We start from the raw sequence: 264,471 nt of genomic DNA, 5'->3' as shown, positions 1-264,471 counted from the left end.
AAAAAAGAGAACGGCGATTTGGATTCAAACCAATTAAACTAACCTTACGTACATCTAGTTTTTATCGATTTTTTATTAACTTTAGTCCGTTTTGGTTGTTTATAAGTCAACCCATTATGACAAAAACGTGTGAAATCGAACCCACCTGACCCGTGAACAACCTTAAAAACAGTTATGGCAAAATAATGTTACACACTGTATGCCTTCCACTCCGATTGAAGTATTGTACATGATTTATTATAAATAAAGAAACATTCATTTTATGTGTCATTTAAGTTGTTCTGCTAAATTACCCTTACTTCATATTAGTATTATGTATAAGATCATATAATTAATTTAATATGGACTTAAATCTTTACAACTAACAGATACATTTGGAAAAGTCTATCTATCCTAACAAGGTTGTCACTCTCATATTGCTCAAGTTTGTAGAGTAGTGGGTCTTAACTGCTTGGGTTGTGACATAAGGTGTGAGGGTGAATATTTACAATAAACATTGAATTGGGCCGAACCCAGCATGTTCTTGGATTTTATGATAGGTTGAACAACTAGGTATTGTTCTTAATCTCTATATTTGGTATTGATATCAAATTAAGTATTAGACTTGTCTATCTTTGATATACCAATCAGTGAGATCCTTCTGGGGTCAAATATTTGCGTATGTTGGGACATTCAAGGATGGTATATTGAATGGTGATCAATGTGATAGGATCTACTACTATGTTAGGACATATAGAATACTTTGTATAAATTCGTTGTAATAGGATTATCTAAATCCTCAATGAAAGATATAGGTGGTGTTGGGAGTTGGACACCATTTCACAATGACAAAAAGGGAAAAAGTCCTTCCCTTATGTGGTGTTAACTATTTTTAGCAAATAGATTAATTTTAAGTGATTAACTAGATTGCGCTGACTTAATTATCACATAATGGGTTGAACAAATGAACTTAGGATTTTAGGATGGTAAGGTCTCAAATAGTTTTTTTTTTATGCCTTAAGACAATTCATTAAGATAAAATTGTTGAAGAAGTATTTCAATGAAAAGCCAAAATAAATGATATGAAATTAGGTTGTGAATACCATGTATGAGGTCTTGAGAAAGAAAGAGAGTGACGAGCTAACTTGTGAGCAACCATGTTTCCATTTCTTCTAGCATGAGTAACTGAGCAACAGAAGGTAGAATTTGAAAGCTCTCTACAATCGGCAAGAATGTTAGTAATTCACCAAAGATGAGAAGTATCCTCCCTTAACGAACTTGCGACACATCTCCCTCAATGACAATACAACTCGGATTTAGACCTACAGCAAGCTTGAGGGCCTCTAATAATGCCTTAGCGTCACACTCCACTAAAGAACACAATTGTTGCTGCCAAGGATGGGGTTGAGGGAAACAAGGTAAATTCACTTACTTGGTCATGGCTGATGTGTCCAACCTGAGAATAAGACATCAAATCAGAGGCCTTGGGTGTTCTCCCATGGCAGAGACTCTGACGGTCAAGTTAGTCAAGTGTATGAGAGGGGTAGGATGAGGCCTCAGACGAGGTCACTTGAGAGCTAATGAGCAGAAGAGCAAAAGTGAGCAAGATAGCTTTACCTGGAGAGGGGCGCCCCTATTTATACTTGACCTTGCCTTGGGAGTAGTTGGAGGTGGTTAGCAGTGGACAACCAGGATTGCATCTAGTCAATTCCATGTGGCACAATCCTGGGCCCTGCCACATGTGCCTACATCATTTCCCCCACTCTCGAGGCCATAAAGGGCGAGGTCCGACGACGGGCTAAGTGGAAACCTCATCTTCGACTGAAGAAAGTGTCACTTGAAGCCGTTGGATGGCACGTTAGGCGAAGGCCTTGACTTGGTTGAAGAGAGTGTTGTTCAGAAGTGTGGGATGTCGACCTTGGTTGCTGAGAGCTCCACTAGGTCGTTATGTGACAACTGTTCCATTGCTGACTCTGCCTGTTAGGAGAATCACGGAGGGCTGAGGGCATGGAGTCGTGTCTTGTATGGGAATGAGGCATCCGTGTTCGTCAGTCGTGTTCCTCACCGGTGTCATCATGGATTTGTATGTGGGACGGGCGTTGCTATTGACTGGTCGCGACTGTACACGAGATGGGCAATGGGTCCCCGGGTTGGGCCGCTTTTGACTTGAGGTCAACAAGCGAACTAGCTGACTCACTCGACATTGTTTTGCATTCTCGAAGTCGATACAACATGGCACGTGTCAGTTTGGGTCATCAAGTTGGCTGCTCTGTGATCGTTGGATCAAAGTGATTTGAGTTGTTAATTCTTCTTTAAATAGGGTCGTTGGTTGAGGCAACCGCTACCATTTGTCTGCTTTTGCTTGAGTTTTTAGAGACCTCGATCACATTCTAGCAGAACTTTTATTCCTCTTCTTCGACTCAACCCATCTTTGACTCAACTACTAGGTAAAGGACTTCTCTCGTAACCATGTCGTATTCTGACTCCGGTCTTGAGTGCTATGATCTTCCTGACCTCTCAAACACTAGCACCTCATTTTCCACCTCGACCAATAGTAAGAGTCCTAGTAGTGGGTCTAAGGGTTCTCCTTGAAGGCCTGAGGCCTAGGTACTGAGGGAGAGAATTGCTCCGGGAGGCACCGAGTGCGACTGGTAGGGTGGTGAGTCTCCCGATGAAGGTACTAGTTCTACTCGGCCAACGGGTGATGCCGCTAGGAATGCCTTGACGAAACCTGAAGTGGTGGAGTCTAAGGAAGCCGAGGACCCGAGACCTGAAGGCATAGCTGAGGCCGAAGGCTGAGGCATTGTATTGATGTGTTATTCGCTCTCTGACATGGATAGTGAACTCAGCAAGGAGCAAGTGAGGTCCCTTGTTGAGATATACCATATCCTCGGGAATTATAGGCTTAGAGTCCCCAACATCGGTGATAAGTTGTGGCAGCCGCCCGAGGGGGAGGTATGAGTGCATGAGCACTACCTGCACATTGGCCTCCAATTCCCCATTCTTCCTCTCATCTTCGATCTCTTGAACTGTTATAATGTTTCCCTCAATTAGCTTGCCCCCAATGCTGTTAGGACCATCATAGTCATGCTGGTGATGACCCGCCTCTGAGGTGTATATGTGACCGTGAATATCTTTCGATGCATGTTCATCCTGAGGAAGCACCATGTTGGGGAAGGTTTTTTTTACTTTTAGGGCTGATGGGGTAGAGTAGTGGACAACCAGTCATCCGTTCACAATTGGAAGAGGAAGTACTTCTTTGTGTCCTATCTGGAGGGTTGGCCTTTTGGAACTGACTGGGGGCAGCTGGATCTAGTTGCCAAGAGGATACAACCTTATTATAAAGATGATGAGGCTAGCGTGATGACCTGGATTCAGGTGTTAGGGATGATTCTCGCTAAGCCCTTGGTGGTTGTGGAAGCCTTGGTGTGGGCTGGTCTCTGCCCTGCCCATCTCGGTAGGAAAACTCCTATTGTTAGTTGTACACACCATCTTCACTTCTTCTTTTGCATTGCGCACTAACACATCTCGCGGTGTTTTGTAAAGATGTAGGGCAGCATTAAGGACAAAATAATGCAGATGGAGAGGTCTAACAAGAGGACTTCGAGTAGAGGGTGACTAAGGAAGCGAACACCAAGGGAAGCTGCTATTGTGAGGGAACCACCTTGGCCGAAGGCTCCCGTCGAGGCCAAGGAGAGGAAAGATCCCGCCGAGGCTGAGAGGGGGAAGGAGCCCGTCGAGGCTGAGAGGAGGAAGGAGCCTACCGCGAAGAGACCCGTCGAGCCCCTCTAGACTCCGAGGGGGAAAAAGGCTGGCGGTGAAAGAGCGTCCAGCCGAGGGCGCTGTTGGGAGCTCTCGCCAGTCAGGGCCTCATTCTTCAAATCATCACAATGACATGCCGTTGGTGACGCGATGTATCTTCTGCCCTCACGAGAACGTTCGAGAGGGTGATACTTTTAGCACCCTGGGGGTCGGCCGAGCCCTGTTGATTGGGATGCTCCTGGTTAGGGGACATAAAGTTTTGGACCTAGGTGAGCATCCAGGGTGTACGAGACACCCTTCTGGATCGATTGGCTGAGGTGAGTTTCCTCTCCTCAAGCACTTTGTCAATTTTTTTTTCTTTTTCTTACTTTTCATTAGATGTCAATCGTTTGTTCATTGCAAGCGTCTTCCACTATCGTCGACCTTTACAATAAGGTCAAGGTCCTCTTACAACAATTGAGGATCTCGCAGGAGGAGAAAGAGAGGTTGAAGCCTCAACTAGCCAAGACTGAGAAGGGCTGGGAGGCGACAACCAATGTAGTGCGTGAGGAGCATGCCCGCTGGAAGGATGTGGAGGCTGAGGTCATGGTCGAGAGGGAGTAGCTACAAGCTCCCTGGACCTCCCTGAGCGAGGTGGAGGAAAAACAAAAAGAGGCTAAGCAAAAGCTACAAGAGACCGATGAGAGACTCGAGGCGGTCGAAAAGAGAGCCAATAAGGCTTTTGGCCTAGGCCATGGAAGAATAGAAGACCATCAAGGCCTATCTGACTGAGATGGCCAACTTTGGTGTCACCTCTTACTTGGAGAGCATTGAAGATACAAAGGCCCAAGTGCTGGCCCTGTTGCTTGACTTTGACATTAGTCAACTAGGAGTTCAACTCGATCTGGTGGATGAAGGGTCGATGCCTGCTGATGCAGTGCAGCCCTCCGAGGGTTGGGTTAGAAACGAGTAGCCTACAAAAATCGAACGGTCGAGGAGAACGTGGAAGTAGAAGCTTGAAGAGCTGTGAAGTCTTCTTTTGTCTATCCTTTATTGCCTCTTTTTGTTTACTTGTTTTTTGTAAGGGGCTTGGCCTTCCCCATCCGAGGCTCATTTTTGTAAAGCTCAAAATGATACATCAGTGGATAATGAATAGAATTTTTGCTCGACTTGTGTCCATTTTTTTGTGATTTCCTTTTGTTGTGCTAGGGCTGATGCACCCCTCCAAGGGGTCGTAAGTAGCAAAAATCTAGTGTTCCTTACTTAGCCATTCACTTAGGAATTCAAGTTTAGGGAGTTAGTTCGAGGCCGAGCTTCACCACTGAGGGCTCGTGGCCCCTTCCTTAGCAAGAGGGAAAGGAAGGTGAATGCCTTAGCCTGCTTGGCTTAACTCTCCTTAGGGACTTAGTATGTGGATTCGCGTGCACGCAAGGCTCTACAAATGGTGCCTGATCGGGGTTGTAGGGTGATTCTTGCCTAAGCGAAGTAGCTTGCCCGTTTTAGTGTGTTTGTTCATTAGATAGTAGGTCGATGTCACAGGTCAGTACCGTGGAGAAGGTCCCCAAGGTTCTTTGCATTAGTGAAAAGGCGATTGGGCATATGACTCTCCGAGAGTCGCATGCCCTGGCTGTCATCCAGTCCGAGCATATAACCTTGGTGAAGGTTGTGTGCTACGACTATTCGTGCAGCCAAGGGGTCCTGGTAGTTGGGTGGGGAGCAACGCTTACACTAAAATTTGAGCCAAGGTGGGAGAAACTTCACACTTTTCATTGATAAGCTTCTTGTACAAGAGGTTACATTGTCACTGATAGTACATTAATAGGTTCTTGGAGTTCCAAGTATGAGGAATTGGTCTTCCATCCAAGTACTCTAGCTGAAAAGTGTCGAGGCCGACCACCTGCCTGATTCTGTCGGGGTCGAGCTTTCTAATGCTGGGCCTGGGCACCATGACCTTTCAGAGGACAAAGTCACCTTCTAGGAAGCGGCGCTCCTTCACTTGAGAGTTGTAGTATCGGGCTACCCTCTACTAATAAATCACAACCCTAAGTTGAGCCTGCTCTTGGATGCCTTCCAAAAGATCTAGATTGTTTCTTAGTTCTTCATCTTTGTTGACCTCATTGTACACCTCAGTCCAAAGCATCAGCTGGTCGATCTCTTCTGGGATGATGACCTCGGTCCCATAGGTCAAGTTGAATGGGGTCTCACCTGTGGCTGCCCGAGGTGTCGTTCAGTTGGCCCATAGGATGTTGTATAGTTCATTGGCCCAAAGGCCTTTGTCTCTATCCAATCTTGTTTTCAGTCCTTCTAGGATAGTTTTATTGGTGACATTGGCTAGGCCGTTAGTTGGGGGGTAGCCTATCGAGGTGTACTATTGCTTAATGCTTAGCCTCACACACCAATCTCTGAACCTGTCGTTGTTGAATTGCTTGTCGTAGTTAGTGACGAGCATGTGGGGGATGTCGAAGTAGCAAATGACATGTTTCTAGAAGAAGTTTTGGATTACCTTGGTTGTGATGGTTGCCAAGGGCTCGACTTCTTCCCACTTGGTGAAGTAGTCTATTGCGACAATGAAATAATTCATGTTCTTGGTGGCTTAAGAGAAGGGTCTGATGAGATCCATTTCCCACTTGGCAAAGGGCCATGGACTACTGAGAGCCGACAGGGTTGTGGCTAGCAAATGGGAGATGTTGGAGTGTCTTTGGCATTAGTCGCATTTCTGCACCAGCTTAGTTGCATCCTTCTGTATGGTTGGCCAAAAAGATCTTTGCCTTAGTGCTTTTTGTGCCAAGACTCTACCTTTAAGGTGGTTGCCACAGATGCCTTAGAGCAAGGTGAAAGACCTTTTGTAAAGCTTTCCTTAGAGCACAACATAGTAGGTTGTCTGCCGTTGAACTCTCCTTGCCTCATTCTTGTCCAAGGGGAGTTGCTCTTGTTGCAGATAGCTGAGGATGGGGTCCACCCAATAGGACTCGGCTTGTACTAGAAACACCTTTATCTCTTCAATGTGCACAGCGTTGAGAAACTATGCTCTAAAGATTTCGTTCGAGCACATCATAGTGGGTTGCTTGCCGTTGGACTCTCTTCGCTTCATTCTTGTCTGAGGGGAGTTGCTTGTACTGCAAATAGTTGAGGATGGGGTCCATCCAATAGGACTCAACTTATATTGGAAGCACCTTTATCTCTTTGATGTTGGGTCGTGCTAGTTTCTCAATGCGCATAGTGTGGCTGAGGGATGGATGAAAGGTACTTGCCAACTTAGATAGGGCATCGGCTCTCATGTTCTCGACCTGTGGGACCTGCTGTAGGGCAAAGTGTTGAAAGCGGTGGGCTAGCTCTTGTACTTTGGCCAAGTACTTAGCTATGTTTGGTTCTCTAAATTTGTACCCTCCATTCAATTGGTTCACCGACAACTGAGAGTCACTAAAGGATTCAATGTGCTTAGCTCTGAGGTCTTTGGCAAGTTGTACTCTAGTGAGCAGGGCCTCGTACCCGGCTTTATTGTTGGAGGCTAGGAAGCAAAATCTCACTATATATTCTACCTTATTGTTGATTAGGGTGAGCAGTACGAGGCCTTCTTTGCTTCCTTTAGCATTAAAGGACTCATCCACAAATAGTTTCTAGGTTGTCCGAGGTCCTTCATTGGCCATAGGAGCTTGGCCGAGGTTTTTGCTGAAGGTGCACTCTACCAAGAAATCCACTAAGGTTTGTGCTTTGATGACATGTCTCGGCTGGTAATGTAGGTCAAATTCTGACAACTCAATGGCCCACTTGGTCAGCCAACCCGAGGTCTTGGGCTTGGAGAGTACAGACTTGAGGGGTTGCTTGGTCAGCATCGTGATGCTGTGAGCTTGGAAGTAAGGTCTGAGTTCCTTAGCCAAGACCACTGATACAAAGGCTAGCTTCTCCACCTCGGGGTATTTAGTCTCGGATTCGTAGAGGACTTAGCTGATGTAATAGATCGACTGCTACACGCCTTCATCCTCTCGCACCAGAACAGAACTGATGGCCTCATCCCTGGCCAAGAAGTATAGGGACAATGTTTCTCTTGGAAGGGGCCATGTGAGAAGAGGGGGAGAGTGAGGTAGGACTTCAGCTCATCAAAGGCTTTCTGGCATTCTTTGGTCCACTAGAAGTACTTCAGCTTCTTGATGACTCAAAAGTAGGGTATGCAACAGTCGACCAACTTTGACACAAATCGGATGAGAACAGCCACTCGGCCAGTGAGCCTTTGTGTTTCTCTGATGGATCAAGGTGGCTCCATGTCAAGGATGACACTTCTCTGTGTTGGCCTTTATACCTCGTCCTTGCCCAAGGTGATGCCGAAAGGCACACTTGCTTGGGTTTAGCTTCATGTTGTATTTCCTCAACACCACAAAGGTTTGCCGAGGTCCGAGGTGTGTTGGTCGATTTTCAGTCTCTTCACCACCATGTCATCGACGTAGGCCTTAATGTTTCTTCCCATATGGTCTTTGAACAGTTTGTTCATCAACCGTTGATAGGTCGCTTCAGCATTCTTCAGGCCGAAGGCCATGACTTTGTAGTAGTAGGTGTTATGCTAAGTGATGAACGAGGTTTTCTCCTCATCCTCAGTTAGCATCTTGATCTGATTATATCCAGAGAGGGTGTCCATGAAGCTTAGTAGCTCGTACGCTGTGGTGGCGTCGATGAGGTGGTTGATCATTGGCAAAGGAAAGTTGTCTTTGAAACAAGCTTGGTTAAGGTCTATGAAGTCAATACAGATCCACCATTTCTTATTAGCCTTCTTAACCATAACCACATTGGACAACCAGTTAGGGTAGTGTACCTCTCAGATGAAGTCGATATAGAGTAGCTTATCTACCTCCTCTTTGATGGCTTTCCAATGCTCCGGTGCAAAGTTCATCTTTTCCTGCCAAACCGGCCTATAACTCGGGTCCATGCTTAGCCTATGAGTAATGACCGAGGGGTCAATTCCAGGCATGTTAGCGGTTGACCAAGCAAAGACGTTGGCATTAGATTTGAGGAGGATTACCGGCTCGGAAAGGGTGTCTGTAGAAAGGCTAGACCCGACCCGCACTGTCTTCTCGGGCTTGGCCATATCTAGGGAAACCGAGATGAGGTCCTCGGTTGGCTAGCTTTAGCTCGCTGGTTCATCCTTGAGATCAATCCCAATGGCAAAGCTTCTTTATTCTTGCCTTTTAGTGCCGCCACATAGCACTGTCTAGCTGTCTATTGGTTCCCTCGGATGACTTTGACGCCGAACTCGATGGGGAACTTCATAGCGAGTTGATAGGAAGAGATGGTTGCGTTGAGTGCATGAAGGGTCATTCTCCTGATGATGGCGCTATATAGGGAGCCTATCTTCATGACTAAGAGCTTGATCATCCTATCACCTACCGAGGCTTTGTCTTTATGGTGACTAGTAAGGTTATTCTTCTTTTTGGCTTGATACAACTCCAATGAAGCCGACCAGTGGCACGTCGGTCGGATACAGCCGATCTGGTGTTAGCTTCATATTCTCAAAGGTATCATAGAAGAGAATGTCCACTAAAGATTTTCTATCCACAAGTATCCTCTTCACCATTTTATTGGTGATGGTCATCAACACCACCAATGCATCATCATGGGGTACCGAGACCCCCTTCAAGTCATCGTCTAGAAAGGAGATGATGTCATTCATCTTCGACTTCTTGGGGGCCAGGCCTTGGATGTTGAGTTGCTTGGCGTAGGCCATTCGGGCCGAGGATGTGGCTCCACCCAAGGTCGTGTCCCCAGCGATGATGTCGATGACCCAGGCTAGGGTGTGATGTTGTTGTTGCTGCTATTGCTGCAAGGACAAGGTGTCGACGTCACCCACCACATACTCCTTCAAGTAACCACGACGGATGAGGGACTCGATCTCATTTTTGAGCTCGTAGTAGTCCTTGGTGTCTTGGTCGGTGCCACGGTGGTACTTGCAGTATTTCTTCGGGTTACCCCTCTTGGGGTTCCTCTTCATCTTGGTCAGCCACTTCATGTATTCCTCTTTCCCTATTTGCATGAGGATATGCGTTCGGGTGGAGTTGAGTGGCGTGTACTTGCTGAAGGATGAGCCCGACGATTTCTTGTCAGCGTATTTGTTGTTGTTGTTGTTGTGGTGGTGGTGGTCATGGCTGTGACCGTCTCTATCCTTTCTCTTCTTCTCCGAGGCCCCTCAGCTAAGGTTGGCCTTATGCTCTTGAAGGCATTCGCCGGCCGAGGCCTCCTCGGCGGCGATGTACTTTTGCGCTTTCTTCAAGAATTCCGCCTTATTCTTGGAGGTATCTTGGAGATGGACCACTTTAGAGGTTCCGATTGGAGGCCGCTGATGGTACCGTGCATGGAGACCAAGGAGTCGAGGTCTTGGACCTCGAGTTCTTCATTCTTAAAGTAGTCAATGCAGGACTGGAGTCTCACTTTGCACTTCTGTCTGATTAACATGAGGGAGGCGACAATCTTCTGGCACCGTCGGTTGCTAATGAAGTGGGAGAGGAAGAGGTTGGAAAACTGCTCCCACGAGCTGATGGACCGAGGAGGGAGTGTGGAAAACCATTTGCTTGGAAATCTCGGCACGTTAGGGCATCGGAGTACCCATAGAGAAGCATGAGTGCTCGAAAGCTCTCCAGGTGGTTGTCCAGGTTGGTTGTTCCATCATATGTCTCTAGTGTGGAAAACTTAAAGTGAGGTGATGGAGTCAGTGAAGGCGTCCATCCTGGTGGATGAAGGGTTCTGATTGGTGGAGGCATCACCTTGGCCCTCCTTAACCTATCACAACTTGTCTTGCATGGCGCTGATTTGCACCTGTAGATCGCCAATTCATCAGTCGATGGGAGCCGGGGGCTTCGTCTTGGTCTTCTCTAATGTGGGATAGGTTGGCCCGATTTCCTGAGTTTTTAGACGCTGGTGTATCCTAGTTCCTTCAGGCTCAATGATCATTGAGGAGATCACAGGGGCTCGATATTGGCGAGGGAGAGGGGTGGGGTTGGCCTCCAACCCTCAGAGGAGGATTGTAGTGACTAGAGCGTTTGCGTTTGTGTTCGTCCCTATGGCTCTTCGCACAGGGGTAGCGTTCATGGTCCTTGCGGTTGTCACGAGATCCAACTGGATCATCTCCTTGTCAGCTGGGGAGGCAAGAGGTCTTTGATGGCTTGCTTGCACATTGGCTACTGTTGTTGGATGTTGAGGGGTCGGCTTTGCGGGGGCCAAGGGGATGCTGGACTAGTGGAGCATGAGTAGAGCGCTCACTGTACTGCCCCTAGTTCCCAACGGGGCCGCTACATTGTGGGCGGCCTCTTATCGGGCGCCCCACCTCATCTAGTCTCTGGGTTATATTGTCCAATCTATCAAGGACTATTTTGAATTGGTCCATGGTGACTAGGTTCTAAGCGTTTGAATTATTGTCTTGTTTATCAACCATTGTGAGAAGCTTAGTTGTTTTGAGTTAAGTGTTCACTTAGGGAAAATCTTAGCAACGTTTCCCACAGACGGCGCCAAATGTTGTTGCCAAGGATGGGGCTGAGGGCAACAAGGTAAATTTGCTTCCTGTGGTTGAGGTCGATGTGTCCAACCTAAGAATAAAATAGCAAGTCAGAGGCCCCAGGTGTTATCCCAGGGGCGGAGACTTCGACAGTCAATGAAAGGGGTCAAACGAGGCTTGAGAAGAGGGCTTAGATAAAGTCACTCGAGAGCTAATAAGCAGATGAGCAAGTGTGAGCAAGATAGTTTTATCTAGAGAGGAACACCCCTATTTATACTTAACCTTGCCTTGGGAGTAGTTGGAGGTGATTAAGAGTGGACCGGCCAGGATTGCATCCGGCCGATGCCACGTTGTGCCATCATGGGCCCTTCCACATAAGCCTACATCAACAATAGTAGGGGTTGCTACCACCACATATCTAGAATGATGTCTAATAACGATACCGGCACCGACTTTCGTAGTAGAGATAATCCCATCAGTTCGCTTTCAACCAATCGGTAGGAGACCTTGACCATGGAACATCATGATGGGGAGAGAATGGCCAAACCTGATTTGCATGAGAATGCAAAATTGTACCTTGTAAGTCGAAAAAAAAGTTGGGCTCAATTATTTTCAAATCATATAAAAAAACTTTTTTGCATACATTGACATTTGCCCAAAACAAAAGAGGTTTTACTAATTTCAGCACTCCCCATATTTTCAATAATCGGGTCAAGTAGAATCTATAACATGTATGTTTGCACATATACAATATATGTGGACATCAAGTTAACCATGTGAATATTGTAAATAGACTATCTATATATAGTGTGTTTATGTATTTGATGTATATACAGATAGATATATTGTATATATAAAGGTTAGTGAAGATTAAGCCATTCAAGGCCTCAATCCAATCCTAATCTAACCCAAGTTTTGATAGAATATGAGCCTTTAGGGCTTAACCTTTCTTTATGATCACATACACACACATGAAAGAGGGTGTAGAATTTTTGTTCACTAAAATATCTCTATTTTTTGAATTCAGTTCTAGGATAGAAAGTGTAATTTAAATTGCTATTTTTTACCTTATTTATTTTTTTCTATTAAGTCCTATATTTAAGGTATTAGTTAATCATTCTCTCATTAATTCGTATATTTAACATATATTTTTTTTCACCAATAAATTCTGTTAATTAAAAGTATATCCAATTCTTTTAACACTATAAAATCCATGTTTTCTTATAACTAAGCAAAAAAAAAACAAAATTATTTTATTCAAATGACAAATAAATAATTCAACCATGTAAATCATATGGGTCTTATATAATAATATTCATATATATTTTTATACATATAAGTTTCATTTTATTAAATCTGATATTTGATATAATAATCGGATGGGATGTAAATGCCAGTTGAATTCGATCATTTTAAACCCTACATGAACATAGCTGATATGGTCTGTCATGATTGCCCCAATATCAAAGTTTGAAACTTTTAACGGTTTAGAAGTGAGAACCATGTGAGAAATTGCGTTTGACCAAAATAAATGTAAGGGACTAAGGCCACGTTTGATAACGCTTTTAAGAGATCTGAAGTTTGAAAGTATTACTTTTCGTACTTCAAAAGCATTTGGATATGCATCTTAAAATTGATCTGAAATTGAATTTCAGATCTAAAATGTTAGATAATGGGCCATCTGCGTTTCAGATGTGTTTGAAAGTCTTAAATGCCCCTCATAATATTGAAATGGACATCTCTTTTTAAACCTAATTTTTTTCATTCGACTCCTAATCATCAGTGACGCAGGGACAAGGCTCGAAGAGAGACGGCGACGGAGAACTTGAAGAAACACAATATTCGTCGTCCGCCACCGCCGTTGTTCTTAGTCGGTCGGTGGCGGTCTTGTTTGATTTCTCAGCATTGGCATTCTCAATCAGCGGTTCTGTTCGATTTCCCTCTCCCTCCCTCCCTCTTTCTCGCGTTCTCTCTCCCCTGTCTTCCCGCCGACCGCCACGTTCGATTTCCCCTGTCTCTGTTCTCAGTTGGCTGGTGGCGTTCTCAGTTGACGTTCATGTTCGATTTCCCTCTCCCTCCCTCCTCTCTCTCTCTCTCTCATGTCTTCCTATCGGCCGCCACTATCGTTGTTTTAAGTCGGTCGGCGGTAGTGTTGTTCGAGGTAGGCAGTAATGAAGATCTGAAACCCTCGATCTAGGATAAATCCGTCGACAATGTCTGTTTGAAGGAAATCCTCGATGTAAGCAGTAATGAAGATTTGAAACCCAGCTCCAACAACGACAACTCCTATGCTCTTTTTTGGTGGGGAGTTGACGGAGATTTGAACGGCTCGGGTTTTGACTCTAGCTCGATGGTTGTCTGAGGAGTTCATGAGAGGGAGAAGGAAGCGGTAGGGAAGGTTTCGAGAGTGGTAGAGAGAAGCTGAATTATAACTTATAAATTTATTTATAATAATTATTAAATTATAAATTTATTTATAATTTATAAATTTATTAAATGTTAATGTTTTTATTTTTTATAATTTTTTATTGTATTAATTATTAATTCTTCTAATTCTTTTATAAAATTTTAAATATTTTAATAGTTTTAACTTAATAATTTGATAATTATTAAATTATTTTATTGTTTCATGGACTTTATTACTATTTTCATTATTATTTTAACTCTTAATAATTTGTTTTTAATATAAAATTATATGTATTTTTCAATTTTATTTGTATTTTAATAAATTATTTTTTATTTTTTATAATTTACTCATATTCTTAATATTATTTTGAATTTAATAAATTATTTATATGAAATAATGAAAATTGATCCAACACAAACAACTTTATCTATCTAGATTTCAGACACTTATAATATCTTTTTTAACTTTTTAGACTTCGGATTTATCTAACGCCACCTAAAAGAGTACTGAATATTCTTTTGACAGCCAAAACTGATGCATGCCTATAGTAAAATTTAATGGAGATGCAGGATATCAATCCTCATACCTTTTGCATGCTAAGCAAGCACTCTACCATTTGAGCTACATCTTCCTAATCCTACTCAATTATATTTTGACCGCCAAAACTAGAGCATGCCTATTAAAAACCAAATGGAAATGCAAGGTATCGATTCTCGTACCTTTCACATGCTAATCAAGCGTTCTACAGCTATATCCCCTCTTATTATATTATTACCGCCAAAACTGATGCATGCCTAGATTAAAAACTATGGAGATGTGGGGTATCAATCTCCATACCTCTCACATGCTAAGCAAGCGCTCTACCATCTAAGCTATATCCCCTTAGATTAAACTAATATTTGTTAATCCTACTCATTATATTTTGACCGCCAAAACTGATACATACCTAAATTAAAAATTCAATAGAGATGTAGGATATCAATTCCCGTACCTCTCGCATGCTAAGCGAGCACTCTCCTATTTGAGCTACATCCCTTGGTGTTATATAAATGCCTTGCTAATCATATAAAACTAAGAATACAAATATTATCATGTATATACTACAAGAGTGAGATATAAATTGTTATGGAATTGCAAATCCAGTTTCACTCAAAATCCCGACGAATAACTTGTGGAATAGTGGGCCTATGCCTAGTAATCCATGGTTTGATTCGTCAAGTTGGGCCAACTATAAGTTTTGGAGACAACAACATTGTCAGCTTTAGTGGCAGTTATTTACTTGGAGAGTATGAACCGATTATCATGGAACAAACGCCAACGGGCAAAAGAACTGTTAGTTCAGCTTAGTTGTGGAGGTGGAACACCATTTCTTAAAGTTTGCACAATCCAACCAAATCCCAAGAGTTGTAAATGGGTCGGTTCTATTAGACCAATTAAATTAACACCGGTTAAAATATATGGGACGAGAAGTTGAATAATTGTGGATCCTATATATTTTATAACTGGTGTGGAACACTATTATTGGTTTTAAGGCTTATTGAACAACTTAAAGTGTTCAACTAATTCTATTTTTCTAGGATGGAGAGAGTTACTTGATTAAGGGGTCATTTGGATAGTATTTTTTTGAAAGATCTCTTGTAAGTTTGATAGTCAAAAGACGATGTGAGCTTTTGCATCAAGATCTTAAGAGTTTGAAGACCATTGGTTAAGGCATGTCTGTCCATGCATCTTTCCTCACGAAGATGAGTTGAAAAAAGGTAAAAAACTCCATTTGGAGTTTCTTGAAAATAGTTTGAAATGGGTTTTCCGCATCTTTTTGGGGCTGCGGCTAGATCTTTTCCCCAACCAAGTGGGAAAAGACCAAAATGTAGATTGCTGGAATTCTGAAAAGCCGACAGCCTATGTGAAAAGATTCACCAAACGGGGCCTTAAGTCAAGACTCTTTATCTCCAAAACAATTTGTAATGTGTAAGAATGTTTGGTTGGGAAAAAAGCTTATTAAAAATATAGAAAGTGGTTGATAAGAATTTATTTGGTATTATTTGGCATTTAGGCTATGTTTGGTTGCAGTGCAATTTTATTTGTACTAGTACAAATGCATGGGAGTGCAAATGTAAAAAATGCAAATTCTTGTTTAATTTTGCTTTGGATTTTACTTTATTCTACTTCATGTTTTAATTTACTTCATTTGTAATGCAATCAAACAAAATAAGCTAAAATTTAAAACAAAAATAGGTCAGAATTTACATTCAAATCATTTGCACTGCCATGGTTTTGTACCAATGCAAATTTATTTGCATTGCAATCAAACACAACCTAGGCATCATTAGGCACCATATAATCTCAATAGTAATTAAAAGAGTGAGTGTTGGGGGAAACAATAAAAAAAATGGTGTTTTCCCCAACAATTGGCTCTCACACAAACCAAGAAAACGTTTATTTAGTAGGTATTTGGCATCGGCGTTGGGAACATCGCACCGATTTCTGAGAAAAATGGTGCTGGGCATGTGGAGTTTTAAGAAAACGGTGCTTATTTTTATTTGGAACTGGTGCAACCACATAGGTTGTTTTCTGAGAAAACAACACTGATTTTGTTTGGTACTAATGGAGGAAGATTTGGCCCGACCTCTTGGCCACCCAACACGTGGAAGCAACCGAGGGTAATCTGGCAGGAGCAACAGCTCGGCACGGCAGTGCATTCAAGGCACGAGCTCCGAGAAGAGGAACCCGCGGTCCGAGCTCCCCAAAAGGAGCCCAAACTCTCCCTTTGACCCCGAGCCTTACGAGGAGCGCAAAGGGCAACAACCCGAACTGACCCACCCCAGGGCAGTTCGGGCCACACTTCTATCCAAACTCAAGACTTCACCTCGCACACCACTCCGGGACTTCGTCTCTAGGCCACCGAACTGAACAACCGTATCTGACACCGAAGGAGTCCGTATCCTGAGGCGGCGCACCTGACTGACTTAGGATCTGACGCTTGACAGTTGTACTTCAACAGCCACCTGCCACCGCCACCTCCAGTTACAGAGACGGCTCCGACAAAGAGAGCAGTGGCGGTTGTCTGCCCCAGTAGAGGTGATGACACCCGAACTAGCAGAAGTGCAGAGGTAATGATACCCGACCTGACAGGAGCTTGGGAGTGAGTGCGCGAAGTGGTTATAAAAGGCCCTCTTCCCCCAAGAATGGAGGTACGTGATAACTTTGCGCCATCTGGTTTTTTTATCTTGCCTTTGAGAAAATACTAACTTGAGCTTCGAAGCACTCTCACCGGGTTCCTCCCCGGAGACTACTCGCTTTCTTCCCCGTTTTAGGCACCTTTTGCTCCAGTCAAAGGCAAGATCGTTGACAGCTAGGACCGACCGGATTGCGCTCCATCAATTGGCGTTGTCTGTGGGAAACGCTTCTAAAAGCCTCCCTCTAAAACTTTCATAACACCTTTTTTCCAAGAAACCCCAACACCCATGACTGTTGGAACCACCTTTGCTGAATCAACCATTGTTCCCCCGGCAACTAGCCAGAACCAGCTCGATGACCTGGTGCATGGCATGCGGGCCATCCAAGCCCAAATGCAGCAGCTTCAACAACATCAAATCTACCAGCAGCAGATGCTGCACCATGTATCCCAATACCACTACTAGCAGTAGTTCCCTCAACTGCCTCAAAGCCAGCTCCCACCTCGGCACCCCGCCGTTAGGCGAGCCAAGCCCTCCCCTCATGGCGGGCGCCCCCACCAGGAGGCTTCCCAAGCTCGGGCCTCCCAGGCTCGGAGCCCCTCTAGAAGTCAGACTTCATTCCTCGGTAGGAGAGAGAGAGCGGCTGCCCCCGCCTCGCCACGCGCCGGCGGACCAGAAGCCCGATCCATCAAGTCAGCATCACCCCGACGCTCTCAAGACGGGCCCCTGCACACCGAAAACTGGTTCAACGCCTTAGCCGCGGACAACCTCCAGTAGTCCAGGCCCATCGAGCTCGGGAACACCGAGGCAAGCAGTGCCAACACCGGGCCTTCCAAGCAGCAGAGGCCCTGCCAGCGAAGCCGCCGAACTGCAACCCGCGTCTTGCATGAGCTCCAAGGTGAAGAAGCGAGCTCGGACGAGGTAAAGGCTACCCCTATCCTCTCAGTCCCTTCCCCCCTGTCATCAGAACTCTTTGCAGTTCCTATGCCCAGAGACTTCAAACTCCCCCCACTCGACAAGTATGATGGGTCCTTTGACTCCAACGACCATGTCAATGCCTTCTAGTCCCAGATGCATTTGGTTAGGGCCAGCGAGTCTTGTATGTGCGTAGCCTTCACTACCACCTTCAGAGGAGTGGCTCGCACCTGGTACAGGAACCTGGCCCCCGGGTAAGGAGTTGGGCCCAGTTCGTGCAGGTCTTCACGGCACACTTCGTCACCAGCAAGCGGTACCCCCGAACCGAGGGGAGCCTCCTCGGCATGGTCCAGAAGGAAGGGGAGCCCATCCGCAGCTACATCAAGCGGTTTAACAACGCATGCCTACAGATCCCACGCCTGGACCCCGCAGTTCAGCTCGCGGCGGCCAAGATGGGGGTGACACACAAGGAGTTCAAGTGGCACATAGTGGCCAAACAGCCCGCGACCATTGCTGAGTTACTTAAGCTCGCGGACAAGTTCATGCGAACGGAGGAGGAGATCAACCAAAGGACTGGGGGCGGGTTTGAAAAAAGGAAGAGAGAAGAACTCCCCAATCAAGGAGACAGCCGGAAGGATCCAGCTCGGGCGTCGAAACCAAGCCAGTCGTTCCGAGCTCCCATGGCAGGTCGGACAGACTACACGCCCTTGAACACAAAGCGGGTTGAGATCTTGATGACGATCAAAGATGCCCCGTACGTAAAGTGGCCACCTCGCCTAAATGGGAACCCAAACGAGAGGAACAAGAACTTGTACTGCAGTTTCCATAGAGACCACGGTCATTGTACCAAACATTGTAATAATCTCCGTGACGAGATAGAGGGACTCATCCGTCGCGGGTACTTAAGAAATTTTGTACAGCATAATAATAATAATAATAAGACAGGTCGGCAAGGGGAGCACGATAAGGATGCTCTCGAGTCCAGCAGCAGACCGGCCGAACAATCGCAAAGACAGCCTCCGGAAGAGAGGCCAGTTCGGGAACCATCCACATGATACTGGGAGGTTCGGTAGTAGCGAGTTGTACTTCGGCAGCGGCCCGAGCGTCAGTTCGCGAAGCTGCCCAAGAAAAGCAGAACCCTCTGAAGAGGCCGAAGACGGAGGAACCGATTTTCTTCACGGAATACGATGCGCGAGGGGTCCACTACCCCCACGATGATGCGCTTGTCATAAAACTGAGGATCAACGACTTCGAAGTCAGGCGCGTGCATGTTGATTCAGGCAGCTCGGCGGACATTCTCTTCAAGTCGGTGTTTGACCAGCTTCAGCTGCGGAGAAGCGAGTTAAAGCCCGCAAACACTCCTCTGGTGGGCTTCAGCGGATTGGAAGTCAGGCCCCTCGGGAAAGTGACAGTACCTGTGGAAGTCGGCACATGGCCTTGTGCGGTCAGACTCAACCACGATTTCCGGGTGGTCGCGACCCCCTCCCCATACAATGTCATAATAGGGCGGCCAATCACTCATGTCCTACGGGCAGTGGTCTCCGCCTACTACTTGGCAATGAAGTTTTCTACAGACTTCGGTGTGGGAGTAGCGCGCGGCGACCAGCTCGAGTCCCGCAAGTGCTATGTTGCCGCCCTGAAGGGAAAAACCAAGGTAGCCGACGACCTCGAACTAGAGCGGCCTACGGAGCAAGGCGAAGAATGAGCTGCGACCACAGAAGAAACAGTCGCGATCCCAACTTCAGTTGCGGACCCAGCTCGGACGCTACAGATCGGTGCTTCCGTCTAGGAACCTCTACGATTCGAACTGGTAAGTTTCTTAGTTCAAAATTTAGATATTTTTGCATGGTCCGCGGAGGACGGTCGATGAGGAGGTCGAGAAGCTCCTCGCAGCAGACTTCATAAGGGAAGTTCATTACCCGAGCTAGGTAGCCAACCCAGTTCTGGTAAAAAAGGCAAACGACAAGTGGCGCATGTGCGTCGACTACACCGACCTGAACCGAGCTTGCCCGAAAGATTGCCTCCCCCTCCCCAGAATTGACCGCCTAGTGGATGCGACCTCGAGACAAGAGTTGCTAAGCTTCTTGGATGCCTACTCGGGCTACAACCAAATCAGGATGGACCAGTCCGACGAGGAAAAGACCACCTTCATAACCGAGTTCGGCCTGTACTGCTACAAGGTCATGCCCTTCGGACTGAAAAATGCTGGGGCGACCTTCCATAGACTCGTGAATAAGCTATTTCAGCCCTTAATTGGCACGAAGATAGAATGTTATGTAGACGACATGGTCGTCAAGACACAGTTTTTGCATGAATTAATACAAGACTTGCACTCTGTCTTCCAAATTCTGCGTCAATTTAGCATGAAACTAAACCCAAACAAGTGTGTCTTCGGTGTCACCTCGGGTAAGTTCATAGGGTACATCATCAACCGGCACGGTATTGAGGCCAACCCGAACAAAATAAAGGCCCTCCTAGACATGAGACCACCTCGAAAAGTAAAAGAGGTTCAGAGGCTAAATGGTCGCATAGCCTCCTTGGGCCGCTTTATGTCCAAGTTGGCAGACCGCTGCCTGCCTTTCTTCAAGGAAATTAAAGGCAAAGGGTTCGAATGGACCCCAGACTACAAGCTCGCGTTCGGTGAGCTCAAGAAATACCTTGCCAGTGTGCCGGTCTTAACCAGGCCCGATGAGGGTGATGTCAGAACTGTACCTTTCGGCAAGCGACGAGGTGGTCAGTTCGGTACTAATAAAAAAAGTAGATCGGATCCAACGACCCATCTATTATGTTAGTAAGATTTTGCAGGGAGAAGAGACGAGATACCCGCCAATAGAAAAGTTGGCATATGCACTGATAATTGCAGCTCGGAAACTCCGCCCATATTTCCAGGCTCACACTGTCGTCGTCTTGACTAACAAACCTCCGAGGCAAGTCTTACTCAAGCCCGAGGTTTCCGGTCGGCTGACGAAGTGGGCCATCGAGCTCAGCGAGTACGACCTCTAGTATAAGCCATGAACTGCTATTAAGGCCCAAGCCTTGGCAGATTTCATCGCCGAGTGCACGTTCAGCTTCGAAGTCCCCAGGCCGGTTGAGCCCGAGATCCCCAGTTCGGGTGAACCCGGAGCTCCCAGGCCAATAGAGTCCGAACCCCGTGAGGTAGAAGCCAGGGTGGCATCTCTCCTTGTTAGGTCAAACACGAACTGGGATGAGGAGCCCCGGATCCTTTACGAAGATGGCTCCTCGAATCAGCAGGGCAGCGGAGCCGGTGTAGTTCTTCGCGGCCCGAGTGGCATAAAATTGGAGTACGCACTACGCTTTGAGTTTGCGGCATCCAACAATGAGGCGGAATACGAAGCACCGATAGCCGGGCTAGCCCTAGCGCAAGAAGTAAGAGCGAAGCACATAGTCTTCTGCAACGATTCCCAGCTCGTTGACAACCAGGTCACCAGCGAGTATGAAGCTCGCGAGCCAACCATGATCGCCTACTCAGCAAAGGTAAATGAGGTTCTGCTCAACTTCCAGTCACACTTCATCAGGCAGATCCCGAGGTCAGAGAACACTGAGGCCGATGCCCTGTCCCGGCTAGCCAGCACCAGTGACAACACCATGAGAACCGTGTATATAGAGGACTTACCTCGGCCTAGTATTCTCAAGGGGGCAGAGGAGGTCGCTCTCGTCCTTGGAGCAGAACCGAGCTGGGTTGACCCACTCGTGAGCTTCTTGCTACACGAAACCCTCCTTGCAGATCGCAACCCAGCCAAAAGGGTGCAGCGCCAGGCAGCCAAGTATGTCATAATAGATGGACGGTTGTACCGACGATCCTACACGCTCCCCTATCTGCGTTGCTTGCGACCTACCGAGGCCGAGCTCGTACTATGCGACACCCATGAGGGTCTGTGCGGTGGACACTTGGGGGGCAGGGCTCTCGCCCAGAAGGCACTTCGACAAGGGTATTACTGGCCAATGATGAAGGCAGAGGCCATCGAGCTCGTTAAAAAATGCGACAAGTGCCAGAGGCACGCCAATATCCACCATCAGCTTGCCACCGACCTCAAGTACCTCACTAGTCCGTGGCCCTTTGTACAATGGGGCATCGATCTACTAGGACCATTCCCGCCAGCAACAGGTGGGAGGAAGTTCCTAGTAGTGGCGGTGGATTACTTCACAAAGTGGGTAGAAGCCGAACCTCCCGCAACAATCACAGCTCGAAACGTCCAGAACTTCTTTTGGAAGAACATAGTATACCGCTTCGGGTTACCTCGGGTACTGATCTCCGATAATGGCAAGCAGTTTGAGGACATCAAATTTCAGGAATGGTGCCAAGATATGGGGATTCGGCAGAACTTCACATCGGTCGCGCACCCGTAGGCAAACGGTCAAGCAAAAGTTATGAACAGAGCTATCATCCGCGGGCTGAAAGCGCGACTAGATGAAGCTAAAGGGTTATGGGCGGACAAGCTACCAAGTGTTCTATGGGTTCACCGAACTACGGAAAAAACCGCCACGGGAGAGACCCCCTTTAACCTCACCTACGGCACTGAAGCAGTAATCCCGACGGAGATCAAAGTACCTACACTGCGACTAGAAGCATACGACGATCAGGCAAACGGAGACGAGCTACGCACCAACCTCGATCTACTCGACAAGGTAAGAGACCTCGCGTACATCCGGACTGCAGCCTACCAACAAAGAGTAGCTTGATAGTACAATGCCAGAGTAAAAAAGCGGAACTTCCGCGTCGACGACCTGGTTCTCCGTAAGATCATGGCACCCGAGCCCAGCATGGGCAAACTTGGACCTAATGGGGAAGGACCCTACCGAGTAAAGAGAACACTCAGGGGAGCATACGAGCTCGAAACCCTAGAGGGCAAACAAGTACCCCGAGCGTGGAACGTCGTTAACTTGAGATGATACTACCTATAAATCACCGAACGAGGTGGACTAACTCGCTACCAAGGACCTCGGCGTGGGCAAGCAAAGGCAAAATGCTAGCACCAAGCTGACGAGACAAAATGCTAGCACCAAGCTGACGAGGCAAAACGCTAAACAGCGAGCTGATAAGGACCTCGGTATTTCATCATCGGGGGCCAAGTGTTGATGCCGAAAGCGGCCGTACGAGTGGTTCTCGACAGAACAATATAATCAGTTCGACAAAGAAGGAGAACACGAAAACACTTAACCAAAAGAACATTTCATTACAAAATACTATGTTTACATTCCAAAAAAAAAAAAAATTCCAGCAGTCCGACAATCTCAGTCCTCACCCTCGGAAGGCACTTCAACGATACCCGAGGGTCTTGCCTCGTCCTCAAAATCTGGTTCACCGTCAGCCGTGTTGGTAATCTCCCGAGTGATGCGCAAAGTGGTTATGGCGCTGATGTCGAGCTCGGGGTACGTGTTCCTGATCATCCACCGGCTCAGTTTAAAACCCCTTCTGTACGAGCCCACCATTAGGTTGTCAAAGCGCGGCGAGGCGATATAGTCATCGACGGCCTTCTTCGTGACATCCTTGATGCCCTAAGAAAAGATCTCAGTCCTCTCCCTAATATCCTCCTGAAGGTATTCGACCTGATGTTGCAAGTCCAGCCTCAGGTCCGCCATGTGCTTCACCACCACTCCCAGGGCCTCGGTGTCTCTCTCAGACCTCGCCAGCCTGGCCTGTGCAGCGCGAGAAGCCGCTTCGGCGCGGGAAGCCTCTTCTGTAGCTCGTGCCCGCCTTGAGCTCCTTTTTGCTTGGGCCGCTAAAGCATGGATGGAGGAGTTCACCTGCCAAAAAGAAAAACAACGACAATGTTAAAAGAGTAATAGCGAGAAAGGTAATGACAAGGAGCCCAACAAGAAGTCGCTAACTTACCACCATCGCATAAGAGGCAGCACGCCCGACTACGTGGTTCAAAGGAAGCTCGGCCCATGCCGCGACCTCCTCAGGGTAGCCTCCTTACTTTTTCGGAGAGCGTGGTTCGGCGACAGCACGCTCCTGAACTCGCCTTGGCCTCCCGAGCCTGAAGGCCCAGCCCGCGTATAAGCAGCCACAGCGTAAGGAGCCCCCGTATAAGCAGCCTCGGCGTAAGGGGCCCCTGCCGCTTCTTGTACTGGAGGGGCCATCTCGGGCTCCCGGGGCGGATCCATTGGCGGATAGCTCGATACCTCGGGCTCCGCATCTCGGGGCAGTTCGGCACGAGTCCGCTTGGCAACTCGCTTCCTCCTCTTCATGGCATGAAACAGGGTCCCACCTCGAGTCTTTTCTGCGTCCATCACACCTGCAAAAAGAGCTCGGCATTAGGAAAACGAAAGAATGAAAAGCAAAACAAAGGCAAGCCTTTGAGCAAGGAACCTACCCGAACTCAGGCCGACCTGGATGAGCTTGGCCTCCGTCAGATAATGGTGGCATTTTAGCCCGAGCCGGCCCAGTCCCGGAGGCCCTTCGCCGTCTCCCTATCTAGCGTAACACCGGGGTCAGGGGCAGCCAACCCCCACCCGGTTTGGAACGGCCACCCCGTTGCACTTCGTACCCCGAAGTAGTCCCGTTTCCACGGCGGGACCTTGTTGGGAAGATCGTGTAAAAGCTTGAACCCCAGGCGAGGAGACAGGTAGTACGCCCGCCTACGCCCGGGAAGGGGACCGACTTGCTTCTTAAGCATGAGAATAGAAGAGAAGATGTCAAGGTCCAAAGGCAGAATGTGTTCACAAAAAAGGGAGATAGTCCCAACCAAATTGCGGATAGAATTTGGGTGGAGCTGACCGACGGTGACGCCGAAGTGGTTCATAACCTAGACGATAAGAGGGTGGAAAGGTAGGCGCAGCCCGGCGACGAGTTGCTCCCAGAATATCACGATCTCGTCAGGACCGTGTTCCCAAGGGAAGTCGCCCGAGGGTATAAAGTAAGTATACTCCCCGGGCAGGTTGAACTGGGTGATGAGGGAGTAAAGCCCCTCAGGCGTCATGGTTGAGGACCCAAACTTGTCTAACGTCCAACCTCGACGGGAGGAGGACGCAAACTATCCGAGGCGACTCGGCCTACGGGTTCGAACTCTTCCTCGAGCTCTACCTCGGGCTCACTAAGGCTGTCGGAGGATGCAGCTCGGTTCGTGGAACCTGCATTTGACCCCCTCAAGAAGCTATGTAAGCTGTTTGAGCTAGACATCGGGAGGAAAGAAAAACTAGGAAGAAAGTACTGACTCACCCGAAAATAGCTAATTGACTATGGAAGGTTGACGCGAGCTAAAAGTTGGACGTGAGCTCAAGAAGCAAACGTAGGAGAATGGCGATGGAAAGCGACTGGGGGTCCCCCCACTATTTATACCCACAGTGACCTAAAACCGACGGTTATGATCGAAGCAAATCCAATGGCTCACGGTCAAGTTGATCGCACGCCTCCTAAGACCGAGACGTGATTAGCCGCACGTCTTTGGAAACTGAAGCGGCGCCGGCGCACGTCTCCCAGCATTGAAGGCAGCAGTGGCGCGTTTTTTGAATTTGAAATAACGCCCGTCGTTTTTTGAATTTGAAATAACGCCCCCCCGTCACGTCTCCCCGCATTTAAAGACGAATTGGCGCACTTTCTGGCTTTTTGGCGCTCGAGGAATCCGGAAATCTCCTGACGTACGCACACTTCACGCCATCAGTCAACCGGTTTGAAGTACGGGTCAAATCCGCCCGTCACCTCGCGAACTCCCCGCGCTAGGGCAAGACCCATAGCGTGAGGAGTGGGGGGCAATTGATAGAGGAAGATTTGGCTCGACCTCTTGGCGACCCAACACGTGGAAGCAACCGAGGGTGACCCAGCAGGAGCAACAGCTCGGCACGGCAGTGCGTTCAAGGCTCAAGCTCCAAGAAGAGGAACCCGCGGTCCGAGCTCCCCAAAAGGAGCCCAAACTCTCCCTTTGACCCCAAGCCTTACGAGGAGCGCAAAGGGCAACAACCCGAACTGGCCCACCCCAGGGCAGTTTGGGCCACACTTCTATCCGAACTCAAGACTTCACCTCGCACTCCACTCTGGCACTTTGTCTCCAGGCCACTGAATTGAACAACCGTACCTGACACCGAAGGAGTCCGTATCCTGAGGCGGCGCACTTGACTGACTTAGGATCTGACGCTTGACAGCCGCACTTCAACGGCCACCTGCCACCGCCACCTCCAGTTATAGAGACGGCTTCAACAAAGAGAGCAGTGGTGGTTGTCTGCCCCAGTAGAGGTGATGACACCCGAACTGGCAGAAGTGCAGAGGTGATGACACCCGAACTGGCAGAAGTGCAGATGTGATGACACCCGAACTGGCAGAAGTGCAGAGGTAATGATACCCGACTTGACAAGAGCTTGTGAGTGAGTGCGCAAAGTGGTTATAAAAGGCCCTCTTCCCCCAAGAATGGAGGTACGTGATAACTTTGCGCCATCTGATTTTTTTATCTTGCCTTTGAAAAAATACTAACTTGAGCTTCTGAGCACTCTCACCGGGTTCCACCCCGGAGACTACTCGCTTTTTTCCCCGTTTCAGGCACCTTTTGCACCAGTCAGAGGCAAGATCGTTGATAGCTAGGACCGACCGGATTGCGCTCCATCAGGTACCATTGCTGGCAACAACATTTTCAACATGATCTATATTATCCAACGTCCAAGATGATGTTACATCGTTGTACAATTAATAGCAACGTTTCTTAAAAAACATTGAATTTGGCATTACTCCAAACCACACTTTCCCAAATTTCAAGGCATGGTCTAGAGCAATATATATATATATATATTCTGAAAAAAAAAAAAAACTGTACTAAAGAAGAGGATGTTATTTTAAGCACCGCTTTCTCTAATGTGATTCCATTTTCTCAAAAAACAACATCGATGCCAAACACCCACTTAATAAGTCTTACCAAATAACATTTTGGGATAGATGTCTACATGGCAATGAAATATCTCCCATTGTCATGGAAACGTGTTTTTCCAAATGCATGGTTGGATATGCATGTGGGGTGTGCTCGGTGGGTTGCTATTGCCGATTATTACTGAGATGATGGCCATGCACCGAAAATTATGATGGATATTTTTTAGTCTAAATCAGCCCCCACAACGTCCCACAGCACAGATGTTCCCAATACACGGCGGGGATGTGCTGTGGAATGTTGTGGGGGCTGATTTGGTCTCATATTTTTATATATCCATGACATTTATCTTCCATTCCACCCCTTATTGATCTACCATTCAAACATTAAGATTGTGTGTTGGTTTGAAAGTTACTCAGTAGCATTCCTAGATTGAGATTAGATTGGCAGCTGTAAAACATCTAAAATCATTAATGAAAGTAGTCAAAGTGTCTCACTTGGGATTCAATAAAAAAAAAAAAAGGCATTGCTTTATATCAAAAAAATTCAGGAATTTTCAATAAACAAATTACAAACGAAACGAATAGCTAACCACGAATTAACCCTGAGCGAATTTGATACAAATATGATGAACACCAGAACATGTATTTACATAACCATCAAATAAAATTATAAAACTGTATGATCCAACTTCGAAAGAACTAAAGAATAACCCTTCAAGGATTTAAACATATGCAATACAATCAATCACCTTTCTTATAAGTTCCAAATTCAGAAAAAGGAAAAAAAATCAATCAATCAAAATCCCAAGTATGGTTTAGTTATCATCAGGTGCAGAGTTCTCTTGGGTTTTCTGAAACGACAGTGAAGCCTTTAATCCCCGAGAAGGTGATTCGGAACCAGCTGGTAAGTCGGAGAGAGCGGCCAGAAATCGGCGTATGCTGGCGGAGCGAGCAGTTCTGAAACTGACAGACCTGGAGACGTTCTTGGAGAAGATGTTGGATGACTTGGAGAGGATGAGGTAGACCAGAGCCTGCACAAGCAGGAACATGCCCACCTTCAGCAACATATCCTCCAGGCTACCGTCGAACACCATTTTGAACGAGAATTCGGTATATGATGGCCGGCCGGAAAAGTTAAGATCTCAAGGAGAGGGATGACCGGATGATGATGAGTTAAGTTGTGCTGTGCGGAGGAGATGTGGAGACGTGAACGGGATGGAATTGAATGGACGTAAGAGCAAAGCCAAATCGACCAGTTGTTTATATAGAGAGTGGGGAATTGAGAACGACTCTTGTCATGAAGAAGAAGAAGAAGATTGAAGGGGCCGCCTCTTTGACTTGTGCCATAAGCCAGTCAGATGCGTAGAAGCAGAAGCTTTTTTCTATGACGTCGGCGTTGGCGAAGTTTGTTAGAAAGAGCCTTAAGTTTTGGGTGTCCTTCACATGGAGTGTCAGCTTTAGCTCAATTGGATAATAATACAAGAAATTGGGGATTGAGATTTGTTTGGTGTATGTAGTAGATCATTAAGAAACGATTTCTTTTGTTTTGGGTTTTCTCCAAACATGATGTATGGTTGTGGGTTTGTCTATGTGATATGATGAAATGCTTTGACCGTTCCGTTCCAAGTCCACACGTAACGTAACACGTTGTGCACATTCTAATGACTGCGTCGGCCGGCGGTGCAATCTAGATGAGCACAACAAGAGTGAAGGGAGAAGAGAGAAAAGAAAGAGGAACATCTCATCATCTCATCTCAATTCTCAACTCACCCCGCCTGCGAAACCGGATCCGCGCCTCACTCGCACATCGTACTATACATTAGGAATATCTCTTCTATTTATAAGTTATTATTCACGCGAAATATTCCCCATGCAAGGTGAATATACATCCTATGTGAGGAGCAGATCCGTTCCTCCGCTACGGGCTGCGGCATCAAGATTCAAGAGGACGAATGCCACGTTAGGCTGAGTTGTCGAACTCCCAATGGATAACTTACAAGGATAACTTAGAAAATTATGTTTGGTTAAAAAACCAAGAAGGCCAGTACGTTATAATTCAGTTATAAAATCGACTTTTCAAGTTTCATGAAACTAAAGCTTCATTTAAAAACTCGGTGAGCATAACAGCGCCCCACACCACATCCCAATTATATATTGTAACATCTCCCCGGATGAGAAGGGCATTTTTAAGTAAAAAAAAAGATAAGTCTTTAGGAATGCCAAATGCAGTCAATTTATTCGTTTGGAAGGGCTTTCGGGATGATATGCGGATTTAAACTGACCCCACATGCAAATGATAAGCCCAATGTTTGGGTCATTGTTTTGGGCCTCATTCTTCTAATTCTTGTCCATTCTAGATAAGAATGGACAAGAATGAATAACATTTGAGTGTTTGATAACAAAATTCTTGCCAAGAGCCTTATTCTTTTCAGAATGAAAAATCAATACATAGCATAAAAATGAGATAGCCTGCAACATAAAAAATAATCATACCCCATTTTGCTCATTTTTATTCTCAAAAGAAACTCTATGCCAACAATGGTTAGGTCTGCAAAACTGTTGCCACAAATGTTTATTGGCAAATTATTGTGGAAACTTATATCGACGGACATTGACTACCGCCATCCACTGGTAAAATATCTATGCTAATAATTTCGAGGAATTAAACTAACAATTTATACCTGTGGACAGTTTTTTGAAGAATGAAAATGAGCAACATAAGACCATGGTTTTCAAAACCAAACTAGTTTGGACGGTCAGACCAAAAAAAACAGGAATCGGTCAGGTGACCAATTCCATTTTCTCCAAAAATCGGATTTCCCCCTAAAACCATTGATTTTGATTAACGAACCGCTGAACCGGGCGGTTAACCGTTCGAACGATTTTGACCATTTTTATTTTTTTGTCAAAACGGGCAGAGCATTCAATTCAAATGGTCAGACTGTTCGACCCGGTAACCGGACCCCTGACTAGTTCGATCACCAATTCAGTTTTAAAAACCATGCATAAGACACTTGCCAGTCTGAAAAGAATTCATTTTTTAGGAAAAAACATTTGATTCATAACAATATTTCCACATTCTATCCATTTATACCTAGACAAGAATAAGAAAAAATGAAAGTTGAACCAAACATGGCCTAAAAATCTGAAAATTCAATATAGGCTTTCCTTACTCTAATTAACTTTCCTGGAACAAAGCCCTCGAAAGTGGCTCAAAGGGATTCTGAATTTGTTGAGGGTTAAAATCCCGCATTTACAGCTCAGAAGTCACCAGCTCCAGGTCAATAGGCATCTGTTATCGTCTCTTTGGAATCGCTACTGAATCTCAATCCGTAAACGAACTCTATTTCTTTTTTTTTTTACAATAGTATAATAGCATAATCACTCTCCCTCTCTCGTCTGTTTATTAACAAAATAATCACTCTACACCAAAAGAAAGAACCCATCCCCTATCTTCTGTTGGTGAATGATTCAGGACTACAGGCTACGGCTGTCATGACTCATGAGATTTTCAACTTCTGGGGATCAAATCTCTGGGGCCTTGTAATGTAAACTGGAGTTGGATTGATTGATCACAATTGACAAATCAGACCAGATGAAAATGTTGTCTATGGTGAGATGACTAGCATTAACAGTTTAACACAGCATAACTCATTGAGCTCAATATAGATAGGGCTAGTGACACAGGTACCCTGTCCTTTTAATTGCAACAATTGAGTATCTTGAACTCTCAAAAATACACATTTAGATCCATACATTAGCATTCCATCAGTTAAACATTACGCTGACCAAATATATGACATTCTCGCATGAACAGAAAATAACATATTCAAATTTTCTGATGATGACATGAGAAAGGTATTTTTGACATTACCTAAAAAAGAGACTGTTTTTGAAAGTTTAGAATAACAAGTGTTGCACTTGAAAGTTCAGGGCACCTATATGTCACTACCCCCAAAGTACAGGGTACCTATCTGTAATTTACCTCTTCTAACCACCACACTCTACAGTGCACATAAGCCAAGAGCAAGAAGAATGACCAAACCAATCTAGCCCAATTCATCTGGATATACTTGGACCAAGGTTCAAAGTATCAACACGTATCAATCCATATAAACCACTATGTATCATTCTGGAACCCCTCTAATATGCCCCTACAAGGCTACAATAAATGTATCGGGGTCTGACTGGTTCAGGGGGTGGAGAAGACCTGAACCAACCCCTGAACTGGTTGCAAAAAAATAAAAAAATATATAAAAATGCGGTATCGATTCGACCGATACGCCACTGTATCGATATTTTTGAACCTTGACTTCGGACAATGAGGTGATTGGCTGAGACCATAAGACTTGATAACCCCCAGGGCCTGCAAGTGCAGCATTTATTTATGTCGTCAATGAAAGAGAAGTGGCTTCATTTTCTATTTCATTTTTTCAAAAATACTAACAAAAATTGTACAACTGACAGCATCAGATCGCAGATAATGAATTGTATATTTGTATCTGCCCAAAATAACGGGGAGGGAAAAAAAGAAAAGCCAAGAAAATAGAAAAATGCAGGCAAGTAGCACAAATATACACCATTAGAGCTAAGGTCCCCCAATGAAGATTTTTGCATTTCATTTAAACAGATCCTAACAAGGCCTCTTAATCATCTCCTTTCGTTCCATCTACTGTACACGAACTGCAAGAAGCATACCAAAGTTAAAGAAAGAGAAATAGCAACTTGATTCAGTAAACTGGAACATGATAGGATTAACTAACAGGTCATGCTTGTGGACCGCCCATTAAATGCACTCTCCACATGTCAAAAGGTTACGTGCGTGTAAGATTTACTACTAAATCATAGCTCAACTTCCATAGTTTCTGGTGTTAATGTTTTTATTACTGTACAATAATTTACAGGTAACCATCACATAGCTCCACAACAGTTGATAAATTTCATGAAGATTGCTTACTAAAGATCCAAAATAGTGGAAAACTAATCTTACACGCACGTAGCTTTACAACGCCCCAAAACTAATGCATTCCATTTAATGAACTACAGGATTTGAATTATCATACCCCTGAAAGATAAGGCAAAACAAATAGAAAGAAGAATCTGAAAGCACATTGCTGCCAATTTTAGATGACCTATTTTACATCCAACAAAGCATGACTGACTAGCTTTTAATTATATCATGCAAGCAGTCAAAAAGGCCATTTAAAAAAAAAATAATGAAAGTAGGCAATTTCAATCTTCTGCATTGCAGTTCAGCTCAAGTCGCATGTCACATAAACCGCTATGTATCGGAGTGCTTGAAAAAAGACACTGCAATTTAACTTATTTTACTATATTCATGATAACTATTGACTTGGAAATGATGCCATGGATCATCCTGGGCAATTGGAATTAATAAGCTAAACACCATGCTTTTAGTCATCTATACATGAAAAGTAACACAGACAAAAGACACAGAAGTATAAAACAGAAACGCCAAAGAAACAATGAATCACATTCAAGTTGTGATGTATATACCAGTATAAACAATTTACATCACAAATTATCCATTAATGATCATGGCAATCTGCTCATGTGATATCTTAATCATATAAAGGAGAATAATAGATACAAAATCTTTCTAAAAGATGAACCTACTGAATTTTTATTATGTAATTTAGGTTATATGCAGAGAATATAATAATGACATCCAATGATACAAATATGTAACTTTAGTAAGAGAAACAAGCACAAGAAATGGCCCAAGTATGACAAATAGTACAAAAGATCACAGTTTAAGCAAAGATTTGGGCATTGAGAAATGGCAAGACATTAGGGTGAAAACATTGTCCAGCCTAAACATTTGTCCGTTTTTCATTCCCCACTCCTAAAAAATTAAAAGAACAAAAACACAAAAACCAGTTGACTCACTAAAAACATAAAAGCATCCAGTGATCCAGGATGGAAACGTTCCTCATGTTTTGTACAAGAACTTTGAGGTGGCTTAAGGCCACTTGTAAACCCTAATCAAAATCTTACAGAAATTGCATTCTCTATTTTTTATCTTGTTTTCTGAATTATAAATATTTGTTCTCCTCCACATAAGTTAAACCAACTTCTATAAGTTGCTATCTTGTTCAAATCACTCAAAGTGACACAGAAGCAGCGCCCCAAGATCATATCTGCTGAAACTTGTAACAGACTCTCTTCCTGTACTCACTATTTGAAGAAGCTAGGTTAACTGCCTAACCTGTAGAGTAACTCAGATTTCACTGGTTCACCCTCTTCAAAGGCCTCTATTACATGTGGTACTTGGATTTTAACCAAGTTCATAGCTCTTTGATCAAAACATTCCAAACTCTCTTCTCCTATCAATCAATTTATGGATATTATATTTGAATTTGATCCAAGGTGATGTTGTAATAGCCATGTATAGCAAACCTAGGTTTTGGGGGCATGGTGGCATCAATAAGGGCAGTGCTACCTCTATGTGATAGGGCATTTTTCTGCATGTAGCAAGACCACATTTCAGATGTGATTGCCCCAAGCTATTAGCGGGTGAGGGAAGGTTTGTCCATGAAGTCAATAAGCTGGAATGCAAGAGGTTTGGGGAGTTCAAAGAAAAGGCAAGTGATCAAAGACTTCTTGAGAAGAGAAAAGCCAGATGTGGTCTTAATACAAGAATCAAAATTGTCTGAGGTGGACAAGAAATGGATGAGGAGCATTTGGTCAACAAGAAATTTGAGTTGGGCCTTTGCACAATCGTGGGGAACTTCAGGGGGAATTATTACTTTATGGAGAAACGAAAACTGGGAGTGTGAAGAAGAATTAATTGGGAACTTCTCAGTGTCAATAAAATTGAAGAGAAAGGAAGATGGGTGGGTTTGGGTGCTAACTAATGTCTATGGTCCCACCTCTTACAGGGAAAGGGAAGAACTAGCAGCTGTTAAGGGTTTGTGGGATGGCCCTTGGTGTTTGGGTGGGGATTTCAATGTAATAAGATTCTTAAACGAGTCCAATAACCCCAGTCGTAGGATTACATCTAGCATGAGGCCTCTCTATGGAGAATTTTGCATTGCGGGACCTCCCTCTTCAGCAAGCAAATTTTACCTGGTCAAACTTCCAAGAAAACCCTACCTGAATGGGGGATTTTAGGTGTTACAGCATTGCCGAGACCTATTTCAGATCATTGCCCAATCAGGTTGTCTCAAGAAAGACTAGATGGAGACCCGTGCCCTTTTAGGTTTGAAAACATGTGGTTACTTCATCCAGAGTTTCTAGCTAAGGTAAAAGAATGGTGGGAAGTGGACCAAGTAGAATTCCGGATGAAAGGGGTATAGGTTTTATAAGAAACTACAACTCTTGAAAGCTAGACTCAAGATTTGGAATAAAGAGGTTTTTGGTAGACTAGAGCAAAGGAAAGTGGAAATCAGTCAGAGAGTGCAGGAGCTAGATGGACTAGAAGCTGAAAGAAGGCTGGGGGGAGAGGGTAGGGTGGAAAGATGGAATTTGAAACAGGAACTAGATCTTCTTAGGAAGGAAGAGATAAGTTGGAGGCAAAAATCCAGGTGCAAATGGCTAAAGGAAGGGGACATCAATACAAGGTTTTTTCATTCGTTGGCAAATGGAAGGAGAAGGAAGAATTCCGTTCCGTTTCAAAATTGGAGTGGGATGGGCAATTGCTAACAAGGGAAGATGATACAATTCAAGCTTTGGTTAATCACTTCAAATTAGTGTATGACAACCCAGGGAGACCTAGTGAGAGATTAGAGGACTTGGAGTGGAGGGTGGAAGATAGTGTCTTATTGGAATCTTCGGAAAGAAGATTTGAAGCCCAAGAAGTGAGAAATGCAATCTTCTCCATGGGTCGAGCTAAAGCTCCTGGGCCTGATGGTTTTTCGATGGCCTTTTATCAAGATTGTTGAGAGATAATTAGAGAGAATTTGTTGGAGATTTTTGAAGAGTTCTATGAGAAAGGAAAATTTAACTCGGGAGCAAATGCAACTTTTATTGCCTTGGTTCCTAAGAAGAAGGACGCTCTCCAACCAAAGGATTTCAGACCTATAAGCCTGGTGGGAAGCATGTATAAGATCATCTCTAAGGTCTTAGCGCTAAGACTAAAAAAGATCCTCCCGTCTCTAATCTCACCGTATCAAGGGGCCTTTGTAGAAGGAAGACAAATTGTAGATCAAATACTTATTGCCAATGAATGTGTTGAGGTGAAGAGGAGGAGAAAGGAAAACGGGTTGGTTTGCAAATTGGATCTTGAAAAGGCATATGACATGGTGGACTGGGATTTTTTACTAGAGGTTCTCAAGCGGAGAGGGTTTGGGGAGAGATGGTGCAGTTGGGTAAAGGGATGCATTTCTTCATGTCATTTCTCAATATTGGTGAATGGTGTAGCTAGGGGTTTCTTTCCTGCAAAGAGGGGTACTAGGCAAGGAGATCTATTGTCCCCATTCCTCTTTACCCTAGTAGCTGATGTGTTGAGTGCCATGATTTCAAGGGCCGATGCTAACAATTTGATAAGAGGTTGGAGGATTGGTAGGGAGGAGGTGGTGGTCATACACTTACAATTTGCAGATGACATCATCTTGTTTTGTGACGAGAAGGGGAATTACGGAACTTAATGAGTCTAGTGCTTCAATTTGAAAGGAAGTCCAATCTTAAAGTGAACTGGGGAAAAAGTTGTGTGGCAGGGCTCAATCTAGGGGGAGAGGAGGTGGATTCCCTAGCTAGGATTTTGGGATGTGAAGTGGGGGGCTAGCCTTTACAATATTTGGGGCTAACACTGGGAGGGAACCCAATGGTTGAGAGTTTTAGGTACCGTGTAATTGAAAGATTCTCCAAGAGCTTAGCAAATTGGAAGAGGAATTACATCTCTTTAGGGGGTAGGATAACCTTAATCAAGTCAACCTTAGCCAACCTGCCAGTTTATTTCCTGTCTACCTTTAGAGTACCAATGAAAGTAGCTAGCCAATTAGAGAAGATAATGAGGGATTTCTTGTGGGAACCAGAGGATACTAAGAAGGATCACTTAGTGAAGTGGGAGGTGGTTCCTAGGAGTAGGGATGATGGATTTGGAGACTACTGATGGAAATATAAGATTAAGAAACATGGCTTTGCTGGGGAAATGGATTTGGAGACTACTGATGGAACAGGACAGACTTTGGTCTATAGTGATTGTTAGTATTCATGGATTGGCAGATAACGGCTGGGATGTAGGACTCAACCCTGGGGCTTCTCAGTGTTCTCCTTGGAAAGTTATTCAAGGTATTTTGCCTCTTATGCTTCCTTATTTCAAATATGATGTCTGCGCTAGAAATAAAGGCTTGTTTTGGGAAGATGTTTGGGTTGGTGAAAACTCCCTTAGAGATAGATTTCCTTCTATTTACTCCTTGTCTGAAAACAAAAGAAAAGTGATATCTTCAGTGTTTGTTGATAACTCCTAGGATTTGGGCTCGAGGAGAGGTCTAAGGGATTATGAAATGGGGATGGTTGATGATTTGATCACTCAGTTAGGGGAAGTCTTTCTTGATCAGTCCTGTAGAGATAGCAGAATTTGGAAACCTTCCCCTTTTGGTTTTTTCAATTGCTCTTCTTTCTATAACATTTTGCTTCAGACCTCTAACCTTGTAGGGAACTTTCCTTCAAAGGAGGTGTGGGGTAGCCCTGTACCCCCTAAAATTCAGGCCTTTTGTTGGGAAGTGGTACTCCAAAAAATCAACACCTTGGATTTATTGCAGAAAAAGAGGCCAAATATGTGCCTCTCCCCCCATGTTTGTTGCCTCTGTTTGGGTCCTGGTGAGACAATTTCACATTTACTAGTCTCATGTCCCTCTGTGTTCTTTATTTGGTCTTGGTTCTCTTCTCTCTTTGGCTGCAGGTGGACTCCCTCCTCAAGCGTGGTGAACCTCTTTGATCCAACTTTTTACAGGCAACCAACGGTTCGTGAAAGGATTATGTGGAGAGCCACTAGAGTTGTGGTATTGTGGTCAGTGTGGGAGGAAAGAAACAATAGGATCTTTAAAGGCAGATGTAGATCCAATGAAGAGGTTGTGGAAGGAATAACTACTAAGGTTATCCATTGGTTGAAATCCTATGATCTTTTTAAGGATTTCTCGGTTGAAGACATTTATAGAAGTTGGGGTATTGTGGCATCTACTACTACTTCCAAAGCTATGATACAGGAAGTTTGGTCCCCACCGGCACAACAAAGGGTGAAACTGAACTTTGATGGAAGCTCTATAGGTAATCCAGGCCCATCTGGTATAGGAAGTGTTTTCAGAGATGTAGATCCAATGAAGAGGTTGTGGAAGGAATAATTACTAAGGTTATCCATTGGTTGAAATCCTATGATCTTTTTAAGGATTTCTCGGTTGAAGACATTTATAGAAGTTGGGGTATTGTGGCATCTACTACTACTTCCAAAGCTATGATACAGGAAGTTTGGTCCCCACCGGCACAACAAAGGGTGAAACTGAACTTTGATGGAAGCTCTATAGGTAATCCAGGCCCATCTGGTATAGGAAGTGTTTTCAGAGATAATGAAGGCAAGATAATGGCTTTGTTTTCAGGTCCAATAGGAGTTGGAGATTCCTTAAGAGCGGAAATCTTGGCACTACATCAAGGTGTAAAACTGGCCAAACAGTTGAGGCTACAGCAGATTGAGATAGAGGGAGACTCCAATATAGACAACTGATAAGGGAAATTCTTAGCATAACAAGGGAGGTGGGTGTTTGGTTCAACTGGGTAAGGAGATCAGCAAATGGTTTTGCTGACGCCCTAGCAAAACAAGGGACTGTAAGGGAGAGTCTTTTTTGGGCAGTACTGTAATGTTTGATGTTTATTGGATCAACCTTTGCTAATAAGGGTTGAATTCTGTATTTCAGGTTACTTTATCTCTAATGAAAGTTACCGTTTCTGATCAAAAAAAATAATAATAATAACACAGCTAATTTAGCAGCTCTTTCAGGAACTTTCTAATGTGTGCAGCAGGTCCACACAGGACTGCTGACATGCAGTATTTGCTCCTGTAGCAAAAACCTTTTGGTTAGGAAACCAACAAACCTCACCAAGTAGAAAATTAAAAGATGAGGACCTTTTTTCCCATTATATGATTCATCTGTTACAGTTACAAACTTAAATCCCCTGGATGTACACTAATTATAAGGATTGGAAATGACAACCATCCTTTATTGGATATATTCCATGTGGAAGGATACTAGAGCAGCACTACTTTGGACTGTTTGGGAGGAAAGAAATGCAAGAATTTTCAAAGGAAAAGAAAAAAAGTAAGGAAGCCTTGGTCGAAACAATAATGTTGAGGGTGGCACACTGGGCAAAAAGCTTGAAGATGTTTTCATATTTTAAGGTTGAAGACTTTTTTAGGGTTTGGGGTGTTATTGCAGCCTCTTGATCTACAAGAGATAAAATTGTTGAGGCATGGTCTCCCCCAAAAGATTGCTGGAAGAAGCTGAACTTTGATGGGAGTTGTGTGGATAATCCGGGCCCCTCAGGCATTGGGGGGGGGGGATTAGAAATGAAGATGGAAATATCATTGCTCTGTACTCCGGTCCTGTGGAGCAGGTTGATGTGGCAAGATCAGAGTTTCTAGCTGCAGCATATGGGGTTGAGAAGGCTAAAGAGTAGGGTATTAATAGACTGATCATTGAGGGAGACTCAAAAACTGTGATAAAGTGGTTACAGAAGGGGGAAGGGGTGACATAGCAGTTTGAGGAATGAATTCAGGAGATTTAAATAGCTGTCAAGGGACATGTCAATCCATGGGAGATGGGTGAGGAGATCTGCCAACAGTTTGGGCTCATTTGTAATTCTGGTTTGGGTCAGCTTACTAAAGCTGGTCTCTTTCACAACTTCTTGTTGTATCCATAATTTTTCTATTTAATGAAATCATTTCAGAGTTGCTGATCATAAAAAAAAAAAAAGATGTAACAGATCCTCCCTATTCACTAGCATATGGAAGTGGAACACCCAAATTGTGACAATGTAAACCCCATGCGCACAAACTATTCTATCTTATTCTACAACTAAAAAAAATTATTTTACTATTATTACTGTTATTATTTTCTGATAATCATATAAGCAAATAAGATTCGGTCCATTATGTTAATTTCAAACTCCTAATTTACAGTTGCATATTTTTTCAATTGTTCCACCCACTAAACACTCATTCCACATTTTCCCCTGATCTGGAAAAAAACATTATGCTGCTTAACCATGAAGACCTGAAAAGACTCCAAAGAAGGAAGCGAAGTTATTGTCACAACTTCTCTAGTACTTGGTCAATTCAAGCTGGCATTCATCAAGTTGCTAGAGCAGAATTACTAAACCAATCAAGAGTAGGCAGAACCATACGGAACTAGTTCATCTAAGGCTTTTAACTGAATTTGATATGGACAACAGGAAAACCCAAAACAATAGATATGAAAGTCGCCATAATGCTTTATCAATTTCCACCCCCGAACATGGCCATCATTTTACCATCTATGTTAATTTAATTCTAAATGGTATTCATTCAAGACACCCTATGTATAGTTGTATATCAGTTCTAAAATCCGGAAACATCTCTTCAAAGGTCTAAGTCAAGAACATCCAGAAAAGAAAAGGAAATATATAACCCACATAGCGAGAGTAACCAATATCAGGGCTTACCTGAGGTTTGGAAAAAGAGAATCCGAACAACCACCTCTACCTAATCGAACAAGAATTCCCTAACTTCAGACATTACAGTATCACCATCCTCATCTACTCTGGAACTTCCACCAACACCCACACGACTCCCTCCCTCAACTGGTCGGCTAGACACAGTCTCCCCACTGTTGGCAGGCCCTGCCGAGCTTGTCTCAACTTGTGCCATCTGAGTAGAATCCACCGCCGTTGACCTCGCAGGGAACACAAGCCTGTGCCTCCTAGCAATATGCCTCAAAGTATTCCCTATTCCAAAAAAATCATCGTCATCGATCAAATTTCCGAACCTCACCGCAACCCTTGTTCTTCGACAGGGTCTCCGGTCGGCTTCGTCGGTCGGCAGACAAAACCGACAAACGGGGCATGAATTGTGCTGTGACAGCCAAGGCAAAATACAATCGGAATGGTAGATGTGCTTGCAAGGCAACTGCTTGGCCTCACCGTCGATCTCGAACTCATCCTTGCAGATGGCGCATAGAATTGTGTCAGAGGCCAAGAAGTTGCCGCTGATCTTGATGGTGGGGATGGACTCGACGGAGGCCTTGGAAGCGGGAGTGGAGCCGGGGGGAAGGAGCGTGTCGGGATCGTCGTCGGGATCGGCGAGATGCTGGATCAAGCGATCGAAATAGGGACTGTCAAGTAGATAGCCGGAGGAGGAGGTTGCGAGGCGGACAGCAGCGGGGATGTCGAGAGACTCATCGTCGGCGTCGAGATCGTCGTCGGTAGTGGGTGTAAGGATATGAGAAGGGGAAAGGATGGAGAAAGGGTCGAGGGGAGGAGGGAAATGAGGGTGGGTGGAGAGGTCGTTATCAAGGTTAAGGTTAGGGTTAGGGTTAGAAGGGAAGGAGGAGAAGGGGAAGAGAGGGGACTCCATTTCTTCGAGGAAGTCTCCTTGACAGAATGGGCAATGGAGCGAGGGAGAGTTGGGCGAGAGAGAGACGCTCATATCGCATTCGTGACACCAATACGCCTGTTGCCGGTTACTGCTCGTGGTGGTTGCACCGGCGCCGGTTGCCGTGACGGTAGCGGTAGTTGCGTTAGCCGAAGACATACTCTCTCTCTCTCTCGTCACACCCCTCCACGGTTCCACCGGAAGTTTGTCTGTCTAGCGCGGCAGTGCACTTGATCTTTTTTACTGGATTGCTTTTCTTCGGAGAAACACAGTCGAGCTATCGCTTTCCTCATTCACGTGAGGTACAGCTCTTTTTGTCGTTGGATTGGAATCTAAGTGACCAAATAAAAATGATTAATAGGTCGTCTGCATGAAGCCGTCGCTTTGGCCGAGTGGTTAAGGCGTGTGCCTGCTAAGTACATGGGGTTTCCCCGCGAGAGTTCGAATCTCTCAGGCGACGAGTGTTTTTACTTATTAGGGTAAATTACAAACACCCAAAGACCCCTGTGATAATGAGACAAAACCCCATTTTTCTATGAAATTCGCCGTTGCAATATTTTTTAATCTCCCTACTTTCTTCTAATAATTATTCCGTACTATTTATCTTCCGAATCTTTCTTCTTTCCCTTTCCCTTTCTCTTCTCACCTTTCTTCTTCCCAAAAAAAACATAGCAGATATTGAGCACGAAATTCGGTCCCAACACCAGCGTAGCTGATCCAGTGATTGCCGCCGACGATGCTATGGATGTCATAATAACGAAATAAAAAAGGCGACTTCTTTCTATACCACTAGCAACCAACCTTCTCCTTAAATTCATTTGTTGGTCAATCATCTCTGATGCCCATTTGCCATTTGCTCCTTCTCCCCTCTTTCCTCTCTCTTTCCCTTTCCCTCTCTCTATCTCTTTCTTTTCCTATTTCTTATAAAAACTCCGAAATTCAACTTCTCAATTGAGCGAGCCATAAGGACAGAATTCCAGACTCGATAATGGAGGTGGTGATACCGGCACCACCCAGCGGCATGGATTTTAACTTTGACAGCGCCTGCTCTTCCCCCTACATCAGCGCTCCTTCCAACCCCAAACGCTTTGGTGAGTTCTTTAGCGCTCCCACTAGTCCTACTAGGGCTGCTACAATCTACCGTGGCTTCAGACTTCTCCATCACCAGTGGCATCGGCGGCAGGGGTGGCTCTTCTTTGGTCATCCCATTTGACTGGGAACAGAAGCCTGGAAAGTCGAAATCAAGTGACACCCAGAACAACAATGACGACTTCGCCTTTGATTTCAGTGGTCGGTTTGAGACAGCTTTGCTCACCGCCAATAAATTCTTCGACGAAGGTGTCATTAAACCTTTAAAACTTCCTCCTTGGTTACAATAGGTTCCTAGCGGATTTGACGAGTTTGCTACTCAGAAGAGCGTTGTTTCGTCGCCTAGGTCCCCAAGATCACCAATCTTGAAGGGGAAAAGTACAATCCGTGAAGCGTTGTCCCCGCGACACAAGAAAGACTTCGACTCATTCGCAGTTGCAATAGAGCAAGCGCGTAAAGGATCAAAACGAGATCGAGGGAGAGAAAGGTTCTCTGGTTTGAATTCCGGCCATAGGGGTACCCGATCGCTGTTGCCATTAGAATTTCTGCATTCGCATGGGAAGAAAAAGAGCAACAGCAAAGCACCAAACCCGCTTTGTCAAATTCAAAATCCTCTTCTACATCGTTGTCGTCTTTGAAGGGGAGCAAGAAATGGAGGCTGAAAGATTTTCTGTTGCTCCGAAGCGCTTCAGAAGGTCTAGCGACGAAATCATATATAGATTATTTTTAATTTTTTTCTAATTTCTGCTATTTTATTTCTTCTTTAAATTTTTTTTCTGATTTCTTTTATCCAGAAATTTGTTATCTATGGATGGTCAGCTGTCATCACTGATCGGCTTCTTCAACTCCACAAATTTCGTCAATCAATCTCAACCCCAATATATCTCTCCCTGTAGCCAATATCTCTTGAGATTTTATTCATCTCCATTATTTTTCCTGCAAAATATTTTAGTTATTTACTTCATTTTTTCTAATTTCTTAGTTCACGTGGCCAGATTTGCTCCTGCTCCGACTCCGGCAACAGACTGTGGCGGTAATGATATGTGGTGGAAGAATGGTTCGGAGCCGAAGAAGAAAAGGTTAAAAGAATAGGATTTCTTGGAGAACAACTCCCAGATATCTTCGGTGGATTTCTTGCAAACACGGTCGGTTTCCACAGGTTTGGGGTTGTCCCTAGATAATAGGTGTATGGCTTCTTTAAGTGATTCACCTCTTTTCTCGCTCCTCGATGACGATATCGATGGGGAATTGCAGAGGCAAGAGGCGGAGATGGATCGATTCGTCAAAGTTTAGGTCTGCCTTTGTTTCGATTTTTTCCCAATTCTCGAGCTTCCGATCAATCGACAGCTCCGGTTCGAGGAGAAGAGGGCCAGTTTCAGCTCACGAGTTGCATTACATGGTGAATCGAGTGATATCTGAGTTGAAGAAGAAGACCTTCTTGCTGTACAAACAGGGTCTTTTGGAGAGAGAAAGGAGAAAGGAAAGAAGAGAGATCTGGGGAGAGAGAAAGGGGAAAGGAAGAGACATCTGGGGAGAGGGAGGACTTCGGAAATCCGCTGCCGCTACAACAGCTACCCCGCTGTTGTTCGTGTCATGAGGTTAGGGAAGATGAACAGTATTTTTCTTCGAATAGTTATTAAAAAGGTAATATGAGAATTAAAAAATATTACAACGACACATTTCAACGAAAGGGGGCCTTTGTCTCACGGTCATAGTACAGGCGTCTTTGTCACCCCCATAGTACGGGGTCTTTATAATTTACCCTATTTATAACCCACTCTTGACATACGTTTACCTGTTGACCATTTCGAAGATGGGGTGCGTTGTATGCAGCTTCTCTTACGCCATGTGGCGCATAGTACATTAAGAGCGCAATTATTGCGCCATTTCGTGGTGAATAACGATCTGACGTGGCAAAAGATAACTGTTGTGTTTTTATTAGCTGGTGAACGGGTGAATAACGATTTGACGTGGCAAAAAATAAATGTTGTTTTATATTCGCTGGTGAATAATGACCTGACGTGGCAGAAAATAATTGTGTTATTATTTAGGGAAAGATTAACTTATCTAAATCAATTTGTTTTGATAGAAACCGAAAGGGGCTAGACAAGACGGGGGGGGGTAGAATGTCCCCACAAATCAGACACAAATAACGGCGTTCGATAAATCTGAAATTTCAGATTTGAAAAGTAATTAATAATTACTATTTAATAAATGAAATGATTAAAATAAAAAAAAAATAATTAATGACTATAAAAATATTAAAATAATTTTAAAAAATTAATGAAATAATTAAAAATTACTTGTTTATATAAATAATTAATAATTAGTAATGTTTAATAATAAATAATTAATATTTAATAAAAATATTATTATTACTACTCACTGAACCGTCATTGCAAGTTGTAGTGGTGGTGGCAAAAAGATAGGAGGGAGAGAGAGAGAGAGAGTGAGAGCGAGAGCGAGAGAGAGAGAAGGAACCGCCGTCGTTGCAACGTGCAGCGACGGTGGTAGGAAGACATGGAAGGGAGAGAGAAAGAGAGAGAGAGAGAGAGAGAGAGAGAGAGAGAGAGAGAGAGTGAGAGAGTGAGAGATAGAAAGTTGCAGCGGTAGTGATGGGAAGACAAGGGGGGAGAGAGAGAGAGAACCACCACCACTGCAACTTGCAGCAGTAGTGATGGGAAGGCAAGGGGGAGAGAGAGATAGAAGGAACTACCGTTGCAAGTGACGGCGACGAGAAGACAAGGGGAGAGAAAGAGAGAGAACAAGAGAGAGAGAGAGAGAGAAGGAACCGTCGCCGCTGCAACTTGCAGTGGTGGTGATGGGAAGACAAGAGAGAGAGAAAGAGAGAGAGAGAGAGAGAGAGAGAAGGAATCGCCGCCGCTAAAGGCGGGAATACAGGAGAGAGATAGTGTGGCAGGGAGAGTGCAACGACGGTGGTGGCGATGGAGCTTCGTTAGGTCGCAGTGAGGGTTCAATTCAAGTTACATGAAGGACAAAAACATGTAATGTTAAAATTTCTTTCAGGGAATTTATGTCTTTTATGCACCTCTCAATTACGTCTGAGTGCATTAAGTGCCAGGCTACGAACTTAAAATTTCAGATATGAAAACAGATTTCAAATTGATTTTCAGACACAACACCAAATGAGTATGGTGTCTGAAAAGCAAGTTTTTTCAGACACCAGACCTCTGAGAAATGTTATCAAACAAAGCCTAAATTCCATGGAAGATCGCTGAGATTGAGACTTACTATACCCTGTTTGGAAGAAAATGCTTAATTGGCGAGCCAGTCTACTGCTTGATTAGTTTCCCAATACATGTGATTGTAGACCAAATCTTCATTTGCTCGATTCTTCAAATCCATACACTCCTCAGTAGACCTGTTCATGGACCAAGTAGCCTGATGGCCCGGCCCAACCCTCGGACAGGCTTGAGCATGAGTTTTAGCCTGCAAGCTTGACCTCAGGCCTAAAAGCCTGACTCAATTTTTTTTCAAGCCGGGCTTGGGATTTCTCAAAAAAGCCCAGCCTGACTTTTATATAGTTTAAACTTTAAACCCTAAGTTCCTTCTATCTTCTCACTTATCTTATCATTCTCAGTTTCTCACTCTCAGACTCTCAGAATCAGCGAACCCAGGCGCACCATTTTCACTCTACGAACTCAGGCATTGGCGGTCGGCGCCACCAGAACTAGGTCATCTTTCTCTTTGGCGGTGATCTCTCTCTCTCTCTCTGGCCGGCACCATTTTCATCTTCTATCTTCTCACTTTCTCAGTTTTCATTCTCACTCTCAAACTCCCAAGAATCGGCGAACTCAAGCACCGACATTTAGACTCCTAAGTCAGGCTTTGGGCTCGGGCTCAGGCTCAAGCTTCAGGCTTTATATGAAGGTCGGGCTTGGGCCCAAGTTGTAGGCTTGTTGGTCAGGTCGGGTCGGACTTGGGCCTGAAAAAATTTATGTTAATGAAGAGCAAAAGACCGGACCGAGCCCAACCCATGAACAGGTCTACTCCTCAATGATGTTTTGTAGATTCTAGGGGGTCGATGAGCCGTTTCTAACAAGAAATCACGACCAAAGCCTTCAATGGTGATGGAATGAATGGTTTGGGAAATTCATTGCTAGGTTGTAGGCCTCCCAAGCAGCCCAAGCTTCTGCCATGTTGATGATCGAAGAACCATAGTGGTAAGTCTTGTAATCTACCACCTCAATCATGAAATTCCTAGCTATGGATGCAACTAAGCACATCCCATTGTTTAGCTAGGACACGCTAAAGTTTATTTTGATAGTACCAATTTTTGGAGGTTGCCACACAACATACTTCCACAACTTATGGGAACCAACTCCATTAGGCTTCATATTGGTTTCATAATATTCCATAAAGGACGATAAAGCTCTATCAATCACCACTTGAATAGGGGTTGACACATTATTAAAAGATTTTTGGTTTCTATTTTTCTAGATATACCATAATAAGAATTAAGAATGCACACTTTTCTCTTCCATTGTTTCCTCCATTTGAATTTTTCTTACCAATTTTTAGCCACCAATCCTCTAAGGAAGAGTTAATGCCAGTAAGACCCTCCAAATGGGATTGATTGCATCCCATATTTGATTAGCAACTATACAATTCTTAAAAATATGATCCACATCCTTCTATCTCCACAAAAATTACATTTTCCATCCATACTTAAACCTCTATTTTGCATGAGAATTTTTTTTGGGAGTCTTTTATTTAAAAGGAGATAGAGAAAAGTTTTCAATTTGGGGGGACAATTTACCTTCCAAACAATCGAGTTCCACTTTGAGTTCAAATCTTCATGAAGAGACAAGCTACATTTTAATTTATATGCAGACTTAATTAAGAATTTCCCAATACAGTTAAGTCTCCAAACTAATTTATCTTCTTTTGGGTTTGAGGAGATGAAGATTGATTTTATTTCCCCCCGAGTATTCAAAGGAACCAAACTACAAATTCTATTTTATATCCACACACCCCTATTCTGATCAATAACCTTACTAACAAAGAGATTATCATTTTTAATCCTATAAGGTGGAATAATTTGGTCCAATGAGGCATGGCCTACCCATATATCTTTCCAAAATTTAATAGATTTGTCATTGTTTATTTCCCAACCTAACCCTTTTTTAAGGAGATCTCTCCCCTTAAGGATACCTCTCCAAGTCCATGATATACCTTTCTTTTCCTTAACATTCCAAAAGTCTTCTAGAGATACTTTGCTTTAATTAACCAAAAGGTTATCACTCTTTACTAATATTTTCCAACCCAACTTTGCTAAGTTAGCTTCATTAACCCATTGAAGGTTTTTTAGCCCCAAACCACCCCAACATTTTGGGGTACACACTTTGTTCCAACTAATCAAATGAACCGATTTTTTTTCACTAGAATTTGTCCATAAGAAGTTCCTTTGGATTTTATCAATTTCATCTATGATATTTTGAGGAAGCTTGAAAGAACTCATGAGGAATTGCGAAATCATATTTGTTGTAGCATTTAGAAGGGTCATTCTACCTGCCAAGGATAAAGTGTTTTTTTTTTCCAACTTGCAAGTTTATTATTTACCCTTTCCTTGAGATTCAAGAGTGTGTTCTTTGAAACCCTACCATTTATTGTGGGGGCTCCCAAATAAATATTAGACTTTGCTTGGATTGGGATCCTCAAAATTTTTGCTAAGATTTTTTGGAATCTAATTGGTGTATTTTTCAAAAATTGGAGCATAGATTTTGAAAAGTTTGGGCATTGGCCAGAAGACACAGCAAATTTAGTGAGAATGTCTTTTATTTTCAAACATCCTGTAATTGAGGTCTTAGTGAATATCAAGCAGTCATCTACAAACTATAAAATTGGTATTTTTGGACTTTGGCAACCTTACAACCAATTTGGTTTTTCTCACCTAGAGATTTTTTTTTTCAAGCTTCTTTGCTAACGCTTCAACACAAAGAACAAAAATATAGGGAGATAGAGGATCTCCCTGTCTGATCCCTCCATGGAGGGATACTTAAGCCTAAACTATTCTACCCAAAAAGAATAAAACTCTTCCACCAACAGGCAAAAGGAGCCCCAGAATCTCAAGGACCAGACCGCTCAACCCAGGAACTGGTCCCAAAATGGTTCCATGTTCGATCCGGTTTTAAAAACTATGGAGATAACTTTTACGATTCATAACTCTAGCACTAGGGTAAGTCCCAAAAATCAAAATTACAAGTTCAAGTGTTCAATAACAGATTTTGTTCTCTTCCCAATCTCCAGTTAGATCTTAATCGAACAGTCTTCACAAGAAGTTTAGAACACTAGTGCTCTCTAAAGACAATTCTCCTTTGTGCAGTAGAGTTGTATAGTATTCAAGATGCGAAGAGCTTCTTATGCCAAGCACATTGGTGTGAAATCATGGTACATAAAGCCAGATTTTCAACTTGACACATGCTTCTGGATAGTGAAAGTAAGATGAAACTCTTCTTTTGCTTAAACCTAGTTTAGGAAGATTTTGAACAAGCAGAGCTTTTTTAATAGTATACAAGTAGAGCTTTGTAATTGAAATGAAAAGTATTAAGTATCTATATGGCATAATGTAATGCCAAGCATTCTTCAAAACACATGCAGAAGGCAATCCAAGACTCAAACCGATTGTATAATTAATAATATATAAAAATCTCCAATTTTTTATAGTCTTTATTATATTTTATGTGTAAAAAGGTAAATTTCATAAAGAATATATAAAACAACCATGATTAAAAGTACATTTTATCAATAATTTAGCATTTTACTTTCAATTTTATTAAGGTTATATTATGAGAATGAGGTTATAAGTAGTTATTATATTGATAATTATAAATGACAAGTATAATCAATTAGACCCAATTGTCCCAATAAATAATTGGTTCAATTTTGGGTATCATATTTTGTACCAATTGCTAATTGGAATGGGACTAATACACCCCATCCCAGACCAAATCTTACCCATTAACAGCCTTACATACAAGCACATGCACACTTAATATTAACCCTTCTCCTTTTTATTATGTCTACTAATTTCATGTTAATATTCCTACATTCTAAGTGGTGAAACGAAGTTGTATTTTTTGGATTATTTATTTATTTACTTTTTATCTGGCCCCATCTAGAAGGATGCGGGAACCCTTGATTATCTAACACCACAATCGGGTGGCATTGCCATGGCAGGTCACTTACGGGGACCATCCTGGCAAATCCTTGCCCACTTAACACTACACTTTGGATGCAATCTTGGGATTGGCAGTATAAGACAAACTCACATTGGTGAATTATTTCAGTCCTAAATCATTATGAGTTAAAATTCTAAAAGGGAATTAATGTTTGTATATAATTGAATCATCAACATGACTCATATTTGAATTTGGTCAAATTAATAAAAATATCGCACTTTAATTTCATGTCCATTTAACCCAAGTATAAGTAAAACATATATCAAAATCCAACACTAATGAATCAATTTTGAAATCTAATGAGGCTAAATTCAATCCATTTGCAGCACTGGATTATTTAATACCAGTATCCAGGTTGTTTTAACCCCTACACTTTGATTTATACATTGAAACAAAATGAAATTTAAATTGCTTGTCTATATAGTAGGGGTGGTCATTTTCAGCTTGGTCAGCCATGGTATGGAAATTATGGGCTTAGGCTTATGCTTTGTGTTCAGACCCAATTTGGGCCCCAGCTAGCAAATTTCAAGGATGGGCCTAGGCCCAATACCTTAGACCTAGCAAATAAATTAGGGAAAATTTTGGATCAGTACCCTGAACTTTAGGGGTTGTCTCTAGTCAGTCTCCGAGCTTCAAAACGTGTCCATACAGTACCCCGAACTTTCAGAATGTGTCTAATAAGTCCCTTGCGTTAATAGCCTGTCAATTCATTTTGGAAATGTTAAAAATACCCATAAGGTGTCATCTAAAAACCCCTAGTATCTCAACTAGAAAGTCTCAGTTTAGGTCTCACCATACTATTCTCCCAAAAAAGCACCATTTTTTTCTTAAAAACGGAATTGATTTTATCCAGATTCTCATCCACGTATCAAGCATAAAACAACAAGCCGAAAACTCGAAAAAAGCAGGAAACTTCTGCTTTCCACCTCAATGGGAGATAAAGATCCAGATCAAGGATGTTGTTGTCGATTTCAACGGGATTAAACAGATTTAGGAGGTCATCTATGAATAATTTAATAATCAAATTAAATATCTAAGGTTTTCAACACTGAGTCCACATATCGAAGCTTCTACCATGGCCAGGCACTGTTGTGTATCAACATGTCCTCCGTCAGCAGTATCTCGAAAAATGTAACAAATAGAGAGAGAGAGGAAGTTTTTCGAGAGTGCTTGAAAGTTGAGACCATTGATCGTTGCTCTCGTTTAATTTCAATGAAGAAGACAATAAATAGTGTTTTCTTTAAAAGATATAAGATAATGAACAATATCTTTTTTTAAGGATAGTTTTGTCATTTTTAAAATTATAAGTGGTGCATGTCATTACATGATACAGGTAACTGACGAACGTATTAGACACATTCTGAAAGTTTGGGATACTACATAGGCATGTTTTGAAGTTTGGAGACTGATTAGAGACAACCGTTAAAGTTGAGGGTACTAGGTCAGGAATTTTCCCAATAAATTGCTTGTGTTCAGCCTAGAGGGGGGAAGGGCAATTGGATCAGATGTGGTCCAATCCGATCTGAACCAATATGAGTCCTTTACAAATGAACCAGGTCTAATCCAATCCGATGAACAGCTTGGACTATTTTGGATCAGTCTGCTCAACGTCTAGACTACCCAAAATGCTCAAATTGGTTTTAATTTAGATTTGTTCCAGCCTAAACCTGGTCCATTGACACCTATATTTTGAAAACAAATATTAGATTTGTTCAAATTGGTTCTAATTGATCCGGATAGTGTTTAAAGTTTTACTTTATTAGCTATTAAACAAATAATCAAATCTCCTTGAACTTTGAAAACAATCATATATCATCTGCATTTTCTCATTTAAATAACTTGATTAGAAAAGAGTTCTCCCTTAGACAAATAGCATCTTATTTTTTCTCAAGAAAGAGCATCTCAAAAGACTGGTTATTCCTACTCTCAAGAAAAAAGCCCATTATTGAAAAAAATTGAGTTAAAATATGTGGCATCCTATACTCCAAGCCTTCAAACCCACGTTATTTCAAACTAGCGGAGGGGCCCTGCTTCATAGGGGCTGGAATGGAACCGTCGACCTGTTGATCCATTGACCTGGTCTTTGGTAAAAAATCATTGAATCAGTTAATGACCCATTGATCTAAGCAATCGAATTATTGACCCGTTGACCTATTCAATGGTTTTGGCTGCTTTTTATTTTTTTAATCTGCCATTTAGGCAACTGGTTCCGTTTTATCCTAATCTCGGTCCGTAGCAAAAAATCGTTGAATTGATCAATGACCCATTGACTTGGGCAGTTGAACCATTGACTCGTTCAATGGTTTTTGGTCCTTTTTTTATTTTTTTAATTTTTAGTATCAGAACGGGCCATCTGTTTGAACTGAACAGTCGAATCGTTAACCCAAAAACTGGTGACCAGAATGGTTCCGTTTTCAGGTTGTATAAGTCACACGCTCGAAGGACATAACACGCATGGTAATGCTTAATGAACCTCACACACTCAATTTTTTGCATGTAATTTTTGTTGTCAGAATGGGTCATCTGTTTTTTTTTTAATTGGAAACTGTCTAGGCAACCAGTTCCGTTTTACCCCAATCTTGGTCCCTGGACAAAAACCACTGAATCGGTCAACGACCCATTGACCAGAGTGATCGAACCGTCAACCCATTGACCCGTTCTATGGTTTTTGGCTGTTTCTTTTTTATTTTTTAACTTTTGTTGTCAGAACGGGTCGTCCATTCGAACAGGATGGCTGAATCATCGACCCGAAAACCGGTGGCCAGAATGGTTCCATTTTTGGGTTGTATGAGTCACATGCTCGAATGACATAACATGTATGATACTACTCAATGGACCTTACACACTCAATTTTTTGCCTCTTAACTAATTTACTTAATTATCTTAATTCAAATAGCTTAATTAAATTAATTAATTCATTTACATAATTAATAAATTGGTAAGACAAAAAATTCAATTATTAATAAAAATGATTAAATAATTGAAAACATTATTAAATAATTAATAAATTGAGAAAAGCACTACAATATGGTTACACAATTAAAATTGATTATTCACTAAAGAATGGATAATTAAATAATAAAACTATTAAGTAATTACTAATTAAAAATCAATTAACAAGAAAAATATTGAATAATTAAATTAAATTTTGATTAAGTAATTAAAAATGACCAATTCAAAAGAAAATGATTGAACAATCAAACAAATGTTTAAAAACTAAGAAACTGATAAAAGGAAAATTGGTTAAAGGATTAAAAAATATTAATTAAAAAAATGAATCAATAGTTGTTAAAATGGTTAAATAATAAAAGACAATTAATTAAATAATAAATAAATGAATAAAATATAAAAACATTGATAAAAGAAAAAATATTAAACAATTAATAAGGATAGATTTTCCCATACTTAATACGAGGTCATTTACTAGTGTAAATACCGAAAAAAAAGCCTCATATTAACATACAAGGCAACCGAGGCTAGGCATTTTGGCTCTAGACCATTTAATAATCAAGTCTTAGAACCCTTACTTGATAATCAAGTCCTAATAAAATTTGAAATTAGCTAAGAACTTTCCTTCATATTTATGTTTCTCTTTTATTTTCTATCAAACTTAACACAACATTAAGAAAGCCAATTTCTTAAGTTCATCATCGTCATCCGCATTATTATTATTATCTTAGGTGTTCATTTGGATTTGTGTTCGACTATGATATTGAAAAGATATGATATTGGAAGAACGTCTGACCAATCAATTGGAATCATAAATAAGGTGTTATTTATTAAAATTTATGAGTGGATTTTGATTCATCAAAACTCTTTCCATTTCATATATTTCCTGCATCATAGATTTTCCCTTTGGATTTCACAATTCAGAATTATGATTTATGAAGTCCTTTTATTAGATCAAATAACTTATACAGAATTGTCTTGAAAAATATACAGAATTATAAACGAGAATTCTTAGTTTTCCCTGATGACCCAAGTGTATATATTAAATAATAAATATGCCACAAACGCCATCACTACCACAGCAACAGCCACTGAGCTCATAATCAATTTTCTGGGTTTATCCTGTCCAATAGCTTGGCTACCATCCCCAGCTGCAGCAGTTTCACTTGACCCATCCATAGCTCTCGCTTCACCATTAATGGCTGCTCCTGCTTTTTCTTCATTCTTCCCTTTGTCTCCAGAAACCTTCTCACCATCAACAAACCCACCACCCTGTCCCTTCTTCTCTGAAGTCTTCTCTGCTACATTCTTAGCATCATCACTTGGCCTTCCATTCTCCTTCTTTCCTTCATCATCAGCTATGCTGGGTTTCGCCTCCACTGCTGATTTCTGACTCGGTGTTTCCGGGCGCTTTTCGGGGCTCTCGGGTTTTTGGGTCACTGCTTCTTCCGGACTCTTTTTGGGTGCAGGGGGGCTTCCGGCTTCGGGTTTATGACCTGTGGGATGCAGCAATTGTGGCTGGGCTGGAGCAACTGCCTTTGGCATTACAATGGTAAGTACTTCAGCAACGAATTGTGCTCGAATGTCTTTGGTCTCACAATTTTGAGGAAGTTTGAACTCCTTCTGGAAACGGCTCCATCTGTTGTTGTTGATCGGGCGCTCTCCGGAGATCTTCAGGGCTCCGGATGCAAGTTGGACCCTCAGTTGTTCCTTTTTAAAGCCTGCAAGAGGTCAAGAGATGAATCCATTTTTTCGATCTGTGAGGCATGATATAGAGCTCAGATCTCCTACTCTATTCAGGACAAGAGATGTACCCAATACACGGCGGTAGTGTCCTGTGGTAAGAGATCCATGGTGAAACTACATTATTGTATCATGAGTTTGGGTTGGCTATATAGCTTGACACGGTTCAGAATGTCCATGGTAAAACTACAATCACTTAAACTAAATTAAGGCATTGTTAGGATAAATTTTTGCTTTTGTGAAAAATAAAAATGGGCCAAAAAAAATGTTGTTTGGGACTTGGGAGTGCTTAGTGACAAAGTACTTTATTTCAAATGTGGGTAGATGTGATATACCAAAACAGATCAGAAATACAATATCAAAAAGCACTTAAAAAACCAAAAGGTCGAGTTTATTCAAAACAAGTTTATTTCCCTGAAAAAGCACTTATTCAACTAATTTGCCAAATATATATAAGCACTTGTTGATCTAGCCTCAAATAAAGCCCCTTTTCCCAACAAGTGCTTAAAAATAAGCACTCCGAAAAATGGATTAAGCTTTCAAAAACATAAAAAGGTGAACCCAAATAATAAAATCAGGGTTTTGTGCTTTAAAAGCATCAAGTCTGAAACTTATCCAAACATAATTTCAATTGATGGCAGGGAAATGGAAAAACAGACAAACCAGGTAGACGGACGACGGCAACTTCAGATCCAGCTTCTTTCTTCCAATCCAAGGAGGGTTGGAAATCTTCATACATACGGGTCCCTGTTCTATCCATGGGAAAGGTTTTGTTTTCTGTTATTGTGCTCTTGTTCTCAATCTGGCGAGTAACAATGGTCAATGAAATACTTGAACGAGAATGGTGGCTCCCAAAGGGTTTTATAGATTGGAAAATTCCTTGGTGGGTATTGTTTGAAGCAAAAGCATTCCTTTTTTTGTGCCTTGGGGTTTGTGATTTAATGGGTTATTGTCACTTTTGAGATTGTGCTTGTTGCACCAGCAAGTCAAAAATGTTCTTTGTCTTTCTTCCACTCTACTAATAAGTGTTGCAAGCGGTGCAAACGGGCTCCAATGTGAGACATCCATCCTTGATCCTTATCATTCAATTGGTTATCAATCAACTAATGATATGAATCACTTTAAAATTAAAATTCATCTGGGTTTGTGATTGGTCAAAGTTTTTTGAGTGAGTCCGGGCCTATTAAAGGCAAAAAATATACAAACACTTTGAGAGAATGACATCCAGCCATGAGTTCACATCTGTGCCCCACAACGTGAGATCGTATCTCTGCCCCACAAGGAACCGCCCCACAACACATCCCCGTCGTGTATTGGGAACATCTCCCGATGATAGTACCAGTCCCGGTGATATCATCATCGGAAGATGTTCCCAATACATGACAGGGATGTGCTGTGCGGCATTGTGGGGTGGAGATGTGAACTCCCACGACGTCCCACATTACATCCCCGTCGTGTATTGAGAACACCTCTCGATGGTAGTACCAGAACCGATGATGTCATCATCGGGAGATGTTCCCAATACCCGGTGGGAATGTGCTGTGGGATGTTGTGGGGTGCCCCCTTGTGGGGCACAGATGTGAACTCTCCAGCCATACATGAGGAGCATCTTCCCATAAACATACAAATATAGGAGATGTTCTAGATATGTGGCCGGATGCCATGTTCTTAGTGCCTTTGCATGCCTTTTGATTTCAATAAATTCCTTCTTCATACCAATTGCCTTAAAATCATTTAGAATTCAACTAGGGTGCATATGGCTAGGGAGGAAATGGATTCCAAGCATAGTTGAACGAAAGAGAACTTTTTGAAAATCAGGTTTTCTGGTATCTACGTTTTTTGTTAACTCAAGGTATATCTTCTTGAACATCTCTTCTCCTATTTTGGATAACTGGTTGTTAGGTTTTATTTATGGACCATCGATTAAAGCACATAGAAATAAATTATGGTCCCATCTTAATCAATTATAACCTTTCTTACTCATAGGTGATTTTAATGAAGTCGACTTTGTCTTGCCTCCTGACCCTACAACATCAACTCATACCTCTAGATTCACGTTTAGCCAATACCGTAATATGGTTCTAAACAACAATCTTATTGAGATTAGCATTCAAGGAGGAAAACTCAGTTGGTCCAATAAAAGATATTTTGGATTTATTTCTCCAACCCTAGGTAGAGCTCTAGCTACTCTAGACTGGATCATGCAACTCTTAATTTATTTGCTAAATGGGGTTTTGATCATCATCCATTAATCCTGAACACTATCCCCCTAAAAACCAATTTCCAAAACCCTTTAGATTTTATGAGATGTGGTTGCCTGATGATTCCTGTAGTGAAGTTATTCAATATGGTTGGGAGATACAAATAAATGGATATGTTACTTATTGCTTGTCTCAGAAAATGAATCAAATTAAATTTGACCTTATTCATTGGAGAAAATTTAAATTCATAGATTCCCAAAATAAGTTAAGTGATTTGGAATAACAGATTATCCATGTTGAATAATTAACTCCTTGGAATCAATCACAACTCTCATCTCTATATAAACTGTATGATGATATTCAATCACAAGTAGAGAGTTTTTGGAAACAAAGATCCAGACAACTTTGGCTCTCGTTGGGTGACAATAACACAAATTTTTTTCATAAAAATACTTTATGCCGACAGAGAAAAAATGAATTCCAATGAGTAAAAGATAATCATAATTCTTGGGTGACAGATCATAAAGATATCTTAGATGTATTTATCTCTTATTTTTCGAAGTTATTTATTCATCAACCCCAATCTGATTTGTACTTTGTGACAAAACTTTTTACTCCTACCATTTTTGTGGAAGAAAATAATTTTTTAACTGCCATCCCTTATAAAGTTAGAACAACTTTATTCAGTATTGGCAGTCTCAAATCTCCTTGGCCAGATGGAATGCCAACCTTAGTCTATAAACAATATTGGGAGTTAATGTGCTCCGAAATTGTAGCTTTTATGCAATAATTTTTCCATAACAAAAAGTTACTTAAATGCTTAAATCATACTTTTCTTTGTCTTGTTCCAAAAAAGATTAATTGCACTAAGGACCAAGATTATCACCCCATCGGTTTATGTAATGTTCTTTATAAAATCATCTCCAAAATCTTAGCTACTAGACTTCGTACTGTGTTGGATAAGTGTATTTCCCTGAATCAATCTGCTTTTATCCCATGCCGTCAGATGATGGACAACACCATTATTGCACAAGAAATGTTCCATTTCTTAAAATAGCACAAACGAGGTACAGGCTATGTGGCTATCAAGTTAGATATGGCAAAAGCCTATGATAGACTAGAATGGTTTTTTCTTCTTTTAGCATTAAAAGCTTTTGGCTTCTCTGGAGACTTCTGTCACATCATTCTCGAGTGCATCTCCACTGTCTCCTATTCCATTCTAATCAATGGTACTTTTGAAGGAAAAAATCTGTCCACTAGAGGACTAAGACAGGGTGATCCTTTATCCCCAAATTTGTTTATTATAGCCATGGAATGTCTCACTCAAATGATTATGAAAGCTGAACATGATCATCATCTACAAGGCATCCAAATATTTGCTAGAGCTCTCTCAATTTCCCATTTATTCTTTGCAATTGACATCCTTTTATTTCTTCGTGGACATCGAGATGAATTAGACAACCTTAAAAATATCCTCCAACAATTCTAGGATTCCTTGGGATAACTGATTAATTTAGACAAATCCAGAATTTATTTTAGAAAAAACATCCATCCTAGACACCAAAGAATGATTTGCCGACAACTCCATATACAAATTCTTCCTGTGAATTCTAAATATCTTGGCCTACCTCTAATTTGGGTTCGAAATAAACACTCCCAATTGTCCTACATTTTGGATAATCTTAAAGCCAAATTTAATAATTGGAAAGTTGTTGTCAATAGTCAAGCTGATAAAAGAGTTCTCATTCAATCTGTTCTTCAAGCTATTCCAACTCATACCATGATTGTTGTACAACTACCCCAAAAAACTCTGACCTCTATTGAACAAATTATTAAAGACTTTTGGTGGGCCAGATCTAAATCCAACCCCCATCCTTTTTGTTGTTGTTCTTGGAATTCTTTAGCCATTCCTAAAAATCTTCAAGAGGACTAGGTTTTAGACATATCAAGTTGAACAATCTAGTGTTACTCAAAAAATTGGCCTGGAGATACCTTAATGAGCAACATAAATTGTGGGCCCAACTCTGGAAATCAAAATACCTCCCCATTCATTCTCTCTTTCCTTATACTATCCAACCAAATAGCTCTGTTTCTGGAAATCGATAGCCCCTAAATTTTAGAATCTACTCTAGGAAATAGGATTCTTAGTTCGGACATTCTCCTCATAACATATTGCTCATCTACCCTGGATCCAAACATCTGAGAAGTTTCAAATGATTACTCACCCTATCTCTTTTCCTATATCTCAGCTTACTTTCAATGATATTATCATCCATGATAATTGGAATATCCCCCTTCTACATGAATATTTTAATACGAAACAAGTTGAGATTATTCTACAAACACCAATCTTTCCATTCAACACCTCTATTTCTTGGGTTTGGACTAAACATTCTTTGGGTAAATTTTCTTCTACTACTGTCTATAGTGACCTAATACAGGATTATCTTCCCTGCCCGCCCCATTATCAGTTATTTATTTGGAGAGTTGTCCAAAATTTTATTCCTGTTAAAGTACAATTTTTTTTTATCTCATCAAGACCATAGTTGTGTTTTTTGTCAGAATCATCTAGAAACTTTGGGCCACCTTTTTCTTGATTGTTCTTTCACTCAATCCATTCTTTTTGCTTCACCCTGGAATATTAAGTTTACTACTACTCATTGCACCAACTGGATTAATTGTATTATTCATCTTCATACTATTTTTTTTCTGAAAAAGATGCTTTCCTAAAAACTATTAGTTGGTATGCGATTGCCTTATATTATATCTGATTTGTGCATAATGAAAAATCATCTAAAGATATTACTATTTCCAATCACTGGATTTTAAACAAAATTAATATTGTGCTTAATAGCATTCCATTTTCACCCAATCTTCAAGGATCCTTGCTGGATTTATCTCTCACCTTAACTCTCTCTATGCAATCACATATAAATGGAATCCTTTTTACAGATGCAGGGAAGATCTCTTCTACTGAATTTTGCTTTGGTATTATCCTCCTTAATCGTCATCTGGACTGTATTCAAATCTCAGGAGGTCGAAAATCTTTGATTCAGTTGAAGCAGTGGAACTTTTTGCTATATATCAAGGCATCATCCAAGCTCGGCGGCTCAGTAAATGGAACATTTTGGTCTGCTTAGATTCTCATATAGCTATTCAAGCATTATAAGGAAAGACCTCTCTTCATTGGTCCCTATTGCATCTTCTTCACCGAACTCTCAGCTTACTTCAAGCATTTCAAGCATTAAAACTACCATACAGGAGCATTTTTTGCTAGATACTTATCCTCCTGATGTATCTGATATTTTGAAATATGTATCTTGTTCCTTTTATTAATATATTAGCTTTTACCTTTAAAAAAAAAGCAAAATTAGCTACAATTTTGTCCATGTGATCCCTCGAGTCATCAAACCCAAGCTACTAAGGGTAATAGCTACTTATTTGAGCAGTGGTCAAGATGGTGTCCAATGTCTAGTGGACACTAGATAGTAAGGCCAACCCCTTTGTCTGAGCGCAATGCACGGGTTGTTACAAACATCGTTATATACGTAGTTGGAAAGCATTTAAACGTCTATGTGACATTAAATCAAAGTTAAATTACAAAGACCTCCTGTACTATAGGGTCAGTGACAAAATACACCCTTTAACTTTTATGTTGAGATAAATATCCCCTTGGCCATTAAGTCATTTGAAAATAGGCGTTAAATTACTAAAATTTGACTTTCTTTGGTGAGAAGTCTCAATTAGTGAGAAATTTGACTTTCTCGCCAGTGATCCTTGCCAGAAAGGGAAAAAAAATTCTTCAACTTCATTGGTAACATCCTCTCTCTCTCTCTCTCTCCTCTCCTCTCCCCTTCTTTTCTCTTCTCTTCTCTCCTTCCCTCTCTTAGCCATCCTCCCTCTCTCAATGTTCTCATTCTCTCCATTTTCTCATTACCACCACTACAACTCCTAGCAATAGGGGTGATTTCATTTTCGAGCCATATCTATCTTCCTTCTTCTCCTTCATTTTATTTAGGGAAAGTTCTAGATTAATACATTGTATTTTGGGCCTAGTGTCACTTTGGTCCCCAAACTTTAAAACGTGCTAATCCAATATCTAATTTTCCAAAAAATGCCAATTTAGTACCTACCGTTAGTTATGTGTATCGCATGACATCATGTGTGACTTTAGACTTTGGAAAATGTTAAAATTACTCTTGAAAATAAAACACTATTCATCATCTTGTTCCTCAAGAAGATGAAACAAAGGTAAGTTTTGGGCATCTGCAACATTCAAATGAAAAAGCAGAGAAGAAAAAAAAAGGTGTAGATTCCAAACAAATGTCCAAACTTGGTGTAGATTTCTACTCCCTCCCTCATGAAATCAAGGTGGATTCCTGGAGCAACTCTTAATTTAAGTTCTGGAAAACTATTGGATACTCCACTTGATCTCTCCATATAAACCCTAGCAGCAGCAATGCACTTGTTCTCTCCATATAAACCCTCATGAGGAGAACAAAGCACTGATAAACAGGAAAAAGGGAAGAACCCTAGTGTGTGCTAAAATTCTCTCCACTTAATGTTAACCTTGTTTCTTTCTTTGGACATTTTATAATCATCGATGGCTTCAAAACAAACTCAAAAGGGGCTAAAGGATCTGCAAAAAGATCCTCCCACTTCTTGTAGTGCTGGTCCTGTGGCAGAAGACATGTTCCACCAGCAAGCAACAATCATCGGACAAGCCTTTTGCTGGTGGTGTGTTTCTAGTAACAATTCATTTTCCACTAGATTACCCATTCATGCCGCCAAAGGTTTCTTTCCACACCAAAGTTTTCCATCCCAACACCAACAACAATGAGAGTATCTGTATTGACATTCTGAAAGAGAAATGGAGTCTTTCCCTTAAAATATCTAAGGTGTTGCTGTCAATTTGCTCTCGCCTCTCTGCTAGTTGATCCAAACCTAGACAATCCCTTGGTTCCTGATATTGCCCACATGTACAAGATTGACAGAGCAAAGTATGAAGCGCAACTGCCCGTTCCTAGACACAAATATGCCATGGGATAGGAGCTTCGTATTTTGCATATGTGAATAAGTAAACGAGACCTAGAGTCTATAAAGGTTAGAGCATATGTGAATCAACTTGTATTCTTGGAATCTAGTAATCATTATATGTTGCTGGATAAAAAAAAATCCGTTTGTTGGCATACCAAGAAGGGATTGATGATTGTCCAAAGAAATCAGTGGATGAAGACCAAAGGTGAAGAAACTGCTGAGAGGAGATGCAGAAACTGACTGCGAAGACGAGGATTTGATTTTAGAGGGAAAAATTAAAAGAGATAAAAAATTGACAGTTGGTTCTGATTTGGATGGTTGATAAAGAAAATTAGATGACACTCAAAGGGTATTTGTGTCATTTTACATACCACTTTGGAAGTTTAGGTCTGGATTGGCATGTTTTAAAGTTTGAGACCAAAGTGACACTAAACCCAAAGTATATGATACTAATATGGAATTTTCCATTTTATTTATTTATTTATGTTCTTTTATTGTTTTCCCTATTCTCCATCGATGTAACAGACCTTCTCTATCACCAATATCCATCACTTATAGGAATCAATCTTCTCTCTCGCCTGTTCTCTTTCTAGAATGGAAAAGAAACAATAGCAACAGAGGGAACCAAAGGAGTCCAACAGTCGCTTGTTCTCTCTCTCTTTCTATCTCCCGTTTTTGGATTGACCAAAGTCGTCGCTGCCACTACAACTTCCAGCAGTGGTGATGATCTTCTTCTTCCTGACCCCCTTTTCTATCTATTTTTCACTCGACAAAATCGCCACCACCGCTGCCTCCACCCTCTTCTCCTCTCCTCAGTCTATTTCTCGATCGACGCCGTTGTTGCAACTTCCGGTAGTGGCGATGATCTTCTTCTTCATCTGCCCCCTTCCCCTCTTCGTTCTATAATATAGAGAGAAGAAAAATGTGTTGGAGGATAAGTTCCTTACCATGGACCCTACCCCGTTTCTGGGTTTTTCTGGATGGTAGGTTCTGTTAATCTAGTGGTGGTGGATTTAATCTCAACAAAAATGGGATCGATGCATAGTGCTGGAGGTGGTGGTGGTGTGGATGGCAGTTTAGGCAGCATTAGCAGTAACAACCACGGAGGGGGTGTTGAAAGCAAACATGGGGTGGAGTTTGAGTGGCTAGACCTGGGATGTGGGTTTCACCTTGCTGATGCATCTGGACCTTGATGAGGTCAAGTGGGTGGGTGGAACAACCGACAACAATCAAGGCGATGCCTCTTTCAATGAAACCTTTAAGACCCATCTCGATCCCTGATTCACAATCATCGGTGGGAAAGGAAGATGCTATAGGATGCAGAGACAAGTTGTGTGTTTTGCCGCCGGAATTGTTTGGAGACGAGCTTCACTACTCCATCTTTGCATTTTTAGCTTTTTAATTAAATATCTTGCTTTGAAAACCGCTTCTGGGTTCGTTTGGTTAGTAACCAAAGATTTTTGTATATATGAAAGGTGGTGGATTCAAATTATCATATCTATATTGTTGGAATTGTTGTAGATGGGTAGCAAGATTGTTCCTTTTTTTTGTTTTATTTTGAAAATTTGAAGAAAAATAAAGGATAAAATAATCTTTTTTGTCTTTTTATTAACGGACACTAATGGTAAGAAGTATTAATCAATTTTAAGAAATAGTGAGGATAGCATTAATCAATTTTCATATAGTCAGTTAAATTATAGTGGTCTTTGTGACCCCGTACGAGAGGGGGTCTTTGTAATTTATTCTAAATAAAAAATGAAGGAGACAAGAATGGGACGATTCAGCTCTCAAAGTTCATTATTTTATGAGCCGTATGGTTTAATTGTTCAAACGCACCATCGAAGGCTGCGATCAGCCCAAGGCTAAAACCATGTCGTAGCGAAAGTGGTTCGATTAATGTTTCTTCAGAAAAGGAGACGGATCGATAGCTCTGATGCGATTCCCGCCAAATTCTGCACAGGCGCAAAGTCTAACAGCCACCAATGTCCCTTCCTCCGGCTCTTCTCCCCCAACTGCGAAATCTTGTTGCGAAGTTGAAATGAAGAGAACTCAACTGTTCAAACGCACCATCCGGGCGAAGAAGACGACTCGATCGAAGGAGAGCGAAGACGATGCACCGAAGCTTACGCGTTCAAAAATCACCACGGCGATCAGAGCCCAACCCCTACCCAAAAATCTTCATTTCCCAGTTGCAAACTCACATCTCACCTTCCGCAGCTCCTCTATCCTGAGTCCTGATTTCTTCCAAATCGACGCCCTAGACCTCGCGCCCCGTCTCCTCGGAAAGTTCCTCCGGCGAGATGACGTCGTTCTTCAGATTACGGAGGTAAAAGAAATAATATATATTTTTTTATTTCCAGGTACTAGCAAAATCGAGAAACCCTAGTTAGAATTGATTGCAGGGATGAAAAATTGAATGATCATAGATCTTGAAGACCGAATGACTGTTGACAGGTGGAGGCTTATAGACCAAATGACACGGCTTGTCACGGCCGATTCGGTATTACAGCAAGAACAGCTCCAGTTGTAAGCTAACTTCCTCCTTTTTGTTTCTGGTTTCCTTCTCTATTAAGTGTTGCATTCTAATTTTCTGCAACGATGTAGTGCTGCTTTTTAATGGCTAATTTCATTAATTTGATTATAGCTACACATACATGAAGCTTTGGTTATATCTTAGTCGTCTGGGTTTAGTTTGGACCAGGAGGGCATGCCTATGTTTATCTTTGCTATGGTCTCCATACAATGCTTAATGTTGTAGCAGACAAGGAAGGAGTAGGCGCTGCGGTGTTAATACGATCTTGCGCTCCTGTAAGCGGTAATATCTCATCCTCTCATCGTTTCTTTGCCTTATTGTAAGAAAAAAGAGGACCCCTTTTAACAACAAAATAAGTTTATTGTTTGCAACTTAGCCATGCACTTGGGATATCATCCATGGTAATCACTACCATAGCTTGATATTCTAACAACTCCATACAGTCTCTGACAGAAAAATTCTTAGGGGATATCTTCTATTGCATATGGACTATGGAGAACAATAATGCATTCTTCCTTTTTTTATTCATAATTGCAGCCTACAGCCATTAAGTTATGGTTTTAGCTAATATCTGCTAATTTAAAGATTCTAGGATCTTGTCTGATGAGCCCTTTTATAAACAACTGTTTGTTAAACTCCACATGCAAGGCACATGGTGGGTATTTTAATCTTTTGTAATTTTTTTTTTGAAAACTTATAAACCAAACATGGTTAGTGTATTCTTTTGGTTCTTTCTCCCCTCTGGTGACTGAGATTTATAAACAACTATTTGTTGCTGGTTTCCATCAAAGCATTACAACTCTATTTTTTGTCCTTTTTTGCGCTCTGGAGGATGACTGAGATTATGTTTAACCCTTATGAATTCAGTGAACATTCTCTGAGCATGCTCTATGGTATGTGCATTTTAGTACGATCTTCTGGAAGTTTATATTATTTCTATTTTTTTCCACATAGCTCACAGGAGAACCTGCTTTTTCCTTGGTTTTCATTGTTAGTTAATTGGGGTTTCCACTCTGTTGGGGCCTGGCAGTTGGTTAATAGTTTAGGTTAGATGCTAGCCTTTTATGTGAAATGTGTCTTTTCTGATCTCTTTATGCATAACAACAGGGTTAGATACGATTCAGCAGAGACGAGGACAGAAGACTGATAAACCTGTTCTTCTCACTGGGCCAGGGAAGGTCAGTTTTGATATCTGACCCATTATTTCTTGTTCTATTTAAGTGCTGAATTTAGAAAGTTTGCTGCAAGAGTTAACGGATGAAGTTCTGATCTGTGCCATTTCTCTGAAGAGATTAATCTTCATTCTAGGGAAAGGGGAGATATCCAAATAGTACAATGTGAAATCTGAAGCTACAGAATTGACTGAAACAAATTCCTTTAGATTATGGAATTGACTCTTACAATGTAGGACTATACTAGTCATCTGAATCGACAGTCTTGATACAACTATATAGAGTTGGTTACACTTATCCTGTTTGTCATTCCACCCCATCAAAGAGACAAAAACCATTTCCATCATTAAACTGCAAGTCTTCAACTATTCCTGACTACTTTAATCCAGTTTCATGGTGTTCCCTCATACAGCTCTTTCTAGATCTTCTCAGCCAACGTTCAAAGTATCGGAAACACCAAGTATATCGGAAAGACAATTTTAAGATACATATCGGGATACACATGCGTATTGGAGAAAAACTAAGATACGCATAGATACGCTTGGAAACACTATAAATACTTTAATAAATCATAAAAATACATCAACAACACTAAATATAAGACCTCAATGAGGTGTATATACATTAAATTAATATATTTTATGGTTTTATGAAGAAATATATTATAGCTAATTATAATTTCATTAAAAATCTTATGCTTAACTATAATTTATAAATTATAATTCTTAAGTTTTAATGTTTTATGGATGAGAAAAACCAAACTCTCCTATCCAACCATAAAACATGCATCGGCACAACTTCTATGTGAAAATATAATTAATAATTATTTATTGTTTAAACAATTATTATTTATTATTTATTTCCAAAAATTATAAGAAATAAATAAACATTATATAATATATTCAAAAAATAGTTATTAAAGAAGAAATTTCAATTGTGGATATGATAGATCATCCATAGAATTATAATATATTCAATCATTGTGATCAAATGATAAAATATAATTAATTAATTATTATTTTTTAATTCTAAAAAAATAAAAAAATAATTATTAAAGAAGAAATTTCAATTGGTCTATGGATATGATAGATCATTTTCAATTGTTATGATCAAATGATAAAATATAATTAATTATTATTTGTTTTTTTAATTCTAAAAATACAAAAAATAAAAAAAAAGAATGTTAAAGAAGAAATTTCAATTGCTCTATGGATATGATAGATAAACCCATAGATCTAAAACATATTCAGTCTTTATAGGCAGAGAAAAAACTTACATTTTCAAATTTTTTGTTAATTTATATTTTCCCCAAATATTTTCATGAAATTTTCATAAATCTATTGATGGCACAAAAAATCGTGATTTTGAATGTAAGAAATGTAGATCAACATAAATTTAAACATTCAAGAAAAAAAAGAAATCACAAGATATTATAAAAGATTGAAAAAATTTACCTATTTTGTCGTATTTTTTCAAAATTTGAAAAATCTTTAAAAAAAATTAACTATTCACACTTGTTTCTTGCAAAATTTTGCAAATCTAGCACTCTAGGAATGAAGTTTGGAGTTTTAGAATCATTTGGGGGTGAAAGAAGGCTTATTTCAGGGAAAAGATGCTTGCTTTCCCCCTGTAATTTTTTTTAGTTTTTGGCCGTATCTTTTTCGTCATGCGCTACCAATATGCCCTGATACACCTCCGATACGCCCCCGATACACCCCCAATATGCCCTCGATACGGTCCGATACGCATGAAAAAAGACGAAACGTCCGATTTCCATGCATATTCTGTATCGGTTTTTAAAAGATACGATACGATACGCCCTGTATCGGGCATATCGTATCAAAATTTTAAACCTTGTTCTCAGCCTGGTGTAACCACAATAATAAATGCCATACCTGTACGTTATGTTAATTAGTATTGCTAAACTCCTTGTTGTAAACAACTAAGAATAAACTCCTAAAATGCAGTGATACCCTTAATCAACTTTAGTTCTTTAAATCTTTGAGAGAAGCTTCAATGAAGGACATGCCAACAGCTACATATAAAAAATAAAAAAAAAATGCATTTGCAAAATATTGCTGAAACTTTCTACGGGTAATTTATTTAGCATGGCTAGGATAGAATTCCACTTATGTGGTTTGACTTTGAGAGGAGTTGGTTTTGGAAGCTAATCGTTTTATTCCTTGCCACATTGGCCTCTGATATAATATTTCCTTTTCAAAGAAGAATATGCAGACTTTTTTAGGATTTCTTTTATGTGGTTCTGAGTGGATTTGGTTACCAAAGCTTGTCATTCTCCTCATAACATATGGAATCTGCTTATTCACTTTTGCAGTCTCTAATTTGTAGAAAGATATGCATCCTTTTTTCGCCTTTCTGCTTTTTTCAAAATAGTGAAGGCATTTCCCTGCATGTTGTTTGCTCAATATTACCAACACTGCTTATAGGTTTAAAATTGCTAGTTACAGATTTTGTGCCTACAACTACCTCTCTATACTATTTGTCGAAGAAAAAAAGAATTACCTCTCTATACTTCAAAAAGAAAATATTTTAGTTTTGGTACAAGCAAAAGGGTCACTTGTAATGGCCTGGCTGCTTTGTATAAGTGCATTGTGAATTTAATTGCTTTCTCTGAGTTGGCAGTCTAGAACTGAGCATATGATGCAACAGTCGCAATTAGAAGCGCCAACCAATTGAGGTTATTAGTTCCTCCCAGATAAATAGCAGCCCAATTCATGGGCTTAGATTGCAAAACAGTGGTTCATATCTTTTGTTGCTTCAACCTCCTTTATATGATTTCCCCCCTGTTTCACGCCATCATAATGGTCTATTTACACACTGTACCTTGATTGCATGGGTTTTCTAATATTTTCCTTGGAATGAAGGTCCACATAACCTTGGTCATTCTCTCTAGAGGCGCAAGAATTTTTACCATCTGATATGTACCTTTCAGTTCCTTGTGTTAAGGCAATAAACCTAACTTGCTTATGACCTCAACTCCATTTCTAGGTTGGTCAAGCATTGGGAATTTCAACAGAATGGTCAAGTCATCCCTTGTACACTCCAGGTAATATTCCCATGCTTTTTTTGTCTGCTACTTTGGACAGGATTAAAAGTTTCTGACAACTATGCTTGGCCAGGCGGTTTAGAAGTTTTAGATGGACCCGAACCAGAGAACATACTGATTGGTCCTCGTGTTGGTATTGAATATGCTGCACCTGAGCATGTTAGTGCATTGTGGAGGTTTGCCATTGCTGGTAGTCCCTGGATAAGTGCCCCTAAGAGCACTCTCAGACCACCCTGATCTGACATTTAGGCACTGAGGGACTTCCTGAGATGGAGGAACAGGAAAAGGAAAACAAGGAGAAGATAAAAATGGTTACAGATATGAAGGCAAAAGGAAAATATTGCAGCCTCTACATAAGTCCACTGTTTTAGAAATATAACATGTATATTCTACAGGTTAATTTCCAGTCTAAATAGAATAGAGAATGGAATATGGAGTTTTCATCAAGGATGAAATCTTAAGGATGGCATTCTCAAGTTTTTTGTACAAAAGCAACTTCATATTGTCAATGTGATCTAATAGCCAATGGCTTGGATATGTCAGTCAACCATGCTTTTGTGGTTTTACCCTTGACTTCAATATGCCCATATATTTCTGCCATTGAAATTCACCTGTCCAATGAATTTGAATATTTGATTATCTCCCAAGTAAAGGATTGCAAGGCTGCGATGGCCGCTGTCTAAGGGCAAACTTGATTATCAGGGAGCTTGAATCCACAGTTAAATATGCTTTGCTCTTCTTCACCAATGGTGGGTCATGGCCAATTCAGTGTGCCGCTGTGTGCCTCCCGCAAATGCAAATTTCAAGTCCAGGAAGTGCACTCCAATGGGCAAACTTGATCAGTAAGGGAGAGGTCTACATATGGCAGTATAGCACGTTGTTTATGATCAATTGGGATTTAATATTTAAGATGATGATGATAGGTATCAGGTGTACACATTGGCTAAAGTTCATTCAATCATGTATCAGAATGGTAACTTGATTCTATTTCTTTAGATTAAAAGGATATAGAGGGCAACAAATCTTTGTACTTCTAAGGGCACAACTAGATGTTTTATTGAACATACAATGTGCTGCGAGCAAGGGAATAGACTGCATATGATGTGAAGCTTGACTTTCTAATCTGCTTTCTCCCATGAGCTAACATGATCATAATCATAGATGCATAATATCTTCCTCTGCGTTGAACATGGCTTAAAGAAAAGATGATGATGTTCATACTCACAGAGATGGGGAAAAGACAAACTTATACTCTTTATGGTACACCACAATATATTAGCATGTATTGTTTAGATGGTAATGGAGCTCAGCCAGGAAGTTGAGGCCCAGGGTTACATTGCAAATTTACTTGGAAATCTGCACATCTTGGCAAGCAAACTAATTGTCCAATGGAAAAAAAAAAATCATGGGTAAATCTCCAAAACTGAATTCAATTTATTTTTACAGAAGGAGCATGTGTTATAACCAGCATGTGATATAAACCAGCTCTTTATAGAGTAGTTAACACCTTAGGATGAAATCATATGAAACAAGCTAAGTCAAGTTGGCTAAGGGGCTGTTTGATAACACCTAAGTTGTTGAATTGAACAACTTATTGCTTTGTATTTTAGTGGATAAAATAATTAAATAATAAAATATTAAAGGATATAGTAATCTACCCAATTTCAGCTTCGGTCATCAGAAAAGATTTTTCACTAAATGACAAAGTAATAAACTTTTCAGTTCAGCCATTTCAGCAATTGTCAAACGGCCCCTAAGTCACTTCCATTAACCAGCTAAAATTACTTAAAACTTTTTAAACTTTCGATTGTTTACACGGTAGGTGGCGAGGTTCCATTACTTTGATTGAAACAAATTCACAAGGGTTTTCAGTGTTCTGATTGGTCAAAGTTCTTCCCGTATCATTCCTTCCCAGCATCATAGATATCGCCTATATACTTATCTGAACGTCTTAACTCTGATTTAAAAATACTTTGCGAATTGCATATTTAAATTTTGTCTAGATAAAATTGTAAAGGAAAAAGCCATTTTCTATGAAGAAAAGATTGATTTTTAGAGATTTGATCTTATTTATGCATAAATAGATGCCAAAATTAGATGTTCAAATCCTATATATGATAATTGGTGATATCTATTATACAAAAGTATTTTTGAAACGTAAATAGAATAAAAGAATATTTTGCAATTTAGGGGGAGTTGTTTGTATTTCAACGGGGACAACTAGGGGTGAGCAAAAAAATCGAAAAACCAAACCGATCAAAATCGAACTGAAAAATTGGTTAACCAAACTAGTCAGTTTGGTGTTTTTAAAAAACCGAAGGTACCGGTTGGATTTCGGTTAACCAATATAGAAAACCAGCGGTTAACCGAACCGATCAGTATACATATAATTCTATATATTTTATATATTTATGTATATTATATTTTTTATATATTATAAATTAATAAATATGCATTATATATAAATATATATTTATAATATATGATATGCTATTTATTATTTAAAATATAATGCTTTATATATATTTTTATAATATATATTGTAAAAATTAAAAAACTGAAAAACCGATGGTTAACCGAATCGGTCAACCGGTTAACCGACTAGCTTCGGTTCAGCTTTTATTACCAGTTTTCCAAAAACCGGTAGTACCGATTTGGTTCCAAAAAATGCCCCACGGTTTATTCCTCTTTGTACACCTTAAAGTTTGGTTTTTTTGCGATGCAAATTTATTTGCTTTGGTACAAAAGTATGAGAGTGTATGGCTTCGTTTGGTAAAAGTGCAAATGCAGAATCGAAATGAAAATGAAAACAAAACAAAAATATTTGGTAAGAATGCATTTTGTACTGAAAATGAAAATAAAATTGTTTTTCACCCTTCTAGCATTTGAAATGAGAGAAAAGTTTGCTTTTAGAAGTGAAAAACAAACTTTGCACCAGAAGTTGGTAAAAGTTTGGGTAAATTGCAAATAGATACCCTATACTTTTGGGGTAGTCTCACTAGAGCCTAAACTTTCAAGTCTGCCACTTTAATACCTAAACTTTCAAGTCTGCCATTTTAATACTTAAACTTCCAAAAATATACATTTAAGTTATACTTTGGTTTGGTTTTGCATGTATTTGGTTAGAATGCATTTTGTGTTGAAAATGAAAATAAAATTGTTTTTCACCCTTCTTGCATTTGAAATGAGAGCAAATTTGGCTTCCATAAGTGAAAAACAAACTTTGCACCAAAGTTGGTAAAAGTTTGGGTAAATTGCAAATAGGTACCCTATATTTTTGGGGTAGTCTCACTAGATCCTAAACTTTCAAGTGTGCCACTTCAATACTTAAACTTCCATAAATATACATTTAGGCTGCATTTGGAATCAGTGTAAAATGTGCACTGGACCGTAGAAGTGACCATTGCTTTTTGAAAAATGCGATGGGTGAATAGTGTAAAGTTTTACATCGATAAAATCGATGTGATATTTAGATCGATAATTAATGTAAAACTTTACGTTTGATAGGTTTTACATCGATTATCGACATATAACTCCACTCCATTCAAATGTATGCAAAATTGAACCAAAGTGGAGTTTTATGTCAATCATGATTACACTCTTCTTCCAAACATAGACAAAATCGAAATGGTGTAAAGTTTTACACCCTTCTTGATTACACCGATTCCAAGCACAGCCTTAAGTCCAACTACGTGAATGGTGAAACTAATGATATGATAAGGGGTAAAATTACAAAAATGCCTATGTTTTGATTCTATTTTTTTTACATCTGCAGCAGCAAAGTAACCTCATCCGGTCATCCCAGACTTCCCAGTGTATTCATTAGGAGGTATTCTCGCTTTTGGATTCTTACTTTGCAGCCGCTGATTTGTTTCTGAAGTCCAAAGGTAGAAGAAAGGTGAACAGTGTAAAATGTAGAGAGAGAACGTGGGATTTTCATAATTTCACCTCTCACAAGACAAATTTAATAGTGCAAAACTGCTCTCTTATTTATTTTGTACTATAAACAAACACAGCCCAACCTTTTTTTAGTGCAAAATATGATTTATTTTTGTTTCAACATTTTCCTTATTTTATTAGTAGATAAAACAAAATAAAGGGTAAAAGGCTTAAATATACTTTGAATTTTCATTAATTGACTTAAATATATCCTGAATTTTTCAAGAGATCTTAGACATTCCTTCCAACTCTTTTGCCCTTCATTTCCTTTCTTGATTTCAAAAGAAACCAAACAAAAGACAATATTATGTGTTCACTATTTTATTTTGCTTGCTAAACCAAAAGAGTAAAAACTAGTGATTCATCCCAAAAGACCGAATCTAACAAAGGATATTTAAACATGACAATATAGGGTTCTGTCAAAATACAACTGCTAGTTGGCAAATCAAAGTAAAATAGCAGTAGCTTCTCCTTGGTTATGTAAGAATTTCTTTCGTCTACCTAAGATCCAAGCTTCCCATCCCAAAGCAATTGAACATAAGGCTCGGTTTGGAAGGAATACAAATGCAAATATGTACATACAAAATAAAAGATTTTGCACTCTGCATATTTGCATTTGTACTCCTTCCAAACTGAGCCTAAGGCTACGTTTGGAAATGATGTAAATGGAGTGTAAATCCCGGTTCAGGGTAAATTTGCATTCTGGTTCACTTTTACCCATGTTTGACAACATTATAATTTTGCATTGACAAATGACCGACCATTGCATATTTACATTGATAATAAGATGTAAAAGTACATCAATAACAAAGAAGTAAATTTGCATTCAAGTGGGCTTTTGATAAAAAACATATGTTTTATTGGAATTCGTGTTTGCATCTATTACAGCTAAAAGTTTACTTAGTAAGAAGGTAAATTTGTCAATGTAAAAAACTAACATAACTTTGCAATTTATATGAACCGTTTTACACTCTACATATTTGCATCTTTTCCAAATGCAGCCTAAATGTTGAACCAAAATGCATTGCCTTTGAAACTGTATTAATTAATTTCGTGCACCATAAACCGAAGAAAATTGGGTGCATGAGACATGTGAAACAACAATTAGCAACTAGAAGAAATAATATTAACTCTAACTCAAACACCTCTTTCTTCTGACAATCCAAATATAAAAAATTAGAAGAAAAAAATTTGGTGAACAAATCTAAGTTCGAACCAAAACACAACAAGAAGAAAAAAGATCTAGTGAACAAATCTAAGTTCGGACCAAAATGCACCATGTGACTTCTGTCTTGCCACAAAGTGATGCAAATTGTGGAAATTCTGTTTTGTACTAAGATGCTTCTTCAATGGCCTCATTTTGCATGGATAACGAACTAACAAAGTTATATGGGCTCTCGTCAGGTGTGCTGAAGAAAAACTCATCACCATTACCTTTACCTTGCTTTTTGGAATTGCTTTGCCTTGCATTTTGTTCCTTTGGCCGGGGACTACTCTTGACAACTCTGAGTTGCCTGAGCTGAATGCGAGTCCGGATGACCTGTTCACGTCTACCTACATAATATCACAGCCACACATAGAGAACATCTCATCCTCTTACATGGTATTATGCAGGAGGAGATGTTCCAAATTCATAGGGGTAGTGTATTGTGAGTAGACGTGGACAGAGTTCTTATGGGCAGGTGATCCAGAGTCACTGAAAGCGTGAAATAGGATTATACAATTTTTTATGAGTGCACATGTGACTTTTTATTGATGGAGGGTATGTTTAAGTTGTGGGTTCAGTTTACAAGGTATATTTAAGTCTATTTTAAAACATTATAGTATGTTTAAGTTAATAAATTGAAGGTATGTTTAAGACTTTTACCCTAAAATAAAATCTAAAGCAAAAGTCAAGTGAAACCCGTGACAAGAATGGACCAAAATTTGCATTCTTTTCATTTGCACTCTCATGCACTTGTATTCTACACTAGGAAGGGTCATTGCTTGGTGCAGTGACAAAATATCTGACTGACAAGTGTAACGTGAAGTCGAACACAGGTTCCAAGTTTAAATAGCCACTTTATATAGGAAAATATCCTAAGGGTAGGTCCCTTTCTAATCAAACTTATAGGCTGCAAATAGATCGGATCAAGTTCAGATTCGGATATAATATCAGATTTGATTCAATAAGAAATCAGATGGATCTTTCAAATGTAGATTTGAATTCAATCTATTGACTTTGTCATTTATTTTATTAGAATTCTACTACCCTATGTTGGTCCCAACTATTCCGGTCTTGGGAGGGGTAGATTGGATAAGATCCTAACCTTTGGCTTTTTTTTTTGCACAAATGGCTGGATTCAATTTGATTATGCTAAACGGATATCCAAATTCAACAGAGATATAAGATCAAATTCAAATTCGAATTGGCTTAGATCCAACTCATTTGCAGCCATACCTTCTTAAGACATAAATGTTATTTATAACACATTTTAGGATGGTTCCTATTGAAGCGATGCCAAAGGCAACCATGGCATTATATGGTAAAGAAATGGTAGTTTGGTAAAATTTTTTGTAAGCTTAAAATTTTGGCAATCTTTATCTATAAGTGGGAGGCCAAAAGCCCTCTCACCTCAATGCTCATAGAGCTCTTCTTCCTCTCATTTCTCACACATTGTGGCTATTTATCTTTAAACTAAATCTATACTATATATGTGGATGCCAAGTGGAAGTTTTTTTGGACCAAAATTATCCTCTATTTCATTGTTTGAGAAAGAGTATAAAAGTAATTTTATTATAGTATTAATGCCAGCTTTAATGGCTATTAAAATGTCTATATTTGTCTATTTAGTCAATCTCTAATTGTAAGAGTTTGAAAATATAATTTCAATTATTACTTTCCACCTTATTTAATCTCATCTCATTAAGTCTTATAACTTAAGGTATTAATTCTCATTTTCTCTTATTAAATCCTATATTTAAGTTATTTTTCACTAATAAATGCTACTAATTAGATTCATATCAATATTTTTAACAATATCAAACGCATGTATTTTAACTGGCTAAAAAAAAACCATTCTTTATCAAAGTGGTGGCTAAGCAATTCAACTATTTGAATCAAATTGATCAACCTATGAAGTCATAGTTAGGTAATGGAATTTTTTAAATAAAAATAAATCTAGAAAATTACAAAAATGTAGAAAATTTAAACACATTTATAATATTTTTATTAACCAAATTAAAAAAAATAAGTGTAATAAATAAGAATTATTTTTATTGATAATGAAAATTAAATATATAATTTAGAACTAACCAAAAATGAAATTGTTTTATTGTATGACAGAGATCAATAGTTCAACTTTTGGGTCAAATGTATTAACATTTAATGTCATAAATAGACAATAAACATTAATAAAATATAAAAATACATAAATTTTTCAAAAGAACATTCAGGCACATGTATAATATCATATAATTATCGTATTAAGCAAGAAGTAAGTGTGACATATCAAAATTATTTTTATACACAGAAATACAAAAAAAATTATAGAAAAATTGAGCACATCTATAATTTTATATTTATACTACTATTAAAAATATGAATATGATTATAGAACTTTCTTTTGACTAAAATACTCAAGTTTGAATTTGGTTCATATTCAATTGTGAGATTTAAATTGTAAATTCACCTACTACTTTTTATTTCATTTAATTCTCTCTATTTACATCTTACATTTCTTTGATAAATGAACAAAAAAATATACATAAAAAAGATAAAACATTACAAAAAGAATAATCTAACCAAGTAGGTAGGTTTGTCAATGATACTTGGAACTTCATAACTCGATCCAATTATCACATATTTAGATGATGTGTTTATATAATCAGATCTAAATTTTGCAATTTGTCTCTGATTAATAATAAAAAAACAAAAATACATTTTTATAGAAATATTTGGATACACTATTACTATCATTATCATCATATAGGTGCATGCTCAATATGTGTGTAATATCTCCCTTCTCTATTAAATCTCACATTTCCTTCCTCATAAATTTATATAAATCCCTTTTGACCTCTCCAACAAAAACTACAAAATAAGGGTGTCAATTAGATAGGTTAAGAACCAAACCAAGATCAAACAACACATAGTTTGTTCTGAACCAAAACTGGAATTCGAATATGGTGCATTCATTAATATTGGCTGCAATTAAATTAATATCTCAATCAATTATATTAAAGGTGCTATATAGTCTATTGATTTATGTTTTACAAAGTATATTTTCCCATTTAATAATTCACCATCAAGTAACATGTCCTTTTGTCATTGTTTCATGTCTTTTGCTGCATGGTGCAACTGATACACCATAGATTGTGCCCCAAAACTGATGTCAAAAGCTAAATTTACTAGGCCAAATATAACCAAATTTCTATTCAACTTCAGTAGCTAGTTTCTATGATGCCGGAAAGGTATGATATGGTAAGGCCTTTGAGGCTTTGAGGCTTTGACCAATGACACCTCCATTGAATTTTGGTAAGTTGGTTATCAGTTTTGTAGGTATCATGCCTTTTTCGGTAACATAGACGGATTAATGTTTTGGACGAGAAAGAAATTGAACTAACACAATGGACATGAAACGTGGAGACACGTAAGAGACTAAGAGCAGGTGAGCTGGAGGGATGCTGAGCTGGCAAGGTTAGTTAGCGGTTGAGAACTCAAAACGACTTTCCCGCGAATAGTGTAGACCTCTCTTTTTCCCAATAACGAGAGGAATGGAGAACAATGTACACACCTCTCTTTTCGGTTTTTCCTCCTATCAAACATGAAATTCGCCTTCCTTAATCTCTATCTTACCGATTCCTTCCTTCCTTTCTTCTTCTTCTTCTCCCTTCTCGTCGTGCTGATCCGATCCCAATCTGTCTGGTACTGTACCACCTCCCATTCATCCTCCTCCTTTTTGCTTTTTTTTTTCATTTTTTTTCTGATAAACTTCCAAATTTCTGCTTCCTTTGTAAATGGATCATAAATCAATTCTGTTATTTTGGGCAGTTCGTTGTTGTCCGCATCTTTCATTTCATAAGAAGTTTATGTTTCCTGATTTGCTGGAGTCGCTGCTCTGGTTACAACGTTTTGTTTTGTTTTCGGCTGGTTTAGATTTTGTTTGAACGGTTTAATATCATTTATGATCATGAATGGTTGGAGTTGATAAATTTGATTTTTAATTCATTGACGGCTTTTGACTTACAATGTGATTTTTTCATAGGCTGAATCCTTTCAGATTGGGGGAATTCGTTCAGATTAAATAATTTGGGAGCATTTGCTCGAGATGGGATTTTGAGTTTACTATCCGGGTTTGGTTTTCTCTGAGACTGCAACATGTTGTGCTGCGGAGGTGCTGAAGAGGAGAACTATGGCCCGCCTGCTAATCAGTATACTGCTCCGCCCAGGGGAGGGAATTCATATGGTAAAATATGACTAACCCTTGTATTATGCAGTCTAATATGTACCCTCTTTTCTCATTTGGTAATTAGATATGAACCTATTTTACAAGAAAAGAAAAGAACAAGAATGTTCTTGGTAATAATGATTATTTTCTGAATTCATGGATCTTACATTGTTCTACCCACTAAATCACCATCATGCCGATTGAAGTGGCCAATATGTTGTTAATTCTTTCTTTTGAGCATTTACCTTGTTGGTTCTTCCATGACTTGTCAGGATATTATTCTATTTTGTTAGCATAATCTAATCAGATGGTCCTGTTTTGAGTCTATAACTACTTAGATTTTCTATAAATGGAATTTCTTGGATTGACTATTGCAACTACAATGATGTTGGTGGGCAGATGCAAAATAGAAAGATGTTCTGGGAACCAAGGAAACATCTTTTACAACATATTATGCATTTTCAGTGTCATCAAACATGAACCCATTGAGTAGAAAATGTTAAATGTTTTTGAGGTTAGTTTTTCTTTCCTTTCTTTAATCTAGGGATACTGATGGTAGATGTAATAATTTGCTGTTAGTATGGAATATAAGGGGTTTCACCAGCACTATTACCTTATATGGTTTTATTTGACAACAGTTAGCTTTCTTATCATGTGTGGAGCACAAAGAATGTTGCCTTGATAAACATGGAGCATTGTGTATTAAATTCATTATCACTAGGTTTGAAGCTTTAAGGATAAGTGGGAGAAGAACCTCGTGCAATAATTTCTCTGGTAACAGTCATCTAAATACATATTCAAATGTCATCCAGTGCTTGATGGCATTGCTTGAAAAGCTTTATTCTATGCTTTTGACCTGAACTTTATTTCTGAAGAAAATTTATTGCATTAGATCAACACAATGTTTTATTCTTAATCATTTTCTTTTTATAACTACAATAATTTTTCTTCATTTTGTGTAGAGATTACTACAATATGATGCATTTTGTCCTATTTATTTTAGGAGGTGGTAGTGCAGAACCAAGACCAAGTGCTGTCAGGAGCGGAGCTCCTCAGAAGGTTTTACCCATTGAAACACCAGCCTTATCCCTTGATGAGCTGAACAAATTGACTGGTAACTTTGGAACAAAGGCTTTGATCGGAGAGGGGTCTTATGGTCGGGTATTTCATGCAACCTTAAGTAATGGTCAAGCTGCTGCAATAAAGAAGTTAGATCCCAGTGCTTCACAAGAGCCAGATTCTGATTTTGCAGCTCAGGTGACTTTCAGAGAACATTTCATGAGTGACAAACTGTTTAAGATCTTATCATGGTGTAATTATTTTTTTATGGTTGCTGCAGTTATCAGCTGTTTCACGACTTAAGCATGAACATTTTGTGGAGTTGCTAGGATACTGTTTGGAGGCAAACAATCGAATCTTGGTATACCAGTTTGCAACTAAGGGTTCTTTACATGATGTGTTACATGGTACTCTTTATGAGTTTCCCTTTCCACAGAAACTCTTACTATAGTATCCATGATGTGTTACATGATACTGTTCATGCTTTGGGAACTGAACTGTGGTTAGTCATTTTTTGGCACAGGGAGGAAAGGTGTTCAGGGGGCTGAACCTGGTCCAGTTCTCAGCTGGAACCAACGGGTGAAAATTGCTTATGGTGCAGCTAGAGGTCTTGAATATCTTCATGAAAGGGTTCAGCCTCCAATAGTCCATCGAGATGTCAGATCCAGCAATGTTCTTCTATTTGATGATTTCATGTCCAAAATCGCCGATTTTAATTTGACCAATCAGTCTCCAGACACAGCAGCTCGCCTTCATTCAACTCGAGTCCTGGGAACTTTTGGATATCATGCCCCCGAGTAATTTACTGTTGTCACCTAGCAAGTAGCATCCACTATTCCCCTATCTTTGCACAAGAATGGGTTTTTGAAATTTTCTGATGGATTTAGTAATTCATTTTCTCGATCACCACATCAACTTGCATATTGGTGTACAACAGTAAAAGCTGAAACTGCACACTTTGCAACTTGGTTTCATATAAAAGACAAGTTACAAATAACATATCACATGAAGAAAATAATTGATAATAGGGTAAGAACTATGAGTTAGAAGTGTTCCTAAATCCTATAGAAGCTAGGAAATTGATATAAAAGAGGTTAAATATTGATTCGGTAGATGAGTGTATAACGACCTACAAATTAGAGCTTGAGAAACTAGCAAGTAAATGCTTCCACTTTTAGGCAATCGGAGTGATTTTTTATGTGGTTTTCATCTCAAAATGTGAAAGCTACTATTATTTATTAAGGTTTCTCAAGTCAGCATGCTGATTCAACATTTTCCTTGATGTCTTCTCTTGTTTTTATGTGGTCTCTAATTATGACTTTAAGTGACTTTTCATCTATGATTTATTTGGTTCAGGTATGCAATGACTGGGCAATTAACTCTGAAAAGTGATGTGTACAGTTTCGGGGTTGTTCTTCTAGAGCTTTTAACAGGGAGAAAGCCAGTGGATCACACCATGCCAAAAGGACAACAGAGCCTTGTTACTTGGGTATGTTTTCCAGATACCGTGGTTTCTAGGTACTGTTGCTTCTATTCATGTTTGCAATTTCTAACTGCAGTCTAAAACACTATAGGCAACTCCAAGATTGAGTGAAGACAAAGTTAAGCAGTGTGTGGATCCTAAACTAAATAATGACTACCCGCCAAAAGCAGTTGCTAAGGTCCTTTCTGCCCCCTTTTCTCAATAAGCAGTTTTTTTAAGGTCCTTTACTCAAAATGTGGTTACAGAATTCCGCCTTTCTTTAAATCTATTATAATGTAACTTGGTTCTATTGCAGTCCTCTCTGTTTTCTCTTTAGTTTGAGTGGGTGGCTGATAGAGAAGATATGACTTTAGCTTTAATTTGCTTAGAAATTTACACTTTGCATGTATATTTGAGTTTATCAGATGGCAGCAGTTGCAGCACTTTGTGTTCAGTATGAAGCAGATTTCAGGCCAAATATGACAATTGTTGTCAAGGCTCTTCAACCACTTTTAAACTCAAAACCAGCAGGAGCAGATTCTCAAACGTAACTTTGATTTCTCTTTGTTACTTACACCTTTGCCTGTATTACTGTACTTCAAATCAGTCTGGAGATCTTGTATCAAACAGAATTTTGAGATAGAAAACCAGTTCTGGTTCAATATCTGTAAATTTTCACACTGACTTATTCATTCACTTTTAGGAACTTAATTCTCCCTTGTGATTCTATAAATGGCTTTTCTGGATGATGGGCCATATAATGCTGTACTTCCTCATTTGTACAAAAAGAATATCTATGTTTCAACTTCTTTTACTTAATACAACTTCGCAGATGTGCCATTACCCAATGACATCCATCATCTGATCAGGCTATCCTAACCAACTGATCTACCGGTTTAAAATTTTGGAAGGAAGCGGTCCGCTTTGATTATTTATAGAGAAAACCCAGACATTTTTCTGCAGTGGCATATCTAATCATCATATTCATATAAGCCTTCCCTAAGGGATTGACCTTTTTTACTCAATTCTTACACAAAGCATCCCAATTTCTCATCAAAGTTAATGCTCAGACTTTTTCCGCCATGGAAGAAACATCCAAGTTCACTTTGTTCGATGGAGCATTAAGGTAGAGCCAATTTTACTCTGATGGTTTTTTGTCATGCCATGGTTTTGATGATTATAGTTTACACAGAACATGAGAAGTTATAGGAGTCATATGTTTGAGAAACAAAAAGATATTACTTCAGTTCTAGTCTTCCAAAAATTTGAATAAAAATGGTAACCAAGGTGAATGCATCTCTAGTGATAGGAGATAATATGAAATGGTGTGGAAAAAATGACCTAAAAAACTTGAATACATCCTTACAATAGAGCTATCTGGAGGAATATTGTAGTAGTTGATGAATACTTTTAATTCATAAATAGGGAGACCTCATATTGCTAGGTAGGTAAATAATGCTGGCTTACAATGACATTTCAGAAGCTTCCTTCTACTATGGACTATTTATCTGTACTCTGCAGGACCACTATTAACTAAACAGTGTCCACTATTTGTCTGTAGGGCCATTAATTATCTGCAGGGCCACTATTGACTAAATATCATTGACTGTGAACCTATAATATCCAAGTTCTTTTTTTTTTTTTTTCAATTTGGACTTCTCAACCATTCCTCATTTACAGGGAGAGCCAGGGGGTGGGGACAAAGCAGAGTGCATGTGAGGTCCATTAACCTTACCACGAAGAGCCTACAGTTGTATGGGTTTGATCCTATGCCTCCTTTCTAGGAGGGGTGTTGATTGACCATCTCAACCACTGGGTCATCAGCATAGTTCAATAGTTTCAAGCACAACTGTACAACTACAAACGAAGGCATTTAGCTAGTTTGCTGGTAAAGTCTCTGGTTAGTTGTCTTTGACAACAGGGTTGGTTTTGATTTTGAAAACAGAAACAATTGCCACATCAGCAAAACTACATTGCTTTTGCTGATATGCAGTTGTTTTTATTTTCAACAACAAAAGCAACCATGTTGTCAAACACCCCTAGTGATTGAACGAAAAAACTTATTTCTTCGTTTCTAAGGAGGTTGTGGGCTTATTAATGGCTATGGCTGAAGCTGAGTTGAGTAGATTACTGCTGTTGAACATTTTATTATTTATTTCAATTATTCTTATCATTTAATACTTTATTATTTAATTATTATTTTATACACTAAAAGACAAAACAATAAATAATCCAGTTCAACAACTTAAACCGTCAACAAATAGCTCCTTATAAAAGAATCTATATACTTAAAACCCATTTGTCCACATCAGATTCCTCGTATTGTTTCTCAATCCATGTAAAATTTTGTGGTTTTTTTTTAATTTAAAAAATAAGAATTAAAAGTGGGCCTATTTAAGCTCACCTGCAACCAATTCAATCAAGAAATTGGATTTAACATGGGCATCTTCTTAACCTCACCATGTACACGGGTCTCTTCTAGTATATTAATAAAAGGTGGTGGTGAACAATTGACACATGAGCCTCATGGTCATGGGATGAGGGGATTCAATTGGGTGGTCTCAATCAGACAATCCACATTTTGCAAGTTCTTTAGGATTATGTCCTTTTTTTTTGTTTTGTTTTAATAAAAACTAGCAAATGTGCATATGTTTTGCACACGGAAAATGTAGGTGATGATGATAATAATAGTAATAACGTGTCCAATTTTTTTTAATAATCCATTATATTTATGTGTATAAAAATAATTCTTATTTATCACATTTTTTGTTTAATATGATGGATATAGAATGTGTCCAAATGTTTTTTTTTGTCAAATTTATGTATCTTTTCAATTTTTTGTATTTTTATCTTTTTTTTATTTTATTATTTAATTACAACATCAAAGGTTGAAACATATGACCCTAAGTTGAACAGGTGGCCTACCACTAAACATGAAACAATTTCATTTTTTGGTTAGTTTTAAATTGTGTATTCATTTTCAAAACCTATCACACTTATTTTTTTTTTAATGTGATAAATATCAAATATCATAGATGTGCCTAATTTTCTACAATTTTTTTGTATTTATTACTATTTTTAAGTTTTTATTTGACCTAGATGGTTGAATTGCTTACCTGCCACCTAGATAGAAAGAACAATTTCAGTTTTGGGTCGGCTTTAAAAACATGAGTTTCATATTATAAAAAAATATTAAATAATAATTTATCTTAAAAGATAACAAAATTTCTTAGTGAGAAAGAATTACTTAAATATAAAATTTAATGAGAAAGAATAGAAATTAATATCTTACACACAAGATTTAATGAGAGGGAATTAAATGAGACGAAAAACAGTAATACAAATTACATTTCCACTCCTCACAATTAAAAAGAGACTAACTTAAAAAAATAAGGATATTTTAATCCAGAAAAAAAAAATCGACACCCTCTTTCATACTCTTTAACTGCGATATCAATTGAGTTGAAATTTTGTCAAAGCCCAACATAATCGAAATTCTTCAAAATGGGGAAACTCGACTAGCAGGTAGCAGCACAAAAGTTGGGTGAAGAGTTAAGTGGTTCAGGTGGATGAGTCTCTTAACCTGATCAAACCATTAAAAACTGGGGGCCCAATCCAATTAGGAGACACCGGTGATGCTTTAATGGCTTAGGAAAAACGGTCGTTTAGGGTGCAACTTCAGTACCCGATTTGTAGATTTTCCATTGCAGTGGGCTGTCGGTATGGGCCTGTAGAGGGCCTTTTCCAAATTCAACAAATGTTCGATACTTCAATCCATTCCATTCTCAAACATTAAAAATGTACATTGGTGGTTGATTTGACACAGGATGCCCCCCAAACTCAGATCACTGTCCAGTGGCTGTCTATCAGAGAGAGAATGAAGAGAATGGAAGATGAGGCTGATTTAGAGACTCCATTGATGGAAGGGTCAAATCCAGAGAACAGGTGGACGGTGAGTCACCTGAACTCGGTGGCGACTGCGCTGAGATGCGACTTCTTTGATAAATTGCCGGACAAGGTGAAATGCGGCGTGGATCCTGAGGATCCTGCTCACGTTGATCTCTCTGCAATTAAAGGATTGATCCGAGGTGAGATCTCAGAACTTATCTCTCTGTCTCTGTCACGGTGTCACTATATCTGCTTGTTTTAACTTTTGTATGCGTTAACTACCTGTTGCGATAACGACGCATCCGAGAGAAAGAGTAAAAGAGAAGAAAAGCTCAGACTCCAAAACATAAATCTCAATCTTTTTTTCAGTTTACTCTCTCTCTCTCTCTTCTGTGCATTGAGCTACTAGAAACAAAGAAAACACATTTCCAACAAAGGAAGCTCGGCAGCTGCTGATACCCTGCTGCACAAAAGTTTGAAATTTACTTCGTTGTTTCCTCATTCCAGGCTTTTCTTGTTGCAAGTTCCAAAACCAACCGTATTGTGTGTTTTTCCAAAACTAAAACCAACAATGTGTTATTGAATTTCTGGTTAAAGAATATGTTTTCCTCTCGGTTAATTAGCATCATGTTCCTGGGATTATTTAAATTCTACGTCATTATTTTGATGGTTTAAAAAATAATGATATGGGAAAGACATGGTATCAAAAAAAATTTGTGACCACCAATCGGGTAAAAAATTCATGGGTAGGTTTTGACTAGTCAAAACTCTTCTGGTACCATGTCCTTTTGGGCATTATAGATTTTCGCTGATTTAGCAATTTCAAAAAACAAACAAAAAACAAAAACAATATTGTGATTGAAATTTGTCCAAAGAAGTAGAGCAAGCTAAAAGGTCATAATTTTGCATCTTGAGCTGCTCTTATAAGGCAGGAGTGTATTTCATGAGGCAATTTTCTTTCTTTCTTCCTTTTTTTTTTTAGCCTAGATATATTGCAATTAGTTGCATCCCGAGGACAATTTTGTCCATCAATTCAGTAGGGAGTACCAGAGTAGTATAATCTCGAATTTTTCTAATCTATAGGATTGTCAATGGGTCAGGGCAGACCTAATAGATCTGAAACTAGGGCTGTTCATAACATGACCCAAACCGACCAACCCGGTCTGGTCCAATTCAAGTTGGCCGGTTTTTCTTTAGCATCGGTCGATTTCGGGTTACAAAAAAACATAAACCAATGGTTCAGTTTGGTTTTGGTTTTCACAAATGAAAACTGAAATCGAACCGATTTAGATATATATATATATATATTTCATCTTTATTTCGGAAATATATATATTATATATAAAATTTCTGATATATAAAACTTCAACTTTAATCCATCAAATCATTTTTAATTTCCAGGCATCCAGCCTTCACTTCTTAGACTTGAATCCTTTACCGTTCACACCGAAAGAATCATTCACAAAACCGACCCAAACCAACTCAAACCGATTAAGTCGGTTTTACTTAGTATTGGATCGGTTTCAGTTTCATTTCTAGGTAAACTAACAATATCGGGTCAGTTGAAAAAACATCAATAAACCGATCCAACCCAACCCATGAACAACTCTATCTAAAACAAACCAATCAAGTATATTACATAAATACCTTTACATAATACTTGTTTTCTCTTTCACAATAATAAAAAAACTATTTCTTCCATTGATATACTTGTAATATTATCATATTATGTCCAAGTGAGTAGAAATCTAGTAAGCACATTCTTGTAACCTTACTGGTAACCATTCCATGAATATTCCAACAGCTGTCTTAAAAATTTGTTTTGAATCAATTCAAGTGTTGGTTGGGGGTATTCATGAGAGGTGTCAATTTTTTTATAAGACAAAAATTTTATTTTTCCGCCATAATTGAACACATTAAACATCGTTTTATTTATTAATAACTAATTTAAAGGTACATATTATATTAATGTATAATTAAATAATATAAATATAAAATTAACATTATATAATCAAATTTAATTTTATGATTTATATAAATAAATATGGACTTTATATTATGATAATATAAGTAATTGATTTTTTACACAAAATTAAGCATAATTTACATATAGTGATATAATTTGTATCATTTTCTCATATACCTTGGGAGCTGTAACTAGTTATCATAAATAGAACACCATGCACGAGTAAATTCTTCGAGGGCTACAAATCAAGGGATGGTTGAATGCCATAAGATAGGCAGATAGAAGTGGAGCAGTTGCAATTAATTGAGTAGTGATAAAATCAAATTGAATGCATCTACCACAAAAGGCCATCATCCAAACTTTGAGTTGTCCCGTCCTGTCCTGTGCTGTCTCCCGTACCTCTTCAGTCTCCACATGGCCATGGGGCACTTCACTGTCGCATCAGTGTCTCTACAGAGACATTTGTGATCATCAGAGACCAATCAGTGGCTCCATAATTCACTAATTTGCACGGCCGAGTCGGATTTAATGCCACCCAACGCTCGTGAAGAAACAGAGGTGTCAGTGACGAGTCCGAATCTCCTGCCCACGACAACCCTACCCACGTTTATTGCAGTCACCCATGGAGAACAATTCACTGGGGGTAGTGTCTTGTGGATAGGGGCAGAGTTCGCAGAGTTCTCGTGAGCAGATTTCACCTATACATGTAAAGCCAGCTTTACTTTTCACACATGGAATTAAGGCTCTCTTTGAATTGAATGGTATTTGAAAATCCGATTTAGGGGTGTTAATGGTATTTGAAAAGAGTATAATTTAGGGGTGTTAATGGTATTTGAAAATTGGATTTTAAATTTAATATTCGATATAATTGAATTGAATTTGGATAATTTGAATATCTAATCGGTCAAATTTGGATATTCTATTTTTATCGAATAGTTAATCGGATTTGAATTCAGACATGACCTTATTCGATTAGATAAATATCCGAATTCGACCAATTATTTAATTCTTATATATAATATATAAATATTTTATATAATTTATATATAATAATTAAGTTATATAAATAATTTATATATTTATATACTTTATATTAATAAAATATTTATTTTATATATTTATTAATTATCTAAAATAATTAATTAATCAAATTCGAATCAAATCGAATATTCAAATATTTAGTCGAATTCAAATTTGGATATTAATTTTCAATATCCATCGGATATTGAATCAAATTCGGATATCGGATTTTTTAGTTTGATTCAAATTCGGATATTGCCTGATCCGATTTGAATTCGATCCATTTACACCCCTAATTACATGTAGAGTGCAAAATCTTGTATTTTGTATTTTTTTATATATTTATACTGTACATATTTGTATTTATACTCCTTCTAAAATGAGTCTTAGTAGTTCAGTTTGTGTTGTTCCATTTTTCATTTGGTTGTGTTTAGTTGCAATGCAAATAAATTTGCACTAATGCAAAATCATGGCAATGCAAATTATTTGAGTGTAAATTCTAACCTATTTTTGTTTTAAATTTTAGCTTATTTTGTTTGATTGCAGTACAAATAAAGTAAATTAAGACATGAAGTAGAATAAAATAAAATTCAAAACAAAATTAAACAAGAATTTGTATTTTTTTTCATTTGCATTCTAATGCATTTATACTAATGCAAATTAAATTGAACTGCAACCAAACACAGCCTAAGCGTCTAGACCCATTTGTTCAAATTCCTGGAAATTACCATTTCCCAATTCTTTTGACATAAGATCCATGTACACAACATCTACATGTGATATAAAGAGATGATATTTTTAGAAACACTTAACACACGGTGTCATTCAGCCCTTGTTCGTTTTTCGGTAAATTATTTATCCAAGTAAATACATTTATCTGGGTCCCAGGAAAGACTTACTTACCCATGTTCTTTTATTTCCCATGTAAATAAGGCAATGGCCATTTTAGCTATAAAAATCTATTAATAAATGAGATATTTTTGTCCCATTCAAGTGTTGGCAACTTTTCTCCTAGATGGGAAAGTTATTTACCCACCTAGGAAAATAAACTTTCCCTAGCCCTAACATGAATTTGATAAAAAGAACATGGGTTTCTTGGTCAATGGGAATCACAATCCCATTAACCAGCTTTCCCCCCTTTCAAAATTCAAAAAAAGAACGCCCCCTTAGAGTGTCCATGTACTTCAATCTTATATCTTTTTAAAGGAAAAATCTATGATGTGGAAAAGATATGGTATGGGAAGAGTTTTGACCAATCAAAACCCACCCATGAATTTTGATAAATAACACCTGATTGGCTACCAATCTATGATTCCAGTTGACTGTTCAGAAGTTTTTTAGATATCGTATATTTTCCGTATCGTATACCCCTCTTTAAAATTACTGTTTTTCTTGCTAGAAAACTAGAAATTGCATTTTTAATGAATTGGGTGGATGCTTGCCTGTTTTTCATATATTTTCAGTGAAACTTGAATACCTGGGTGAGGAAAATGAGGCTCATTTGAAAATTAAACTGACTAAAACCCATTAAGTGTACAATATATTAACTACTGAGATGCTATTGGAAATATAATTCATGGTCTCCTTCTAGTTTTATTTATTTATTTATTTAACCAATGTTTAGAAAACCGGTTGATCAGATCGGTTGAGGCCTTGGCAAGTTATGCCCCAAAACTGAAATGCGTTAAAAATCGACCAAAACCATTGACCTGACTGGTCCAATTAGATAATTGGTGAACCGGTTTTAGTTTAAAAAATTAACTATTTTTTTTTATTTTTTAAATGTAACTGCAAATTTTTGAAGGTCATCCATAACTTTGCATTCAATTGTTCGAGTAGGATGATTTTTTTTTTTTTGACTTTGGGCGACTTTATGTGATGACAGTCTGGCCTTTGTCTGCTATTTTTGCCAAAATAACTTTTTTTGGCCTTAAATCCTAATTTTTTATATGTAAAATTAAAACTACAATAAAATAATATATGTTATAGCAGAACGTGATTATATATTTTGTGCATATCTGCATTATAGTGATGTATATGTTATATAACTATGCATATTGCATATTAACATTTATATTAATATATATTATTTCATAACAATTTGACCTCCATTTTGAACTTGATTGAACCTCTCCCTTTTTCGAGTCAATGCCTAATCTGAATCTCTAGATATTGGTTATAACTCCTTCAAAAAACACTCTCTTTGCCTTTTCATTTAATTGATTTTTATAATGTACCCTTTTTTCCAAAGCTATGTTTCCTGGTTTCAAGAAAAGGGATGTTTTGCAAAATAATATGCTACAATTAAAAAAAAATAGCTTAATAGGTCCCCATTTCTTTGCCAGTGTGGCATTTCTATCAGATTTTCGAATTAAATTGGTTAAAAAATAGGGTTTGTTTAAAAATCGAATCCTATATGTGTATTATTTATTTATTTATCTATTTATTTATTTAATATCACATTTTTGTAATTTGTTTTTTATATTAATTGTGTTTCTTATAAAAAAGACATGTATATATATGATAAAAATAATTAAAAAAATGCTTATATTTTTTAATAAGTTGTTAAATTTTACAAACCTATGGGCAGTTAAATCGGATGTAATCAGATTTGAATATTTGATATCCTTAACTACCCCGATTTGCCAATCTGTTTGCATCCCTACGGAAACAAAGAAGATGGATTGAACCCAATAGCCAATTGGCCAACTTGAATGATTTCTATGGTGTGTATCCTAAGAATTCTCATGTTACTACAAAATCATTTTGATTTCAGTGATCCTCAGGAGTCATAAAAAAGTGGGTGATTTCAGTGACTATGTGTGCACAAACATTTTCAATGTTGATAAAAGAAGGAATTCCTTAAGCTATACGAGCAATGTGCAATGCTTCCTTTTTTTGACACTTACTTGGATGACCCATCTATTAATTGATGAGGGGCACATGGTTGATGGTAAGGGTGTCAATCGACCGGTTTTGGATTGGACCCCATCCAGTCCAAAATCAATTTGGATGGATTTGATGGACCAATAAGACGTATTGGATTGGACCAATCTGGTCCAAATTATTTGTTAGATTGGATTGGACCTGGTCAGTTCGTAACAAATTAATATTGGATTGGGTTGGATTAAGCCAATATCTGGTTCATTGATATAAGATAAGAATATATGTGTCAATGGACTGGGTTTGGGTTGAAACCAATCTAAATCAAAATGAATTTGAACAGATTGGATGGTCCAGACATTGAATCAGACTGGTCCAAATTGGTCCAAAACATTCATTGGATTGGATTGTACTTGGTCCATTTATAATGGACTCACATTGGACTGGATCGGTTTGGACCAAATCCAGCCTAATTGACACCCCTAGTTGATGAGGGCTTGTTGGTCACATCACACGGGGAGATAACTCACCATCTACTTCAACCCAATCTAATTAAAAAGTGACATGTAATTTAGTCCACAATAACATTTAAGAACAATGTTGTTATGGTTACCTAGGGGTGGATTCGAGCAAGCCGAGCTGAATAGTACGAGGCTCGAGTAAAAAACTCATAAGCTCGAGTCAAAAATTTGTTCAATAGCTTACTCATAAGCTCAAGCTCGGCTTGGCTCGAGCTCGATTTCAAAAAAAAAATTTATAAAAAGTTATATATAAAAATATTTTTTATTTGATATTTAAAAAAATTAAGAATTATAATATTTTTATTATATATATTATTTTCTATAATTTTATTTTATATAGCCGAGCTCTATTAGGCTCGACTTTGACTCGTTTGTTAATCAAGCCTGTAAATTGGGCTTGAACTCGGCTCGAATCTCGATCAAAACCGAACTAAGCCAAGCTCAAACAGCTCATAAATAGCTCGACTCATAGCCACTCCTATGGTTACCCATGCAACCATTCCATTTGCACAAGAACTCTCAACCCTTAGAAAAACTTGAGACTAGAGCTTGGTATTAATTTAATACATAGGAAGGGTTTGGGTTTTATTAGATTGTTGAAATACGATTCTTATTCTAGTAAATTACAGTCACATCACATGGTCCACTTTGTATGCAATCATACTTAATTGTTATTTCCATGAAGTCTTTCTTCACCCATGATGCATTTTTGTAAAAGGACTGGTAGCCACAAAAGTCTATTAGAAAAAGGAAAATAGAAGAAAAAAAATAGAAAAACCTTCTTTCTTTGTGGAATGCTGATTGGGAGCATATTTGTGGACGAAAATGGTGAGAGACTGGGATGCAAGAAAATAACTAGACAAGGTAGGAATTAGGATATGTCTTTTCATGGGTCATAGAGGAATACAAAGGGATACATAAACAATTCTTTGGTAGATGCTTTCTGCTTTGAAAGAAATAAAGAGAGAATCACATATGTAAAATGATGGGATTCTTCTCCAAAATAAATGGATGGATTTTTTTTTATTCAGGCCGAAATATTTGAATCATTTACAATTTTTTTAATCATGAAAAGATTATTTCCAGGCCTTTTACATAAAAAACAACTTAAAAGGTCTGGAAAACATAAATTGCATTGGAAATAATAGCTGAAATATGTCAATATGAAAAATTTTACTTTCATTTTACACAGAAACAAACAAAGCCTAAATTATTGCAGACTATAAAGGAATGCTAACTGGTAAATGATATGAACTTATGCTCAAGGGGTATTACTATTTTTTTCATGGGATGTCTCTACAATTATACTAAATTTTAAAAATAATTTATAGATCATCATCCATGCCTTGTTTCAACCAAAATTTAAAGTATCAATATAATACACCTCATATCGAATGTATCATACCGTATGGCAAGATTTATGATACACCTATTTAAAAGTGTTTTCATAAAAACATGCATAATTTAAATTATCGATACTTTTAAGCCATAATCCCAATTATATGAATTGATTACATAAATCCTATTTTTATCAATCCGTTCTATTTAAGATTGTATACTATCAAATTATTGGTGTTTAATCAGTTCTTATTACTTATACACATATCCATTTTTTATCTACCCTAAATAATCAATCAATAACAAACACCTACCCTAAAATTCTAAATTATTTTACGCTTGTCAAATCATATGATAATCACATGGAACGTGGTTAGATGATATATTACTCGAGTCCTGAATTGACGAAGTTGATTCTTGGGGTGGGTATTTGGCTGTCTCAATTTAAAAAAAAAAAATTGCCACTATCTTAAATCCAACTATTGTATCTATTATTTTATATTTTTATCAAAAAAATTATTTTATTTTATTTTATTTTTTTAGTTCTACAAATCCTTATAACTTGAAAATTCGTTTATCCACAATACACTACCCCTGAATTGGAAAAGAAGATGAGATTTTTTTCATATGTGGCTGCTATGTTACGTGGATAGATATGGGCAAAACTTGTGTGGGCAGGAGATTCGGACTCCTAGAAGCATCCATTGTCAAATTTTTTACGCTGGGTCAATTCGTACTGTACGGCATGCAGTGCCTGTCCTGATCTGATACATATTGTCGTTGGCTGTTTTCGTTCGACAGTTTACGCTGTCAATAAGGCTCTCTCCAGCCGCGCTAAACCCACGATGAATCCAACTCTAACTTTTGCTGTAGCGCACGACTAAATCAGAAAATCATGGTATCAAATTTACTGTAATGGCCCCACCAAAAAGTCATTTCATCCGATTCGAGTCATGGCAACAAATCAAATTGATTCGGTGTAGGGTTACGATATTATTGTAGAAAATGTGAGGTGTTAATCATGATTTTTAAAAACGAATCGGTGACCAAATTGGTCAAGGGTCCATTTATCGGTTCGAACAGTCTGATTATTCGTTTTGAATAGCCGATTGGTTCTGACAAAAAAATGAAAAACGGTTTAAACCATTCAAACGGTTAACCAACCGATTCAGTGGTTTGCTAATCAAAATCAACATTTTTTAGAGAAAAAGCGGTTTTGAAGGAAAATGGAATCTATCAGATGACCGATTTCCAGCTTTTCCAGTCCAGTCCGATTTTGAAAACAGTAGTGCTAACTAATCCCTAAGGCTATGGGAAAATTTGTTTGACGGTTCAGACTATCAATTTTGACCGTTAGTAATAGTATCAATGAAGTAAGGTGTTGTTTGGATAGATTTTTAAAAAGTAAGAAAAAATAATGGTCGAATTTATGTAGTGTATCAGCCCGTATTAACTAATTTGTATCAGTTTCCCATTGATATGAAATACAGGAAGTTTTGGGGTGAGACTTGTTTCAAGAGGTAGTCAGGCCTTATATCTACCCCTGAACATGTTTAAAATAAAACTAAAAAAATAAAAGCACATTATTTTAAAGCCCAGTCTTTCTTATTATGTCCTATTAGTGTATCAATACTTTAAACTTTCAAGAAAAAACATGATTTTGCTTTTGTTGTGTATGCTTTATATTGTGAGTTTGTGACTTTTGTATTTTGAAAAAAGCACTAAAAACATCCAAACTATAGTCAGCTTTTGATACTTCTTATTTTTGGGTTTAAAATTATTTATAATTTTTTAAATGTATCAAGGACAATGTGATATTTAAACCCCCACGACGCGATTAAATATATGAATTGTCATATGTATTTGATAATACATGTGCCAATCCATTACATAACAATATAATGTATTTAATAGCATTAAAAATATATTCAATGACATGTATATTCCACATGACAATTAATATAGATGTTATGTAATATTTGAATATATTGAATGACATGTGTATATCACATAACAATATATATAAATGTGACGTGGCATTCTAAATCTACAATATTTTTTTAATCTATATATTAATTTTATTTTAAAAAGTAAACTTCTAAAATTTTTTCATCTAAAATCATATCACAGTAAAATATGAATTACAACTTCTCGAGGGCCCGTTGGCTGTTGACACTCCAACCTGTACAATTTAAAAACAGCGAAAGCTATCTTCGGGACCGACTAGCGACTCCTTTTTGTCTTTTCTGGAACAAGAATCCAGCAAAGACGCAAAATAAGAATTCCGTAAACGCCACCGGATATGCTACAAATAGTACGTGTAAAACAGGCTTACATGAGCCAATCAGAATAACACACGTCAGCCCGTTTTACACGTGTTGTTTGCAGATGATCCAGAGACGTAGAAGGCATTCTTGGAGTTACTGAGTTCTGAGTTCTGAGTTCTAACTTCTAACATGGAACAGAGCGCCAGAGCGGTCAGATAATTTGGCGCGCGAAAGGCGGTAAGCATTTACTATGCACCCACAAATCTGCCTACAATGACCGAAGACCACTAATTCTTCGTCATTGATTGCCCGAATAAGAAAAGAGAGTAAAATCAATCAATAATAAACCAATTCAAACTAATAATTCAGTTCAAATCTTTCAACTCAGAGGATGAAAGGTCTAGAATAGACGATAGAGCACAGATGTCTGCATCTCCATTCCACCATGGACATAGTTTCTTCTTCTTTTTGTTCGACTTCTCCTCGTACATAAGCCCAATACCCAATATGAGAAGCTAAGCTTAACTTCGGTACTATCTGGTTTGGATAGATTTGTTGGTTTTGTGGGGGAGATCGTTAGAGGAAGAATGGAGGGGAGTAGGGAGGTGAAAAAACCATTGCTATCGACCATGGAGGGGGAGGGGCAAAAGCCCGCCAACGTTAACCGACGAAAATCGAGACGGTTATCGGTGAATTCACTCAGGGCCGATTTCCTGTGCAGGTTGCCGAATAAGGTGAAGTCGGCAATTGATCCCGAGAACCCTTATCGCGCTGATTTTTCCAGAACAACTTCCTTGTTGGAAGGTGAGGTCTTTCGTGCCTTTTGTTCTACTCTGTTCTTTGGTCCTTTGTAATGGTACATGGCTTTGTTTCTTAAATCGTTTCGTATTCACATGGCTTCCAAGAGGTTGCTCCTTTGTCTCACTTGTTCTATATCTGCACTTATAATTCGATGTTTCTTTCTCAAGTTGAGGCTATTCTAACTGCTTACAATTAAAAAATTGGCTATTGGGTAATTGGTTTTATATTGAGCAGTACTGTAGTTCAAGTTTTTTAGTGACTGCTGCTCTGGTTGAACTTCTTCTCTCTGTTAACCCCCAATGGATAATTTATTTCAAAAGGTTATAGATTCTCAAAAGGCTTCAGTGTTTGGTTCTATGGTGAAATCTCGAGCCGAGAAGTGTGAGGACGCGGGTTTGAGTCTGAGAGAGGCCACTTTGTGCAAGAAAACGCCCAAGGTTAGTCATCAGGAATTCCTTAATGGAGTTTCAGTTCCCAAGTGACTATGGTTGGTAGGTCTATCACCAACACAGTTGGATTCACGGAATTTTGGAAAAAGTCGTTCTGCTGATATTCTATCTGTCATGGGTGTTTCAAAGTGTTTATTGAACCTCAGCAGGCCTGGAGTTGTTTTGGAGAGGCATTCTATCTCATGCTTGTCTCTGTTTATTGAAACCCTCTGGTACTTAGTTGGGTATGACATTCAGGACCAAGGGATTCAATGTATTTATTTATCCATTTTGTAGATTCTGTCAAATATACAATGAGGAAGAACTGTGAAGCAAAATATTGAGAAGTTGCAGTGTTCAGGATTAGGAGGTTATATTCTCTCTTGTATCTAATAGATCCACTCTTTAAGCTCCACTTATTTTAGTTTAAAATGGACAAAAAAATTAATGCTGAAACATTTGAGCTATGTTTTTGCTGCAAAAGAGGAAATAATAACTAAAATATTTTAACCTGGAGAAATTTCCATCCATTATACAGAGAAACATAGCATGTGTATTGTTATTAAACAATTTTTTTTTAACATTTTGTAGTTGTCATTATTTGAGTATGCATTTTTCAGACTGAAAAACCTTTGTTCAGTTCATCTTTTCACTCCCGATAAAAAAGTTCAAATTTAATGAATTTGAGCTACTGTTGTCACTTTCCTGCACTTTTTATGTGGAATAGTGGAATTTCATGAATTTTTATGGTAGAGATCACGTACACATCCTACATTGGTTAAATTGGACACATGTGACAACTGTATTGCCAATACTTCTTGGCTCTTCTCTTAGATTATATGCATCACTGGTAGCTTTGCAGTCACCACCAGAACCAACCTTTCTAGAAAGCAAGGTTACTCTTGGTTGTAGAATTTCTTGCAGCTAACAAATCGTTGGCTTTCTGTCGTTGAAGGAGCTTCACATAGGCTGTATTTAAAGATGTGTCTTGTCATATTAGTGATACTCTTTTGCTTGTAAATCCTACTTATCATGAGTTCATTGGGTGCTTGTAGTTTTGCTCAAATTTAATTTGTTCATTCTTTCTGATTGTCTTTTCTTCCTGATGTGGATGCAATTATGTTGATAATTATTGGACCCCTGTAATTTACCAATAAATATAGATTATGGTGCTTTTTCTGAGTATGTTAAAATTTCTATGTAATTAAATATCAGAAATGAACTGAGATGTTGATTGTATTCAAAGAAATTTCTACTTCATATCTTTCTATTGTTCTTGTCTTGTACCTAATTTAAACCCTTCCTGGTCATTTTAGGAGAAAAGGAATATTATGAAAAACAATTCTCTACATTGCGATCATTTGAAGAAGTTGATTCCTTAGGGATGACCAATGGCATTGATGAAGATCAACTTCGTGAGGAACAAGCCCAACAAGAAAGAGCAATGAAGATCTCTAATTATGCTAACATCTTTTTGCTGGCATTTAAAGTATTTATATATTTTCCTTTGTTAACTCCATGTTATAACCCTGAAAGTTTTTCCCTAGAATTCCTAGCATACAACCTTTCTAGATTTTCTAACACCCCTCGCCACCAACTTGTATGATATGTTGATGCAGTTAACTGATTGTGCAGTTTGCAAGCTTTGGCTCTTTGAACTGATTATTTCTCTATTACAATGTGCAGCTCTATGCCACAATAAAAAGTGGATCATTAGCTATTGCTGCATCAACATTAGACTCTTTACTGGATCTCATGGCTGGTGGCATTCTGTGGTTTACACACTTATCAATGAAAAATATCAATATATACAAATACCCTATTGGAAAGTTGAGGGTGCAACCTGTAGGGATTATCATTTTTGCAGCTATCATGGCTACTCTTGGTATGGTTATCTACATTAGATGGTTATGGGTTTGTAGTGAATTGAGAGGCAAATATTGAACAATTATTTTCTAATAATGCACCAATTTTTAAATTCATGTAAGTATGGAATTATACCAGCAGTTCTTTTATATATGGATTTTTTATTAATAGAATAAGTTGGTGATTATCAATTTCCTTTATCTGTAAAAATATCAATGAAATCCAATTATTCCAATTGTTTATTTAATCTTCTGACTTATTTTTCTGCCTAATAATATTGAACAATGTCTTGTATGATAGATGCTTATGAGAACCAATGCCCATAAGCTGCTACTTAGAATGATTCCCTGCTGTATCATGAAAATAACATAACTCCCTTAATTTCTTAAAAGACCCCAGCTATTGGATTCTACCATTAAATCCACAACTTCTATTTTAGTAAAAGGACAAAATTAACCCTAGAATTGCCAAAAGATCTTTCTGCATTGCAATATCTAGTGCCATACCTGATACCCCCATTGGATCCTGCTCAAGATTGATGAGACCTTTCTCTGGTTCAAGAGCCACGGTACTGTTTGTCAAAAATACCCCTCATTTTCCTTCTCCAATAACCATTCTTTATTGTTAGACTTCTCTTCTTTTGAACCTTTCTTGCCTAGTACATCCAAGAATATTCATGAATCTTCCCTTGTTTTCTTGGTTCTTTGTTTTTTGCTTATCTATAAAAGCAACCAAATATATCTGGTTGACTAGTGGAAAAGTCTTACAGATCTCACATGGTGGGTAAGAAGTGGTTTCAGATATTAAATAGGGGAAAGTATCGAGTACATGTATGAAACTCAGATTTGTAGTGCTTAATAGGAGAAGAAAGCTTAAGAGAATGAGAAAATAAATAGATTTAATATATAATAGTGGGAAAGAGGAGTTAAATAAGAATTGAGATTACAGCAGAGAATAGTTGTAGCAAAAAGAAAAGAATAGAGGAAAGGAGAACAGAACAGGAGAAGAGAGAGATACAGGGAAGATTATGGTGGTAGAATATATTAAACATTTTTTATTTCACCATAAATCACCTTATTAGGGATGACAATGGAGCTGGTTTAGTACAGGTTGGGCTTTAACCTAAATCCTACCCAACTTAACCATCAACCATCTTTCCCCGTAAATAGAGAAGGTCAGGGCATGAAGTGGAGAAAGAAAAAACAAAAATGCTAGTAGAAATATAATAAATTAAAAATGATGTAGAACAAAAGATATAACACCTGATATCATCATTAAAAACGGTTAATGCCTATATGATACACTTCAAATGCTTATGGCACAACAAATACACCTTAACCCAACCTGATCTGAATTTTTGGGGGTTGTAAGAGAGACAGAACCTTAGATTTTAGTGAGTCCCCATGTCCAATCGGTCCTGAGTACATTGCTACCACCACAACTTCTTCATTTCTAAAGACTCTCCCAATTACTAAAGGTCCAGGGTTACCTAAAGAGCTTTCATCAAAGTTCAGTTTCACATTGTTATGTGAAGGGGGTTTCCACTCTAGCACAACTATGTCCTTCACAATTGTGGATTTTTTCACTGCTTCCCATGATCCAAAGATGTCATCCACCAAGAAAGTTTTGAAAACTTCGCTTGTTCTCACCCTATGTGCCACCTTCACCTTTATATTATTTATTATGTATTCTCTTTAGCTGTACGCCTGTACCTCTCCATGAAATTCCACCCATTTCTTTCTTCCCAGATGGTCTACACCAGAGCTGTTCTCATACCTGTGCTCTAAGCAACTGAGCCAGTATAAAATGGAATGGAATGCCTACACTGCAAGTTGTTAATTTAATATCATAAAGTATGAATAGAGTGTAAGTAAAAAGCTGGAAGGCTTGATGCAAAAAAAAAAAAAAATTGAATACAAGGCTACCCAAGGCCACAGGTAAATATTGCACAAGAAAGACAAAAAATAGCTCCTAGCTAGGCAGAGTTATACCCTAGTACAGCTCACTGCTTGCTACTTCCTCCCTTGCTTGACTGTCAATATTCAATTTGAACAATCTAGAAATGAATAGAATGAGGACTGTTTCCATTTACTAATATCTTGCTCCCTTGCTGCAGCTTTATGGAGTTGGAGCTTTAGTTTATTTGATAGTAGGTGGATTCCGCTATCTGATGTAAGTTTGCTGTTTAATCCATCCACTATCGCGTGGCATATGAGAAGAGGTAAAATCATGTGGAGATATATCAGGGCAACTATCTTATGGATTATTTGGGAGGAAAGGAATGCTAGAATATTCCTAGAGAAGGAAAGAAGCTTGGCTGAAGTTAAGGACTGTATTTTAACAAGAGCAATCCATTGGCTGAAGACTTTGGTTATGTTTTCCGATTTCTCATTTGATGACCTTTGGAGGAATTGGTCAGCAGTGGCTAATACCTCCACTAAGAAGAACAGAAGTGTGATAGAATGGAAACCTCCTCCAAAAGGTGTCATTAAATTAAACTTTGATGGGAGCAGCCAAGGCAACCCTGGGCCTTTGGGTGTAGGGGATGTGCTAAGGAATTAGGACAGCAACATTATTTCCTTATTCTCAGGACCGGTGGGAGTGGGAGACTCTACAAGGGCAGAAATACTAGCTGCTATACAAGGGATCCAGATTGCCAATCAGCTTTGGGTGGAACATCTTCTAATTGAAGGGGATTCTCAGGTGGTAATAGCCTAATAGGGTGGCTTTTAAACCCGGATGCTGTCATTTGGGGCTATAGAGACCTCAAAAAAGTGAAGTAGCTAACTAGTAATTTGAGAGTTGATGATGTTAAATGGGTAAGCAGGTTGGAAAATACTATGGCTGATTCTTTGGCCAAACATGGGGTTTCGAAGGAAGGTCTTTTTTGTGCTATCTTGTAACTTGTTCTAGTGAATTGGAAAGCTGTATTTAACTAGTATGGAGAGGTTGCATTTCATGCCTCTCCTTGGGAAGCTTGTACTCTATTACCTTTGGTGATTAATAAAATTCATAATTGTATAAAAAAAAATGAATAGAATAAGGGGTTTACTATTGTTATCAAAGGTACTCTATCTAATTTGATAGCTGATATCCAAGATCCCCAGATCTGTCCCACATCAAACCTATCACATTTTAAGTCTCCCCCAAATAAGGATCTCCTAATAGCCCATAGAAACTAAAATCTAAACCTTCAATAACAAATAATAGCTCAACTCTTACAGAATCACCTATGCCTATTAGTCTAACAGATGCTGGCAATTACCTAAAAATGGTCCTAGCTATTTGGCCTTGGGGTCTTGGGAGGGGTAAACTGGATAAAGACCTAACATTTTACTCTTTTTTTTTTGGCACAAGGTGGCTACTCTCAGACTTAAACCTGCATTCTCACACTTGTCAGCCCAAGATCTTACAACCATAAATTCTACGTTCTTAATTGTCCAACCCTAGATGGTCTAGATTTCCTAGAAATCATTCATCAAAGTTTAGTTTAATAGAATTCTATCTAGAGAGTGAAAACATTAGGACTCTATCTTCTCTGTGAGATGAGGATTTGGTCAAAGTAATCCATTCTCTAATGATCAGATTTGCTCCAACTCTCTGAAAACTTTCCAAGGCATGTGGTTTATTACTCTGATATTGATTAACTGAATTGCACTGATTTTGCCCTACTATAGAGTATGCAATAATTATATCTGTATTCTCTTATTCCTAGAATTGAGGACTAAGAGACTTACTTATGACTTCTGCTGAAAGTTTTCTAGATTCTGAGGAGCAGAGGTTTTGATACCAAAAGGAGAGAAGTGGTTTGAAACGTAAAGATGCATTGAATGAAAAGGTGGTTCACTTACTCATCATGAAGAGCGGGCAATAAGCATGAGGAGACAACATCATGCTTCTATTTTCATCAGATTTTATTAAAAAGTCACAAAGAGAACTATAATATCTGTTCAAACACACTTCAATTCTAGAGCTGCTCATTTCCCACAGAACTAAATGCTCATGAATTTCATTAAACTTGGCAAATAATGTGTATCTTGTTCTTGTTGTTGGTGATGCTTATTATTGTTGTTGAAGTTATTGTTATTGTTATTTCTACTAGTACTAGTAGGCTAGTAGCATTATATTGCTTTTATCATTTCTAAGATTGTAAGTACTTGTTTTCTTTACTTAGGCTCTTTTTCCTGTGGTATTGAACATGTCATGAATGGCTTTTTCTTGATAGACATATATCACTACTCTGAGTTTAAGGCAAGAACTCCTTAAAGCAATGCTGAGGTCCCCATACATATTATTTGCAGGCTTTCAGGTTCTCATCCAGGCTGTAGAACAACTGATTAAAGATGAACCTTCTGAAAAGATGAGCTCAGAGAAACTGGCATGGTTATATGGAATCATGTTGTCTGCTACAGTGATAAAACTTGCCCTTTGGATTTATTGCAGAAGCTCAGGAAACCAGATTGTTCGTGCCTATGCAAAGGTTTCCCCTTTAAATGTCAATTTGAGGGTTCTACTTATTTTCATTCTGCTTTCAAATACACCAAATTTTATAACTTCTTGACCAAAAATTTATTTTTTGTTAACTAATTATGCCCCCAGGATCACTTTTTCGATGTGGTAACTAATGTAGTAGGCTTAGTTGCTGCTGTTCTTGGTGACAAGTTCTACTGGTGGATCGATCCTGCTGGAGCTATTATTCTTGCAATTTATACAATCACAAATTGGTCTGGAACTGTTCTGGAAAATGCAGGTCTCTCTCTCTCTCTCTGGAACTGTTCTGGAACTCTCTCTCTCTGTGCATGTGTTTCTGTGTTTGTTTATTGTGTGCGAGGAGTTAATACAAACACAGAGATATAATTTTTCTCCAAAATTAAATCCTACTGCAAGATTCTTAATAACTCCACAGTAGCTTATTTAATTTCCGTTTTAGATTGTCTTCTCCTCTGTGTGTGTATGTTTGTTTATTGTGTGTAAGGAGTTAAGGGGAAAACACAAAGACATACAATGTTTCTCCAAAATTAAATCCTCCTACGAGATTCTTAATAATTTCACAGTAGTTTATTTAATTTCCCTTTTAGATTCTCTTCTCCTTTCTAAAGTTCAAGAAACCAGCCAACCGAAGCTTTTAGTTATCTATTTTCCTTCTTGCTGTAAGAACTTTGTGACATTGGTGTGGAATCATGGAAATAAACTGTGGAAGAAGAAAAAAAGTTTCTTCATGTTCTTGAATCGGTGACAGTTGTATAATTTCTGGATAATTTGGATTTTGGTATTTTTTGAGTTTTTTTAGTTCAGTTTCCAATTTGTTGTTGGTGTCTTAGTATTAGAGTCGTTTGCCCTAAATGGTCATAGTAATTTAAAGAGTCGTATAAGAATGTTTTAGAATTTTGATAATGCAACCATGTCTTTAGCCTATTTCTTCATGGGCCAAAACTTCTCTGTTTTAAATAATCTTGGTGTCATTAGATACGAGTTATCTATCCAATTAGACCAAGATCTTGTAAATTTAATGTAATTTGATAGAGCTATGGATATTTTACTGATAAGGTGTCACTTTGTTATGGTACTTGAGTCTTTCTATTTTCTTGGTCTATCATGAAACTGTTTTTATTCATATAGTTATAGTAGAATGAGTAGTGAGTATTTAGAGTTATTTTGGGAGTCTAAGAAATGCGTAAGGGGGATAACTAATTCCTCTTCCTAGAGTCAATAAATATATTTTCTGTAAATTAGCTGGTTCTGAATTTGATTATGGAATAACAATTTGAATCGATTTGTTCTCTTTTCTTTCTCTCTCTCTTCCACAAAGCTGTAACCTCTTTTTTTTTGTCCTCTTTCTATTCTAAATTCTACATCTAAAGTCATTGTACTTCTCTGTTTTTGATCTGATTTCCCTTTGCTTCCCACCATGTAATCCTAGGACTTTTCTCCTTACCATCCTATATTACTTTGATTCTTTAAAGGGCCTGCAATGACTGAAAAACAGATATACTGTGGAAAAGTTTACACAACAACATTGACAGGACTAGAAGTTCTGAAAATTTGCCCAAATTCTTATTAGACTGATCTTCGAAGTAGAAATAAAAGTAATTTTCCTTCAACTCAAAATAAATGACAAAACAACTGTCGTTTTTTTCTTATTCAACTTTTCTGCAAGAATGAATCTTTCTCAAAGAGCTTCCAATAGATTTTTCATTTTGAAGTTAGGAAATAGCAATTTTCAACTTTTCTTATTCAAAAACTTTCAAGAATGATTTCTTATGTATCTAATCAAATTGTTTATTTACTATGATCAGTGAGTTTTAATGTGAGAAAATATGTGATTGATATTAATTGACTAATTAATGTGATGATTTTTTATTTAGAGTTGAAAACCTCAGTGATTAGAATGAAATCAGCATGGTTTGGAGATTGATTTTCAGAAAATGAAAGCTATTACAAATTTACTATTTTGACTAATTGCTTTTTGGTACACAACACTCTTGAGCTGTCTCCCTAATCCATTTCTCTTATTATTTTTCTATGGTACTTTTCGATGCAGTTTCTCTGGTGGGACAATCAGCCCCTCCTGAAGTATTGCAGAAATTGACATACTTGGTCTTAAGGCACCATCCTCAAATCAAGCGTGTTGACACGGTCAGGGCCTACACCTTTGGTGTTCTTTACTTTGTAGAGGTCAGTTGAGTGAAAGACTTCTAGTCGTGTAATTTATTTACTTGTTTGGTTAATTTCAAGACTTATAAAGAGTCTGGGTCTGCTGTGTTACACCATTCTGTGGACTGGGCTGGTGTCCCCAATCAGATCCAGACACATTTTATCTCATATCTGTAGAGCATTCTAATGTGTATATACAAATTTATGATGCCGGAAACACTTTGACCAATCAAAACCCCATGAATTTTGATGAAAACCCACCTCATTACCACTTTTATGATGTCATGGATGGGTTCTCTCTCTCTCTCTCTCTCTCTCTCTCTCTCTCGTGCGATGCACGAGAAAATCTGAAAGATTGAATAATTTTATTTACTATTAATTAATTGATAAATTAATAATCAAAATTTATTGTTAATTAACTATAAGCATCCAAAGTTATTGTTAATATTTAAAATTTTAATAATTGTATTTTTCATTTAATGTTGATTTATAGAAAATAGTTATTGTTAATTTAATATGAACAAATATTTTTAATAAATTTTGATGATGTGCGATCTAGCGGCTCCCGGCTGGTTGATGACTCAGAAGCTGAGCTAGAGAATTCCTTACTGGAAGGTGACTCAGATGCCGAGTTGAGTAAGGCCGAATTAGAAGATAGCTCGGATGTCAAACTATATAATGGAGAGCTGTGTAATTTTCTAGGAGACCTACAGTGAAACAAAATTAGAGTGCCCGGGTTTCTTTACCCGGGGTGGGCACTCCAATGCTTAAATCAATGAATTGGAGATTTTTGAGAAAGCTAAAAGTAAGAGAGCTAGAGAGCTACGAGAACTAAATTGCACATGTACCTTGTGAGATTGGAGGTGAGGCCTATATATAGGTGTTGTTTGGCATGGGCTTCACGCACGACGTTCGAGATCTCTGGGAGGTCATGGCTGGCCAGGCCGAAGTCTTTGGAGTTAGTGGCTAATGTAGACCAGGCTTTGTGCCTCCGAAACATTCGGTGCAGGAGCTGACTTCCGGAAGACCCAGGAGTGACGGGATTCACACACAGAGGAGGTTGGCAAGCACATCTCACAGGTCGCCACATGGACCTCAGTCGAGTCGACAAGTCCTCAAGGGAGGTCGCTCCTCGCATCGAGGTCACTTGGACCAGTAACAACGAGGTACCACAGGTCGGCCCTGGACAAGGTGTTCCTAGCCACCTTACCAAGGTTCCCAAGTTGTAAATGAGGTTGCCAGCTAGGACTCCAGTTAGTCGGCGGAGGTAGGTTGCCAGGTTGGATTTCAGCTAAGGCAAATCATCGCCTACATGGTGTTGCGGTGTCGTCCAACTGCTCTGAAATGCCACATGTCACGATGCCAGTGGAGGGCCAAATCTGCCCTCATCAATTGCCCCCACTCCCGAGATGAGGTCAGCTCGGCGAAGGGAGTAGCTTGTTGCATGTTCTTTGGTCCGGAATGACTAGTTCGATGAGCTCGTAGGCATTGGTCCAGTTCGCTCCCCAAGTCGGAAGTCTTAAGGCTTAAATGTAGCCTTATGCAGGATTTCACCGTCTTGATTATCGAGGCACAGGAGCGAACTCATCTCCTCGAGGAGAGGCGGAGCAGGCACCCCGAGGACATCTACCTTATTAGGGATGCAACCGTCAAGGAGTTCTACAATTTGGCCAAATACCTCAAGAGCAAAGTTTGTCATGTCGTCCTCGAGGGGCTTCCAACTGCATGACTGCCTCATCAGGTCACTCCACTTACGTAGACTACAACACAATGTCCTTCATGTCGGTCCTCGAAGGAGTAGCCGACAAGGTCGATGCGGAGCCTAAAACCGAGGTGGAGGATGACTGTGAAGAAATTGGCCAAGTTTGCATGTCTAATGCAATGCTGAAAGCGAACTAGTCTTCCTTTCTTCCATTTCTCTTCTTTTATCTTTTTTCTCTTTTTTTTTTTTTTTTCAGGTCGACGGTGAGATGTTGACGTCCTTTGAGGTCGATTTAAGCATAGTGGTGGCAGTGCTGCTGAGCTAGATAGATGGGGAGCCGACCTGCTTATATCGGTCTACCCGTTGCCGCCGTGTTTCGTGGTTGGCTTGAGGGGGCCTTAGCTAAAAAGCAGTATGGCTTTTCCTTAGATGGTCGTTCTGTAGTAGCTCTAAATGTGGCTACATCTATGCTATCACGTGGGATTCACTCTCCTAGTTCTACGCTTGCGAGTCAATGCCATACATGTACCGCACCTACTCCTGGAACTGTTGGCCGCCCACTTCTATTGGAGCCATGGGGGGCTCACCTTGAGGGGGTGGCTCTGCTGTTTACGGGTTACCTACTCTCACGAGAACCATAAAAGGTTCGACCTGTGAAGCCGTTCCTCGTTCAGTTAGCTGCCAACTCTCACGGGAGCCATGAACGGCTCGATTAGTAGTGAGGCTTCGCAATTTGGGCTGGGAGACAATTTGGGCCAGATCGCTGAAGCTAGCCCTGGCTAGTGGTTTAGATTCTGCCCCTGTGATAGCTTTGTCAATACGTGTGTTGCTGTCGGTGTTGGACGGTAGGTCGGTGCCACGACTGCACCGCATTAGTTCTCGGAGACGCTAGTCGCTACTCCTATGATAAGTTACAGGGATCTCGACCTGTGGGGGCAGCTCTACTAACTGTAGGTCGCCAACTTGCATGGGAGCCTTAAAAGGCTCAACCCGCAAGGGCGACCGCACAATCCGTTGGCCGCCGACTCCCGCGAAAGCCACGAAGGGCTTGACCTGTAGAGGTGACCTCGCGAAAAAGAGCTGACGAGGCTCATTCGGGGTTATTATCGTTGAGTGCGAATATAGAATGGGTTGTGATCGGCAGGGCGTCTCTACAGTTTGTTAGCCGTCAACTCCCACGGGAACCACGAAGGGCTCGACCTATGGGGGTGGCCTCACTTCAGGGTACATGTCGTCGGTCTGCTGATTGTTCAAGTTGTTCTGCTACTGATTGTTCCGATGTTGTTGGTCGTTCTGTGGTGGCATGAATGCGTCGAACTTCTCCTCCCAAGCACGCATCTAGAGATTCAAGCCACGGACGTACTGCACCAGCTTGTAGAACTGTTGTGCATCAATCCCCGTGGGAACCGCTGACGGCTCAATCGTAGGAAAGGGGGCGTTCACTTGATGCAACGGGAAAGCTGGGTTCAATACCACATACACACCAAGTAGGGTCAATGGTACTGTAAAATTCCCGATAGTTATTGAGGGTAGTTCTGGTCGAACAATGGGTTGCTCCTGCCCCCCAGTGACTTGCATGTTGCTATTGTTGACGTTAGTGGAATTGTTGTTTTTGGAAGAAGCCATTGAGTTTAGTAAGAGTAAAGAAGGTGAGAACTTGGCTTTTTTGTTGCGGTTCCCATAAGTGGCGCCAATTGATGGTACGCGCGATTTATTTCTCAATAGTCTGCTTGCTATCAAGCTTCAGCTCGCACACATAGAGTACTGACTTAAGCATCGGAGTGACCACACCGGGTCCTCTGAGCCTTGTTTCCTTGTAGTTTGACCAGCCAGCTAAGCAACCAACGTCCAAGTTGCCCTCCAGCTAGGAAAATCCAGATTGCACACCATCAAATTTAATTATATTAATCATTTGTAGTAATTTTAATAATTGTTATTATTTTCATTATTTTTTAAATGAAAATTTGATTGACTTTAAATAAATAAAAATAATTAACAATTATATAGGAATGGCAACGGGGCGGGTTCGGGGCAGGGCACCCCATCCCTGTTCCCGCCTCGTAGTAAAGACACTCTACCCCATCCTCACCCTATCCCTAGTGTCAGGTGGGTTCAGGGCAAGGCACCCACTCCCTGTTAGGGACGAGGAATCCTTAAATTTCTTTGCCTTGTCCTCAATGTTGGGAAAATTCAGGGCAAGGCACCCACTCCTCATCAAAGATGGGGAGTCCTCGAATTTTCCCCACCCCATCCTCAATGTTGGGCAGGTTCAAGGCAAGGCACCCACTCCCCATCAACCCAATATTCAATTTGATGACAAATATTATCAAAATGATATATTGAGTATCAGCCCACATGATAGATTTCTAAAAGTACACTAAATTGTCTTTGATTTTCAAAAATGTAATTTTATGAAAATTTTGGAAATTTTATTACATTCAAATTTATTTTTAAATTGCTAGTAAATAATTTATTTCCTTTTCAAATGGTTTAATTATAGAATTACACTAATTTATCTTATATTTCTAATATAAACTGATCAATAATTTCCTTTTTCCAATATTATACTAATTTATCTTAATAATTTGTGTAATTATTGATTCAAATTACAGTTTTCCCTTTCCCATACTCATTTATCTTTAATAATTTTCAATAATTTACAATGAAAATTACATAATTTTTCAATAGTTTTCTAAAATCTATCAAATGTAATAGTTTTTCCTAAAATTTCTAAAATATTCCAATAAATTTTTATAGTTATTTAATATATTTTCAGTAAACTTTCAAAAATTTTATATCTTTTAATTTCCAAAATGTTATTTTACGAAAATGTAATGTGATGAAAACTTTATTACATTTGTGTAATTATGGAGATTTATTGAAAATTATTTTAAATTGTTATTAAATAATTATTTTTATTAGGTAGTTTATTAACAAATTTACACTAATTTATCTCTTATTTTTCGATATAAATTAATTAATAATTTCATTTTCCAGCATTATAATATTTAATTCCCCTATCTGCATTCGGTTTTTAACTATAATTAGTAAGCATGTACGTGCATTTGCACGTGGTAGTATTTCTAAGACAACTATTTATAATTCATTAACATTTTCTGAATGGCTATAAGTGGGTAGTTTCTAAAGTGAGAGTAAAGGACATATATGAACTCTTTATGCATGTTGTATGCTTAGACAAGGGGGATAGAAAACGTCCAATGAAAATTCCAGAAAGAAGGGGCATTCTCTCTTTAATAGATAGTATAGATAATAGCAATAACTAAAATTTTGTACTTTTTGATAATTGTTAAATATAATTATCAACTTTATAGAAGTTAGTTAAAGAGTTTTCAATTCCCAACCCAACTACCTAAAAATATTCCTACGATCTCTCTCCTAAGGTATCTCCTCTAAGCCATTAGGAACTTATCATGTTACCCCACTCCCCAATCAATTCCTAAAATCTCTCCCCCTAATCTATATCCACTCTCTCTCTCATTTAAAATATTCGTTTTAATCAATAAATAGTTAAATACGGTTAATATTTAATCCAACTCATATTCAATGAGTATTAAATAGTGTTATTACCAAAAGTTAAGTAAATTATCAAAAATTAAATGTTCTTATTAGTACTGTTAATAAATTAATAAATATTGTTATTAACTAACTCATCATGACTTTTTAAAGTATTTTGGGTAAATATTGTTATATTCATGTTAATTAACAACATTTTATAGAAATTGAAAACTCTTTAACTAATTTCTATAAAATTGAGAATTATATTTATCAATTATCAAAATGTATAAAATTTTAGTTATTGCTAGTATTATAGTTAATAACCAATGCAGATGGGGGAATGAAATATTATAATGTTCGAAAATGAAAGTACTAATTAATTTATATTGGAAAATAAAAGATAAATTTGTATAATTTTGTTAGTAAACTACTTAATAAAAATAAATATTTAATAACAATTTAAAATAATTTTTAATAAATCTCCATAATTACACAAATGTAATAAAATTTTCATAACATTACATTTTCTTAAAATAACATTTTGGAAATTAAAAGATATAAAATTTTTGGAAGTTTATTTAAAGTATTAAATAATTATTGAAAATTATTGGAATGTTTTGGAAATTTTAGGAAAATTTATTACATTTGATAGATTTTGGAAAACCATTGAAAAATTATGTAATTTTCATTGTAAATTGTTGAAAATTATTATTAGATAGATGAGTATGGGAAAGGGGAAATTGTAATTTGAACCAATAATTGCACAAATTATTAACATAAGTTACTATAAAATTGGAAAAAGGAAATTATTGGTTAGTTTATATTAGAAAATATAAGATAAATTAGTGTAATTCTATAATTAAACCATTTAAAAAGAAATTATTTAATAAAAATTTAAAAACAAATTTTAATGTAATAAATTTTCCTAAAATTACATTTTTGAAAATTAAAGAGAATTTAGTGTACTTTTAGAAATTTACCATGTGACTAATACTTAGTATATCGTTTTGATAATTTTTGTCATCAAATTGATTATTGGGTTGATGGGGAGGGTGCATTGCCTTGAACCCGCCTGACATTGGGGACAAGGTGGCAAAAATTCGAGGATTCTCTATCCTTGATGAAGAGTGGGTGCCTTGTCCTGAATTTGCCCGACATTGAGGACGAGGCGGGGAAATTCGAGGATTCCCTGTCCCTAACGGGGAGTGGGTGCCTTTCCCTAAACCCACCTGATACTAGGGACAGGGCGGGGATAGGGATGGGGTGTCATACCCCGAACCCGCCTCGTTGCCATCCTATATAATTGTTAATTATTAGTGATTAATAAAAATGTTTGCTTTTATAGTTATTTTTATTTATTTAAAGTCAATCAAATTTTCATTTAAAAATAATAACAGTTATTAAAATTACTACAAATGATTAATAAAATTAATTTTATTAAAAAACATGTGTTGATATTAAATTAACAATAATTATTTTCTATAAATCAGCATTAAATGAAAAATGCAATTATTAAAATTTTAAATATTAACAAGAACTTTGAATACTTTTAGGGTCCGTTTGCTTTGCAATAGGGATTGGAATTGGAGTCAAAATCCTTTGGAATCGGAATCGGAATGGTCCATTCCCATAGTCTATTTGATTCAAACACAAATGGGAATGGAAATTGGAGTCAGCAGGAATGGGATTTCATTTCCAAGGGAGGGGCAAGGAATGAGGGAATGGGCATTCCAGCAAGAATGGGAATGGAATTGCAATTCTATCCAACCAAACAGTTGAAATTGGAATAGCCCATTCCGATTCCAAACTCCTATTCACACGGACCAAATGGGGTCTTAGTTAATTAACAACAAATTTTGATTATTAATTTATCAATTCATTAATAGTAAATAAAATTATTCAATCTTTCAGATTTTCCCATGCATCGCATGGGTCCCTGCTAGTATATATATTGGGCAGCCCAGTGCACGAGGCTCCCACCAATTTGGGGTCTGGGGAGGGACAGTTGTACATAGTCTTACCCTGCACATATAGAGAGACTCTTTCCCAGATTTGAACCCTGGTCACCCAAGTCACAATGGAACAATCCAACTGTTACAGCAGCACAACCCAGGGAGTCGTAGGACGCTCTGTTACATCATACATCATACATAAAGTTCTTCCCTTTTTTTTCGTGTGTTGCTGTTTGAAAGATAAACCTAGGGGTGAGGGGTCCTATGAAACAATATAAAGCTGCAATTTTTCTATTGAGAATTTGACTTAAAAGAGCACCTAAGAAGGATATAGCAGTGGTGAATTTGATGTGGAACTATTGGTTAAGTTTTCATCTTTTATAGCAACTGTTATAGTAGCACAACCCAGGGGATCGTAGGACTCTCTGTTACATCGTACATCATACATCATACATAAAGTTCTTCCCTGTTTTTTGTGTGTGTTGCTGTTTGAAAGATAAACCTAGGGGTGAGGGGTCCTGTGAAACAATATAAAGCTGCAATTTTTCTACTGAGAATTTGACTTAAAAGAGCACCTAAGAAGGATATAGCAGTGGTTAATTTGATGCGGAACTATTGGTTAAGTTTTCATCTTTTATAGCAGTTGTGAATCCTGTAATCAGGAATGAAATTTAGACTGGTAGGTATTAAATTTTGTGCAGAAGGGAGATCTGTTCTCGTAATCCATTATAGAAGTAGTCCAACAACTACTTAATTTCGTTATTAGTACGAGGGGACTCGAAAGTTCATGGATTGAGGACGATTTAGAAACACGTCTCAATTCAAGATAATCAACTTCAAAGATCTGATAGTGATCTGTCAAGGTTCAGAAGGAGAGAGAGAGAGAGAGAGCTGAGTAGAAAAAAAAATAAGGAGAAAATAGATAACACATGTCCAGATCTGATTGGGGACAGGGCCCATTCCACAGCGTAGTGGACCCAGTAGAAGATCCCGAGTCACTTAAAAACACTATGACTTGGCACAATTATGGCTTCTTTCCTTTAACAATGGAGTTATTCCATCTTTTTCACAGTTTATTCTCATTCATTTTCAAGTTAACATATTTTCTTTGATCGGAAATAATAGGTTGATATTGAACTTCCTGAAGATTTGCCACTTAAAGAAGCCCACGCAATTGGAGAGACTTTGCAGATAAAGATTGAGGAACTCCCTGAAGTTGAGCGGGCATTTGTCCATCTAGATTTTGAGTGTGATCACAGACCAGAGCACACTGTTCTTAGCAGGCTGCCTGACAGCGACCCTTGATTTTGGAATTGCCATCTTTGTGGTTGTTGTTGTTATGATAAAGCAATCTACAGAGAAGATACAAACGAAGGCTTTTAATCCCTGTTATGTCATGCTTTGTTTCTGTGCACATCTGGAGAGAAAAAAGTAACGCTGGGTATAATGTTTTTGGTCTCTTGAAAATGGAAGTATATCTTCCCATGAACCAAAGATGTAACAGAACTTGTCTCAAGGAACTATGTAGGACCTTGTTAGCATAGTTGATTAAATACTGAATATCCCCTTAGAGGTGAATTTATTCTTGTAATTGAATCATCACAACCATTATATTAGTTCATAAATCCATTACCCAGTGGAGGTCAATTTATGATTGTATAGCTATTGCAACCATTAGGGTGGTGTTTGGTTTAGGGTTTTAAAAAAGGGTGGTATGGTTCCAGAACCAACCACTAGAGTGTAAGTTTTGATCAATGTTTTAAAAACTGAACCTGAATTGAAACTGCTTTAGCCATCAGTTTCTGGGTCAGTGGTTTGACCGTTCAAACCAAACAGATAGCCCGTTGTAATTTAAAAAATAAAAATGGATAAAATTCACTGTACAGGTTGAATGGGCTGATGGTTCAATCACCTAATTGGCAAAGAAATGATTCTAGTTTTTGAGCCGAATGATCCAACTGTAGATCGACAATTTGAAAACCAAGGTTTTGATTATATGATTCATGTGTACGTGTACTTCCACCATTTACTTGTGATCATATGGCGATCATCAAATTGAAACTTTTTGAATGAAGCCATATCGATATGAGTTTGGTTGAAGCCGGTGAACCATGCTTTTTGGATGAATTCGTAAATTAAATTAAACCAGATGAAACATAAACACAACCAGGAATTGAACATCCCTTGGTGCCCAACAACGTTTTCAATCCATTCAATTGCTTGCATATTTAGCTACATCTGTTCTTTTTTGGGGTTATAAAGAGTAATCAAGGTCTATACAACATGGTAATGGGATACCACATCTTTCAAAATAAATTAGGGTAAATTGCTGAAACTCCCCAGACCTTTGTTGAAATCTCTCCTAAAGTTTGATAATTGCAATCATCTCCCTTAAACTTTTGAGGTTTTTATGGTTCAGTCCACCCCTAGGTGGAGCTAGGATTTTTTAGGGGTTGACTGAATCCTGCCCGTGGATTATGTCAAATTCATGGACAGGATGTGGTTTATACTTTATAGGGGGTGGGGGCTACTAATAGACTAAAAGGGGGCTACAAATCAGAATACTGAAGTAGAGTGCAGGCAAAAAATCCCTAAACTTCTTCATATAATTATAAGTAGACATCTCTATTAGAATCTTCTAATAAGAGGCACAAAAACGTTATCACCTCTCTTACTATTGAGACTGATTTCTACAAAAAAAAAAAGTACAAATTTTATGAATAATAACAAAAAAACAAGAGTTTTAAATTCCAACTTTACCTTTGAGTGATTGATATGAAATTGTGGAACATGAATCAATTTTGAAAAAAAATTAGATTGCAAGGGTTTGGGGCGATAATTAATATGAAGAGAAAATTTAGAAAATTAATATTTTGGTCAAAAAAGCAATTGTATGACTATTGTGGACATTCAGCAACGGTCATTCAGAAATTTACCCAATAAATTACCCAAGAGGATGTCATTTTCTCTAGGGCTCAGTTTGGAAGGAGTACAAACATAAACATGTAGTGTGCAGAAAACCTTATATTTTGTTCTAAAGTATTTGCACTGTGCATATTTTGCGAGCAATAATATAATGAAACTGTGAGGGTAATATAGTAAATTTATCATATTAGCAACGCCAGCAGGGATTAGGGTTTCCAAGTTTTTCCAACGTCCATAACGCAAAATTCGGGTCATCCCACTACTATATAAGATGAACTGATGGTCGTCTTAGATTGGATTCATTTCATCTTCTGTTCTCTGCCTCTGATTCCTTCAACGAGTCTAGGGTTTATCTCACAGTTTCCTCTGTTTCGCTTTTCTTCTTCTGTTTTTCCACTATGCATAGTGTGGATGCTGGATCTACAGGAACCAAGGATCTCTATAGTGGCCTGTGATGCCTCAAATTGTCCGTACCATCTGAGATCTCTTACAGATTCTTTGATGTGTTCTTCATCTCTAGCTTTCTGAGGCCATCCCCTTGTGTTTCTGCAGACCCCATTTTCTCTTTTTGCTTTTGTTTTTTCAACTAATTATTTGCTGGAGAAGAAACAGGGGCGATGACGACGATGATTATACCATCAAACTATGAAAGCTTCAGGGCTTGTTGATGTCATCAAAATCATTACTATCTGAGCCTTTCTTTCTGGCATTTTTTCCTCATTTTCAAGAAAAAAAATAGGCTTAGGATGGTTGTTTATCTGGGTCTGCGTGAATGCAGATTAACAGCTTGAAGGCAACAAATTAGAGTCTCTGATGCGCTTTTTCTATAGCGTTTTCAGTGCTGTACGTTGCCGATAGAGAAATCGAGTGGAGATTCTGGCATGTGCTGTGTTTCTTTCCTTGCAGCTTATGCATTCAGATGCTCGGATATTATTCAACTTAAATAAGAAGCTTTAAATTCTTGGTAGATCTCGTTGCTCTGCGATTTATATCTTGAAGACCGATGGATCAAAAACAGAGAGAATCTACGGATTTGTCGTCCTTTCGTTTCATGATGCCTGAGCGAGCCACTGGGCAAGACAATATGTTGATTTTTAGTGCTAATTCGGTAACTCAAACAAATGCTCTGTAGCAGATCTGGTGTACACCACAAAATCTCAACATTTGGCCAAAATCCTAATTAGAAATTAAGCCGATTGGAGTGTCGTTGCACACCATTTCATGCCAGGGAGATGAGCCTGTTTAGTTCAACATATCAATAGGGGTAGATTTTCATTATTATGAAGAGAAAAATAAGAAACTTGTAGTATGTATGGTAGATCACCCAAAAGTGTATAGTAATAGAAAAATCCATATACTAACCTTTTTTATTTGCCCAAAAACTGGCAAAGGACAAATATGCGCCCCTTTGAAAAAAACATGGCCTAATAGAAGTGTTAATTCTTGGAAAACCTATATAATTGTTAATTTTGAAGTTGATAAAGTTTAAAAATCCAAGAAGGGTAAAATACAAAAAATCTCCCAGAAAATATATAGACATCAATGACGACGTCCAACGTATCTGTTGGCCATTTAAATTCTTTGAGTTCGGCTACAGTCAGAGCAAAGCCCATTTGGGCTGCTTTTACTGCTTTGCATTGAGAGTATCTCCCAATGCAAGCTTACAAAAAGCTTTTAGAGTAGTGTGGGCACAGATTTGCCCCGAAGTCGGTCTCAAATTCTTTAGGCTCAGTTTGGAAATATAAGGTTTTGCGTGCTACATATTTACATTTATACTCCTTTCAAACTCAGCCTTAGGGTGTAAAGTTTTTATTTGTTAAAAACCAAATGTCAAATTTGGTGTTGCTGCAAGCCTCACCTCAATTTTCAAGGTGTAGTTTGGAGCACCATTTTTTTTATGAAAAACAGTTCCAAACAAACAGGTAGACCTGGCAATTGGGTTGGCTGGGTCGGGTTGGGTCAAGACACTTTGGGTTGATTTCAGGTTGTGTTATCAAATGCTAGACCCTAACCCTAAATGTTCGGGTTAGAGTTGACCCGAGTCAATTCGGGTCATCCCAAAAAATAACTGAAATTAAAAAAAATAAAGAAAAATTAACTAGTAGAAACTTCTAACAATACATAAACAGTCCCAATTAGAATCAGGTCAGTGGGTTGACCCATGATCCAACCCAACCCAGTTTTTTTTTGGGTTGGGTCATTCTCACATTTGGGTAGGTAAATATGAGACCCTAACCCTGTTTTTTTTTGTTGGGTTGGGTCATATTCGCGGGTTGGGTCAACTTTTTGTCAGGTCTATAAACAAGCATTTCTTGGAACACCATTTTTTTCAACCTGGTGCAAATGTATCATTTTCTGGAGCAACAACATCAATGCCAAACACACTTAGGAAAAGAGAATTAGTGGCGTGAGTTCCAAACAAACAAGTTCATATTTCACAAATTTATAAATGCTTCAACTAAGTACCAAGTATTAAAATATTGATATCAGGTAACGTATCAAATAATTGGAATATGAATATGGATATGCTTGGAAAACATACAACACAGACGAAATATATTGAAATGTATGAATATACTAAAGAAATGTATACAAATTCAATAATTATATTAATAACTTCAAGTTTAATGTCAAAATAACTAAAAATAATGTATAACTACATAGAAATTGTATATTTTAATGGTATATCTAAAAATATATATTACCATTAATACTCTTAACTTAAAATATGTCAAATCTATTAAAATTTTGAATGTATATCATATGAAAATTTATAAATTTTAATTAATAAAATAAATAATTTTAAATGTATATCAAATCTATGAATCTTTTAAACTAAAAAATTAATTCTTATTTAAATATTTCATCTTTGTAAATAATAAATATATTGTTAATTAATACAAATTAAAATATTAATTAATAATTTATAAAATAACAATTATAATTTATCAAGTCTACATAAACAATTCTAAGTATTAAAATAATTATTCTATTAATAATGGTTTTATTTATATAAATTTATTGAAATTAAAAATCATATATATATGGATTTGATAAATTATTTATTTTATTGGTTTATAAAATAATAATTTTAAATATTATTCTTTTAATTTATATTATTTGTTTAGATTAAATTTATTATTAATTTTAATAAAAGATAATTTATCACTTATTATCACAAAATAGAAGATAGCTTTTTTTAGTGAAACCATCTTAATCAGTGATCAAATCATGTTAAACCCGCACTTTTCTATTAAATTCGAGTTTAATATGCCCCTGTATCGGTGTGTATCGGCTGATATTATACGATACGCACTGATACTATGGCATATTGGACAGATACGGCCCATATCGGGCATTAAGCACGCCAAACAACAGGAAAGATTGCCAATGCCTGATACCTAATTTAAAGCAATCGTATGAGAACCTTTCTCATAAAATTAAATTATATATTGGAGAAAAATCTTCTGCACCAGCAGTAAAGCTTCTCGTTCCCTAATCAAAGAGATATACAATGAACAGTAGAAAAGAAAATGACAACCTTACTAGTTACTTCTGAGCAAATATACATCTTTAAAAGTACAAGCTTTAGATCTACTGTGCAAGTTGACGGCAAGCTCCTATTTCAAGAATCAAGATACAGTGCGTCCATAGCAAACACACGCGAGGTAGAGATTCTTTGACCATTTTTCCTGTACATATACCACCAGAATCTTAATCAGCCAAAAGATATCAATACTGTGAACTGAATCACTGCTAGTCTTTCACCAATATCAAAATTACTGATGGACTGCCAACATCTAAGCTGGTCAAATCAACGACCTACCTCTAGAATTAGCTATATCTAGAAAAGTTACACCATCAAGATCCATAACAATCAACGGTCACAACTGTTAAATTACTCATTCCTGAACCAATAATACAGAATTACAGATAAAGAGGTGGTGTGACCTTTGGGGGTAAACATGATGAAGGTAACATTAATAACAATAATATATGAAACAGCTAAACATGGAGGCCAGCTAAGTGGGCAAGTTGAGATGGGGTTATCACAACCAAATGGACAAGTTGAGATGGGGTAATCACAAGCAAATGGACAAGTTGAGACCATCATATGATAGAGGGAAGAGAGAACAGAAACCACTGGTCCTGAACTTCGGATCCAAATAGAGATGGAATCAGTGTTTTAAAAGGCATGGGAGGCGTATGCCTGGAGGCGTGCCTCCAGGCAAGGCGCTCCCAAAACGCCCTGAGGCGTATGCCAGAGGCGCTGACACCTCTGAGGCATATGCCTCTTGCGCTTTTTTCATGAGGCGTGCTAGAGGCGTATGCCTCACATTCTGACATAAAAAGAAGAAAATAGTACCCAAGAAAAATAACCCCTGAAATGTCTTTTAAAATGGTTGTTTAACCCCCTTGTACATCCTTGCAACAGACAACAGTACCATCCGCGTCAGGTCTCACCTTGACATGCGTACTTGGGAACTGAGATGTCCTTAAGGTTTCCTGAGTTTCATCACTAGGTTTGCGTTTGGGCACACTCAAGATAAGAGCAGCTTGGTCCCATGTAGCAGCTGCACATGTTATTCGGTAACCATTATCCCAACGTCTATGAATGCCCTCACTTGGATAGAGAAAATCAAGCTCAACAACCTGCAGAAGCCAGTCACAAATATCAAAATGAATAAAAAATCCAGATATACAATGAAAGTATGAAACACCAATTAAAAACAAAATACAATATACGAAATAACTATTTAGAGAATCACCAGGAAAGACTCATCAGATGATGGTACAATGGCAAATATTATGGATGGGGTGAAAGGCAAGTAAGTACATCACAAGGAAGAATACTGCTGAGTGAGAAGTCAAACAAGATTGAATTTCAGTACATATTAAGCTTATCAAAAAAAAAAAATCAGCACATATTAGAAAAAACAATCGTAATGGCTGAGTGAGAAGTCGGTTCTTATTCTGGTTCTTCATTCTAGGAGAATTCAGAAGAATGAAATATGCAGCCTTCACAAATAACAGCAAATTCAGAGATTTTTGGCTATTATAAATCAAAAACCAAAGCGAACATGAAGGTGTTACATTCTCTTGATTGATGTACTATCATTGGTCATTCAAAGCATTCAAGAAATTGAATGTCTTTCTCAGTAACAGTGATGCCCAGACACAAGGACATGAAATTGGGTTACAACTTTCCACTTCCTAAGATTAGAGAAAGATTCAGATACAGTCAACTTATTTAATATATTTATATCATGCTTTCGAATCTAGTTCTTTAAGTGTGATTTCCTGATGCTTATATCATTCTCAAATTCAATTAAATCTCTAAATAATACATCATTTCATATTATGGTTTGTAAATATTCCAATTTTATATATTTTGGAAGTTACAATGCAGCAGAGTACCCTAGAAGTATCCATGCAGTATCCAGTATCACACCAGGCATACATTGTGTCCAACAAGGGTATGCTAAGCATGTATAGGAATGAGTATCATAACTGATGACTCGTTGACAAAACAGCAATTATTTTATGCATCCCAAATATTGTGATTGGTTACTTAAAATTTCATTAATTGAAAAGTTAAGTGCGTATATACAACTATCAAGCACACTCAAGATGGTCCAACTGTGACCAGACCCTATGATATGTAGATACATAAAAACGTCCCCATGAATAGCTGAATTATTTAGACCCCACTCTGTGGATCCATGAATATAACATACTCATTACCCTCATCATAGCTTTTGTCTCCCTTGGGGTGCTTCTGTAGTGTCAAGTGCCCTTGCTGTCAGCCTTCATCAAAGCTACTACAACCTCTGAATCCCCTTCCACTATCAATTCTGTGATGTTTAGTTGCCTTACCAACTTGGTTCTATGAAGTATTGCTAGAAGATCTGCTCTTGTTGAGTTTCCAAAACCTATAAGCCCTGAGAAGATTGCTTTGTGCAGTCATGGAAATCCCTAATTAGTCCCCAGGAGGTCCTGGGTTACCCAAACTGCAAAGATCAAAATTAGGCTTGTAGGCACTATTGTTTGGTAGGCACCAAATAAAGGAGATAATAGTCTTTTGCCTGGAGACTCGGCCCTCATTTTGTTCTTGTAATATCGTGCACAGAGGAGTGGTCAAAAGGGCCAATGCCCCAGTGCATCTCTATAAGACTCTTCCTCTCTTTCTTGATGGTGAAAAGAAAGTTACCCTAAAGAAACTCTCCATCTCATGGGGAGGGGTCCACCAGCAACCAACAAGGAGAAGATCCTTTCCCAAATCCAAATAACAAACAGGGAGATCATTAAGTCATAAAAAGACTACTCTGGCAAAACAAAACAAAACATGCATGAGGGGACAAACAACAGTGAGGTCTTCTTTTCAGCAATAGATCACAACACGAGTGTATATATTTTGGTGGAACACCTTCCAACAGAAAGCCCTTATTTCTGATGGTTCCAACCAACTTCAAATTTCCTTACAGGAAATGCAATGAAGCCAATGAATGATGAGAACAAAATTTAAAGAAAGCAAAAAAGAATTTCCCATAGGCACAGGGGAACTAAATTCTGGAATCAGGGCGAGAGGGTCCAGAAACACTCCTTCATAGAGGGAGGGGAGGTTCAAAACAAAGGAAATCCCTACATCCATGGAAACCAAGATCCCAAGGAAAATTAGTACCCACGAAAGAAACAATAGATGAAACCACTCTGCCTTGATGATTAGATAGAGAAAAATAACTAAGAAAATATTTCTTTGAAAGCAGAGTTCCCCTACCAAAGATCCTCCCAAATATCATAAAATAAAAAATACGAGTATAAACAGAACTTGTGAGAAGGCATGGATGATGATGATGAGTGTAAAGAGAATCCGTGAAAATGTGAAATGATCCCTATATCTCACTTTTGCACCATAACATTAAATAAACCTCACTGATAAATAAATAAATATTTAATAAATGTTGAGAGTAGGAGCCCAAATGTGAAACTTGACCTGATCATTAAAGCCAGCATTGCGAGACATCACAACACCCCATCGGCTGCCAGCAGTTGCCATTGAAGTCACATGAAATCCCTCTCTCCATTTCTTGTTTATCCACTTAAAGGGAAAGGAATCACTGACTTTGTAAGATTGTTGTGTGTATTGGGTGCCTACAGAAATTTTGCCAAAACTTCACCAGTTTAATAATTAAGATTCAATTGTGATGTATACATCTGCACTTGAGTGGGTGAATATGTTAATAAGAACAAAATTCAATCTACCAAGAAATACAACATTGGACTATGGTTAAAAAGATAACCACAAAAGAATAAATATTATAGATTAATCAGAAAGGACCTGAAAGTTGTAAAATTAAAAACAACAAAACAGACAGAAGTCAGCAGTACAAAAATTGAGGACAATCAGACCTTCATAATGTAAAAGAGAAGTAAATTAGAACAAAAAAGAAAATCCACAACAAAACTTTCTTGCTACTAAAAAGACAGCTAAAATGGCATCTAGAAAAGTGGGGTCATGGAAGGAAAAAGAAAATTGCAGACACTTGCATATCTTGACATAAATAGCGAACATGAATCAACCCCTATCCGAGTTTGTACTTCACTGGGCATATCGTATATAAGATGAAGTATGGTTTAAGTGTTGCCCAGGCATTGAGAAGGCAACCCAGTAGATGTATCTACGGCCTATCAAGTAGACAACCAACCTAGGGGTCTGAGTTGGTATGCCAAAATAAATAAATAAACAAACTTTGTAGTGGATGACTGTATCCCACTTAATTGCAGGCTGCCTGTGATATTGCTCATGGGTCTAACGTGCACCCTGCACTGTACCCACCCAAGTCCCCTGAAAATGTGTAATATGTAATACAAGAAGCCAAATTGGAGCACATGGTCGAACCTAGTCTTTTCAATATTAGCTAGCTTACTACATGAATGTGAAAAACGAATGTGCACGCCCGTATTAAAGTTTCATTGCCAGTTTTGATATATAATAATAATAGAATATATGTTCCACTCTGTGGCATAAAAATGTCATATTAGTATTCTTTCAATTATATATTTATTATTGAAATAAAAGATGAATTGGGCAGCCAGAAAGAGGACCAACCCTTGGACATCACCACCAGAGAGCTTCCGTTTGTAGAACCAGCAATGGAACTGATGTAATAGTTCTTCTCCCATTGCTCCATAATCCATTCCTATGATGATTCAAGCATCAAAATTTAAAATATATAATGTAATTTGACATATAACAAGAACTGAGCCAACAGGGGTTCCAGATATAAACTTGTTATAGTAACACAGTTGTACCTTGTGCAAGAAGTATGGGGACAGCTCATAAACTTGACTGGTGTAACCAGTTCCAGCATCCATTATGAGTGCCCAAAGATTGGAGCAAGATGCCACACAACTTATAAGCAGACCATCCTCATTTCCTCTATCCACATGTTGGCGCAATCGTGTATCAGATACATTATAATGGTACCTTGTTATAGATCAGGAGGGAAAAATGAGCATCCAGTAGGCAAATCTTAACTATTAGAGCATTTATTACATAGTACAATATGCTATTTTGTTTCCAATCAAAATTTACATAAAACAATGCCAATATGCTATTAGTTGTTTTCTAATGTTCTCTCATCCTTCTTCATACTAGATATTTTTCGAAAGATCCACAATTAAAATTATAAAACAAAATTGAACTAAGGCACACCAGGTGCACACCATGCACCTGGCCTGTGTGCTATGCGCACCTTTTAAATCACTGGACTTTCTTAGGGAGGCCAAGTGTTCAGCATACAGAGGGTTCACTAGATTTGAAAATAAGCAAATGAGATGATGGGCTCCTCCACCAGAGGTGGCAAAAAGAGGACTTGTATGGGCCATGGGTCATTCACTGTAACTTTTTGGATGTACTGATCCAGCTAAGGATAATGCTTTTGCTGTTTATTATCCATCATATTAACTATATTTTTGAAAATTTTTAATAAAATTTGTTCATCTCTTACCAATCAAAATTAAATTGCCACTACACTGACAGCAACCAATGGCAAGAACAGGGAATACATAAGTGATGGTTAACCACTTTCACTTACATTACAGTTAAATTTTAAGGTAGGACAACTCTTTCCGGGGATGTAGTCATGTAGTTGATAACTCCTTGTATACTGAGGGATGGATTTACAAACCTTACCAGAATATATATATATAAACACACACACTGAGGGATGAATTTACAAAACCACCTCGGTGAGGTTCACTGGCATTGCATCAAACAGCAATCATAAGTGTACGGATCATTGGAAGAAAGCTTGATCTGGAAGTCTGAGTGTTCATTCGAAAAGGATTGTTCCCCACAGAACAGTCATTTTATTAATGTGGAGAAGAAATGCCTACATGTGGAAATGATTGGGATGTGATAGAACCAATACAACAATAGGCCGACCACATAATTATGAACAAAATTAACCCTATAATAGCCATCAATGCTTGAACCGGAACATAATAAGAATGCTGCCTTTTGGACTTCTGTGCATTTAAACAAGAGTAGTATTTTTATTTGATGAATAAGAATGTAAATTTTAGGGAAATGTAATTGCAAAAATTATGAACAAAATTAAGATTTTGTTATTTTTCTCTCCTCACATGCTCCAAGGAGTTTAGAAAAGAGTGCAATATACATATTCTGATTTTGGACAGTGCTGGCACTCTATCTTTACTCCCTCTTGATTTTCCTGATGTAAACTTATTCATAATGACATGTACAGCTAGCTGTCTTGGGAGTCATCCGGAAACCTGATTAAGGACAACAGATCAATGCAGATTTACCACATAACCTGACCCATTGACACCTCTAGTAGATATTTGTCGTCAGCCACATGAATCTTGCAATGCCCTCCATTACATTCAGTGGCATGCACTTCCATTTATGTCTTCAGACAAAAATTAAATCAAAATTTAATTAAACTGCTTGTGAAGGACAATGTTATTATAAAACAGTAACAATGTACCTCTGTTTCATTGGCATCCTAGCGTTGTAAACTGATATCCACTGAGTAGCAGGTACTCCCAAACGGACCTTCTTCTTTGGTTGTCCATCATCTTCTTCTTCAATGGTCAACCTACCCCGTTTCTGACCAACTTGACAGATAATCTGGCAAAGGTAGCATAAATTTTCAAGTAGTAAGAAATAATAGTCATTATAGAACTCTATCAGGCTCAAATATGTGCTTATTACCTTCTGAGCACCATCAGTGTTAATTGGCCTTATGGCTGGGTTTGGTCCAATCAATCCCTCAAACAAAGATACTAGCATGGAATAATTGGGCTCTTCATCAAATTTCATGTTCACAACAATTTCCAAAAATTGTTTAAAAGGTGGAGGGCAGAAGCAACAAAGCATTTCAGGAGATGTCGCCATCTTTTTCTTGCAAACTAGGAAGGATTTGTTATCACCCTGTAAAAAAATAATGTATGTCAGTTCATTAAAAAATGTGTCAAGCCATACAGAATAACTTTAAAACAAACTTTAACACCATAGGGATAGAATCATAGAATGCATTACCTGATAACCCTGCCATGGTAGCCTGCCACGGTGAAGAAAGAGGAGAGTATATGCAAGAGATTCTAAATCATCTCTCCTACTCGCAGTTCTTCCCAAGTGAGCATGAACACTAGCATAACGAACAGTTCCTCTGCAATAACAAGCATGGAAAATGACATTGAGAATGAAAATAAATATTATAATAAAAAATTGCACCATCATCATATGAAAGCATAAACATCAACCAACCTGAACATATCTGGGCGTTGGTCATATTCAACATGTCGACCAGTAGCATCATCTCTCCATCTTGTTGCTGCACATATAACAAACAGTGAATGAAAAAGGTATAATATCCATACACTGAGGTGTGCCTCAGTTTTATTGCAACCAGTGCTTTCATGCACTGAGACATGACATGAGGCAGTCCACTTCCCTAAGGCATGTGACATAAGCTTCATGAGCAAGCATTTTCTAATACATAAAATAAAAAAGAGTAAGTTGTTTATTGTATTCATTTACCACAAAAACTAACAAAATTCTGTACCCTTTTATGTATACATTTTTTATATTTTACAAATTTTTTGACTGTTTATATTTTTATAGTTCTATCATTGTTAAATTGATAAACATTACATTACATTTTTTTAAATATTAATTATTTTCCTTTTATTTATTTTGAAAATGTGTAATCAATTTCGATACTGCTAACTAGAGGTAAAAATGAAATTTCTGGCATTCATATGGGCTAAAAAGCAGCTTTGTAACTCCCTCCTTCCACCCTTGTGTTTCGGGATTGGTATGCAATGTTGAATATTGATAAATTGGGGTTTAGGGTCATTAGGGTTCTGACATTGACTTATCACAGCAGATAGTAGCAGGAAAGACAGCAAAAGGCAGATGGCCTACCAGGTGGCTTTTCAGTGTTTTTTGCTTCAGGCGGAATGAGGATCATAAGTTGGATGTGAGAGGGCTCAGGAGTTCACAAGAAGGAACAACAAAAGAAATGCTCAGGAAAGCTAGGTCAAAGAGGACACAATGTTTGTCTACATGAATAAACTAATGACTACTTAACTTCCTTACCTAATCCAAGATCAACAAGGAACAACCTTTTTTCCTGTGGCGTATCCGGCTTTCCAAGTAAGAAGTTTTCAGGCTTCACATCACCGTGAACATAACTAATATCAAAAAGAGAAATTGTGTGAATAACAAGGTATTAGAGGAACGGTGTTGACTAGAAAAAAGATGCTCTAGACCATAGGGTAGCTGCACTTGCAGAATACCATGACAAAAGGAAAATCCCAGATTAAGAAAAAGATAATAATGCAAGCAATGTAGATAACAAACAGTTACCCTCTAGAGTGCATCTTTTCTAGGATTGATATAGACTCAACTGCAATGCAGGCTACCATTTCTGTGGACATCCTGCAAATTTTAGAAAAATGCCGAAAAGGATATGTCAAAAATCTAGCAACCAATCTTGTTACAATGTTACAATTCGAAACTCAAATCAGACCATTCAAATTGAAGTGGGGTATCATATGAATGCTACTATTGACTTGCTTTTGAATAAATTGATTTGTGCTCAAATCATATGCCTAGAATCAGAAACCTAACAAATTGTTTGAATCATTGGGCACAATCTGCACTGACCATCTCTTGTGGCTCTACTTATAAGAATCTTTATGTTTCCCTTGATGTCATTCTCTCTTAAATCATTTTTATTGGTATCCTCTCTTAAATCAAATTTTAAAAGAATATAGAGATTTAGACCACAAATTCTAGTGATTTTTTCCTAATCAAAACCTAATAGCCTATTATTGCTCTTTACATCCAAGTAAAGACAATATAGACTCAGGTTCTCAAGTTCTTGATTGCATATCATGAAAGAGAAGGGGAAATTCTTTATAAAAAACTAATATTTTCTTGTCATTTTCTTTTCTTTTCCTTTTTCTTTTTTTTTTGTGTCTGAACTTAGCCCATTCATGAATTATTGTGAGAAATAATGGCATCATGTGAAAAAATCTTGTCAAAATTGATTCCAAAGAACAGCTTGTCCACATAGAGTTACCATGGTGAAACAAGTTTATTGAGGTGTTTGTAAAACCTTATCATGAACATACAATGGAAAAGTGTAGGTTACATCAGTACAGGTAACACCGTAACAAGGAATTTCTACTAACAAAACCCCAATCAGGAAGAATCAAAGCAAAAGTGTAAGACCCCATGATGTAGATACAAAAGCAATGAATATGGAGAAATAAATTGTCTTCTAGAAATTTAGTGTTATTAGTAAACCAAAATTACTATTTGTTGTAATTTATGGACTTCTTATTAAAGACTTGAAGCAACTCCTGCTGTAATAACTATTCACAATAAAATTGTGATTTACTGTTTTCATTAATTTCAGGCTTATTTACAGTAGTGTTTTAATAGGACAAGCAAATTGTTACTAGAGTTTCTCAAGGAGATAGAATCCTTATTTGAGTGTCCCTATGGGTTAGCTTTGTGTCTGTCATAGTTTTCAAGTGGTCAAAATTTGTCCAATCACTGAATCACTGGTCAAAAAAAGTTGTTTTGTACTTTTGGGTCAGTTTCCCAGTCTAAATTGGAATCCATAAAGGGACATAAGGGTTCTTGTGATGAGTCTATAAATAAAACGACTGTAATTGAAAAAATAAAATTGACTTGATGAAATAAAGTTTAGTTTAGAGAATTTTGATTGTTGCTAGTTTTTTTCCTTTATTCCCCTCTCACTCATTTTCTTCTTCTTATAAGTGGCCTATCTCTTTGTAGTTACTCTAACAACAAGACATAATGAATTATTCTCTTTTTTTCTTGAATGGTAAGTGGTAACTGTAAAGTATATTCATTAAGTTGAAAAATATGCACAATGACAATTACATAAATCAAGCTGGCCTCAGCTACCTAACCCTTGTACAATATCTCGCTTCACCATACCTATTCCTCATAATTAACTACCCAAAGCCCGCCTTCACCCCACAAAGCCCACAGCCAGATCCAGAATTTGTAAGAACCCCTACCTTGTCCGGTATCACTTCCCAAAATGTTTAAAACTTTTTTTCTGAAAGGGCAACAATGAGTTCAAGTTCAAATTAACTCCACAAGGAAATAAGAGAAATAGCTGCCCATAAATAACCAATGAATTCAGCTTTTACCAATTTACAGCAAGAACAAGGCACAAACACAAAACTGACTAAAAATTAACCTATTCAAAAATAGGAACATTTTCATCATTAACAAATTATGATATATTTTAGGTATTTTAAGCATCTCTTTAAAATGAACAGTTAAAGAGAAAACAAAAACACAGAAATTACAATTGACCAGGGGGGGAATTGAACTCCCTAACATAACAACAAGATTAGGAGGGGATAGGCATGCCCCCGTTGTCAAGGAAAAACTAAATTAAAGGCAACAATGTCAAGACACAATAGAATTTATGAAAGAAAATACTCACGCTTGCCCTGAAGAATTCCATGCATCCCATAAACTAGGCCCCAACATATCCATAACCTGAGATATGTAGAACAAAACTAAATTACACACAAATATTTCTTGATAAGGAGAAAATCGTTTGATAAATCAAAAAAGGAGCACATAGCCCACAGACAACATATACATTATAGAACAATTACATGACAAATTAGAAACAGTGGATGATGAATAGCTAAAAATCAAAAGAACACAGTAGCACCTAGAGAAAGCAGTATAACCGTATAAGAGCTAGAGTAATCAACAATCACTTCTGGATGATATTCTCACATTCCTAGATGCTTTGGCGGAGCAAGATCTAAACGTTAGATTCATCTTAAAAGGGTTCAAGTTGTTAGGAGGTCTGAAGGCTAATGTATCCAAAAGCATATTGATTGGAATTGGAGTAATAAGACAAGATTAAAGGCTGTTGGACTCAATTATCAGATTGGGAAACTTCCATTCAATTATTGGGGAATACCAATAGGGCCAAAAGCTTCTAGTACTGTGACATGGCAACAAGTTCTGGACATAATTGAGAAGAACTTGCAGAATGAAAAGGAAAATACGACTGTCATAGATATTGCTAAAGTTCAGTGCTTTGAAGTTTGGGTGAACAAGTGCTATGATGCTCAAAAATTTAGAAGATCATTGTTGGATTGGGGATTGGAGGAATGTATTAACTTCTAAGCAAATTGGAAGGTTAACAAGTTGACCCAAGGAGGAAGGATGAGATAAGGTTGAAGGAATGCAGTAATAGGAAGTTAATTGTTACATCATATTACAAGGCATTAATTAGAAATAAAATCGAGAGTTCAGATATGGGGGGAATATGAGCCAGTCTCATCCCTCAAAGGCTGGTAATATTTGCATGGCTTGCTCCTATGGATAGCATTAAACAAACCACTTGAGAAGAGCAGATTCCAAAGTCCATTATATGTGTAGAGAATGCAGCCAAAGCAGACAGAGAGCACTAGAGGAATTTTCTCAGAACACCATGCATACAAGAGGGAAGAAAAATAAAAAATCTATGAATTCAAAATATTTGGGTATGGAATGAAAGAAATAGTAGAATTTTTTAAAGAAAGTGCAGAAGTACAGAGAAGATATGTGCCCATATCGTAGTTTATTGATCATGGACTGGATGTTGACACACTTCAAGAATGTTCAGGAAAATTAAGAAACTCTTTAAGGGGAAACTTCTGGTCAACCTTCAAATGTGAACAAGTCTGTCAAAGGTGTTCTGGGTCTGGTGTCTACTCGGTTTTTGAGGAGCATTGTATTAGTTGTCTTGATTTCTCTTGTATTAGTTGTCTTTTGGTGATGCTTTATCACCCCCTCAAGTACTGTATTCCTTGTACTCTTTTTTTAAAAAAATCATCTTTCAGTTAACTATCAAAGAGAAAAAAGAATTATACTAATCAACAAATGGTAGTTAACAGCAATGCCAAATCATGAAAGAAAAATAGATGAGCTTCTTTTCTTTTATTATATGAAAGGAGAAAAGAGAAGGGAGAGGAGGGAAGGAGAAATATAAATCTTACCATTACATAATAATCACCTTGCCTCCCTTTATAGTGTACTCTAGGGACTCCATGACTACCACCAAGAGCGCTGTTAAACAAGAAATTGCAACAAATAAATGTGGATAGGAAATAGATATTAGAAAATCTAATAAAATAAATGGTTGGAGAAAAGCCTGCAGATATACTTGTAAACTTGCCACTCATAAGGAGGACCATAGTTACAGCCTTTACTGCTTCTATGCTCAAACTTTAGAGCAACCTGCTATGAACAAAATAGACAACAACAACCAATCCATGAAAACTTTGGGGGCAAAAGAATTCATAAGTAAAAGAAGGATAGAAGAAGGTCCAAGAGAACATTCATAAATACCATAAAAATTCCAACTTATAGTCATTTGACAGGCATAATAGTGGAAGAAAAGAGGGGAAACTGACTAAAAAAGAGCTCCTCCAAACCATCCAACTGAATCCCAGACAAACAACCAAGTTTCTGAACTTTAGACCAACTCAAGAAGAAACCCAAAAATGGACCAATGGGAACAACAGAATAGGAGCTCTGAGGAATCCTATAAAGTATAAACCAACAATAAGTTTACACAAAAGCCTGACAATAACTCTAGCTGTCTAGCATATGAGTTCAGGACGCTTCATCCTTATTGTACAAAGCCATAAACAACAGTTCTTCCACCTAATGACCTCCAATGATATAACAAATATAAACCTAATTTCACATATTATTGTTGATTTATGACGAATAATAAGAGAACTAAGCTAATAATAAGAAAAAAGGTAAGATAATTTTACCTCCATAGCCCCAGAACCTGTTGCCCTTTCATTCCCTCCTGATACACGGCGACCAACAAATACCTGACCAAAACCACCTTTACCTAACCGCCTTTCAATCTTGTAGACCGGTGATCCTCCTACTTGAACCTGGATCTCAAACCAAAGAGGAGATTTAACAACAAAGCAACATATACAATGCATAACCACTAGCTTCTTCACCAGCACCACCACCATGATAATATACATTATCAAATGACCTCCCTAATTTAACTTCAGATATTGACTTATTTCACAAGTACTTTGGGATTATGAGTGTTATGCCTCACAAACTATTGGCAATGGCCTTATTCATGTCATGCTGGAATCTTAACAAAGCATGTGAAGTGTGAACAACACACTATCCGCAGCATAGATGCATCATGTGTGGCACATTTATACAGTGTGCATGTACCTCATTAGCCACTTGCATGCACCATGTCCATCTCAAAGACTCATTCAATCAAACAAATCCCAATAGGCAATAATTGGACCAAAAGAAGTACAATAATAAAAACCCACAAGCAAAAGGATAGTATTTTCTAGTAATAGAGTTCTGCCTTCCAAGTATCAATGTAACTTCTTGAATGGATTACATATCAAGCAACTTTTTCCTATCACAAAATACAATAAAATAACACTTCAATCAGTCGTCATGCCGTCACAGTTGTATTGATTTTCATTTCCATTCTTCTAACTGCAAATTCTTTCTTCAGCTGTTCATTATCTTGCCCCTATCTTAATCTGATCTACTTTTTTCTATGTCGGTTTACTACTTCTGGTTTTTGTTTTAAACTGAACACTAATATGAAGATGATATTCAGTTTCAAAACTTCTTTTTCCATTAGCTTCTAGTACAGAAACACATCCACTAGAACGGGTTAAAAAATGCAAACAACAAAGTTGAATATATTAAAGGAATCTAAAAATAAAAACAAACAGGCATTACAATTGATCAGAGCAGAAAAAGTAATGAGATCCCAATAAATTGTAAATGTTTTATACAAATGCACAAACCAGGATTGTAGGATCTAAATCCTATCTGAATGAAGATTCAGGATACGTCCACTGCCAGTAAGTTTGGATAGGTCTCCTTTCTAGTTGAGATCTTTGTTGTATACGGTTAGAGTACATGTACCCGGATGGAGGTATACGACCACTAGTCAAATTTGTCTAACCTTAATACCTTGATATATGGAGAGTTCACTAAGATTTTTTTGGGTAAATTACAGATAGCCACTTTGTACCTAGGAAGTGGTAACACTAAGCCTGCCAAACTTTGTTTTGCGACAAAGGCTCCCCCCTCTGGAATTTGCAGATTACAGCACTTTGCCCCCTGGCTTGCTAATGGGGTTCACAGTGAAGGTAAAATCACTATATTGCCCATTAAAGATTTTATGGACTGACAACAGCAAATATCAAAATGATGAAAATAACCATTCTGAGGCACGAATTATTCTCAAGGCAATGATGAACCAATAATTCTCAAGGCATTTACAAGATGAATTTTGTTGAAAGAAAGTTGAGAAAAACATGTGAGAATTCAGATCTTATAAAAAAAAGCAAGTTAAAAGGGAAAAAATTGTCTCATGAAAAAAACATAAGGGCAACTTGGGGTTTTAGATATGTTTAAAGGAATATTCCATGAAGCCAATTGATGGAATGCTAACGGCAAGAGCAAAATACTGGAATACAAAAGTTCAGGGGGTGCTAAGTATCACTACCCCTAAGTACAGGGCAGCTGTCTGTAACTTACCTCTTTTTTTTGGATAATCAAGAGATTTGGCTAAGAATTTCTACCAACACGAAGATATATAGAATCCAATTTTAAGCAATAGAAATTTTCTTAATTAGGAACCAGATCAAAGAGTGTTAATCATGCAAGGAAGTCACATTTAATATTTTAGAGTAGTTCAATGTCGATAGCGATATCGGGTAAAAAACAGGAAATACCAACAAGAAAATGCAATAAATGAATTTTAACACAGTAAGACAGAATTCATAATATAATATGTTATAATAATTTCTTCAAAATCCCCATTGCATAAAGGACAACCCACAGCAGTGCACAAATTACAGTTTCAACTTCTAATAGCAACTATTCAAAGAAAGTCAATTAATGGTTTACTTGTTTTTTAAACCGTTTGAGTTTATGGTTTATGTGGTCACATATCTAATGTAGTGGACAGTATCAAATCCGTACTAAATCCATCATAATTTAGCACCAAAAAAGTCACTTTTAGATAGTGTTGCATGGACATAGACATGGGAGTTGGAATCCAACATGCATCTAAGAGTCTGACTCAGTAAGGTGAGAAAATAATGATTTGCATACACATCTATAGAAAAGTATATAGTATTAAAAGTGATCAAGAATGGTTACTTTTAGACAGTGTTGCATGGGCATAGACATAGGAATCAGAACCCAACACGTGCCTAAGAAGCTCAGGGGTAATATCACAAAACATGGAATCACGGACACATCTATAGAAAATAAACAGTATTAAAATAAATTATAATTTTTGAGTTCTAACATTATATCTCTACAAAAAGGTACCAAAATGTTGTCTTTGTTACCAAGTAAATATTTGGTAAGAAAAATGGCATTTATCTTGTATATCAGTTGTTCATTTATATCAAATAAACTAGGGGATAAAGACAAAATATTATGTACGCTTTTAGAGACGTTTTCAAGACAATTAAGAAAAAAAATAGGGTCAGTTAGTTTAATGGATCCAACATACATACCAGATCATATACATAACAATACCATACGTGAGATAGGTATTTTGGGTAACTTGAAGTGTCTGAGAATCAAATGACACGAAAAGTTGGGTTCTTATCACAATACTAAACCCTACAATGACCAAGATGGTGAAAACAGTATCCAAAACTAATTTTTCCACTGGAATAACTATAACAGCAGGTCAGAAGGAAATCATAGCCAGCACCAACCAAGATGGGGAAAAATGGATAATGCAGACAGTAAATAGAAATGTGAAAGAAGCAAGGGAAAATCAATATTGCAATAAGATAATTAGAAAGAAATCAACTTCTTGAGTTGGAAAAGAAGAAAAATGACGATACCCTCTCAGGAAAAGGAGCAGTGCTCCCTTCTTCTTCCTGCCCACCAGCCTTGTTGGCACTCAACCCACCACTCTCATCATCCATCGCTCCCTTTCTTCGACTCTCCACCCGAACCTCCTCAACTCGCTTCTCAATCCAATCACCTCTTTCCCCCTCCTCCAAAACCTCCCTAAACCGCTCCCCACCCGACTCACTCTCCTTCTCCGAAATAACAATTACCGCCGCCTTCGCCCGGTTCCCCGCCGCCAGTCTCGTCCTCTGCTTCACCGTCCGAGTCTTATCAGCAACAGCCGCAGCAGCAGCAGCAGCTTCCGCTGCTTCCTTCGCAACCGCCGCTCTGGTTCTGATGCAACTCCGGACCAAGGGCTCAAGTTCCTTCACAGCTCGACCTCTTGACTTCCCTCGCTGATCTACGGTCGGAACACGACGGCGACGTACCCCTTTACGCAGCTCAGGCATTCTTCGCCCATGCAATTGGGAAATACCACCTCTCCCAATCCGACCATTATCTTTCTCAACGAAACTGCGACTTCCCTACCATTGCTGAAGCAGTGAATTCCTCTGTGAACCCTAAAAACACAGAACGAAAGGTTCCACTGATGCAACAGATGCAAAAGGCAACGATCAACCGAGAAGCTAATAACGTGATGAATGGATTCAGCAGAAACTAGCTTTTCCTTAACACTTAGCAGGCAACAGTATAGAACTCTCTTTTAGGGTTTTGCAGCGCAGAAACAAAGAAAACAAACGCTATGTCCGAAACGTACCTGAGAGAGAGAGATGGGGGGTCGTGTTTGAGAAGGATTTGTTTTCCCCCTTTTTTCCGTCCCTCGTTTGTTGAGGAGACGAGAAGGACAACATTTATCGTAGATCGCGTGGTAATGTGTGAGTATGGGACAGAGTGCAGACGGGATGGGCTGCCGCCCGCACAGCGCCCCACTAACGCCCAAGCATTCATCCCCTTCGTGCATTGGGAACATTTCTCCGTGACAAATACGAAAAATGTTCTCAATATACGGAAGGGATGATATGTGGGGCGCGCTCCGTGGGCAGCCCTTCCGAACCAGACAAAGTGACTCGGTTGATTACCCCAATGCCCAAATGGCTCGGGATGATGGGACGGAGTCTCACCGAGTCATCGACACTATGCTCCCTCTTTCGTCGTCGCATCGTCGGTCCTTTTCTTTCCATTTTCCATTTTTTCACCCTTTCTCTTTCCTTTTTTATTTTTTTTCCTAATTTTTAAAAACAATTCGCGATTAGTGCCATTTTGGTCGATTAACTTTAAAAGTGACAATTTAATACCCTAACTTTAAAACATGCTAATTTAATATCCATTATTAACAATTATTAAGTAATATTTGAAAAAACACATGGCCTTCAAATGTCATCTAATTTTCTTTATCAATCATCCAAACACTAACAAAAATTTAATAATCCCAAATCCTTGTCTTTTCTATCTAAGAAAATTAGGATCATATCTTAATGAGCATTATAGTGATCTCAACTTTTTTAAATAAAAAAAAAAAAACAAATATTTGAGATTATTTATTTTTTATCAATGCTTGAACAGTTGATAAAGAAAATTATATGACACTAGAAGTGCATTTATGTCTTTTTAAATACCACTTAACGGATGGTTAACAACAAATTAACAATAGGTATTAAATTAGCACATTTTGAAAATTCGAATACTGAATTATCCCGTTTTAAAATTTGGGGGCCTAAGTGGCACTAAACCTAGGGTACTAATCAAGAATTTTCCCAAATTTTTATTTCTATTTCTATTTCATGCAAATGGCCCACGTAATTGGATGTTGCAAAAAAGAAATATCTAAAAGACAATATTACAATAAAAAACATGCTTTTGGCTTTACAACGTGGATTCAGTTTTAGCCTTGAACTAATATGGTGTTTGGTTACAATGTCATTTAAAACTGGAAAAAAAAAAAACGATATCAATTCAGTGCTACGTATATAGGCATTTTCTTCTATTTGATTAAATCGCTTATCAAATAAAATTCTGCTCCGTCCATGTGAGAAAAATAAAATGAATGCCATACAAAATGTTTATTAAATAAATTTAAACACAACCAAACAGCCCTTAAAAAGATAAATCACAGCCTTTTCCTATTTGTGACCCCACCGTATGGAATGTTAATTTCAGGGTTCGTAGCAAAAGGGGATTATACCTACTAAATCAATTGTTTGGGAGAGCCCAAAACGGCTGTCAGTTGGCCATCCTTTTGGCTGCCCGCCTCAGCCTCTTCAGCATTTCAATGTGGTGGAACAAGCTGTTCAAACTCAAACCCATGTTTGTTTGGAAGGTAAGGACTGCGGACTGAGAAGGTCTTTCACGCAGCCGCGAGGTGGGCTACTAGTTATAAACTTTTGACTTGTGTTTGGTTTAAAAGAAAAGGTGGAAAAAGAAAGAGAAAGATAGAGGAATATATACAAGACTAGCGGAAGGGCCCCTGTGTTGCAGCCTTGCAGGGTTATAGAAAAAAAAAAAAAAAGAAGTTGAGAAGTATTTTTTGGTGAAAATATCTTAGAAAAAATTACTTAAAATAAATTTATATCTAATAATAGTGGTTGTGGAAACAGGTTTTTAATTATTTTTTGGGTACGTTATTTCTCAAATTAAGGTAGAGAGAGAGTAGATAATAAAAAAATAAGTCTATATTTCTGAAAATTAAGGTAACTTATTTTTTTGGAAAATTAAGGTAGAGAGAGAAGGTTATAAAAGGGATAAATAGACTATACTGCCCCTCATAGTCTACTAGTAACCCCCTATAAACCACGAATTCATTCCACTTGTACAGTAGGGATCTAATTGTTGATTTCCTATAAATTTTATAGCCTAGATGGAGATTAAGAACAAAACATAGCCATGTGACAATAGATTGGCATTGAGTTGGGGTCATCTTTTCCAGGCTTTCTTCCCATTAGGAGTTCCAAAAGTACAACTCCAAAAGCAATATGAAATATAAGTATTCATGCCAAATTTTCAATTTCTAATACACAATTTTCCAGGGATTCTGATTTTCACAATATTTTTACAAGAGTGCCAGCAATTCCATGACATATGTCTACTTCTAGAGTTAGATAAACCAAATAATAGTACCATGCCTGCTACACACCAAGCCCCGGGAAATATGACAACCTTCAAAGCGAGGAAAAGTTGAAAGGTTTATAAAGATTTTCTTGACAATCGATATTCAATGAATATCAATGAACATTTCTCCAGATTCTCCTATTCTTCTTTCAATGATAAAACAATAGCTTCTAAAACGACCATAATTTGGGTGCACAACCCACTCTGAAAACCCTATTAATCAACAAAAAAAAAAAAAAACACTCAAATGCTACCTTGTGCCAAGGGTGAGCTTTTATCTGTGGAAACCTAAGCTCGGTGTAGTTTGCATTCATGCAGCGAATTTCTTCTCGTGTTGGAGTACCAAGAACCTGCACAAAGGCATTAAGTGATCTAGTGTAATTGTATGGCATCCATTAACATTTTAGTAAATTTAGGATTTGTGGCTTAAGGACCCATGCACAGGTCCTCTACAGTATGTAGAGTTAAGAAGAATGTACAGTTATGCAATCTACAATACATTTAAAGAGTCCAGCACAACAAATCAATATTCAATATGATTAGATGATCAATGAGGAGTACTTTTACCTATTTTATTTGCAATGGTATATAAGATATTATATTCAAAGATTAAAATTATATAGACCAATATCAGGTGAATGTTCCCCCTCTCACCAAGGCGCAAAATCTCAATTCGGCCCAATCAATATAATTGTTGTAGTTTGTACATGAGATGTAGGTCCAGATATGACATTTTTTTTTTATCAATAACACTTTCATTAACTCATCAAAAGAAGATTTACAATAGGAAGACAAACACGCTTATCACAAAAAACCTCAAGAAAAGAAAAAAAAGACAGAAAACACACTATAATTACAACTTAGCCCAAAAAAGTGAATCCCTTTCTGTCCCTTGTTTAGCTAAACCGTCAGCTAGGAAATTAGCCGATCTTTTAACCCTAAGTATCTTAACTTCCATCTCCCGTACCAGCCACTTGAATTTCTTCCTCTCATTATTATACTTCCATAAGCCATTGTGATCTTTAATCAGCCACATTATCACCACCTCTGAATCCCCTTCAATTAAGAGTTTCCTAATGTTCAACTCCTTAGCTTTCTGTACTCCTTCCATAACTGCAAATATCTCAGCTCTAAGAGAGTCACCCACTCCAATTGGCCCTGAGAACATAGCAGAAATGACCCCATTTTCGTCCCTAAAAACACCCCCAATCCCCGATTGTCCCGAATTTCCCCTGCTACACCCATCAAAGTTTAGTTTCACGAATCCACTAGGTGGAGGGGTCCAAGCCACACTCATTACTGACTTAGTCTGTGTGCAATTGGCAATTTCACCCCACTTCCTCAACATATCATCCACAGTGTAATCTGTGAAAAGATCTAAAGATTTCAGCCACTATACCGCCCTAATATGAATGATAGCCCTCAGATCTGCTGCTCCTCTCTGAGCTTCTGAGAATATCCTGGAATTTCTTTCTTTCCAAAGTGTCCAACATACTGCAGCCCTTAGTCCTCTCCACATTGTCCTTCCCCTTTTTACCGCCACCTAAAAAGAGAAGGGGAAAAAAGGCTTTGCAAATTTGATGGGGTATTCCAACTACATCCAAATAGGGACAAAGCCCATTCCCAAATTGACCTCGCAAAATGGCAAAACACCAGTAGGTGAAAACCAGTCTCCCCATCCGCTTTACAAAGAACACACCACTGAGGTGACAAACAAGTATTGGGTCTCTTCTTTTGGAGTAGATCACCAGTGTTAATTCTTTCCAGATAGACTTCCCAACAAAAACTACCAACCCTAAGAGGTATTGCTCTGCACTAAACCTCATCAAACAGGAAAATGAGGGAAGGTAGGACTGGTGGACTGACTTAAGACTTTGAAGAAAGAAGCACAAGAAAAAATGTCGTTGGGAAAAAGTGTCCAAATTCTATAATCCGCCCTACTGGGGTCTAAGACTACGTTATCAAGAATTGCAATAACGCTCAAAATAATGTCAAAGTCTGAGTCCCTCAAATCCCTTCTTAAACCTAAGTTCCACCCAATCCCAGAAGTGGAAGAGGACGGGGTGGTAAAAGACGAGATTGGGTCATTTTTCATATCAGAAAGAGCAAACAAAGAAGGAAACTGATCCTTTAGAGAGACACTCCCCACCCAAGTTTGTTCCCAAAATTTTATGAAGTTACCGAAATTCAAATCATACCTGATATTAGGGGAGAAAACTGGTAGCAGGTCATGACTGGCTTTCCAAGGAGAATTGCTTGTAGTCCTAGCTCTGATTCCAGCGTCCCATCCATTATGCTCCAGCCCATGAATACTTGCCACTATTCTAGCCCATAGTTTCTCCTTCTCCAAAGCGAATCTCCACAATGACTTTTCCAACAGAGTCATATTCCTTCTCCTAATATTCCCAAGCCCCAAACCACCACATGTCTTACTCCTACAAACTATCTCCCAGCTAACTCAATGATCCTTCTTTTCCTCTCCCGGTTCCCACAGGAAATCTCTCATTAACTTCTCCAATCTATTAGCAACATTCACTGGGATTTTAAACACCGACAGGAAAAAGATAGGTAAATTACCAAGCGTGGCCTTAATAAGAGCAACTCTCCCAACAAGAGAGAGGTAGTTCTTTTTTCAAGACACCAGTCTTTTTTCAAACCTATCCACCACTAAGTTCCAAAAGTTATTTCTCATAGGATTATCACCTAAAGGCAACCCTAAGTAGTTCAAAGGCCACCCTGAGACTTCACACCCCATCACTTCAGCACTCTCCCTGATCTCTCCCTCCTCCAAATTCACCCCCACAACACAGTTTTTCCCAAAGTTAACCTTCAAATTGGATATTTGCTCAAACAGTTGTATCACCGACTTCAAATTCCTAATAAAACTCACATTACCGCCTTCACAAAACAGAATCGTGTCGTCAGCAAACTACAAGTGAGTAAGGGGGGTTTCTACCCTCCCAACTCTCCAGCCTCTAATAAGCCCCCTAGAATCTGCTCTGTGAAACAGTTTCCCCAAAACCTCCGCAAATAAAATGAACAATAAAGGAGAAAGGGGGTCTCCTTGTCTTATACCCCTACTAGCTGGAAAGAAAATCTACCACTGTCTCATTCACTAACACTGAGTAATGACAATTCTGGACACAACCCATAATCCACTTACACCACCTATCCCCGAACCCAAATTTAGTCAAAACTTTACTCAAAAAGTCCCAATCCACCAAGTCATAAGCCTTTTCCAAGTCTAGCTTACAGACCACTCCCTTCTTATCCTTATTAAAGTTCTCCACACTCTTATTAGCAATTAAAACCTGATCAGTAATTTGTCTTCCATTCACAAAAGCTCCTTGGTAGTGTGTAATGATATCTGGCAAGACCTTCTTCAGCCTCAAAGACAACTGATGAAGGGAAATTTGGCCCGACCTCGCGATCGCCCGACACGTGGCAAAGGCAAGCAGCTCGGGACAGTAGAGCACCCAAAGCGAACATCGGAAGCAAGTCCAAACTCACTACCGAGCCCGAACTCCAGACCGCTGTACTTAGTCCGAGCTCCTTGTTAAGAGCGAGCTCCCTAAAACCCGAGCTCCCTAAGTCCGAGCTCGGTACTAGGAGCCCGAGCTCCCTAAGAACCCGAGCTCCCTAAATCCGAGCTCCCTACTAGGAGCCCGAGCTCCCTGTTAAGAGCGAGCTCCCTGTTAAGGGTCCGAGCTCCCTAAGTAAGAACCCGAGCTCCCTAAAATCCGAGCTCCCTACTAGGAGCCCGAGCTCCCTGTTAAGAGCGAGCTCCCTATTAAGGGTCCGAGCTCCCTAAGAATTCGAGCTCCCTATTAAGAACAAGCTCCCTACTCGGAGTCCGAGCTCCCTATTAAGAACAAGCTCCCTACCGAGAACCCGAGCTCCCTGCAAGGAGCACGAACTATACTGGGCCCCAAGCCTCACAAAGCTGATCCGAGCTGGCCCATGGCAGCTCGGAACACTCCAAACCGAACTCAAGGCACCTCGCTCGCCACTCCAACACTTCACTTCCAAAGCACCAGGCCAGCCAAACGTACCCGACACCAAGGACGTCCGTATCAAAGGGCGACGCACTTGACTGATTTGGGATCTGACGCCTGACAGCCGCATTTCAAACGGCTTCCTGCCACCGCCACCTGCAACCGTCGTCACTAGCCGCAGAGACGGCTCCGACAAAAAGAACAGTGGCGGTTCTGTCCGGCCAGAGGAAATGACACCCGAACTGGCAGGAGTTCAGAAGTAATCATGCCCGACTTGACGGAGGCCTGGAAGTGAGTGCGCGAGGTGGTTATAAAAGGCTTCTACCCCCCAGGAACGAGGTATGCTAACTTTCGCGCTATCTGGTTATTCTTGCCTTTGAAGGGTTCTAACTTGAGCTTCGGAGCCCTTACGCCGGGTTCTCCCCGGAGCTTCTCTTCTCCTTCCGTTTCAGGTCCCTGTTACTCAGTTCAGAGGCAAGATCATCGACATCTAAGACCGGCCAGATCGCGCATCATCAATTGGCGCCGTCTGTGGGAAACGCTTCAAAAAGCCTCCCTCCAAAACTTTCATACCCTTTCCTTCTTCTCTGAAAAACTCATTACTCATGGCCTCATCCAGCAACGCCGGACGCGGCACAGAGACAAACACCACCGGGGAACAGCTCCAAGTTCCCGTGGTGTGTGTTCGACAGTTCACCATCCCCCTCACGGTGGATGGAATCCCCAATCTGACTATGCCACAAGCAGTGGCACCTGTAAGCCTACCTTCCGCAAACATCCCCTTCCCTCTTCCCATCGAGACTACCTTCACTGACCCAACCGCCGTCCCCCTAGCAGCTAGCCAAAATCGGTTGGACGACTTAATGCAATGCATGCGGGCAATGCAAGCCCAGATGTAGCAGTTCCAGCAACACCAGCTTCACCAGCACCAAGTGTTGCACAACCTCTCCCAATACCACTATCAGTAGCAGTTCCCCCAACTGACACCGAACCAACCACTACTTCCACCTCGCCACCCTGCCCCGAAGCCAGTAAAGGCCTCTCCGCAGGATGGGCGCCTCCACCAAGGAAAGGCCTCAGGGCCCCAGAACCCCCCAAACAGCCAGGCCTCGTCCCCAGGCCGGAGAGAAAGAAAAGTCATCCCCGCCTCACGGCTCGCAGGCGGATCAGGCGCCCGCGAGGTCAGCACCTCGGGTCTCCAAACCGGAGTCCCCACTGGTGGGAAACCGATTCGGCGCACTGGCAGCAGCGGACTACCAGCACTCCGAGCCCATCGACCTCGGCAACACGGAGGCCAGCAGCGCCAGTACAAGGCCCACTCAGCAGCGAAGGCGCCGTCGAAGTCGACGAACTGCCACCCGCATCCTATCCGAGCTCAAAGGCAAAGGCGAGACGAGCTCGGACGAGGTAGGAGTCGCCCCAATTCTCTCAGTTCCTTCCCCCCTCGCCTCAGAACTCCTGGCAGTCCCCTTGCCCAGAGATTTCAAGCTCCCGCCCCTGGACAAGTATGACGGCTCCTTCGACCCCAACGACCACGTGGACGCTTTCCAGTCCCAAATGCACCTCGCCAGAGCCAGCGAATCATGCATGTGCGTGGCCTTCACCACCACCCTCAAGGGGGTAGCCCGCACTTGGTACAGGAACCTGGCCCCCGGATCGATAAAGTGTTGGGCTCAGTTCGTGCAGGTCTTCACTGCACACTTTGTCACCAGCAAACGGTGCCCCAGAGCAGAGGAAAGCATCTTCGGAGTAGTCCAAAGGGAAGGAGAACCCATACGGGGCTACATCAAACGATTCAACGAGGCATGCTTACAGATACCTCGGTTAGACCCCGCGGTGCAGCTCGCCGCAGCAAAAAGAGGGGTGACGCACAAGGAATTCAAATGGCACATGGTAGCTAACCAGCCCGCGACCGTGGCCGAGTTCCTCAAACTCGCGGACAAGTTCATGAGGACGGAGGAGGAAATCAACCAAAGAACCGAGGGCGGAAACGAGAAAAGAAAGAGGGACGGTGAGCCCTCTAGCTCGGCCGACCGAAAAAACCCGGCCCGGGACCCAAAACCGAACCAGTCGTTCCGAGCTCCCCTGCCAGCTCGGACGGATTACACGCCACTGAACACGAGGCGGACCGAGATCCTAATGACGATCAAGGACGCCCCCTTCGTGAAATGGCCACCTCGCCTAAAGGGAAATCCGAACAAAAGAAACAAGAATTTGTATTGTAGTTTCCATAGGGACCACGGTCACAGTACCGAGCAATGTAATAACCTCTGAGACGAGATAAAGGGGCTCATCCGTCGCGGATACTTAAGAAACTTTGTACAGCACAACAATAATAGCAATAAAGCAGATCGGCCGGGCGAACACTTAAAAGACGCCCCGGAGACTAGCAGCAGGCCTGCCGAACCGATGCAGCAACAGCCTCCGGCAGAAAGGCCAGTTCAGGGAACCATCCATGTAATTGTGGGAGGTTCGGTGGTGGCGGGGTGCACGTCAGCGGCAGCCCGGACCTCAGTTCGCGAAGCAGTCCTCGAGGAGCGGAACCCCCCGAAGAGGCCGAAGACCGAGGAGCCGATCCTCTTCACAGAAGACGACGCGCGGGGAGTTCCCTACCCTCACGACGACGCACTTGTCATTAAACTCAGGATCAGCGACTTCGAGGTTAGGCGCGTGCTCGTAGATTCAGGCAGCTCGGCGGACATCCTATTCAAGTCGGCGTTTGATCGGCTACAACTACCAAGGAGCGAACTAAAACCTACAAGCACCCCCCTGGTGGGCTTCAGCGGGGAGGAAGTCAGGCCCCTTGGAAAGATAACGGTGCCCGTGGAAGTCGGCACGTGGCCTTGTGCGTTCAGACTCAACCACGATTTTCTGGTGGTCGCGACCCCCTCCCCATACAACGCAATAGTAGGACGGCCAATCACGCATATCTTGCGGGCGGTGGTCTCTACCTACTATTTGGCGATGAAGTTCCCTACGGACTTCGGTGTGGGGGTAGTGCGGGGCGACCAGCTCGAGTCCCGCAACTGCTACGTCGCCGCCCTAAAGGGCAAGTCCAAGCCGGCCGGCGATCTCGATCTGGAACGACCTACGGAGCAAGGCGAAGAACGAGCCTCGCCAACAGAAGAAACAGTCGCGATCCCGACCTCGCCTACGGACCCAGCTCGCGCTCTTCAGATCGGTGCTTCTGTCAAGGAACCTCTACGGACCGAACTGGTAAGTTTTTTACTCCAAAATTTAGATATTTTTGCATGGTCCGCGGCCGATATGCCCATTGACCCTAGTCTTATAACTCACAAACTTAACACTGACCCTTTAGTCAGACCCGTTAGACAGAAGAAACGGAACTTAGCCCCGGAGCGCTGGAAAGCGGTCGACGAGGAAGTCGAAAAGCTCCTCGCGGCAGACTTCATAAGGGAAGTCCATTACCCGAGCTGGGTGGCCAACCCTGTGCTGGTGAAAAAGGCGAACGGCATGTGGCGCATGTGCGTCGACTACACCGACCTGAACCGAGCTTGCCCGAAAGACTGCTTCCCCCTTCCTAGGATCGGCCGCCTAGTGGACGCGACCTCGGGACATGAATTGCTAAGCTTCCTGGATGCCTACTCAGGCTACAACCAGATCCGGATGGACCAGTCCGACGAGGAAAAAACCAGCTTCATAACCGAGTTCGGTCTATACTGTTACAAGGTCATGCCCTTCGGGTTAAAAAACGCCGGGGCAACCTTCCAAAGACTTGTAAATAGGCTGTTTCGGCCCCTGATCGGCACAAAGATAGAGTGCTATGTAGACGACATGGTCGTCAAAACACAGTTTTCGCAAGAATTAATACAAGACTTAGATTCTGTCTTCCAAATCCTGCGTCAGTATAACATGAAATTAAACCCCAACAAATGTGTCTTTGGCGTCACCTCGGGCAAGTTCCTGGGCTACGTTGTCAACCGACGTGGCATCGAGGCCAACCCAGACAAAATACAAGCCACCCTAGATATGAGACCACCTCGGAAAATAAAAGAAGTCCATAGGCTAAACGGCCGCATAGCCGCCCTAAGCCGCTTCATGTCCAAGTCGACAGATCGCTGCCTACCCTTCTTCAAAGCGATTAAAGGCAAAGGGTTCGAATGGACCCAAGACTGTCAGCTCGCGTTTGACGAGCTAAAAGGCTACCTCGCCAATGTGCCAACCTTAGCTCGGCCCGAGGAAGGCGAAGTCTTAGAGCTGTACCTCTCGGCTAGCGACGAGGTGGTCAGTTCGGTACTAGTAAAGGAGGCAGACCGGGTCCAATGACCCATATGTTATGTTAGTAAAATCTTGCAGGGAGCAGAGACAAGGTACCCGCAGATAGAAAAGCTAGCGTATGCCCTGGTGGTAGCAGCACAGAAACTCCGCCCGTACTTCTAGGCCCACACCGTCATCGTCCTGACCGACAAACCTCTGAGATAAGTTTTACTCAAACCCGAGGTTTCCGGCCAGTTGACGAAGTGGTCCATCGAACTCAGCGAGTACGATCTCCAGTACAAGCCAAGAACTGCCATCAAGGCCCAAGCCTTGGCAGATTTTATCGCAGAATACACGTTTAGCCCCGAAACCCCTGAGCCGGTCGAGCCCAAGGTCCCCAGTTCGGGCGAACTCGAAGCTCCCAAGCCAAACGAGTCCGAACCCCGTGAAGTAGCAGCCAGCGTGGCTTCCCTCCTGGTTAGACCAAGCGCGAACTGGGATGAGGAGCCCTGGATCCTTCACGTAGATGGCTCCTCGAACCAACAAGGCAGTGGGGCTAGAATAGTGCTACGCGGCCCGGGCGGAACAAAACTGGAATACGCACTATGCTTTGAGTTCGCGGCATCCAACAACGAGGCGGAGTACGAGGCACTGATAGCCGGGCTAAACCTAGCACGCAAGGTCGGAGCAAAGCACATGATTATCTGCAGTGATTCCCAGCTCGTGGTCCACCAAGTTACAGGCGAGTACGAAGCACGCGAACTCACTATGATTGCGTACTTAGCAAAAGTAAAGGAAGCTCTGCTCAACTTCCAATCACACTTCATCAAGCAGATCCCAAGGTCAGAGAACGCTGAGGCCGACGCCCTGTCCCGACTGGCAAGCACGAGCCACAACGCCAGGAGAACCGTGTACGTAGAGGACTTGCCTCGGCCCAGCATTCTCGGTGGGGCAGAGCCGAGCTGGATCGACCCACTCGCAAGCTTCCTGTTAGACGGAACCCTCCCCGCGGACCGCAACACGGCCAAGAGGGTGCAGCGCCAGGCAGCCAAATACATCATGATAGACGAACGGTTGTACCGACGATCCTACACGCTCCCCTATCTGCGATGCTTGCGCCTAGCCGAAGCCGAGCTGGTACTCCGCGACATCCATGAAGGCTTGTGCGGCGGACACCTGGGGGGCAGAGCCCTCGCCCAAAAGGCACTTCAACAAGGATACTACTGGCCAACGATGAAGACAGAGGCAATCGAGCTCGTCAGAAAATGCGGCAAGTGTCAGAAGCATGCCAGCATCCACCATCAGCCCGCTGCCGACCTCAAATACCTCACCAGTCCATGGCCCTTCGCCTAATGGGGCATCGACCTCCTGGGGCCATTCCCACCAGCGACAGGCGGGAGAAAATTCCTAGTGGTGGCAGTAGATTATTTCACAAAGTGGATAGAAGCCGAACCCCTGGCAACAGTTACAGCCCGAAACATACAAAACATCTTTTGGAAGAACATCGTATGTCGCTTCGGGCTACCTCGGGTACAGATCTCCGACAACGGCAAACAGTTCGAAGATATCAAGTTCCAAGAATGGTGCCGAAGTATGGGAATTAGTTAGAACTTCACATCGGTCGCACACCCGCAGGCAAATGGCGAAACAGAAGTAATGAACAGAGCCATTCTCCGCGGACTGAAAGCGCGATTGGACCGAGCCAAAGGTTTGTGGGCAGATGAACTACCGAGTGTTTTATGGGCACACCGAACCACGGAAAAGACCGCCACAGGTGAGACCCCCTTTAACCTCACCTACGGCACCGAAGCAGGATCCCCGCGAAAATCGAAGTGCCTACGTTGTGACTAGAAGCGTACGACGAACGGACAAACAAGGGTGAGTTACGCATCAACCTCGATCTACTGGACGAAGTGAGAGACCTCGCGCACATCCGAACTGCGGCTTACCAACAAAAGGTAGCTCGGTACTACAACGCGCGAGTAAAGAAGAGGAACTTCCGCGTCGGCGACCTGGTTCTCCGTAAGGTCATGGTGCCCGAACCCGGCGTAGGGAAACTTGGACCAAACTGGGAAGGACCCTACAGAATAATGAAAACACTCGGTGGGGGAACGTACGAGCTCGGAACCCTAGAAGGGAAACAAGTACCCCGAGCATGGAACGTTGTCAACTTGAGAAGGTACTATCTATAGGCCACCAAGGCAAGTACGCCGAAGTCATTTCATAAAACGAACTGAAGGACGGAAATGGTCAGTTCGGCAAAAAATATAGCTCGAAGACACCAGTACATGAACAAAAAGACATTTCATTTCAAAATAGATGTGTACATTCAAAAAAATATATATATATATACATTTCATTTCACAAGCCAGGGGCCACTTCATCATTATCAGAAGCCTCTTCGACAACGCCCGAAGGACCTGCCTCCCCCTCGGAGTCCGGTTCGGCATCCGCAGCATTAGCCATCTCCAGAGTGATGCACGAAGTGGATATGGCGCTGGTATCGAGGTCGGGGTACGTATTCCGGATCATCCACCGACTTAGCTTCAAACCCCTCCTGTAGGAGTCTACCATCAGGTCATCGAAATCCGGCGAAGCAATGTAATCGCTGACAGCCTTCTTCTTCGCGTCTTCGATGCCTTGAGATAAGATCTGAGTCCTCTCCCTGATATCCTCCTGAAGATACTCGACCTGGTGCTCCAGGTCCAGCTTCATTTCCGCCATACGCTGCACCACCACTCCCATAGCCTCGGCATCCCTCTGAGACCTCGCCTGCCTAGACCGCGCACGACGAGCAGCAGCATCAGCAACACGAGCATTCTCCTCGGCAGCTCACGCCTGCCTCGAGCATTTCTCCACCTGGTTCGCCAAGGCATGAATGGAGGAGTTCACCTATCAAAGGAAAGCGGGATCAGAGAAACGAATAAAAGAATAAAAGCTGAGCTCTAAAGAAGGGATCACTTACCACCATGGCATGAGTAACGGCACGGCAGGCCACTTGGTGCAGAGGGAGCTTAGTCCACGCCGCAACTTCCTCGGGAAACATCGCCTCCTTACTCCGTTGAAGAGCATGAACAGGCGACAGCACGCTCCTGAAATCCCCCGGGGCCTCCAAGCCCGACAGCCCAGCTCGCATATGAGCGGACTCGGAATAGGCGGGAGCCTCTGTGTGTGTGGTTTCGGCATAAGGAGCCCCCGCCGGCTCCTGCATAGGAGGAACCATCTCGGGCTCCTCTGCCGGATAATCCGGCACCTCGGGCTCTGCAGCTCGGGATGGCTCGGCGCGAGCTCGCTTAGCCACCCGCTTTCTCCTCTTCATACCCTCGAACAAGTGCCCACCTCGGGTCCCTCAAGAATCCATTGTACCTGCGAAAAGGAGTTCGACATCAGTAAGACACGTAAAAGAAGAGCAAGACAGGATCACTAGGGAAAGAACCTACCCGAACTTAGGCCCGCAACAATAAGCTTGGCCTCCGTCAGATACCATTGGCAATCCAGCCCAAGCCGCACCCATTGCCGGAGGCCCTTCGCCGTCTCCTCATCAAGTGTAATGCCGGAATCAGGAGCGGCCACCCCTCAGCCGGTCTGAAATGGCCACCCCATCGCACTTTGCACCCCGAAATAGTCCCGCTTCCACGCTGGGACCTTATTGGGGAGTCCGTGTATGAGCTTGAAGCCCGGGCGAGGGGACAGGTAGTATGCCCACCTACGCCCAGGAAGGGGACCCACTTGCTTTTTCAGCATTAAGATAGAAGAAAAAATCTCCAGATCCAGAGGGAAGTTCTCGTCGCAAAATAAAGAGATCGTTCCCGCTAAGTTCCTAATAGAGTTCGGGTGAAGCTGGCCAACCGTCACACCGAAGTGGTTTAGGACCTCGACAAGAAGAGGGTGGAAGGCAGTCGCAGCCCCGCGGCGAGCTATTCCCGGAAAATCACCATCTCATCAGGACCGTGTTCCCAAGGAAAGCTGCCCGTAGGGATAAAGTAACCGTACTCACTGGGCAAGTTGTAGTAGTCTACGAGGGTTTGAAGTTCCTCAAGCGTCATAGTCGAAGGGCCGAACTGATCTACAACCCGGCCACGACAGGAGGTGGATGCCGACCTATCCGAAGCACCTCGGGTGGTAGGCCCGACCCCTTCCTCAGGACCTACATCGGCTCACTTGAACTACCGTGGGACGCAAACTGGTTCGTAGAACCCACATCAGACCCGCTTGAACAGTCTGAACCCTCCAAACCAGACATCGTGAAACGGAATGGGATTCCAAAAACACTCACCCGGGAAGAAGACTGAAGCAGACCGCGAGAACTCGAACAAGCAAGAAAACCTGGGACGCGAGCTGAAACTTAAGGTGCGAGCTCAAGATGTACAACAGTAGCAAGGACGCCCCCCCCCCCCCCCCCGCGCACTATTTATATCCACAGCGTACGGAAAGCGACGGCCCAGATCGAAGCCAATCCAACGGCCCACAGCCGCGCTAAGCCGCACGTCTTCCAAGACCAATCAGCGCACGTCTTTCCGAAACTGACGAAACGTCGCGCACGTCTTGTCAGAGGACAAGTGTCGGCACTCATCTTCCCGAAACTGACGGGGTAACGACGCACGTCTCCTTGCAATAAAAGCGTCTGCAGGGCGACTCCCGAACAACTGCCGTCACGACTCCCAAACACGTGCCCTTTTTTGAAAATCAAATTAGAGCAAGCGCGCTCAGCACAGACCAAAACCCTCCTGCTACCTTGCAAACTCCCCGCGCCAAGACGGGACCGTTGTCGCAGGGAGTGGGGGGGCAATTGATGAAGGGAAATTTGGCCCGACCTCGCGATTGCCCGACATGTGGCAAAGGCAAGCAGCTCGGGACAGTAGAGCACCCAAAGCGAACATCGGAAGCAAGTCCAAACTCACTACCGAGCCCGAACTCCAGACCGCTGTACTTAGTCCGAGCTCCTTGTTAAGAGCGAGCTCCCTGTCAAAGGTCCGAGCTCCCTAAAACCTGAGCTCCCTAAGTCCGAGCTCGGTACTAGGAGCCCGAGCTCCCTAAATCCGAGCTCCCTACTAGGAGCCCGAGCTCCCTGTTAAGGGTCCGAGCTCCCTAAGTAAGAACCCGAGCTCCCTAAAATCCGAGCTCCCTACTAGGAGCCCGAGCTCCCTGTTAAGAGCGAGCTCCCTATTAAGGGTCCGAGCTCCCTATTAAGAACAAGCTCCCTACTGGGAGTCCGAGCTCCCTATTAAGAGCGAGCTCCCTACCGAGAACCCGAGCTCCCTGCAAGGAGCACGAACTATACTGGGCCCCAAGCCTCACAAAGCTAATCCGAGCTGGCCCATGGCAGCTCGGAACACTCCAAACCGAACTCAAGGCACCTCGCTCGCCACTCCAACACTTCACTTCCAAAGCACCAGGCCAGCCAAACGTACCCGACACCAAGGACGTCCGTATCCAAGGGCGACACACCTGACTGATTTGGGATCTGACGCCTGACAGCCGCATTTCAAACGGTTTCCTGCAACCGTCGTCACTAGCCGCAGAGACGGCTCCGACAAAAGGAACAGTGGCGGTTCTGTCCGGCCAGAGGAAATGACACCCGAACTGGCAGGAGGCCTGGAAGTGAGTGCGCGAGGTGGTTATAAAAGGCTTCTACCCCCCAGGAACGAGGTATGCTAACTTTCGCGCTATCTGGTTATTCTTGCCTTTGAAGGGTTCTAACTTGAGCTTCGGAGCCCTTACGCCGGGTTCTCCCCGGAGCTTCTCTTCTCCTTCCGTTTCAGGTCCCTGTTACTCAGTTCAGAGGCAAGATCGTCAACATCTAAGACCGGCCAGATCGCGCATCATCAACAACACTTTTACAATGATCTTATACAAGCTATTAACCAAGCTAATTGGCCTAAAATCCTTCGGGTGGGAAGTATTTTTTTTTTTGGAATTAAGGCTATAAATGTAGAGTTCACACCCGGATTGACAACACCCGCAAAAGATCATCTTTCAAAATATCCCAACAATCCTGATAAAAAGCCATTGTGAACCCATCCGGCCCTAGGGCTTTTGTTCTATCCATAGAGAATACAGCCTCCTTGATCTCGTCTAAACTAAAGCTTCTCTCCAACCTTCTCCTGTTCTCCACCCCTACATCTGGCCAATCCAATCCTTCTGCCCACACCTTTCTACACACAGGCCTTATTAGAATAGATTTGAAGTGCTCCACACAAGCCCCAATAATCTCCTCTTGATGTAGTAGCTCAACTCCATCTACTACCAGTTTGGAGATCAGGTTCCTCCTCTTGCCATCTGCTAGAGAGTGGAAAAACCTTTTCACCCATTTACACTGAGATTTTTGCCTCCAGCTAATTTCCTCGTGCAGGTAGTCCTCTAACTGTCTTCTTAAATCTTTCCTAAGCTTATTGTCTTCCTCTCCAAATTCAACCCTTTCTTCTTTAGAGTCAAGGCTTTCAATCTTATCCAACAGATCTCCCTTTCTTTTTTCTATCCTCCCAAACTCCATCAGATTCCACTCCTTGATTTTTGCTTTCAAAAATCGAAGTTTCTTATGGAATTTCATCCCCTCCCATTCCACCAATGGGTTATACTCATACCACCACTCCCTCACTTTGTTAGTAAACCCTGGGTGGAGTAACCACATATTTTCAAATCTAAAGGGGGTAGGACCTCCACGCCTTCTTTCCTCCTTACATAACACTATGGGCCAATGATCGGAGGTCACCCTTGGAAGAGCTCTAGAAGCCAAGGTTCCCCAATGATCTTCCCAATCCAGAGAGAACATGAATCTATCCAGTTTAGAGCAAATGGGTCTAGATTGGAGACCAAGTAAATGTCTTATGGGTTAGGGGGATCTCTTTAAGCTCAAAGTCATCCACAAAGCTGTTAAACTTCCTCATGCTTTTTGTCACCCTCTAGTTAACCTTATTGGAATTCCTCCGAGAATCTAATCACATCGAAGTCCCCACCCATGCACCAGGGCCCATCCCACAACCCTCTAACATCCGCCAATTCCTCTCACAATTCCTTTCCCTTTTTGTAGTCATTCGGTCCATAAACATTTGTTAGAACCCATGTAAAATCACCCTCATGCTGCTTAAACTTCACGGATATCGAGTACTTTCCAATCAACTCCTCCAGGCCTTCAACCACATCCCTCTTCCACATTGTTACAATCCCCCCGGATGCACCCCAAGAGGGGGCAGCCACCCAACTAATCCCCCTGGCTTTCCAAACACTTCGTGCCCAATTGTTATTAAACTCCATTCTCTCAGACTCTTACAACAGCACAATGTCTGGGTCAAACCGTTTTATTACCTCTTTTATTGTCACTCTCTTCCTTGCACTCCCAATTCCCCTCACATTCCAACTAAAAATATTCATTCCACTTCTTATTTTAACCCCTTGCCACCTTCCACTACTTTCCCCCTTTCCTCCTATCTCCTTTTACCCCGAGAATCTTATCTCCTACATCTCTCTTCAATCTCCTCATCTTTGTTCTAATCTCCTTCTTCATCTTCTGTAATCTTTCTTTCAACACATTCAAATCTTCCAACCTACAGCTCAACTTCTCTACAAATTCTGCTAACAAGTCTTTTCTCACCGAGTCCTCCGCCCCTACCCTTCCTACAGAAACCCCTCCAACTCTGTCCATCTGTCCGTTCTTCCTCTCCCCTGGTCTCACCTCTGTTCTTTCCTCTCCTATTACCTCCCTCCTTCCCTGTTCCTTTCCTTTCATCTCTACCCTCAATCCTTTTCCTCCTCTCCACTAACCCCTCCCCTCTTCCTTCCTCCCCTTCCCTTCTCCAAATCAACTTTCCTTCCACTTCCTTAAACACTTTTCCAATGATTTCCCGCACTTTTTCACTCCTATAACTTCCTTCCCTCACCTTCCCACTTTCCTTCATCCCCCTCTCCCCCTCCTCGGAGAGCCCGCCTTCTAACACGGCTGCATAATCATGGGCTACAGGACATAGAACAGAAACGGAATCTGGAACCAAAGACACAGGATACATTAGTAGCACAAACCGAATTCACTTGGTTACCTGGGATTGATGGACAAACTAGAAAAGGACTGCTCCCGGCCTCCCTCTCTTGTTCCAGAGGTTGGTAAACATCTGTCTCTCTTAGTTGGTTGGGAAGTACTTCTGTCCTTTGGTCAACCTGGTGACCTTTCCCCTCTACCCCTGGTTCACCCCTAGATGGTGTGTTCCTTCTCAGCTTCCTGTTCTCCCGGTTTACCCCTTTTGATAATCCTTGCACACTCTGTAATCTTGGAAATGAGTTGACCCGATTGCAATCTACCCCCTGAAATAAGCTTACAATATTCCACCCATCCAAGTCACCACCAGCACAACTCCCTTCGTCGTTTACACTGCCCACGCTAGTACCATCAGCCGAACGGACCTCCGCTTCTTCATCTCCTTCACTGCACTGCGCCCAACCTTCATCCTTTTCTTCCCTCTCTTCAATTCATTCCCTAGAGAATCTTGGATTCGGCCTTTCTGAGGAGCGTCGCAGTTGGTTATGCTCCTCCAAACTTCGCCGGGAAACCCACTGCAACACCGGTTTCTTCTCCAACTTCCGCCGCTACGCACAAGCCCCCCCATTTCTCACGACTTGGGACGATGATAGACCATTACCATTGTCTATCAACGCCCCAAGGGAAACCCCTTTGCCCTGACCCACGTGACAGTTTAAGTTATCACGTGGGTCCTTCAAATGGATCCCCCTTTCGGAGTTACGCCCACCAGACCCACCCGCGTGACCTTTTAAGTTGTCACGTGGGCCCTTCCAAAACTGTCCCAGCTCAACCTTCACCCCGCCCGACCCACCCGCCACCTTCAATGGCTCAAACTAGACCTTTTGGCTCCCCAACCCATCTTGCCTTTTCGCCACATCAGCAAAGGAAGAGAATCCCACCATTAAGTTGTTTAATTCAAACCTATTTGAAATATTTTCCTTAAAAAGATTTATTGTCATTTAGTTTTCCCCAACCGGCTCAGTAACCCCAAAAAAACCTTTCATCTTCTCCACCTTTTCAACTCCCAACCTAAGCCCTCCACGTGTCCACCACCCCGCCAGCTCATTATCTTCTACCTTAGGAACACATCCCCACCACGACCATTCAACTTCAGAGGCCACCCACACCTTGTACCAGGCTTCATCCGAGCATATTTCAATGACCCTCAGTAGGTTCTCGTGCCTAACACCAGCAACCTGTAACTCCACGGCACCCAGAAAACATTTAAAAGCTTTCATCAAGATGCCTCCCAGACAATGCACGATGTGTTCAAGAACAGAGTTCTGCCAGAGGTGAAATGGAAGGCCTACAAGCTTCAGCCGGGCACAACCATCTTGGACTTCGACTTCATTGCATAATGGACTCCATTTCTGAACCTGTATCAGAGCTCCATCCACCACTACTGCTTTAAAACTTATCTCCTGGTCGCCTACATCAAGCACGGCTTTCGTCCCAGCAAAAGGGAACAACATAGCTTTACTCCCAGATCCTAACTCCCCTGCCACTGTACATAGAACCCTTCTCCAGTCCATCACTCCTCTATCGGCCACTAACACCCTTCTTTTCTTTCACTCATTCTTCCCTGCTCCTATCGATAATCTTCGAAGACTAGAAGTGCAAGCAACCACCACTTCAGTCGAAATGCCTTGCACTTCTACGCTCCTAGAGGAACTAATCAAAACTGCCCCCTCCTGAGCTTTTTTACACTGATCTTTGGATTTTTGACCATTTCTCTTCACCCCCTCTTCTCTCTTCACTTCCAAGGCTACAAGAAAAGACTGTAGCACCTTCACAAAGTCCATCCACCCTTTCCGTAGCCTCCCTTCTGGCACACACACCAATTGCTTTCCACTTGGTCCAGATATGACATTTGACACCCAAATATATGTCACCAAGCCCCAAAATCAAGATATTCCATTAACTTTTATAGGGAAAATGAAGCTTACCTTGATGATCTCAACAAGCTGGTCAGTGAAAATTTAGAATTCAGAGAACATCAACATAAATTATTACAGGAACCAGACTAGAAATTTCTTTCAAAACACTAAGAAAATGCAGGATCATTCATCCAAGGCCCCGTTTGGTTTGCAGGAATAGGGGTCTGGAATCGGAATCAGAATGGGCTATTCTGATCCCAACTGTTTGGTTGGGCAGAATCGGATCCCATTCCCGTTCCTGCTGGAATGGCATTCCCCCATTTGAGGGAATGAACATTCCCTGCCCCTCCCTTGAGAATGAAATCTCATTCCTATTGATTCCAATTCCCATTCCCATTTCTGTCTGAACCAAACAGACTATGGCAATAGGCCATTCCGATTCTGAAGGATTTAGATTCCGACTGCAAACCAAACAGACCCTAAGATGTTTAGATAATTGCATACCTGGCCAAGAAGCAGTTCAACAAGAACACAGCCAGCTGACCAAATATCAATGGATGTGTATTCAGTCGCACCAAATATGAGTTATGGAGCCCTGTAGTAATGAGAGCATATGTACAATATGTTCGCTTCACCCTTGACCTGATAATATAATGCTTGATGAATACCATCAGAAGAGGGAAAATGTATTAGTAAGCAAACAGAATATGACGAACTCCAGGAAAGCACGAACAAGTGAATACCCATAATAAGATAAGTGGCCATAAAAACCCATTTGAAAATTATGCATTCAAAAAAGAGCATACTAAAAGATTCTAAGGCTTTACATCCATGTGGCAAACTCTAGGAATAGTGTGCCCTGAGCCCCCTAAGTATCTGGAATAGAAAACCCTATTGAATATCTAGAAAGGAAAAAAACAGGTGCAAAGCATTATATAATAAAAATAATCATATAGCATATTTGGTATGTATAGGCAAGTACCTATGTTTGCAGAATGTATTGGTTGAAGGAGATTTAAAAAATGTGGTGAGGTGGTTGAAATACAATTGCAATCGAACTTGGCAACATAGGTATACTATTAAGGGGAATCAAACAGCTAGCTAAGGGAATGGTTTTGGACTGGCATTGGACTTGCATACCAACAAACAAAGTAGTCAATTCCCTAGTCAGGCAGGGTTTTTGCAGGGATCATTTGTATTGGGGTGTATTGAACTAATGTAGTGTGTAAAATAGTAAATGGGGGCAAGTAGTAATTAGACTACCAAAAAAAGTTGTACTTAAATTTTTTTTACCACAATTAATAACATTTTATTGTTGTTCATCAAGAAAAGAACAAATTGATAGGAAGTGGAACTACTTCAAAACATTAGGAAGGAGCTACTTCATAGAAAAAAAAAGACAAAATAAAAGGGGTCATTGTATAGTACTTTTGAAACTTTTTTGTAACAGTAAAAAGGAAATCGGTAGTCTTTTTGCAAGACATGAACCAAAAGAGATGGATGCAAGCACTAAATAAGTTTGTTCACTTTGTTGTAGCAAATAGATTCTCTTTAGCCTTCTACAAGAATTTTTGGTACAAAATTATAAATTACTTGATAAGCATGTCTTAGGAATCAAAGATAAATGCAACTTTCATCTTCTTCGTCCCAAAAGTTCAAGGAGCCTCATCCCTAAAGTTTAAGCAGCATTTCATGTATAATTGACCATCATTGGATTTTAGTTATGTATCATAACGCACGTCTCATCAATGGAGAATACTGGGGCAAGAGACATAACAGAAATATGGTATGAATCAGTGAAGAAATTCTTAGGAACAAGAAAAAATAATTGGAAACATTGTGTTGAATTGGGCAATATATAGTACAGATTAATTATGAAGTTCTAATGGTAAAACTTAAGCAGACAATCAGGACCAATCGGTTTTACTAACTCAACTAAGGCTGAAGTGTCGGTTGCTTTCACTGGCAAATGCCATCAAATGACTAGGGGACAAGGAAGGGGATCCTTGGAGGATAAAACATTATTTGGAAGAAGCAATGGATTCCTTAGACAGCTAAAATGCAAACCTGTTTTGGGGTTCTCCCCTGCTTTATACATCCTCTCATGTACTCCCTTTTATTTTAAGGAAATCTGATTAAACTTTTCTCATAAAAAAATCGCTCATGAATAAACTACTACAATAAACAATAAAAAAATGATTCTTTGTCCCTTAATACTACAATATAGTCCTTTCATTCTTCATAGAAATTAAAATGACGTGGCATAACTCAGAATAGTTTACTGCATGACAAGTCATAGATATTCAAGTTCAACATAAAGAATGAGCTTCCACATCTTTGTAGACCAGGAGCTTTTGTTAAGGAGGAAAACCAATAACTGAAAAGTAAGATAAAGATCCAGATTTATATATCAAATTATCAACATATCAACAAAGACTGGACATCCATAACCTCCACGAGACCTTTATATGCAAACCAACTAAACTAGATATCAGCCGGGAAAAAAACAACCCAAAAAAAATAATGAAATGTTGCGGGCATCAGTAAAGAATCTGGAATCATTTGGGTCATCTTTTCCAATCAAGCAACTTCCCATTTCCCGTCAAGTGGAAGAACAATTTACATCACTTAAGCGTATATGCAACCCAAGGGCAACGTAATGATTGAGTGTGTTGGAATTGCACAACAGAAATAATGTATTCTGTACGTGTACAAAAACAAAATAAAAAGCAGATAGCAATAAAAAAAGAAAGAAGAGAGAACACCAGATTTACGTGGTTTGGCCAAAATGCCTAAGTCCACGGGTAGTAACTCAGAGCTTCCTTCTTACTATAAACAGGAGAAAATACAAAGATGGTCTTACCGGAATCACACCTGTACCCGACACTCAATACTCCTCTCAACACACTGTATACACTATACACTGAAATGAAATGGAGTATATGTTATGAAATAGCATAGGAGGGACCCCTATTTATACTTGAGCTGAGGGGAATAATGGGGTTTTAAAAAAATTTCTTCATAGTTAAGCAAACCACAATCGGTGGTTTGCAAATGGTGTGCCACCGAACAGAATGGTGGGCTCAGCTCGGTGGGCCACCGATTACAAATTCGGTGAGCCACCGATTGGCCCACCCTTTTTGCTCAACATTTTCCCACTTGAGGACAATTTTCATAGTAAAAAACTCGCTCGAGAATAGTTGTCGATCATCTCTTGCTATGTGGCTTCAAGTCCCAAAGAAGTTCTGCACCAGATGAACTTCTCTCTCATCACCGACTTTGTCAATATATCAGCAACGTTGTTGTTAGTGTGGATAGAAGTGTTGAAAAGCAAAAAAGGTGGATCAATCGGTGGCTCACCAAATTTGCAATCGGTGGACCACTGAGCTGAGCCCACCATTCTGTTCAATGGCACACCATTTGCAAACCACAATCGGTGGTTTGCTTAACTATGAAGAAAATTTTTAAAACCCCATTATACCCCTCAGCTCAAGTATAAATAGGGGTCCCTCCTATGTTATTTCATAACATATACTCCATTTCATTCCAGAGTATAGTGTATACAGTGTGTTGAGAGGAGTATTGAGTTTGGGTGTATTGAGTGTCGGGTACAGGTGTGATTCCGGTAAAGCCATCTTTGTATTTTCTCCTGTTTATAGTAAGAAAGAAGCTCCGAGTTGCTGCCTGTGAACGTAGGCATTTTGGCCGAACCACGTAAATCTGGTGTTCTCTTTTCTTTCTTTCTTTATTGCTATATGCTTTTTATTTTGTTTCTATGCACGTACAGATTATATTATTTCCGCTGTGCAATTCCAACAATTGGTATCAGAGCCACACGGTTCTATTCTGGGATTCTGCCGAAATCTGTATTTGTTGTTATGATATTGCACGTGTTGAATATGGCGAGTTCAAGCTCTACTTGGTTTGACATACCGAAATTCAACGGATCCAACTATGCAATTTGGAAGCTGAAGATGCATGTTGTGTTGGAGAAAGAAGATTGTGCAATTGCCTTAAAAGGAAAAGAGAGGAAGCCTGCTGATATGAAAGACGAAGATTTTGAGAAGAAAAACCAGATAACCATGGTTGATATTCTTATTGCTTTAGAAGATTTGGTTCTATTCAACGTGTCCGAGGAAACCACTGCCATAGGTTTATGGAACAAGTTGCGGAATCTCTACGAGGGGAAATCGATGTCCAACAAAATATTTCTCTGACGACAAATCTACAATCTGAGGATGAAGTATGGAGCCTCTTTGCAAGTACACTTGAATGAGTTCAACACTCTCGTAAGAAAATTAGCAGTTGTAGAGGTACGTATTGATGACAAAGAAAAGGTTGCTCATTTGCTTTGTTCTATGCCAGACTCTTGGGATAATTTGACAATGAATTTGAGCAATACTAAAGATTTGTCATTAGAATCTACTATTTCTATGTTGCTTACGGAAGAATCTCGTAGAAAAGTTGGTGAGAATTCTTCAGGTGACGCAATGATGGTACGAGGTAGATCGAATGAGAGAAACAACTCTATCAAAAAACAAACGAGATCCAAGTCAAGAAGCAACAAGAAAGGACTCAAGTGTTGGAATTGTGGTAAGAAGGGGCACCTTCGAAAAGACTGTTGGCAACCCAAAGCAGAGCAAAATCGACCCAACTCTGACAAAGATCCGGCTTCAAATAATTCCCAATGAAACATCGCAGAAGGAAGTGATTCATCAGAAGATGGTGAGGTAGTTGAAGATGGACAGATAATCACGAACAAAGTGGTATTATTGTACATCAATGTGTTTAGTCCGTGCATGAAAGACAGGATTTCTTGCCAAGTGTAATGCGCTTTGACTGTTACAATGAATATTCACCACTTCTTTCTTGATGTGGAATTCATCAAACAACCTCTTTAGCCAAATACTTTCTTTGCATGTTTGTGTAGCTGGCATATATTCTGCTTCTGTTGTAAATAAGGCCACTATAGATTGCAATTTTGATGCCCAACTCACTCCACCATTAGCTAAAGAAAACACATAACCAGTAGTTGATTGTTTATTATCGCGATCTCCTGTATAGTCTACATCCACATAACCAACTAGTTTTAAGCTTTGACCACTATAGCAAATGGAGATTTCAAAAGTACCCTTCAAATACCAAAGGATTCTCTTCACCACAGTCCAATGATCTCTTCCTGGATTTGCCATAAACTTACTGACTGCTCCCACTGCTTGTGCAATGTCTATTCTGGTGCACACCATGGCAAACATAAGGCTCCCTACTGCTGATGAATATGGTATTGGGACATCTCTATCTTCTCAAATTCAGTGCTAGGTGATTGTTCCGAAGACAACTTGCAACCAACAAGAAATGGGATACTAACTGGTTTGGAATTCTGCATGTTGAAGTGTCGCAAGACCCTTTGAACATAACTCTTTTGAGTTATCCAGACTTTTCTGTTCTTTCTGTCCTTATATACCGTCATCCTAAGAATCTGATTAACTGCCCCCAGATCCTTCATGTCAAACTCCCTAACTAAACGAGCTTTCAGTGTTGAGATACTTCCTTTATCAGTACCTGCAACTAACATGTCATCAACATATAACAACAAAATGATGAAGTGATCATTACCAAAGTATGTGTAGGCACAATGATTTGTTTCGCATTTGCTAAAGCCTAAGCTCACAATGAAGGAATCAAATCGCTTATACCAACACCTTGGCACCTGTTTTAGACTGTAAAGTGATTTGGTCAGCTGACAAATCAGATCATTTTTGTCGTTCTCGACAAAGCCTTCAAGTTGAGTCATATAAATCTCTTTTTCAAGATTACCATGCAAGAATGCAGTTTTAACATCTAACTGCTCCATCTCCAAGTCAAGTACTGCAGCCATACTCGATAGAATACGAATAGTACTTAATCAAATAATAGGAGAAAATATTTCGTTGAAGTCGATACCTGATTTCTGAGCATATCCTTTTACAACTAGTCGAGCTTTGTATCTTTCGATATTCCCGTTAGTGTCCTTTTTGAGTTTGTACACCCATATATACCCAATGGCCTTTCGATTCTTAGGTAGTTTGACTAAGTCCCAAGTTTATTTTTTTTCAGAGTTTCCATTTCTTCCTCCATTGCCATTTGCCAATGACAAGCATTTGGACATTTGCATGCTTACTGGTATGAATAAGGCTCGTGCTCTTCTGTAATGCAAGCGTAAGCTATTACATAATCCTGAAGCCAGATAGGAGGTCTTGTAGCTCTCCTCGATCGACCTTGATCACCGTGAGTCTCTCCTTCAAAATTGTCAACATGCTCTTCAGGTACATCAACAGTTGTATCAATTTGTTGCTCTTGAATCTTTTGAAAAGATTCTACTTCAATTTTCTCTGTTGTCTTAGAGCTTGATTCTTTTTGCATCGAATCTTCATTGAAGACAACATCTTTGCTAACAACTATCTTGTGGGCAGTAGGATCCCACAATCTGTATCCCTTTGTACCTTCTGCATAGCCAAGAAAAATACACTTTTTGGACCTTGCCTCTATCTTGGTCCTTTGCTCCTTAGGAATCCAAGCATAAACATCACAACCAAAGGTACGTAGGAAAGAATAATCAACAGGGTTCCTGACCATACCTCTTCTGGAATTTTGCAATCAAGTGCCATAGTGGGAGAATTTACTAGGTAACATGCCGTATTGACTACTTCTGCCCAAAAGTACTGCTCCAGCTTAGCTGCACTCAACATGCTTCTAGCTCGATCCATAAGTGTACGATTCATTCGTTCAGCAACTCAGTTTTGTTGTGGAGTTCGTGGAACTATATATTGTCTCAGAATGTCGTGCTCATTGCAAAAATCTTCAAATTCTTTCGAGGTATATTCTTTCCCATTATCGGTTCTCAGACACTTAATTCTTTTCCCCTTCTGATTTTCAACTAGAACTTTGAACTTTTTGAAATAGGAAAAAATATCACTCTTCCGTTGGAATAAATATACCCATACTTTCCTGGAGAAATCATTAATAAAAGAGACAAAGTATAATGAACATCCAAAAGATTCCGTAGTAGCTTCCCACGTATCAGAGTGTATTAGATCTAATACCTCTCTACTCCTAACTTTAGACTTGGGAAAACTAGTTTTGTGGTGTTTCCCAAAAAAACAATCTTCACAGAAATTCAAATTAGTAGATTTTAAACCAGGAAGTAAATTTTGATCAAGAAGTACCTTAAGTCCTTGCTTGCTCATATGACCCAAACGTCTGTGCTAAATCATGACGGAATCGGTCACAGCATTTGCAACGATGGCATCGCCGACCATGGTATCCCCGATCAAGTGGTATAACTTCCCTTGTAATTTGCCTTTTGCAATTACCATAACTCTTTTACTGATCTTCAATTGGCCCTTTTCTCCAGAAAACTTGTAACCGTCTTCATCAAACTTTTCCAATGACAGGACTCTTTCGCAGTTCAGGAACATATCGTACACCAGAGATTGTATGAGTGATGCCGTCAAACATAGTAATTCTAACGTCTCCAATTCCCACTATTTTGCATGTGCTATTATCGCCTATGTAAATAGTCCCACCATCGCACGATTGGAATGTGTAGAACCAATCTCTACATGGCGTCATATGGAAAGAAGCACCATATTCTAATATCCAGTCATGCTTTAAATTATCACAAGAATCAATAGACAGTACCTCACCATCTTCTGATGAATCACTTCCTTCTGCGATGTTTCCTTGTGAATTATTTGAAGCCGAATATTTGTTAGAGTTGGGCCGATTTTGTTCTGCTTTGGGTTGCCGACAATCTTTTCGAAGGTGCCCCTTCTTACCACAATTCCAACACTTGAGTCCTTTCTTTTTGCTTCTTGACTTGGATCTCGTTTGATTTTTGATAGAGCTGTTTCTCTCATTCGATCTACCTCATACCATCATTGCGTCACCTGAAAAATTATCACCAACTTTTCTATGAGATTCTTCCATAAGCAACATAGAAATAGTAGATTCTAACGACAGATCTTTAGTATTGTTCAAATTCATTATCAAACTATCCCAAGAGTCTGGCATAGAACAAAGCAAAAGAGCAACATTTTTTTCGTCATCAATACGTACCTCTACAGCTGCTAATTTGCCTACGAGAGTGTTGAACTCATTCAAGTGTACTTGCAAAGAGGCTCCGTCCTTCATCTTTAGATTGTAGAGTTATCGTCGGAGAAAGATTTTGTTGGACATCGATTTCCCCTCGTAGAGATTCCGCAACTTGTCCCATAAACATTTGGTAGTGGTTTCCTCAGACACGTTGAATAAAACTAAATCTTCTAAAGCAATAAGAATATCAACCATGGCTATCTGGTTTTTCTTCTCAAAATCTTCGCCTTTCATATCAGCAGGCTTCTTATCTTTTCTTTCCAAGGCAATTGCACAATCTTCTTTCTCCAACACACATGCATCTTCAGCTTCCAAATTGCATAGTTGGATCCGTTGAATTTCAGTATGTCGAACTGGGTAGAGCTTGAACTCACCATATTCAACACGTGCATTACCGGAACAGCAAATACAGATTCCGGCAGAATCCCAGAACAAAACCGTGTGGCTCTGATACCAATTGTTGGAATTGCACAGCGGAAATAATGTAATCTGTACGTGTATTGAAACAAAATAAAAAGCAGATAACAATAAAGAAAGAAAGAAGAGAGAACACCAGATTTACGTGGTTCGGCCAAAATGCCTACATCCACGGGCAACAACTCAGAGCTTCTTTCTTATTATAGACAGGAGAAAATACAAAGATGGCCTTACCGGAATCACACCTGTACCTGACACTCAATACACTCAAACTCAATACTCCTCTCAAAACAACATTGAAATGAAATGGAGTATATGTTATGAAATAACATAGGAAGAACCCCTATTTATACTTGAACTGAGGGGTATAATGGGGTTTTAAAAATTTTCTTCATAGTTCAGCGCAAATGGTGTGCCACCGTTCAATTTGGTGTGCCACCAAACAAAATGGTGGGCTCAGCTCGGTGGGCCACCGATTACAAATTCGTTTAGCCACCGACTGGCCCACCTTTTTTGCTTTTCAACGGAGTCAATAGAGTGAAATGCGATAAATGATTACTGGCCGTTAGACCTGTTCATGAGTCGGGTCGGGCTTTTACTGTGTATTAACAAATTTTTTTAAGGCCCGAAATTTAGTCTATATTATTATTATTATTAATGTTGAAGCAGCTGAATAAAGAGAGAGATAGATTAAAATTATAAAGAAAAGAATAATATATATATATATATATTAAATTATAAATATATATTTTAATAAATATTATATTATTTATATATTTTATATAATATATAAAATACATATTATATATTTTATAAAATATATAATACTGAGTCGGGCCGAGCCGGGCTTGGGCCGGGCTTTTTTGACAAATCCCTAGCCCGGCCCGAAACACAGTCGGGCTTACTGTGTTAAGCCCAAGGTCAGGCCCGCGGGCCTAATTATATGACCAAGCCCAGCCGGGGTGCGGGCCGGGCCGTCGGGCTACCCGGCCCATGAACAGGTCTACTAGCCGTATATAGCTATGATAAAAAAACGAAAGGAAACAACTACATAGGTAGAAGGCAGCTATATACCTAAGACTAAAATCACCATTTCCAGCCATCAATTTCTCCAGACAACGAGTAGAGAACTCGAGTGACTTCTGGAATATTGCAACGATTATTGGCTCCGCATTTTCAACTGTTCGCAATGTCACAAAAAAGAAACAAGAAGGCCACACTGGAGAAAAAGAAGAATACGAAGAGTATCATAAATAATGGTAAATACTTTAATCCAATCAAAACATAGAAGTTCAAGACAAAATGACTCTTTGAAAAATCAAGGAGACGAATACAGTACCGGAAATAGATCGAGTTGCAGAAACAATTGACTTGGCAACCGATACGACCGCCTGAATCTGCAAGTGGTTCCAGGTCTCCAGCCCTAACTTTCCATCTCCGATTTCTTCAATTCCTCCTATGATGATCGAATAGAATTTCTCGAGACCTGCTCTGATCAAATCAGAGTTAGGCCTCTTTAAGAGATCTTTGGGCGCCTTCTCTTCGTGGAGAAGTTCCACGAGTTTGGCGACTTCAGCCATGACAGCCGAGCAGCAAAGCTATTGGAAGTATGTACTTGATCAACACATTCGAAGTGTGATCCCCCTTCGGAGTACAACAAGACCACAAGAGTGAAGAGTCAGAGAATAGCCGCTAATTAGAAACTTGTAGAAACGAAGATTTTTTTACGGAATCTTTAGGTACCAGAGAGAGAGATGGAGAGAGAAAGGAAGGGCTCTCTCTCTCGACTGCTCCCAGCGAGAAGCAGTACTGCAGCAGCAGCAACAGAATGCCATGAATTTAGGTGAGAAGAAGAGCCTTGAGAGTAGTAAGAACAGAGGCTGCCATTCAAGCTCAAAGGTCTCAAAGCTAAGTAGTAAGAACAGAGGCGGATCAAACATGGTCCGAAGAATCACACAGGAAAGAGTTCAAGAGAGAGGGAGGATGGGGAAAAAGAAGGAGAGAGAGATTGAGGGAAACGTGTCCTTCGCATACAATAAATGTGAAACGTGTACTTCGCATGCAAAGTAAAAGACAAATTGCACGACTTCTGTCACTCTAAACGTGTCCTTCGCATGAAACGTGTCATAAATCTACACTAACGTACAAAGGAAAGCAAGAAATCAAGAGCTTGATGAGACACGCTCAAATCTCTCGCATGTAAAGACGTTTATCTACTGGCACGTAAAGAGAAATCATCCATTCCGGTGCTAAGCAAGCGCAAGTTGTTACATGGCTTGAGTAAGGAAATTTAAGAAAATAAAGCAAATTTCAATAATTGAATGGTGGGTAATAAAATCACAATAGACCTGATGTAAGATTCATAAACCAAATTATAAGATTCAAACAAAAATGATAAGACTTGCAAAAAAAAGATTCAATGTAAGATTTAAATTAAAACTCTTGGAATTCATGTAGTAAATTGTAAAGCTCACTTTTCAAGAAAATGTTCTAAGAAAAATGACAAAATAAATAGATGGATTCGAACAATTTCAATGCCAGTTAAAAAATAAACTCCGTAAATAAGTCTGCTTATTGAAGAAACTTATTTTATCTAATATCTATGAAGAATGTAAATACTAAAAAAGGATCAAGTAATAAAAATAAAAAGAGATAAGGTTTGTATCATCCAAAAGCATTTGAATACATCAGAATTTTTTTTATGAATAAAGATAGTTTTATTACTTCAAAAGAAAAAGAAGATCTCATACAGCATCATGAGAACCTTCAAGTACATCCTTATGCAAAGTGTACACAGGAAGCCTATGGAAGCAACCATACCTTATCGTTAAGCATTTGATCAAAATTAAACGTATAATTTGTTAGCCGATTGTTCTTAGGTCAACGTATCTGTTAAAAAGCAAATTAAACAGATGTTAGAAAAAGAATAAGAATGCCTAAAGTGACCAATATATTAGAATTAAATTAACACAAAAGCATGCTCTTATTGAAGTAGTTAGAATAAAGGACAGAAATACAAAATGTTGTCATAGGACATTTCATGATATACCAAAATTGTATACTAAAATACCATAAATCTCACATTTCTTGTCAAACTTTACTTCATAATACAACATAACAGCATTTTTCCAATTTGTTATTATTATTTAGGGCTTGTTCCTTTCCCTACCAACAGAGAAACCTAAAAAAAATAAAAAGAAAAGGAAAGAGTTGAAAGGTTGAGAGAAAGAATCATGAAGACTAATACACAGCAGCAAAAAGTAGTAAGAACTTACAACTCTACTAGTAGATTGCTAGTTTTTTTACAAGTTTGTCAGCTTATTTTGCCACTTTTTGGAAATTGGAACACATGGGAGGAATAAGACCACTATCATAGATTACCCAAAAAAACGTTTTGGGTGGTTAGAGCTATTCTGAGGCCCACAACTACATGAAGAGCTTTTTCAATTATACTCTCAAGAGTAAGCAAATAGAGGGTTAAAAATTGAAAGTAAAAGAAGGGGGAAACACAGAAGCTTTCACACAATAAAATTGAAACTGTAAGAATTATCAGCCCTACTTGCATTTGGTGGAAAATAATCGGGATTAAAAGGAGAAAAAAGTTGTTGGCTCTGAAAATATCAGAAGGCTAAAGTTGTGGGGAAAAAAGATGCAAGATATTATGATGAAAGAAGCTTATATTTTACTTTACAGTGTGGACTTGCAACTTTATGCAGTTGTTTGTGGAGGATATAGAATTTTGTAGAATGCACTAAAAAAAGTGCAGCATTTTAGGATGGATGTATTCACTTGGTCTTAAGGAAAGATAACAAAATTTTATTTGGCATCCTCATCCACACTTGTATTGCACTGAGTGATCTTCCCTAAGTTATTCCAATTAGTGAATACCCACTAAAATTTGGCTCCTATTGGTGCACCATGTGCCACTTCCAAGACAAAACCAACCCAATGAAACCCACTAAACCAATTCAGCTATATGAAGTGATAAATGGTGGAGGTGGACAACTTTAATGCAATGTTTTTTAAATCTGACTGGAATATGGAACCACTTCTCCATACAGGTGGCGGGTCAGTAGTTCAATTGTATGATTCAAATGGGTCAATTCATGACATCATAAATTGAACACAAATATTATAAATAGATAAAATTACAAAAAATTATGAAAAGTTACAAAAAAGTAGAAAAAATTGGGAAACCTCTAATATTATATATTCATTATATAAACAAAAAATAAGTATGATAAATGAGAAATAATGACTACAAATAAAAAACAAAAAAAGAGAATAAATCTCTAATCCATGACCTCTGGACTGGGTCAAACAGTTCAGCAGTTCAATCAGCTGGGTCATTGACCATCAATGGTTTTTTTTTTTTTTGCATTTCAGTGGTTCATTGTGACAGAGAAATTGGTCTGGTCCAACTAGCCAATATGACCGCAGTTTGAAAATATTGCTTTAACAAGAATCACTCGCCCCCTTCCCAAAAGAAAAATGTCCAGATTCTGAAAAACTTAAACAAAGTATAAACAATAGGGCAAATTACTTGTACCTTTCCCGGGGTTTTAGTCAAATACTAATACCTACACTAGGGTTTACCTATTAACTTTATACACACCTCCACTAACCTGTTGTCAGTTTTAGTGAAGGAAATTGTTCAAATGACATTTAAAGCTTTTCAAAAGTCCATTTTAACTTACATAAAGTGGGAATGGAAAGTTAAAATAGTTTCAAGTAAAATAAAATAAAATTTTGAGATGGTAATGCTGCATTTAGTTTTATAAGTTACTTCTACCAATTTCAAAACATATAACAGGCAAAATTGCATTTTATCATCTCTTCAATTAAGAAAACCCTGTGGTTTCATGATCAAAGGGAGCATAAAATAATAGGTAAACCTGAAAGGAGGTCTTACTATCTTAGTATTTCACTGAAATCCCAAGGTAGGTAGAAGTAATTTACCCTAAATTATATTAAGTAGAAGTTGAGCTAATGTTAGCGGGATATAAATGAGCAAAATTCCAAATTAGCAACAAAAGTGGGACTTCTTGTAGAAATTTCCTGCAAGGGTGCAACTAATTTGCCACTTACACATCATAGGAAATATTTAACCAAGTCCCAAAGAGTAAAGAACAGGAAGGGATAGGAATAGAAAACTCACTTAACAGCCCCATAACCAACTTCCGTTCGAGATCCTTATCACTCCACTCTGCATCTTTACCTGGTCAAAGATGCAAAATAAACAATTGATATCATTCATCATTTTGAGTGCAGAAACGACCTGATAAATGAATTAGGAATATGCAAGAGATAAAAGCAACAGAACGCAGAGTAGACGGGTCCTTATCAGAAAGCGAAATGTTGGTACACAATCGATTTATGCAACAATTGGTTTTTCATCCTACAGACAAGGCATGAAACTTGAAAAGACGTATACAACTTTGCCTTGAAATAGCTTTTCATGAGTTCCAATATTTATGTAGAGTGACAAATACAGGACATCCGAACTGTAAAAACAAGAGTAGCAGTAGACATGGAATCAGTACCAGCTAGCAAGATTCTAGAAGAAATGCCATTACCTGTTACCACCAGGAGAAGAGTTCGATCTCCGGCACATGACACGAAGAGTGAAATAAGAAGAAGAAAAAAGACGGGGGACGAAGAAAAAAGAAAGAAAAAAAAAGGAGAGGTGGAGGGAGGAGGTAGCAGAGATGGGGGATGAAGGAGATGAGAACAGCGAGGGGCAGAGAACTATGAAAGCACCGAATTGAGTGAGGACCCAATGAAAGGGGAAGATGGCGGAGAAGAGTTCGATCTCTGGTGGTAACGAGCGCCATTACCAGTTACCATCGAGGAGAAGAGTTCAATCTCCGGCGCGTGAAAGAAGAGGGTGGGGTAGAGAACGATGAAAGCACAGAACTGAGTGGGGACACAACGAAAGGGGAAGGTGGCGGAGCAGCTAACAAAGTAGAAGAGCTCTAGAGGGATGGAGAAGTAAGCGAGAGCAATGAGAAAGTCCCTGACCTTCTGACATTGGAGAATGTTGTCGATGGTCTAGAGAAAGGGGAAAGAAAATGCATGACAAGTGTGAGTTATACAAAGAAAAAATATAGAACGTGTCCATGCATTAGGGAAAGCACCTCTTCTAGAACCCAAAAGGGTTCGAAAGATTGCTCAAATCATTCGCACGTGTAAGTTTTCCGTTTTGCAAAAGAGGAAAGCACCCCTATATATATATATATATATATATATATATATATATATATATATAATTTGTTATTTCCTACATTTTTCTTCCTTTTCTTTTTCTTTCAAATCAAGCACAACCTTGGTAAAAAATTAGGTAAATCCAAAATCCAAATAGTTGTTATTCAGCTAAAAATTTGACTTTTCCGTAAAGCTTCTTTTAATAGTTTCTCCAAATGAAATCAATAGAACAATTCAACCAAAACTTCAGCCCTTTCAAACGGGCCCTACCTAGTTGGGTCGACCAGTTAGCTATGAACCATCTTATTTCCGTTAAGTGGACTTAGTGAGATATTATGGTCAATCCAAACTACAAACCAGTCATTAATGGTTTTGACTAGTCATATGTTCAAAGATTAAAAAGTGTTCTATAACATGGTTGGTTTTGTTTTCAAAAACAAAGCAATTCCACATATGCAAGATTATAGCTTTTTTGTTGATGTGGCTGTTGATTTTTTTTTTTCAAAAACAAAACCAATCAAACATCGAGATCACATTAACACCCCACATGCACATCTCAGCATGCATTGGAAATGTCTCATGTACTTGTCATTGGGAATGTCTCATCCCCTATATATACCATATATTCCAACTTGCATATGGCTCTGTATGACTCAGATTGTCAATTTAGAGGGTGTTCTTCAATATGAATTTTTTTATTATTATTTTTTTTTTGCATTATGAGTAAACCGATTTTGATGTGAAGACATACACATATATATGAGAGAGAGACAAAACTGAAATCATGAATGAGTTGTTGAATTTCTAGTTTTTCATATGATGAGTCTTGTTTCATAGATTATATGATGTTTGCACTCCAAAATGTGCATATGTTAAAAAAATACAATGTTGATAATTTAAAAAAAAATATAGATCTTTTTTTGAAACAAGGTTATGTTGTTTTTTGCTTTTCAACATCCTTGAAGTTTTCAACATCCATGTAAATCATAAAAGTTTAACAAATACCATATAAGATTGTTAATGCTTGCACGTATGCATACTTGCATAGCATCTGATTTTGCAAAAAAGCAATGTGTGTTATGCTTAATAGCAACATACATTCAATGATATTTTTGGATTTTCAAAAATTAAAAAAAAAAGATCTATGGTCGTTTCCACAAGCCCAATTCTCTTGTAATTAAAATCAATGCAAACACCCTAAGAGCATTGCATTCAACCACACATCAAGAATATCTTAGGCACTTGTATGTTAAATTTATAGGGAGATATTGTGATGTACAACTAGATGCGGTTCTCTAAGGGTGTTTGTACAATTCAAACTCATAGCCAATTTAGTTTGAAATATAGAGCATCTCTAACACCAACCCATGCATCGTACATTTTTGCATGAAAGTGCATGGTAATTTCAAGTGGTTTTTTCTTTTTTTTTTCTTTTTATTTAGAAGACACTTTCACCCAAAATAGTATGACCTGCACGATCATATTGAAGTAATTTTTGTTGGATATTTGGAGTTAGAAGATTAATCCAAAATTCTGGTATGATAGTTTGGTTCACTCAAATAAAATGTAAAAGGATACAAAAAAAGGTGAAATAAAAATGAATTCAAGTTGTATTTTAAATGAATTTTACATAAAACCAAGCTTAAAACAATACACGTTACTGGATATAGTAGGTAACAGTGTATTGATATTTGTATTTGACCCAAGGTTAATAAAATCGAATTGGACAACAAACCGTTCAGGGGTTCGGTTTTAGGTCAAATGGTTCAATCATTCAAACTGAACGAACGGCCCATTCTAATAAGAAAAATAAAAAAAAATGGCCAAAAAATGCTGGATGATTCAAACAGTTTGATTGCCTGAGTCAGCAGTTTACTAACCAAATCAACGGTTTTTTAGCCAAAATGACAGTTCTGGGATAAAATGGAACCGGTTAGGTGACTGATTTCCAAATTTTTGGTCTGATCGTCCGGTCCAATCAACCATGATTTGACAAATCAACATTTATAAGAATATAAAAACGTTTTGGCTGCTAGCCCTTCATCATGATGGTTAGACTCATTGGCATGCGTCAAAGTAAAACACAACCAATAGGGCTTCTCTCTTAACTATGCCACTAGCAACCCAAATAGGATGTGTTTCTAAAGTTCCCTACGAACTTTCTCTTAAATCTTAGTTTCTCTTTTATTCTCTATCAAACCAAAGACAGCCTTAGAGGTCTGTTTAGCAATAACTGGGGCAATTGAACTAAATAACCGATGGGATTCTATGGGTGAAACAATTAAATGATAGACATATTCAAGGATGTAGAACTTCCTTAATAACTTATTTTACCAAAAAACAACAAGTCATTCAATTCAATTATTTTGGTCATTACCAAACAACTCCATATAAAAAGGGTAAATAAATTTTAATTCAAAATAAAAGAATACATGTAGATCTTCATGGGTTTCGCAATAGTTGTAGAAATTATATTATTTATAATCAGATTAGAAACTCACATCATTTAACAATTGATCAAACATAATTCTAGACACTATTTAGAAAAGCTTTTTAAAACACTTTTGTGCTTTTCAAATAAAAATTCGGCTTAAAAGCATTATTGGTATTTGTATAGGCATGTTCTCTTAAGTCATAACTATGATACCAAAAAAAAAAAATAAAAGTATAAAAAAGGGACAAAACACAAAAACAGAATTGGTCAAATGATATAGGTGACATTTCTCTATGCATTTTCAATTATCCTCTTGCTCTCCAAATATATGGCTGCATGGCAAACTTATTAATGACATGGGGCAAACATAAAGATGCCACATGGTAAATTAAATTGTGAATGAAACACTAGCATTTAAGGCTGTGTTTGGTTGTAGTGTAATTTTATTTGCACTAATACAAATGTATGAGAGTGCAAATGAAACATATGCAAATTCTGGTTTAATTTTATTTTGGATTTTACTTTATTCTGCTTTGGGTCTTATTTTGCTTCATTTTTACTACAACCAAACAAAGTAAGATAAAATTTAAAACAAAAATAAATCAAAACTTGCACCTAAATCATGTTCACTACCATAGTTTTGCATCAATGCAAATGAATTTACAGTGTAACCAAACACAACCTAAGGTACAATAGTAATATCATTACACGTGTGTGCCACATGGCATACACATAGATGTTATGTGGCAACCTTGTGAATGTCACATGTAGATCTTTAAATTAGGTCATGTCGGGCTTGGATTTTCAAGCCTATGGGCCGGTAAAACAGGACATGATAAAGTAGGTCGTGCTGGTAAAGGCCTGCAACACAGCCCAACCCATAGCAAGTCGTGTCAGCCATACCACTTAATATAGCTTGCTTTTTTCTTGGAGAGGGGGTACATAAGTACCTCCCAACAGCTATAAACAACTAATTAGGGGGTACTTATATATTTTGGCTTTGTGGGGGAGAAAAAATAACAATAATGCCCCCAATAACTATATAAGTATATAACAACTAGTTTGGGGGTATTTGGGTAATGTGATAATTAACTCTTAAGGAAATTTTCTTAAACTATCCTTATGGTTTAGCTAATTGATTAACTCTACCCTTATTGTTTGCATATTGTCTTAAAGTACCCTTAATGCTTTTGACAATTGACATCGTCGTTAAGTGCTAACAGAAAAAACGAAATGTCAAATTTGCCTTCTACTATTCCTCAAATTTTCAAAAAACCCAAAGATAGAAAGCATATCACTGCTTACTCTCCGTCTCCATATCCATCTTCGTTTCTATTTCCGTCTCCGTCTCCGCCTCCGCCTCTATTTTCTGTCTTCGTCTTCGTCTCTGCCTCTGTCTCTATATTCCGTTTCCATCTCCATCTCCATCTACGTTTATATCCCCGCCACCTTCATTTCCATTTCCATTTTCGTCTCTATATTCGCCTCCGTCTCCTTCTCCATCTCCGTTTCTATTTGCATCTCCATCTCCATCTCCGTCTCTATCTTTTAAGTTTTTCAGCCTCCACTTCTCCTTCCTTTCTCAACACCTCTGCTGCTTCTCACGCTCTCTCTGCTACAATTTCTCTAACCTTTGCCAGAAGCTCCACCGACCTAAAAGCTTCACCGGAAGCTCCAGTTTAATTTGTAGATGAAAACTTTTGTGTATGTTATTAATGAAACTAAGTCGAAGAGAAGCTTTCTCTCTTTCTCTCTCTCAACTATTCTTTGTTATCATCCCTTTTATGTTTTGTATTACAATTTCTTTTATGGCTTGAATAGAGTTTTGACACAGATGAAGACAAAGTTATCCAAAGAAAACTGAAAAACTGTAAAGAATGAACTCCAGTCATTCCATTAATAAGGAGCAAACAAAGTCATGAAATATTCCTTATTTGCTAACATTTGGTTTAATAGGTTTCATCTTCGTGTAAATAGAAGAGATGGACTCGAACCACCTTTTCGTTGCCTTGGAAATCACTACCTCTTCATCAACGATCTAACGGGTGTAGCTTGTATAGGTTTCTGTGAAGGAAGAAATGCTGAAGGAGAGGAATTACAAACCTCATCTCTTTCCATCTCTCTCCATCATCTCCTAACATTGGAAACCCCACAAATCCAGTGTACCCACCAACCATTTCAAACACATCATCGCTTTGGCTATCAGCAACAGATTTGAAACGCCCCTTGTGCGTAAGTGAAGCTTGTAACTAGCTCTAAGTTTATGCTAATGGTGCCCAACGCCAAGCCTATAACCATCTAAAATATTTCTTGGGGGTTGTGGGTTTTGGTCGTCCCACTGGTCTACTTCCATAAACAATCTCATGGGTGTTGAAACTAAAGATTAGTGACTAGTTCAATCACTAAAGGGCATATTATGGCACAATCCTCTTGCCCAAACCAAATAGGGTATTTTTTTACCATAAAAGGATAAATTAGGGATTTTTGAAAAATATAGCAATCATGTGATGTTACATGTGAACGGTTTATGATGGAGCATTAATGGTAAGGGAGGTTTTAGGCAATTGTTAGAAATAGTCGGGGTGGTGTAAGACAATAGTTACACAGTAAGGGTATAGTTAGTCAATTATTAAACAGTAGGGGTAGTTTAAGAAATTTGCCCATAACTCTATAATGATCAAAATACCCTTCCCCACAACTAAAAAATAGCTAATTTTATAGGGTGTATTGGTTAACTAAATTAATTCAAACTCATATAAATACCCTTACCCTCCATCATTTTCATCACACCAATTCTCATACTTTCTTATACACACTCTCATGCTCTCTTTACTCTCTAATTCTTAACTCTATTCAAGTTTTAACAAAAAAGAAGGCTTGCTCAAGTATCTCAAGTTAGCAATTTGGAAGGCATGGAGGTTTCAAAATTTGAAATCAATTTGAGATTCCGAACCAGTAGACTAGGTAAGTTGCAATTAAATTAATTTTTATTTTTTAAAAGTTTTAATACTATATTTAAAAAAAATGGAAAGCTCCTCTCAAAATCAATTCCCCAACATGATTAACTTTGACGATGTTCAATCACAGTATGACAACACTGATATGAATGGTAGTGGTTATATGGTTGATGTTGTTAGAGTTGCCACCCCTAGAACTAGTACTAGGAGAAAGAAAAAGGATGTAAGCTAACTAGCCCAATTTGGAATTTATTTATTGTAAATGCAAGAGTGACTTTAGTTATAATAACAACGGTGGTACTAGCCATTTGATCAGATACATGGTAACTCATATGAAAAACGAAGAAGAAGGTGGTAAATAACCATCACAAACATAAATTGGGTGTGGGATTTTTTTTGGTAATTTTCAATATTCTTAAGAAAAATGAGACAAGAATTAGCAATATATATTGTACATGTTGAACAATCATTTTTTTTAGTTGAACACATTAGGCTAGAAATATTTTTACAACAATTTGTAAATCCCCAATTTGAAAAAAAAAGTATAGAAATACTATTAAAGCAATGCTTTAAATTTTTTCTATTTATATAGACAAAATTTAATTTATACTTATCAACACTTATTTCTAAAGTTGCAATTTCTTATCATATTTGGACTTCTAAATATAATATACGTTATATTTGTGTTACTTGACATTTTATTGATGAAAATTGTCTTTCACAAAAAAGAATTTTAAGTTTTACTAAGCTTGAATGACCACATATTGGCCAACAATTGTTGCAAGTATTTTAAATAGTTTACATATATATTGAATTGAAAATAAACTTTTTTCTATTATTTTTTATAATGCCACTAATAATAATCTAACAAAAAATATTTTAGAATCTCAATTAAAATCATGTTTAAATGGTGGAATATTTCATATTAGATGTGCATGTCACATCTTAAATTTATGTGTTCAAGATACTTTAAATATTATTTTTTGTAATATTTTCAACATTAGAAATTGTATTATATATATATATATAATAAATTCTAGAACAATAAACAATAATTTAAATATTTATGCCAAAAATATGGTTTAAAATATAAAAAATTTGTATTATATGTTCAACATAGATGGAATTTCAACTATTCTATGTTGCAAAGGTGTATTCCATACAAAGATATTCTTATTAATTTTTATAATGAAAAAAAGCCACATGACTTTATAAATGAAGATGACATGGAAATGGCAATTTGTATAAAAGATATTTTACAAATTTTTTTATAATACAACTAATGAATTTTTAGGTATTTATTACCCAACTAGTTGTATTTTAGTTAATCATGTATTTATGATTAGTAAGTATTTTGCAAAATATAGAAGTAATTCAAAATTTAAAAGTATTATTGAAATAATGGGATTTAAATTTAAAAAAACATTGGGAAAATATTTATCCCCTATACCTACAATATTAGATCATAGGATTAGGAAAGATGGTGTAGGTGTTTTACTTGAATTTAATTATGAAAATATGAAGACTCCAATTGGAAATAAAAAAAAGTTAATAATTTATTATTTGAAATGCACAATTTATATAAATCTCAATTATTAGGGTATAGGAAAACTTGTACGGGTACAACAACTACAACTTCCACTTCTGAAACATCTAATTCTAGTAAAGAAATAGAAAAAAAAATCAGTCTTTAGTAACTAGGAGATAGAAATCTATTGCCACTTCATCATCAAGTTCATTTACTGAACTTAATTTTTATTTACAAGCTAATTTTTCTAATTTAAATGATTCTTTCGACTTGGAGGAATTAAATAATTTTGATATTTTAACTTGGGTGGAGTGAACATTGAAAAAATTATCCAGTTCTTGCTACCATGGCATGTAATCTGCTAACACCTCCGGTGTTTACATTTCCATCGGAATATTGTTTTAGTGCTGGTACTAGGGTGTTAGACAACAAGAGAAGTTGCATGAATGATGAAAGCCCATATATGTGCATGTGCTTAAAAGATTGGTTGGATGTTGAGGATAGACTACAGTATAAAGGAGGAGGGCATGACACTTCACTTGATGTTTCATTTGAAGCAAATGATGATTAGGGTCAAAGAGATGGAGGTGGAATTTGAAGAAAATGATGAAGTCAATATTTTTTTTGTATACCTAATAATTATATAGAACTTTTTAATTTATTGTAAATTTTGTTTTTTTTTTTATTTTATTTAAATTATTTGTTATATTTTCAATACCATTGTAATTTTTTATTTTCAATTTTATTATATTGCTTTTATATTTTATTCCATTATATTGTTCAAATTCAAATGAAATAAATTTTCAAATCTTTTTTATTTGTTGTCTATTTTGTATTATGTTAAGTATTTTTTGTTAAATTTTTATTTTTCCCAGAGTTTGTATCATTTAACAAAAAAATAAAAAAAAATAATAGAAATGTCAAAAAACAACAAAAAAGACTGGCCTGACCTGGCCCAACCCATAGACTACCTGACCTAGGCCTGCTTGGGCTTGTGCCATGGGCCATGTCGGGCCTGACCTTTGAAGTATCCCAGAGGAGGCAAGGACAACCTGACATGACCCAATTTACACCTCTAGTCACATGTCATCAATTTGAAATACAAAATGGTGTCGCTTCACATGTGCTTACAACATGGCATGATTGCATGCAATTTGACATTTTGATTTTGAGAGTACAAAAAATGACATCACATGTATGTGTCACATGGCATATTTGATGTAGGCATGCAGCCACATGGCCTTTTATAAACATTTTAAAATGCATTATCGAACAATTAACACGTGTAAGTGTGTGGTTCCATGTCAACGCATGAACATGTTATGATTAGGGGTGATCATGGATCAGGTCGAGCTTTGCACTAATAATAACATCTATAGCCTGGGCTAGGGCCCTTGCTTGGCTTGGGTTTCTTGGCCTGAACCATAAGCTTTCCTACATGCCTATATGGGTCCATGCCTGATTCCAAGCCTATATCTACATATAAAATATCATACACACACATAATATTTTAACAATTTATGTTATATGCATATAATTTGCATAATATTTATTATAGGTCTCATATTATAATATTTATATATAAAATATACAACATAAAATAAAATAATATATTTATACATACATATATATAGAAATATGTATAAAATACACATATTTAAATAGGTGTGGATATGGCTGAGCTTGAAGTATTAGGCTCGAGTGGGTCAGGCTGGGTTTTTCAAGTGTTGGGCTAACCGGCTAACAATGATCACCGTTAGTTTTTGATACCCAACCACCTATTAACATTAAAAACACGCTCTATGAACACACTTTTTACTAAACTAGCAAATGCGAACATACTTTGCATGTGCCAACTTTAGATGATGATGTGTCCAAAATTTTCTATATTTTTTAATATTTTAATATTTAATTCCTAAGGTTAAAATGTTGACCTGCCACTAAATAAGAAAATAATTTGTTTTTTGGGTAAGTTTAAGTTTTGTAATTCATTCTTATCATTGATAATGACAATTGTTGCTTATACACTTATCTTTCTCTAATATAAAAAAATGGAGTGTGCCCAAAGTTTCTATATTTTTTTATTCTTGTTTGATATGATGAATATATAATATTATAGATATACCCAATTATTTATATATTTTTCATGTTTTGTATACATTTTTATTGTTTAATTGTGATATTAAGGGTTGCCACATTTGGATGAATTGCTTACATGCCACCTAAATGGAATAATAGATTTGTTTTTTAGTTGGTTTTAAAAAACATTGGCTTTATATTGGAAACATCGAAAACCATGACCAAGAGACAATTCTATACACTCAACAACAGTCAGCAAATTGAGCAATGGAATGTGCAACAAGGTTCCTTGGTCTTGGGACATATTGAAGTGAGCCATTGGAGGATCTGTCTTTAATAGAACTCTGCAGTTAACACAAATTACAACAAAGGGATATGTTGAACTGAACTTTTCAACTATGAAGAATTTATTCCAATTTAACATTTTTTCCTATTTGTCATACTTACTTTTATTTAATATGACAAATATATACTATATTAGAGTTGTGCTCAAAATGTTTTCTATTTTTTTTTTTTGAATTTTTTATACTTTTGTGTGTTTTCATCTTTTCATCTCTCATTGTTATTTAATTATGACATCAATGGTTAACACAATTAACCCAAAAGATTGAATTGTTGACCTGCCACCAAACAAGAAAACAATTCCATTTTTTTATTGACTTTAAATTTGGATTTTATTTCTATCATTAATAAAAACAATTATTCATTGTTACACTTATTTTTCTTTAATATGATTAATTAATATAGGTTCAATGAAAGAATGAAGTAAATGCCCTAAATAAAAGACTTAATGAGGATAAATGTAGTAGTTCACTCAAGGACGTTGAGGTTGTGATATTTGTTTAATAAAAAATTAAGTTGTAAAATAAAATTATAATAAATTGCACAAGCATAAATAAATAGATATGGCCATGTACGGATACACCTCTGTTGATACACAAGGGTGTATGGATACTTTGAACTATGCTTTTAGTTTTTAACAATAATTGCTTTTAATTGAAACCGCTAGATTTTAAGGCTAAAAAAACTTCTAAACCTAAAAGATAAATCCTAAATTGGGGTTTTTTGCTTAAAAGCACAAATCCTGAAGTAACTCGAGGAACTAATATTGAGCATTGAGCAAAATAATTAATTTCAGTAAGATTGTCCATAAATCATACAGACTACTATAGTGCAAGGCAATGGGAGTGGTAGTATTTGGTGGTGGAAGGCAACAACCGGGGGGGGGCAAGAGAATGAGAGATGAGGAAGAATGGAGAGTGGAGACTAGGTAAATTCTAAAGTGCACCTATGAGATGTATTCTACAACTAAAATCCAACCAAAAAGTTCGGCTTAAAGTTTCTATTAAGGTTAAAGTTAAAAAATATGAACCCTATTAAATTTTGGGTTGGATTAAGATTGAGACATTGTTCAATCCGACCCTACAATATGTAAGTAAATAAGTCATTCTAATTCAAGTCAAAATTGGATTGACATAGGAAAAAAAAATAATGGATTTTGTTAAAGTTAGAATTAGGATTTCAAGAAATCAGATTGGGTCATGATATTAAAGTGACTCTCCCACCCAATAACATTTTCTCTAAAATGCTTTGAGTTAAAAGTATAGGGTGGGGAAAAGTCTTTTTTTTTTTTTTTTGGGGGGGGGGAGGGATAACTTAGCTCCGCCCCTAGTTGTAACCACTATCTCAAAGGGGACAAATATGAATCCTAAAAGTATCAAATAAAAGAATAATTAAGTTGTTTTTCTTGTCAACCCATCTTGATCTAAATATCTAAGGGTGTGTTTGGTTCATGTACAGGACCGGAATCGGAATAACCTATTCCTGGAACCTGTTTGGTTCAGTCAGGAATCAAAATCAGATTCTGATTGTTACTGCTTGGTTCAACTATAAGCTGGAATCGGAATCAGCTAAAATTTCCAATTCTGCCCTTGTTAAAAAAACCTCAAAAACAGCCGCTCATTACATATTTTCAACATATACACACATTGGCAACCTGCTAACAAGTGCATATATGGTGAAAATATGAAAAAAATGGAAAAAAAAACATATAAACAAACAAAAATCACAATAAAAAAATCATTCTCCACCATAAAAAATGAAAAGAAAAATACATAAACAAACAAAAATCTCTGCAACTCTATAATAAACATCCCCAAGAATTGATCCAACTTGAATCCATGCACTGTTATCTTCTATATCAACGTTAATAGATAAAAAATTTAGCAGGTCAACAATGATGAATGGAACATTAGATGCATATGAAAGTCCCTCGTAGTCGTGGCCACCACTTCGGACACTAAGTTGCAGGCCTGCTTTTCTAGAACAAATAACTGTTGCTTGGATATGAGACATATTGGTATAGGAGCCAATTGCAGGGATTAATTGCTTCCATTTTAATGGTCCCTATGAGATATAAGACATGTATTAGTTGACTAGAAAAGTTTTAGAGTTAGATAGTTTCAAACCCCATCTCAACTTAAAAAGGAAAAATTGATGTTTCATGCTGTTAATCTACTATATAATTATTGGATTAATGGTTCAAATATTTTGCAGAAATTTCAAAAAAAAAAGAAGAAATAAGGACTGAACTTATATAATTCAAGATATGGTGCTGATATGGTTGTTACATAGTTCATGATAAGCTGGACACATAAGCTCCCTTGCACACACTTGGATGAACCTGCATAACCAGGTAAATGAAGTTGTATGTTAGAAAAAAGTTGGAATATACCAATCTTATTTGTCTGTGTTATGTGCAGCTCCCTCCCTAGTTGATTCCAGTCTAAAGCATACGGAACCGAGTCATTGTGGGCCAATGATCCTTTTGTACCTAAATCAATCATGTGTTTGATTCCAACGATTCCTTTGACTCCTACACAAGTCACACTGACTCTTCCAAGTCAACCTTCATTAAATCTTACCCATAATCCATGTCAACATTTGGATGAAGGCCTATTGATATCAGCAATAGATCAAAGAGAACAGTCAGCCAAACTCGATGGTTCCCCCAAAGATATATGGCGGCTCCCTATTCAATAACTAGGATTTCTATATTTCTGTTAAGGGCATTAAGGCATTGGCAGACCTTGAAAACCAGATGAACAAGCAGTTTATTCCGTACACCTGGTACCCTACTTCTCTAATGGCGTGCCCTATGCAACCAAGTTCATCCTCACAACTTGTACATTTTCCAATAAAAAAGCAAAGCTTAGTTTCATGCCTTGAATTATAGAGGCCAGCTCTGCTTGTATAGGTCCAAAAAATTGTAGTGATCCCTCCATAAGTTGTACGTGAAGATTACCATCACAAGCAATTCAGACCAATTTCTTTTTCTTATCAGAAACATTCAGATTATAATTATTTTATATTTCAAGAAGTGGAAGATAACAACTTACTCCATAAGTTTGTCAACACATGTGTCCACTGTCAATTAGTAATGAGGAATAGTTTGTTTTGAAAGTAGCAAGCATGAATCTGTGACCTGTAAAAAACAGGGTAAAAGAGATGATAGAGTTTCCATTTCACCATGTTAGGTCTCTGTATTCCTATTAACATATGCAATAAATAAGCTGAGGCGATTACTTTTCTCATCTGAGAGTGCGGAAGGTCAGTGTAGTCCATTGTTTCTGTTATTGTTGTGCCCTTGGTCTTGGAGACTAGAACTGAAAAATCCTTTCCGCTGGAAGCTACAATATAGGACAGAACTAGTAGGAAAGTTATAGGATCCGAGTGATATGTAATCAGTCAGAAGAACTATTTTGAACAAGAGAATAATAAAATGAGAGACATCAGAGTCCAATAAATGATATAGACCTACATATTAGCAGCATGTCCATTTAAAGTCAAAAGATATTAACTTTCACTGAATGCCAATAATGTGAACTACATGAAAACACTGGTAAATGGTAAATGCACTCTAGGTGATACTTGATTACCCTGTAATGGTAAATGCACTTACTTTCTAATGAATAAAAAAGAGGCTAGGTTTCAATTGGCAAACAAGGTACAAGTTCTTACCTGTGAATACAAGGAAATGTGAAACCTTCTGGCTTCCTCTAGCTACAACATCTCATCTTTAATTGTAGTAGCATTTTTTATTAATTCAGTTGCACCAATAATATGAAGAAACCTGATAAGAAATATGGCACAAACATTTATACAAAAATTGAATCAAAATTTAAGTATGTTTCCACTGACACCTGTCAATTTGTGAGGTTCTTTTAATTAGAGGACCCATTGGTGGAAAGCAAAACCATACAGGTGGAAGTGGAGAAAATGTAAAAGACTGGAATTTGAACCAAGCACTGAGGAGCCTCTCAAGAGAGGAAGAGCCTAATTTGGTTTTCTATTAGAAATGCTATATCCTGAAAACTGCAGTCACTCATTTTGATATAATGTTTTTTGAGTGTCTCTTATATCAACTATGTTGATTTATAAAAAAATCTTAAATAATGTTGATTTATTGTCTTTAGACATGTGCATATATGAGAATTTTGGTAGAGGGAAGAAGCAATCTAGATAAGCCCTGCTAAGCCAAGTAAACTCAAGTTTCAGGTAAAATCACTATAACCACTACAAGTTGATTTGATTTGGTTTTAATTTAGGTTGAAGCCTTGGAACTGGAGTTGGTTAGTTAGGATTGGTCAGAAAAAACCAAGGCTCAAGAGCAATTGTTCCAAAAATTTGTGGTTTGTGATGCCTAATCATGATTGTCATGACAACTTTAAAATTTGCATCCCTTCCTACCTGATACAAAATTTGAATTTCTACCTTTTGTCTTGCCCCTCTATTTTTGCCACTTCAGATAAAGTTGAGAGAAATCCCAATGCCAAGAAAGTAATATAAGCCTTGGCAGAAATGTCTGAAAACATGGAAAATCTTTCATCCAAGTAGTCAACCCACCACACTGTAGATTGAAAACACAGGCCCTCAAATGAAAATTTATAGAAAATAAGGTGATCCATCACATCAAAGCAGCATGACCACAATAATGGGAAATCATGGGTATGTCTAGATCTTTGATGGCACAAATGCTCTTCGCATATTCAACGTTCAACACCTGAATCTATAAACACTAGTTATAAGGATCCTACCATCCTTAGAAAATATTGGAGAGGCACAAAAGAAATAGATCACCTTTGTTGGTTGAAGGCCCAATTAACTTTTGTGATCTGAACTAAAGGCTTATTTGGGCTTTAATGCATGCAAAGAAACATATCACTCAGATACTCACTATCTGTAATTTGACCCAATTCTCGAGCTGTTGGTTTCTGGTAAGAATCAACTATTTTATTGGTTGTATCAATTTCAACCTTGTTGATGGATGTAATAACTACTAACAAATTTTGAAAGAATGTTATAACGCTGGGATTTGGAGTGAAGTTTGGGTTTTGCTTTCAAATGGTTGCTATAATTGGTTGTGGGTGTGTGCTGATCTAAAGAGTGGAGGTGCAAGTGGGTGGTAATGGATTTTTTTCTTTTCTTTTTTCTTGTTCTTTTTTATATTTCTCTTAGATGATTGCTGGTCATCTTTCTTGTCATTCTGACTAGTACCTTCTAACAACTCTTTAGGGTTGGCAACATAAGACTACTGACTTTGCTTGGATTTCAAACTCCAAATCAGCACTTATATGATTTGGCAGAATTTTTTCAACCAACACCCAATTTGACATGATCCCCTCCGATCTGTGCTTGCTTGCCATTGGCAATGCACAGCATGAGCATAGTCTAAAAGGTCTTAATTTCTTTTTCTTTGTTTTTTTTTTTTCTTTGATATTTTCTCTAAAGAAAGCTCATTACTGGACTCTAGTACATGAGATTTTGTTTATAAAACTCTTGCTATTGTTTCTGATTTGTTGATTTCAAACTCTTGCTTTCTATTGTCACTATTCATGTTTAATCAGACTTCTATCTAATTTGAAGTTAGATTAGAATGTTATTGTACTCTAATCAACTTGATAGAGATATTTCAGACTTATTAGCTAAAAAGATAGAGCTAAATCGGCAAACAACAAAATAAACATTGAAAAATTCAAACACCATGCAAAACTAACAACCAAATAACTATACTCACATAAGGATGCGTTCCAAACTGAAATTGGGAAAAAAATTAAAGCACATTTAAATATTTGAAAGAAGATATGCTAAATTTAACATGCATTTCATACAAAGAAAAATCGAGGAAAGCATACCTTGTTGTGGTTTGGTCTGGCCTGGGCTGCAGTGGAAAAACTAGAGAGGAATGAAAAAATAAAGTGAGAGAGAGAAGGAGAGGAAGAGGAAGAAAAAGAATAGGAAAGAGGGGAGAAAAATTAACGGTGATTTACCTCATTGTCACTGTCGCCGGAGTTTCGATTCAAAACAGTACTTCGAACCTCTGCCGGAGGAGGGAGTGATGAAAGGATGAGTGAGAGGTTAGAAAGTTGGGTTCGAGTAGATAGAGATTTGAGGGGTTTTTTGTCATTTTGGTTTTTTCTTATATTAAATAGCAGGAATGGCCATTCCCTCAAAAGGGGGAATGCCATTCCGCTCGAAATGGGAATCGGATTCCGATTCCACCCAACCAAACATCCCGACCATTCCGATTCCAATTCCGGACCCCTATTCCTACAACATACCCTAATTTTCTTTTCATTAATCAGGAAGAAGAGAGAGAGTGTAAAGTTAGACATTATTTGATTTAAAAATTTGAAGATTTTCAAATGCATAGGGTATCAGGCTGGGTCCATTCAAAATGCAAGAAATGCTCATCAACGCACACCAAGGTTGCACCAGTGCTAGAACCACTAATCCACCACGAGTCACATGGGCACACTTCTTGCAGAAGGATGGGCCTAATCTTAACTTGATATTAAATCTGGCCCCGACACGTTTCAGCCTTGACCCACCTTGTTTTAATTCACTTTTAATATTTTGGTGTATGTGGAGGTGAAGCGATACTTTTTTTTTTCTTGTTTTGTTGAATGGACAATAATGAGAGGAAGAGGTGGCAAATTTTATCTAATAAAAATTCCAAAAAGTTACACTTCATATAAGTAGTATAGATTGGATATATATCCATCTAATAGAATTTAATGAGAACATGGGAGTTAATACATAATTTGAATATAATACTAGGAATTTCATGGTGGAATATATAGTTTAAATTACATATTTGGCCCTTCCAATTGGAGGGGGCCAGATTAAAAAAAGAGTATTGATAAAGAATAAAACTTTCACATGCTTATTTGTACTTTTAATAATAGAATAGACATAGATAAATATCTGTTACGTGGCATAGACACCGCATTTTTGTACACTTCTATCTTATTTTTCTTCAAACATTCTTTAGCAAAATGTCCCTGTTGTTTCTTCAAGAAAGGGTATTTTAATCATATTTTGAGATAAAAGTTGAAAATTAATTAAATTAGACCATTATAATGTATTTGGCCTAAAACATTGAGCCTTTTGGCACCCCTAACACCTAAATTGTAGCTGAATTAATAAATTGATTGAAAATTGATTAGTTGAATCAATCACAAACCTCTAACCAAAATCTTTCTATCCCAAACCAATTTAAGACAAGATTGAGAGATTGAATCCCTATAAAGCATAGGAATATTCATTTTAGACTTGTACCTAGGAGGTTGCCCTGATTAGGATTGTTGATCACGTATGATCAAATTAGTAACCCTCCAATCAAAACCTCCAAGATTGCCAAAGTCTATAACTTAAGAATTCACTAAATGAATGAAAATTTTAAAATGCTAATAAGTAATAAAAACACTTGAACCTATAGCCTTTTATTTACATGTATTGTCTTGTTACCATTAATACATTTTCTATTTATGTATACATTAATTTAATACACATGTGTTTTAAAGAAAATGTGAGTTCAAAGGCTTAAACTATAATCATCTATTTCAAAATTAAGGAACTAGACATGTATCCACCACATTCAAGTGAGATATTATTCGTAAAATATATAATATATAGTATTTATGTCATCACGATTTGACCTTCGATTCGACTATGGTTGAACCATTGATCGGTAAACCTCTCCACTTTTGGTACTTTGAACGTCGTTGATAGTTGAAAAGACCTAACCAAGTTGAGACCAATGGACAAGATCATCGTGGTCAAGGGACTACAATGATGAATTGGTTATAGAGCCTATACCGGAATTTTGTGTTTACAAAGGCTAAGGAGATGTCACATTGGAACCCACTCTAGTTTGAGATTCTAGAAGCCCAATTCTCGCATAGGAGAGATTACATTTGGAGGTTAAACTGGGATTCCCTTGCAGAAAAAGGGATGAAACTCTTGATTTTGAAGGATTCTCCTTGGCCGGCCTAAAGAAGGCTAACTATGAATGAGTCCCAACTTGTCTAACTCCTTGGGGAAGCCCTCTTCTGTCAAGAGTCACTAGAGCTATCTAAAAAAGGTTGGCCTCTTTTTGGGAAATTTTGTGAAGTTGGCCTCAAGAAGGCCAACAAATCCACTCTCTTTAATCAAATTAGTACATAGCTAGCCTTCACAAAACTAGTGATTTGTTCTCAGTTAAGTAATATTTGTAAAGGTGACCTAAAGAAGGCCAACTATGTGTTATTTTCCAATTTAGGAGAACTCCTCCCCCAATTTGAGTTTTCAGTAGGAGTGCAACTTGGGCAGGTCCAACTCCAACCAGAGTTTTTGCATGGCTTGGGCTTGGGCCTAATCTAAAGTTGGGTTTGTCTTGGGCTAAGGCCTTGGATAGCCCCAGCTCAATCCAACCAATCCTAAGCTCGACCCAACTCAAGCCCACCCAAAAAAATATAAGCATATGTTTATTATATTTATATAAAAATATATTTTTTTCTAATTATGTATATGTGTGTATATGTATAAAGTATGTACATGTATATATGTATATATATGTATGCTTGTAAATGAAATTTGTACATATTTTCAATCAGTTCTACTCTTAAATTGGGCAATAAATCCCAATAAAAATTGACTCTGTAAAAGCATATACATAAATTCTTTCAAACATGACGAACCTTTCCCAAGCCTAACTAACCTAGCCTGGCCTAGCCCAAGCCCAACCCAATTTGTATTGGGTTAAGCTTGGGTTGGGCCTGGGTTAATTAACTTGGGATAGGTCAGGCCCAAGCCCAATGTTTGCACCTTTAGGGTTGGCCTTGGGCTGACCTTAAACCCAACCCAACCCACCCAAGTTGCACCCTAGTTTTCAGTGACATAAGGACCCCGTCTTGAACCAAATTCGAGCATAAATCCCTCCCAAATCCATATGAGTGATTGAAACAGGGTTTTAAAAGACCAAAGGTGAAGGTGAGGTGTAAGCCTCAAGCTCTCTCTCTCTATATACATTTTTTATTTTTTATTTTTATGTATATATAACTACAAAATACAAGATGCTTATAAAATATGTATGTGTATATGTGTATCTTCGTATTTGTATTTTGTTTCATGTTTGTGATATTTTTTATCTAAATTAAATAATTTATAAATACATATTAAAATTGTTTGTAATATTTTTAATATTTATTCAAAGTTATAACTAACTTGTTTCAAATTAAGCAGGCCACTAATCTATTTGTCTCTATTCTTCCAAAAAAGAAGCGCATTGGTCCTTCAAAATTCCAACTTGTAATGGTAGAACATTGAAACACATGAAAAGCCAATCTCTTTCTTGTAAGTTCGAGTAAGAGGAGAGTCAGAAACATAATATCTACTACTTAAAAAGAACATAATATCAATATTAGAACATTGAAACACATGAATATGGTTGGCCCCTATTCCCTACCTTATATTACAAAGGACAATAGCAAGTCTCACAGTTCTTCTCTTTTTCATCACAAGGACCTCCATTTCGCTCCCTCCCCCATATTTACTATAACATATTGATAATTACATTTTATAACAATTTCTTAAGTGTCGTTTGAAATTTTTTTTTTGAAAGATCTTCTTGCAGACCTAACAATCAAAAGACGATGTGAGTTTTTGCATTAAGATCTTAGTAGCTTGAAAATCGTATAATTAAGGAGTGTCTTCTTGCACGTCTTTCCGCATGAAGACGTGCTAAAAATGTCAAAAATCTCCATTGAAAACTTTCAATAACCCAAAACGAACTTCAGGCATCTTTTCAAGGCAACATCTTTTAACGGCTAGATCTATCCTCAACCAAACAGGAAAAGACCAAAATATAAGCTACTAAACTTTTAAACAGCCAATAGCCCACGCAGAAAGATACACTAAACGGGGCCTTAATTAAGAATTATCACTATACACACAAAAACAGACTACAAGCAAATTAGCAACAAATTAATTTTAAGCAAAGTGATATGGTCACACATCAAATCAAATCAATAAAATGAATCCATTAAATAAGATTCATAGTAATGACTAATGAGTAATAGGTCATTCGTATGGTATAGATTTCATTATTTGCATCATATTTACACTACATCTTGCATTAAAGGTTTTTGTTAATAGGTTGTATATGTGGTTCTCAACTTGCATTATTTCTCTTAGTGTTTTCTTTCAAAAATCATTCGATTTAATTTGTTTGCACCTGTATCCATCTCTTTGCGTAGTGCATGTAGAGTTAGGATACATACTTGCATCACATAAGTAATTAGCAGTTAGCACAATAGCTTCACTTCAACTTAGCATTTAATATAATTGTTTTCATTTATTTTATTTCTCTTAGTATTTTAGATTTAGTTATAGTTCTCTAGCAAAAAATTCACCTCATACTAGGGGTGAGCACTATTCGGTTAAAACCGAAAAATCAAATCAAAAATTTCGGTTTCGGTTTTTTTTTATTAAGTCAGTTCGATTAATTCAGATTTTTGTTAATTCGGTTTTTGGTTTTGGATTTTAGAATTAGAATTTTGGTTAATCGAAATAACCAAACTTTTTATTACTATATGCAATATAATAATAGAGTATATATTATAATATATAATAGAGTATATATTATTAAAATTCGGTTTTAACCAAAAATTTCAATTTCGGTTTCGGTTTTTATTTTTTTAGTTCAGTTTTAAAAATTTCGATTTATTGAACTCATTTTTTAACCGAATAAATCGAATGCTCACCCCTACCTCATACCATCATAAACTTTTTAAAAGTTCATTTAGCTTCAATAGTTTATTCATCAGTCCTCGCGTTGCATATCTACTGCAACTCGCATCACCCTTTTTTCCAAAAATTTTGTTTAAGCATATTACTGATTACTTGGATTTGTTAGAACATATTTTATTTTCCAAATTTTGAGTGTTTGCGTCATTTAGATACAATTAGGAATTTTCCATGCTAAAATACTCTCATCATCAAATCTGAATTCCTAGTTTTCAACTAGTTATATTAACATACATTTCAGTTTGCAATTAGTTTTAATATTAGTTAATGTTGAATTGCTTTATTAATTACTTGCCTAGTTTTAGAATTTATGTTGAATTGATATTTGATTGCTTTTATTAGGTTGGGTGTGTGTGCGGTGCTAAAACCTTCCTACTATGTACTTTAGCAGGAGTGCAAATGGACCGAATTATAATTCGATCTGATATGAATTTGGTCATATTTTTGCCGGTTAAAAAAAATACTTATATATTTTTATTTTTCTTTATATAAATTGTTATGCTTTTTTTTCTTTTAATAATTTATTAAAATTTTTAGAAGTTAAATCAAGTCATATCATCAGATATCCAACATCTATAGTGGATTCGAATTTGAATCACCATTTGTGAGATCTGATTGATTGAATCTTTGGAATAGATTCGAATATATCCTATGTTTCATTAGTATTTGTTTGTTGATGTTTTTTTTTTGTTCTTTTGGTACAAAATTAAGAAAAACAAGTGTTAGAAATGACTATAGTTTATTATGAGTTATGGCTTACGATAGATCTTTCTTGGGCGGAAAACAACATAGAGGAGATGAAGAATAAAATTTTCAAAAAGAACATAAAATAATGTTATTAAGTTTTTAGTCTTTCTAATTAGGATTAAGTGAAGTGATTATCTTAGAAGAAATACATGATACTATGTGGTGGGGGCTATACAAATATCATGCATTTAAACAGTATGCCTCTACCACGAACATCTCGGCCCAATGGACCTCCTCGGAATGCTTAGCCCACCACTCTTCTAGCAGACGGTCCCATGCCTCCACCTCGCCAGTAAGGCTAGCCACCCTCCCATGGATCTCTCCATGTTGGCGGCGTTCGCCCTTAATAGTGAGATGATCATCTTGTAGTTGAGCCTCGAGAAGCGCAATCTGATTCATGTCATGTGTCTCACACCTTGTGTGGGTGGTCTGTTCCAAGAGAACTTCCTTGAAGAAGTTGGCCTGCAAGTAAACATAGCAATTAGAATGAGCTAAAAAAAGAAAAATAAGCACAACATGCCTGCATAGTGTTGCAGACGATCCGAATGGCCAAGTCAGCTAGATCAAACTCCCCATAGGTTCGAACGTCCACAGGATGAAGAATACCTCTCCCCATTCGATCGATGACCAAGGGATCCTGAATCCGGTTGATGGCAAAGACGTCAGACACACTAGGAATGAAAGGGGAAGCCCGAGAGCTAGAGGCCCTTGTCGAGACCTCAAGAGTTGGTACAAGTGGCACGTTGGAGGTCGGCTCAGTAACATGGGTGGGATCAGGATGCACCATGTCCCCACCCTCTTCTGGGTCGATTGTGATGTGCTCAGCCAATCTCCTCAGTGACTACGAGTTGGCAACCTCCCTCGCTCCTCTTCTCCTTTTCTTGCCCCGACTGCCTTTGTCGTAGCGAGGATGTTGGATGTGCTTGATATCTCTGCACAATAAATTACAATGACTCAAACTGGAAACAAAAGAAAAAGTAGCTTGCAACAAAGAAAATATCGAAGACCTACCAACAGGACTAAGGCCGACCTCAACAAGCATTGGCTTGGCTAGGAACTCCTCGACCAGAGATCGTTGTGCTACAAGGAACCTGACTTCATCAGCCAACTCTCTATCAAACACGACATCAGCGACCTTCCTCAGTTCAGGTTGCCAAGTAGTATCGACTAACCAACCCTCTTTCCGAGAGATGAAGAAGTACCTATGATTCCAATCTCTTACTTTCAAAGGGAAGTCGTGAAGGAGTTTGTACCCAAGGCAATAATTGATATAAAAACAATAGGGCACCCTGGGCATTTTCTTAATACTGCAAAGCCCGACGAAGTAGTCAATGTCCAAGTCAACACCAAGGTGGTGACAAGGAGAGGTCATCCCCATGATGCATCGAATCGAGTTCGGTTCGGATGGAGATGTCCTAGGGAGATCCCGTAGTGACTGAGCACCTCGCAAAAGAAGGGGTGAAGCAGGAAACAAAGTTCGGTGACCAACACCTCTTCAAAAACACATACTTGGTTCGGGCCGTGGTCCCAAGGATATTGGCTAGGGCTGGGCAGGACACAATCATAGGATAAAGAAATACAAAAGGGCATCATCAACCTGACAACCTCCTTGCCAGTTAGCGAGCAAGGGACAAACCCCCCTCCACGGATTGAGAGGTGGAGGCTTCCCTCTAAGAGGCCTGCCACTCTAAAGCCGAGGTGCTAACCTTGTTTAGAGCGTGCACATTCAACTCCTTGTTAGAACTCTCAAAAGACATTTTGGAAAAAAAAGGCGACTCACAGGATAGGATGATGATGAACCTTACAGTGAACTAAAAGAAAGACTACGCTCGCAACAAGTAGAGCTTTTCCATGCTTAAGCAATCTTCACAAATACACAGTGTGAATGGGCCCCCCGAGCCCCCTCTATTTATAGGAAAGGGACCCGAATTTTGAGTGGCCACGATGGTATTGATCTAATGGCTCAGGGACCATCCTGCGCAAAGACATGGCGGGCGGTTTGAATTTGAAATCTGCTGTCTTAGTCAAATTTTGAATTTGTCTTGCGTTGCTTCTTGCGTGCCTTGAATCAAATTTTGAATTTGTTGTGCACCCCCATCTTCGGAAGTTCGAAGTCCACCTCATTGCAAGCTGACCTCGAGACGCATCGACTGATCTATGTAGGTCGGCCCCCATCTAATCAGCTCAACAACATTTTGACTACTACGACCCAATTTGGCTAGTTTACGTTTTTGCACAACGACCTAAGTGCACTTCAGTTCGAAGGAGGACTAGTTCACTTTCAGCACCACGACAGATATTCGAACTTGGCTATCAGTCATTCTCCACCTCAGTTTCAGGCTCCGCATCGACCTTGTACATATTTGTATTTGTACTCTTTCCAAACTAAGCCTTAGTGTTTAATAAGTTTTTCACACAAGTCCTAATTCCCACCCATGTAGTGCTAATGCGTTATGCTATTATTGGAAGTGCACAACCAAGTATGACGATGGAGACTGTAGTGCTAAAGTATTATACTTGATAAAGGACTCCATTTTGCCCCTTCCTTTAAACAAAAAAGTAAAACAAGGGCATTTGGCTCTTCTCACATAAAAAAACTCCACCTCAGTTTCAGGCTCTGCATCGACCTTGTACATATTTGTATTTGTACTCTTTCCAAACTAAGCCTTAGTGTTTAATAAGTTTTTCACACAAGTCCTAATTCCCACCCATGTAGTGCTAATGGGTTATGCTATTATTGGAAGTGCACAACCAAGCATGACGATGGAGACTGTAGTGCTAAAGTATTATACTTGATAAAGGACTCCATTTTGCCCCTTCCTTTAAACAAAAAAGTAAAACAAGGGCATTTGGCTCTTCTCACATAAAACAAGGACAAATAATTGGATAAAGCACCAATCATGAACAATACTCAAAAGGATTAGATACGTACTCAACCCCCCAAATTTTAACTGAATTTTGGGGGTAGGCATGCAACTGACGGTGCATGAGGCCAGCCACGTGACTATTAGCCTGTAACTAATATCCTTCCCGAAGTTCTTCGCTCTTCCACTCATTTTGTTGCCTTTTTTGTCCAAGAAAATGGGGTTTTGGCTCGGGGATTGAATCTAATGCCTATCTACATTCATTCTTAGAGCCATTGCCCTCCAAAATTTAAATATTGGAACTAGAGGTAAAAGGGGTGAAAGTGGAATATGCTGCTAACCCTTGTCTAGGTTCAAACCAAGATCATCTCTATAGATAGAGGCCTTGTTAAAGCCTTGGACATCACATCAAATCAATGAAAGCACAATTCACACAATTCTTCTTCGTAAATAAGTCTCCCAAGGAATTCCAATTGTTTGAAGCCTAAAAGATTTTCTAAGTGAAGGTTCCCTCTCATGTGGAATTTCCCTAATGGTACGTTTGGTTGCCGAGAAAGGATGAGACTAGAAGGATTGGGATGGGAAGAGAAAATATTTTTTTCTTAGATTTGCATCCCATGTTTGTTTCTCGAGAAGCGATGTGCTAAATAACCAGTAATGTGAGCAAGGAGATCTATAATAGTCATTCATCATTTTGGACTTGAAAATAGTTAGGATATCTTACCTTTGTGCAAGTGAACAAGGAGATTTGGACCATAAAAGTTAAAAAGCACAAAAAAAAAAACGTTAAATCTACAAGATAGAAGTGTAAATCTGTAGAAAAAATCAAGGTTACATGCCAGAAAGAATGGATTATGGCTGGAGAGCATCCATCTCTTCCTGTCGACAAGAGGAACTCAGTGCTACAAAAATAGTATAAAAAGTACTCATTGGTCATCAGTAGTCATGTTCGTGGTTGTACCTTGTTTGGAGATCAACGATAATGGTGCCAACGAGAAGACCGTTGTTGATGCAGGTTCGCAGTGAGGGTTGTCTAGAAAGAGAGCAGGAGGAAGAGCCCAATCTTTTTTCTCAGAAGTTTCCTTTCGCACCGGGGTTGCATCCAAATCAATGCGATCCCATTTCATCCATTTTGGGAACCTGCATCCCACACGTTTCCCTTCCCATCCCTTTGAACAAACGTTGAAAAACCAGAATCTTATGGGGATATTCTCATTTTCCCTTCTCCATCACAGCAACCAAACATACCATAAGGGTAAAAGATAAATTCTCTTTCTCTCTCTCTAGAGAGTCAAGGGACTTCTAGTTCAATTTTTGGATATGAGATTATGGTTTGGTTCGACTCAAGGTTTGGTTCATGAAAACTTCAAGTACATAAGGATTCAATTCATGTCTCCAACCTTAACTTAAGAGGAGGGAGTTAAGAATTCCCAAGTAAGTACCATATTCATTTATTTTTAATTTAGTTTTTGTTTGTTGTAGGGAGATTTTTAGTCCCTCTTTCAGTTTCATGCCCCATTGAAAGAGAAAGGGATTCAAGGTTTTCAAACCATCATTGACCTGGACAATCAGATCATTCAACTTGGAAAACGGTTAGGGTACCAATTCCATTTCATCCCTGAATTGTTATTTTCCAAAAAACTATTGAATTGGTCAACAATTTGCTGACCTATGTGGTTGAAATGTTGACCTGTTTGACTCATGCAATAATGGTTTCTCAAAAACTATTGAATTGGTCATCGACCTACTAAACCCGGTGATCGAATTGTTAACTTGTTACCCATACAACAATTTTCAAGCCATATTTATATTGTAATTAATTCTCTTTTTTATTTTTTAAATCATATGTTGATTTTTTCAGACTAGATGGTTGAACCACCCAACCTGAAGCATCAAACATATCGTATTCATATAAGAATTTAACTTAAAGAGAAAGATGGATGATCAAACCATGCTGACCTAGACAGTTGAACCATTCGACCCATCAACTAGTTAGGGTATTGATTCCATTTCACCCCTAAATTGCTATTTTCCTACAAATTATTGAATTGGTCAACAACCAATTAACCCATGTGGTCAAACTGTTGACCTGCTTGATACACACAATAATGATTTTCTCAAAAAATTGTTGAATTGGTCATCAATCTGCTGATCAAGGCAAGAACTGTTTACTCATTCAACCCAAACAACAATTTTTGAGCCAAATTTGTATTGTAATTATTTTTATATTTTAAATATCATGAATTGATTTATTTGGATCGAATGATTAAGGCATTGCCCCAAAAACTAATGGCCAAAGTGGTTCTTGTTCCGAGTTGATATTAATGGAGGAGAGAGAGGGAGAGAGAGGTAGAGATTTGATATGATGAGAATTGAGAGAATGAAGAGGGGAGAGAATTGGAAGAGGGAAAGGAGAATGAATTGAGAGAGAGATATTTTAGGGGATGAGAAAGATGTCAAATATCATCAATAATTTTGTTTTATACGATGGTATGATGGTAAATAATAATTGGTTCAGGGATACATTGATAGGAGAATTATAAAGGATGAAAGGTGGGAGAAGGAAGTTAGAAGGAAAAGAAATGACACATGTCCCAAATATAGAATAGGTGCATTAAACCAATAATGTACCGTGTTGGTTTCACCGCGCATCCGTACACCAACCAAATTAAATCAAATTTATGTATTTTTTAATTTTAAAAATTATGACTTGAGGCAAAAAAAATGCCGTTACGGCAAAAATATTGAGACATTATTGCAGAAGTTCACATATAAGTAAAAGAAGGTTGGTTATCTAGTTGGATTGACCGACTGGTCAATTTTGTCCATTTGTTGACTTTCATTTTTTTCGGGTAATGGTTGAACCGGCCAATGGAGTGGTTTACAAGTTTTCCAATCCAACTAGCTAGTTCGATCTTGCTCTCTAAACATTGGAGTTCCTCTATTAATGTAATAAGACATGTAAATGACCTTAATGGCATGGTAGTACACACGGACTCGTTTTATTTTCAGCGAGCCCAAATGCTTCCAATTGGAATTAACCAATTACCTTTCAGTCTTAGATTGCAACATCTCATTTGTTTTTAAAGAATTCCTTTCCATGAGCTAGCTATTTGCATGTACTAGATGAATAGAGACATTAATAGGAATGGCAACGAGTGGGGTTGGGCTGGGGTTTTCATACTCCGTCCTTGACCCTGAATACATGTACCGTACCCCTATTCTAGCAGGTACAGAAATTCCAGCCCCATCCTCGTATCCACATGGAATGGGGATTTCTGAATTTTCCCTGCCCCGTTAGAGTTGTCGATTGGACTGGATTTGGTCCAATTCAATCTAGTCCAATATTAATTCATTATAGATGGAAATCCAATTCAATGAATGTTTTAAACCAATTTGGATAGGTTCAATTCAATATTTGAACCGCCCAATCTGTTTAAATTCATTTTGATTTAGATTGGTTTCAACCCAAACCCAATCTATTGACACATATATTCATATCTTATATTAATAAACCAGATATTGGCTTAATCCAATCCAATCCAATATAAATTTGTTACAGATGGACCAGGACCAATCCAATCTAATAAATATTTTGGACCAAATTGATCCAATCTAATATATTTTGTTGGTCTATCCAATTCGTCCAAATTGATTTTGGACTGGACGAGGCCCAATCCAAACCAGTCCATTGACACCCTTATGCCCTGCCCCGACCATTGACAGCCATGGTAATTGGGTAAATGTAAAGAATTGAAACTTTCTTGATATATATGAAAAACAATTAAAAACTTTTTTGATACGTTAGTTCATAAATTATTGAAACTTATTTTTATATTTTAATTTTTAAGGACATGTATCTACTTTGATTTATTAATTATCAAGTCACTTTTTATATATCCCATCTTAGTAAATAATATATACATATAAGAACAGTCAAAATGTGTATGTGGCAGACTTGGGGTAGGGTGGGGATGAGGACCTATCCTCATACAGAATAGTTTCGGCTTTTCTTAATACCCACCCCGAACCCGACCAATGGTCAAAGAAGCTGCCCTGATCGAGCGGGTACAAGAGCCGGCATAGGCGTGACCCAGAAAACTGCCCAAGTGGTCCCTGGCCCGTTGTGCGGTAAAATAATAATCCATCAAAAGCATCCAAAACCTGGCAATTAGTCATTTGTTTGGGCTATCAAAAAGTCATTTGTCCGGGTCATTGGATCACCATTTTGATCGTCCCGGTCAACAATGATTTGAAAAAATTGCTTCCAGCGGTTAATTTTCTGGTTCAAGATTGAAAAAAAAAATCCATCGTTTAATTTACATCCGTTGCGATTTTAGGAGGCTGCCACCATTGCAGCATACAATCATATCACTCCCGAAAAATAGAAGTCCAATTTGCTTTCATGAATTGCCAAACAAAGAGCTAAATAACCTGATTTGCCTAGGCACATAATCCACACTATTAACCTGAATTGCCAAACAAAGAGCTAAACAAAGGGTTGGTGCAATCAGTGGGATGACCTAACTCACCATACTCTCTCTCTTACACACATTTAAATGCCTGTTTGATTTGCAGTTCAGAATCAGAATCAGAATTTGGAATTGGAATTGGAATGATATATTCCCCCACCTGTTTAGCTTAGAGAGGAAATGGGAATTGAAATCAAAATTAGAATAAACTGGACTGGATTCTCCTTTTCAAGGAAAGGGGAGGAAATGACCATTCCCTAAAGTACCAAGAATGAGAATGGAATTTCGATTCCACCCAACCAAGACAGTTGGAATCGGAATGGCCCGTTTCAGTTCCAATTCCAGACCCTATTCCCATGAGCCAAACAGGCCTTAGACATTTTGCCACGTAGTCCTCTTGGCATTATCCACGCCTTAAGTGGGTTTTGGATTTCTGACCAATTAAAGGTTGAAGATTACATCTCGCTGGTCACCAGAAGCCAGTCTCACGAGAGAAACATTGGCAGCGCCTGACGCCGTGCTCCACTTTACTACTCGTAGAGGGTAAAATTGTCATTCAAGTTTCTTCACTCGCGGCCCGTTCACCGCTGCTTCGAGTAGCGTATAGTCAGGTCTGCGCTGTGGTTACTCCTTAACCGTGGGATTGGCATCAAAGGCCAAATCGCCCTCGTACAAGTTCAAGATTGAGTGGGACCCCACACAGATGTTAGAATTTAGAAAGTAAAGAAACAGCCTTACGTGCGAAAGCCAGTGATTGAACCAAATTTATAGTAACAAAACTCCTCATCTTTCGACAAAATGACAACACTATGACTCAGAATAAAGACACTTTCTCGTCCACCGTCTTCATTCTTCAATTCCGTCCGAGCTGTTTTTGTTCTTATTTATTTATTTAGTTATTTTTATTGTCAATTTTCTATTTACGGGCTTCGATTCGATTTCAACTCGGAAACCTGTTTCTCAAACCGCAAATTATCGCGTCGTTTTCGTCTATTGGGTCGTTTCTTCTCGTTTTCTCCAGACAGTGGTAAAAGGCCGCTTCCATATTACTGGTACTATGGTTATATGGTATCATCAACGTACCACAAGAATCTAATCCATTGCTCTGTGCTATCATGACGTTATCAAATATGCGTCGAATCCATCTCGTTATCTCAAGATGGAGCCCATTAAAGATTACTCATCACCCAATCTATCATGTACATGTAATATGACGGGCCCACTGTTTTAGTGGCTCTGATGATGGCTATGCTTGACAGAAAAACAACATACGTGTGTCAGAGAGACGGTACACGAGCGCGTCGCGAAAACACATCGACACGGCGTCACTATGTACATAGAAGAAGATTTACTTTGGGCGCAGCCTTGTGATATTGAAACTGAAGTGGGTAACCACCGGCTTTGTTGCCCGCGCGCGCACGTTAGACTGAAGTCTCTCCATCTTATTTTGAAACTGACAAAATCACTACTCGCTAGTGGTTTTATTGTAACACAGCCTGAGAAATACTAATCTATTCCGGGGGTTTATTGTTCCTCGTTTCTTCCATTCACAATCATACCTAATGATAAGCGTATATATTGTGCCTTCGTGCGTATTATCTTTTTTGACCCTGTGATATATAAGAATTACACAAGTTTAATAAAACGACCGTCTCCTGCTCTCTCTCTATCTCTCTTTAGCTTTTAACCACGATAAGAGTCTCTCTCTCTCCATCTCTCTCCCCCGGTATGATACAAATACACAAAGCACCAAATCTCATCAACAAAAAGACGCCTCTGTCGCCTCCCTTTTTTCCTTCAATATTTCCCCTAAATTTCATTTCTTCTTGATCGCCCGGGCCTCCGATCTGACAAACTCGCTGGATTTTTATCACAAAGCAATCGGATTCAGCTCAGGATCGATTCGTTTCAATCTGGAATAATTGGATTCCGATCTCCGAACGTTCTATCGGCGTTCGCGCGTTGAATCGCGCATTGTTGCATTGTATCCGCATGGCCTGTTGCTTCATCGATTGGTTTTCGATCTGTATCGGGCGGTGAACCCGGTGGAGCTGAAAGAAGCATGGGAGGATCGAGAACTAGATCTTCCAGAGCCTGAAGATGCCCGGACTAGCGCAGAGAAATGCTCAATTCAGCAATGCTTCGTCTTCGTTGTATTCGTCGTCGTCGTGCTCCACCGGATCGATATCGAAGAACGGAATCTGGTCGAAGCATCGCGACGACGTAACCTTCGATCAGCTTCAGAAGGTCTTAGATTTTGCACCTTTTTTTTTAATTCTCAGTAGTTGTTTTAACTTGAATCCCAGTAAATTATAGTAATCTATTGGTTTCTGTACGAAACAAGGTGGAAAAACCAGGGCTTCGATTGGATACCAAACTTCAAATGATAGGTTGAGAGTGTTCTCAGAGTGCTAGGTCTAATGACGAGTACAGTTAATTTGTTTTTTCTGTATTTGATTCTCCGAATCCGTTGCAGTAATATGTACTTTTTATAATCTTATGCACTTCCCGGCCGCATTGTAGTGATTTATAACGGATGTGGCGGGATAACAGCATTACTGTCCTCGAATGCCTTGGCCATTATCAATTAATTCTTTGTTTTGATTCTGCCTTATTGATGTCTCAAATATACTACTACAGTTTGGATTCGAAGTGGAGAATCTGCGATGATTAGTTTTAGAGCTAATGCAGGGTTGATTAGATAAGCTGCCCTTTTGTTCGTGACTTTATTTAATGGATAGCTCGTGGAAAAGATGATGTAGTTCTGAAGTGGACTATGCACTAACACTTTGTTCTCTGCTTGTGGTGTAGTTCTGGAGTGAGCTGCCCCCTCACGCTAGGCAGGAACTCCTGAGGATTGATAAACAGACACTCTTTGAACAAGCTCGTAAGAACCTTTACTGCTCTAGATGCAATGGTTTGCTGCTGGAAAGTTTTTCGCAGATTGTCATGTATGGGAAGTCTTTGCAGCAGGAAGGTGCAGATGGACACCTTCCCAGCAGCAGAGCAGGAACTTTGAAAATTCAGAATGATAGTGGATTGAATATTTCGCCTTTGAGCTGTCATGATGACTTCCAAGATCCTTCTGTTCATCCTTGGGGAGGTTTGGCTGCAACTCGAGATGGGATGCTAACACTTTTGGACTGCTTTATAGAGGCAAAATCACTCAAGCCACTTCAAAATGTCAGTCTAATGATTCCTCATAATCTGATAAGATCCCAGTTTTCTCCCCAGACTTGCTCTTTTATGTAGTTTTGACATTTTATCATTTGTTTCAGGTTTTTGATAGTGCGCGTGCCAGAGAACGGGAGCGGGAATTGCTTTACCCTGATGCCTGTGGTGGGGGAGGTAGGGGGTGGATAAGCCAAGGAGTTGCTAATTATGGCAGGGGGCATGGAACTAGAGAAACATGTGCTTTGCATACAGCCAGACTTTCTTGTGACACGCTGGTAGATTTCTGGTCAGCACTTGGAGATGAGACTCGTCAATCTCTTCTACAAATGAAAGAAGAGGATTTTATTGAGAGGCTCATGTATAGGTATGTTTTGATCTGTAAATTTCTAGTGCTTACCATCTAGTTTTCAAAACCATTACAAGTAGTTGGCACAAGAAAGTACATGGTAGTTTGAGCCTTTGAGGCTCTAATGCTGATGGCCCAAGGGTGACAACAATAGGAAAGTGAGAATAAATAGCTTGAAAGACTAACCATTTTCAGTATTTGCATTGGAAAATGTTTAGAGACAATTCAAAAATTCTTCTGTATTATTATGAATGAATATTTTGATAATAAGCCTGGAAAAGCCAAACCTGGAGGACATTGAGCATATATGGTGGTTCATATGAATTGTGAATACCCAGCATCAGGAAAATTGTTATAGCCAACAGTTAGTAGTTTATGTGGAGGACTTGTTCTCAATGGAGCAATGTTCACTTTGTTGGAAAATGTACAAGTTGAGAAGCAAATTATGAATTTATGAAGTTTCTTCCTTTTCATTTGGTATTTGGTTAATTTAGCTTGTGTTGTTTGTATTTTATGGACAATATAGTTATCTGTTATTCGTACTACATATTTATGGGATTTTATATTTTTCTTCTTCTACTTATAAAATGCTGTTATTGATCCAAAAGATATTTCTGTTCTTTTTTTTAAAAGGAAAAAAGAATAAGGCACTTTAATATGGTACTGTATTTAAATCCATCTCAACCTTCTCCATTCCTATGTAATTTTGTTTTCTAGAATCTTTAGGAGAAGCAGAAATGATTTGTCAAGTCACTTCTAGAAGGTTCTCTTGAGTTAATGGCCAACATGTTAGGCATGACTTAGACAGTGATACGTACTACAGAGTATTTTGTGGACCTTCCTAAGAGAAGTTATGTAAATGTGAAGTTTTTAAAAATTTGTCTAAATGGAGCAAAGATTAATGGAAACTTATCTTTTTTCCAGTATGAAGATAACTAAAAACAAACCTTTGTCTACACAGTGCTGCTAATAACCAACTTGTGAGTTCTTCTAGTGATCAGTTAAATATTTGCAATGTATGTCCTTAGCTATTGCACTGCAAGACCAACTGATGTTCATGTAATGCATTATATCATGTTATCACTTTTAACAGTCTTATAAACTTGTTTTTCCCAAAAAAGAAAAAAAAAACAGTTTTAAGAAGGAATGATAGCAAGAGGTTTGATAGCAAGAGGTTCATGCCACAGGTTTGATAGCAAGAGGTTTTGCAGAGATTGCAGAAGGAATGTTATTCGTGAATTCAAAGAGCTGAAGGAGCTGAAGCGCATGAGGAGGGAACCTCGCTGCACCAGTTGGTTTTGTGTTGCAGATACAGCTTTCCAATATGAGGTGCATTTTCCTCTATTTTTGTTAGACATACTTCATCTATCTACATTGTCCCTTTGTGGTTTGTTGTCATGATGTGGCTTGGCATATTCAGGTGACATTTGTTTTTTTTTTATCAGAAACGATAACTTTCATTAGAGATAAATTAACCTGAAATACAGAATTCAACCCTTATTAGAAAAGGTTGATCCAATAAACATCAAACATTACAGCACTGCCCAAAAAAGACTCTCCCCTGCAGTCCCTTCTTTTGCTAGGGCGTCAGCAAAACCATTTGCTGATCTCCTTACCCACTTGAACCAAACACCCACCTCCCTTGTTATGCTAAGAATTTCCCTTATCAGCTGTCTATATTGCCAAATTCCCAGCTGCCCTGATTGCATCCACCCAATTACCAACTTGAAGTCTCCCTCTATCTCAATCTGCTGTAACCCCAACTGTTTGGCCAGTTTTACACCTTGATGTAGTGCCAAGATTTCCGCTCTTAAGGAATCTCCAACTCCTATTGGACCTGAAAACAAAGCCATTATCTCTGAAAACACCTCCTATACCAGATGGGCCTGGATTACCTATAGAGCTTCCATCAAAGTTCAGTTTCACCCTTTGTTGTGCCAGTGGGGACCAAACCTCCTGTATCATAGCTTTGGAAGTAGTAGTAGATGGCATAATACCCCAACTTCTATAAATGTCTTCAACTGAGAAATCCTTAAAAAGATCACAGGATTTCAACCAATGGATAACCTTAGTAGTTATTCCTTCCACAACCTCATTCATTGGATCTACATCAGGTGACATTTGTTTTTCTAAATTGTCTATAGTATATAATCATAAAGTTAGAATGCGTGAGTGGCCAAAAAAACATGACTGCTTGAGCTAAGTAACGGGATGATGATTTTTCTATGAAAGAATATGTCAAGACTTCTATTTTTGTTCTAAGACCTGAAATCATGCTCTACTCTTTCCAGGTATCTGATGATTCAGTCCATGCTGATTGGCACCTGTCCTTCACAGAAAATGTTGGAACATACCATCACTTTGAATGGGCTCTTGGAACAGGAGAAGGAAAATCTGACATTCTAGAGTTTGAGGATGTTGGCATGAATGGAAGTGTCCAAGCAAATGGCCTTGACCTTGGTGGTTTGAGTGCATGCTTTATAACATTAAGGGCTTGGAAGCTAGATGGTCGTTGCACTGAACTTTCTGTTAAAGCCCATGCGTTGAAGGGTAAGCCATGTGTCCATCAGAGGCTTGTCGTTGGAGATGGACTTGTTACAATAACAAAAGGGGAAAGTATCAGAAGGTTTTTTGAGCATGCTGAAGAAACAGAGGAAGAAGAGGTAGTGAAGAACTTAAACCTGTTTACTATTATTTTTACTGGCAGTTCAATTCTTTGTACTGCATTCCTTCAGCAAAATATGTAAGATGCTTCCTTTGGTGCTTTGTGGCCATATGCACTTGCAGGATGATGATTCCATGGACAAGGATGGAAATGAGCTGGATGGAGAAGGCTCGCGTCCCCAAAAGCATGCGAAGAGTCCTGAACTTGCTCGAGAATTTCTTCTAGATGCTGCTACTGTTATTTTCAAGGAACAGGCATGTTCCAGTCAGCTGGTTATTGTCATATTTGGGCGTAATTGATCTGTTTCCTGTCTTAGAAGAATTTATATGATTTTTATATAACTCTTTACACTGAAAATATGAAATGCTTAGAAATATGGCCCCATCTATCATAAAATCAGGCAGAACATGAATGTGAATCAGAAAACATCTCTATAACTTGCATTACAAGGTCATGGCACAATATTCTCAGTTGATAATGGGTTCTGGTTTTTGTTTTCTAGGGAGATCATAAAGCAAGCTTTTGAATGGGCTTGTGGGAGATAATGCAAAAGGATTTGAAAATTGAAACTAAGATTGCATTGAAGTGGTTAAAATTGCCAATCAAATAAAAATTATTACTGGTTCTGTTGTACGGATGCAACTTTAGAGAGAATCATTACTGGGGAAACTATTTTTTTTTTCTTTCTCCCATTGAGCATGATCCTCCAAAAGATTAGTTGTGATGCAGAAACTCTAGAGGGGATCAGGAACCACCATGGGGATATATCAAGTCAAGTTTGTGAAGTTTCTAGGTTACTGATTTCTGATTATAGGTCATTCCTTTCCATCCAAAATTTTGTATATATATAGACCTTTGGGGTAATTAGACTAAACCTAAGAGTAAGATTTCTAAACTAGGCATGATTATTCAATTTTGTACTTGACTCTAATAAATGATTTTTTTTTTCCAAAGTAAATCCTTATTCAATTTCCTCAGTTCTTATCTAGTATTTAGCAAGTTTTTTAGAATGTCTTCTGATGATGATTTACTGCAAGAACTACTCTAACTGAATGGTAAAGCGTAGTAGTTTAATCCTGCTGGAGTTCAGAAGCCAGGTACAGGAAACTGGACACAAGGCAATGGCTAGAAATGGGACCTTGTATAAGGAGGCAGCCAGAATTCTAGTTTGGCTTATGGAAAAGGAGGGTACTTTTAAAGATAGGAAAACCTTTTTTCATAGTCATAGAGGATATCAAGGTTATGGCTTGGAAGGAGTTTCAAGTCTGTATCATTGGCCACTTTGAAGGCAAGCCAACTCATAAATGGTGGAACAATGGGCAATCAAGGAATGTGAAGCAGCTGTGGGGTGAAGGTGAAAAATGAATTCATCACCTGTTCCTGTTCAACCTGTGATTTGCAAAGGATATCCTAAAGAAGAAATATTGGAAAATATTCTGATTTTTGTTGGACTGGTGTAGCACATTCATTGGATGCTAATGAAATGATCCGGACAAAGAAGCCCAATCCCACCTATGCTCAGGGTCTATTTTCTACCTTCATCTAGAGCCAGATTACTATTTAAGTACTTGGGTTTATTGTGGAGGGTTTCATCTTGGCTCAAAATGCTAATTCCTGAACTTGCAAGATGTGAATGGGTGAGATGATGATCGGATGGCAAGGGGATAGTGCTTTTCATGGTGAACATTGCATTTAGTTGAACTATGTATTTGATTAACATTTCACTGGAATTTCTGCCATCTGTATCTTTAGTTCCAATGGAGTTTTGGGAGATGATGATGCCCAAGGATCTGATGGTAGAAGCTTATGGCAGTATATTTGGAGGGCCTATTTTTTCCAATATTGAAAAGACTTTGTTGGACTGATGGAGCACATGCATTGGGTGCTAACAAAATGATCCAGACAGAAAAGATCAATCCCCACCTATTGTCTACCTTTTCCTATGGAGCCAGACTATAATTGATGTTATTACTGTGGGGAGTATCATCATGGCTCAAAATGTGAATTCCTGAACTTGTGACATGCAAAAGGGTGAGGATAAAGATCAGATGGTAAGGGTTAATACCTTTAATGGTGAACATTGCAGTAAGTGACACTCTGCATTCGATCAACATGTGGCATATGGTACATAATTCATTCCTTTATTATAATTAATAAACGCCTACACTTACGAATAAAAAACATTTGGCTGGAGTGTCTATCATATGTATCTTCAGTTCTATTGGAGTTTGGGGTTGAGGAGATGTCAGATCTGATGGTGGAAACTTATGACAGTATAGCATCAGAAATCATAGTACAATTCCTTGAGGGCATATTTTTTCTAAGAAAATCATCATAGGTAGTTGGAGCCAGAGAAGGGAACAATTACCCAGGTAAGGGGAAGAACAGTTGCCCCCATATGGTGGAACATGTGAAATGAGGCAAAAGGCTGAGATCAAGGTCAGGGAAGATGCCAGAAGCTAAATCATGACATTTAACATGGGCAAATTGGTGTGATGAACTTGCCTTGGGAGGCTTTTTTTCTTTCTTTTTTTTTAATTTCAAATTTTAATGGACCAGGATAAGTTGTTCAACCTTCAGAGAGAAAATAAAGCTAGTGATCTTGGATCGTGCAGGGTGAATTGGATGGCAAAGGAATGACATGTGACTTCCAATGTAACCAGGTCATCCAAACCATTGGATACATGGTTTAACAGCCAATAGTAGAAGGGTTTCAGCAAGAAAGGGGTGGGAAAATAGGTAGGTCCAAGTAAAAACCTAGGTGCTCTTGTTATTTTCCAAGTTCATAACTCACACTGATCCAGTCCTAAGAACCCAATTGAACCAGGGTTGCAATCTGATCCAATTCACTAGTTACAATGGGTCTTCACCAAGTTTATTTATATGCACCAGTCATAGATGAATTGACTGAAAATATGCAAGAGGAGGTCCTATGCTGCCCAATGTTTGGTGATGACATAATATTAATTGATCAAACTAGTGAAGGATTAAATGCAAAATTTGGTTTATAACAACTGCATTAGATATTTAGAAACAGGAGGTTTTAAAATAAATAGATATATACAATTTAAATTTAATAAGAACAGGAGTGCAAACCAGGGTACACTTAGGATTGAAGACCAAGAGATGACTCCACGTGACCTCTTTTTTTACCTTGGTTCAATAATTCACAACGATGAAGGGATTGAAGAGGATGTCACCCATAGAATTAGAGCAGGTTGTGCAAAATGCGGGGTTGCATCTGAAGTCTTATGTGATAAGTGAATACCACCTTAAAAGGAAAATTCTATAAAACAGTTGTAAGGCCAATATGGTGTATGGAGCGGAGTGTTGGACAGTTAAGGAACAACATGTCCAAAAAATGAGTATGACAGAAATGCAAATGCCTAGATGGATGAGTAGTAAAAGTAGAAAGGACAGGGTTAGAAATGAAGTCATATGAAGGAACCTAGGAGTAGCTCCATAGGTGATAAAATGAGAGAAAGAAGATTGAGATGGTTAGTCACATGGAGCTCTTCAGAAGTGTTTCTACTGGTGACATACTAAGGAATTGGAGAGAAGTGACACTTTTAGAAACCAATAGAGAAAGTATAAGAATGGAATGAAAACCACCAGGATTAAATAAGTTAAAGCTAAACTTTGACAGCAACTCCTTTGGTAATTTGGGGAGAACAGGAAGAGGGGGAGTTTTTCCCAATCATCAGGGAGTAGAAGTGGCACTGTTTTCAGAACCAATCGGGTTTGGTGACTCAATTCAGGCTAAATCTCAGGCTCTCTTTCAAGGATCGAAAGTTGTCGAGTAGTTAGGAGCAAGAGAGCTGGAAATTGAAGGGGATTCACTACTGGTCATAACATGGGCAAAGCAAATTGACTCAGCACCTTGGAAACTCAGATTTATCTTCAGACAAATTGACCTACTTGCAAAAAATATAATTCTAGTTTTGGATGGATACAAAGGGAAGCAAATGGGTTGGCAGATCCGCGAATATGTTAGAAAAGGAAGGAGTTGATAGACGCACTTTATTTTGGGCAATCGTGTAATCTATGGTATCCTGGGTTACATATATGATGGTTGCTCACATGCATAGAAGACCATCTACAGCACCTATTAGAGAAAGTGATATGTTACGAGATGGAGCTAGAAGAGTTAGGGGCAAACCAACAATGACTTGGGTGGATTTAATATGAAATGATTTGTGTACCCATAAATTAATGATGGATATGTCACTGAACAGAATGGAATGGCAGAACAGGATTCATATAGCCGACCCCATATAGTTTGGACAACTTTCCAACCTGGAAAGATTGACACTCAGATGGCAATAGTGAGTTTGCCATCCATTAGATCTTAGGTTTGGCCATCCTCTGGATTCTTTTGAGGTACTCATGGGAGAAGATTTTCATGTCAACCTTGTTATGAGTCCATGTTAAAGATTGAAATATCTAGTTGAAATGTCTTTGTTTCAAGTACTTGTCGTAAATTGGTTAAGAAAAAGAAGGTTGAATGTTGAAGTTAGAATCTACATCATGAAGGGAGTTAAACAAGGCTTACATTTTGGTCAAATAATGGAAATCTAGGCCTTGTCTATAAAGGAAAGTGGGAAGTCTTCAAGTTACTTCATATTGTAGTGTTCTTAATACAGAATAGGATGAAATACGCGATTGAGGCCCTTTTTTTGTCAATAACTACAATCATATTTTTTAGTACAAAGAGAAAAATCCAGCATTCCATTGGTTTTGGAATGAAGGAAACACATCATGGAAATGGCCAAAGGCTGGCATACAAATACTTCTAAAATAAAATCATTTTTTTTTACAACCCGGGGCATGGTGCCCCCACCCTCCACTCCTACCCCCAACTATTTTTTTAATCAGCCCTGCCCGGCCTAAGGAATCAGCGAGTTTATTGGAAAACCTAGGAGAACAAGCAGTTTATATTAGATACTAATGTTCTTGCTGCTCCAGTCAAGTGCCTTAGGTCAAGGACCATATTAAAACCTGACAATCATCAAATCAACCCATGCTGCTACAAAGGCCAACTTTGATGTTTGAATCAATGCAAAGGGCTCTGCCTTCATGGAGATCCCTTTACTAGCAGAGCCAAAACCCTACTATCCTAATTTCTGAACACTCCTACAACGACTGATGGGCCTGGCTTACCAAGATGGCAGGCAACAGCCATCAAAGTTCATTTTATTTGTCGCATTGCATATGGCAATAATATTTGAGCTACCTGCTGTCACAGTTAGCTCAACCCCCAGGCATAGAATCAATGAAAATCTCTCTAAGTTCCTCCCTTTTCAACATGCATTGGGCCACTCCTACTAGGATTAGATCAATGATGATATCAAACTCAATTCCTTGTTTTTCAATATTCTAGAGTTTCTCCCACACCATGTAATTGAGACCTTTACTGCCCATTGTCATCCAGTGTGAAGTCTTGCATTGCTGTGATGCAATTTGTTATGCCTGTTCATTATGTTTTTCAGATTGCAGGAAAGAGTTAATACCATTATGAACTTAGAAAACCGGTAGTGTGTCATGTATTTTCATTTTAGTTAGGCCTATGCATCTAATGGGGAATTGATTATAACTGGAATCCATCAAAGGAATAAATAAATAAATTAGAGAAACCGAGAAAGAAGGGGGAAACTTTGATGCCAATAGACTTATGCATGTTACCGATAAAAAAATGTATACATATGCATGCTATTAGATGGGGTTTCCATGTAACAAGGTGAGAGTAGGAGAAGTCACCAAAGTTCCAAGTTGCATTTAATTAGCATTGTATACTTCTAACTAAATCTAATGCTACTTTCAGCATATTCTCTACTAGTAAATGTTTGGCTTTTTATTGGTCTGTCGGGGCATTCTTTTGCAAGTATAGGTAACTTTTTGGAATGCTTTTACAGCGTTAGTAGATTATATTAATTAATACCTTGCATTCCAAGTTTTCTGTGGTGAAGAATCTCCTGGACAAGAGAAAATGCTCATTTTTGTTCATGGTACTGCACCTTCATTGATGAATTAATGCCCATATTCCTTAGGATCACATTTTCAGCCATAATAACAGCCAGCTGTGAGCTTCATTTTCTAATGTTGTCTTGTCATATAAACTCAACTTTAGACAATATATGTTGTACTATTCAACTGGAATTGGTTAATAAATTCTCTGTAGCCTATTCCATTCTACTACTGTTAGGGGGCTGAAGAAGAGGGAAAATTCTATGGAGATGTGTAAGAGCAGCTGTATGTTGGACAGTTTGGGAGGAAAGGAACCAACGGACCTTTCATGGGAAAGAAAGAAATAAAGGTGTAATTACTGATCTAATTTCCATAAAAGTCCATAAGGGTGATTCAGTGGGCTAAGAGCACATTTTTGAAAACTATTCAGAAGGAGATATCATCAGGAAGTGGAAAGAAATGGCTTGGTCAGTTCCAAGGAAGAATGTATTTCACCCAGTTTGGTCCCCTCCAGCTTTAGGGTTCACTAAATTAAACTTTGATGGAAGCAGCGAAGGAAATCCAGGTCTGTCGGGTATAGGGGAGCTTTCAGGGATGATGGAGGTCAAATTATCGCACTGTATTCGGGTCCTGTTGACTGGGGGGACTCTCTTAGAGCTGAAATATTGGCTGTTATGGAAGGGTTAAAAAGAGCTCGAGAATTAAATATTAGAAACCTGATAGTGGAAGGTGATTGTAAATTGACTATCAACTGGTTAATGAAAGATGATTCTAGCTTGTGGAAGTTTCTGAATGAAAAGAAGAAAATTAGATCTCTCGTACAAAATATGGAAGTCAAATTTCAGTGGACTAAGAGGTGTGCCAATTCCTTGGCAGATGCATTAGCTAAACAAGGGGTGGGAAGAGATAATTTGTTCTGGGCAACATTGTAATCTGAAATGTTCTCTTGGGAGGGTTAAGAGTTTACCCCTCCCTTTGTATTTTTCTATATTAATATCTCTTAATAAAAGTATTTGTTATTTATAAAAAAAAAAATCTCTGTAGCCTAGAACAGATATTAAGAATAAGTCTTTGTTGTGATGAAGAATATGACAGTTGTGATGGGAACAATTCTTATGTGAGTTATTGTACTATGAAGCATGCTCTCCATGGCCTGTCCTCTTTTCCATCAAGAAGAAAGAAATATAATTAGCACACACTGCATAATCTCATATACCTTACTTCGTATTTTTCCAAATGTGTGCATAACCTAATGCCAGTTATATGCTTTTTCCAGGTAGAAAAGGCTTTCAGAGAAGGAACAGCTCGCCAAAATGCACATAGTATATTTGTCTGTCTTGCGCTAAAATTGCTGGAAGAACGTGTTCATGTTGCATGCAAAGAAATTATCACTTTAGAAAAGCAGGTACCCAATGCTGTCAATTAATTATCAAGTTTCTTTCTAGTTTTGAGATGAGAGATATTAGTGACTTCCATGCCATTTGCTTATACACTGCAGATCAAGCTTCTTGAGGAAGAAGAGAAAGAAAAGCGTGAGGAAGAAGAGCGAAAGGAGAGGAGAAGGACAAAAGAACGAGAGAAAAAGCTCAGAAGGAAAGAGAGATTAAAAGGGAAAGAAAAGGAAAGAGAAAAGAAATGTGATGAATCAAAGGAAATCCCAATTACTCTTGATGCTTCTATGGACGATTCACCCCCAAGTATTCATGACAAACCAAATAATACTGTCAATTCCGTGGATTCAGTCAGTGAAACTGGAGATGTTACATGCAGGCCTCCAGATATTCAAGATGAACAACTCCCTAATGCATCTACTATTTCCAATGTGCCAGACCCAAACAATGATAGTGTAAGGCACACATATAATGTTGCTGAAGGGAAGATCTTTCCAAAGGATGGGAATGGCTTGTTTGCAATTGAGCAATCAAAATCTTCTCGCCGGAAACTGAGATTCAGGAAAGATTTTCAAATTGATCCAGCTTCCAAATGGTGCGATAGACGCCGATCCTCAACTGTCTATGACAACAGGGTTCTGTTTGATGAATCTGAACGGAGATGTCATGGCACATATACAGAAACTTCTTCCGGGTGCATGAATGGAGTAGGCAGGCAAAGAAGCAATTCTGTTAAACCAAACACAAGAAATTCTAGTCCTAGGTTTGGTGAGAAATTTCACTGTTTCAAGATGCGTGATAGAAATGAATTCCATTTCTGCAGCTGTAATCAACATAATGATTACAGAGCAAAAGATGCCTCTCATGTTTCTGTTATCAGATCTTGTAGGGAGAGCAAAACCATGAACAAGTCAGAATCTGCATCTGATTTGCCTAGGCCACGCAATAACAAGTATAATCATGGATCTTCTATGTCTGATAGTTGTGGAAATCCCAAAAGCAAGGTCATCTCAGGAAGCATTCCTAGCAGAGATGTGTTTCATACCAAGAAAGTATGGGAGCCAATGGATGTGCGGAAAAGGTACTCCCACAGCAACTCAGATCCCGATGTTACTCTGAATTTATCTACTATCAAGGTCGATGAATGTGAAAATGATAAATGCAATCAAGATGAGACTGGATTGCAACAACCTGATAGCATTCTCAAGTCAACAGATGAGCTGTATCTTTATGAACATTCTGGAAATTCAGGAGATGGTGGTGATTCAGATAAATGCCAAGGTAACAAGGACACTAATGGGAAGGAATCCAAAAACTCCAGCCCAAGAGTGGAGGAGGGCTGCCAGAGTGCATTTAGTTTGGAAACAAAGGCCCCTTACTGTTCAAAGAATGCTGCTGCTGATGGAGTTGAATCATGTCCTATACTTTCTTTTTCTAGAAATGGTACTTCTGATCCCTCAGTTAGCAGCACTTCCAGTTCAGATAACTGCTCTTCATGCCTTAGTGAAGGTGATAGCAGTATAACCTCTTCAAGTACACAAAATGTAGAATCATCGTCAACATCAGATTCAGAAGATGCTAGCCAACAATCAGAAGGAAGAGATGTTTCAACATGTGATGACAATGGTTTTCATAAATGCCAGGATGCTGGAGTAGATGACAAACAGAGTACAAATGGAGGGGAATCTATCAGAAGCAGGACAGATGTTGGGTCTCCATTAACAAACTCTGTCATAAGAAGCAATTTTACAGTGGACCTACAAATAAAATGTTCCCGTCCTCCCGATACTGGTAGAATTACAGTTGATATGGGTTCTCAGCAGCACAATGTGCTTCCACCAATGCATAATCAAAGCATACATTTGCCTGTGTTCCCAGCACCTTCCACCGTGAGTTACTACCATCAGAATCGAGCTTCTTGGCCTTCAGCTCCTGCAGCAAATGGGCTAATGCCATTTCCCCAACCCAGTGGCTACATCTTCACTAGCCCTTTAGGGTATGGCCTATCAACGAACCAGCCTTCACACTTCTGCATGCAATACAGTGGTATACAACAGTTGAGAACTCCATTGCTTAATGTGGCCCAACTTCCGGTCTATCAGCCTGTTAACAAAGTCAATGGTGTAACCTCAAAGGAGCAGAGCAAGAATGCTAAACTTGGTGGGGCACAGGATGCCGCCATTAGTGTAGCCGATACAGTGACAACTGAATGTCCCCTGGAGAAAATAGCACCAAGTGGTCAGACTCCAACAGCAACACCTTCACGTGGAGAAGATGGTCTTACTAGGACTGCTAAACTGTACAATGACAACAAAAACTTCTCATTATTCCATTTTGGTGGGCCTGTGGCAGTGGCAAATGGACATAATTTGAATCCAGGGCCCTTAAAAGAGGGAACAGTTGGGGATTTTTCATCGAATTCACCAGCAGATCCTGCTCTGGATGATCATACTTGCACCAAGAAAGAGATAACTGTTGAAGAATACAGTTTGTTTGCGGCAAGTAATGGGACAAGGTTTTCGTTCTTCTGATATACTATGGGAAGAACCAAGGTGGCTGTTAGAATTCCGTCCCTGTTCCTTTCTTTGGTTATGAAGGAGTGAGCACTTGTAGTATTTCATTAGATAATAATCGTCTTTGAGAATTCCAATTTTACCATGTATTCATCCTCAGTTGATTCTCATTCCAAAGTCTAAATGTGTCTTGTTTCTTTTTTATTTCTTCTAGAGGAAAAAAGAAAATTGCGAGTGGTACATTTTTGAAAGCCTTTCTGTTTGCTGATATTATATCTCTGCACACAGTTGTGTTTATAGATCTTCCTCTGGGAAGATAATTTTTGCTTGATTTCATTTTTGGCCTCCATTTGGGTTATCATTACTATTACTTATTATCTATTATACCATCACATCCTCTTCATCATCTAAGTCTTATCCCAACTATATGGGGTCTGATACATGAATCTGTTTTGCCATTCCATTTTGTTTAATGACATTCATCATATTTGTTACTACTGCCCATTTCTTTTTTGTCTACCCCTACCTTTTAGTTCTAGCACCTTCAACTTGTAACAAATCACCTCTTCTTACAGATCTTCCATATAGTCTTCTATTCATGTGATCAAACAATCTGGGTCTACTTTCTCTCCTTTTATCACCCATTCGAGTTATTCTTTAGGCTCCTTCAAATAACTTTATTTCTAATCATGTCCTTATGGTTTTTCTATGCATCCATCTCAGCATACGGATTTCTGCCACACATTTTTTAGTTATGTTATTTCTTCACTTACCGCAATTTCATATAGCTGGCTTCACGACTGATTTAGTGTTTTATATATTTTTTTAATCTAAGTGGCATTCACCCATTGCAAAAACAAAAAAAAAGGGTTAACATTGAAGTGACACGAAAGCACTACCATTCCCTTGTCAGTTGCAACCCTGTTGCATGCTCATTGCCGGAAGTAAAAAAGCAGTTTGTGTGAATCTACATGTTGGGGCATTTCCATTTCCACATGTACAACACGCTGAGTCTAATAATAATAATCTATTCTCTGTTTGGGAAAAGTACATATACAAAAATTATCAGTATAAATACAAATATGCTTGATTCATGAAAATGCAAAATTGATTTAGTTTTGTGACTATATCAGACGGTCGGACTGGAAAAACCGGGAACCGGTTAGGTGACCAGTCCCATTTTCTCCAAAAATTGGATTTTCCCCCAAAACCGTTGATTTTGGTCAGCGAACTGTTGAACCGGGCGATTAATCATTTGAACGGTTTTGACTATTTTTTATTTTTTTGTCAGAACGGGATAAATGGACTCTTATCAAACACTAGCAAAATTGAATTAGAGTGCATATATGCATTGAACAGCCATTTGCACTCTTCCCAAACGGAGCCCTAGTGAGATGGATATACTTTTGTTTGCCAACGTTAGAGATAGCAATCTAACATGAGACGGGATCTGCTCCTCACACTCGGGCGCTTCACATGCACATCCACCGTGCATTAGAAACATCTCCTTTGAATAATAACTTAAAAGTACGGGAGATGTTCCCAACGCATGGTAGGATATGCTTGTGAGGCGCCTTCTGTGAGGAACAGATCTGGTCTCATTTAACATACCCTAGGCTCCGACCCACCCTGCCTTGGTCAGGGTGTTTTATTTACCGTTGACTAGGTTGAGTGGGTTTTGGGAAAACTTAAAAATTTTGGTGACTGAGGACGGGGTAGGGGTGTATTTGTCTACCTTGCCTCGAGCTTCGCCAAAAGCCCATCTCAATAGATAATATGTTATATATATATATATGCATTGTTGCTTCATCTCTTAGTTATTATAGTGTTGGCAATCTTATTTGTCATCAATACATGGGTGTAGTTTTACACCATTGTTCATCCAAATGTATATATATTTTGCACTATTCTTCCAAACGCACACCAGTGTAAAAGCTGCATTTATCCGGTTCATTTTTTGTGCTTACATGTTGGACCACTCCTTTTACACCGATGGAGTTTTGCCTTTACACTTCAAACAAACACAACCTAAGAGACTTATGTCCAAGATTCTTTTGAACTTGAAGAATGAACGCTAGTGTAGGGAAAAATCAAAATAGTAGTATTAGATAGATAAACACAAAGGTAATACAACAATGATACAAAGAAGCACAAGCATCATGGTTTGTCATGCGGATCAAAACTGGCAAGGTCCTTGGAGTCGTTTGGAGTTCACCTGCAAGGGGAAAGATAAGGTTAGATGGCCTAGGGTGATATCCCATGCTTGTAACTCTAACGGTCAAGTTAGTCATCAAGCTATCCAAAGGGGGTAGGTGAAAATTTAATGAAGCATAAAGTATGAATTGAATGCTAATCTTACTTTTATATAGGCTTTGGATGCACCTGGAACTTGGTCAGGACTCAGGACATCAAGCCACCTGATGCTTGGATATAACATGTTCAACTAACTTGCCCACCACGTTACGAATGCATGGAGCAAGCATGGGGACCATTGATTAACGAAGTTGCCTTACGTGTTGGCAATCATGCTGCACGGGCTGTCAAATGGTTGCCTTATAGGTTTCGGTCCATAATGTGGATACTTCGATCATGGTTGGAATCATAGTTTCTGTCCCGTATGTTAAGTTGAAGGATGTCTCCATGGTGGCCATCCTGTTCGTAGTCCAATATGCCCATAGTACAGTGGGGAGTTCTTTTAACGAGATGAACCGCTGGTGGATGCCCATTCTCTACACCAATTATGGAATCTAATATCATCAAATTGTTTTCCATTATCTGAAACTAGCACGTGAGGTAACCCGAACCTACAAATGATATTCTTCCACACATGTTTTATATGTTCCAAGATGTAAATATCAACAACGGCTCAGCTTTTACCCACTACTAACGAAGTATTGGAGGTCGACTGCTGGTTAGCGAGGGATATTGGCACGGTGCCACAAAGTCCAAAGATTGATATCCTTTTCCAGTTCAAGCATTATATCAATGAGATAGAAATGACACGGTGGCTATTGAAAAACTTCAGGAAATAGGAACCAATAAGGAACCAAAAACAAGTACAGATTGGAGGTGGTTTTACTATTTTTTTCCTGAAATAGGAACTAACATGCAATCTTAAGAAAAAAAGAACTACTAGGCAATCAACTAAAAAAGGAAAAATAAAGTAAAAGTATAAAGAAGAAAAAGGAAAAGGAAAAGGATTATTAAATCTCGAATCTGATTTCATAGTCAGAAAGCTCAGAATTTTTAGAAGTTAATGATAGAAAAAGAAAATTCAGAAATCCAAAATCAAAATATAGGTTTAGACTTTATAGGGGTCTGAAACAAGAGCAAGAAGTGTTATCGAGAGGAAAAATATTCCTTTTTTAAGAAGAAATAAGGAAAGATGAGTGAAATCAGAGTTATTACTGAGACACCCAAGTTGTCAAACTGATCAAAAAAAGGACTGCATTTTATTTGAAAACGAAAAACACAGTTCAAAAGAAAAACAATTTTCCGGCCTAAAATCATCTAATCAGAGATGAAAATTACAAATACAGGCATTGATTAGCAACAGGTAACACCCTAAAATACAAAAGGTTGTCTATGCAAAATATACTTCAAAACTCAGATGAATCCATGGCAGTTACTGATCCCATTTCCAATTCTTGGACATGAAGTTGTCATGGTTTCTTTTAACTCCTGGTGACAACAGAAGCTCAAACTCAACAGTTTACTCTGCCGGGGTGCCTTCTCTGCAAAACTTCAAAACAGCAAAGTAGAAACCAGGCTCGTCTTCAAATTCAGCTATCTCAAATGAATGATTGGCTGCAACCTTCTCCAAAGTAAGTCTATCAGGCAAGTCAGAAATCACCACATCAGAATACTGTTGTCTTTGCTTCTCTACAACTTCCCTTCCTTGAGAGTAGCTGATTACCAGTCTTGCACCTATGCAAACCACAGTCAGAAGTTTAACTAAAACGGTAAAAGATAGACAAATCTCAAGACCCATTACTCCAAAACCACTCAAGCGATTTTACAACTCGGAGTAAAACAAATCAAGCATAATTCAAACACAAAATGAATGAATGAAAAAAAAAAATCTTTGGGTATTCTGTTCCGAACTGTAATAGTTCAATTTCTGGAGGTTGATAAGGAATCCCCACTCCAGATTTCACGATTTTATAAGGCTCGAAGGTGAACAAAACAATCAGATAAGTTGAGGAAAGATACCTGGTGAACAATGTCGGGACAGAGAAGCGAAAATCTTATCGAGTTCAAAGGGCAAAGCAGGCAAGTAGCAAAGGAAAACTACATCAAAGGGCGTCCATTTCTCAGGCACATTGATCAATTCGCCTTGCCAACACTTGACACTGTCGTGTTTCTCTTTAATCCCGGCTAAAACGAATAGAGAGTCGTGGACGAAAAGCATAAGCCGGCACGACGGCGATGATTCGACCAAGCGGTCGACAAATTCTTCTGTGGCGATAGAAACCAAAACCCTAGAGTCCCCATTGATTTGTCCAGCGGAGATTATCCGGTCAGTCTTCCGAGTACGTTGTTCGTCGGAGTTCGTCTCGTCGGTTTCGAGGAACGACCAGTCCTTCTCCACGATATCTTCGAAGGTGATGATGGAGATGGGGGCTTCGGTTGAAGGAGTTGGAATCTCAGGGGAGGAACGAGGGACACCGAAGGAACGAAGCGAGTTCTGTGAAGATGAGAAGGGGAGAGATAACTGATTCCGACGACGAAATTGGAGACGAGGATGTGATGAAGGGAGAAGTGGCGGATGAAGGATGGAAGATGGCGAGTACAGTGAAGCCATGGACGAGGAAGGAGGTATAGTGCAGCAGGGGGAGAGAGGTTTATGAGTTTGCTGGAGTAGTGTCACGATATTTGAAAATTGAAGTTATACATGCTTTTTAGGCCCGTTCGCTTTTCGGTAATTTATGTAACTGGGTAGGTGTTGCCGAGGAAAGACTTAAACCACTAATTGCATTTATTATTCATGTTTTTTTATTTTTCAAGATAATGATCATTTTAATCATAAAAATTTATTGTTGAAAGAGACATTTTTTTCTATTCAAATATTGATAATTTTCTTTAAGTGAGAAAGTTATTTACTTACCTAAGAGATGGGAGAAAATAAACTTTTCTTGATGTTACATAAATCTAAAAAAAAAAATATGAGATTCTTGATCAATGGGAATCAAAACCCCATTTACCAACTTCCCCCTTTTCAAAATCCAAAAAAAAAGAACACCCCCTAAAACTTTAAATCCTATGCCCTTAAACTTTAATCTTAAATCTTAAACCCTAAAATTCTATAATTTAACCTTCAAATCGTGCATTGAAGCCCTAAATCTAAACTTTAACCTTTAAATTATAACCTCTTATTCTAAAACCTAAACCCCTCTTCAAATTTGTGTGATATGACACATGTCCTCCAATATGGTTTGCTCAATCCGAACTTGCATCAAGTCCACATACAATGGAGATCACATTTGTGCCCCACAAACGCCCCAGATGCACATTTCAGCGTGCATATGGGACATCTCCCCAAGTTACTAGTGGGAGATATTTCCAATACAATACATGATTGGGATATACTATGGGGTGTTTGTAGGGCGTCTTCTTTGGGGTGTAGATGTGAATTCCATACAATGCAGGCATGGCCTAAGTAGGCCTTTAAGTCTGATTGGCTTGAGGGCACACGCGATGTATGGGATGAGGCACCCCTCCTTGTCCTCCGCTCCTATAAGTCAAGACATTCTACTCCATCTTTGCCCCAGCCCAAGTGGCAGGGCGGGTTCAAGGCAAGGCACCCATTCCCCATCAGGGATAGGGAATCCTCAAATCCCCTCCCCCCTCCCGAGACAACTAGGGGTGTTCATGGTTCAGTTAACCGAACCGTGGGGTTATTTTTTTAACCGAATTGATCTGATCGGTTTTTTGAATATTCGAACCAAAACCAAACCGTTGCAACCAATTAACCGGTCGACCGATTAACCGATGGATCGGTTAATTGCAGTTTAGTTTTTCAGTTTTTTATGCACTCAAAATAAGAGAGAGAGAGAGAGAGAGAGATGGTCGTCAGTCAATCTATAATTTTTTTCCCATTGGAGAAGAAGAAGAGAGATGAGAGATGAGAACTGAGAACTCGGAGGCTGTCGATCGGAGCCCGGAGGTCATCGATCGGTCTGGGGAAGAAGAAGACTAGAGAGATGAAAGATTGAGAATTGAGAGTGAGAGAGAAATGGAAAGGTGTTTAGTATGAGAGAGAGAACTAAGAGATGAGAGACTGAGAAATCGAAGGTCGTTGATCGGAGACTCGGAGGCCTTTAATCGATTTGGGGAAGAAGAAGACTATGGAGATGAGAGACTTAGAACTAAGAGTGAGAAAGAAAGGGAAAGACGTTTAGCCATTTAAGTTAATTTGATTCAAAGAGAGAAAATCATGAAAAGCTATCGGACTGTCAAATTGCATAGGGATGGCGCGTCGCAGGTGGACACGTATCACTCTAGATCTGCAAGTCTACAATAGGAAATATAATATACAAATCATGAAAATTGAAAAGCTGAAACACCGAAAAGAGAAAACGACAGAAGACTGTACTTAAAAGTTAAAAGAGAAAATATAATATATTATACGATAGAGAACTATACTTAAAAATAAAATATAAATTATAATATATTATATTTTATTATATATTAGAAATCTGCGAGAAGCCTATTCAATTTTAAAAATATATAGACTATTAGTATACATATACCGGTCAGTTCAGTTAACCACCGTTTTTTTTAAGTTAACCAAAACCGAACCGGAATTGTCGATTTTTAAGAATATCAAACCGAAACCAAACCCGAACCGGTCGGTTTGATTAAACAAGTTTTTGGTTTGATTTCGGTGGGTTTGGTTTTTCGGTTTTTTTCTCACACCTAGAGACAACCACTTAAAAAATCTAATTTATAGATATTTTCCAAATAGGATTATGAGAATTTTGGTGTATTTTAGGAATTGGATTATGATAATTTGGGGTTATTTTATAAATAAAATTATGGAATCCTAGGATTATAAGAATATAAGGAAACCTTAGAGATATTTTAAAAATTAATATTAAATGTACAGAACGAGGTAAGGCGCCATTTTTAGAGGGAAAATTGCCTTCCCTACAATGCTAATAATTTTCTATAACTAATTAACTAATAATAACTTAAATAACAATAAATTACACTATTTTATGATAATTTCCAAAAAAAAATATTGATATTTCTATTGATTAGTAGTAATGTATAGTAAATTAATTAGGGCAAATTTCTCACTACCCTTACTAATGTGTGGGTTGAAAGCAATGTTTTATGATGGTGTCTTTTTTTTTTTGTTTGGAAACATTGTTGCCATATAGGACGTTTCCTAGAGCAAGAACAACGTTTTCTGTTTGGTACCAATGCTCTAGGAAACGCTTTCAGCACTGGTACCTATTATCCAGTGCCACGTCATGTCCCTATCACTGCCACCTCATGTCCCTATTGGCAACAACGAGTTGTAGCTCCAGGAAATGCCAAATTCGATGTTGCTCCAAGCCATGCCTTCCTGATTTCCAAGGTGTGGCTTGGAGCACCGTTTTTTATGAAAAAACAATTCCAAACAAACAGGTGTTTCCTGGAGAACCGTTTTTTTCGACGTGGTGTTGATGTGTCGCCGTTTTCTAGAACAACAACTAGGGGTGTCCACGGTTCGTTAACCGAACCATGGGCATATTTTGCAAACTGAACCGGTGGTACCATTTTTTTCATTTCTCCAAACCAAAACGGAACCGATACCACTAGTTAACCGGTCTGTCGATTTCGGTTTTTGACCGGTTCGATTCTTTGTTTTATCAGTTTTTTTATATTTATAATATATATTATATAAATATATGTATAATATTATCTTATAAATAATAAATGATATACAATATATTATAAATATTTTAAAAATATATAATATATTTATAAATAGATTATTACAAACATAATATAAGTATATATTTATATATATAATGAATATATATTTTTATATAATATACATATAAATATATATACCGGTCAGTTTGGTTAGCTGGCGGTTTTTTTGTAAGTTGACTGAAAGCAGAATCAGTCCTTCGGTTTTTTAAAAAATCCAAACCAAAATTGAACTGATCGATTCAATTAACCGCATTTAGTTTGATTCGGTTTTTCATAGACACCCCTAGCAACGACATCGATGCCAAACAGACGCCTAATTGACAAACTCTATTCATACTGTTTAACTATTGTATTAAACTATTTCTAATGTTTCTAACAATTGACTAACTCTGCCCATATTATTAACATCCATTAATATTTCGCCAAAATCTATAGAAATATGACAATAATTTTTTTAATCTAATATTACCCTCTGTGTCTCTCTCACACACACTTTCTCTCTCCCCTCCCTCTCTCTCGCTCTTCCATTTGACTTTATCGAGAAGAGATGGAGCCGCTGACTTGAGATATATTTTCCGAAATGGCATTTGGAGGTGTCTTTGTTTGAGCAACTGAAGTGTGGTGGTAAAAATCAAAGAAAGAACCAAAAAATTAGTAGAAGAGAAGAGGAATATGGAATAAGGAAAATAATAAAAGAATATGAAAAGCCTACGTAGAGTTTTGGGTTTACTTCATTCTTAGCTTCTTGAGCTCTCTTACAAAACATTTCAGATTACAAGAAATATATAGGAGTTTTACTTTTACAGTAGATACCTTTCAGCTTCCAACTAACAAGACAACCCACTTAATACAAAAGACAAAACATAAAGGAAAATTACAAAATTACCACTATTACTTTTCAACACCCCATCTTAATTTGTAAATTTCATTTAAGATCTAAAATGCAAAAATTTGTCAGAAGATAGGGACTTGGTAAAGATATCAGCAACTTGATCTTCTGTCTTGACGAACTTCAATTCAATCACTCTTTTCTCAGTTGACTCTCTAATGAAGTGGTGTCTCAACTCAATGTGTTTTGTTCTTCCATGAAAAACTGGATTTTTGGTCATTGCAATAGCTGAAGTGTTGTCGTAGTAGATTGTAGTTGGGTCATCTTGCACAAATTGAAGGTCTTTCAAAAGTCATATAGACCAAATTGCTTCACAAGATGCACTAGTGGCTGAAATGTATTTCGCTTCAACTGAAGATAGTGCCACAGTATTTTGCTTCTTCGATGATGAAGAGATCATTTTACTTCCCAATGAGAAAACATATCAAGATGTGCTATTTTGGTCATTTATGGAACCAGCCCAATCACTGTCTGAAAATCCAATAAGCTTGTAGTCATTTTCACTTTCATATTTCAGCCCAAAGTTCTTGGTTATTTTCACATACCCGAGTATTCTCTTTGCTGCCCCAAGGCTTGTTCATGTATCTTGAAACAATGCTCACAGCAAGAACAATATCTGGCATTGTGTTGGTGAGATAAATCAAGGAACCAACAAGGCTTCTGTAGATTAATGCATCTACTAATTTTGCTTCATCCTCCTTTGACAACTTTTCATTGGCAGCTATAGGAGAAGCTAGGGGTTTACAGGTTGACATTTGAAACATTTTATCCAAGATTGATAAAATCATGCATGCCTTCCTTCTTGATATAGAGTAATGGCTCATTTGGATTTTTTTTTTAAATCCGTTCTTACAGAAATATTTATCAATCTTGCTATTCCATGCCCGATGTACTTGCTTTAGGCCATACAAAGCTTTTTGAAACTTGTAAACCTTCTCCTCATTTCTTTCTATCACATATCCTTATAGTTGTTCAACATAAACTTATTCTTCTAAATCTCTATTTAGGAAAGCTGATTTCACATCAAATTGAAATACTTGCAGTTTTAGTTGAGCAGCAAGTGCAAACACAGTTTTGATTGTTTCCATTATTGCAACTGGTGCAAAAGTCTCATGAAAGTCTACTCCTGGCTATTGGGCATAGCCTTTAGCCACTAACCTTGCTTTGCGCTTTTGGATTGACCCATCTTCATTGAATTTTGTTTTGTAAACACATTTCAGTCCAATCACTTATTTTTCTTTGGGTTTATTTACCAATTCCCATGTCATGTTTTTCTCTATCATTTCAATTTCTTCATCCATAGCATTCACCCAAACTCTCTTATTTTTAAGCTTCCTCAAACTTTTATGGTTATAATGCAAGAAATGCAGCACCACAAAAATCAAAGATTAATTAAAGTGAACGTACCTTTTTTGGTGGAGTATCCAAATCTACATCACTTGGGATTATTCGTAATGGATCTTGGTTTCTTGAACCTGAGGTATCCATTCTTGGGCTGAAACTTGTTGAACTTGATCTTCTTGAGTTTGTTGGCATTGCATTTGATGTAGTTGTATCGTGTTCATGGTCATTGGGCATCACTTATTCTTCATCTTCTATAACATATTTCTTTATTTGTGGGAAATTTTCTCCAAAGTTCCATGCCCCCTCTTCATCAAATATTATATTTCTTGAAATTACCAACTCATTTGTAGTAATGAAGATACATTTATCACCTTTGCCAATAAACTTATCTCTCTTCTTTGAGGAAATGTGAGCATAAGCAATGCAACCAAACACTTTAAATAAGCTAACAACAGGCTTCTTTTTGTGCCATGCTTCAAAAGGTGTTTTATTTTGCACAACTTTGGTGGGAGATCAATTTAATATGTGAACAACAGTATTAACTGCTTCAGCCCAAAAAGTTTTGGGAAGATTTTTACCTTGCATCGCCATTTTTATAATGGTTTTATTTATTCTTTCAGCTATTCCATTTTGTTGTGGGGTATGCCTTACTTTCAACTCTCTTTTGATGCCTTATTCTTCACAAAACTTTCCAAATTCTCTCAATGTAAACTCTTTTCCTCTACTAGTCCTTAAAGCTTTTAATTCGTGATCACTTTGCTCCTCAACTAAATCTTTGAATTGAATAAAAGTAGGCAATGCTTATGTTTTTGCATCTAAGAAATATATCCACATCATTCTAGTAAAATCATCAATAAAGAGAACAAAGTACCTCTTATTGTTGAAGGAATGTGTATTCATGGGACCACAAATATCAGCATGAATCAGCTCCAATGGTGCATTTGAATGCCATGATCTCTCTTAAAATGGTAGCCTATGATGCTTCCTATAGACGCAACCTTCACATACTTTATGTTTTCTATCAACTTGAGGAAAATCCAAGCACCATACTCTTATGATTTAACAAAGAGAGACTTCTGAAATTGAAGTGTCCATATCTCAAGTGCCATAACATGCACTCATCCAATTTCTCACTATTCAGCCCATAGTTCGCATCATAGGACATGGTTAATGGAAACACTTTATTTGTAGCCATTTTTACTCTACCAATGATTTTACATTTTTTCTTATTAGTTATTACACATTCATCATTGTCAAAATGCACCTCATAACCTTTTTGTATAAGTTGTTCAGCACTAAGCAAATTTTGAGTCAAACCAATAACATAAAGAACATCTGAGATGAGTTTAGAATTACCTTGCTTAGTTTGGACTGCAACAACACCCTTTCCTTCAACACTTTGGAGTTGTCATCACTAAGCTTCACTTGAGAATTAACATGTTCATTCAGCTCGAGATAACATTCTTTGTTTCCTGTCATGTGGTTACTATAGCCACTATCCAAATACCAAAATTCGTTTGGCTCTTGTTAGGTATTCATACAAGAGTAAAATAGAAACATGATTACCTTGCTTTGTGGGTTATAGCCACTATTACTTTGCTTAGTGGGCTTGCTTTTTCTCCTTAAATCTACAATCTCTTGGGGCATGAACATGATTTTTGCATTCTTTTTTTTTTTACATATGAAAAAAACAGTATTGGGGAAAATGGTTGTCTTTTTGCAAATCAAAAAACTATTTTTTTTTTTTATTTTCACTTCTTCTTTTTCCATACGGTCCACCTCTTCCATTATTTTGGTATCCTCTTCATTTGCCTTGATGTGACCAATCTCTTGGAGTTTCTTTTTATTTTTTTAATGGTGAGTTAAAACTGAAAAGCTTGCTCCAGTGAAGAATATGAGAATTTTTTCATTCTATCCTCATGAGTTTCAAGTGAGCTCATTAACTCCTGCATGGATAGTTTAGTCAAATATTTGGCTTTTTCAATGGCAGCCATCACATAGTCAAATTTAACCGGTAAATTCCTCAAAACATTTTTTACAATTTTTTTATTTGAGATAATATCTCCATATGTCTTGATTTGATTTACAATAATAACAACTCTAGAAAAGAACTCTTGAATAGATTCACTTTATTTCATTATAATATAATCAAAATCTCTCCAAAGAGTGAAGTTTTATGGAAATTACCTTTTTGGTGCCATGAAACTCTTTATTGAGAATATCTCATGCTTTTTTTGAGCTTTTGGCAGCCATGATTATTGGAAAGATTGTTTTAGTTACTGTTTCCTGAATATGGTACAGGGCTCTAGCATCATCTTTCCTATTTTTTTTGTACATTTTATTATTGTCTTCAGTCCATGTTGCAAGTTATTCACGATTTTATGGTTCTCGTATAGTTTTTCCACCAACTCCCAAATCTCCTCGGAGATGAAAGATGTTTTCATTTGTATGCTCCAATAGTCATAGTTTTCTTCATAAAAAATAGGAAGTGAAAATTTTGAAAAATGGTCTAAAACAAGGCTGCTGAACTTGATGCCATGAAATGTATTAGTTTTAGATTTAAATGGTTGAATGGATCTTTGCTCTGATACCAAAAGTTTGTTAGAGCAACAGAAGTGTTGTGGTAAAATCAAAGGAATAACAAAAAAATCAGTAGAAGAGAAGAGGAATATGGAATAAGGAGAAGAAGAGAAGAAGATGAAAAGGCCACGTAGAGTTATGGGTTTACTTGATTCTTACTTCTTGAGCTCTCTTACAAAAGATTTCGTATTACAAGAAATATAAAGGAGTTTTACTTTTACGGTAGAGACCTCTTAGACGATGATAGAGCCTGTGGTTTCGAAATCAAACTAAGGACAGGTGGCCGAGTGTTTTTATCAAATGGCAATTACTCAATCAAAATGAAAATTTCCCTATAATATTTGTTTGGAACAGGTATCTGAATAACTTTGGTCGAATGGCAATTACTCAATTAAAATTTGTTTTCATACTATAGACATTGAGAGTTGCAGAATCGAGAGAGAGAGAGAGAGAGGGGTGAAAGGGATAAAGAGAACAACGATGCTGCAACTCCCGTTCCCATCGAAAGACATCTCTTATTTTCTCTCCTTTTTTACCTCCCGTTCTTGTCACCTCTGTTTTCCACGACAGCCGCTGGGTTCCGATGGAGGAGTCGGGGAAGGAAGAGATGTCTTCTCTTCATATTTCTCAATTGAGACCTCTGTGATCTGAACAATGGAGGATGGTGTGATAGGATAGAGGCAATGCCGACATCCTTGGCGGTTGGGAGGACAAAACCATCGATTCGATTTAGAAAGTAGCATTCTCAAATTTTGTGAAAATCGTGGCAAGGGATTTGGATGACTCAAGCCATGGGTCAGGAGGTTGGTAGGTAATGGCAATTTCCATCAACCTATAGTAACATTTGAAATTTGATTAATGGCATCGATGGCTAACTTAGAACATCTCGTGTGCTATTTTGACCTCTGATGGATGGATTTGAAATCAATATATGATGTCACTGGGCAGGAATTTCGATTGGAGAGAGAGGGGTGCTAGAAGTTAAATGCCTGTCGAGGAATTTTTGCTACTACACCCACCATGGAAACTAAATGCACGCCTTCCCAGGAATTCCGATTGGAGAGGAAGATATGGGGAACTTGTGTATCTTGGTGGGCATTTAGCACCACAGGATCTGTTAAAGGGTCAGTCATGGCACCAAGACTGGAAGTGGGACCGTAGGCATGGGGGGCAGAAGGTGGCTGATTTCCTTGCAAAGTATGATCTGAATTCAGATTATACGGATAAATTAGAGGAGGAGAGAGAAGGGTGCCAGAAAAAACGCGTATTGAGGAATTTCTGCTACTACACCTACCATGGAAATTAAACGCACGCCTTCCCAGGAATTCCGACTTGAGAGGAAGGGTGCCGTTACCGAGTCAAGATATAGGGAACTTGTGTATCTTGATGGGCATTTAGCACCACGGGATCTGTTAAAGGGTCAGTCGTGGCACCAAGACTGGGAGTGGGACCGTAGGCATGGAGGGCAGACCTTAGTACTTATGAAATATTATATATATATATATATAATATACATAATAACTTTTGAAATATATTTTTGTTTGATTATGAATATAAAGTTAAATTAAAATTTTAATTCATATGATTCAACTGGATGTCCGGTTCAAAATCAGGCCCAAGCATATAATATCAGGTATGGGGTGCAAGCCGGGCCAGGCCTGGGCAGACCTTAGTACTGTTGAATGTTGATCTTTGATACCCTATAAAAATCCGGCCCGGCCACGGTCATCCCTATCCGCCAACATTGGTAGACGTGGTAGACTAGGAGGCAAGTATTTTCCGGGTAGCACATCTCCAAGGCCTAAACCCACATTAGACCATGATGATTTATGGGTACTCTCACTTTCCGACGGGAATAGTGGAGTACTCTTACTTTCCGACGGAAAAAGGAATGTTCATTTCCTTGGAACGAGCTGCCAACGTTCGGATTAGAATCCGAAGGAAATATTGACCATCAACGCACTACATCGATAAGGGCGCCAGTACGAGTGGCATCGGGCCATCGGCATTGCAATTTGACCGTTGCCAACTCGTTGGCTCGTGCATCACGACTCACGAATCGTTTCCCTCTATAACTAGTGAATCGTTAATTCCATCTAATTTGGCGGTAAAATAATAGGAATGTCGGTGGATCGGGTTAAGAAACAAAGCATTAAACCCGCGCCAACAATCAGAGTTCGGTTTGAATCGGGCCCATGTTGAGTCCGACCAACTTGTTTGAGTTGTATGGGTGACAGGTGCGTTTGCGGCTTTGCGTTGTGTATGTGACGGTTCGGGTTGAGGTAAAACCGTTCCGAACCCGATCTCCAACGCGTCTTTCTTCGTGTACGGCCGAACCTCTTCCGCGCATTCCAATCCACTTCAGAAAACTCCGAAAATTCCATTTCCCGCCCACGCATTTCCCCTTCAAACTCCAACCCCGGCATTTATTTATATTTTCCCTTCTCTCTCTCTCTTCCTTTCTTTTATCGTCGTCTCTGCTTCGGTTTCTTCCGTCCGGACGCCGGCGGTGCAAGTCGTAAGTGACTGGCGAAGATCCGGCGGTGAAACCTGCCAAGGATTAGACCATTGTCCAGTCCATAGAGTCGTCAAACCAAGAGAAGTCCGTTTCCATGGGAAAGCGGAAGACTAAGGAGGAGGCAACTCAGGCAAGTGCTTCAACTGCTTCTTCTAGAAAGAAGGAAAAGAAAACTGCGGAACCTTTGGAGTCTCGGTTGTACGGGGAACCGGTTCCGGCAGAAGAAGCTCGGGAACGGTGGCTGGAAAGATACGACAAGAAGGTTTGGTAGCTAGAATCTTTGTTTTTTTTACTTGTATTTTGGTAATCTTTGTGTCTGTCTGATCTGTATCTTGCGAGTTCTTGGTTTTGCCCCTTTGCTTTCCTGAGTTGAGAAAGCTGTTGTTGTTCTAGCAGAAGAAAAGCAAGAATGCTCGCGGATCTGGAGGGAACAAAAAGTAAGTATAAGTTTAATTTTCCACTCTTTTTTTTTCTTCGCCAGATTGTCGGCTTTCAGCTACTGCTATTGTTTTTCTAATGTTTTCTCGATTTAAATATATTGTGTGGTTGTTTAGAGAAGACACAGATGAGGAGGTATTGCTTGCACGGTGTCATTACAGGCAAGCTGAGGTCGATGGCTGCATTTTCAACCTCAACGATGACGCTTATGTGAAAGTGAGCTTTTGTGTTTGCCTTATATTTTGTCTTTTAGAAAATATGCACTTTTGGAGCCCAATCTTTTATGTTAGGAATCCGAAACACTAACAAGTTTACTGAAAACACTGACCTCTGAATGTTTGAACCTCGAATTATAGATGTTGTGCTTTAGTACGAAAAAGGAAAAAAAAACTAAGGAATTCTTTGGCTTGATTGCACAGAATTGGTTTTAGTGATAAACGTCGTCCTAGGAATCAGTTTGAAGCTTTGTTATTCGACAATCACCTTTTTATTTAAATAAAAACTCATCGATAGAACTGGTTTTAGGAAGAGCTGAAAGGTTAGTTCCTTAGACGTGTTGAGCTCAAAATTATATACTTGAAGTCGTGATTGTGTGGATTGGAAATGAAACAGTACGTAGTGTAAAATGAATGTTTCCTGTGTTATTTTTTTAGCACTATAATTTTAGGGCATACTAGAGTAAGCAGAATTGGCTTTTTTTTTTAAATTTATTCTTTATTTTTCTATTCAGAACAAATGCACAAAATGATTTCACAATGCTGAAAAGTTCAGTTTAAGGAATGCTAGTTTTCAGCTCAGTGTTTATTGTTCAAATAGTGGTCTTATGTAGCAGAAATTGTGGCCAAATAGAGCATAACTGAATTGCTATTTGAACTTATACTCACAAGTAGTATGTTTTCAGGGGGAAGAGGGGAAGCCTAATTACATAGGGAGAATAGTTGAGCTGTTTGAGACCACTGATGGCGAGCCATATTTTACAGCACAGTGGTTTTTCAAGGCTGAAGACACTGTAAGTTGAATATTATATTAAGCGTACTGTGCTGTTTTTTATCTAGGGTATCTTGAGTAACAGTCTTTTGGTGTGTCTGATGATTTTAGGTCATAGGGAAAGACCATTCTAGCCTTATTGACAGCAGAAGAGTGTTTCTTTCCAATATGCGTGATGACAACCCCTTGGACTGTATTGTATCGAAAATTCAAATTGCTCAAGTTTCTCCAAATGTATGGCCTTTTGCTTCTCAATTACGGAGGCTTGTTATGCTTGGTTATACGAGTCTTGCATCTTTCAACAAATAGTCTTATAGAGTATAAGAGTATCAAGTCTTTCAGTAAATGTGTTACTGAGGGTGGTAGTAATTCCACTTTGTTCAACAGATGGATTTGGTGGCAAAGCAGAGAACAATACCTTCTTCATGTGACTTATATTATGACATGTCATATTCACCCACTTATTCAACATTTGCAAATTTGTCCATAGGTGATGTTTTGTTTCTAAAGCATTAGCAAATATTTTTTCCCTCTTTGGATTTTGATCTTAATTTTGTTTATTTATGTTGAAAATCACGGTGGTACTTTTTTTTCTCATTTTTTTGATTACTCGGGAACTATTGTTCTCATTACTGATAGGCTTTGTATATTCCAGAGAGTACGAGGGCTGGAAGTGAAACTTCTTCGACCATTTCTAGTGAAGTTAGTTTTGATGGTGCTGAGGGTGAGTGCAAGCCTGTCTCTGAGAAGTCCTCCTCAATTTCCCTGCCTACAAAGCCAGAGATTGCTTTGCTGGACTTGTATTCTGGCTGTGGGGCAATGTCCACTGGTCTATGCCTTGGTGCAGCCATATCTGGCATAAACCTTGTTACGGTAAGCCAACTGCTATCTGTTTTTTGTTATGTTGAAACCTTCTTTTTTCTTACCCACGAATTTTGCAAGTATCATATTTCTTTTCTCGTGTAAGATGTCTTGCACTCTCCGAGTCGGGAGTATTTGCATTGTCCATATAGGGGTATTTTGCTTATTTCCTGTATACCCTCATTGATTGTTGAATTTGGTTTTATGAGAGAGGCTCTGTTCTTTAGGAATCAGCAGGAGAAACTAGGGTATGATACAAGGTGTCATCCATGGGCTTTGGAAACCCTTGCCATAACCTGTTGAATCTTTTATTATTATTTTTTTGTGTCATTGTGCTCATCTTTCATGGTTTACTTTGGTTTTAGTTTTGCCTTCTTTCCTTTGAATAAATAGCTAAACTTTGCTATATTTGTCTATGAAGAGGTGGGCTGTTGATCTGAACCAGTATGCCTGCGAAAGCCTCAGGTTGAACCATCCAGAGACTGTGGTATGGTATATGCTGCTTTTCTTTTCTTCTTACTTTTCATTATATACATGAATCGAGTATTTCCATATAGGTATTCATAATAAGCTTTGTTTACAGGTGAGGAATGAAACAGCAGAGAATTTTTTGGCTTTGCTAAAGAAATGGGAGCAGCTTTGCAGGAAGTTCTCTTTGTTGAAGGCTGATGAGGATGTGGAAAATTTGGAGGAAAAAGAAGAGGAAGAAGAAGAAGAAGAAGATGATGATGATGATGATGAAGGTGACGAAAAAGATGATGAATTTTCTGAAGAAGTATTTGAAGTTGAAAAGATACTTGGAATTTGTTTTGGAGACCCCAATGAGAGCCAAAAGAAAGGATTATACTTCAAGGTTTTGTAATTTCTGAACGTTTTGAATTGTTTGTCCATGATGGTAGATAGTAAACTACATTTCTTTTGCTTGTTGCTTGATTATTATATTTTTTGAGGTATTGCAATTACAAAAGCTAAAAAGTTGTTTATGCATGATGGGTGATTAATTTGCTTTTGTTTTGTTGCTGAACTTTCAATGTTGGTGCTATCAGAAAGTGTATTCCTTATTTTGTTTGGGGGGAAATCTAAAATTCTACTTAAAATCATCTTAAACTATTGGTAAGCACGTGGTGCATTTGGTTTGTCTTTTTGTGCATGGATTGTAGTCTCTTGGATTTTGAGTCAATGGTTAGGGATATTGAATAAGTGACTGTCTTGCCCCTTCATTCATGATAGCACAAGGTATAGAATTCTACTTGATTTCCTTTTGCATTCATTGTAGGGTTGTCATTCTGGGCTTTAGTGCAGGGAAATGGTTTTGGGTATGGAAAAATTTTTGTTAATTTTATAAAATCCAAAGTATTAAATTTCAAATTTCTTAACAAGTTTCCAATTTATTTTTGCTCTATTTGTTTTTTGATTTATTTCTTTCTAATTAGAAAGAGATACTGGATGATGCATACCTTAATTGATCAGTGAGACAATAAGATGAGCTTACAGATAGTGAGTGTTTTTTGTAGGTGAGAAAAAGAATCCAACCCACTTCTTCTACTTGATTTGGTAGAACTTCAGAAAGAGTAGGATAGTTGAAACTTGAAAGGGCTTGCGTAAGAGTGAGTTTGTAAGGGGCTTAGAAGTGGTCTAACAAAACATATATGCATTTATGTATTTAATCGTTTGATTTTCTGTTTTGCAAAGTGTTGTATTGTGCCAGCAGATTTAAGAAAGGAATGCTAGAGCTTTCTCTCTTTGTTTGGGAGCGGTTGGAACTTGCCAACAGATTTAAGACTGCTTTTTGATCCCTCTACTTTTGTTTGACAACAGAAAAGGAATGCTAGAACTTTTTTGGAGAAGGAAAGGAACCTTCAAGAGATAAAGGACTGCATCTTGGTTAGGGTGATTCATTGGCTGAAATCTTTGGACTTGTTTCACCAATTCTCCTTTAATGACATTTGGAGGAATTGGGCAGCAGTGGCAAGCTGTTCCTCTTCCAAGACCAAAGTGAGAACGGGCTGGTCTTCTCCTCTTGTAGGTTTCTTGAAGTTGAATTTTGAGGGGAGCAGTCTAGGAAACCCATGTCCTTACGGGTTAGGTGGGGTATTGAGGAATGAAGTCGGGAATGTGATACCTTATCTTATCAGGTTCTTTAGGAGTGGGAGACTCTACTAGAGCAGAAATGTTTGCTGCCTTGCAAGGTGTACAGTTTGCAGCTCAATTAGGGGTGAACCAGCTAATAGTTGAAGGTGACTCAAAGGTTGTAACAAGCTGGTTGCAGGACCCAGAGTCAGTAGTTTGGTGCTTTAGGAATGAAATTAAAAAGTTTAAGGTGCTGACAAGAAACATGGACCTAAGAACACAATGGGTGGGGAGATCAGCTAATGTTATGATGGACTGTCTAGCCAAGCAAGGGGCAGCTAGGGAAGTTCTGTATTGGGCACAACTTTAACTTGTTACTTTTGTTTTCTTCTTTAGTGGAGAGATCACAGCTCGTGCCTTTCCAAGGGCTTCTTGTATGTGCTAATATTAAAAAATTAATAAAAAGTTCATTTATTTATAAAAAAATTGTTATATTGTGCTGCCTTTGTAGTTTGTTTATTGGGTGGCTTATATAATAAAAAAGCTCTTTTTTCGGTGTTTGGAATGTAGTTGGATAATGTTTGATTGGGAGATATACGATAACTTTTATTTTAAATGAAAATAATTAATAGAAAATAAATATTGTTACTTTTATATTTTTGGGATATGTATTATTTAGTCTCATTTGAAATACTTAAATGTTTTCACTTTTATTTGAAAGGAAATGTTCTTCCAATTACTTGTTTATTTCAGTCTGGTTGATTGAACACTGTTAATTGTTGATATCCTGTTTTTCTTGTGGTATTCTTGTTATTGGTAGTTTAGCACTGGATTTGCTTTTTGTTGTTCATTGTGGTTCAAGTTTGGAATAATGATGTTTGTAATACATCTATTTAATTGGTTTACTTGGCTTGCCATATTTTTGTTTGATTTAGGTTCGTTGGAAGGGGTATGGTCCAAGTGAAGATACTTGGGAGCCTTTTGGTGGACTTGGGTATGCTGTGGTTTCTTTTTCTCCTTTTACTTGCATCCGTTTTTTATTTGTTGTATTAAATGTGTTCTAGAATAAATGCATATTTACTTGGTTTTGGTACTTGCTCTCTAGTGATTGTAAAGAAAGATTGTGTGAGTTTGTGGAAGATGGTTACCGATCAAAGATTTTACCACTTCCCGTAAGTTGTTTTGTATTTTGCAATATTTCAATAATTAAATTAATATGCATCTGTGAAGGCAATCTTTTTCTTATATTGCGTGTTATTAATTATTGTTTTAACCTTTTGCTTTTGTTCAAGGGTGATGTGGATGTCATTTGCGGAGGGCCTCCATGTCAGGGCATTAGTGGGTTTAATCGTTTTAGAAATGTTGAAGCCCCATTAGATGATCCTAAGAACCATCAAATGGTTGTTTTCATGGATATTGTTGAATACTTGAAGCCTAAGTTTGTTTTAATGGAGAATGTGGTGGACATTTTGAAGTTTGCTCAGGGTTTTCTTGGACGCTATGCTATTGGCCGTCTTGTTGCAATGAACTACCAAGCAAGGCTTGGTTTGTTAGCTGCTGGATGTTATGGTCTACCTCAGTTTCGGATGCGTGTATTTTTATGGGGAGCTCGTCCTACAGAAGTATGCACATTCTGAAACATTAATTGTTAATTGAAGAAGTACTTCTTTGTTTTATCAATTTTATTGATTTCTTATTTTTGCAGAAATTACCTCAATATCCATTGCCTACTCATGAGGTTGTTGTAAGAGGGGGTATACCAAATGAATTTGAGGTATGGGTGATATTTCATACTTTGCTCTTGCTAATTCAGGTATGTTATTTTTTAACAATTTCTTTTGCAAATTCAGCGTAATACTGTTGCATTTGATGAGGATCAGCCTTGTAAGTTGGAGAAGGCTTTACTTCTTGGTGATGCAATATCTGACCTTCCCTCGGTATGTCTTCTGCTCATCTTGTTTGGTAATTTGATCCTTTTTAATTACATTTCACATGATGTTTTGTTTTGTTTGTTTATTACTATTGTTCATTTACAGGTCACAAATTTTGAAAGTCGTGATGAAATGCCATATTCAAAAGCACCTAAAACTGATTTCCAAAAGTATATACGCTTGAGTCGGAATGGTGAGCTTCATTCTTGTTTTCTCGTTGGCTTTGAATTGATGTAATTCATTAAATGCCATGGAATTTGATTTTTGTCAAACCATATTTGGTTTTGCTCACCCTTGGTCTCAAAATGCGTTCTCACACCTGTTAGCTTGTTAGCCATGAATTGCGTCACAAATCATAAGATTTTTACTATTATTATAAAAACTAAATAAAGATTTATGAAAGGAAAGGTGTGAGAGGGAGGGTCTTGTTGGGAAAGTTTATAATTTAGGGGGGTGGCAATGAGCTTGAGAAGGATGGCCTTAGAAGAGGGTGTGGGTATAGGAGAAAAGGAGGAATGGGTTGATATAGATTAGATGAAACAATATATTGGTTAGAGTTTGAGAAGGGGTCTAGTTCTGATGTGGCTTGTTTAAGAGGAGTTTGGGAAAATGAATGCGAGGGGATGTGAGAAGGAAGGGAAGTGAAGAGAAAGAAGGTTGTGGGATTGCTAGCTCAAAAGTCTATTGAAGGAAAAGAAATTATTGAACGAAACTGTTGATGGAAGATAAAAGATTGATTTTTAGGAGGACAATTTAGGCTCAAGTAACAATGGACTGATGGAATTGTTATTGACAAAACTCATGAAATTGGAGGTTCAATTTACTTAGAAACGGTTGTGAATATTTAAGGTGGAGGTGTGTAAAAACCGTGTTTGTGTTTTATCGGTGGGGGGGGGAGGTGATATGCAAGGAAAGCATTTAGGTAGTTGGAAGAAAAGTTTGGTTTGCCTTTTAAGGGTATGGAGAATGACACTTTGATCATAGACAAGGCTGATGAATGTTGTGGTGCAAGATAATGGTAGTTCAACTAAAGTTGGACAAGTCGGTTTTGAAGGTGGGAGGAAAGTTGGCATGAGACTAGGTTTTTGAGAAGAATGCGGTGTTGGAGCTAGAAATGATCAATGCTAATTCTAAGGCTTTGAAGGATTGTGAGACTATTCCTACTGCTACGAGAAGGTTCAAATTGCAAAATAATAATTGGAGAACTCAATTATCAAAGGTTTTTTGCCAGTTTGAAGGGGGTTTGTTTGGGATTAGTCTTAATAAGAGGGTAAGGAAGACAAAAAGTGCAATAGAAGTAAAGAGATCCTTGTTATAACTATTATAGATGCTAAGAAATTTGGAAAATTGTTTTTGTAGATGTATTGCTGGTTTTTATTCGATGGTTGCAAGGTTTTTAGTTATGGTGGTTTGGTTCTATGGGTTGGGTGGATAGGTGGCAGGTCTAGGGTCCTACGGGTTTGGTGGACAGGTTCCACTCTTCACCTTAATGTAGAGGTCTTATGCAGATTGGTAGTGAAAACATATGTACTATGCTTGATTAAGGGTTAGAGGATTGGTAGAAATCAAGTGACTGTTTCCCATCTTCTCTTTGTTGATGATAATCTTGTTTTGTGAGAGTGTTCATGTAGAAATTGTGAGAAACTTGAAGATGTTGATTGACAACTTTGTGTGTCTTTAGGTTGAAGATCAAATGGAGTCAAAGTGGAATTGTAGGGATTAATCCGAAAGAAGGCGAGCTTTTGAGTTTTGCTGATTTGTTGGGATGTGAGGTTAGGATTTGACTTGTGATTTACTTAGGTTTGCCTTTGGGAGGAAAACCTAGGTTTGATGGTTTTGGAAGTTGGTGGTGGAGAGGTTTGCTAAGAAACTAGCTCTATGGAAAGGGATTTTATTTCTTTAGGTGGAAGAATCATTTTGATCAGAACTACGTTGGCAAATTTTCCCATTTATTTCTTCTCAACTTTTTGCATCCCTACTAGGAACCACAAATGTCAAGGCGACACCTAGATTGGTGCTGCCTAGGTGACAAGGCACCCTTGGAGGCTCACCTCTTCTAATCGCCAAGCAGTTTTGTATATGATGTTATAAAATACTTTTATATTAATTTTTGAGATTAGAGTTATAAAATAGACATTATTAAACTAAAGTATTCATTTTGTGTGTTTATATATTAATTTCTTTTTTGTTAGGGTTTAATCAACGTAGACATTCCTAATTGTTGTATTGAACCCTCAAAGACTTCAAAACCTGAACCAATAATTATTAAGGAAATATGGCTATGGAACCTAGGGAGCTACCTTAGGATACATGTTTTTTTATTAAAAATACTATTGCCAAGGTGACACTTAGGTGCCCACCTAGGCAATTAGGTGACAAGGCGCCCCATTGTCGCCTAGCAAAATCTTGGTACCTTGGAAACTATGATGGGAACATGCTAGTAAACCAAAGGAGAAAGGGGGCGTAGGGGTTGGAAACATTACCCTTAGAAACATTTCATTATTTGGTAAATGTTTGTGGAGATTTCCATTTGAAAGAGACAATCATGATTGGGATACTAAAATTGCTCTCTAGTCAGCTTTAGCTTTTTAGAAAGTATTTCATGAGGTTTGCTCCATTTTTCTTAACTTCACCTATTTTATGTGGGGAGGGGTGATAAAATCCAGATTTGGGAAGACCTTTGGATAGGGGAAGCACCACTCATAGATAAATTCTTAAACTTTATGCCCTCTCTAACCTTAGGGCTGGAGTTGTGTCTAGAATGGGAAAACCATCTTCTATTGGTGTTAATTGAAAGCTTGGCTTCAGAAGAGGCCTAAGGGAAAGTGGCTTACTTCCTTCGTTTACCTACTTGACATTTTGGAGGCAGTTTTCCTGGACCTAAACCTTCAGGATTCTAGAATATGGTTAACCTCACTAGATGGTCTCTTTATTTGTTCCTCTGTTTTCAAAATTCTTGCTTTGTCTAGTCCACAAGGGGTGGACCTCCGGATTAATGAAATTTGGATTAAGGCTATTCCGCCTAAAATTCAAGCATTTTTCTTATGTAGGGGTAATGGTGAGACCTTCGTATTTGGGAGTTTTTTTTGTTCTTTGTTTGGGTGTGGGTGGGACCCCCTCAAGATGTGGGCATTTTCTTTAATGGTGGGGATGAGGTGAGTAAAATCCTTGAATATTTCTTCAGTGGTGGTGGAAGGAGACTCAAAGGTGGTAATTAGGTGATGCTAAACTAAACCACTAGGAGGGGCCTTGGAGATTTTCTCATCAGCTCAATGAAATCGGGGTTATGCAATTGTAGTTAGCCTATGTTTTTAGGTAGATTCCAAGAGATTTGAACTCATAGATGCTCTAGCTAAATTTGGGGTAGTAGGGGATTGATGCATCTCTTATACATCTTGTATATCCTTTCCTCTTTTTGTTAATGAAAGTTACCCTTTCTTAAAAAGAGAAAAAGATGTTTGCTTTTCAATCCTTATTTTTTGAGGAAACCAAAGATAAGAAAGAGTACTTTGGAGAGCTACTAAGGCATCAATTAGTTGGGTTGTTTGGGAAGAGAGGGGTAATAGAATCTTTAATGGGAAAAGTAGGACTTTGGGTAGAGACCTTGGACAACTTTTAGATTTTCTCAATCACTAACATCTGAGGAGCTTGGACCGGGGTAGTACATTACTATATAGAAAAAAGAGATTAGGAGTGGAGTGGAATCCTCCCAAAAGGCAACATGGTAAAGTTTAATTTTGAGAGGAGCTCCTTTGTTAATTTGGGTATGACAGGGATGAGTGTAATTAGAATTATGAGAGTAGGATGTTGGCTTTATTTTCAAGGCCAATGGGTATGGGAAACTCCCTAAAGGCTAAATTGTTGGCATTGTTGCAAGCAAGGATTAAAATTGTGTCACGTATTGGCCCATATCGGTTGATTCGTATCGTATTGGAGCCTTCTTGATATGCTCCTATGTTTCGGGTGGATAAGTGGTTTAGAGGGTAGATCGGCCTTAAATCGACCCTTCTGAACTAGTTTTGAAAAAAAAAATAAAAAGCACAATAATAGTACCAATACATGCTACTATGCCTTGTATCGATACTTTGAACCTTGGTTGCAAGGACTTTGGTTTGCAAAGTTGTTAGGTTATAAAAATAGGTAGAGGTGCTATTGATAAAAAAATAGGTGGTGGAAGGGGATTCAAAAGTAATTATTCTCATGGGGGAATTTTAATAGACCTATGGACTCTTAAACATGTTTTTAGGGAAGTGTAAAGGATTGCAAATGACATAAATGTTGGATTTAAGTGGGAAAGGAGTACAAATGGGTTAGTTTGTTCCCTTGCTAAACAAGGGGTTATGAGGCCACATCTGTTCTAGGCTTCTATGTAAATTTGCTTTTGGTCTTTTATGTAAATTTGTTCCCTTGCTAAACAAGGGGTTATGAGGCAACATCTGTTCTAGGCTTCTATGTAAATTTGCTTTTGGTCTTTTAAGGATGAAAATCCTGTCATCAAGACAAAACTCAACTATAACCAAATATAATAAAATAAGTTCTTTTTGTTGATCAAATTTTTTGGTATAGTAGGATGAATGGGAGGATGAGTATATTGTTCTATTTTTTTAGAGGTGATTCCTTATCACCATTTTGTAATTTTCTATTGTCTTTATGAACAATTTTTGCTTTTATGCTTGGTGCAAAACGGCTAAATACATATATGAACATGAATATACCCTATTTTTAATCCATATCTATCGTATATGTACATAAAACAATAGAATTTACCACTTGTACTATAGAAGCATAAGATGATATATCAAGTTTGATTTGAAAATTGAATAATCTACATACTACCTCTTTAACCTATAGATGACAAAAAATACTCAATTTTTGGTCCTAAGTAACTTAAGTAATCATTTTCTAATAATGGTTGTAAGATAACTTTCTCCCAACAAAACTAAAATACTAAATATAAACAAAAAATGATAGTAGAAAAATAATTATTAAGTAAATTCACTTGAATTATTGTGAATTGCAAGAATCGTATAAATCATGTCGTAAAAGGATTCATACATAAGAGGCAAGTTCATGTGGAAATGACTCAGGGCAGCCACCTTGGATATATTTGCTGATATTTCTTTTGATGTCCCGTGGAGGTATTGGTTAGTGATAGCTAATAATTCTACAAAGAATAATAGAAGTTTGTTAGAATGGGATCTACCTCCAAAAGGTGTCATCAAGTTAAATTTTGATGGGAGCAGCCAAAGTAACCCTGGGCCTTCAGGTAAAGGGGGGTGCCCTAAGGAATTAGGAAAGCAACATCATCTCCTTATTCTCAGGACCGGTGGGAGTGGGGGACTCTACAAGGGCAGAAATATTAGCTGGTGTACAAGGAATTTAGATCGCTAACCATCTTGGGGTGGAACATCTCCTAGTTGAAAGGGACTCTCAGGTGGTTACAAGGTGGCTTCTAAACCCGGATGCTACCATTTGGTGCTACAAAGACCTCATAAAAAAAGTAAAGTGGTTAACCAGTAATATGAGAATTGAGGTAAAATGGGTAAGCAGGTCGGCTCATACTATGGCTGATTCATTGGCCAAACAGGGGGTTTCAGGGTGGATCTTTTTTGTGCTACATTGTAACTTGTTCTAGTATATTGGAAAGTTGTACTTAACTAGCTTGGAGAGGTTGCATCTTGTGCCTCTCCTTGGAGGCATTGTACTATTTATCATTGGTGATTAATGAATTTCTTTCAATTATAAAAAAGGATTCATACATAAGATTCAAATGAAACCTTTGGGATTCATGATTCAAATAGTGAATCATGTCGTAAATCGTAAGATTTTGACAATATTTGTATCAGGCAATGACTCTTGATGCAACCGAAAGGCCTTTGGAGGTTCTTATCTTCTTTATCTTAAATCTACCAACCTCTTGATTAAACTTACTACATGCACCGTAAAGGCCTAAGCTAATTTGTTTATTGTGTTTTTAGTGGAGTTGTTTTGTTCCACTCCTTTTGATACATCTTGAATATTGGTTTTATTGACAATTCTTACTTTTATTATGTAGAGTTAGGTGTTTTTGCCTCTAGGTGTCAATCATCACAGAAGGCCATGCTGTTTGATCATTGTCCTTTGCAGTTGAATGAAGATGACTATCAACGAGTTTGTCGAATTCCGAAGAAAAAGGTTGTGTTTTTACCTTGTAAAGTCATCTACCTTATTCACCGTCCACTTAAATTTTAGATTCTCAAGATCATTTTTTAATTTCTTTTCTGTGATAGGGTGCAAACTTTAGGGACCTTCCTGGAGTTTTGGTTCGCCCTGATAATGTTGTAGAATGGGACAAATCGGTTGAACGCGTGTTTTTGCCCTCTGGAAAGCCTTTGGTAATACTTGTATCCCTTCACTTGCTGTCTTCTTGTTACTTTGCAGTTATTTAAACATACTTATATGATTTATCCCATAGGTTCCTGACTATGCAATGTCTTTTGTTCGAGGCACTTCAACTAAGTAAGCATTGCTCTTTCAATTGTGTATGCCTTATTTTTTGTGTCCTTTTTTTCTTTGCCTTCTAATTGTTTCTGGAATATTACATAGACCATTTGGCCGTCTGTGGTGGGATGAAACAGTTCCAACTGTTGTTACTAGGGCTGAACCTCATAACCAGGTACTGATGTTGGGCAATATTTTAAAATTGTTTTCATAATAAATATTCATTACTCACCGTATTGATCGACATAATTGGATTTTAACAGATAATATTGCATCCTGAACAAGACAGGGTTCTTACAATCCGTGAAAATGCAAGGTTGCAAGGCTTTCTTGACTTTTACAAGCTTTGTGGGCCTGTTAAGGAGAGGTAGGCTCATCAAATTAAAACTTATAATTTTTGCTTTGGTGATTTATAATCCCTCCTAAATAAGCCCAATTTAGGTTGGTTGAATTTTGGAACACTATTATTTGTATATTTTGGTTTACTATCTTTTCTTTGGTAGAATGTATAGCGTCTTATGCTTCTGTGATTCTTTTCTTCTAACATCTATTTTATATATGAAAAGCATGGTGTAAATGTTAGTAGGTATTCTGATAATTTATATTGCTGTAACCTTTGGGAGCTGGAGTTGGAACTGAATTCTATCATGTCTATGAATTTAGGGTGGCTTGATATTTAAAATTCTATGTTGGATTTGCAAAGGAGCATAGTGTAGAAAATTTATTATTTTTAATAAAATAGTTGTAAGGTCAGTTATGTTGTATGGAGCAGACTGTCAGGTAGACAAGACAAAATTGTTCAAAATTTGAGTGTGGCAAAAATGTGTATGCTGAGATGGATGAGCGGAAAAATTAGTAGGATAGAAGCAGAAATGAAGTCATTTGGAGGAGGCTAGGAGTAGCTTCAATGGGTGATAAAATGATAGAAAGTAGACTAACATGATTTGTTCACATGCATAAAAGACCAACAACACCAAAAAGTAGTTATTTGTTGCAAGTTGAAAGAGATAGTAGCGTTTGGAGGAAAGAAGGCGTGGAGGTCCTACCCCCTTTAGATTTGAAAATATGTGGTTACTCCATCTAGGGTTACTAACAAAGTGAGGGAGTGGTGGTATGAGTGTAACCCATTGGTGGAATGGGAGGGGATGAAATTCCATAAGAAACTTCATTTTTTGAAAGCAAAAATCAAGGAGTGGAATCTGATGGAGTTTGGGATGATAGAAAAAAGAAAGGGAGATCTGTTGGATAAGATTGAAAGGCTTGACTCTAAAGAAGAAAGGGGAGAACTTGGTGAGGAAGACAACAAGCTCAGGAGAGATTAGTTGGAGGCAAAAATCTTGGTGTAAATGGGTGCAGGAGGGGGACAAAAACACTAGGTTTTTCTACTCTCTAGCAGATGGCAGGAGAAGGAAGAACCTGATCTCCAAACTGGTAGTAGATGGAGTTGAGCTAGTACATCAAGAGGAGATTGCTGGGGCTTGTGTGGAGCACTTCAAATCTATTGTAAGAAGGCTTGTGTGTAAAAGGGTGTGGGTAGAAGGATTGGATTGGCCAGATGTAGGGGTGGAGAACAAGAGAAGGTTGGAGAGAAGCTTTAGTTTAGAAGAGATCAAGGAGGCTGTATTCTCTATGGATAGAACAAAAGCCCTAGGGCCGGATGGGTTCACAATGGCTTTTTATCAGGACTATTAGGATATTTTGAAAGATGATCTTTTGTAGGTGTTTGAGGAGTTTTTCAGGAGAGAAATTGTGAATTCGGGTGTGAACTCTACATTTATAGCCTTAATTACAAAAAAGAAAGATGCTTCCCACCCGAAGGATTTTAGGCAAATTAGCTTGGTTAATTGTATAAGATCATTGCAAAAGTGTTGTCTTTGAGGCTGAAGAAGGTTTTGCCAAATATCATTGCACACTACCAAGGAGCTTTTGTGAATGGAAGACAAATTACTGATCATATTTTAATTGCTAATGAGAGTGTGGAGAACTTTAAGAGGGATAAGAAGGGAGTGGTCTGTAAGTTGGACTATGACTTGGTGGACTGGGACTTTTTGGGTAAAGTTTTGACTAAATTTGGTTTCGGGGATAGGTGGTGTAAGTGGATTATAGGTTGTGTTCGGAATTGTCATTACTCAGTGCTAGTGAATGGGACAGTGGTAGATTTCTTTCCAGCCAGTAGGGGTATAAGACAAGGAGCCCCCCTTTCTCCATTCTTGTTCATTCTAATTGCAGAGATTTTGGGGAAATTGATTCATAGAGCAGATTCTAGGGGGCTTGTTAGAGGTTGGAAAGTTGGGAGGGTGGAAACCCCCCTTACTCACTTGCAGTTTGCTGACGACACGATTCTGTTTTGTGAAGGCGGTAATGTGAGCTTTATCAGTAATTTGAAGTCGGTGATACAACTGTTTGAGCAAATATCCAACTTGAAGGTTAACCTTGGGAAAAGCTGTGTTGTGGGGGTGAATTTGGAGGAGGGTGGAAACCCCCCTTACTACTTACAGTTTGCTGACGACACGATTCTGTTTTGTGAAGGCGGTAATGTGAGCTTTATTAGGAATTTGAAGTCGGTGATACAATTGTTTGAGCAAATATCCAACTTGAAGGTTAACCTTGGGAAAAGTTGTGTTGTGGGGGTGAATTTGGAGGAGGCAGAGATCAGGGAGTGCTGAAGTGTTGGGGTGTGAAGTCTCAGAGTGGAAAGGATTGAAAAAAGACGGGTGTCATGGAAAAAGAACTACCTCTCTCTTGGTGGGAGAATTACTCTTATTAAGGCCACGCTTGCTAATTTACTTATCTTTTTCCTGTCGGTGTTTAACATCTCAGTGAAGGTTGCTAATAGATTGGAGAAGTTAATGAGAGATTTCCTGTGGGAACCGAGAGAGGAAAAGAGGGATCATAGAGTTAGTTGGGAGACAGTTTGTAGGAGTAAGACATGTGGTGGTTTGGGGCTTGGGAATATTAGGAGAAGGAATATGACTCTGTTGGGAAAGTGGTTGTGGAGATTCCCCTTGGAGAAGGAGAAGCTATGGGCTAGAATAGTGGCAAGTATTCATGGGCTGGAGAATAATGGATGGGACGCTAGAATCAGAGTTAGGACCACAAGCAATTCTTCTTGGAAAGCTATTCATGACCTGCTACCAGTTTTCTCCCCTAATATCAGGTATGACTTGAATTTCGGTAACTCCATAAATTTATGGGAACAAACCTGGGTGGGGAGTGCCCCTCTAAAGGATCAATTTCCTTCTTTGTTTGCTCTTTCTGATTTGAAAAATGAGCCAATTTCGTCTTTTACCACCCCGTCCTCTTCCACTTCTGGGATTGGGTGGAATTTGGGTCTAAGAAGGGATTTGAGGGACTCAAACTTTGACAATATTTTGAGCCTTATTGCAATTCTTGATAACGTTGTCTTTGACCCCACTAGGGCGGATTGTAGAATTTGGACACCTTCTCCCAACGGCATTTTTTCCTGTGCTTCTTTCTTCAAAGTCTCAAGTCAGTCCACCAGTCTTTCCTTCCCTCATTTTCCTGTTGATGAGGTTTGGTGCAGAGCAATACCTCCTAGAGTTGGTAATTTTTGTTGAGAAGCCTATCTAGAAAGAATCAACACTGGTGATCTACTCCAAAAGAAGAGACCCAATACTTGTTTGTCACCTCAGTGGTGTGTTCTTTGTAAAGTGGATGGGGAGACTGGTTTTCACCTACTGGTGTCTTGCCATTTTGCAAGGTCAATTTGGGAATGGGCTTTGTCCCTATTTGGATGTAGTTGGAATACCCTATCAGACTTGCAAGGCCTTTTTTCCCCTTGTCTTTTCAGGTGGCAGATAAAAAGGAGGACATTGTGGTGAGGACCAAGGGCTGCAGTATGTTGGACTCTTTGGAAAGAAAGAAACTCTAGGATATTCTCAGAAGCTCAGAGAGGAGCAGCAGATTTGTGGGCTATCATTCATATTAGGGCGGTATAGTGGCTGAAATCTTTGGAGCTTTTCACAGATTACACTGTGGATGACATGTTGAGGAAGTTGGGTGAAATTGCAAATTGAACACAGACTAAGTCAGTAATGAGTGTGGCTTGGACCCCTTTACTTAGTGGATTCGTGAAACTAAACTTTGATGGGTGTAGTAGGGGAAATCTGGGACAATCAGGGATTGGGGGTGTTTTTAGGGATGGAAATGGGGTCATTTCTGCTATGTTCTCAGGCCCAATTGGAGTGGGTGACTCCCTTAGAGCTGAGATCTTTGCAGTTATGGAAGGAGTACATAAAAGCTAAGGAGTTGAACATCAGTAAACTCTTAATTGAAGGGGATTCAGAGGTGGTGATTAAAGATCACAATGGCTTATGGAAGTACAATAATGAGAGGAGGAAATTCAATTGGCTGGTGCGGGAGATGGAAGTTAAGATACTTTGGGTTAAAAGATCGGCTAATTCCCTAGCTGACGGTTTAGCTAAACAAGGGGCAGATAGGGATTCACTTTTTTGGGCTAAGCTGTCACTATAGTGTGTTTTCTGTCTTTTTTTCTTTTCTTGAGGTTTTTTGTTGCTCTTGGAAGATAAGTGTGTTTGTCTTCCTATTGTAAATCTTCTTTTGATGAGTCAATGAAAGTGTTATTGATCAAAACAAAAAAAAAGTAGTAAGAAATGGTGGATATGGCATTAAATAGAATGAAATGGTGAACAATGATTCATGTAACCAATCCCATATAATTTGTTTAAGGTTTTATGGTATCAAATAAAATGAAATGGTGGATATGGTATTAATAGATGGACAGCGATGACGATGATGGTGAAAATAGGATTTATAGGTCTTTGTTTTCAAAGAAAAGAGTGCAAATGTTTGTTTTTTTAATTGTTAAGGTATGTAAGTTGGATAATTTTATGCTTATGTTTTTGGTTTCTTTTTTACCATTATACCATTGATTTGAAGAAAACATGAACTGGTTTTTTGATGAATAATAGAAATTTTATTAAAACTTGCAAACAGAGATATACATTTGCTGTATGATGAGGTTGGGTATTACTGATTTAAGGTCTGCTCGTGGGTTCTGTGTGGGGGGTTGTGGGTGATTAATGATGAAGAATATGAATGGAAAACAAGTAGAGTGCTTGTTGTCCAGCAAAACTATGTGAAGTGTTGTTGTTAGGGTAAACAACGAAGAGACTGGCCCACTTGGAAGAAGAAACGAGGGAGAGGGAAAACAACCATCAGAATTAACTAAAACGAAACTTTATTTCCTGGGATCAACTTTTTTCAACTGGAAATTACAATTTATAGACTGAACTTATAAGCTCGGATGTCCCTTTACAAACTCCTATTTGAACTTGGAAATTGACAAAAAAGAACTTCTATTTATTTTAGAACTAAGAAATTAAAAGATGACCCATAAAGACTATTACTATGATTGTGTTTGGTTCATTTCCGTTTATAAAAAATCAGCACCAACTCAGGGTCACATAGGTGTTCCCTTCGGTGGAACTTGAAGTGTTGTTTGGTTAAACTGTTTATCAAGGAAATGTTTTTCTCAGGCTGTGTTCTTCAAGAAACATGTCGTAGAAAGTCTGAAAGTGGTTAATTAAATAAATGGCAGTGTAACCAAGTATTCCTAAAACAAGTCTAATAACTCTTGACTCATACCACTACAACTGACTTTAAAGACAAAAAATTACTAAAAGTAGTGAACTCGGGAATTACTCTAGATAGCAGGTTTGGAACCATACAATTCTAGAAGGCAAGACTAGATTCGTAATGCACCAATAAGTAGAAAATAAATAAAAGAGCTGAAACAATACCAATATCCTATAACCCAAGGATTTTGAAATTGGCAGAGGAATTGGAAAACTGGCTTAATTATTCTCCATTGGTTCTTTCCTTGCTTCCTTGTTTGTATTATTTTCCGCCGGTTTGAAAAAACTCGAGTTTTTAATTGGCGAAGAATTAATGTTTTCTCCAAGTCACGAATTAGATGTTTGGTATTGGGAATCAAAGGGATGATAAGATCAGCAACACCGGAATTTTAGGATTCTTATCTTCAAAAATCACCATTTCAATATGATGCATCTTTTCTTCTTTAAGCACATGGTGAAGACTTGTAAAAAAACATTATTGGAAATTTCTTTTGGAACTTGTTGGACTTCCAAATTTGGCTTTTGATTCGTTTCTTTTTGTCTCTTGCTTTTTTGATGAATCCACTTTTTTTGGAACTTCAACTTTGTATTCAAAACTCATTATTATGAATTTCTGATGATTTACCAAGGGGAGGGCAACTCCCCTTGCATTTCACAGCAAGTCATTGCTTCTTTTACACAAATTAGGATATCTTTCCCACTCATCTTCAACATTTGCGCAGATGATTCTTGATATAGATTTGCCTTTGGATTTGGTATTGCAACCCAAGGTTCAAAATATCGATATGCTCGAGGCATATCGGGTGATATTGATAGTGTTTTTTTGCTTTTTTTTAATTTTTTTTTAAAAACTGGTTCAGGGGGCCCAGATTAAGGCTCCTCCACCCCTTGAACCGGTCAGAACCTCGATTGTATTGAGAAACCACCTGCACGATATGTATTGACCAATACGTATCGATACTTTGAACCTTGTTGCGACCTTTTGATATGGATCTAACATCTTGGGATTTGGGTCTGTTACCTCCTAACATGGATGCTCCAATACCTTTTTATATGGATCTAGTATCTTGGGATTTGGCTTTGATACCAAATTGATGTTGGGCTGGGCAGGAATCCTAATTTGAGCTCTAGTGATGGATTTTGTGGGGTGAATGAGGGACTGTGGGTGATTAAAGATGAGAGTTGGTTGGAAAGGAAGTAGAATGCTTAAATGATATGTTCCTTCTCCCATTTCCATTGTGTTTTGCATTTTAAAAGTTACTGCCATGAATTCTACCCTAATTGAATCTCCTAAAGGTTGAATGAATATGATCCTCTAATGTCTTCATTTATTTTACCATTCTTCCTTGCTCCATAAACGATAAGTTGGTTGGCCAGCCTCGCCTTGAGTTGTTTGCAAGTCTTTTCTTTCTAAATGCATTTTATTTTCTTGTATTTGTTTCAGGTACATACAAGTTGGCAATGCTGTGGCTGTACCTGTGGCTAGAGCGTTAGGTTATGCTCTAGGTTTGGCTTACCGTGGTATTTGTGACGAGGAACCCTTATTGGTTCTTCCTCAGAAATTTCCTAATTCTCTGAAACGTGTTCCTTCTGAATCAATTGAGGATGATGTTAATTCATGATGTAATAGCTTTATTTTTTTCTAATATTCTTGTATTGATAAATGTTGTTTATGTATTTTATTTGTCGCAAACCCGTGTAATTGAGATTCATTAAATCATGATCCATGAACATGAGAGTTTGGCGAAAGTTTGTGTTGTCGGCCTGTTGCAACTGTTTGTTTTCTTATATTTTGTATTGATAAATGTTGTCTATTAATTTGTGGCAAACCTCCGAGGGTTTTTATAAACACCTGTAAATAGGTGTATTGGGGCCCAAAGATATGATGCTAATGCCCCATATGGGATATATTGTGTTGATATTTTAAACTTTGTGCAAACCCCATTAAAATTGAGATAAATCAACGTTTCATGATTATGAGAGTTTGGCAAAAGTTTAATGACCTGTCGCTCTCTCTTTTTGGGTGGGGGATTGGTGGTAAGAAGAGGTTCACCTAGTGGAGTTCATTAAATTGAGTTTTTATCGTAAAGCATGTCAAAAAGTAAATTTTAATTTTTTTGTTTGCTTTTAACTTAATTGTGGGTAAAATGAAGTTACATTTGTAATAATCTTTTAAATGGATACAATGTATAAAAATGGGGAGGTGTGATGTGAAGCGTTTTATTATATAGAGGTGTGAGGCGTAGTTTAGAATGTCAGAGGCGCATAAGGCATAAACCTCTTTAAGAGGAAGGGGATGAGGTGGAAGAAGGATTTTATTTTTTTATTTTTAATAAAAAACTTTTATATTAAAAAGAATAAAAATGCATAGTATTAATTGAAAGATGGGGAATTGGAATTTCAGAGATTCTTTCTTTCCCTTTTCTTTATTTCTCTCTTTTCTTTTTCTTCTTTTTGTTTTTGTTTTTATTTTTATTTTTTTCTATATTTTTATGAGGTCTTTATGAAGTATACGTCTCTAGCATGGCCCTCATGAAAAAAAAATGCATGAGGCGTACTCTTCTTGCACCTAAGGTATAGATGTCAACTCTTCTAGCATACACCTCAAGGCATTTTGTATTCTGTTTTATCCTCTTTTTCTGGTGTATTTCTATGTTTTCTGCAAGTTCCTACTTTTATGTATTTTTGTTATATTTTATCAATTTTCTGTGATATGGTCTTGATAAGGGCAGTTTGAGGTTTAAGTAATGTTTAAACTTGCAGATAACAAGAACATGAAAGCTAATGGAAGTGGCAAGTGTTGGAATCTAAAACTTATTATTAAGTCTTTATTGCAAAGGAAAGTTTGGGAGGAGGGTGGCAAGTGGTATTGTAATTTACCCAATTTATGTTTGTGTCTCAAATTTGGTCGTTGAAAGGTGCTCTAAAACTATTATTAATGCCATATCTGAAAGGACCAAATTTGAGACAGCAATATAAGCTAAACATCATTCAATATAAAGAGAATTATTTTAGAGCACCTTTGTTAATAATAGTTTTACCCAATTTTGATAGTCATCCTCATTCATATTGTAATTAATCCCATGAGTTGACAATAAGAGGAGTCAACTGTTAAGCTATTATTTGGTTGCATTCCATTAAGGCCTTTTTTTTATTCATTTGTCCATGATATTATAATATTTGTATCATTTGAATTATTATTTTTTTTATAATTTTCAATATCCAATTGCAATCTGAATTCGATTTGAATCTAATATGAATTGATTCGTCTTTGAATATAAACCAATGAAAATTGGATCTACCTATTTCGGCTCTCCTTGCATCCTTGGCGACCACTTGACGTAGCTAGTCTCCTTGATCGCCTTAAGGATTTTACCCCTCTTTGCATTTAGGGGGTGTAGCTGGACCTTTGAATTAGAGGGGTCCTAGATCGTCGACTTGACCTAGAACCTCGAGGTGGTAACTTTCTCAGTGATTTACTTCGCTTTGGCGACTTGCTCTTACATTGCTGGTGCTTGCTGCTACTGGTACCTTCATCTTCCCGCTTTCTCTTTTTGCCTTGTTGTATTTCTAATTGGGACCCAAGGGCTTCCTTCGCCTGAATGAACTTGTCGGCATCATCGAGGAAGTTCTCCATTGTCTTCGGAGGGTTCAATCCGAGGCGCCAACGAAACTCGACATGTCAAACTCCCTTCTGGGCCGCACTAAGCTGCACGGCTCAGTTGAGGTTGGGAATTTGTAGACATTCTGCATTAAACCTCTTGATATAATTGTGGATTAACTCGTTCTCCCACTGTATCACGTTCAGAAGGCTCTCTGCAAACTTCGGGCACTTCTTACTTGTGATGAAATGGGCGATGAACAGTGTCTAGCTCTTGACCGAGCCTGGCTATAAGTTTTTGTACCACGTCCTAGTTGTACCTCTGAATGTTGTGGAGAACACTATATATAAGCTTGGCTCATCTGCTCTAGTGAGTAACATCAGGGACTAGAAACTGTTGACATGGTCATTCGGGTCAGTGTTCAAGTCATACGTCTCCAATGCAGGTGTCTTGAAGCCTTTTGGCCTTGGGGCCGAGAGGATTTATGGTGCTAGGGGGTAGGGCCGTCTCAACAAAATTGGAGCCGACTTTGTAGCTACCGAGCTCACTTCCTCCCTTGACTTGTCTACTGCTTCCTGTGGACTGCTCTTTGCTGAAGTGCAACATGTCCTGTGCCGGCATCGCTTCTTAGCGGCCTCGTTGTTGGTTTTATTCACCTTGGTATTGTCTAGCACTTCGTTCCTAGTGTGCTCCCACTCTTAAACGTTGTCATGAGGCTATGGCTAGTATCTGTTGCTAGCATTCTCACAAACGCAAGTTGGCTGTTGACTGTTGCCGTGCCTCTCACCTCGAGCTGCTGGTTGCTGACTTGATTCTTACGGCTCTTACGCCGCGAGTGTTGTTGTTGATCGGTCTTGCATTGGTGGCTGCTTTGGGGCCGATCCTTCTGGTTTACCACTTGAGGAGGTGGTGGTGTGTGTCGACCCGCTGCTGGATCCCGAGGTGGGGTCTGACCCCGATGAGGGGCTGGGACCCGAGATGTCCCTACACTTCGGGGAGGAGATCGACACATGTTCTGTTGGTCTTGGTTTTGATTTTGATTCAGGTTTTGGTTCGGCTGGAGTGGTGGGAACTGCTGTTGATAAAAGTAATATTGCTGGTACTGTTGGAACTGATGGATCTATTGCATTTGAAGCTGCATAACCCGAACACTCTGCCCCAACTCGTGGAACTACTGCTCACCAACCCTGGGAGGAACCACAGAGGGCTCTACGATCGAGATGGCGGCACTCACATGAGGTAGGGGAACGTTGAGGGGTTGCGTGCTGAATGCTTGGCATTGTGTCATTAGAACTCCTGAGATAGTGAGAGGGATGGTGATCTGCTTGATTGTCACCAAGGAGAATTCAAGGTTGTACGGGATTTGCTTCTGCCCCGCAATAGCAGTCATCTTGACGCTCTTTCCGGTGTTTCTTGGTGATGCCGTTGATGAGATGCTGGTAGTGTGGTTAAGGTAGAAAACTTGACTTTCTTGTCACGTTTCCCACAGACGACGCCAATTGATGGTGCACGATCTGGTCGCTCTTAGATGGATCGCATCTCGGACGTCGATTGCCTAGTTGGCAGGTCGAGTTGCAAGACAGGCAGGATTAGAGAACCCGGGGTGGCTAACCGGCATAGTCACTCCGATGCTTAAGTTATTAACTGGTTGTATGCGAGCTGAAAGCTTGTAAGTATGAGAGCTAGTGAGCAAATAATCGTGTGTACTTGGGTCTCAGGGGTTGATGCCCTTATATAGATGGGTTGTTGTGGGTCTCACGAAACACCTCCGCTCGGCTCGCGCTATTAGGAGTCCATTCCGCCCTGGGAGGTGGATAGCGTGTTTGCCGATAAGGCCTATCCTATTCGTCCAATTCGGGTGAGATGAGGATAAGACCTACGACATCCTAAAGAGCTCAGAAACGGCTAGCGCTTCTAGAAGTCTGGTACGTGTCACCTCGATAGGTTGGGCCATCCTGAGCTACTTGAACCTCGGTCATTGCCGAGGTGCCCGAGACACCCGTAGTGGCTGGTGGTGCTGAGATGGCAGCAAAAGCAGAATCGTAATCTAATCAGGAGGCCGTGTCCACGTGTCTAGATCGTGCGAAATCACCCCTCATCAGTAGGTAAAGCAACTGTGGCCTTTAGGATAATGATTTCCATTGTAAGATGTGGTTGAAGTGGGTCTCCAAGAGCCACCGTGGCTGGGACCACCGATGTATTGGCTTTGGCTTGGGCGGTGTTAAGGCATATTAAGTCACCGCCGATGAAAACCCTTAATTTGCTGAAAGAAGGGTTCTCATTTTCTAACGGAAATAAAATTTTGATAGTAAGCATAAGAAAAGAAATGGAATTGGGATCTTCTCTTGCTTCACACCAACCTCACACCACATCCCACCCTGGATTGCGAGATGTTCCGATGTGCGGTCCGGGCATGCTGTGATGAAGGGTTCTCATTTTCATATACAAACATGGTCGCTACAGATTCTATTTCCCTTCACAGAACACCTGGTGGACGTGAAAAAGATAATTCAGCCATAGAAAGGACACGTAAAGCTACGGTGATAGGAATTAAAACCATTATAAATTAGGTGGGAAGGATAGCCTTTTTGGCCGGAGTTGTGAGGCAGAGAGAAGAGAAAAATGAGTCCTTGGCTACAACGATTGTGGCCGGACGGCCGACAAGGCATCTTCCTTGGTACCCTCCCTTTGTCTCTCATCTTCCTCCTTTCCTCCATCTTTCTCTTTCTGTTCAGTTTAGGTTACAGAAGTCGAATCAAGAGTCACAACCTACCACCTTCTCCATTCCGGCTTCCGGTCATAGGGAACCTCCACCAACTGGTTTCGACCTCGCACCGTGATCTTCACTCCCTCGCACAACGCCATGGCGCGCTTATGCTTCTTCATCTGGGCAACTCACCAACCTTAGTGGTGTCGTCGGCCGACACAGCTCGAGAGATCATGAAAACACATGATCTCATCTTCTCCAGCAGACCCAAGAGGAGCAACAGTTGGCGTCTTCTGTACAATCACAAGGATGTGGCACTTGCACCTTACGGCGAGTACTGGCGTCAGATCCGTAGAATCTGTGTTCTCCAGCTTCTTAGCGTGAAGAGGGTTCAATCATTTCAACCGGTGAGAGAGCAAGAGACGGCTCTTTTAATCGAGAACATCCAACGCTCCTGTTCTTCCTCACCTTCTTCCTCGGCTTTGGTCAACCTGAGCGATGCGCTGGTTTCTCTCACGACCGATGTAATCTGCAGGGTTTCCTTCGGAAGGAAATACAGTGGAGGCGGGGAGGGTTCGAAGAAGTTTAAGCAGATGTTGAAAGAACTCATGTATCTATTGGGAGTTTTCAACGTCGGACACTTCATCCCATGGCTTGCTTGGGTGGATTACATTAGTGGTTTGAATGCAAGAGCGGAAAAGTGCTTCAGAGAAATGGATTGTTTTCTGGAACAAGTAATTGAAGAACATATTCATCAAGGCAATAAGACTGGTGGTGGTGAAGAAGACTTGGTAGACGTTTTGCTTGCGATAGCCAAGGATAAGACGATTGGTATTCCTATTGAGAGAGACAACATCAAAGCTATCATGCTGGTAAGCAGAATAATTAAAAACTCTTCCTTTGGCTTCTATCTGCAACTTTTTTTCTTTTCAACTGATGAAATATATACTCCAACAATCATCTTTTGCCCTTTACAGCGAAAAAATTATTCTCTTTTATACCTTTGAAAATCAACTGATGTAAACATAGTTTGGGAATCGGGTCTTGACTCGGTTCACTTGCTGAGTTGAGTAGAAATTATCTCTTTGTCAACCAGTCTATTTAAGAATTTAATTAAATTTAACCACACAGTATGGATCACTAGCCATGGTATACTTGCGAGTATTGTTGTTGAATTTACACCAGGAATTAGATAACATAAAGAAACTTTTTTACCTAAATGCTATGCCGTGTCTCATAACACTTCAGGCTATATTTGGATAGGAAACAAGGGAGGAACGTAACTGAAAATTAAGGAATTTATTACTATCAAACTAAACCCAGGGCAACAGTTTCAGCAGTAGGGAGTTCAACCTACCATTGTAGTGTTACTATAAATTAAATCATCGTGTTTAATAACTTATACTCATGGATTCTCATTAATTTCTTTTATCTCGTTTCCATTGTAGGACATGTTTGTCGCAGGAGCTGACACTACACATACAGCCATGGAATGGGCAATGGCGGAGCTCTTAAGACATCCAGAAGTGATGAAGGAATTGCAGGAAGAGGTGAGAAATACGAGTAGTGGCAAACCCTATGTTACAGAGGAGGAAGTAGAGAAAATGCAATACTTGAAGTTGGTTATAAAGGAGACCCTAAGACTACATCCTCCAGTTCCTTTGTTGGTACCAAGAGAATCGACCCAAGATGTCAAGATAGAAGGATACAACATTCCAGCCAAAACAGTGGTGCTTATCAATGCTTGGGCAATTGGAAGAGATCCTGCATCATGGGAAGAACCAGAGAAATTTCAACCAAAGAGGTTCCTGACTTCTGCTAGTAACCTAAATATTGACTTCAAAGGAAATGATTTCCGGTTAATTCCCTTTGGAGCAGGCAGGAGGGGATGTCTAGGAATTCAGTTTGCAATGGTTGCCAATGAACTTGTACTAGCTAATCTTCTGCACAAATTTGATTGGAAATTACCTGGTGGATCCAGCGGAGAGGATTTAGATATGACAGAAGCTTCAGGGACCACAGCTCACAAGAAGCACCCACTCGTTGCAGTTGCAATTCCTCACCAATGTCAAATATGAATTATATAGTCCACATGTAAAACAAAAGCAACAGATGTATGTGGAGAGAGAGAGAGAGAGAGAAGGGGGGGTGTTGTCAGGATAAGGTTAATGTATACCCCGTCCCGTATATTGATGTTACTGGTTAAATAAAACAATTCTAATTATATTACTACCAATAATAAATAATTATAGTGGGCCCCATTTTGATTTAGGGCTTTCGGTCAAGTCTCGGTAGAACCAGTCTTGAGCGAATTGTTTAATGGAGATAAAATCATAGACCTGATTATATTTAAATAATAACTTAAAATAATATTAAATTATTTTTATGAAGTTAAATGTTTTTAATTAATATTATCTTATTTGCTATCTATCAAATTTACTATTTCAAACATAAAACAGGATAAAAATTACAAGAAAGTTAAAAAAATTATATATTTCCACACACAAGCATTGATCTACACACAAGTCACATGGGTTCGGCCCAGTCTTTGTTACAAGGCCTGGCCGAATTCATTGGAGAGCCCAGTAAACCCCATGAGCCCATCATATGGACCCTATGGGCCCAACACTTACATTAAGTGGTCCCTGGGCCAAGCCATCTTATAGAAACCCAGTGACTGTGGGCAGGTGCAAGATTAGCCCATCAGGTATCATCCCAAATGGTCTTACACTTAACCTCTCAGCCCATAATGATCAAGCACTACTCGACAAGAGATGACCTCTCCCTCGGCTGCAAGGAACAGTGCTGCACTCTTTAATTATATGGATCATGGGAATTAAAACCATTTACAAACATTTTGAAACCATACTTATCTATATATCATATATACAAATTTTGCAAAACAAAATTCCAACGATTGAAATCAATTGCCGACAGTTTGGTTTCCATCAGAGAGAGTGCATCCCCGATCATTACCTTTGTTCGACAAAGGGACTGATCCCGTCACTATGATCACCCACTCAGATAAATTCTCAGACTGTCTCAACATACCCAGGTTTTGACCCCCGCTAAGGATCTCATTGATTTACATATCAAAGACAGCCCAATTCGACACTTAGTGCAGTACCATAATCGGGTTTAGGGGTCAGGTGTAACTTTCCAGTTTTGCCCATCAATCTCTAAGGCCCAGGGCAATACTGGAAATCTGGTCCGATTCAAGGATTTAATTAATCCTACACTGTATATGCCTTGGGTCTCACCCTAGCAATTGAGACAAGCCACCCCAACAGTTGACAGCACACCAGTATCGGCCTTGGCAGGATAAATCTATCCAAACTTATCCAACGGCTATAAACATTTAAACCAACACAGTATCCAGTCCAGTTTTAAGATCTTACAAATAAATTACATTAAATATAAAAAATACCTAAGACCGATTGAAGATAAGGACATACAAAAACTATCCAAGAGTAAACACTTTCCCTATCTTCAATTTCGTTTCATAGGGTAGAAAGCTCAAAAGCAAAAGCTTGTCCAAACGGATTAACCACTTCGACCCTAATCAAAATGGACCTCCGTAGAGAAGGAAAATGGTAAAACGCATTAGTCCTTGAAACAGCTAGCTAGCAACATCAAGAAGGGAAAGAGTACGATACTACTATTACATTACATTACAGTACAACAAAACCATCTGGACCGTCCGATCGCAGGGGAACGGGCCTTCCCTCCCTCCTTCATGTGGCCTGTGCAGCGATCTTCGAGGCCTCAAGATCCGCAGCTTTCTTGAGGAAGCTGTTACCGTCATCTTCGAGGGCCATCTGAATCGGCGATTCACCGAGGCCGTCGGCGATGGCCAGCATGATCTTCTTCATCTCGGCCCTAAATTCGTCGAGATCGACGGCGCCACTGTTGTCGCAGTCGAACTTGTCGAAGATGGAGTCGTAGAGCTTGGTGAGCTCGTCGGGCGGGGTGGCGACGTCGATGCCGAAGTGGGACTCGATCAGGCGGAACGACTCGAAGGCCTTGCGGAGCTCGGAGCGCGAGAGCACACCGTCGCTGTTCAGGTCCAGACTCGCGAACCGCTCCTCCACGCTCTTCTTGAACGCTTCCTCATTTTCCACGAAGGCTCGAACCGTCGATCCGTCTATTATCACGATTCCCATTTCTCTCTCTCTTTTCTCAGGTATAATCACTTTTGAGTCTTCTTCTGACTTCTCTCTCTCACTCACTCACTCACTCAACTCCGAATCGAAGTAGTTTATCTTTAAAAAGATCGGGATAGTGAAAATTACGGGAATGACCACGTCTTTTCCTTGAAATTTATTATTTTGTGGGCTTTGATTGGGCTATTTTGGTCTGTCGCTATTTGCAAATGTGTTTTTTATTTGTGCTTAGTTGCTTACGTTGCAATTGGTTTTGATTGGGTCTGGCGGTGATCGGTGACCATTTAAAGCGCGTGAGAATTGATACGGGACACGTGGAAGCGCGTATTTACTCAATCGGTGGTCCGGTAGACGGTAGTGTGTACTACGAGAACAGAACGACGATTTGGGATCTGCTCCTGCCTGTGAGGTCGGTATGAGGTGCGCTGTGTCATGAGGAGCAAATCCTGACTCCAAATCAACTGCTTTGATTGGAGTAGCGCTGGATGAAACCATGAAATTAGAGATTTTGATGCATTGCTGTGAGTAATTCGGATCTCCTACCCACACATCAATTGAATTCATTTTTCGCGTGCAGTTGATCCGATCAAGCATGCTATCATTCATTGGGAGATATTCCTGATGCACAACAGGAGATTCGAATACTGTTTGACTCTGTCTTATATATCATTTTATCTCATTCAAGGCGGGCCAAATCAATCAATTAAGATCTCTTACTCACAAGAATCAAATCCATACCTATCCACATAATACTATAATTGTATATTGAGAACATCTTCCTATAAGTAATAATGAACGTATAAACCGACTTTGAGCAAATGGGTAGGTTTTATCTACAACTGAGTGGAACCAACCTCAAATCGGCCTTGAATTGGTGCTACCTATTCTATTGTAAAGTAGGGTTTGGTTTCAAATTCTTGGAACCAACCCTAATCCAACCGGTCCAAGGACTAGGGGTTCACCTAATCTCATGAATTGATATTGGAGCCGAAGTTGTGTTGAAATAAATCCCAAAATACTTTTGAGGATGTGAAGATTTGAACTGAAACACCCATGGTATACAAAGGCCATGGTCTCACTTGACCATTGAGTTATTTAAGTCATTTGATCTTTTTTTTTAAATGTTTGGATGTGTATAATATGCAATGTAAATGGTAATGTTTAGAAAATTTAAATTATAATGATAAGTTTTGAACCACATATAAATATATTATAATAATTTCCATATTAAATTTGTCACTTTAATCAATAAAAATAGTACAAGTTTTAAATTATATATTATATTTATTGAAAATAGTTTTTAAAGAGCATGTTTCATTTTTTTTGAAGGGGGAGAGTAAAGAAAGAACAAGTTCCATAGGGTAGATCCTGGACTCACCGCTAGAAGCACCAAGGCTAGAACCAACCCTGGAACTGACTTTTAGAGTGTAGGTTCCGGTTCCAAAAATCCGGAACCGATCCTTATAGAGTAGGCTCCAGATTCTACCGTGAAAGCAAATCGAATTGACCCATGCTCAACCCTAGTAGGTCAAAAGTTCAAGGGTTCAACTGCTTATATCGAACATGTTTTGACCAAATCAAGATTTTTTTTTTTACAAAATAGTGGGTTTTCGGAAACCAATAATTATAAATAGGTCCAAGTCATGATTTGGACGGTTCAATCATCCAAGTCAATGACGAGTTGAAAACATTGAATAAAACATCATAAAAATTATAATTCATTTATATTTCATTTGAAAATAATAAAAATTCATCATCCATAGTAAAAATAATTTAGTAAATTATTTATATAAAATAAAAGTAATTATTAACTTTTATTATTAATAATTTTTTTAATATTATAAAAAATAATCAATTAATAAAAAGTAATAAAATAAATTAAAAACTTATATCCATTTAAAGTTCACTTAAAATTAATATAAAAATAATACAAATTATCTAACAATTATTAGTTTATAACTAATTTCTACTGTTTTAAAACCAACTTAAATTTCTCTAAAACGTAAAAGGGCAACATAACAGATTAAAGTTAGTAAGGATTAATATAAAGTGAATAAAATTTTATTAATTTTAAATATTGGTTAATTAATTTAATAGAAATTTAAATTCCGTTTAAAATCAGGAGAATTATAAGAACCTCCTTGGGTTTTCCAATATTCCTATGAACCTCCCTTGTGTTTTGACCTTAACAAAAACCTCCCCTATTGTTTTGAATAAAAGGTGCAAACACCTACCTTGTGTCAGCATTCCAAATGGAAAATGCTGATGTAATTTATTAAGCATTTTAAAATATCATCCTTAGCCAACTTCATGAGATATAAATTTGCTAAAATACCTTGAAACAAAAAGATTTGCTTCCTTCTATACTTCAGTTCAGTCATTTTAACCTTATTTTGTCCAAGAAAAGTAGAGAGGATTACTCTTTGAAAATTGTTATGTAAAATAAATTAGTAGAGGGTGAAGTTGAAACTTTAAATAGTATATAAAAACTTCTTAATAACATAAAGATATTTTGGTAACTTTGGCATCTTTGTTGTTGGAAAGCTAACAGTAAACAGGTATTTACACTTTTTTCAAAACTATAAGGAAGGTTTTTGTTAGGATCAAAACTGGGTGGTTTATAGAATTGTTATAAGAGAAGTTTTTTTTTTAATAATTTTATCTAGAAATTAATTAAAAAATAATAACAAATCAATAAAGAAAAAAATTAATAAAAATAAAATTAAGATAAAAAATAATTATCTAAAACATAAGAAAATGACCAATCACAGAAGTAAAAGTCAACTTGGATTGTGTTTGAATAAATTAGACATAACCCAAAAAATAATGATTGAATTGGACATAGATGTCCACTATTTAGTCGGAAATGTCATATATAGTGCTCGTTCCTCCATTTCTTTATTCCTTCAAGGGTTTACCATTTTCTCCAATCTCCACCACTACCCCCTCCCTCTCTCATTCGTAATAGTTGACACAAAGTTTTCAGAGGAAACTCCATGAAAACTCTCTTATTTCTAATAAAATTTCATAAAAATCAAACGCCCATGGAATCGCCTACAAAGCTTCTGATGCTTGCCAGAACCCCATTTACTCAAAAGACGACCCAAAACCCCATATTACACAGACCACAAGAACCCTCTATTCAGTCGATATCTACAAGTCTAACATGGGTCGTACTCAGCGTTATCTTGCTCCACCTATTTCCACTCTTTATGTTTCCGTCTTAGTCTTTGGTCCTTTCAGTAGTATTTCTGCTCTTTGGACAACACCATCGATGTAGGTGATGGTGCGCAATTTGATCGCTCTTAGTTGGATGGCAGTTTGAACGTTGATTGCTTATCTGGTGGGTTAAATTGCAAGACAGGAAAGATTAGAGAATTTGAGGTGACTAATCCGGCGTGGTCACTCCGATGCTTAAGTCAGTAATTGGTTATATGCGAGCTGAAAACTTGTAAGTATGAGAGCTAATGAGCAAATAATCGCGCGTACTTGAGGTTATTTTTGCATGCACGCTCTATGGTCTTAGCATATGGGGTACTGTTTTTTGGAAGAAAAACACAAGACTGTACACCCATTTTATGTTAGGATATATAGATTTTTTGGGACCTAGGGGTGTTTTGATTGCTATGATTTCACATTCAATGCTTATTGAAAGCCATACAACATTGGTCAGATGACATAGAAAAATCACTCCACCTTAGAATTCATAAATTAATTTTGGAAAACTTACCCGCCATGCCACAAACAAATAATTATCAGTGGAAGTAATGCACTTGATGTAACTGGTTCCGGTCACGTATCATTTTTTTGTGATGTGTCAAATTTTTGACTAAGTACCTCGTCATCTCGTCTGCTCCCAAGTGGTTTGTGACTCAGAGGCTGAAGTGGAGTTCCCTGGTGGCGAGCTGGCTGGAGGTGAGCTACCTTGATGAGCTGCCTGGTGGTGAGCTACCTTGATGAGCTGCCTGGTGGTGAGCTACCTTGATGAGCTGCTTGGAGGTGAGCTATCTGGTGGCGAACTACCTTGATGCCGAGCTCCCTCGTGTAGTGCAACCTGACTGCTACCGGCAGGAGGTGACCTGGCTACCAGCAATGACGGGAACTAAACTGGCTACTCCCTGTTGGTGATGATCTGCTCATCTTTGCAAGCGGAGAGAGTTGAGGGACCTGCGAGAACTAAATCAGAGAACCCCGAGGTGTTTACCCGGCGAGGTCACTCCGATGGCTAAGTCAGCACTTAGTGGAGAGTTGAGAATGATATTAGAGAATGTGAGAGCTAGAGAGCAGAGGTTACCCATCCTCCTTTTTCTTTCCCCCCTTTGCCCCTGGGGGGTGAGGTCTTTATATACTGGAGTCCTCGTGGGTTAGGTGGAGCAGTTCCTGGATTCCCACTGTGATGAGACCTGCTTTCGTGTTAGGTGGGCATAAAGCCACAAACTGGTAAGGTTGCACATTTTCGCCTGACTCGAGGAGTGGGTGAGCTAATATAGCCGTTACAAGTCACAATCCCGTAAAATGCGGGGTACGGAGGTGTGTTCCTCGAGGTTTTCAGGTTGGCACTTGTGTCAGGCCGCCAGGTCGGTGCCTGGGCCAGGCCGCCAGCTCGTGCAAGGGCCAGGTCACGCCAGGGCCAAGCTACCAGCTCGTGCCAGGGCCAAGCTGCTAGCTCGTGCCAGGGCCTGGTCGCGCCAGGGTCAGTCCACCAGGTTGCGCCTGTGCCGGGCCGCACCCGTGCCAGGCCACGCCTGTGCCAGGTTACGCCTAGCGGGACACCACCAATTTAGCAAAGGCAAGTTGTTGTCAAAGTGGTCCCGGGTGTCACCTAGTTGTTTTGAGGTGCCAGGCTACATGATGGTAGCTGCCTAGTGGCGAGGTGTCTGCGTGTGTTGCATGATGGCGAGCTGCCTAGTGGTGAGTTGCATGGTGGCGAGCTGCATGGTGGCGAGTTGCCTAGTGACAAGTTGCTTGGTGGCGAGCTGCTTGGTGGCGAGCTGCCTGTGAGTGCTGCATGGTGGCGAGCTCGAGCTGTCTAGCTGTCAAGGGGCTGCACTTAGTTGGCATGAGGTGTCAGGTGTCACAATGTCATTGGAGGGCCAAATCCGCCCTCATCACTTGCCCCCCACTCCCGAGCTGAAAGTAACTCGGCGAAGGGAGTAGATTTCTCCTTTTGGCCCGTAATTCGACGATTTCGTAAGCGCTGATTCAGTTTCTTAGGCTCTAAGAGCTGCTTGGAAGTGAGCTGCCCGTAAGGTGCTGAGGTCTCTTCCAGTTCGGTACTGTAGCCCTTAGGCTCTGGGGGCAACTTATAGTCCACTTTTGTTGATTTTTCCCAAGCTGACGAGGTGGCTGGGTCTTGTGCAGCAGTGTTGCTCATGCCGTAGAGGCGACTGGGTCTTAAGCAGCAGTGTTGTCCATGCTGTAGAGGCGACTGGGTCTTAAGCAATAGTGTGGCCCGTAGGCTTTGGAAGTGACTCGTAGTCCACTCCTGAACTTTGCCCATGACATAGAGGCGACTGGGTCTTAAGCAGTAGTGTGGCCTGTAGGCTTTGGGAGCGACTCGTAGTCCACTCCTGAACTTTGCCCATGCCATAGAGGCAACTGGGTCTTAAGCAGTAGTGTGGCTTTAGTAGTGTGGCTTTGGGAGCGACTCGTAGTCCACTCCTGAACTTTGCCCATGCCGTAGAGGCGACTGTGTCTTAGCAGTAGTGTGGCTTTGGGAGCGACTCGTAGTCCACTCCTGAACTTTGCCCATGCCGTAGAGGCGACTGGGTCTTGAGTAGTAGTGTGGTCTGTAGGCTTTGGGAGCGACTCGTAGTCCACTCCTGAACTTTGCCCATGCCGTAGAGGCGACTGGGTCTTCTTGTGGCCCTTAGGCTTTGGGAGGGACCCGTAGCCCACTCCTGAACTTCGCTGCTCTTTAGAGACCTGCAAGGAACTAAATGTCAGAGGACTCGGGGTGGCTAACCTGGTGAGGTCACTCCGATGGCTAAGTTAGTACTCTCATAGTAGACTGCGAGGTAGAAATCACAATCTGAGAGCTAGAGCTTGCTTACTTGTTTCTGAGGCTGGTGCCTTTTCAGTTCGTAATCAGAGGTAGTATCGCCTTAGATTGCTAATGTTCCATGCCCAAGGTCAATTGTCAGCTTGGCCTTTGGTCTTCCGGGGGTGAGGAAGTCTTTTATCAGTCCGTCAGTTCGCGCTTGGGCCAGGCCGCCAGGTCAGCGCCTGTGCCAGGTCATGCCAGACCAGCGCATGTGATAGGCTGCCAGGCCGCTAGGCCGTCAGGTGGGCGCCTTAGGGCTATGAAGCGAGAGCTTCAATTTCTAAAAAGGTGAGGACTTAGCTTTTTGGGAGAAGAGGACTTAGCTTTTTGTAAGATAAGAACTTAGCTTTTGTAGGATGAGAACTTAGTTTTTTATAGCGTGTTCCCACAGACGGCGCCAAATGATGTAACCGGTTCCGGTCACATATCACTTTTTTGTGATGTGTCAATTTTTTGGCTAAGTACCTCGTCATCTCATCTGCTCCCAAGTGGTTTGTGACTCAGAGGCTGAAGTAGAGCTCCCTGGTGGCGAGCTGACTGGAGGTGAGCTACCTTGATGAGTTGCCTGGTGGTGAGCTACCTTGATGAGCTGCTTGGAGGTGAGCTATCTGGTGGCGAACTGCCTTGATGTCGAGCTCCGTAGTGTAGTGCAACCCGACTGCTACTGGCAGGAGGTGACCTGGCTACCAACAACGACGGGAAATGAACTGGCTACTCCCTGCTGGCGATGATCTGCTCATCTTTGCAAGCGGCGGGAGTTGAGGGACCTGCGAGAACTAAATCAGAGAACCCGGGGGTGTTTGCCTGGCGAGGTCACTCCGATGGCTAAGTTAGCACTTAGTGGAGAGTTGAGAATGATATTAGAGAATGTGAGAGCTAGAGAGCAGAGGTTACCCCGTCCTCCTTTTTTTTTCCTCCTTCGCCCCTGGGGGGTGAGGTCTTTATATACTGGAGTCCTCGTGGGTTAGGTGGAGAAGTTCATGGATTCCCGCTGTGATGGGACCTGCTTTCGTGTTAGGTGGGCATAAAGCCACCAACTGGTAAGGTTGCCCATTTCCGCCTGACTCGGGGAGTGGGTTAGCTAATATAGTCGTTACAAGTCACAATCCTGTAAAATGCGGGGTATTGAGGTGTGTTCCTCAAGGTTGTCAGGCCACCAGGTCGGTGCCTGGGCCAGGCCGCCAGCTCGTGCAAGGGCCAGGTCGCGCCAGGGCCAAGCCGCCAGCTCGTGCCAGGGCCAAGCTACTAGCTCGTGCCAGGGCCAGGTCGCGCCAGGGTCAGTCCACCAGGTCGCGCTTGTGCCAGCCTGCGCCTGTGCCAAGCCGCACTCGTTCCAGGCCACGCCCGTGCCAGGCTGCGCCTGTGCCAGGCTACGCCTAGTGGGACACCACCAATTGTCTCAAGAACTAGTCGATTCGGTTCCGATCCAAAAATTACAAACCCTATCGGGTCTAAGTCTAGATCCGGGTCCTCAACATTTCATGTTGGGTCGGTTCCGATCCCAATTGGTTCCAACCCAGACCCAAGCTATTGGTAGTCCTATATTTAGGGCTATCAATAGGTAGGTTTGAGACCAATATTTATGAGGGGGGCCAAAATGTAAGTGGAATGGGGGTCATGGCTTCCCTGGGTTCCCTTGGCTCCATCCCTCGGGTTGGGATTAAACCTATTCACAGGTCATATTGGGACGTGACCTTTTCCTTTACATCAATCGAACATATTCAAGTCCAAGTTTGAGCATGATTGGACCATCGGGCCTAGATCTTGAGCCTAAGCTTGATCCCATATAAGGCCCGAAGCCTAACTTAGAAATTGAGAAAAAAATATATGTATTCTTTATTTGACAACAAAATTGATTTATTTATATTAAATTGACTTCAAAAGTGAAAATTTTAATTAATTAATCATT

At 38.9% G+C, this 264,471-nt stretch overlaps 13 protein-coding genes, 2 long non-coding RNA genes, 3 other non-coding genes and 1 pseudogene across 60 annotated transcripts; 12 read left to right on the top strand and 7 right to left on the bottom strand.

Moving 5' to 3' along the window:
- Positions 1 to 27,093: 27,093 nt before the first annotated feature.
- LOC104587448 (uncharacterized) lies at positions 27,094 to 27,826 on the bottom strand. Its single transcript, XM_010245060.3, has one exon. It carries the CDS (start codon positions 27,599 to 27,601, stop codon positions 27,323 to 27,325), a length of 279 nt encoding a protein of 92 aa, XP_010243362.1. The 5' UTR covers positions 27,602 to 27,826; the 3' UTR covers positions 27,094 to 27,322.
- A 2,515-nt stretch (positions 27,827 to 30,341) lies between these two features.
- Positions 30,342 to 40,377, bottom strand: LOC104587449 (E3 ubiquitin-protein ligase RING1-like). 2 transcript variants are annotated; one of them, XM_010245062.3, is made up of 2 exons: positions 39,162 to 40,377; positions 30,342 to 30,873 (listed from the first exon to the last, which is right to left on the bottom strand). In XM_010245062.3, exon 1 carries the CDS (start codon positions 40,246 to 40,248, stop codon positions 39,202 to 39,204), a length of 1,047 nt encoding a protein of 348 aa, XP_010243364.1. In that variant the 5' UTR covers positions 40,249 to 40,377; the 3' UTR covers positions 30,342 to 30,873; positions 39,162 to 39,201. The 2 variants fall into 2 exon arrangements, with proteins under 2 accessions (XP_010243364.1, XP_010243363.1); XM_010245061.3 differs by lacking the exon at positions 30,342 to 30,873 and adding an exon at positions 30,905 to 31,190.
- Positions 40,378 to 40,467: 90 nt separating this feature from the next.
- Positions 40,468 to 40,549, top strand: TRNAS-GCU (transfer RNA serine (anticodon GCU)). The gene has a single exon. It is a non-coding gene; the product is annotated as a tRNA-Ser (tRNA).
- Positions 40,529 to 43,163, top strand: LOC104587450 (uncharacterized). 2 transcript variants are annotated; one of them, XR_733592.3, is made up of 3 exons: positions 40,529 to 41,873; positions 41,973 to 42,070; positions 42,174 to 43,163. It is a non-coding gene; the product is annotated as an uncharacterized LOC104587450 (long non-coding RNA). The 2 variants fall into 2 exon arrangements; XR_016082698.1 differs by having other exon boundaries at positions 41,973 to 43,163.
- Positions 43,164 to 52,248: 9,085 nt separating this feature from the next.
- On the bottom strand, positions 52,249 to 53,913 carry LOC104587451 (uncharacterized). Its single transcript, XM_010245063.3, has 2 exons — positions 53,736 to 53,913; positions 52,249 to 53,050 (listed from the first exon to the last, which is right to left on the bottom strand). Exons 1-2 carry the CDS (start codon positions 53,830 to 53,832, stop codon positions 52,341 to 52,343), a joined length of 807 nt encoding a protein of 268 aa, XP_010243365.1. The 5' UTR covers positions 53,833 to 53,913; the 3' UTR covers positions 52,249 to 52,340.
- Positions 53,914 to 59,876: 5,963 nt separating this feature from the next.
- Positions 59,877 to 60,322, top strand: LOC109114019 (ubiquitin-conjugating enzyme E2 28 pseudogene; annotated as a pseudogene).
- A 1,682-nt stretch (positions 60,323 to 62,004) lies between these two features.
- LOC104587452 (DNA-3-methyladenine glycosylase (MAG)) lies at positions 62,005 to 68,144 on the top strand. The gene is made up of 6 exons (XM_010245064.3): positions 62,005 to 62,636; positions 62,765 to 62,836; positions 63,002 to 63,125; positions 63,951 to 64,021; positions 67,025 to 67,082; positions 67,156 to 68,144. Exons 1-6 carry the CDS (start codon positions 62,244 to 62,246, stop codon positions 67,317 to 67,319), a joined length of 882 nt encoding a protein of 293 aa, XP_010243366.1. The 5' UTR covers positions 62,005 to 62,243; the 3' UTR covers positions 67,320 to 68,144.
- Positions 68,145 to 75,755: 7,611 nt separating this feature from the next.
- On the top strand, positions 75,756 to 79,787 carry LOC104587453 (protein CYTOSOLIC ABA RECEPTOR KINASE 4). Of its 2 annotated transcripts, XM_088899257.1 has the most exons (9): positions 76,315 to 76,468; positions 76,850 to 76,964; positions 77,089 to 77,224; positions 77,454 to 77,707; positions 77,790 to 77,916; positions 78,033 to 78,306; positions 78,866 to 78,998; positions 79,084 to 79,170; positions 79,397 to 79,787. In XM_088899257.1, the coding sequence occupies exons 2-9, from the start codon at positions 76,947 to 76,949 to the stop codon at positions 79,520 to 79,522; spliced, it is 1,155 nt and encodes a 384-aa protein (XP_088755383.1). In that variant the 5' UTR covers positions 76,315 to 76,468; positions 76,850 to 76,946; the 3' UTR covers positions 79,523 to 79,787. The 2 variants fall into 2 exon arrangements, with proteins under 2 accessions (XP_010243367.1, XP_088755383.1); XM_010245065.3 differs by lacking the exons at positions 76,850 to 76,964; positions 77,089 to 77,224 and adding an exon at positions 75,756 to 75,927 and having other exon boundaries at positions 76,268 to 76,468.
- Positions 79,788 to 82,798: 3,011 nt separating this feature from the next.
- On the top strand, positions 82,799 to 111,424 carry LOC104587455 (Cation efflux family protein). 4 transcript variants are annotated; one of them, XM_010245070.3, is made up of 7 exons: positions 82,799 to 83,059; positions 95,400 to 95,572; positions 95,770 to 95,968; positions 100,251 to 100,429; positions 100,549 to 100,699; positions 102,491 to 102,624; positions 110,899 to 111,424. In XM_010245070.3, exons 1-7 carry the CDS (start codon positions 82,849 to 82,851, stop codon positions 111,076 to 111,078), a joined length of 1,227 nt encoding a protein of 408 aa, XP_010243372.1. In that variant the 5' UTR covers positions 82,799 to 82,848; the 3' UTR covers positions 111,079 to 111,424. The 4 variants fall into 4 exon arrangements, with proteins under 4 accessions (XP_010243372.1, XP_010243371.1, XP_010243373.1 ...); XM_010245069.3 differs by lacking the exon at positions 82,799 to 83,059 and adding an exon at positions 93,155 to 93,658; XM_010245071.3 differs by lacking the exon at positions 82,799 to 83,059 and adding an exon at positions 93,240 to 93,658 and having other exon boundaries at positions 102,491 to 102,585.
- A 1,720-nt stretch (positions 111,425 to 113,144) lies between these two features.
- On the top strand, positions 113,145 to 113,231 carry LOC148802643 (small nucleolar RNA snoR117). Its single transcript, XR_016083312.1, has one exon. It is a non-coding gene; the product is annotated as a small nucleolar RNA snoR117 (small nucleolar RNA).
- A 79-nt stretch (positions 113,232 to 113,310) lies between these two features.
- Positions 113,311 to 113,395, top strand: LOC148802642 (small nucleolar RNA snoR116). Its single transcript, XR_016083311.1, has one exon. It is a non-coding gene; the product is annotated as a small nucleolar RNA snoR116 (small nucleolar RNA).
- Positions 113,396 to 116,103: 2,708 nt separating this feature from the next.
- Positions 116,104 to 167,936, bottom strand: LOC104587456 (casein kinase 1-like protein HD16). 15 transcript variants are annotated; one of them, XM_088898542.1, is made up of 21 exons: positions 163,684 to 163,921; positions 163,280 to 163,584; positions 163,015 to 163,159; positions 161,488 to 162,012; positions 160,596 to 161,318; positions 135,544 to 135,639; positions 129,070 to 129,198; positions 128,451 to 128,524; positions 128,284 to 128,353; positions 126,726 to 126,781; positions 124,598 to 124,669; positions 124,328 to 124,422; positions 123,494 to 123,560; positions 123,266 to 123,395; positions 122,939 to 123,157; positions 122,712 to 122,854; positions 121,012 to 121,186; positions 120,809 to 120,899; positions 119,693 to 119,850; positions 117,163 to 117,351; positions 116,104 to 116,390 (listed from the first exon to the last, which is right to left on the bottom strand). In XM_088898542.1, the coding sequence occupies exons 5-21, from the start codon at positions 160,614 to 160,616 to the stop codon at positions 116,331 to 116,333; spliced, it is 1,845 nt and encodes a 614-aa protein (XP_088754668.1). In that variant the 5' UTR covers positions 160,617 to 161,318; positions 161,488 to 162,012; positions 163,015 to 163,159; positions 163,280 to 163,584; positions 163,684 to 163,921; the 3' UTR covers positions 116,104 to 116,330. The 15 variants fall into 15 exon arrangements, with proteins under 15 accessions (XP_088754668.1, XP_088754664.1, XP_088754665.1 ...); XM_088898538.1 differs by having other exon boundaries at positions 161,076 to 161,318; positions 163,280 to 163,929; XM_088898539.1 differs by having other exon boundaries at positions 161,076 to 161,318; positions 163,015 to 163,120; positions 163,280 to 163,929.
- On the top strand, positions 145,856 to 149,898 carry LOC148802641 (uncharacterized). Its single transcript, XR_016082664.1, has 2 exons — positions 145,856 to 148,435; positions 148,474 to 149,898. It is a non-coding gene; the product is annotated as an uncharacterized LOC148802641 (long non-coding RNA).
- Positions 167,937 to 179,257: 11,321 nt separating the features above from the next.
- LOC104587458 (uncharacterized) lies at positions 179,258 to 183,829 on the bottom strand. 22 transcript variants are annotated; one of them, XM_088897142.1, is made up of 9 exons: positions 183,472 to 183,829; positions 183,337 to 183,376; positions 183,219 to 183,236; positions 181,916 to 182,051; positions 181,163 to 181,274; positions 180,728 to 180,849; positions 180,541 to 180,626; positions 179,735 to 179,825; positions 179,258 to 179,548 (listed from the first exon to the last, which is right to left on the bottom strand). In XM_088897142.1, exons 1-5 carry the CDS (start codon positions 183,814 to 183,816, stop codon positions 181,205 to 181,207), a joined length of 609 nt encoding a protein of 202 aa, XP_088753268.1. In that variant the 5' UTR covers positions 183,817 to 183,829; the 3' UTR covers positions 179,258 to 179,548; positions 179,735 to 179,825; positions 180,541 to 180,626; positions 180,728 to 180,849; positions 181,163 to 181,204. The 22 variants fall into 22 exon arrangements, 14 of the variants coding, with proteins under 14 accessions (XP_088753268.1, XP_088753267.1, XP_088753266.1 ...); XM_088897141.1 differs by having other exon boundaries at positions 180,728 to 180,831; positions 183,472 to 183,828; XR_016082082.1 differs by lacking the exon at positions 181,916 to 182,051 and having other exon boundaries at positions 183,472 to 183,735.
- Positions 183,830 to 198,020: 14,191 nt separating this feature from the next.
- Positions 198,021 to 212,741, top strand: LOC104587460 (uncharacterized). Its single transcript, XM_010245078.3, has 8 exons — positions 198,021 to 198,599; positions 199,164 to 199,535; positions 199,631 to 199,890; positions 201,060 to 201,201; positions 202,164 to 202,535; positions 202,660 to 202,791; positions 209,778 to 209,906; positions 210,000 to 212,741. The coding sequence occupies exons 1-8, from the start codon at positions 198,453 to 198,455 to the stop codon at positions 212,421 to 212,423; spliced, it is 3,978 nt and encodes a 1,325-aa protein (XP_010243380.1). The 5' UTR covers positions 198,021 to 198,452; the 3' UTR covers positions 212,424 to 212,741.
- Positions 212,742 to 215,835: 3,094 nt separating this feature from the next.
- LOC104587461 (DNA-directed RNA polymerase subunit beta) lies at positions 215,836 to 217,305 on the bottom strand. Its single transcript, XM_010245079.2, has 2 exons — positions 216,618 to 217,305; positions 215,836 to 216,332 (listed from the first exon to the last, which is right to left on the bottom strand). Exons 1-2 carry the CDS (start codon positions 217,207 to 217,209, stop codon positions 216,118 to 216,120), a joined length of 807 nt encoding a protein of 268 aa, XP_010243381.1. The 5' UTR covers positions 217,210 to 217,305; the 3' UTR covers positions 215,836 to 216,117.
- Positions 217,306 to 227,595: 10,290 nt separating this feature from the next.
- LOC104587462 (DNA (cytosine-5)-methyltransferase CMT3-like) lies at positions 227,596 to 247,796 on the top strand. 2 transcript variants are annotated; one of them, XM_010245082.3, is made up of 21 exons: positions 227,596 to 227,924; positions 228,059 to 228,099; positions 228,217 to 228,316; positions 229,002 to 229,109; positions 229,199 to 229,321; positions 229,475 to 229,577; positions 229,743 to 229,960; positions 230,370 to 230,435; positions 230,532 to 230,801; positions 232,954 to 233,012; positions 233,124 to 233,190; positions 233,311 to 233,640; positions 233,724 to 233,792; positions 233,869 to 233,955; positions 234,055 to 234,142; positions 240,005 to 240,123; positions 240,219 to 240,323; positions 240,404 to 240,447; positions 240,535 to 240,604; positions 240,693 to 240,796; positions 247,492 to 247,796. In XM_010245082.3, the coding sequence occupies exons 1-21, from the start codon at positions 227,757 to 227,759 to the stop codon at positions 247,667 to 247,669; spliced, it is 2,517 nt and encodes an 838-aa protein (XP_010243384.1). In that variant the 5' UTR covers positions 227,596 to 227,756; the 3' UTR covers positions 247,670 to 247,796. The 2 variants fall into 2 exon arrangements, with proteins under 2 accessions (XP_010243384.1, XP_010243382.1); XM_010245080.3 differs by having other exon boundaries at positions 227,604 to 227,924; positions 228,056 to 228,099.
- Positions 247,797 to 251,911: 4,115 nt separating this feature from the next.
- LOC104587463 (cytochrome P450 736A117-like) lies at positions 251,912 to 254,602 on the top strand. Its single transcript, XM_010245083.3, has 2 exons — positions 251,912 to 253,228; positions 253,805 to 254,602. The coding sequence occupies exons 1-2, from the start codon at positions 252,272 to 252,274 to the stop codon at positions 254,432 to 254,434; spliced, it is 1,587 nt and encodes a 528-aa protein (XP_010243385.1). The 5' UTR covers positions 251,912 to 252,271; the 3' UTR covers positions 254,435 to 254,602.
- A 1,111-nt stretch (positions 254,603 to 255,713) lies between these two features.
- LOC104587464 (uncharacterized) lies at positions 255,714 to 256,604 on the bottom strand. Its single transcript, XM_010245084.3, has one exon. It carries the CDS (start codon positions 256,517 to 256,519, stop codon positions 256,091 to 256,093), a length of 429 nt encoding a protein of 142 aa, XP_010243386.1. The 5' UTR covers positions 256,520 to 256,604; the 3' UTR covers positions 255,714 to 256,090.
- Positions 256,605 to 264,471: the final 7,867 nt, after the last annotated feature.

The sequence above is a fragment of the Nelumbo nucifera genome, chromosome 2 (assembly GCF_055504915.1).
Source record: "Nelumbo nucifera cultivar China Antique chromosome 2, China Antique-T2T, whole genome shotgun sequence".
Taxonomy (NCBI): Eukaryota; Viridiplantae; Streptophyta; class Magnoliopsida; order Proteales; family Nelumbonaceae; genus Nelumbo; species Nelumbo nucifera.
The sequence above is the reverse complement of the archived record's forward strand: the minus strand, read 5'-3'. Positions and strand labels throughout refer to the sequence as shown.

Excerpts from the sequence above, each read along its gene's own strand:
- LOC104587448 (XM_010245060.3), bottom strand. The coding sequence starts at position 27,601 with ATGGTGTTCGACGGTAGCCTGGAGGATATGTTGCTGAAGGTGGGCATG.
- LOC104587449 (XM_010245062.3), bottom strand. The coding sequence starts at position 40,248 with ATGTCTTCGGCTAACGCAACTACCGCTACCGTCACGGCAACCGGCGCC.
- LOC104587451 (XM_010245063.3), bottom strand. The coding sequence starts at position 53,832 with ATGGATAGAACAGGGACCCGTATGTATGAAGATTTCCAACCCTCCTTG. Across the intron at positions 53,051-53,735 it reads TGCCGTCGTCCGTCTACCTG|GCTTTAAAAAGGAACAACTG; the intron begins GTTTGTCTGTTT and ends GACCTCTTGCAG.
- LOC104587452 (XM_010245064.3), top strand. The coding sequence starts at position 62,244 with ATGCGATTCCCGCCAAATTCTGCACAGGCGCAAAGTCTAACAGCCACC. Across the intron at positions 62,637-62,764 it reads TCGTTCTTCAGATTACGGAG|GTGGAGGCTTATAGACCAAA; the intron begins GTAAAAGAAATA and ends GACTGTTGACAG. Across the intron at positions 64,022-67,024 it reads TTCTCACTGGGCCAGGGAAG|GTTGGTCAAGCATTGGGAAT; the intron begins GTCAGTTTTGAT and ends CTCCATTTCTAG.
- LOC104587453 (XM_088899257.1), top strand. Across the intron at positions 77,225-77,453 it reads CTCGTGCAATAATTTCTCTG|GAGGTGGTAGTGCAGAACCA; the intron begins GTAACAGTCATC and ends TATTTATTTTAG. Across the intron at positions 79,171-79,396 it reads CGCCAAAAGCAGTTGCTAAG|ATGGCAGCAGTTGCAGCACT; the intron begins GTCCTTTCTGCC and ends TGAGTTTATCAG.
- LOC104587455 (XM_010245069.3), top strand. The coding sequence starts at position 93,442 with ATGGAGGGGAGTAGGGAGGTGAAAAAACCATTGCTATCGACCATGGAG. Across the intron at positions 100,430-100,548 it reads TTGTTCGTGCCTATGCAAAG|GATCACTTTTTCGATGTGGT; the intron begins GTTTCCCCTTTA and ends TTATGCCCCCAG. Across the intron at positions 102,625-110,898 it reads GTGTTCTTTACTTTGTAGAG|GTTGATATTGAACTTCCTGA; the intron begins GTCAGTTGAGTG and ends CGGAAATAATAG.
- LOC104587456 (XM_088898537.1), bottom strand. The coding sequence starts at position 132,633 with ATGCCTGAGCTGCGTAAAGGGGTACGTCGCCGTCGTGTTCCGACCGTA. Across the intron at positions 124,670-126,725 it reads TGGAATTCTTCAGGGCAAGC|GATGTCCACAGAAATGGTAG; the intron begins GTGAGTATTTTC and ends TAAAATTTGCAG. Across the intron at positions 123,396-123,493 it reads CAACGCCCAGATATGTTCAG|AGGAACTGTTCGTTATGCTA; the intron begins GTTGGTTGATGT and ends TTGTTATTGCAG.
- LOC104587458 (XM_088897140.1), bottom strand. The coding sequence starts at position 183,816 with ATGTCTAACTTTACACTCTCTCTCTTCTTCCTGATTAATGAAAAGAAA. Across the intron at positions 183,377-183,471 it reads CCGGCGACAGTGACAATGAG|TTTTTCCACTGCAGCCCAGG; the intron begins GTAAATCACCGT and ends ATTCCTCTCTAG. Across the intron at positions 181,275-181,915 it reads ATAGAGGGGCAAGACAAAAG|GTTTCTTCATATTATTGGTG; the intron begins GTAGAAATTCAA and ends ATTTCTTATCAG.
- LOC104587460 (XM_010245078.3), top strand. The coding sequence starts at position 198,453 with ATGCCCGGACTAGCGCAGAGAAATGCTCAATTCAGCAATGCTTCGTCT. Across the intron at positions 199,891-201,059 it reads ATTGAGAGGCTCATGTATAG|GTTTGATAGCAAGAGGTTTT; the intron begins GTATGTTTTGAT and ends TTCATGCCACAG. Across the intron at positions 209,907-209,999 it reads TTATCACTTTAGAAAAGCAG|ATCAAGCTTCTTGAGGAAGA; the intron begins GTACCCAATGCT and ends TATACACTGCAG.
- LOC104587461 (XM_010245079.2), bottom strand. The coding sequence starts at position 217,209 with ATGGCTTCACTGTACTCGCCATCTTCCATCCTTCATCCGCCACTTCTC. Across the intron at positions 216,333-216,617 it reads GTCCCGACATTGTTCACCAG|GTGCAAGACTGGTAATCAGC; the intron begins GTATCTTTCCTC and ends TGGTTTGCATAG.
- LOC104587462 (XM_010245080.3), top strand. The coding sequence starts at position 227,757 with ATGGGAAAGCGGAAGACTAAGGAGGAGGCAACTCAGGCAAGTGCTTCA. Across the intron at positions 233,641-233,723 it reads GGGGAGCTCGTCCTACAGAA|AAATTACCTCAATATCCATT; the intron begins GTATGCACATTC and ends TTATTTTTGCAG. Across the intron at positions 240,448-240,534 it reads GTTCGAGGCACTTCAACTAA|ACCATTTGGCCGTCTGTGGT; the intron begins GTAAGCATTGCT and ends AATATTACATAG.
- LOC104587463 (XM_010245083.3), top strand. The coding sequence starts at position 252,272 with ATGAGTCCTTGGCTACAACGATTGTGGCCGGACGGCCGACAAGGCATC. Across the intron at positions 253,229-253,804 it reads ACATCAAAGCTATCATGCTG|GACATGTTTGTCGCAGGAGC; the intron begins GTAAGCAGAATA and ends TTTCCATTGTAG.
- LOC104587464 (XM_010245084.3), bottom strand. The coding sequence starts at position 256,519 with ATGGGAATCGTGATAATAGACGGATCGACGGTTCGAGCCTTCGTGGAA.